The sequence below is a fragment of the Strix uralensis genome, chromosome Z (assembly GCF_047716275.1).
Source record: "Strix uralensis isolate ZFMK-TIS-50842 chromosome Z, bStrUra1, whole genome shotgun sequence".
In the NCBI taxonomy this organism is placed as follows: Eukaryota; Metazoa; Chordata; class Aves; order Strigiformes; family Strigidae; genus Strix; species Strix uralensis.
The window spans coordinates 87,717,507-87,984,901 of NC_134012.1; the positions used below are offsets into that span (position 1 = coordinate 87,717,507).

Here is a 267,395-nt window from a genome sequence, read left to right on the forward strand (position 1 = left end):
GTAAAGCCCAAAACTTGCCAAAACTCCCTTATCTCATACCCTGTTTTGCCCAGACTTGTGTGCTTTTGCTGACCACAGGTGTTTCTCACTTATCTGCTATCTTGTGTGTTTTTGCCAGCCTTATTTTGCTGGCCTTGTCTCCATCCTTGCATTCTTCTGTCTGCACTAACTTTCTCCCAGCGTGGCCCAGACTCCTACACTTTTCCTGGCTGACATACCTACAGAAGCCCTTCTTATTCTTCGCATCCCTTGCCAAGTTCAGCTCCAGTTGTGCCTTGGCCTTCCTGACCCCATCCCTACACAACCAACAATGTCCCTATGCTCTTCCCAGGGTACCTGTCCCTGCTTCCACTGCCTGTGAATTTCCTTCTTGCCCTTTGGTTTGACCAGCAGCTGTGTTCTCCCCTTTACCTGAAGTCTGATACTCCTCTGGCAGGCTTCCTCCAACCTCAGTTTTCCTCTATAATCCTCCCCTATGCTACTGTCATCTAATAAATTCTATCATCATTGCATATCTTGACTCACAAAATACCTCTCCCTCATCAATTTTCTTTCTCCATCAGATTCTTACACAAATGTGACTCCCATGTTGCAGTTTTCCAAGCATCTGTTGGTTCCCTGGGGCCAGTGATTCTCTCAACCCATAATGACACCAGCAAAAACTAAGTTCTGAGGGCAAGAAATAAGAAAGAGCAGAAGTAGGAGATCAAGACTCAGTAAAATGTAAGGTATCAGAGGAAAAAAGAGCAAATAAGCAATGCCAATAAACAATATACTGTATTTGTTCATGTAATGGTCATATTCTTCCCCCCCTCCCTCTGGACTTCTGCCAAAAACTTTGCAACAGGACTACATGTGCTTATTACAAAATTTAGAAACTACTTGTTTCATGCTGTTGTTTACAGGTTTGTCTCTGTTGCACATCAAATGTAGAAATGCTCTTTCAATACAGGAAGAACAGACAGAGACTCAAAATATAATTTTTCTTCTAACAGTGATTTCCTCATTTGCTAGTGCTTCTGGGAAGCAGAAAGTAAACTTTTCTCACCTTAAACATTAAATATCATGATTAGCAATACCTAGGCCTGTATTTGGAAATGCCTGCACAGAAATACTGCATTAATAGCCCATATCTAACAAGCTTTATATAAACATCATTGAATCCAGTTAGGAGTGGAAGAAGCACAGCCTGACACATGTGCTCTCATGTCATTTCTAAGCACTGCAGAACCAAAGTGGATAGAAGAAAGAAACTCAATCCTTTATGCTAACATCTACCTTTCATGAGCATGTAGATAGCACTGCACTTTCTTCAAAAGCATCACATCCTTCTTCATCCAATATAGCCCAGGTGAGTCCTGGGTTAAAATTTGCTGTTAAGAAATCAGGAAAGCAATAGTTTAGAAATTGTATGGCCATGTCATTGTATGTTGCACCAAATAAAAGGGATTGATTTTTTTTTTTTTCTTTCAAGTGGGAGAGAAGCAGAGCTGTTCCTTCCAAGTCATGAAGCGTTCTGTTGTATCAAGAGAATACACAACTTGTCTTTTATTAGCTCCAACCTAAAGTAAAAAGTTTTGCTTTATGCAACAGCTGATGATCACAACAATTTCAGGACCACTTTGCTAGAATGAAGGGCTGAAAATGGAAAGTTTTCCAGCTAAGCCAAAAGCAGTTTCCAACAGAGCCACCCTTGAACAAAGACTTCTCTACACAGAGTGCTGTAACATGCCACAAGGTCTATGGCCAGACTTCTACTCACCAGGTAGACTCTGACGTGAGGTGATGTCATACAACTCAGGCTTTGGATTGTTGTTTCTGTTATTTTTTACTTTCTTCAAACTGATCTTACTATTGGAAAAAAGTCAATAGATTCTCAAATTTGTTGCTTGTTTCTCTAAGAAATAACAAGATATTAGTCCCCTCCCCATAAATTACTCTGCAGAGAAAAGTTTTAACACCCCTGAAATAGGAACGTCTCACAGCAGTTCTCCGGATAAACATGTATTGGTTCATAGCTCATACCTGAAAAAAGCTGTAGATGAAAGACTATGATAATTTTTCAGCATCCCAAAGTTGTGTTATTAATGCTAAACTGCCAGCAAAGGAGTTGAGTCTCCCTCCCAGCTGAGGAAGAAAACTGCCCAGTATTTTACCTTCTGCAGCCAAAGACCCATTCGTGACTGGGATTTGATGAAAAAGGATGCCTGAGTTTATCCCTTGTGCTATGAGGCACATATCTCTTACAAAATATCTTTAGAGTGTAGACTTGGTTTTGTTGTTTTGTTTTCATTGTAGTGGCTTGTCATTTCTACTTCACTGAATGTAAAACAATCCAGTGTTGTGCTGCTGTGAACAGAGGGGGTCTTTTCTGCAAAATGCGGCTCACACAATCTTCCCCAGCCATGAATTTCCACAGGTCACTGAGGAACTTTGAGAGAAGAAAAACATGTCCCAGTGATAAGTGGACAAAGAGGGATGTAAATGGCCATCTCTGTTATTCTCTAACTAGATTAGAGCAGGTTTCTCTAAAATCAAAATCTTGAAAAACATGGAAATCTTCCTTCCATTGTCCAGGCTGTTGGCAGAAAAGGTTTCTTATTTTAAAACACTTTATGTACTGGCTGATTTTGGCTCCTGGTCTAAGGAAAATGGTACTTATTCTAGTGTAAATTCTAGTGTAAATTCTACTTATTCTAACAATATTGACATTCTCAATTTCCAGATGTTCAGTGAAGGCTCTTCAATGTCTCAAGCACTGCATCATCAGCAGTGGAGATGGGCTATTTTTACTCAGAAAAGCAAGTCGCAGCCACCTCAGCAATGCTTTTCTAACAAAAAAGTTCTGAATTGCCATAAAATCCTTAACTCAGGGTAGTGGCTACACTGTTCCTCCTGATAATTGAGATAACCTCTGTTTATCATGAGAACAGATGTCAAGTCAACATGGACACAGCAGAGTGATGCAAATCCAAGGCATCCTTTTGAGTCCAAGCGGAGCAGTTTTAACACATACAAACAGGTTGGATACTGTATTAGTTGGAGTATTTTGATGTTCTGTTGATCATTCTCCTCTGAGAATGTAACAGTTAGGAGAGAAGAATAGGTGATTTGACAGCAGGCAGGCCAAAAAAAATTATCTTCAGAAAAGTATTCTAGTGTCTTAGGAGCAAACAATGCTTCTCTTTTTAATACAAAAATCTATATCTGTAGAAATATTATCTTGTGAACCAGTTAAAGTGATTCCTTTTTTTTTTTTTTTTGAGTAATGCTGATGTAATTGGATTTCCCTCTGGTATCCTATGAGCAAAAGGAGGTCCAGAATTAGTAGGAACATGGCAACATGCTGAGATGAATGGGAACACCTCTTCCTCTTCCTCCTTAGAGCAGGAAAACTAGCCAGGAATTTTTGGAAGATCTCTGAAAGGCTTGGCAGAGGTAGGGTACTGGCTCTGATTACAAGATGAAAGCAAAATAGGAACACGTCTGGCAAAGCCACCACCAGCAACAGTCCAATCCTCAGCCAGAGCAAGTATTTCACTGCTCCCATCAGAAAAATTACAGAAATGTTGTCCATCTGTGAAGAGAAGAGCAGAGAGCATCTTGTGGCAGCTTGCAGTTGACTGGGCCTTGGACTGAAGGGCTAACTCCAACTTCAGATTGCTGTACTCTGTGAAGGTGGCATCCGTCTATTTTCCAAGTGTTTGCTGGAGAGAGATCCAGAGAGAGGGAGGAAGGAAGGGAAAAAGGTTACACCTTTAAGCACAAAATAATTTTATTGCATTAAATCATATATATAGACTTATAAACCTGAATTTAGATATCCTTTTTATAAGAATGACTGTCTGAAACAATTTTATCTATGTTTTGTACCTAATTTTCATGCATTTTACATCTTAATATATGTTTTCATTCTTGGTTTATTTGGTAGTTTCAGTTAGAAAGTTTAAAAAAACCCAAAATTAACTTCTTCCAGGAAAAAAAGCTTTCTTCCAGGAAGTGTAAAAAGAAAACCAAAACAAAACCAAAAGCAAAACCAAATAAACCCCACAAACCAAAAAGAGATATTAAAAATACCATCTACCACCATACAAAAAAACCCCAGGGAAATGAAAGAATTAAAATAGGAAGAGTAAAAAGACAAATCTACCAAACTAAGAAGATACTACTTCGACAATCTTTATTCTTCAATATGAAATCTTATTAAGGGACTCAGAGAATAATAAATAAAATGGTACTTACATTATCTACCACTAGCTACCTTTAGATATGCATCTTCAGCAGAAGTCTGTCTCTTTGTCAGAGCTCTGGCTGAGACATTTAAACTAAGGGACTACTAAAGAGATGCCAAATTATGTGAAAAGACAGTCTAAGATACACAGTGCTGGCATCCATGTTTTATTTCCAAAAATACGGCCTCCCAGTAAAGAAAGAGAATTAGGTATATTTCATGGGGAACATACAAAGAAAGGTAGTTGCATTTTGGGGTTCCTAGCTCCTCAAAGTCATGCTCATACCTTCTAAAGATGGGAGAGAGTGTGTTCCGCTGTGGAACAAGATTTTTTAAAGATCCTACACAGACTTCAAGAAATTGTGCATGGCATTGAAACATGTACATAAGCTAAGTCGGCACTACAATTTGTAAAATTTTGTAAGAAAAAGGAAAAAAATCTTCATTAATACGTACTACCCACACAATAAATAACCCTAAAACTTGCTTCTGAAATCATATTGCACAGCTTTACATAAGGCAGAAGAGCTAAAGCAACAACAGACAACTAGGATATTCAGTTCAAACATTTTCAAATAAGCTAAAATAATAGAAGGGTTTTTCTGATGTATAAAGACACAACAAATATAAGGAAGGTAAGTTCAGAAAGTACTCAAAGTTGAAAAAGGTCTGCTGAGAGAAATACATGCCTTGTGATGACCAACTCTGTGCACCCTCCTAAAAATATTTAATGTGCCATTTAAGGAAGTGGCCTGTTTGAGTGGGTTTCTCAGCCACCATTTAAAATTGAAGGTAGGAAAAAATTCCACTGGAACATCCAGCGCTAATCAGAAATGCCCAAAGAGAAAAAGTAAGTGTGTAGAAGGTGGTGCATGGTTGGTCTGGAAAGTTTGATCTGAATGACTTGAAGGCTGAACACAGACTAAGTGACAACTTCTGCCCCAATTATTTCACCTGGATTTCAATATGAAGGGAAGGAAAGGAATCCTCTCCCTCTCTCAAGTAGAGCAATGCCTTCAAAAGAAATTTGGTTTCTAGTTCAGAACATAATCCTCCCCCTTCCTTGTGGTGTTTTGGTTTTAAAATACCACTGATACTTGGAAAACATAGCAGATAGACCCACTGGAGGAATAAATTATGTAAGGAATACATTTCTGCCTTTCCAGAAATACCAGACAACTGGACACAAGTTTAACCAATACATCACAAATGCTGATTTTGACAAACTGAGTTTAAAATAATTTTTTGTTAAAAATCATAGCTTTCTGGGCTGGTCAGAACTGAGAATTTTATACAATGTGTAACAGCTGTTGGATTTCTTTTAGACAACCCAACTATGTGCATCTTGGTTTGGTTGTTTTGGTTTTGTTTGTTTGTTTGTTTTGTTTTGTTTTGTTTTGTTTTTTTTTTCCTCAACCAGTACTTTTGGACAGCAAATAAAAAGAATTGATGAGGAGTGATCCAAATCACAGAGAACTTGGTATTACATGAATCTGGCCTGCAGATTTGTATGTGGAGATGAAACAGTACCATTCAGAACTGCAGGGATGCATCAGACAGGAGATGTTCAAGCCTGACCTTGGACTTGAAAAATCTGTCTCCACATGGGACTGTTCAGAATCAAAAAAGCTCTCATGAATCTGATGAATGGATTTTCTCAAGGAATCATTACACTTTGCCTGTGCTCACAGAGCACATGTAGTCTAAGCAGGAAGCACAAACCCATTGAATTTTTCCTCTACAGATGTATTTCTGGCTTACAAGAATTAAAGTGCAGTTTAAATTCTGTATTATTTCTGTACAAGCACAAACTCTAACAAGAGAACTAAACACACAAAATAAGAGACAGAAAGAAGGCTGATGCCCTAAGAAAGTGTAAGCCTTCAGACTGTACTTGACAAGTCAAAATGAGCAGCCGGAGTATCCCCTGTATGATTTCTCAAAAATAAATTAACTGTAATAACGGACTTTGGGCTGTTTCCAAAAAATTTTGTAGCCCTCTATGGTTGAGAAGAGAATTGCAAATAAGGGATAGGTAAACCAAATTCAGAACCTGTTTTGGCAGAAGAGAAAGGAGGAAGTGCATTGACAATGAGCTGATTGACAGAAAACGGTGTTGGGGAGTGAGGTTTACAACCAAAGCGAGCAGCTGAAGCAGTGCCTCATGCAACATGCTTTAGTGCTCATAACTACAGCTTCCAAAAGACAGAGGGTATGTTACAAACACAGAAGTAGTATCCTGTTTAATAGTCAATCGCCTGGGGAGGTGTGGGTGGAAATCAGCTAAATCACCATTCTAGCTTTTAGGAAGCAGGATCCTTGTTTTTGAAACAGACATACGAGCCTTTCAACACAGCTGCACTAAGTACAGTGATCAGGAAAAGCTCTTTTGAAATCAAAACAGATTTCTTTAAATAGTCATTGAAATAATGAGAAATACTTGCCACTCTCTGTCACAAACTGTAATCGCGACAGTTATTTGGTGACGTACTTTCGCACCTCCGGTGTAGCAGACGCCCTTGCCCAGTCGGATGATCGCTGAAGGGCACACCACACACTTGAAGCACCACCACACTGTGCCTGGTTGCCTGAGCTAGTGCTGTTCCACCCAGGATAAACTCTCCCCTCCCACCCTCTCTGTCCCCCCCAGCCCAACCCTCAGGCTAAGGAGTTTTTTGAGGAGGATGTTTGGAGGAGACACTTAACTTGGGCAGCTGCAAGCAGCGTACACAGTTGCATGCAGGCCTGTGAAAACGATTCCTTCCTAACACAGGGAACTCCAAAATTAGGTGAGGAATGGCATGTGAATCATGTAGAAACTAGAAATGATGTAGTTATGTCTGATGGGTAGGACACAGACTGGCAAGAATTCTCTCAGAATGATTAAAAAATTGATTCCCTGGATACCTTACAGGTGCCCCAGGCATAATTTGAGGATCATGAGCACAATGAGAAAGGGATCAATGAAGTGTATGTGCATTCTAGGATAAAAACTTACAAGTTTCATTTTGGAAGGGTCCAAACTGAACTTTAAAACATTTATTTTAAATAAATGAAATATGAAAATACTATGAATTTATTTGTATATAACAATTACACTTTAATATTTAGTCAAGGAACCATGAAATCTAAAAACTCACTACTTACATTAAGAACTCACCCATTACAACTCAGTACTTTAATGATGACAAATTCTCTGAGGGATATGGAAACACTTGTATGATTATGGTGTGGCTCTTCAGTGAGTGGAAACAAACTAGTATATAGGACCTGTGCCATGGGCTCCTGCTATTTCTAGGGCGTGAGACTTCAGGAGCGTCGGGCACATGACAAAAGCATTAGGTGTTTGTCTGAATTCAACCCCATTAGTATCTGTCTGGGGCTTGGAGTTAAAGCGTGTTAGCTTAGTTAGTTAGTAAGGATCTGTTGAACGGATCCCTCCATTACCCTGGAACATTGTTAACACCTGCATTTAGGCAGAACATCCCGCTGTTTAACTAGCACCAGATGAGTCAGACTCCATTACAAACTTTTCTGTCATGAGTCACACATACATTTAAGAACTATTGCCGTGCTACAAGGTATTTCACGTTAATGTTTAGCACAACCTAATTATTCCACAGTAACAATATTCTCGCTAGTGACACCACAACAGCAAAACAAAGGCTAAAGTTTGACTCAAATTTTAAAATTTTAAATAGCTTGTTTAATGGCCACACCTCACTAAAATACTTATGCTGAATATTGCCCATGCCTACCTTTATACATGTTAGAGTTGTTAATATAAGCAATAAAGAACCTCAAAAAAATACAAAAGGGCATTACTGAATCATTTAAAAAAATACTTTATAATTAAAGTTTTGTCAAAAACTATTGTGATCTTTTATAGCTGCAGATAATGAAAATACTCAAGAATTACTCTGCAATTTTACAGTACTGAAGTGGAAGGCTAAAAATAATCATTTCGTTCTTATTTATTTAGATTGTGGAAGCATCTGTGTTTTCTTAAAAAGTACAATATGGCTAATGTTAATTCTAAAAGCTTGACAATATCCCTTTGTAGGTAAGCTACTGCAACAAGTTTCCACATACAGAACCTGTACTCAGAGGGAAAAAGCAGTAAGAATAAAAAACCCAATAATCATTATAGTTATGTATGCAAAAATCTGTAACCATACAGTGAAAAAATACTACAAAGCTATGTCAACACAAAGGAGTAAAATTCTGTCACTGTATCAATTACTGCACTGCAGCACTTTTTTTTTTTTTATGGTAGAAAAATCCCTATCTTGGTGTGTGCTGTTGCCAATAATGTGGTTCATGTTGGTAAAACTGCAGCTGCTACTCAGCTGAGCACTGCACTGGTTACACAGCTGTAAGCTCGGGCTTTCTACTTCGTACTGCTGAAACTCATCATCCCATGTTATACACAGCTAACAGGAACTTATTTCCCCAAAATGAACATGACTACCTTTTTCTTTTGCAGCAAGCAAATTGAAATTAAAAACCTTCTTTGCTACTGGGAAAGCCACATGACCAGAAAACAATTTGTTTATGAACAAGGAAATATTACGTACTAGAAAGAAGATGCTTTGATATAAATAGCATCAGAAATGCCTAACAGACAATTTCAGTTGGCATCTGTACGAAATCCTTTTTTCTTCTCATTTGGGAGTTTCCTTGTGAAGTATTTTCAACTCTTTCTAGTAGTAACATGTCATACAACTCCTCTATTCTCAAAGTATGAATTTTCCACTATAATGAATTTTCCACTCCTGGCCCTGAGAGATACAGCATTTCATTGTTTACTACAAAGCTTCCAGAGCTGCACAGTGACTTCTGCTTTTTCTACTTCTCCCAACTTTAACAATACTTATCTTAGGCCAAGGTGGCTTTTTGTACAGTGAAAAAAAACACCATTAACAGTGAAAACAAAAAGGTGCTAAAATATTTCTGTTCTGAAAAATTCCAGTGGTGAAATAGCAAAAAGGCATTTCCCATAGGAACAATTACTAACTAGATTCTGAGGAGATATTAATAATTTCAGTTTAATGGGGTTTTTTGTACATGAGAATATTTTGGAATATTGTTACTATTCCTCACAAACTGAATAATGTATTAGAATTCTGCAAGCTACTTTCATAAAAATAGCCTCCTACCATAAATTAAATTGGTAAAAGAAAAGAAATATAATAGATTTACTTATTGAGGAACTCCTGTTTAAGATAAATACATTTGAAACCACAGCAAAGATAAATAGTCCCCTAAAAAGTTTAACTGGTTTAGTTTTTTTCTGTTTGCAAATACACTGCTTTTCTTACTCCCTAGGAAGGCAAACTGCTTGTTTTGGTGGTGGCAAATGCAGTTGAAGCAAATGCTTCTGAAAGCTTTCAATAGCATTTTTTCAATTTACAAAATGTGAAAACATCTTTTAATTAGTAAAAAAAATAGTCTAATATACAAACATTTTTTTGAAAATTAATTTGTGAAGGAATGTAGCGTAATTACCCAGACTCATACCCATTCACTCCTCAGATACTGGTAGCTATCTCCTTTCGACACAAAGCTCTCTATATTAACCCAGAGAAATGCATACATGGCCAGTTAGCCCAAGCAGAATAGTCATTCAGCTTTCCCCAGATTTAAACTATCATAAATTACCATCTGGACAGCATTAGAAAGAAATTGAAGCATACAAGGAATAAACTATAGTTTCTTTTTATATCAAAATGTACTCTTGAAAATGTGTTTGGCACAGTGCTAAATCATATAGTTAATACTAAATATTGCAGGATACAATAAAACCCTGGAGTTAACTTGTGTTTACACCCTTTAAGGGATAAAAATAAAAAGATACCAATTATTCAGAAGTCCGCCTATACAAACTGTATAAACAATATTTTATGTCTTGTTTTGAAAACCACTGATATAGTAAATTTTACATAAAAGACTGCAAAATAATATAAATGGATTTAAACAGATCTTTACAATAAGAAATTCAAATGGAAACAGACAAGTAACAAAGAGAAGTAAAAAAATTTATTGCAGTATTTGTTCCACCAGATTTGCTGGGGATCCCTTTTCTTGTATTATTTCAGGGTGACCTAATACATCAAAATCTACATTTACAAAAACTCCTCCTGCAGATAGGTCATAGATACTGCATGCTTTTTTTTTTTCCTTGCTTTTTTTTTTTTTCTTCAACAGAATAAATTATATATCCAGGAGATTCTGCCATTTTACAGCCTGGAAAAACAATGCTTCCCTGGAAACTGGGCTAAACTAAAGAAAGCCATCCGCTGCTAGGTTAAACTCCAAGAACACTTTATTAAGAACATTAACAGACTAATTTCCAACATTCACTTGTTTATTTTTTTAAACAGAAAGGTTTTTTTTTTTCAAGATATAAACAATTTTTTTGTTAAACTATAATACAGTGGGAGTAAAAATGAACTGAGAAGTTTCTGCTGCACAACAGCGAAGGAAGCTCCCACAAAAATGTTTACCAAACATTTCCTTCTTTTTTCCCGTGTCCCAGGTTCCATTCTTACTCTTCATTTAACTGATTTTTTTTGCCAGAAAGTTGATATTTCAAGTTTTTCTGTTATTTCAATTCCTGTAAATTTGGCTGCATGTACAAATTCATTAGCTGGAAGTTCCATCCTTGGCGGCATACAGCGATCGTAAAGTCTGCACAACTTTATTAGTCAGCTTATTAGCACTCGTTAGAGCAATTTTTTTGTAAATAATGTCTGACTCTTTAATAGTGTCTACCCAAGGCACCAGTTTGCGGCCATCACGGCGCTTAGCCTCAGTCCAGGAGCCACTGTAGGAGCCTGCCATCCACTGAACACTGAAGCCATTGCTGGTTTTCTGTACTACTCTTGCAATTTGTGGTCGGTCTTTGTACTTTGGACAGCAAATAGCGATGACATCCATGACATCAACACTTTCATTCATCTGTGCTGCCAACTCCGTAGAGTCTGAATTTCGTTTTGACCTTCTCAATGACTAAAACATTGGGGGGAAAAAAGACCAAGTGTTACACAAAAGAACTTTAGTGAAATTATTGCTTTTATTGCTTTTAATCCCTTGACGCCGGGAGTTGGGATTTCCCAGCACACATTCCATTGCCGGCAATGAGACGCACCGCGACCGCCAGCGCCAAGGGGTTAACATATCCTTGTAAAACCACATACTCTTAATTTGTACCCGTGTCTTTATCTCTTATTGATATATAAAATTATATATACACATGAATCATAAAGCTACATAAAAACTTGGCAACAATAAAAAGGATAACACACAGTACATTCCAAAGGAAAATTAATAACTTTTTATACGGGATAAATCTCATTTTCTAGTTTGGTTTTTTTTATTGTCTTTTCTGTTAAACTTTCTACAAAAGTTGTATAAACGGTTAAGTAGAGAATCTCTATCTACAAAATGCTTTCTTTCATGTGGATTACATTACTTGGTGTACATTTAATATAATAGACTGACATTTATAAGCACATAAAAATCATTTTACGTAATACGCTGCGAAATACGTTGACTCCTCCTCCGCCTCACCCCTGAAGTGCCTCCTCCTCTATCCTCCCCATCACTTTCATCGTCCTCTGTCTCAGCTGCATTGTTTTTAGGGCTGCCTCCTCCAAGCAGCGAGGTAATTGCTTTGTTCCGAGCATTTGTGCTAGCTGACACCTCTCCATCTTCTTCTTCTTCATCAGGATCCAAATGTTCCATAAGTAGCTTGAACTATTAAAAAAACAGATTAGCTAACATTGTAACTTTAAAAATAGACATTTATATCACACTACATTAAATAAAAAACGGCAAGGTAAAGAAACGGTAAAACAAATGGCAGACAACTTCAGACTTGAAGAACAGCTTATGATTTGTTCTACAAACTTTTTACTTTCCTCTCTTTTTTCAGTAGACATGTAAAAGCTTTCTTCCTGTGTTTCCAAAACAGTAAGTTTTCTCTAACTGATATTTAAAGATTCAGGTGGTGTGTATGTGCATGGACTAGATACACCAGATCTAATCTCTGTTCCTATAATGGAAACAGTCAGGGATAAAGTGAACAAGTTATATGAGAGAGGTATACAAGATGGATACCAGAAATTAGAAAATACTCCATAAAGATGAATATCCTTTAGTTGAAATTGATTTTCATTGTGTTTAAACTTATTGGAAATCTTTGAAAGATAGTCCTGCTAAACATCCTGAGAAGAAGTGGTGAGTTATCAGCATAACGCATAAGACTACCAGGAACTTAACATTTTGAAATGTTCATCCAATACATCAGCATCTACTTTCAAGTTTATACTGCGTTACCTAGTTTGAAAGGATTTCAGATTTTCTGCAAAGCAACTTTACTTACATCTAAGTACTGTTTTACTATACTCCTCTTCACTTCTTCAGTGATCTTGGAATTAGCCATATCACTCCGCAGAAAATCCAAAGTTTGTTTTGGATGGAAATGTACTCCTGTCTTCCTGTTTATCGCTTTATCATAAACTTTTGCAGATTCAGATGGAGAATATTTCTGAATTTTACTGTTTAAAGAAAACAAAAAGGAAGAGCTTTTAAGGAAAGTCCAAAGCAATTTCAAGGAAAAGCTTTTAAAATTTTCAATATATTTTAATCATTCTATATACAATAGACATCCTGGTAAGAAATTAAATAATTGCTTTTTTAAGCCAAAGTTTCATCATATTCAATTTATCATGTTTATGTTTTTTCTCTTATGCTAATCTATTGCTTAAACAATTAGTTACAATCAACTTTTAAAAAAAAACTTTCAAACTTTATCCTTACAAAGAACCCACTAGATTACAAGATGGCCTATTATCTAAATATCCTTACCTATCAGAGAATCCACAAAGGTTCTTTAAATGCTGTTTCAGCATCAAAAGCAATAATATGCCTTGGGAGACATTTGCAAATTCAATTAAAGGAGCTGAATTTTCTGGTAAACATTTCATCACAGCATTTATATCATTTTCTTCATCGGAATCTGAATCAGAGTCTACTCGTTTCCGTAACCTCCGAGGCTTAGAAGCTTCCTCCTCACTTTCGCTCTCACTACCACTGTTACTGTCACTCTCAGTCTCCTCATCTGATGAAGGTTTTCTTTCCTTTTTTTTGTCTTTCACCATAGACTGCAACACAGAGAAGTAAACACACATTCCAAAATTAGAGTAAGTAGCATTACATTTCTAAAATATCTTTCCAAAATCATTACTGGCTTAAATTAGCAATGACAATGAACAATGTTATTAATTTATAACTGGATATTCAAAATTAAAATTATTTATGGCAAAGAGATGCTGAAAAACTGGTCCAAAGCCCACATTTTTTGCAAGGTGGACAGAGAAGGAATTGAAGAAACAAGTACAATAACAAGTATGGCATGTTATTCTTAAAAGACTGCTCAAGTTCATTAGCAGTTTCAGTAAAACGTAGAAGGCCAAATACAACAAATCAGGAAGAAAATTCTGTTTTTCTTTCTCCTGGATATTGTTTCTCTGTGTAACGTAGATTTCCATATGTACTTTGGTACAGGCTAGTCCAAGCTGGTTTTAATCCTTGTGTCTTACAATTCTATGACACTAATTACACTGCTGACCAGAGAAACTGTCAAGTGATCATACACAGTATTAATGAGTTCTATTACTTGGAAAGCTACAGAATTCCACACGTGCATTATTACTGCACATAGTATGATTTTTCGTAACACAGAACTTAATATGTCCTAAGCAGGATCTCATCCTCTCTGTGCTGGATGATACACACTGGTCCCCAATCTGAAGAATGGACTGTCTCTTTCTAGTTGATTAAAAATTGACTTTGTTAGGGTGAGAATTCAAAGCAGTGTACTTTTTAGGCATCAACTCTGACTTGTACTTAGTAGTCAGATTGGACATTCTAGAAAGGGGTTTGTTTCCTGACAGTTTGCACCTTCTACTGTTAAAGTTGTCCAGGAAATGAAGACATGGAAGTCTTTAAGAAGCAGAGGTCTTTTTTCTTACAGGGTTGTGTATTGCCATAACAACAGATACTATACCACAACTCGGGTTCTTAGATGCTACCTTAAGAAAAGCCATATTGTGCACTCTTTTCTCACAATAAACAATGCATTTAGTCTCTCAGGTGACACACATGCAACTGGCATCAGCTACTTGAAAACAAAATGAACAGCCAACTGGATTTTATTATTAAAATTATACGAACAACCACAGTAAACTAGTATTTCATTATGATTCTGGGTTCATGTGCTTCCACATGCATGCAATTAATTATTATTCAGCCATAACAGGGAATGATATAGATTTGATATTATTATTATTATTCTGTGCTGAGGGAACTGGGGTTGTTTAGTCTGGAGAAGAGGAGGCTGAGGTCTTCATCGCCCCTTTGCAACTACCTGAAAGAAGGTTGCAGAGAGCTGGGGATGAGTCTGTTTAACCAAGTAACAAGCGATAGGACAAGAGGGAATGGCCTCAAGTTGCGCCGGGGAAGGTTAAGACTGGATATGAGGAAGCATTTCTTTACAGAACGGGTTGTTAGGTGTTGGAATGGGCTGCCCAGGGAGGTGGTGGAGTCCCCATCCCTGGAGGTGTTTAAGAGTTGGGTTGACTTAGCACTGAGGGATATGATGGAGTTGGGAACTGTCAGTGTTAGGTCAATGGTTGGACTGGATGATCTTCAAGATCTTTTCCAACCTAGACAATTCTGTGATTCTGTGATATTAAGATCTCAAAATTCATCATTCTTTCTAATAATGTAAGCAACAATGTAAGGAAAGTTTTAAACTAGTGCCTACCAGATGCAGTTCAGAATGGAAAGGATTGCCTGTTTTTAACTTCTGATTACAAAGTAATGATACTGGTCCATATCATAATAATGGTACTGTGCTCACTGAAAAATCTACTAAATTATAGAGAGGCTTATGTTGCCACCGTAGTAAATATAATAAAATATAAATGCACATACCTCTTTAAATGACTGTAGTAGGTTGCTACCAGAAACTGATAGTGTAATGTCTATATGATGCATTATAAACAGTGGCTCTTCCTGTGTTTGGTAAGGAAAACAGGCTAGATTGTCTGCTATGTACAACAGCATATTCACCTCTGTTTTCTGGAAGTTATAAAAAAAAAGTCTATATAAATACTCATACAAATATCTTAGATATCTGCACTTAGGCTGTGTTCCTAGCAGTCTAGAGCAAAAATATGATAATAAGTTTTATCCTGCATATATCCTGAAACCCACTCTAAACAACATGTATATATGCAAAATTTAATCATACCTGAAGATACATTATTTCTGATCAGTCCAAACTGAGTATAGAAAGGTACAGAATGATGCAAAAGTAACAAATGTATTCTATTATATAGGTAATATTATATACATTATAATAATATTATACAATATATATTATATTACAAAGCAAAACAAAGCACATTAAGGAAATAAAGTTACCAATAATTATGACACAAAAATACATTGTAAAAGGAGAATTTAAGGTTGTAATGCTGCATTTCGTTTTAAGTGAAGGAAGTGTGATGCTTACTGCAGTATCATCAAAGAGGTTGAGTAAAGAAATTAGAAACGCTCGTCTGTGTTGACGGTTCCCTCGGATCATGGAGTATAGGTGTGAACACAATGCACTGGATGATTCATCGTGTCTAAAACCTCTTACAGGATCTTTTGGACAGGTATTAATTGCCTGTTGTACCTGGTAAGACATCTTCATACCAGCCACTGCTTTCATCTGAAATGGAAATGTATTTATCTTTATTGAAACCATTGTTTTCCAAGCAGTAAAACTTATTCCTTTTAAGTGGATGCTCATCTGGAGTTTAAAACATACACTGAGGTGACACTACCTTATGAGTTGGCAAACGGATTAAAACAGAATGTCTTGTGAACTGCTTTCACTATAAATTCTGTTAGAAACACACAGCTAATCTGTGTACTCACTACAGCCAGTTATTCCAATTTAAACAATCTTCAAGAACGCTGGAATGTTTTCATACGTGAACAGAATATTCTACCAAATGTATATGCTTGATGTCACTTGTAGTGAAACCAACAACTGAGTCCATGTTAGTACAATAGGACTAACGAACAGAAAACGAGGGGGTTTTTGCATATATCCTATAATTTCCTATAATTTTCTCCTGCTCTAGTTTCCAAACAAACTGAATCTCTAGGTAGGCTGCCTATCCAACTCTCCTCATACTACCTCTGCTGCTGTTGTCTCTTCACCTATACATTGTCTTAAATGCTAGCTGCCCACATAGTAAATTTCATCTGCTAGGCTTCACCTACTGGATTAGGTATCTGTTTAGAAGCAATACCTCAATTGCAGTGAAACACAAGCAAATATGAGAAGTCCCACAATGTAGTACACACTCTGAACCTAGACTGGGGCCTTCTGAAATAAGGAGAGGGTGCTGCAGTTCAGTTTCAGATCTTAAACAGAATTACTGTCACTATGCCACAACTTCACAGGACTTCACTTAGCCCCCAGATTTTCCTTTCAGCAGGACTCCTCAGATCTAAACAGCTGCTTACGCTCCTTCCTTTATCATTTATAAAGCCTTGATGTCTTAACGTTCTAACACATATACACTAGGACTTCTACTTTCACAAGGTGTTCTCTTTCCTAGTCCACTAATACCAGAAAATCATTGCTAAACATTATGAAACAGCTGTCCTTGCCTCTTATCAAATAAATGCTCTTAAGTACTATTCAGTGAGGAAAATATTACTGTGGATTATAAATTAAAGGAAATTTTGGACTGGAAGAGACACTTCTCCAAACAGGGTAAAAAGTCGAGATCATCTTTACAACTGCTTATAGTTATTATTTGTTACTTTACATTCTTTTTCTCCAGCTGAGGCATATTCAGGTGTTTAAACCACTAGAGAACATAACACTATTTTGTAAAATGTTAAGTTAGTATTACTTACGTGAATGAACCCAGCATATTTTTTGTCTATTTCCACCAACTGCTGGTCAGCTTTATTTCGCATAGAGGGCTCTGGATCTGTGCCCATAGCAATTAAGTATGGCACACACTTGAAAAACAAACAAAATGATTATTCAGAGTCATTGTACCTCCTCCTTCTCAGTCTTTGTTCTTCTACTACACTACTGCTCTTGTTATATTCTGACTACTGCAGAAAGTAGAATAGGAAGCTCTATGCAACCTCCTACCCAACCAATTTTTGCAAGCAAATAGTACAAAATACACGAGAGACCAACATTACAAATGATAGAAGTTGTGTGAGGTTTCAGGTTTTATCTCCCTTTCTCTCAAACTCTGAAGTCAACTACAAAAAAATGACATTTAAAAAACCCCACAAAACCACCACTTATGACTGAACATGCACAATGGCTGCAGTATAAAAAATAATTACAAAAACATTATGTAAGCAAAGAATAATGGAGATGATGACTGAATTTCTGACATTGACTGTGGAATTCCATAGTGTTTGGAGGACATGGGGATTGAGGTGGAAGTAAGCTAACGAATTTTCCAGGATAAAGAAGCAGATGAAGAAAACAACTTGGCATACATCTGAAATCTATAAAGAAATATGCTGCAGTGTACATTTGTATGTGCTCTTTAGGCACTGGCTGGGTGTTTACATCTTGATCCAAAAATAGAAAATACAGCATTTTGAACCTCACTGGCTAAACAACATAAAACAGATTTCAAAATATGCTTTCTCTAAAGGCCACTTGCTACAATGAGAAATTACTGTAACATAGCTGGAAGAGAAAAACTGGAAATTTTTGTAGCAAGTATGAAAATCTCTGAAAACCTGAATAACAAAAAACTCCACTCATAAAAGTTTACCATACCTGAACAGGATGGATGAGACCCTGATTTAACGTCAGTGCAATGACATTTAGAGCAAAGTGGCGTACACTGGACTGGGTATGAAAGAAAGCCTCAAGGACCTGTTTGAGATATAGCTGCATGATGGAACTACTCATCCCTGAGGAAATATCACCCATTTCTTTCAGGTCTTCCTGTTTTGCTACTTTTTTCCCTGTAAAAAAGGACAAAAGCAATAGCACACTCACCACAGTATAATAATTTACTTTGCCATTACTTGATGCATGCTGATCTTTAAGCTTTACAATACATGCATGTTTCAGCTGTCTTAAAATGGGTTTATGATCTCATGAAACATAGAACAGTCTGATGGTAAATATACACCAAAAAGACATGACTTTTAAATTAAAGTCTTGTTGCCTAATAAAGGTTTTTAATTTTTAACATTTCTTACATTGTATTTATTGTTTTCTATCTGCAAATTAACCTTAGAGGAGATTTTGATAAAAAGTATTACTACCATCATTACAGCAATTATGCATTCCAGATTGCTTCCAGGTTTTATACATCTTGAAAGTAAATAATATACCTAATATGTGTATATACCTATGCACATAGTGAATTTTTGAAAATTATTCTGAGATACTTTGGGTACAGAGTTACTGATCTGATAACAATCTTAAGTGACCCAGTTTACATACATAGTAATTGTATGCATGAAAGTGAGGTTTTGCATGCCGTATTAACAGAGAACTCAGCACTTACAGTCTCTGTCTGCCTGCTGCATACGTGTATCCTCCTCCTGCAAGTACGTCTGAAGGTTTTTTAACACCTGGATTTTTAAGTTTACTGAACAGTTCTTATCTGAAAGAATGCTGTTGTACAGAGTCTTCACTTCCTGTTCAAACATTAAACTTGGGTGTTGTATAAATGCAAATCCTAAGAGGGGGGAAAAAAGAGGAAATATTCCACGTTATTATCATCTGGAAATTGTATTTCTGCTTTTTAAGACTTTCTTCAAAATAGAGGTATGAAATTTACCTCCTCCCAACAGTATAGCTTTTTCTAGTCCGAACAGTATTGTTTTTCTATATGAGCATCATCCATACTTATAAGTTCTGTTAGCTATGACAGTTCTATTAGACATGACTCTGTTTGATGGATAAAGATGGGGTGTCAACCCAGGACAGCTACACTAAGAAGAGTTCTACAGGTCTGGAAGTGTGTCCAGGCCTCCATCTGAATGACTAGGAGCTCTCAGAAGACCAAAGCAGGAACATTACTAAAAATTACCTGCTGTTTTTCTAATACATTTGGATAAAAAACCAATCTGTTGAAACTGTGAAGAGTTATTCATATGCAGGCAGAGCAAACGTGGCAAAATTGACAGATATCACAAGTATTTAAAAATAAAATCTTAAAAAGAAAAAACCCAACAATGAACACAGTAAAATTTATACCTCTCGCTGTCATTATTCATCTACCTATTAAGGTCTTATCTTGAAAACTATCTGAAGCGTTCCCAAGAATACATCTGTTGCAAGATACTGTTTTTAGCTGCAGCCTTACCCTCATCAAGGAACTGGTTGTTCTTAGTCTATATTTCATAAAAACTTCTCTAAATTAGTGACAGTATATACCACTTCAGATCACATATGTAGATTTAGAAGTGCTGCTGACAAACTCTTACAAAGTATCATAAAAAAACAGTAATGGGAACATAATCTCCCAATTTAAATTATGTTTAACTACTTTTTTTTAACTGTTAAAGAAAAGCAGATGTTAAATGTATTTTTTATGACCACAAGAAACTAAGATTCTGAATGAACACACAGAAAACACACAAACATAAAAGAAGAATGGGGGAAAAAATAAAAGCAAATAAAACTATGCAAAAGCAATGTATAAAACCAGCTGTATCAAATAGAAGACTGAGTCAGGTTTTTAAAACTGGCTCCATACACACAGAAAAGACAGTAGGTAAAGGCTAAGTCCAGGGCAAGACCTCAGTGTGTTTAAGGTTTCATTTCAGTCTCAAAACAAGAAACAGAGAGAAGCAGGTGAGGTGGAGAAAGAGGAGAAAAAGAAAAAGGAACGATGATGGTCTTTGGCGTATGTGGTATAATTGTGCACTCTATACAGGTGTATATTGATGTTTATAACTTGACCACCTCTGAGCAAGTCCAACCCACTTCTTAAGGTTACCTTTAAAAATGAAAAGCATGTGCATATATGTGTAATAACCCACAACTTTTTTCCTTCATTCACTTAAAGGAGTCTAAACCACTGGTATTGTCAGGGAAATTCTTATTTTTCCATCTCCTTTAAACAGGGAAGAAATCTTACTGGTGTAAGAATTTGTCACAGGAGATGAGAAAAGGCACCTACTGTGTTCTCTCAAAGACTGACTGCACTTGTGGTTTCCCTCACACCACTTCTCTTCATACCTTTGTTTTCACTCTTGAGAATCTTAGGAGTAAGCACTGAACTTGGCCAAGTAAGACATCACCTGCTAGGTACTTAAGAGGTTTAGCTAAATTTATTAAGAAAATTTTGTATCCTTAACCTACCTTGAAAGTACACATCTGGAAAAGAAGCATAACCACAATCATTAAGCTTATGGTTAAGTTTAATTCCTCAATAGCAGTGATATATCCCAAAGCAAAGGCTAAAACTGTTGAGCATCCTTACTGAAACAACACACTAGTAATTACCGATAGGAAAGTACACACTCTTCATGTGATGTCTTCACTGTGTATAATGTTTAATTAGCTCGCTAGTCCTTTTCAGCTTATTGCTGCACACAAACATTGAAAGGCTTTGACAGCTTTGCTCAACTACCAGCCTGTAAGGTGGAACTTTGTACTACCGCATCTCCATACATCCAACAGCTACCCTCAAAATGGAACCAGTACTTAGATGAGATCAATACATCACTGAAAACAGCTGTCCAAAGCTTAATTAAAGACTGATATGCTTACAGGCAGAGAAAAAAAAAATTCTCAAGAATGCCTACTGACAGCCACTGCCATTTTCTCATCACAGTTGTCTATCATTTAGAAACATTTTTGGCAAATGCAACATTCTCCACATCCATGAGCAAAGCAATCATATCTTCCCCCCTATCCGACATGCAGTATGCTGTAGAGGACAATTAAATTGGACTGGACTACAGTGAGTGTTGTGCACCTTGATGTAATGACTAGAAAAACTCCAACTCGCCCAGAAAACAATAGAATTGCTCCCGCAGAGGCAATTCTAAAGCCATTAATCCTGCTCAGCTGTCTGAAATGGTTTCCCATAGAATATAAAAAGATTCAGTCTTGGTCCTTATTTTCAGAGCCCTCCCTAGCCTGAATTGAAGCAGGATATCTGAAAAGTCACCTAGACAGTAACATAAAGAGTCAAATTCTTGTCCACAGTCAAACTATGCAATGCAAGCTCACATCCCTGGGTGACAACTTTTTTTAGACTAAGCCATAACCATGAACTGAACTCTTCCAGAAACCAAGGCCTATCTGCCCAAACAAGATTCTCTCACATGTATGGTTTTTGTCCTTAAGCAGAGGATGAACATGATACAAACCACTCAATGGCAGTTCATGTACTACTGCAAGTCACTGAAATACCACAAAAAAGTGAAATACAGCTAAAATCTTGAAGCAAACTGTAGTATCTACACTATGATATCATCTCAATGCCTTGTGAAGTATCACAGAGCACCCCCCAGTTGGTATAAACTTCCAGAGCTCCCCTGACTCTTGCAGAGTATCTGCTCCTACACATAAAATGTTCAAAGTTTTCCAGCACTTCTCATTGTTCTTTAACCATACCTTGTGGACTGAAAAACAAGATTTGGAGTTACAACATACTTGCATGTGAAGAAAAAATAACATCTCCATTACTTTGGAAATCCACTGCGCTTTAAGACTTGGTCACACATGCAAAGGCATTCACTGTTAAAAGCATCCACTCTGCAGCAAACTATGCAACTGGCAACCCTTTGACAACTTTTCTATAGCCAGTTCTCAAATAAAACACACAGTAAATTTTGATTTTAAAAAAATCCCTTGCCACTATACAAATACATGAATTCCTACGGATGCGTGTGGATTTTTACTATAGCAGAATAATAAAAACTATTAATATTTCTTACCAAGGCCAATAATGGCTTTTGTCTGTACTTCTTCATCTGAATGCTTTGTAAAATACATCAGCAGTTCAAGTACTTTATCCTTAATGTTAACCTGAGCAAATTAAAACAAAAATAATAGCTATTTGAAGATGAAACAGATGTTTTTAATCTCTTACAAAAAGCATAAATATCAAAAAGGAGAAACACAATCTTACTGCATGGTCTTTGCAAACCCATGTATTTAAAACAAAATCTGTATTGTATGCACTGTGAAAAAATACATAGCTTTGAGGGACTAGGAATCATGTGCTTTAAAATTAAAGTGTATCTAAGACATGGAGAGTAAACACAAGTTATTTTACCTTACTGTTGCCCTTAAAATCTTCCTGATCAAAATCAAAATGCCGACACAGTGCTCCAACAGTGAAAAGTGATCTAAGGAGTGCTGGTTTATTGGCAGTAAGTATTGTACTGTTGGGGTCTTCTTGGTGTTGACTTTTTAATTTTGAAAGTGCACCTACAGTAAGATAAAAGTTTTGATCACAGTGTTTAATCGTGGTGTATCCCTAAGATAAGACTTGTAGCCAAAACTGAAAACTTACATGTTGTGATTTTACTTACCATAGTATCTATTAAAACAGGCCCACACAAATTTATAGTTCTGTGTGACCTTGTTCACAACAGCCCCCAGACAGCTCACACAATGCTGAACGACCTAGGAGCAAGAAAGATCAAATGAATTATATATTTAGAAGTTTAAACTGAGATTTTTGTGAAGTTATGTAGGAAAAAGCTGTGCTGAATGAAAACTAATGTTCTAACAGATGTAATGCTAATCTCCTAGACTGCTCCGAAAACGTGCTCAAACTTGTTAAAATATAGCAACACATATCCAAAGTCCAGGAAACTAAGTACACTGATTTTTCACGGCTCAGTAGTTATCTTCATAATGAAGACAGATTTTCTTTAAATCAAAACCATGTATTTCATAATGTGAAATAGAATCAACTGAATAATAGCAAATAAAACGTTACCGTCATGCCATATTTGATGATGAGTTTCATGAGGTCTTCCTCAATAGTGGCAAGAAAGGTCTCACTTGGGTGCTCCATTAGTGGCACTACAAGCTCTAAGATCTTTGCAACATTGCAGATCACCATGAAATCATTCTGGGTCTGAAACAATAGTATTTATAGTGTTTAATATTTCTGGCCATGTTACATATAAGCTAAGTATTATTAATATGCACTGATAGCCAAAACCCCCAACTCCTGCAAGACATTTGGGAAAGATCTACAAGAGTATTTATATAGTTTACATCTGCTATTAAGTTACATATTATTATGAATGCTAGTTCTGTATTCTACAGAACTGCTGGAAAAAAAATCTGTACAAGCAGAATTTCACCTCTCATCAAGGCTGTGACAGACCTGAAAATTTCTAGTCCTACAATAAATCTGGGAACTCTTCCTGACACATGCACACTACAGAACACACACCTGGAAACAAATGTCAGCAACAAAATGAAGTTGTGCTATGACTCAGTGTGCCTTAACCAAAATAGGCAATAATGCACACTGATGTAGAAATTACAATTAAAATTATTACTGGTTTGCATTATCATAAATGTGTATGTATTCTAAGTGAGGAATCTATGGAAAACATTTATCTGTTAAAGATACATCTGCTTTTTCTTCCATTGACTTTTTCTGACAAATCAAGCTCACTAATCAGGATAGGATAATTCCCAAATGCTACTACCAAGCTATTTAACATATTCAAGCTGACAGTGGTAATTCTACAATTCATCTCAACCTTTATAAGTAAAAAACCAATGCAGCCCACTAAAGGGGTTTCAGCAAGCAAATAATCAGATAACCCTTTCCTATACCGCTTGATCAGAAGCAGCTCTAAAAGTCTGTTGTAAATGTGCCTAGAGAAAGCTCCAGGGCTGAACCTGCAAAATGCTAGGCTATACCTACAATCTAAGCTGATAATTACTCTCAGTCCTGCCCTGGGCAGCTGACCTAGTGTAATGGATTGCTGCCACCCACCCACACTTCTCCTTAAGCCATGGCTGCATGATCCTGCCCTGCTCCTTCTGGCAGGATCAGGGGTTCATCACAACCTTCACTGAGCCAACTGTGCTAATCAAATAACAGAAAGGACCGCAATGTTTCAGAGGAGGGCAGCCATTTTACCAGAGTGGGGGTAGGTTCAGCATTATAGCTCTCTACCATTTTTGTGAGCTAAACTGTCTAACGGGGGAATACAAAACCACTAGAGCTAGGGAAGTGAGAGGTGAAGTACAGAAGAGGACATTTCCCTTCTGATATATTTGCTATATGTTAGATCACTCTATCTTATGGAACCATACCCTTAAGTCTAAAGATTCATATATTAAATATTAACTACTTTTAAGACTGTGACTATAAAACAAAGCAATTTTATGAAATTGTGTCACAACTGGTGAAAAACTGGGTCTTAGTCCACAAGGGAAAGAGGCAGCACAAGTTTCAGTTTCCTTTGGCTGCAAAATGTGAAGGTAGAGGGTGAAGAACAGCACCTTAGAAGCTACAGAGATCATCAAAAGGACACAGTATCTTCAGAAACTATGACCCCCATGAAATAAAAACAGTTTTAATTTTTCTTTTCCTACCTTCAATTTCATCAAGTATACAAGACAGCCATTCATTTCCATACTGAATTATTTGGGGAGAATAAGACTGATTTTCTCTACTTACACTACATTTAGTGGTCAGGTATGGCTGCATGGTCATGGCATGTTTGACCATTAGCTGGGGCCTGATTTTGCTGAATAAGAACAAAGTGGTTATGCAAGCAACCAAGCGACCAGAATTCACACCTTTGTTGTCAGAATCTGCAAAAGATTAAAAAATACAAAAGTCCAAGTAATGTATGAGCAATGAAAAACATGGCTTAAACATAGTTTGAATATCTCTTTCGTCACACCTCTTTCAAGATCAATACAGAATATTCTTATTAATTAGAGATGAGAACACAGTAACATTTGTATGTGATCACAAAATATGTGAAAAAAGAAGCAAAGATGCTTCAAAGATATCACTAGTTTTTAAACTACTTACTGTACACAGAACACTGGCCCAGCCAATGATTCCCTATTATAATTGTGGAACATACGTTAATAGAAGTTGCAATGCTTTAGTTTTCATGATCTAAAAGTTTGAACAAGGTATTTTAAAAACAATTCTGCTATTGTGGCTAGCTAGTGAAAACTAGGGAAGCTTTATTATTATACACTGCTCAAAAGTTCATAAAGAACTTAAAAGCAAAAATTCATTACCGTGAGTTTTGTAACAAGAATTCTGTAACAGCAACTTGTCATGATAGTAATCTGAAGAACCACTGTTACACTATCATATAAAAATCAAAGGAGTTTAGCTCCTGGGTAGTAAATAATATCACCTGATAAAGATTCCTCATATTTAAGAATGTGCTCAACCAAATTGTCAACAAGCTGAGTACAGGCTTTCTTCACAGGTTTATATGAGGCATCCTCTTCTGACTTCAACAGCTGTAGCAGATGAAATAGAAAATGATTTAGCATTAAGAGTGCATTCATTTACATTGAATACGTGCTGGTTTTATAACAATTACTACAGATACATAAGGATTTTACACTACAAAAGTATTTATTGAACTTCTCGACAGAAGTTACATGGTGAAGAAAAAATTAAGGGAAGTAAAAATTCAAACCAAAATTCAAGAGAAGTAAAGAAAAATTAACTGCAATAAAAACCTCAGAAAAGTTCTATTGATTTTTGCATTGGGATGAAAGCTAACTTTGTGCTTAATGAAATAATGCAGAAAACAGTAATGTAGTCATACTTCCCAGTGGTAACTAATAGGACTTAGAAGACTTTAAAAATGCTTAGGTAAAAAAAAAGTAAATGCAAAAGGAATGCTGTTTTTGACACTAAGCACAAATATCAAACAAAGATGAAACATAGTTCTATGAACATTTTAATCAGTTAACCTTCTTCCGTATGACTCTGGGTACTGAAATTTGTGTCCATGAAGATCCTTTAATATCTAAGAAGGATTAAGACCATACTATAGTCTTTTCTTCAGTGCATTAAAAGGCTCTAGTTTACTTGGTATGTATTTTCATGGCACTCCAGGCTAAAGTAAAATTAAAAGGGTTTTTTTGCTTGAAAATTAATCATGGACAGGAGAATGATAACACAGGTTAAGAGATATAAAGAAAGCAAGCTCAATTTCTTAGAAAAATCAGAGTAAAATATAATGTAGAAGTAATCTATACTCTGAAGAATCACAGCTTCTGTAAACTGTGTAACAAATATATTGGATATATATGAAAATACACTTATCTACCATTTTAAAAAGATCTACATTACACTAGATGTCTTGTTTCAGAATTAAGTACCTTAGCTGTGCACTTCATGCTATGTCACTTATTATTGAAGAGACTATGAAATAAAAAACAAACAAACAAAACCCCCTCCCAAAACCAAGTGAAATATTTTAAAAGAGTTTATATGGAAAGACAGAAACTAATATCAGAGACAAAGAAAATTGCACTGATGGAGATTAAAAAAGGTCAGATGTTTAAAGGGCATGAATTGAGTTTGTCTACTGCAAAGGATTGCTCTTGTAGTCCCCCTGGTTGTAGTACTAAAAGAAATGTTAAAATTCTAACAATGATTTCACCATACATTCAAAATTCATTACTTACATTTTGAAGAAGCTGTTCAAACCAATCATACCCTGTGTCTCTACAAGCTGCAACCTAGAAGTATTTTTGAGAATAAACTAGTTAATACAAAACACATCTGAGGAAAAATTACTTCAACACAGATGCCATCTTAAAAGACCAGTAAACATGCATAGATATATTTTCATATGCATTCAGTATAATGATTTTGTATCTTTGGAGATCACAAACTGTCTTCTGCATTTCAAAAACAGTTCTTACCATTTAAGTGACTCCAGAATTTGTATTCCATACAATACAATGCATATACATTTTACTGGAGATTGCTGGCTCTAACGTAAGCCAAATTTTGGTTTTGGAGAACATTTTACACAGATTAAAGCACAAATACAAGCCTGACATATTAAAAATGAACAAGCCTGTATGCTATGTATGTATATACATGTTTTTATATAAACAAACCAAGCCTTCACTGGTATCATATGTCAGGAACTGCTCACAGGTGCTCGCTCCAAAGTAGAATTGGCAGGAGAACTGAGTTAAGCTGAAGTCAAATTGACTAAATTCTCAGTCTGGAAAAATGCACACTAGACTACCATTTTGTAAAAATACTGAGAAGCAGGATGAAGTTTAAACCCGTAATTGTAAGTAACGAAGTGAGTGCTTTTATTTTATATTTACATCTTGGTATAACTGATGTTAAAACACCTTCTAAGCACAGTGGTTTTACACAACACATTTTCACTACAAATTAAAGCATTTTATTTGAAACATATTTTGTTAATTTGGAGACATGCTATTTAATTTGCTGCTCCTAAAAAATAGATACAATTATGCAGATTTACACTGAGTTTACACTGGGTGAGAACATGATCCTGTATTTGTTAAAATGGCTTATTAACCTTTCAAAATAAATGTTATCAATTGTTTGAGGAAAATTTCTTTTAAGAGATGAATTCTTAGTTAGGCTTAACTATATGCTGCTACTAGCAAATCCTGGAAAATGTTAAATATAATAGAAATCTGATGTGTTTTAACTGAAGAAGTATTTTATACAACCTGAATATAGTGTTGTCCCAGTTATCATTGCCAGCAGATTAGTGAGAATTTAAAGTATCCTATAGCCTGTTCCATCAGATGAGTAATTTTGGCATATATTCAATGCCAGAAGATATAAAAAGAAAACCATCTGACAAATTATTGTATTCTAAAAAACTACAGACAATATTTTAAAGATACTAAAGACATAATCAAATTTTGCACAGAACTTAATTCAAATTTGTTTAACATACCACATCAGTGATGTTTAGTATTTTCCTTGTCATTGCTTCTTTGTCATGGTGTGGAGTTGGAGTAAACCAGAGCTTCTGGAATGTCTCATTTACTAATTTCTGAAGGAAAAAAAATATTATCAGAAATAAACAAACTTCTCTCCATTCTGTTGCAAAACCTGTGACAAGGTGGGAAAGAAAGAGAAGCCAAGTCTCTCTACACAAACATAGGACGTACATTCCCTTCCAATGTTTTTGGATGAAGGGAAAAGTGGAATAGAATGAAAGCAAAATTATTCCCAAATTACTTATAAGATATATGGTTGTAAGAAGTCTCCTCATTCATAGAAACATAAAAAACATATTGAAGATAATGCCTCATTTTTTCTGATGTTGTTAGAAAGGCAGGGGGAAGGAGGAGAGACAACAAAGTCATCCTCCTTTCCCAGCAGCACCAACTGCTGTTCATTTACTTCTTGATTAACAGTCTTCTCAGAAAGCCATTTTGCATTAATGTATCTCAAGTGATAAAAATACATGCTGCAGCTTTAAATTTGCAGATTTCAAATCCTACTGGAAGTGTGATACAAAATTATTACAGGTGTCTTCTTAATTACCCAACAATTTTAAAATTATTTTGCCAAATCAAACAAAACCATCATTGTCATGTTTATGATTTATTACATAATCTTCTGCATATACATTGCACAAAGAATAGAGTATAATCACTAAGTAACATTTTAGGAGGAATAATTCACAGAATCACTCAGGTTGGAAAAGACTCTTGGGATCATCGAGTCCAACCATCAGCCCTACTCTACAAGTTCTCCCCTAATTGATTCACTGAACATTCAGAATTAATGCAAAATTAGCACAGAGGAATACTTTATAATTTTTATATGCAGAACTTAAAAATCTACATATATTAACATCAAGTAGTTAATTTTGACTTCAAGTTTATTTTGTTAGCAGAAAGAAGTTTTATATGCTAATTTTACTTGTTAGAAAAGACAAGTATTAGAGATAACACTTGCAAGAAGAAAAAAACCTCTAGAAAATAACTTTTTAAATTTGATTGTCAGCAAGAACTTCAAGAAAACAGAAGAGAAAAAAAAAAGTCAGACAGTATATTTTAGAATTTAGGTATCTGGTCTCAAAAATTAAAAGTAAGTCATAAATATTACACAGGAGCAATGCAACACTTGATTTTTTTTTTTTTTTTTGGCAAAATATAGAAACACCAAAATAACAATTATTAAAATCCTTAAAGATATGTTTCATTCTACCTTAATGCCTTCTTCATCATTGACTCTCCGAATCATTTTCACACACATCTCTGTAATTTTGGGAAATGTCGGTTGTTCGATGCAGATATCCCTAAGTATTTTTATGACCCTCTTTCTGACACTGATACCAGTATCCTGTGAAGAGAAAAGTATTACACTCTTGAAAACAATCAGAAATATGAATTAACTTACATATTATATGAATTAATATTTGAAGATTGCCCAGTATGATTTGCAAAATTTGTTTAGAAAAGGCAACTAAACTATTCTGGAGTGCATTTATACAAAAAGTCAGCGTAACTTGTACCACTCTATTTGCAATGATTCTAAAGGTTCTGTCTGAGTCCCCAGAATGCTGAAACACTTCCTCCATCAATACTCTCCCCATCTAAGAGCTCATGATGTTGCAAATGTATAATTCCACTTCTTAATTCAAGAGTTGACAAGCTAGATGTGATGATGCTTTAGCTATTTTGTTGGAAAACACAAGATTCTTTGTAGATCTGGACTGTAATACTTCAAGCCTTTGGATAAAGCTTATGGATAAGATACATACAGCAATCCTTTCCATGTTCCTAGGCTTTGTCTAAGGAGATGGATAAGGAGCTTCACTTCCTATTACCTTATTCAAAACCTGTTGAATTTGAACATCAGGATGAACTGCCTTATGCATGCTCATATGCACATGAAGCTACTTATCTCCCAAACCCTTCACAACCATGTTTTATCATGTAACTATAGCAAATGAGTAGTATTTGGCTAAAAACCTGACATGGATGCTAAGAGCTAGTGTTATCTTACAGTTAAATTAACATTGTATTTTATCTGAACGCCCAGACAAAAAACACTTTGTATAAAAACTCTAATAACAAGCCTTTTAAAACACTAAAAATAACATAGAAAAGCAAAGTAGTTTTATCTTTTTCTTCTTTTGGATTACAAATGGCATCTTTAGATTACTGTGTTGTAGATATTTCTTCATCTCCCACACTACTGAACTGCTCGTATCTGACTTCAGAGATGTGGCAAAATTCCTCATTTCACCCAATCTGTGCCTTAAGAATGGAATCAAAAGGAATATAATCCTCATTGTGATGCAGTACAACTCTATATATGTTTACCTTTTGATGTAACAAAGCCTCACTGGAAACAAGTGATGTGTTTTACAAGGTTGGTCTTAAAAGCATGATGGTCCCCATAAAACAGTAAGATATAATTTACTCTTGGGATCATCATTCCATATTATTAAACATATAAACTCCATTAAAAACAAATTTTCCAGTGCCACTTATTTTATCATAAATATCACAAGTCAGCATACCAATATTCTTTCAATCAGCATGTCATAATACTGCTCAGCAAGCTGAGGACGACATAGCACAAACCGGCCAAGCAGCTCCACAGCTGCTTCTCGTACACTAGTGGAGTTATCCATTAACCGTCCATGAACACCCCGCTGCATATCCAGCTAAAAAGAAAAAACGAAACATAAATTCAAAATAAGAAATGAAGATTTATTTTAAGCATGACAGAAGAACATATGCGCAAGATGGATATTTCCTTTTTTACCCTGGCTAGAATACTGGGGTCTACAGCAACAACCTCAGACAAACACTTCATGGCTTTTGTTCGAACAGCAATTGCATTTTCACCAAGTACACGCAGAATCTAATAAGAGAACAAAAACAAAGATTCAATTGCTTTGAGAAGGTAGCAAATAATGTTTAACAGGCAAAAATGCAGCAGAATAACATGCAAACAATTTAACTAAAATAAGAATATCTAAAATAGAATATAAGAATATCTAAAAATTGAAAAAAAGAAAATAAGAATATATAAAAATTGAATATATCTTCTCAGACAGTAAAAAGGTGCATGCAAGTGATCTTCCAAGGCACTGATAGCTGAGCATGGGTATTTACTAGGATTTGCTACATCTCTAAAACTGGTCCAGACAGGATTTACACAGGGTCTGTATGTTCACTTTAAGTCCCTTCATTTTAAACTCTACATTTGTCATTCAGTTGTGGCTTTCACCATGGTTCTTTTAACAGGAGAGTTGGATTTGGACACTATAATTTTAAGAATTGCTCCATATGTGGCTCAATATAAGTAATGCAACCTAAACTAGTACTGGAGTTGAAATATGTCACCATGCCAACATGTTAGTACTCCCAGAAAAAACAAAGAAACAATACTAGTCAAACAACAGCTTCCAAAGTGACAGCAACATGCACTGCAAGCAACTGACCAAGCTGCCTTGTATTTTCAAATTAAATTAAGCCCAATTTCATGAGTTAATGTTACCAAATGAGCATGCACCTTACAGAAACTGTAAAAATTATTTCCATATTTTGTAATTATCCTCTTCCTACATACATGTAATTATAATGATTTTATAATTACACATATAATGTGTAAAGTTATAATACACATACATGGACAAACAAAATAATGTATGTACAGTATGACATACAAAATGCATGCAAGAAAAAGAAACATAAGTGATTATGTCATCAATACAGAATATGAAAGCACATGGTGTTATCACAGCCTGTTAAATACCTGTGCTCAACAATGAACAGATATGGCACATTACAGCAAAAGTGTTTGGAATCAGAAACCAACTGTTTTTCACTGTACTAAGACTTCTGGCACAGTTTACCTGTGTCAAATAAATATCGAAGCTCTGGGCAAACGGCCTCATAGAGGCCAAGTAGCGAACAATCAAACATGCATCTTCATAGTCCACAGTATCAGAATTCATCCTGCAACAAATCCATGTATTAATCAGGACATGTTTATTAAAAAATATTTAAAACATCAAATGCATGGCTAGTAAAGAAATAAGTGGTATTGAAACATACTTTAGAAGTGTACTGAACTGAGATGGAGCAGTTTTAATGATGCTGCGAAGAAACTTTTTGCGACTTTCTGCTCTATGCATGATTTGTCCTGTGGTCTCAACGTCTTTTGCATGATGAGTTCCTTCAGATGAATCCTCATCTTTCTGAGATTTAATTGCTTTCTCTGTCTCCATAGTTGTATCACGGAACCACTGAGCTATATAAAACTTACGAGAAAACTAGAGAAATACAGTAGGATGCACAGAAAACAAAGATAGAAAAGGAAAATTAACAGATTTATAAGATTAAGTGAGTCTAATGCATCAACAATATTTTTGAAAATACAATCAACAGTATATGTTATGGTGACAATTTAATTTAAGCACTAATATGCATAACCAAAAATCATTTTAGTCAGTACACATTACTGAATTTATTTCTATATACACTTTACACCAGAAAGCTGAAATTTACCACTAGTGATGCATCAGTTTCTGTGTTCTCATCCAGATAATCTAGCAAAGCCTTTTGCAGCTGTTGAATTTCATCTTCTCCTCCTGAAACCTGTCAGAAGGAGAAAGATAGTTAGAATATTGCACAGTGGTAATTATCATCTGAAAATCTGCACATCCACATATAAAATATACTGAAATCAGATGTTTTGATAGCTGCAGAACATTAACAATTTTTTAACCAATTCCTTATGAAATGCATAGATGGAGACAAATTAGACTGTGGCTCTGAAGTCTAGAAAATATTAACAGCAGAATAAGACTGGTTTTAAAACAGGCTGATTGATTAATTTTCATTCTATGATCTTGTGTGAAGACCCTCTGTCACAGAGGAAAATAAAAGGATTGAAATCATGCATAACAGACTGACACAAGTTTAACCTATAAAAGTCACTGTTAGCTGTCTCAACAATATTAAATACCAAAACAGTGGCTTCTCTGGTGAACAAGGGATAAAAGGCAAAAAAGTAAAATAAAAAGAAATATGAAACAGACAACAGTAAAAAGGTATGGGAAACATCAAAGAAATAAAAATAACTTATCCCTCTGTAAAAAGATTTGGTATAACTCTTTTCAGGGATAAAGCATCCATACAGAGAAAGTGCAGCAAGTGCTCAATCTAGGAAAGAACTCACAGAGGTTGTTCCCAAACACCTCTGAGCTCCAGCACTGAAGAATCATGCTCTCTGAGATCCAGCTAAGTTTCTATCAGTCAAAAAGCTTGGGAACAAACACACATTTTATTAAAAGTGTCACCTACTGCATAAAGCCTATCTACAGAATACAGTAATATTAATTTTCCTGTGAAGTGCTTTTAAGATGCAAAAAGAGCATTATGTATGAAATATTAATCTGAAAACTAGTGCTGGAGATTTGTAGTATCTAAATATCAGTATCAGATTTGTAGTATCTAAACTGTATGAATGTTAAAAACAATGCATTTTTTCCAAGAGGCTATTTAATAGGGAATATTTATATTTCCTGTATGTAAGGCACACAGAAGACAGGGAGGTGGTTTGAGACAGCCAGCATGGCTTCACAAAGGGCAAGTCCTGTCTGACCAACCTCATGGCCTTCTCTGATGAAGTGACTGCGTCAGTGGACAAGGGAAGAGCTACGGATGTCATCTATCTGGACTTCTGTAAGGCCTTGACGTGATCCCCCACAACATCCTTCTCTCTAAACTGGGGAGAGCTGGACTTGATGGATGGACTGTTTGGTGACTGAAGAACTGGCTGGATGGTCACATCCAGAGTGTAGTGGTCAATGGCTCAATGTCCAGATGGAGATCTGTGATGAGTGGTGTCCCGCAGGGGTCTGTACTGGGACCAGTACTGTTTAATATCTTCATCAGTGACACAGTGGGATGGAGTGCACCCTCAGCAGATTTGCAGCCAACACCAAGCTGAGTGCTGCGGTTGACACGCCTGAGGGATGGGATACCGTCCAGAAGGACCTGGACAGGCTTGAGAAGTGGGCCCATGTGAACCTCATGAGGTTCAACAAGGCCAAGTGCAAGGTCCTGCCTGTGGGTTGGGGCAAGCCCTGGTTTCAATACTGGCTGGGGAATGCAGGGATTGAGAGCAGCCCTGCGGAGAAGGACTTGGGGGTACTGATGGATGAAAAGCTGGACATGAGCCAGCAATGTGCGCTCACAGCCCAGAAAGCCAACTGCATTCTGGGCTGCATCAAGAGAAGCGTGACCAGCAGGTCAAGGGAGGTGATTCTGCCCCTCTACTCCTCTCTGGTGAGACCCCACCTGGAGTACTGTGCTCAGCTCTGGAGTCCTCAGCTCAGGAAAGACATGGACCTGTTGGAGCAGATCCAGATGAGGGCCATGAAGATGATCAGGGGGCTGGAACACCTCTCCTACAAAGAAAGGCTGAGAGAGTTGGGGTTGTTCAGCCTGGAGAAGAGAATGTTGTGAGGAGACCTTATTGTGGCCTTTCAATACTTAAAGGGGGCTTATAAGAAAGATGGGGACAGACTTTTTCATAGGGCCTACAGCGACAGGACAAGGGGAAATGGTTTTAAACTAAAGGAGGGTAGATTTAGACTAGATATAAGGAAGAGGGGTTTTTTAACTATGAGAGTGGTGAGACACTGGAACAGGCTGCCTGGAGAGGTGGTAGATGCCCCATCCCAGAAACATTCAAGGCCAGGTTGGACGGGGCTCTGAGCAACCTGATCTAGTTGAAGATGTCCCTGCTCACTGCAGGGGGGTTGAACAAGATGACCTTTAAAGGCCCCTTTGAACTTAAACCATTCTAAAGAGTCTGTGCATATCCTGATCTTTTACATAGTTCTAGCCTATGTAAATCAAACAACAATCTTATATATGACCACAAGACAATGTACTTCTCCTCATATACAGGGTATAGAGAATAAATCAATATCAATGAACTTGTGAATGAGTCAGAAAATAACTTTCTCAACATCTACAAGACACCACAAAACCAAACCCTTAAACCACCCTTTTTTCCTTTGTATTATACTGAAATACACAGGACCTTGCAGTTGCTGATATTACAGCAGACAAAATGATCTATTTTTTTCAAACTGAATGAGTTCAAGAGTTCAAAACATGTCTACAACATGCATAACACTGATATAGGTTTATATATACACATTTGGCACCCTAATATATGGGCAAATTGTGATTTGAAATTCTGGCCTTCAGACAATGTTAAAATATGTGTATAACTGGTAAATAAAATGGTTGCTTGATGCCTAACTATTTTCAAACAAGTAAAAAACCCAGAACAAATGAAGAGAAACAGTGAAGCCCACAACAAACCATATTCAATATTGATAGTAAAAGTAGAAGAATAATTTCTGGCTTAAAATTCTTCATCTACAAAACATTTCTCTTCTTCAGCAATAAAACTTGTAACTTATAACCATCTTAACTTCTGTATGAGCAGCACAGACTGAGAATCTTGTCACATAGCACATAATATAGCTCGCAAACATCAGCAAGTGGAGAAAGGTAGTTATAAGTTCAGAACATCAGTGAATTAAGAGATAAACTAATGAAAAGCATGCACAAGTGTTCAAATCAACTCAACAATCTATGACAGATTTCTACAAAAAAAATTCTACTGTTCAGAAATGTCAAACCAGAATAGATTTTCTCCTAAATCTAATTCTATAGGTCATGAGTCCAAACCACAGTAGAGTTACAAGTATTAATCAGTTATTGGGAAATATCCTGGTAATGATATCAGAGCACAGAAGGAAATACCTAACAGAGTTTTAGTATTCAATTCAGCGGGAAGGAAAAATCTGTAGAGGTTTAAGCTTATTTCTCAATGGAAATAGTAATTTAAGTTTCTGATGACAACAGTTGAGTATGTCTACCAATGGATCTTCTTATTTTCTTGACGTTTTAACAGCAAAGTGAAGCTTAGCTGTCATGCACACATTTGCAGTTATTTATTTATTCTTATGTTACAAATAATTTACAAACAACACATTGTCTACCCTGACTGATGGTACTGTATAGTACACAACTTCCACAATGCATGGATGGTACTGTCTACCATCACTGATGTCAAACTTCCCGTAACTGAAAAAATACTTTTAGCACTCAACTGCTCACAGCAATTTTGTTTTCTTCAGATAACAATGTCTAGTTACTGTCTGATCCTGTAAAAACCCCAAAACAAATAGAAAAATTCAGGTCACCACCCAGGTATGTATCTTTTTAGAGTAACTTTCAATACTACTGTAAGTTCTGGAGATTAGAAAAATCCTTTTGTCTTTCCTTAAGTATTTCCCTACGAAGTCTAAGGTAGAATTGTCAGGATCACTGCCAACAGAGGAGAATTATACCCCCTTAGAACATAGAAGTATAAATTATATCAAGCCATGGACATAAAGATTTGACACTACTTGTTGTACAATATTCTAATCAACAAAAGTTATGGGAAGTATCAGTATCATAAAGGAGTGGATGAATTTTGAATGCCTGTAAAGTGCGGAATTTTCTCTTTCAACATAAATCTGTAACAGTCATTATAAAGTACATGTAATAGGTCTGCACTCTTTTCAGGTAACTGAAAGGGTAATGATATGACTACTTGTCCTGGTTTTGACCAGGATGGAGTTAATTTTCACTGGAGTATTTCATACCATGTGATGTCATGCCCAGGGATTTAGGTGGGCAGGCTCTCTCTCTCTCTCAGCTTTTCACTTGGGGCTTGCACGCATGCCATAGAGTCGAAGGCAGCCAAGTGGTATGCCACGATTGATATTGCCAATGCATTTTTCTCCATCCCTCTGGCAGCATAATGCAGGGCACAGTTTGCTTTTACCTGGAGGGGTGTCCAATACACCTGGAATCGACTGCCCCAGGGGTGGAAACACAGCCCCATCATTTGCCATGGACTGATCCAGACTGCACTGGAACAAGGTGAAGCCCCAGAACATTTACAGTATATTGATGACATCATTATATGGGGTAATACAGCAGAAGTAGTTTTTGAGAAAGGGGAGAAAATAATCCAAATCCTTCTGAGAGCTCGTTTTGCCATAAAGTGTAATATAGTCAAGGGACCTGCACAAGAGATCCGGTTTTTAGGAGTAAAATAGCCAAGGAACCGGACTGTCAAATAACCCTGTTATGGCAATTGGTGCCTTGCAACATCCCTGTGCCACATCCAAAGCATCCTGCTCCACCGACTGAGCCAACTCTGCCTCATTCCTCCAGCCTTATATACTGTCATAACAGATGGAACCCGAAGTTATGGACTAAATGAACTCAGCAAACATTGTGAAGGATGGCCCATAGACTAAGGGAATGGTGAGACCTGGGAAAAAAGGGGGTGGTGATTCCTTAAGATGTATTTGGAAACCTGAGCATAACATCAATGGTATGGAATAAGGGGTGGAGACTGTCCTGGTTTTGACCAGGATGGAGTTAATTTTCATTGGAGTATTTCATACCATGTGATGTCATGCCCAGGGATTTAGGTGGGTGGGCTCTCTCTCTCTCTCTCTCTCTCTCTCGGCGTTTTTTCGCTTGGGACTTACACGTGCGCCATCTGCTCGTTGGGTCTTGTTGTTGCTGTGGGGAGGTGGTCGCCACGCTCGGTAAGCCACTGCTGCATTTTATCAGTTTTCTTTTTGGACTTGCTATTGTTACTGTTGTTCTCTTGTTATATTTAGTAAATTCTTTCTTTTTATTCAACCCACGAATTCTTGCCTTTTTGTCCCTCCCCTATTTTACCAGAGGAGGGAGGGGGAGGTGAACGGCTGGCCACGTGGGGTCTGGCTGCCGGCTGAGTTCAAACCTCCACACTACTTTAGATCATGCTGAGAACTGTCAGTAGTTCAGACAGAAATGTATAGTGTCAGTAAGAGATGTGCAAGTTCACATTTTTAAAAGGGCACATAAGATCTGAGATTTTCTCATTATACTATGTACTGTATAGAGCCCATATGCATATATTTCTTTGATAATTGTTGCCACCCTTGCAGATTTGGAGAAGCATTAGCAGAAATGCAAATATGCACTCTCTAATGAAAGATACATTCAAGTCCATATCACGTAAAAACTAACTTTACAGGCCTAACAGTTTAACTCTCTAATATATGAGTGCCAGAAGCTCAGTTACCACTTTGCAATAGCAAATGCACATACATACGTATTTTTAAGGCCTCTTAAGATAGACTCCAACTGTTGCTCCATTATTTCCTCTGTATTGTGTCAAGAAAACTGGCTTAACCACTGTAATTAACCACTTCATGTAATCACTACAGAGATGGTGCAAGAAGACATGAGCTAACAAATGTGATGCTTATAAATTGAGTACATTTGATTCAGAAATCTGAACAAGGAAGACTGATTCTACACAACACTAGTTTTCAAACACCTTTAAAATTTTCAAGAATTTGAATGGATACATCTCAATCCAGCTGGCATGGGATCTCTCACACACCTGTTTGAGGATTCTGGCTATAGACCCTTGATCCATTTTGCTAGTAACTGCATCTTTCCTCAGTCTTGCAGCTACAGTTCCAAGATAGTCAAGCGATGCAACTCTTAATGCCATTTCTGTAGATTTGTTACTGAACTGGTGAACCTAAGAAAAACAGAATAAACTGTTAAAAACAAATATTTATTTATGCAACTGAGATTCTTCTCACAAGAGATTGCTTGACCTTATTAAAAATTCCATGTAACTTTCATGGTGCATAAAAATATGTAACTTACTATTACATCGCAGATACACTTTATATTAATGTTTCTTCCTTTGTTGGGTCCCTCTCTTTACAAATATGGCTGTTAGACTTTTTTTAAATAGATTTTTTCATAAAATAAACTGGGCAACTAGTACAGCAGATATCCTTTGCAATAGCACCATAATACAACTTCATGTAAGTATAAAGAAAACTACATTTTATCAGGAATAGATCCATAAAATGTTTTTCCAAGAAACAGCTCAAATCACTGCATTAATTGCATTGTAATACTGAAGAACAACTCTCTAAAAACATGTTATGCTGGTTTTGACTGAGATAGAGTTAATTTTCTTCATAGTAGCTAGGACGAGGCTATGTTTTGGATTTCTGCTGGAAACAGCCTTGATAACACGGAGGTGTTTTCGTTACTGCTGAGCAGTGCTTACACAGAGTCAAGGACTTTTCTGCTCCTCACACCACCCCACCATCAACTAGGCTGGAGGTACACAAGAAGATGGGAAGGGACAGAGCTGGGACAGCTGACCCCAACTGACCAAAGGGATACTCCATACCGTATGACGTCACACTCAACATATAAAGCTGGGGGAAGAAGAAGGAAGAGGGGACATTTGGAGTAATGGTGTTTGTCTTCCCAAGTAACCGTTATGTGTGATGGAGCCCCGCTTTCCTGGAGATGGCTGAACACCTGATCGCCAATGACAAGTAGTGAATTAATTTCTTGTTTTGCTTTGCTTGTGTGCGCAGCTTTGCTTTATCTGTTAACTGTCTTTAATCTCAATCCACGAATTTTCTTTTACTCTTCTGATTCTCTCCCCCTCCCCATTGGGGCAGGGAGTGACCGAGTGGCTGTGTGGTGCTTAGTTGCCATCTGGGGTTAAACCACGACCGTCCTTTTTGGCACCCAACATGAGGCTCGAAAGGCTGGAGATAAGGACAGGTTTGACTGGAACGTGCTAGATCGAATTTATAGCTGTTATTACTGTTTAGCTATTAACTGGCAGGTTCCTGTGCTTGCCATGGGACTTACTTCCCCTAATGTATATTAGAGTCTAGTGCTCATTAGTGGTTGCTTTTTGCTTTTGCTGCTCGCTGTGTTGCTTATCACTTTACTCTGCTGTGTCAGGGAGCATTTGGTAACAGCAGTGGTGATGTGCCTGGGCTGGCAGATGGCCAGGACATCACTGCTGTTCCTGTGCTGCTGCACTGGAGAGGCTGGAACTCCAGTGTGAACTCGAGTCAAAGGGACGGTGACCTGTGGATGAGTCCACATGGGAGCAGGACCCCCCAAAGTGTCTGTGGCCATGGGTAAGTCCGCGCCAGAGCAGGTGTATCTCGAAGTGTCTGTGGCCGTGGGTATGTCTGTGCCGCAGCAGCTATAGCTCTGATGGGACTGTGGCCCAAGGAGAAGTCCTTGCTGGAGGAGGTAGACCACCAAGCATCTGCGGCTGTGGATAAGTCCATGCTGCAGCAGGTACACCCTGAAGCATCAGTGGCTGTGCATGAGGTCATGCTGGAGCAACTCAAAGCGTGTGGCCATGGATAAGCCCACGACAGAGCAGGTACCCCTGGAGGGACTGTAGCCATGGGTGAGGCCAGGTTGGAGCAGGTTCACTTCTGAAGGGACTGTGGCTGTGGGTAAGGCCATGCTGGAGCAGGTATATCTCTGAAGGGATTGTGGCCCATGGATAAGGCCATGCTGGAACAGGTGCACCTCAAAGAGACTGTGACTGTGGCTCAGTCTATGCTGCAGCAGGTACACCCCTGGAGAGACTGTGGCTCACAGGTAAGGTTCCACTTGGAGCAGGTACACCCCGAAGGGACTGCAGGCTGTGGATAAGTCCAAGACGGAGCAGGGGCAAGGGGAGGAGTTCATCACAATGTTAAACCCCATAACCTGGCCCAAAGGGACCGGGGGTGGAAATTGTAATAGAAATATCTTTAAATTGTTGTCACCCATTATTTGAGTTGCATGTTATGGGAATTACTACAGTAAGAACCACCTGAACTAGTGGAGGATAAGCCTCACAAATAGCAATGCAAGTGAAGCAGTGACCCAACCTGAGCTGGCTTTGATGCCCAATAATTTCACACAACACACCACCACTCCTGTCCTGAGTGACCACAGATGGAGCCCAAAGTCATGGACTAAATGACCTCAGTGGACATTGTGTGGACATTTTACAGACATTTCACAAAGATGGTTCATAGACTAAGGGAATGATATCTGTGTATGATATCCAAGGATGGGAAGGGTGGTGGTGGGTAATGAGGATGTATCAGATAGTGTGGGACCTGAGCATGACTGGAATGGTATGGAATAAGGGGTGGAGAATGTGCAGGTTTTGGCTGGGATAGAGTTAATTTTCTTCACAGTAGCTAACATGGGGCTATGGTTTGGATCTGTGCTGGAAACAGCCTTGATAACATAGAGATGTTTTTGTTATGGCTGAGCAGTGCTTACACAGAGTCAAGGACTTTTCTGCTTCTCACACCACCCCACCAGCGAGCAGGCTGGGGGTGCACAGGGAGTTGGAAGGGGACAGAGCTGGGGCAGCTGACCCCAGCTGACCAAAAGGATATCCCGCACCATATGATGTCATGCTCAGCATATAAAGCTGAGGGAAGAAGAGGGGGGTAATATTTGGAGTAACGGTGCTTGTCTTTCCAAGTAACTGTTACGTGTGATCGAGCCCTGCTTTCCTGGAGATGGCTGAACACCTGCCTGCCGATGGGAAGTGGTGAATTAATTCCTTGTTTTGCTTGGCTTGTGTGTGTGATTTTGCTTTATCTGTTAAATTGTCTTTAATCTCAATCCACGAATTTTCTCACTGTTACTCTTCTGATTCTCTCCCTCATCCCACTGGGGCAGGAAGTGACCAAGTGGCTGTGAGGTGCTTAGTTGCTGGTTGGGGTTAAACCATGACAAATGTCAACAAAAATATTTGCATTCTGTAAAATATTGTAAGGAAATGCTATTACTGGTAAAAAAACCAAACCACTTAATTGTTTTCAGTTTCTGTTCTAAAGATATTTAACATGAGTAATTACAGCTGTGCATCTGACTTTATTCCAAATGCGTATCAACACTTATTAGATGCTATACAATGGCATTTTTTCATGTTGAAAATGTCATGGAATAGTGGAAGTGGACTTCCATGAGAAACTGTATACATATGATCTTTAACAAGTTCCAGATCAATGATCCTCTAACCCAAATTTTATTATCTATGTATTACATAGTAGTGATACATGTAAGAAAAATCTTAAATGCTGCACGTGGGTCAACAGTCAGAAAGCATTCCTGCAGTAGTTTCAGCTGAAATAAACAAGTCTTCATTGTAATAAGAAAGAAATTAATATAAAAACAAGAATCCCTTACCAATAGCCTTCCTAATAAGCTAAGTAGCAACTCCGCAGCTGGCCATTCTGGTTTATTGACTGTTGAAAGAAGATCTTGAATGAAGTTCTCAAACAGTGGCCTGTAATCTTCTTCCCCTTGTTTACTGCCACACCTATTTAAAACAAAATGCATTCTGTAAGCAAATTTAAGAGCCGCTTAAGGTTTCCTTGTGATGTAAACAGAAGTAATGCTATGTTTAATCAGAAAACCAGTTTTATGTTATTCTAAAAAAAGTATCTGAAATATTAGCAGAAAATTTGTTTTATTCATTTATGGAGAAATAGTTTAAACAGTTATCACTCCAAGTTGTGCTGCAAGTAAAGCAGCTAATGCACCATAGTAGAATTTTGATCCTAAGATTTTTTTATTTATTGCTTTGAGTTAAAAGTCTGCATTAACTTGGATGGACAAAGTATGTAGAATTTTAAAGCTCAAGCTGGAGTGGGGTATTTAGGAAGTGTTGTGTCTATATTCCTTAAGTTTGGTCTGATTTACCTGACAGTGACATGACATCTCAGTATTAAGCTCTACAAAGGTTAAAATCAGACTCTAAAAAACATCAAAAGATAACATACCTGATAGTATTTCACTTATATGTGGCATCCCTAACTGTAATGATACCAGAAGTATGCAGAGAGATTGCTAGATGGCTATCAAATGCCCTTCAGCTTAAGAGTATAAATTAACATGATAAAAACCTCAGGATTTACTCTTAGAAACCCTTGGTTATTCAGGTATACTATTTTTTTCTTCTCGTGTTGAGCTACTGACATTCCTACCTTTAGTTAAATGAAAGTGATTTTTAGGTTTTTTTGTATCTTTTTCATTCTGGTTTCACTACTTAAATATTTACTCAGCCTTCTCTTCCAGGCTTCAGATGAGTAACAGACCCCTAATAAAAGGATCCTCCATGAACTATCAAACAGATTCTTAAATGTATAAAGAATTCCCTGCAGAATTTCCATTCCATGAAAATTTTTGTCCAGACAGGTAGGTCTCTTAGGTATAACAGTAAAGTATACTGTTATAAGTAACTTTATGAGTAGGTATTTAGCCTTGTGAAGTGGTTAGGTTTATCTTAAGCTATGACACACTTTATTTGGAGTTTGTTGCATCAATACGCTAAAGAATGCAACAGTACTTACTTCTTCAGGAAAATAGAAAGGAAGTTTTGTGCTGTCCTCATGGCTGTTTCATATGAGTTAGTAATAAGCACATCCTGATCCACCTAAAAATAACAAGATATATTTGTCTATTATTTTAGCCTACACAGAAATATGATTTCCAGATCAGCATTTCTCATGCAACAAATAATTACAGCAGACATAAAATTACAATGTTCGATTACTAGAGCACCATAATAAAATATTATATCAACAAACACACAAAGTCATTCATGTACAAAGAAAAAAATATTACTTTAAAAAATATCTTACTTTCTTGTTTGATTCCTCCTCTGAGTTAGTATCTTTTTCTGCTGCTGGTAAGTGCACCACACACTGAATAAGCTGCAGAACTAGTGCTGTTACCATCTGAATATACATAGGCTCTCCATCAGTGTCACTGCTGTTTAACCTGTTAGTAAGAAAAGACAGCATTAACACTAAAACTAAACAAACAAGACAAAACTAGTAAAAGTTTTTGGTGCTAAATAATCTTTCTGAAATTATTACCACAGCTAGAAATCTGTGTTCTAGACATTTATCTAGTCACTTGCTTCTCTCTTATGCAGTGTAAGATTTGGTCTAACAAAACCAGTATTATTCTCAGGCAGAAGAGATGAACTGAAACGGCCTACAGATGGGCTATCAGAGTATCTGTGAAGTTCAGCACCTGAAAAATCTATAGGAATATTTAACAAATCAAACACCTATTTGCTAAGGCAATTACTAATAGGCTTATTATGTATAATGCCATATCCATATCCAACAGAACACAAAAAAATACACCAAACTGTTGCCTTATTTTTTACTTATCTATTATTTCATGTATGTGTAACGTGCAGGACTTTTAAACAACAGAAAACAATGACCATGGCCTGGACTGACTTCTACAAAAGTTACACCTATGGTAAACTGAGGTAGCAAAACAGACTATGAACTTCAGCATGCAAGTGTCTTTAAGTGTGTCTTAAGTGTGTCAAAGTTGGTAAGACCAGTATGAATACACCATGTTTCTCCCATGATATAACCTGAGAAATAGTATCATGTTTACTACCCATACATACATCAATATCACCTATTGCTACCCTTAACCACATGAAAAGATGATAATCTCTGACATCATTCTCTCCAGATTATCAAAATATTAACTGGGCACAAAATAGAATGTAATTATTATCTTTATGAAGTTAATCTTTGACAACTTTTATAGAGAAAAACTTCTGTTAACTTTTGCGTAAGCTGTACTCTTCATGACTGTAGCCACAGTTAGAGAATGCCTCTTAATGGACCAGAGTTAGGACTCTGCAGATAAACAGTGCAGACATTCTGGCTTTCAGATAGTGACTTCCTTCTAGTACAGGTCCTAATTCAAAGAGTGTATCTACCATTTATGCTCCTATTCCTATCAGCTTCCTACTACACCTACTGCTAGATGTCTCTGATGTCTATAACCAGAACAATAGGAAATACTAGGAACAAGCACTTATGTTAACATTAGGGTTACTGAATTCAACTTCAAAGTTTCAGCGTATATTCCTTTTCCTGGATATTTCCCGTTCATTCACCCTGGATCAGACAAAATATTTAACTGACAATTTGTCTGTCTCTTGGGGCAAGACTATGCAAGCAGGGACAAAATCAACAACAACCAATGTTTTAGAATCATTTGAAGTGTCCCAAACTCAATTTTAACTGAAATCCAATTGAGGCCAGATTGTTTCTCAGACTGAACCTGAACCTATAGGATTATTCTGAAGATGCACTGAAACCCAGCTGAAGTGCTTAAAAGACAGTTAAAGTGAACAGACTGTTTTTCTAAATGAAACTTATTCAAAGGGATATTAGATTGATTCCCTTCCTGAAAAGGGTGCTCTCAGTGTGTCCTCAAAGAAATCCAGCCAGAATTTTCATATTAAGTTTTGGCAATGAAGAAATTATGTAACTCCATATAAACAGAACCAAGAATTTTCCAACAAAAAGCCTCTAACACTAACATTACACTCATTTACATCCTTAGTGCAATATACAATAACGTATTCAAATATTTTTGTAAGCAGGTACAAATATGATGGCATAAGAAACAGTGAGTATTACAAGACATTTGTCAGGCAATTCTGCTCTCATTGTTTTGAAACATCAACCTCTAATAAAGTGCAGCTTGTGAAATTGCAGATTTTTAAAGTAGTTAATACTGAAGCCTAAAATCCTGCATCTATAAAACTGTAAATGGTACTGTCTACAAGTTATTAATCTATGTCAGAAATTACCTGAAGTTTCTCAAACTCCTCTTGCTAGTTGGTAGTCTTGCAAGGGAAGTGAAAATTTCTTCTAGTATTAACTGCCTATGTTTTTCATATCTGGAGAACACCTAAACAGTTACGGGATCATTAGAAAATTATTTGCTGTTACATAAAATATTGCATGCTAAATATATTATTAAAAATTATATATAGAAACATACACTTTACATGACATTTAAACAAATTACAATTAATGGATACCCCGTTTTATAATTTTTTGTTTTTTCATATCAAACGTTTCTTTATAAAACACATTAAAACTTTTTCAAACATAGATTTTTAAGAATCTACAAATAACATAAATGTGTAATAGCTCTTAAAAATACCTTATGTTTTAAAAATTTCTGTCAGTGATAGAACACACTGTATAGGAAAATCAAACAGTGTAATAAAATACTAGGCTTTCAGACTTCAGTACAGAGCAAAACTCTGTGAACACATGTATGGTCGTAGGGCACATTTGAGAAAACAGTTTTACTTCATATCTTAAACTTTAATGTTCGACATATTCTTTCAGTTTATGGGCTCAAGATTGTGGAGTTTGCTTCTCCTTTTGTTTAAGCAGAATACTGGAGTATATCATCCTTACAAAGATGGACAACTCCCACTTGAACAAGCACATCTGTGTTATGCTGCGTATTTTATCTGCCCTGTGAATTTTTCACATAGCCACCTCTTCCAAGGAAAAGAATTTATTCTATTACATAGAAGTGTCCTACTAGTTCTATACCTTATTCCATTGCATGAATTAAAATCTTAACATAGGAAATAAGGAAAACGACATTGCTAAAATTTTTTAATACAAGAAAGGACAAGGAAGGGGTTTGTGTTTATACTTTAAGCGATATAACCAAAATTAAGAAGTTCCTTGCTTAAGTAGGATATTCCTTCCTATAGAATACTCTGCAAATAGAGGCAGCTCAGGTAGATGTAATACTGTTGCTGAATTATGATACTAAACTGTAAAAACATGCAAGAATAAAATTAGTTCTAACCTCCAGTTCATTAGCAGAGAGAAAACACAGCCTATTGTAAATGCCCTAAAAACTCTCAGAAGTATAGGGACATGAAACTGCAAATTGAAAAGTACTTACTGCAGTCACTAATTTGATGGCACATAGCTGTAGTTCACTGACATTTTCTACAAAGAAAGGTGTTATTCCCATAGATGATACCTATCAATGGAAAGAAATTATTTTAAGTATATTTGACTAACAAAGTGATATTTATGCAGTTTCACAAGTAGATTATTCACTCAGCAGGTAAGGTATTCAACTAGATGTATGACTTTTGATATTTGCAAATAAAATTATTAAAGGATATTAGAGAACAAGTCCTACGAGAAGCAGCTGAGAGAACTGGGGTTGTTCAGCCTGGAGAAAAGGAGGCTCAGGGGAGACCTTATTGTTCTCTACAACTACCTGAAAGGTTGTAGTGAGGTGGGTGTCTGTCTTTTCTCACAGGTAACAAGTGATAGTACAAGTGCAAACGGCCTCGAGTTGTACCAGGGGAGGTTTAGGTTGGGTATTAGGGAAAATTACTTCACTGAAAGGGTTGTCAAGCACTGGAAAAGGATGCCCAGGGAACTGGTGGAGTCACCATCCCTGAAGGTATTTAAAAGACAGGTAGGTGCTTAGGGACATGTTTAGTGGTGGAATTGGCAGCATTAGGTTTATGGGTGGACTCCATGGTCTTAAAGGTCTTTTCCACCCTAAATGATTCTATGACTTTATATTTGAATACAATCAGGTGAAACTCTTCCGAAATGTACAAAAAAAGCCATTAAAGATTTGAACATTAAATGCTCTTCTTCTGCAGATTACCTGTTACACAACCAACTAGTTACTCTGATGTTAACAATTCAAAAGTTTGTACTGATTTCATACTTCATGTCACTGAGACAATCATACTTTATATTCTCTCTGGGAAAAGAAAAACATTTTCAGACAGTAATTCTTCTGATAAAACTTACCTGAAGAATAGTTGTATCAGTAAGAAGCTGTATCTCTAGCAACTCTGACAAGCTGCTGACAATGTCACAAACTTTGTTATACAACATCACTATAACTCTTTGCTTGTGGGTAGAACACTTGGCACGTTTTGCTTTTGAACTCAAAACACCACCTAGAAAATTAAAAATATCTTTATTAATTTTTAAAATGTTTCACATCAAATATTAGAAAGATGATCTTCCTCAGAAAGTGTCCCCAAAACAACTGCATGACTACAGCTTTGTAAAAGCAATTGCTTACAAAAGAAAAACTATTTAGTAGCATCAGCTGGAAAGCGAGAATTTCACATTAATTTTTCATAATTGCTCTAAATTCTGGATCCAAGATTTTTAGAAAGGTTCTTGAAATTGGATACCCACATCTAAAAGTATGTATGTGACAACAAAACACTAAATGCTAAATAGCTTTTACAGAAATAAATCATATACACAGAGATGATGACCATAAAATTACTTATTCCCACATATAACTGCTATACACAGAAGTTGAACTTCAAACTTCTAAATACTTTAGTCTAAATACTTTGGTTACACTGGCATTATTGCAGTAAACCAAGATGTTGTATGACTAAGTTATTCAGAGGACATATTCCATTGTTTTTTTACTTTATATTTCACCATCCTGAAATGAACACAAAGCATTAATTCAGGATGCTTTTTGCGATATAGAAGAACTATCAGTATAAGAGTTGCATATAAAAATCTTACTCCAGAAAGTCATACCACTTGCATCATTATACCATAGATCATGTTTTTCTATTTTGTAATGTGGAAAGATTTTAAAAAATTTATTAGCGTACTAACCACCATGAGGATCCACTCTATACACAGGATCATATTGAGGATAGAGAGTGTTCTGCAAATGAAATTTTGTGTATTGAATAACTCTTTCTATTATGTCCTCAATATATACAGCTTTAGGCATATTTGGTGATGTCATAATATTGATAGCAGTAAGACAAGCATCAGCAGATTTTGTCACTCTTTCCATAATAAGATCTCTCCATAACCTCTCCTCATCTTCAGTATCATTGTTCTGTAACAGGCAAGAAAAACAAGGATATAGTGTGAAAAAGAAGTCAAATTTTTATCCTTACCAAGTAAAGGATAATAACGTTACCTTAATATACTTACAAACATGCATGTAAAAAATGTTGTATTTCTTTTTCGATGCAAAAATTGTTTTAGAAATCATCTAATGTTTCTTTTGCTAGTAACATGTTTGTAATATGTCTCTCAAGTTACAAGTCTTCAAATTCTTACTGTATTGTTCTTCTAGAACACAAAGAAGCTTTCCATATATCATAGGAAGCACTATGAGGCAAGATTGCCACATAAACTATTTAAGACTGATGCACCTTAAGCAAAATCTAAACTCATTCATCTAGAGTTTTCTTCAGTGGCCTATGCACACCAGTTGCTGCTTTGATCAGTCTAATTTTTGCCACTAGAGGGAATTCTTGCACAGAGAGACTTACAAGTCACATGAAACTTGTAAGTACAAGACTTTCTCTGCTTTGTAGACCAACCCATCTATTATCAATGGGTTTAAAATATGTCTTAACAAGTACGTCCATTTAAATTTAGCAGAGGGTGCAGAATCTCTATATGTCTGTGCTTGTACAAGTTACGAAACCAAACATAGATGAGGTTAATTACAAACACCCAGCACTACTTAAATATTGTAGTAACATTATTTATAGCAAAACCCGGTAGAATTTTTCATAGCTTCTCTGGTACAGATATAGCCTATAGAGAAACAGAATCTTTCCTGCATGTATGACAGCATAGTTCAACACTGTTGGCTTTCCTTGTAAAAACAAGGGGTTGATGAAACAATTTAAACTTTTTCCCTTTGGGGTATGAGAATCTAAAACAGTATCACAGTGCATTATATATAAGATATATGTATTTGTTCTATATAGGTATTTGTAAAATCAACAGAAATCTGCAAATCAGAAGATCCCTGTAAATTTCTTGCACAGAATGGCTTTAAGTCATTTGTTCCTCACACAAATGAGGCCTAAAAAAACCTCAAGTACTTTTAAGTGTTGTTTTTCTTTTCTTTTTCTCATTAAGCTTGGAAATAGAAAGAATGTGCAAGTGCACTCTGCCTCTGAAAAACATCCTGACATGTAGGCAGGATATGTTCACTGCACTGTAAAAGAAGTTTACTCCTTAGAAGAGGTTTTCTTTGCCATAATGATTTGAATCATGTTTAATAGGTTTTAAGAAAAATCTGTACTTGTTTGGCTAAAGTTTGCTTCTTTTTTTAATTGAAGCTTTGTCTCTGAATTGCAATCATTGGACAATTTCATCAACTGCTTAATAATCTTGAGTTTTACTACAAAAAGCTAAAAGAAAAATATTACTTTAAGCATTAGCATAAAGACTTAATCAGAGTGAAGTAGAGCATGTAAACCAGCACCTTCTTTTCACTTATTTTTCATACTGCTAAAAACATTCAAACTGTATACTGAAACTTTGACAACCCTACAAACTACCTAGATGAAAGTATTTAGGTACGAATAATATGTCTCTGGTTTTCATTTGCAAGTTTAAATTCTTCCTTTCCAATATAAATAATTACTCTCTATTTCTGCAGATCAAGGGTTTTTTTTTTCATAAAACTCAAGAACTCTAATCTTGCTAGAATATTGTTTTGACTAGAAAGTGTAGAAATAAAGAAACATAGGAAATGTGAAATAACACTTATCAACCTCATAAAAACTCTAAATTGCCATGCAGTTTTAGGTATATCAGGAAAAAAACCCTAAAATCTTAAATTTCCTATTAATTTTATTTATGTTGACAACTTTAACTTTGCAGCATAAGAACAGACCTAAAAAAAACACTTTCTCCTTTCTTAAGTGCTCAGGAGAAGAATACATTCTATGTGACAGCTGCAGTATTGCTTTCATTGTGTATGGACATGTAGCAAAGTAGCAAACAAATGTGCAATGGTGCAAATTACACCAAACTACCATAAACATTTCAGGATGAAGCTATAATATTTAAAATTGGAAAAAAAAAGAAAACTCAGTTGCTCCTGGTATACCTGCACCTTATCAGTACATAGCAAAACATGTTTAGTCCTGAAAAAATATAATCAACTGAATTTTACCTCATATCTTAAAATCTGGCAATCACATACATATTATATCAGAAATTCCTTTCACACACATACACAGCGTTTGAAACTATCACTAAGTAGGACTCAAGTGATGAAAACTCTATTCTACATGATACTGTGAAGTTATGTAATTTGAAACTCACATGGTTAAGTAATGTAGAAAGCTTTGATCCATCTTGAATATTCTTCTCCAAAATATTCAGGACTTTTACTGTTTTATCTGTTGAGAGCTAAGACAAGAAAAGAAACACATCAAACAACTGCAGAAACATAAAGGCTCCCAAACTGCTGAAAAGAATATCCATGCATGAAGCATAGAACTTGTTATATAATCTGAAACACTTAAATTGCAAGCAAGTTGAGATTTAAGGATCTCATCTTGATTTCTGTGGTTTCTGACACAGCATGATTGTAATATAACTAAAGTAGGTGAAATATATTCTAAAATTGCAATTAAACTACATTTTCAACCAGCAAAATCCATTGATTTAAAATTGCATATCTCTCATTAATGTTGTATAACTATACACTTTTGCTTCTAGAAACAGAAATTTACCAAATCCAACTGTCAACCAGAAATTCTAACTGACCATATAGAGCTTTATCAGGAAAAAATCCAAATTCTATGAACAAGCAGAAATAAAACTCCCTGATACTTGAGGGCTAATAAAAAGAAAATGTATTCTTAATACTAGTGTTAACTTTGAAGAACTAGCATGTTGAAAAAAGTAACTCAAACTCACTTACTGATCTTCTACAGAATAATGATTAAATAATTTGTAGAATATGCTAAAATTGAGGAAAGTCAGTTTCACTCATCCAGACACTACTGGCATTCAGAAGCAACAAAATTCTGATTTTATGTATATGTACATATGTGTGAAAAATACGGAACGGAGGTTAAGGGTGAGAACTATCTGGAAAAAGAAACTCTCAGGCTGACAACATGTTGCAAAGGAAGGTATGGAGATTGAAGAAAAGTCCAGGAAGGATACCTAAATTTTGGATTAAAGAAAACCCTTCAGAGTGACTTTTATAGTAAGTAGATTCACAGACACTTCACAAACATAGCAAGTGGTCATAAGCAAGCAAAGTAAGAGTTTAACATAAGACTGCAAACCCAAGAGTTCCAGGAAGATAAGGAAAGCAAGAACATTGTTTCTAGAGATGTGATACCAACAGTTTGCACCAACAAAAAGTTCCCTTGAACTGAAGGTAGCAAGAGTATGGCAAAGAAACTACAATATGCAGACTACAGAAAATGAATCTTATTATCAGCTGGTTTTTAAATCTTCTAAGTTTGAAAGGCCTTTTTTGAGAGAAAGAAGCAGGCAATTCAGTGTGATGCTGGCTGGACATCATTCATTTACACTGCACTTGGTGGCATATATCAGAAAGGGTTGATTTTTTTTTACTTTGCTAGCAGGTTGCTTTACTGTGATTGCTCAACCCCAGCTGTAAGGAGCAAAGCCTATAGGGTGACATGTTTTTGTGAACATAGATTAATTATTTTAGACTTTACTAGTCAGGCATCGGTATTAGATATTGGCGTATAGTCAGCATTGACACAAAGAAGGACCATTCAACAAAAATGTCCCAGCTTCAGAGGCAGTAACAGTCAAGATGTAGTAACTTTCTGAGCAATTCTGCTAAGTCAGCACAACTGTTCACACCTGAAGACGGTGTAATGTTACTACAGGGGACATAAGTTTTTGTATGTTTATCAAAATTATATGTTTAAAAAGAGTTAAAGACTAAGAAGATGTACCTTGTCCATAATGCCCATTGCCTTGATTTTTGCAGATTCACTACCCAACTCACTAAGCTGATGTTTTCCCAGTAACAATTCCTGTGGAATCTCATCATCATCACCTTTAAAAAAAAAAAAAAAAAAAATTAACAATCATATTTCTAATTAATGGAATTAATATTTTTAATTAATAACTATTTCTAATTAACTGAAGAAAAAGAACTGATTTTCCAAAAAGCTAGCATCTAATAGTTCCAAATAGTTAGCATCTAATAGTTCCATCTAATGAAGACTGACAACTTTGACAACTTTTGGTTGTGTTAAAACAGCTACTTCTTAAATATGACTGGTTCTGAAATATCATTTAACAGCCTAACATGAGGTATCCATTTCTGAAAGTCATAAAATAAATATTTTTAATATAAGAAAACCCATTTATTGCAGCTCTTGTGCCATCACCCTCATTTCAGTAAAACAAGTCTTAAGTGATTGTAGCCCTAATTCTAAAGTTCAAATCTGGGGAAGGGCAATAGATGAAAAACATATATGAAATTAAGGACCTTGGAATACACTGTGTCTTAATCGTATTTACTCTTACCAAAAAAACATGTTACCAGACACAGAAAGAACCAATGACTTTACTTTTAAATCCAAGGTTGTATACACTATTGCTTTAAAAACTGTAGCGATTTAGTTTACTATGCTTCTCCTCTTGTTCTAGTCCTGTGACAAAGATGGTAGGAAGAAAAATTAACAAGTACTCTATTATCCATTTCCATAGAAAGTGACCTTGGTCAACCTGAACTACTTCCTCAGACATGCTAAGCATACAGTGATTCAGAGCCTTGGTCAGAAATGCACAAGGACTCTGCTGCTTGAATTGCATAATCAAGCTCTACTAGGTCAAAGCCACAACAACTGCAAAATTAAGTGCTTCAGACATTATTAGCAAGAGAACCACCTTATGTTACTATTGTTTAGAAAGATATGTTTGACAGAAGGTAACACCCTAATATCATCCCAAAGAGGTATCCTTTCCACTCCACAGGACTACTATTTGTCTCATGATTTATGACTCTTGGATTCTGCAGGAAGGAGGATGAAGGATCTTATTCCTGCAGCAGCAAGTGAAATTGGAAAGGTAAAGGGCACCACTCAAGGTGGAAGCCATATAAATGCAGTATGCCCTAGCATGTATCACAGGCAATTAAATCACCAAGAAGGAAGTTTGAAAATACTGAGGTGCAAGTTTTTTGGGTGTTTCCTCTGCTTCTAATTGGGGAAAGCATTTTGAAAATTTCTGACATATTACCAAAAGCTGTAAAATCCATGTCTTCTAAATTTTCCAAAATGTTCTCTATTGAAGCAGTAAACCTTTTGAAAGTCGAAGAATCCATCATTTCTGGTGAAAAAAAAGAAATTTATAAATAACTATGTTATATACAAAACAGAAAATACAAACTGTAGAAAATAAATCTAAAATTACCTTCAGGTGTTAGTTTAGGTTCATAAGCTTTCCTCCTCTTTTGTTTTTCTTTTTTCTTCATTTTTCTAGCCACTAATTAAGAGAATAAAGAGTGAAACAAATACTTTCTCAAAAATTAAGATTATTTACATTTCTTACACTTGTATTCAATACTACATGTAAAGATGTTTGTTTTAAAATGTTCAACATATCCATGGAAAATGCGCTAGTACTATCAAATAAAATTAAATTCTTAAAATGATCAGTTACCCTCACTGAGGCTAGGGGGAGGAGAATAATCATCCATATCAGAGTCTTCGGGACTGCGATTACGGTAACGGCCACTACCAGAAGTCCTCCTTCCTTCATGATAATGACCACTTCTCCTATGGTCACCAGAACTTCTTCTGTCATGTTCTTCATACTCCCAAGCTTCATCTCTATCCTTTTTATGTCTTTTACGAGAAGCTAGAAATGAAATACATTTTCATTGTAAGTACAAAAATTCTACTTTTAATAGTTCAAAATTAAACATTTTTAAACATTTAGAAGTAGTATGTGACACTTAGGGACATGGCTTATTGGTGGACTTGGCAGTTAGGTTTACAGTTGGACTCAAAGATCTTAAAGGTCTTTTCCAACCTAAATGATTCTACGATTTGCAAGTTAAATGCTATTATATATCTGTTCTGTAAAAGAAGTGAACACTCTAAAACTATTATATAAAACTTTGTTACTGCATTAGTCTAAGCATTTCTTTTGAACTACATGAAAACTGTGCCTGAAACTGGCAAAGACACCAGTGAACATCTAAAAATACAAATTTACAGGACATTTGTCTTTTTAAGAAAAGTGGAACAAATCAAAGTAAGTTTCATCCTTTCATAAGGGAACACTGAGATAATTTCTTCAGTTATCTAAATTGTGACTATTACTGGGTGTCCATACTGCAATTCAGTGATTGCTCTGCCCATCTAACACAGCAAGTTCCAATGAGACTTGGCAATCTAGATGCTTAAAGATAATCTATTTTGCCAAGACAACTTGAATTTTGTCTTGATATATATTGCAGGAAATTCAATGTAAAGGAGAAAGCTGGAATCACAAGTCTGGGCTGGACAGCAAGTCAGTATCACAGGTTATTATAACCTGTTTTCAGTCAGGACCAAAAAGCCCAGCAAAAGTGAATGTCAAAGACACCGGGATAAATGTTCTATACAGAAACAAAGATTTGGTGGAAATAAATTCTCTGTTATTTTCAAAGAAAGTCTTGTGTGTCTTGAAGGGGAGAGGGTGCTAAGATATAATAGAAAAAGGATATGGAGGAGGAGGTAGCTTTATCCATGAAATCAGCCAACCCTCCATTATCTAATGTAAGAGGATAACTGGGCTAGCAAAGAGATGTCTAACACAGACTGTGCTGTGAAGATTAAAAGAGCTCCAAAACATCACATTCTAGACTAGCAGCGTTTTTTCTTGTGAATCTGCATATAACAGCCCTGACATCTGTGTGTCTCTACCAAAGCCTCCTGCAGTTTAGAGATGTATGACTGTATACAGGTTTGTTTCTGAGCAAAATAGCTCCAACCATTTATACAGAACTGGAATGGAATTGACAAGTTCTTCCCACAACCCCAATTTATTCAGAAGCATAGGAAACATACCAGGATATAGTCACATCTGGTATATGTACCAGGATATAGTCAACAGCCAGCCCAGGCTCAGAATCAATAAAAAAACAATTAAACCTGAGGTGATACTAATGCTCTGCACTGGACCCTAGAGGGCTCTCACTTCTGAAAATGTGGTGCAAAACTTCTGTACAGAGGTGGTCCAACTCTTTAAGGTAATAACTCAGTCCAGGCTTTGAGCTGTACTGCTGCTGGATCAGACTTGGATCTGGAGGCAGTACAGTCATGTTGATGATGCCTGAGCTACTAGCACCATCTAAAATGGTTGAGAGTTAACTGTGACTGAAGAAATGGAGGGCCATCTTGGATACCTGGAGTGAGAGTATTAGAGAAGAAAGTGTTTCATGGGAAAAGACCTTACACAACAGGTACTTTTTCCCCCATGAGAGTGGGGAGAGATGTCATCTGTCTTCACAGTTTACAAATCATCTATCAATTTAAGCTCTGTAGGATGAATTCTGACCCCAGCTACATCTCCATGAGAAAAGTAACTTCCAATGTTGCTTTCCAGCAGAATTTTAAATTGACCAGTTTATCAGTGCTGTACAACAAAACAGAATGTGTTACAGTTGTTCTGGCTGTGAAGGACAAGTAAGATGAACATGGGAACAGCTATTCAGAATCACTGCTCTACAAAATCTATTTTAAAGTAGATAAAATTGACATTTCAAGAGTTATTATTGAGTTTATATATAAATAAAGACTATTTGGAATATAAATATCCAACTTCCTTTTGAATTCTGCCAAAATTTTATGCAGTAACACATTTAGCACTTATTGTATGCAAATTATTTTATCAGTTTTTAATTTATCATCATTTAATGGAATGTCCCTTCTTCATGAGATACTCAAAGAAATTTCTCCTATAACAATCACTATTTCATATTTTTTAAAGTTTGATTTTAGACAACCGAAAGAATTCTGAAATACATATTTGCAATAATACAAATGTATTCAGTGTACTTGTCACAAATCTTTCATTCTCTTGATCTTTTCGTTTTAATTCAATTCAGTTCTACCATACCCTTTGAGAAATATTATATTTTTAAACCTGATATCCTCACTGAATTGTTTAGAACGATGGCCAGATCTCGAGTGGATATAATGAATGTAGAATCCCTTAAAGCATATAATTACTGTGAAAGTTTTCTTGATTTGTTTTACTTTTTATTTAAGAATTTCAACAGTCAGTGTGGCTAACAGGTAGATCAAGGTATCTGAAATTCTTGACAATTCTCTCCATTCCCAACCAACTTAAATCATGTTGCTTATTTATTTTTTTAATTCACTGTTCCAGATTATTAACACCATAAACAGGTGATAAGATAAACAGAAAATATAGAATCCTGAATGAAGCAAATCATCATTAGTCCTTTGCCATAATCAAGACTGATTACAAATTACCTCAAGACCTCATACTCACACTCAAAGCAGCATTATTCAGTTATAATTAGAAGGAAAAACAAATAAACAAAAGGACATTCTTTTCTGCTTCTCTGATAAAGATCAGAGGTATTGCTATTATAATTTGTATGTGTAAGTGTGCATAAGCACTGTGTATCTGTTGGATGAGAACTTGAAACGTTAAAAAGCAGAACAAACAAATCCTTCTCTTTTGGACCCTCTTTTGTGTTTTACAAAAGTTCAGTAAGATATTTATATAAGCAAATGTGAAGTCTAAACTTGGGAAAAAAGCATTATAAGCAAGATGCCTTCTCAGGTTAACAGCTATAAGCACTTCTCCTGTAGCCCTGCATGAGTAACAGAGCTGTTAACTCAAACTGAACTGATGCACTCCATTTTAACAGTTTCTTTACAGTGTTGGCTAACTGAACTACTATAGAGACAAACTAACCATACCTTCATTGGCAAGTAGGAAATCCCTTCGCAACTTAGAGGTGTATAACAATTATTTGACACTTAGGAACTTTTATCTGAATGCACAGCAAAATTCTAACTATAAGCTTCCTCTCTTCCTTTGAAAACAGCTAAACCAAGAATAGTATCATCAGCAAATGGTATTTTGAGAATCCATCAAAAGCAACTTCAGTTTTTCAAGCAATATGCCAGGGAAATAATAGAAGAGGGAGTATTTTAAGAAACTTCTGGGCAGTAAAATTCACAATTTATCATGTCACAAACATTCAAGAGGAGATCCTTCACTTTTCTTATAAATTATACTAAGAATAATTTAAAATTTATTTACTGAAGTTTTTCTTTGTATACCTTTGTATGCAAGTCTTCTGTGCTGCTTTAGAGGATATTTTCCTTAATCTGAATGGCTAAAAATATTTCATAGTCAACTGAAAAAAAAAATAATCTAGGCAGCGGCTTCCCATAGGTAATTTAGGAAAATAAATTTAACAACTATCTACTTTTCATCTTGAGTGACCAATTGAAATCAAGTAATTTTTCTTTTAAAAGAAAAAAAGAGTTCTTGGCCAAGGACAGCATGTTTTCATATTTTTTAGGGTAGCCAACTTAAAAAAAAATATATCTTTTTGTAAAAGCAAAATATTACCTTTCTTTAGCAGTAGGAACAGAATGATGTACTACTTACATTCAAAAGCTTCTTCACTGTCATTGTCTTCATCAGAACTGATTTCAGCATATTTTGGTTTCTCATTAACTGTGCTACGTTTGCGCTTGTTCATTTTCACACGTTCACAAAGTGGCATGGTGGATTCAATTTCTGCCAGGAGCTCAGGAGGCAACTCCTTTAACACTGACTGATCTATGCTACCTATTAATGGAGAGTAAGAAGAGCAGAAGAGCAAATGTGAACCCGAAGATAAAAGTAAGGGCCCAACACTACAGTCCTTTCTCAGGAACTGCTTACAGTATATCCACTAATAAAACCATAGTTAGATATACCTGGATGTATTAGACAGCCCTTTATAAAAGTTGCATTCATTGTTCACCTACAATTAGAAATTAACATAATTGCATATTCATCTCCTTCAGTAAAATATTTTGTCAGACATGTAAACAAATTCAAGTCAGTGAATTTTCTTTGTAAAAAGATATCCCTGCTTTACTTCCAAAAAATTTAGTCTTATTTCAGTTCACCCTCTGAATTTAACAGGTTTTCTAACAGTGTAGGTAAACCAAGGATTATTTGTGCCTCATTAACAGTTCTGTTTATTCTCATCCATATTATTTAGTGTCCACAAGACAGTAGTAATTTTTTCCTTTTCCAGTAAGCAGGGACAATCTGCAGCAGAACCTCTGGGGTCTTATCCCTAAATACAGGCCAAATCATTGACAAACCAACCTTTGCCTCAGAGTTTCCTTACCTCCTACTAGTAGTTTTATAATGCAACCCAAATTTTTGCTTGATTTTCTTACAAAGCAAAGTTGAAAGATTTTTATTTTATATAGACAAACAGCTAGCTAGACCACATCAGGTTTCTCTTCCACGGAATTAAACAGGTGGACAACATCACACCATTCTCATCACATTCTGAAACTACAATTAGACCCATATGCAGTCAGAATGAAGATCTGAAGTCAAAATTTTTACAACTGACACAAAGAAACCAAATTAATTCAAAAGTACTTCTTGGGGTTTTATTTATTTAATGTCTTATCTTTATTTATCAAAGAACCTAGTGCAGGGATTTCAAAATTATCGAATTAAACTGTTAACCTTTTTCCAACCACAGAACAAGTATTTTTGTCGTAAGTGCCTCTCTCTCCTTCTCAAGGCATACTGTATTATTTAGAGAAGAAATCACCTGCTAAATGTTATTCACACACATGCAAAATCCTCCAAAAAAAATCTTCCAAAAATAATCTAAAATTTATTTCCATTTTTACGCTAATATCCTATCTTCTAATCCAAGATTAGTCTTTTTCTTCTTTTTCTTTCCCTCTTTAAACATCTTCAACTGGAATTAGAAGAGCCTTAATATGAGAAAATAGTTTTCAGCAACAAAATTTCTAAAACGTCTCATACATTACTGGTTTCACATATATCTACATCCATAAAAATTTCCTACAAGCAATTAAACTAATGATCAGAAAATTATTTTTCTATAACTGTCAAGTATGTTCAGCAAGTCATCGCATTTAAGTGCATTTTTAAGACAAGGTTTAACTTAAAATACTGGTGTTTTCAAACTGAGGTAGGGAACGATCTATAGAGTAAAACTGATCGTGAAAGTCATCCCTGGTTCCCTCATGCTGTAGTCACTCTTATCTATTTAAGTTGCCATTCTGTCCTGGTTTTGGCTGGGCAGAGTTAATTTTCTTCATAGTAGCTGGTACAGTGTTGCGTTTTGGATTTACTGTGAGAATAATGTTGATAACATACTGATGTTTTAGTTGTTGCTAGGTAATATTTATCTAAATTAAGGATTTTTCAGTTTCCCATGCTCTGTCAGCAAGCAGGTATACAAGGAGCTGTCACAATGTGTTTGACTATGTTGCCATGACATGATTATTCTTATCAGGTTGGGCTCTTGATTGAAGATAGGCAGAAATATGCCAGCACAGACAGATCAGTTCCTCTGGGTGTACCAACAGCTGACTGGATGATAGCCAGGTCTAATCTGGATGCTGCACAGCCATGCACCTGAGCAGTGGTGTCCCCACCCTAATACTTCATGTCTTTCTGTATGCCTATATAGTGCCTGGTGAGAGTTAAACTAGCCCCAGACTACACGAATATTCACATACACAACTTTTAAGTCAATTTCCAGAGGTGAACTTGCTAGAGGGCCTCAGATCCGGGTTCTCTAACACATAGTCTCAATTTTATGCACTGTCGGTAATTTCACTGTAATCACCAGGACTACACACATAGCAGGAAGCCTACAGTAAATCTGACCAAACAAAGACATTGTAAATGTTGCATTAAATCCCCAAACAACAATCAAAAATCAGAGGCTACTACTCTCCTGCCTCCTAGGAATATCTATTATTGTTTTCCTTGTCGATTTTGTTCCTGGGGTAGAACACTACCCAATCTTTAAAAATAAATCAATTACCACAGTATTAATGAGACATCAATGGAAAAAAAAAATGCAAGTACTTAATTGTTTGGAAAAATAACTTTATTTCCTTCTCAAAAGCTCTGTTTTCTGTGGTCTCCAGTGCTAAACTCAACTAATGCTTGAACTGCACTCTCTCCTGTTGCAGATATTTCAGATGACGGTATAAGCTTACCCTTTTTTCTTTTACTAGGGAAGATGTAAGATTTTCTTTATTCAAGTAGGGAACAGTAGAAAAGTGAACAAATAGAATTACTGTAAAGCTCTTTATAAGCTGTCTTGAAAGTTTTAGTTTCTGTCACAATGTTCTCTGGCGCAAGTGTGACGCATGCCCAGTTTCCTTAACTGCTGAGGATTGTAAATAACCAAATCTAAAAAGAGTTTCACTCATGCAGCATAAAGGAGTTAAGCATGACTGCACATCTATCTATGATTCTCATATACATGGAAAAGGACTCCCCATCCTTTCTGAACAAATCCAGGGCTTTTATATACTGTGGACTCCAGTCAAGAGCTCATTAATATTTATTTTACTCTATTACTTATGTTATGTTGAGTCAGAGCAACCGATTTCCACTGTAAGCATCTTACTAAATTCCTTCTTCTATACCTATTTTATAACAAAGGTACTGTTTGCTTTATCAGGGCAGTTAAGAAAAAATTAAGAGAATCCAGTTCACCATAAGAATCCAGTCACATGGAAACAAACATTTGGTTATAAAACGCACGCTAACGCCTTCTCAGTTTATAGGATATTTTTCAAAAACAAAATAATATACAACAGAACCCCCTTTGAAAGTATCTAAAAAACCATGTATGATCAGCTTTTCAATTTCTTCGATAAGTTTGCTAAGACCTGGTACCTACTTTTGTGTTTCCACTTTAATTAGTTACATTTGCCTCTAGCTTGCATGGCTTTTTAAACAGCTAAGGAGGAAATAACTTTACTAAAAAGTTACTCCACAAGTTAATAAGAATGCCCCAATAATTAGTTTTCTGAAGAGCTGTCCTCAGCAATGGAATAACTCAATTTTTTGCGGTGTGTGTGATCAGTGTACACAGTATGCCTGAAATGGTCTATAGGCAACAGCGTTCTTCAGACATCACATATTCTTCAAAGCTGCTGCAAGTATTAAAACAAACAAAAAAACCCAGAAGTACCATCATAACAAAATCTTTGTCTCACTGTAAAGAACAGGATGCTAACAAACTCCACATCAATGAAACTAAAGGGAAAGTCACTGAGTAGCTGTAAGAACAATTCATCTCAAAGAACTGCATACGTGAACAGCCACTTCAGTGCTTCTCCAAACGTATGCAAAGCTGTCCATGACTTACACACTAGTTGCTTGCTGGAGGAAGAACAAGTTCTTGTTTTTGTTTGATTGCCATTATCAAAAGGTTTCTTCGAGAAGGTATTCAAGAACCTTCAGCTGTTACTGAATATCCACTGATCATCAAGTTATTTGTTTTCTCACCAAGCAATTCTTGATAAAATATAATAAAGATCAGCCAGAGAATCTTAGCTAAAAATCAGTTAGTCTGTAAGCCTCCTCCAATATTCTATTTTCACCTGGAAGGCTCTTCAAACAGTTTTGCCATGTATAGTAGAAAGATTTCTACAAATATCTAGTGGATGTAGTACTCCCCTTCTTCACGTGTGGCTTAGAAAAAGAATGGAAATGCACAGTTCTGATTCAAAGTTCATCATCGCTTCTTGTTCACAATTTGATGGGTAGTTTCAAGTTTGTAGAACAGCCTTTGAATTCAGCTAATATTTACAGATATCTAACTTTTAGAAGGGTTCAAAATCACTTTGTCTTAAATTTGCAAGTCAAACAGATCTCCCTGCTCCAGGCTGATGAATACCTTCAAGAGAGGTTGAACGTCAAAAAAAAGGTAACATCATTCTGAACTTTTACTGGATCCATTCAATATGGACAGCACAATTATTTTTTGACACAACAACGAGTGTGTTCACATTAGTTTCACCTGGCTTGATATAACAACTTCAAACAAGCAGCTATGGAAAAGGGGATGATGCTTGCTGATGCTTTGGGTCAGCTTTCCAGGATCACACAGGCCGTTCCTGCCATAAAATCAAAACCAACACTAATAAACTCTGTTATCTTCTCAGCAACGATTTCTCTGTTATCTTCTCAGCAATGATTTCTCTTTGCTTTCTGAACTACGGAAAACAGATGTATAGTTTACATTTTGGTGCAATTTCCTATCAACTAACAAGCCATCAAGATTCAAATACATTTAGAAACCTAAACTCTGAATTTCTACTTCCATGACTACAACAGACAGTTAATACAGTGGAAACAACCGTATCGGTTTGCTTATATGGCTACTTTTAAAATACCTGTGACATCAAAATGGCCTGTTTGCATATACATCTATTGTGGCAAATGAACAAGTACTTGAAGAAAAACTGCCCCTGAAATTATTTTCAAAACTGAGGTTTATGTTAATGAAGTCTTTCGCACAAATTAACCTTCCATAAATATGTCTTTTCCATTTCTGTGTGCTAATAGCTTGCAATAAGCAAAGCTACAGTTAATGCAATTTCATATTTGTAATCGCTAGATAAATCTTGTATATTAAAATGCAACTTTTCCCAACTATCAAGACATTATATAAAAGAACACACAAGGGTCTAAGAGGAAACAGTGCCGCTTGTTTAGGGTGAGGATATGAATGTTAACTTTGCATTTCTCAGCATTTAGAAATTTAAGTTTAACCACTCCCCACATTCTCGAACTTCTACACTAATGAATTGCCACACATCTTCATTTTGACATTAAAAATAAAAAACTACACCTTGCAGCTCAATTTTATCTTCCTCTTGCTCCTTCTTTGCCACAGGAGACATTACCTGTTACTGGACTCTTCTTATTTTGCAGGTGACTAGTCTTGGTTTTGGCTGGGATAGAGTTAACTTTCTACCTAGAATCTCATATAGTGCTGTGTGTTGGATTTAGTTTGAGAATAATGTTGATAACACACATGTTTTAATTGTTGTTAAGTAGGGCTTTCCCATGCTCTGCCAGTGAGCAGATGTACAAGAAGCCGGAAGGGAGCATGGCCAGGACAGCTGACCTAAACTAGCCAAAGGGATATTCCGTACCATAGAGCATCATACTCAGTACATAAACTAGGGGAGCTGGCCAGGAGGCATGGATCACTGCTCAGGCATTGGTCAGTGGGTGGTAAGCAACTGCACTGTGCATCTTCCTTTTCTTGGGTTTTCTCTCTTTTTGATTATATTCCTTTTCATTACAATTATTATATTTTTAATTATTGCTATTATTTTGTTTTATTTTAGTTATTAAGCCATTTTTCTCTCAACCCACAAGTTTTATTTTTTTTTTGATTCTCCTCCCCATCCCACTGGGAGAGTGGTTGGAGTGAGCGAGTGGCTGTGTGGCACTTAGTTGCTGGCTGGAGTTAAACCACGACACTAGTGTATCCAGTCTTGCTGTTATTCCACAGACAACAAGCTCACCTTCCATACATGTCCTCCCTGAGCATTTGATAGAGGATGTTCCTCCCTTATGTATCACCAGCCTACTGTCAACTTTCTCAAGTAACTTTGTGTCACTGCTGTAACTACACTGATAAACCCTCATGTCAGACATATGTGCAGGAAGGAAAGCAGTTTCTTTCTGGATTAATTCAAGCAACCTTCAAACTCTGTGCTAAATCTAATAAAATACACTCTTACTCCACAACAGGAGTGCCACCTTCTTGTGGGATAGCCATGTCATTGTAGCTATAACAGCACAGACTCACAGCTTAATTCAACTATAACCATTCATGCAGACAAGGTTCTATTTTAGATAAAGAACTAAAATTAAAAAGAGGGGATAGAAGTACTTCCTTACTTTATAAAGATGTTTGTAAAAGAAACACCCTTTTAAAATAGTTAAGTACTGTTACAGTATAGCACTCACACACTACAGTGCAAAGGGCCACAAGACTACCTGTGATTGATGAACAGCTTACTGGTTAAAGTTGAAAATTTTTGGCTCTCAGTGTGCAAATTTAATGATATCCTTTCCACCAGGTTCTCCCTTACAATACTCCAGTATGTTCTTTATACGGCGCACTGAGACCTTGGTGATCAGAGTCCCTTGCCCGTCAACTTCACACTTCTCCAAATAATTTTGTGCCCTGGAGAGTTTCAAGAACAGAAGGGGAAACACAGGAAAATCACAATGCTTTTCTCAAAGAGGAATTTAAGGTATGAGGAAGGTACATCTGCTCGTAAGACAGAAGTTCCACTTTTATCTCAATACCATATCATAGCTGAGAAACACACCATCAAAAGAATACCGATGAAAATCTGAGAAGTAGTGCAGTTACTCCAGTGGCTTTCCTCTTTCCTCTCTCATTCTCTGCCTTAAAGTTTATGGAAAGATATACAGCTATATCCTATAAACAGGACATAATCCTCTGTTGAGCCTCTTACCCTCACCTTTTGAATACATCCAGGAAGGGATAGCTCCTGAGCTCAGCTCATATATACACACACACATGCCAGAAAGAGGGTGGAAGACTTGAGATGCCCTCACTACCACCCAAGGGACTGTACCCACACAGGATTCTCTGCTGCAACAAATTCCATAGGAGGGAGAGAAGTAGTGTTAGGAAGAAGTATGTCCTATATCAGGCCACAGAACCTGCTTGAACCCATCTTTCAAAATAATTTTTTATCATCTGCCCCAATATACTGACAGGAAAGGAAGGCTCCCAGCCTTGGGCTAAACAAAAGAAGAGGTTCAGACTCCCTGCTTATACTCAGTCCTTAGCTCTGGCCTTGAAAAACAGGACCCAGCTGTATTGGTGGGTCACTGAAGGATCTGGAAACAGCAAAGGAATAATTCCATGATACAATAGAGGTCATCATTGCCCATGGCTAAGCAGCACAGATTCAAAAAAGCATTTAGTAGCACAAAATACTCTCAGAAACAAGAAACATTTTTGATGAAGGAAGAGATTTCCAAAGAGCACCCTGAAAGATCCAGGCAGAAAGCAGGGCATATATCCAACACATACTCTCCAAAGATGCCAAGAGAACTCTCCTTTACATTGGTATCACTGATTTCCTAAAGCTATTTGACTGCTGTGGCAACTATAGCCACAAGTTACTTTATTCCTATATTCACTGGCTGTTTGTCTTTATAAAAATCGATAAGGAGGCTAGAGCAGTCCTGTTTTGCAAGATAATTCACAAAAAATATAGCAGTACTCAGAGTAAAACGAAGCAAGATTGGCAACTGAAATGAATGCAGTGCTGCACAAACCCCCTCATTTTTATGAATCGGTGTCAGAGGACTGCTTTTGGATTTCACTGTCATTGCTTTTGAACGTGTGCGGTGAAATTTAAGCCAACTCAATTTATTGTATTAAAAAGTAAAGGTGTTTTGCACAGTTGTAAAACAGCGTGTAATTTTATGTTACTATTAATGTTTGGAATCTAAAATTTCCAAGCCATATATTCTGATTAATTTAAAAACTGAGCCATGGGGCCTTACCTTAAAAAAAAAGACCTTAATTAAATAAAATCAAATCACAACTCATAATTTTTCTTCTCATAAAAGCAAAATGCCTATATAAGCAATATAATACAAACAAGATCTTTGCAGAGAATAAGCAAAACAAATGCCATGATTTACATCTGATCTGTGACTACAGGCACATCAAGAACATCTGCTTTTTCCTCACTCTATCATGGACACATTCTCAGCCTTTATAATTGAAAATATCACATGAAGCTACTCTCATTTTGCTTCTTCAAACTCACTTAATTACATAAGCAACAACAACAAAAGATGCTGATGTTTTAGCTTTTAATATAGAATACTACAGGAAAGTTGCTCAGAAGATAATTGAACAGTATATATATTTAAGAAACATTTATTTGATGCAAACCACAGTTTGGTGATTTGAAGAACAAAAAATGTGTCATCCTTTTTTTTTTTTTTTTTCAGTTTATTGGTAATGTTCCCATGGAGCAAAAATAAATTCCAAATTTCGAGTAAACAGTTTAAATTTTCTTGCACAGTCACCTAAATCAGCTGAAATTGTCAAGCAACAGAAAAGTTAATTTACCAGAAGCAAATGTGAAGCTTTCCCCTATTTGTATTTTGCCAAATTTACCCTTTGTTTAGAAGAAATTCAAAGCAAAAATTTTGAGCCCATATCCCTGCACATAAGCCAAGAAATAACATTCATATTTAGGTACTTAGACACATGAACAGGTCTGCATTGCATATTGCAATTGATGTCAGAAAAATTGCTGGCCCACATTTTTACATATTGCAATGCATTGTTGCAAAAATTATTTATGCAAAATAGCCTTAGCTGTTCCCAGAAGTAAGAGGAACCTGATCAAGCATCCATGTCCACGAAGCAAAGGCAGTTTCAGACTTCCAACAAATGCTCTGACAAATTAGGTAATAAATTTCTATCACTTACGTGTGCCAACATAATTTTTCAAAAATGAACTACTTAAACAGTGCACTCCTAAATCTGCAAACAGACAAAGCATCATATTTCAGATGAAACAAAGTACAATGAAACTAGTGGGTTTGGTCAAGTTTATTGTTGCTGTGAAGAACTAGAAGTGCAACACAAAATTCTCTCTCACTACCCAGAGAAAACTTAAGAACAACTATGAGAGCAAGAATCAGAATATCTACCTTAGGCAAAGACTAAAGTAGGAAATAACTAAAGCAGTCACCAGGCAAAGCACTGTGGTGAAAATGTCTCCTATTGTACTAGTAACAGATCAACACAAGAAAGGACTCCAGCGTGCAATGGCTGAATCCCTGCTGTCTATGGATACCAGTTCATCCAACATTTATATCTGAAAAACTAGCACCAAAAACAAAGGCCCCATAGAGTATGTACAATGCCCATACCAATCCGAACATACTTTCTGGGACATGATGGACACACCACACCTAAAAAATCCCTGCAAATAGGAACAATCCATTCCAGTGCAAAGCATGCTGAGAAATGAGATCTTCCTAGACTATTAGATTTAATGGGTCATATATAGTTTGGTTTTGACTTTTGGCTAAACAATGCCTGGAATATTTTTCAAACTGTGAACCTGTTCAATCCAGAAAGGCAAAAAAAGTTAATCAGGGCTAAATGGACTAAGTGTGTGTTAAAATGGATCCTCTGCAAACCCAACATATCTTTAAATATGTCTAATGCCGTAAGGGACAGCCAGCTCCTCTTCTAGTCTAGTTAAGTGGAAAAGAGGTAGTCACCAATACCTCAGAAAAGAGGAAAAACAGGAAGACTATAGAATTCTTATGAAAGTTATGGGTTTTCTAAAATTCCGGTTAAATTTAGAATTTGAGAGAAGCTTTAAAGACTTCAGTTGAAAAGAATCATTATAAACCTCTTGCTGTAAACCATGAAATATAATTTTTTTTTCTCTGAAATGTGGCATCACTTTCTGTAGAACTTCAGAGAAAGTTATGACACGCTTGATTCACCTGGTGGTGCATGTACATACAAGATGCTTAGTGGGTTATTACTCTGGCCTTCTCATGTGCAAATGCAGTTGCTACCAGGAACTCCAAGACAGTGATTTCCAATTTCAGATGTGTGGAATTACGGACTTTCACAATGTTAATCTTTGCAAAAGCACAATCTGTAGCAAGCAAACTGAGTTGCAGCCTTTTCCTTTCTAAAGGAAATATGGTTTTACTTCAGTTATTTCCTTGCAGCCCAGCTACTTGCCCCACTGATATCAGTGAGTACAACAGTGTGTCTGTTTCAGCATCAAGAGATTGCTATTTTGGGAATAAACTTGAGTGATCTCTAAAATTTGTTTGATGTGTTCATATCCATAAGCTATTTTTCCCAAATGTTTGCCAATTTTGTCCTTATAGAAGCCCTACACATGAAGGATTTAAACAAATGTTTAAAATTGATACTTCCTTTTTGTCTACAGTTTTCAGTAGCTCTGCTGTGTTAACTAGAAGTCTGTGAGAGGCATCACAAGTTGGCTCACTGAGCCAACAAAATATGGATACAGCTTTTCATCCTGGAATCCTCCCTTTCTTGTCACTCCTGCCTAGAAGATAAGCACCTAATTGATTACTCTGCTTCACAAGTGAGACTATTTCTAGCAGCACCAGAACTCAAAGATGGACTATCATGTAACACAAATGCCAAATTATAGTTACAATAGGCTCTGAAAAATTCAACTGGAATTAAAAAATCAAAACACAAAAAAATCCCCCAAATCAACAAACCACACAAGCACAGAACACAGAAAAATCCAGAAGCATTATTTCAACTCTCCAACATGAATATTTTAAGCAGTAAATTTTTTTAGCTGATCCTGTAAGAATACATATGAAGAACACCTTTGAAGAATGGCAAATCTTCACTCAGATTTCAGATCATAGCAGTCGAGAATGCAGTATATTTAGGAAGACTTGTAGTGAGCAACAAAAACCTGTGTTTAAATTTCTGTGTTGTATAGATAATGAAATCCTCTAACAATCTACACAATGAAGGAGTAGCATTCAGATCAATTTTTTTTTTTTTAAACAACAAACTCTTTTTAGGTGATACTGGAAAACCCAAAAGGCACAAGTCTTAAAAAACACGTACTTATCTGTCTTAGAACTAAAACTTGAATTACATATGTGGTACTTATTTTGGAAAGGCAATCCTTCAAACATATTATAAACCAACTCGGACATCTCCTTATACAGACAGTTACAGTTTCTCTCACTACTCATATCTGCTTTGTACTTTAACAAAGGAAAATCTGTCTTGTTCAGAATGCAGTAACTGTGAAACTGTTAATAGCTCCCATCCCAATATAAGCAGCAGGGAAGGTATTCGCTGAAGCTCTGAAAAGAAGGATAGCAAACATGACCTCCTCATTACAGGCACAAACTCAAAAGGAGAAGTTTCATGGATCCCCCAACAACATACATTTGCATTAAAACCAGGATAAAAAGCATTCACAGGTGTTAAAAACAGAAGAAAAAAGTGTTACGGTTCATTCTGATCTGGACAAAACAGGACACAAAATTTCACCATAAGACCCCTTAACAAAAATACTATGAAAAAAATTTCCATCATTTTCCTCCGAGCTAGAGTGAATCTTTCAGAAAAGTGCACAAAGATCAGGAGAGAGGAAAAAAAGTTGCTTCTTCCTTGTAAATGCCAAAACGGACTGTTGGGATGATTCAATATTAACAGTTGCGTACTATGGCTATCTCTCCGATTCATATAATAACTTAACAAAATTTCAAACATATCTATAAAATTTTATTGTCTTTTTGCAGTACAATGTAAGGCTTAACCACATGCACAATAGGTATGACTTTCAAAATTAAAATTTATTAAAACAATGTAAAAAGTGGTATAGCCCTTCAGTTTGCAAAGCATTAATTTTAGCTTAAAACAAGCCAATTTTACTGAGTTTTTTATAATGAATGGGCATTAGTCCCTTAAGACTGAATGACTATCTAAATGGTGTTTTGAACTAGCTGAACTGTTCCTATTTTAAACTGGATTTCAGATAAATCACAGCAATGATGTTGTACATGACAAAGCCATGAGAAGACATTTTCTTGGGGGAGGGATGGATGAAAAAGCAAAAACAAAGGACAAGAAATACAAGGAAGTAAAATAAGGAAAGATTAAGCAAAATATACTAAACTACATGAAATAAGAGGGATGTGAGAAGTGGAATAATGATGCTAAAAGGCAACACTAGAAAAGATTTGCTACAATCTATTAAGAAATAAAGATGAACTAAAATAAAGGATTTATGAAAATTACATTCACTGGTGTTTTAAAATGTTTATAACTACAAATGGCACAGAGTAAAACAGTGAACACTATTTCTCTCAATTGGAGTGAGGACATTGTGGCAATGGCATGAATTTTTTCTGTATCAGTCAGTTGTTGACAGATATATTTTGTCTTATGAAGAGATAACCTTTATAAATTATGAACCTTTTCAACCTATTTAGCAACTTATGCTAAATAACCTAGTTATTTAGCATAATATACGCTATGAAGTTACTCCGAAGTTGGGCAAAAAAAAAAGTAAAACTAAAAATATACATGAAAAATCTGAAGTTCAAAGACACTTTCTCCGAAATCTGCCTGACTGAACACTTAAAACTTGATTTATGGGAGAAACACAGTTACATTATTCTTTCCACGAAAACTATTTCTAGTATTGTTGTAAGAACCTTATTCTGAATACAGTAGCAAAAAGACTAATATCAGATTAAAACACTTTCTTTCCCTGTAAAATATGTCCCAAGTTATCTGAGTATGCAATACACAAAAACATTGCAGAAAAGTTATAAAACCTCACTTTAAAATGAATGCATTGCTCATGCGTGACATAGTTACTAGTCATGCCAATCAGACACATTACTAAAACTTTTTATACAAATAACCACATACAATACAGACTACAAAAAAGTACTTCAGAAACATTTTAGAAAGAATACATTTATTATATATGGCTCTGAGGGCTCTAAAAATTACTGATTTTTGCACACAGAATTGTGTGAATTCAAAATCTGTATTTCTGAGACTAGAGCCGAGTTCCATCAGAAAGTTTTCAGTATTCCCTATCGAGAACATAAAGATTTCAGTCTTTAGATTATTCTGACAACAAAGAAGTAATAATTTTATGTCTAACTCTAGATACCTATTATCAGAAATGGAAATTTTGCCTGTTCTGAACCTCAAAAAGGGACAGGGTAAATGTTCATATTTCCAGGATAAAGAGAAAATATTTAACAAGGAGGCTAATATTTTATGAATAAGCAATACATATCCTGAATTACTGTCTTTAAGAGTTAATACAAACAGGTTAGTACATAAAGAACAGACGTAGTACAATAAATTCATTATAAAGATATGTACACATAAACGTGCTTATATATTCACAAAGATGATGTCTACATCATTTCTTGTCAGATAACTATGTAAGAAAACATTTTCATCTCAAATTCATGATACACCTGTAACCGCATTCATAAATCATCCCGCATACACCTGAAACCCTCTCCCCCATCATTTGATTTGTCTATTTTGAGACATGGCAACTCCATAAACATAAGCATATAAGAAATTTAAATGCTTTAAATGCTAAACATTAAAAAAGAAAGGAACCCTGACCAATCAGTAACATCAATTCCACAATGTGAAATGATCTACTTCAGTCTGAAACCAAAGAAGCCACTACAGCACCAAGAAGAAAAGCAATCTTATAAAAAAAGGTCTTAAATCTGCAGCAGACAACCCCAATATCAAACCTACAAACTATTCTGAATTATTTCCTGTCCACATTACTGATTTGAAAATGCCAGCCAATCGTTTACCGGTTCCTTTCCTCCTTCTGCATACAATGGACCCTAGAGACAATGATGTCTGAGTTCTCCTAAAGACAGAACCTTTTTGTAAGCTTATTGTCACACAGCCTCCACTGTGGAGGCTCCCCAACAAAGTTGTATTTATAGAGTAGAAGAAGCAGATGGGACTTCATAACCGCGTTCTTATTGTATCATGTCAAAACACGCCTTGAAAAAACACATTTCAGTTCCAATTAAAAATATAAAAGAATCTTAGGGCTTGTATACATAGTATTTCCCACCACTCCACCCACACTGATGTAGTTACAGTAGTACCAGTCCCTTATACAGACACACTTAAACCAGTTTAAATCATACATACAGCTGTTAGTTTCACTGGATAAATTACCAGGTTAAACTAACGTAGCCAAAGTGCAGCTTAAGACCATTTAAGTGCTCCTACATTAGGTACTTGCACTGGAGTAAATAAATCACTTCGGGTACATTGTAGCAAGATTTCTAGTAACAACAAGCCCATAGAGGAGTTTCACTTTGTTTCCCAAAGTCAACATACAAGCAAGCATATAAACTAACTATCAAATGTTTGCATTTAATTTCTAACCACAGAAGTAACAAATCTAAAAGAACAGTAGTATAAAAGATATAACGCAATTAATATTTTAAAAATCTTACCTTTATTAGATTTGGATGACTTGTTCTTGTTAGGTTTAAAACAAGAGCCCCTTGATTTATCTTCTCTATCCTTAATAAATTTCTGCACATCATCCAAAGAAAGCTTTTGAAGGACAACTACAGGCTTAGCTCCTTTATTTAGATCTTCAACTAGCCCAATCTTCTCTACTTTGTCCTTCTGTTCACCTCTAAATTCAGTTTTCCTTGACTCCTGAGTAACATTGCCATCTTTATCACGCTTGATTTTTGGAATGACAAAATGTTTCAATGCACCAGATCTTGCCCCCAACAAATAACTGGGAAACTCTGCTTTATTGTCAGCATGTGCCTTATTACTATCTACTTTACTCTTATTACCATCTGTCCTTCGCTCATCCTTGCTGTTGGGCGATTTAAAACCAGGTTTATCAGGTCTTGATTTACTAGAATCTCCTTTAACTTCCTGTTTAATACGAGGACTGTCAGGTCTTGATTTCTGATCCCCAGAAGAAAACCTTTCCCTTGATTCACCAGACTCATGCCTATGTTTCCTTTCAAATTTCTCAGGTTTTGAACCATCAGATTTAATGCCATGCTTAGAATCATGTTCATTTTTGTTTGAGGATCTCAAATATTCAGGCCTTCTAATCTTAGATGGATCTCCTCTGTATCTCTCTGACTCCCCTCTATCCTCAGATCTTTGTTTAACGCTATCATGGTCACGCCTTGGTGTATCAGAAACTGAACGCCCATCAGGCCTTTGTTTTGTTGGATCAGATCTACTTTCAGCTTTTACCCTTGAAGGATCAGACTTCACATCTAGTTTATGCCTAGATATTTCAATTTTCTTATCTGACAATGGTTTACTTGAGTCCCTCCTATTATCATGTCTATGTTTTGGTGTTTCAGGCCTGCTTTCACTCTTCTGTTTTGGCGTTTCAGGCCTGCCTTCACTCTTCTGTTTTGGCGTTTCAGGTCTGCCTTCACTCTTCTGTTTTGGCGTTTCGGGTCTCTGCCTTATTTCCTGTTTGCCATTATTTTGTTTTCCCTCATTTTGTTTCATCTCCATTTGCCTGCTCTCGTTTTGTTTTGATTCTGTCTGTCTGTTCTCATTTTGTTTCACTTCCATTTGTCTTTCATGCTTGCTTTCATGTTTAGCTTCTAACTGTTTGTTCTCATTGTGTTTACTTTCCAACCGTCTGCTCTCATTTTGCTGAAATTCCATTTGTCTGTTTTCATTTTGCTGGATATCCGTCTTTTGACCCTCAAAGTCTGACTTTTTCCTAAAAATCTCAGGGTGGTTTTCAGGTTTAAATTTAAGAACTCCAACAGTGTCTTCTTGGGGAACACACACAAACCCATCATTATACTGCTTAATTTCTTCAGGTTTTTTGATGGTGTCCAAATCCTGAGTTACTGTTGCCTGAGAGTCTGCTCTTCCTGCTTGCTGCAGATCAATACTAACCATCAGCGCTGGCCTCGCCCCATTTCCTGTAGAACCTGTCTCCTGAGAAGCTGCTCTATTTCCTCCAGTAGCACCTCCAGCCTCCTGTGGTTTGTTTTCTTGTTTTCGCTTCTTCAGAGGTTTATCTGCAAGTTAAAGAGAAAAATCACAAATTACATATATTGACTGGTAAATGTCCAAGCAAGAATGTCCATTCCCCTCCACTCCCAACCAATTAATCCTCCTCAGCATGTATGTGAACACACAACAGAATATACTGGAATTAAAAGCAAGAATAGAACTTCTCTAGCTAATACTTTTTAAAATACTCAGACTATCATTCATTGTCAGTCTACCACATGTGTCAATTAATCATTAATAAACCCACCCTCAAAACATATGAGATCAAAATCCCTGTATAATTCCCATGGGAACCATCTAATAAAGAAGCTGCAATAAAGACAAAAAAAAAAAAACCAACCCAAAAAAACCCCACCACATTAAAAACCCCCAAACTAGTCAATTACGCTTGAAGCAAAAGTCTGCAAAGACAAAGTTAAGGTGCACCTCCACAACTACTTTTTGAGGAATACTACCATGAAAGATTTGTGCAGATTCAGCCTGCTTCATTATATATGAACTAAGCAAGGATCTGCAGTGATTAAGACAGAGGTTCTCCCTACTTGATTCAGTGCAATCAGTTGGACTTCACACATATTTTAGCCAGGGAAGACACAAACAATGAACAAAAATTATTAAAGTAACTCCAACACTCCATGCTTCTCTTTGAAGCAAAGCAGTATAGCAAGAGTTGGAGTCTATACCATAACACATACGTATTAGGTGGGGGACCACTACACACTTAAAAGATTGAGCATTTTCCCTTTTCAACCACAATGCTTTTCATGGATGAAATAAAAAGTTCAGTGGTAATTTTATGTAGTGTCAAGAGCTTGACTTTGCAACAAGCCTTTCAGTTTATACTAAAAAATCATTAAAAGTAGAATACAGAAAATAAAGTGAGCCAACCACACACCCTGTAATGTGGTAGAATTCATAGAAATGAAAAGCACATGGAAGTATCCAAAAGAATACGTTCTATTCATTCAAACTACAACCTATTTATATTACCAACATGGTACTCTAAACTAAAATTAATTTCTGCCATGAAACCCAAAAGCTTTACCTACACTAAGGCTTATATTCTCATTTTTCAACTATCATTGTGTAATTTGTCAAAAAAACAATGACTTTGTCTGTAATCAGGGAATATGACTTTAAGTCTAAGGAATGACTAAACATAGGTTGGAAATTCTGCTGTAGATCTACTGTCAAAATGTCTAGACCACAAATGCGATGTAAGAAAGTAACTTATTTTGTGCCTAGATTTGTGGTGCCTTATCACCAGATGCAATGAGCCAGCTCTCTCTTTGGGAGCAGGAGAATGAATGGTTAGGAGGATGCAATCAAGGAGTAGGGAAGTAAATTCCAAGGAAAAAAAATCCCACCACCCTCTCAAACTGTAAACCAGAATTATAACATATGACTTCTGATTTCTTCTATATTTCTTGAAGATTCTTATTTAGAAGAATTAAACTTTGAAGGCGCATCTCCAAAGTTAACATTAGAACACAGTAACAAGTAGTAACAATCAATTCCAGTGATGGGAACAGGCTTTTTTCCCCCCATCATTTTAATTCTCAAACCTATTTGTACATCTCTAACTTCCTAAACTCCAAAATTATGTGCAACATTTAATGGCTGGAAGACAGTAAAGACAGATACAATAAACTCCATGCAGAAAACGATCAACTGCAAATAAGGAACTTTTCAAAGTTCAACAGAAACCTGTAGGAATGCCTGCCAACTTTATGATAAGACATGTGAAGCAAAGTAAATTTGCCAAATCAAAGGTGCAGCTTTTTAGCATGGAGATTTTTGCTTTTTCTGTATTACAGCAACTGTTGGATTCATAAGAGAACTTCTATAGATTCATTTCCCTACACTACTGATTAAAATTAATTTTTTTTTTTTTTAAACATTCATGCAGTGACAAAAAATCTTTTTCTTCCTGAGACTAAGAGGGCTTTGACCTCACTAAGCCTCAGGGCAGGTCTTAGGAATGGTCATGAAGTAGAAGCTTCCAGACTAATAGGTTTCAAATTTGATTTTTTTTAAAAAAAAGCCCCATATAGATTAATACACATACATTCACACACATCATTACCCTGTTTCTCAATTAGAACTCTTTGAATTTTGAAACACAAATTGATAAACTGGTATTCTTAGGAAAAAGGCAGTCATCTTTTTAATTTTAATCCAGAAATGTCAGCCACAGTGAAAAAGTCCTGTAAAGCTCTGATGGATCTAACAGTAGCCTTTAAGACATTACTGTTACCAGTTATCTGCCCCATTCCTTTAACTGAGGTTATCACTTGTACCAGAAGGGAACACTCATTCATATTTCCACAAGAGCATTTCATTGTTCAATGCATCACCATAAGGCACTAGTGAAGGTGGTTTGCACTAACCTACCAGAGTCTAACCTGAATGAGTCAGTTAAGAGCCAAGCAAAAGTTTTCCTTTGCTACCCCTACTATAAGAGGAAGGCAGATGGCCAGGAGCTGTGATGCCTTAAACAGCTGTAGCTGGATCAACCAAAACTCACCTTTCAGAGCCCTCATGCTGAAGGCTCCAAGATTAAACAACCAAAACAATTCAAGTAGGACCAATTTTCTTGCTTGAACTTCTGTAACTGACCAGGCTCAAAATGCTGCTGCTCTTCATCATCCAAACGTCAAATTGTAAGTTGAGAATATATAAGTAGATGATCACATCACAACTTGGCATACATATTTTCCCTAAATACAGAGCTCTTCTGATGCACCTTCTTCATTTCTCTTGACAACTGAATACTGATGTTCTAGTAAGTTATTACAACCACAACCTGTTGACATCTTATCTGAGAAGGCCCACCTTCAAAGTTCTTTTTTCCTAAACGGCAAGGTGATTGTAGACAGAGTTACAGATAACTCACAGATTTCTTCATACTTTCTCTGCATCTTGATGGTGATCCTCAGAACTAGACTTGATCATTACTGTTTTGCCTCTATGAGATTTCTGGATCCAGGACAAAAAACTGGCCCAAGTGTATGAAAATATCAGGCTGAACTAGGGCATAAAAGGTAGGATGAGTAGGTAGTACCACTATCTTCATCAAGCACAATGAAAAAACTCCATTGAATGAGCACAAAAACTTTTTAAGTTGCCATGAGAGCTGCAGAAATCTGAAAGCTGAAATACACCACTGGGCTGCAAGGCTTTATGAAATCTTGAACTTACTTTGAACTATATGAGAATAATAAATAGAGAATCAGAGAAGTGATGAGAGAGTAACTACCCTCTGAAAACAGATGTCTTCATACCTTCTCTTTCACAATCAAATATATGCAAGTTTACATACATCTGCTTTGTTAAGTCATGAGTTCCAAGACCCCTTAGGGTTTTGATGAACAAATGAACTTAGGAATTTTTACAATATCCACTCAAATATACTTCATATCCTTCAAGGCAGCAGTATCCAAGCTTCATTCACTTCATTCCACAGGCAGTAGAATTTCTTTTTATTACCAGGATCTACAACTTTGCTAAAACATCAAACTAATGTTTTTCTTTCAAATTCTGCAGACCTAGATGCGAAGCTTGCCACAGTTCTGAACATGTAGGCTTACAAGCCCTTGAGACCAATGAAGTGTGATCAGGATCTTTTTGCTTCACTCTCTGTAACAGTTTTCATAATAAACAAAATATGTAGTAAGCCACAGAAGAGCTTTCTGACTATATTAGAGATTCAGGTATCCAAGTTTGTTGTTTTTAGATTCTTTTCTCTTGAGAAGCATTATTCACTCTTCCCCTTGTGCTCCTCTCTGTCCCGCCCCCCGCCCCCCCCCCCCCACCCCCCCCCAAGCACGTAGATACATCCAAAATATATCTACATTTTGTTCAATTCCTTGAACAAATTTGTGACAGTTCAGGGCACTTTCTGATCCCAGTTATTCTCTTATGTATACATCCTTCTGGCTTGGCAAATCTGCATGGATGTTCTCTTTACATTGCAACATGCTCACCAAAAGGCACTATTTTGGTACTCAAAGCAAGATCATAAGGTATCTTATTCTAAAAAACAGTAGCAATGTTCTGTCAAATTAACCAAGTCACTGTGGTGCAAGAAACAAAATATTACAGGAACCACAAGTTTGAAATGGAAAAAAAGATTAGCTGGATTTCCAAGTGGTTAGCTCTCACCTGTCCTCTTATGAACAGTTTTCCTGAAGACAGGTTGTGGCCTTCATCTTTGGAAATATCTGTGTGTTAAAATGACGAGTGCTTTCAGATTTAGAAATTAATCAATTCCTGTGGAACCTTTGTGCAAAAAATCATTGCACTGGAATAATCACAGATACCTTCAAATACATTTCTGCTGAAAGTGCGAGTCAATCATGGTTTGAATATCCATCCTGAAAATGGATATGCTTGGAAGCTGAGCAGTTGGATGAGGAGAGCTATATGAAAGAAGTATCTCCATTCTTCCATTTAACCTGAAATCTCTCCAAAGCCGCAGCCAGAACAGCATTAGTGCTCAAGTCTCTGATGTTACTGCTTTCTTGCAAACCTCATGATTGCCTTAAGTCCCAGATGAAACTCAACAATTGAGTATAATAAGATGATAGCCTAAAACCCTCTAGAACTGCTTGTCCAAACAAACTGAAATGGGCCTTCTGTAAATATTTGTGAAAAGGTAACAAGTCTAAATAATAACCATGCGTATGGTCGCTAAGCTTCATTTTAGCAAACTTAACACTCTGCTCTATTAATACTGCTTGGTAGACTCTAAAATCCAGAGATTTCTGAACGATCTCGAATGATCTTGAAGACACAATAGATAAATTATTACTTCCCCATTTACACCTTGTAAGGGACTCAACTGGAGACTTGATATCCAAGATGGTTAAATGCAAATGTATGCCTCTTCAGAACCACAAAGAAGATTGATCCTCTAATGCTGAATTCCGGGTGAACCAATTTGGATGACTCCAGTACAAACTTTCTTTTTTTAAAGCATAACAATTAAGAGTTTTACATTTTAAAACTCTTAACACACTTCAGACATTACTGAGATATGCTTCCACTCATTTGAAATACCACTTATTTGAATTATTTAAATCAGCAATGAATAAATAAAAAAGTCCTAAGCAGTTATTACTTATTGTCAAACCTTCCATTTTTTAACATCAGAGAGAAATCAGCCAGAGGCCAATTACAAGCTTATTTTATTTAAGCTAACAGTCAAGATTAGGATTTTTCAACAGGTAACACATAACTATACATCTAAATAACAAATCTATGTCTACTGAAAACTGTTTTCTTTTCTTAGTTATTTTTCACAGATCTATTCAAAGTTGTCCAGGTGCCCTGTGCCCCCAACCAACAGTGTTCTGTAGACCACAGGAATCTAAACCAATCAATCTAGTCTGAGTACAAGGAAGGTTTAAAATTACTTTAATGGTACTGATGAATGACCTACCAATGGAGTAAGGGCAAATATTCATTCTTATCTTTCTACTCCTTCAGGAGCATTACTGACCATGAGTTTGCTCTCACCTGACCTGACCTCCCCCCAAAGTCATATTCCAATAAACAAAGAATTGAACAACCAAAGAGAACTCTTCCCATCAGTAGAAGAGATTCCCACAGTACTAGCTTCTCCCCTTGAAGAAGAGACTCAGCAAACATGAGTCAAAAATTTTGTTCTCACTGCTTGCTCCCTTACAGAAGAAACTAAGAAAGTACAGTCATGAACCTGATATAGTAAGCTTTCTAGAACAGAACACAATTCCAAAGTCTCTGAAGCAGAGACCACAGGGCTTCCAGCTGCTGCAGTTCAGAGGAAGGGATTTCTGAGAATCTGAACAGAAACAGCTCCTAATTTTTGGCAATCCATTAAAAAACTTTATGAAACTTCTGGTTACTGTGCAAAAAGGAAAGCCCATCAGGAAGGCTGTCCAAACTCATTCAGAACAAAACACAAAAAGACTACAGGAGTCCCTAACATGCTTTAGGGTGTAGCAGACTTCAGAATCTTCATTTTGGCAAAGTTTGCTTGTTTTCTTAAATATAACAATAACATAATCAGCATAACTGGAGAATAAAATATGATCTTATTAATTTTTCTACTTAAGGATGTCTGGTAACTCGTTACTCCCTGTCAATTATAGTAAAGCAAAAGAAATATTACACTAGAAAATAAAAAGAATTGAACTACAGAAAAGTATAATCAAGCCCCTACACTTGTTTAGAGATTGGAAGCTGTAACTTAACCTCCCTGAATTTAATATTGCTTTTACAAACAATATGATTTTTATTTATTTATGAGGTAGATTTTTCTGACACAAATGCTGGATTTTATCCATGTGATTGCTTCATGAAGAATTATAGTTTTGTAAACTCAATTGTTAAAATATCCGAGCAAAAACTGAAGTGCAATTACTTTGAAATACATAATGCAGCACCTAACTGCACAAGAAAAATGCAACACACTAACAGCAGACTTGATGAAAACTAGTTATTTTATGTATCACAGATTAGCATATCCAATTAGTTTTTAAGTCAACTGTATAAATAGCAAACTTTAGAAATAAGCAATGACTTTGAAATCTCCCTTCCTGATGTTGATTTTATTCTGACATCATACCCTGCACTCAAAAATGTCTTCAATTAACTAGATCCAGTAACATTCATATTGCATGATAATGAAAAAAAGTCCGTGTCTTCTTAGGCTGATGACAGAGTGAACTTAGTGGCTATGAACTATAGAAATGCTGGGTTTATTAATTATAAATGTCACTTATCGAGATTTAAATCCATTATAGAGAAGTGACTATCCCAAACAAAATCATTACTGGGTAAGTAATATTATAAATCCTCCCATCCATCTAGCAGGTACAATCAAGGGCATAAGACACATGCATGTTATATTTAATTTTCTAATCTTAGTTTAGCTACAGATAAAAAAAAATCAGACTTCTTACCAAACTGCTAGGTTTTAGTTATTGTTTCTCTGCTACCCTATGTAAAGCACAACCTGGGATAAACAGGGGAATGTGATTTCATGTTACACAAAAGCACCAAAATAAAGTAAATGCCATTAAAAAAATATGCCTCTATTTTTTTAAAACATGTTTTTTATTCAATCAGTATTTCATTCTTTATAAAAAAATATAAAAAAGAAATTTTTCCTTGATAGATGGAAACATTGCAGCATTTTTTCCCCTTATTTCCTTAAAACACACCTAAACATACACACACACACAAAAAATCTCTGCTCTATAGGAACTGAAAGTTGCAAAGCTGCTTTTTCTTGGGAAAGCTATATGAGGTGCCAGTTTCATCCATTACATCACACTAAAAATGCAGACCTAATGAAAGCTTGTATACACAAAATACATGATACCTAATTCTTACATTGCCCTACTACATAGACACACAATCATTTATATTTCACACTGTCTCACTTCATCTTCTGGTATTAGCGACTGTAAACTTCTGCAAGGTTACTATGAAAATGACTACACCTGTAGCTTCAGTTTTAAGGAAATAAACCCCCTATAACATATTTTTAGAAATGAATGCTAATATACCGGTTATAATTACACATTCTGTCATTTCATTAATTGGCTACATAAAATTAGATGTAAACAAACCATTCTTAATAGTATTCTTCTATTAGCTTCCTCTTTGGGGAACTTCTTGGGGGGAGATGGGTAATGGGGAGAAAGGGAGAGGAGCTGGATAAAGAACTTAAAAGGTAAGAGAAAAAGGTTACTTACCTATAGCTGTAGTTTTGAGAGTTTTGCTCCGGCAGATTCACACTCTTGGGATGTGTGTCTCTGCTGCTATGGGCTTGGAACGAACTAAAAAAGAAGGGCCCACAGCAGGCATCCAAATGCCCCCTAACTGATCCAATTATTGGAAATAAGGTTATTACAGCTTCACTTCTTCCTAATTCAAAGAATCCACAGTAAGATTCAAAAAATTGGGTAAAATGGATCCTCAGAGGTAAAATATATAGGGAAAAAAACACAGATACGAGTAGGTTTGTCTCATTTAAAAAATGCTTCTAATGCTTTTAAGTTTTAAAAAAAATATTAGCCTCCTAACGAAATGGTTAGTGATTAATGATTTCATTACTCTTCCCACAAGCTCCAGAGAACAGTGCCTTTTACAAGTAAAAAAGTTTTACAAGTAACCTTAATCTGTTAGGACAGCTGCATTATATAAAAGTGTCTTTGAAGTAGCCTAAAATCTAACATCGAACACACAATACTATGTATGGAAGAGCTCAAATTAAAATTTAGCAAAACTGAATAAAACAAAAAAATAAAGCAATTTGAAAAAGAGTTATCTGTAAAAGATGGACTACTTTCTGCTTTTTCAAGTAATTTTCAAGGTTATCTTCCCTTTCCCCTTCCTAGAAGGCTCAGAATTCCTTTTAATATAATAATATTTAATATCTTAATATTTGATATCTTAATATAGTAATATAATAATATTTAATATCTTAATATTTAATATCTTACTATATTAATATAATATTTAATGTCTTAATATTTAATATCTTAACTTTTTTTAAGTCACGGTATTTGGGGTTTTTAGAAAAGCATGAAAGATCTTGAAGTATAAACCTCGAACCTGAAAATTAATTCAGTAGCAGGTCTAAATCCTTAATGTATTGTTCTAGGAAAAGTTTAAACCAAAAGTGACTGATGAGCTTTGAACTACTTGACTATTCACAAAAATAGTCCACGTGTATCTGAACAGTGGCAAAGCATGAATTAATGCAAAGAAATGAGGTTACCAAAATGAAATTTCTCCCTCAACATCCCCCACCCCCAACCAAGGAAAAAAAAGATTCCTGAGAAGAACAGAAACACCTGGGACATAATTTTCTAAAACTCAGCAGGATTTCCTGTACTTTCTTGGAGTAGTCAACTTCAGAATATGAACAAAGCACAACTCCAGTTAAGTGAACAAGCACAACTACAGTTAAGTGAACAAAATAGGTTCAGAATACGGACCTCTACTTGTTTCAAAAGTATTCAACAGCACAAGTAGTACAGAAAATGTGACTACTGATGGTGATTAGAAGAAAGTGTGCATGAAGGTTCATTACCTTTCTAAATAAATTCTATCATCAAAATATCACAATGCACCTAAGCAGAGGACGGTTCACTTGGCAATTGTTGTGGAAAAAGATAATCCCATTCTGTATTAGCCCTTCCAAATCACTTTTTTTCCAACTCAGATAATCTAAATCTTGATAAATAATAGCTGGATCTATCTGTAATACTACACATCCTTTCAAAGAGATGATGTAGTATTGATTGACAACTTGTATCTCATGAGGGTATAGAGACCATTGTGAGGGGGGCAATGGGAACTGAAGTCCTGAGGTATGTCATGATCCATGGACGACTTATTTGTTCTGAGGCTATTAAACATGACAGATGTATTAGAATGTAACTTTTGGTGCCAAGTCTCTTGATCTCCAAAATCTCTAACTATTCCTTTCATTAACAAATACAGACAAATTACTTGCAAAATTAATCAATACAGAAAGACTTCCTTGGGAAAAAGTAGGAAGAGGAGATGGACTCTTGTCCTTCCACACAGAGGACAAGGATGAAATCAAGTTTTTCAAACTTCACACCTATCATGATGAAACGATTATATAATCCACTTAATCCAAGATCCAAATAGACCAAACCCGATAGAATTATAAAAACAGAGCTCTGAAAAGCACTCAGACATGAGGCAAAAGGTCTATATTATAAAATCACTCCTTATGCGTATCTGATATACACTAGGTCAAATTTGCCAGATTGTGCATTAGTGATTTTTGCACTAAGAATTCCTTTTTCAGAAAGCAAAAGCATGACAATCAGGTTTCAGAAAGATACACTGCTTTTCAGAAAAGGCAATTCTGCAAAACCCTGTGTTATTTCCACATCTGAAACAGAGACTGCCTCCCACTTTGAAGGACTTTGGTGGAAGCTGAATATTTTAACAGTTTTCTTAAAATTTACAATTTATTACAGAAAGTACTATCATTACCAAAGGGCTCCAATCCCCATTCCCCACCTCTACCAAACATTATAAAAGGACCTCAGCATTAAAAAAAAAAGACCTTAGCATTACCTTAGGCAAGAGTAGCAGTTGTATCATTTTTAACAAGACTTGCCCACCACCCGCCCTCAATCTCTGGAATAAACAGTTTCACCACACTACTGGTTCCAAGCCTCAGAAAGAACACATCATATCCAACTAAAACCTTACTGTTAAAAAGAAAGCATCTGAAAACTTTTGACAAAGCATAGTACTATAGAGATTTCATGTCTTAAAAAAGGGCAGAAGAGACCACTAATCTTCTGTCAGAATTGCGAGTACAATTCTACTCAAAGTAATTTATGGAAGACGACAACATATGCCTACACAAAAAGCATAGTGTTACTGTAGTATGTATTACCATACAATTACAAAAGCAGCAAAGATGCTTTCATGCAGATTTTAGCATATGCTAGCATCTTGAGTAAGTTCTCTAGAGGAACGCTTGCTATTGTGTCAAGCATCAGCTAGCACTACACATTCCCATTCTAATTAGACCAAGTATGTGTTACAATGCAAAAATGAATGACATATTTAGGAGTTATTGGATATATTTCTAACAGATGTAATCCCACAGGAACAACAGAGGAAGCTTCCTCCTGCAGTCATACCAAACCAAGCAGCTATAACTAGAACAATCCTAGAGTGTTCAACTCGTAGACACAGTACAAACTTACAAGCAACAGCAAAAGCATTACCAAAAAATAAGAACGATATTTCTTCAAGGTAACAGTTTTTCAGGAAATCTGTCCCAAGACTGCTAAAAATCCTTCTACTCAATACTATTCATTCATGGCTGAAACCTCAGCAGCCAAAGTGAAAAAAGCCCTGTCTAGCATAGGGGCAACTTACCACCAGTGAATAAATGGTGAACATTTGTCCCAGTATAAGGCAGCAACTCTTGCAATAACAATTGCAGGAATTCAGGAAGAACTGAGATCTGCTAGTGGACACAGGTAGAAGAAAACCATAAGGTTGGAACCCTTATTTGGGAAGATGGTTATGGAACAGAGGTGAAGGGCTGAGACCACATTCTATAAAAATCACTCCTTTCCCCAAAAGAAACAAATCAGAGCCTGTCTGTGGCTATGTAATTATACCAAAAAAAACTTTAATGCTCAACATTTCCTGAAAGCCAGAACAAAAGAGAAAGTGTGTTTTAGTCGTGCTCTAAGTGTTTGAAGGCACCATCAAAAATAAGTGCATTTTTCCAGATGCTTCTCAGCTAAGAGGTGCTGGAGATTCTACTTGAATTGTGTGGGTATAGAAGTAGCTTCTGAAGTATTAGGAGACAAACCACAAGCTCTTCATCCATAAATTTAAAATTAGTAGAAGAGATTTAAGAAAAATAACAAGTTCCCCATTTCATTTCATTAAAATTCAAGACAGTAGACATCTCTTTTGAGGTGAGCACGCATTTTCTCTATATGTTCACAAACAACGTTTCCTGAAAAGACTTGATTTGGTTATCAAATAAGAAATAGCTAAGGAGTTAATCCCTTAATTGCAACAACCACATTTACAAACACACACACAAAATCTGTCTTCCCCCCCACCCCTCCATCCTGGCATCTTTAAAACAGAAAAAAAATCTTTGAATAGGGAAGAAATTTGTGCTCTGGTTAAAGACTCAAACTGAATGTAAAATCAGTTGCATCCATGCAAGTATGTCTATAATTGACCATTTTCACCTACGAACTTCCAAAATCGGAATTTGTGCCCTTTTCCACTTTGCAAGATTTTTCTTGGGAGTCTCTAATAAATTAGCATTATACTATAAAAGATAGTTTTAATCTTTTATACTATAAAAGATTTTAGTGCAGAGGAAGCTTCTGAAGAATACTTATGTTAACCTATCACTATCTAATTTGTAAAATACATCTCATCTTCAAGATTTACATGTTGGCTTTGTATCTACTTTCAAGATTTCTGAAGTCTAAGACCTTCAAACCAGTTAACAACAGAAAAAAAACAAAACAAAAAACCCCAGAGAGGATAGAATCAATGAAACCAGTTAAGACGACCAGTACAGACACTGAAGCGAAAACGTTTCAGAGGTTCATCTGGTCCTGTGCTAGAGACCATATAGATATATGGCAGTTCTTTAAAGCTTGTAATGCCAACATAATAACGAATATCCAGTTGAATAAACATTGGAGACAACATAGTAGTATATATTATGCAATATTTACACTGCCTTTAAAAAAACAGATGTGATTTTCATCTAACACCTCCTTCACATTAGGTTCACATGAGGATATGAATAGAAATGGAATAAAAGAGTTTTCCTGTATTTTCTTAAATTAGGCAACATGGGTAGTTAATTAATAATTCAACTACCAAAACTTACTACAAATTTTAACTTATGGTACTGCCAGGATTTTAGAAACTATAAACAACATCAATTGTACTTCATTCCATCTCATGGTTCAAAATAAGAGTAGCTTAAAAAGAATTTTGAAAAATAAGAACTTCACTTTCCATCCGTTAAGACCCCAAATACAGAATACCAGATATTAAAAAAATGCATATATGATAGATTACAGTTCATTGTTGGGGGGGAATGGAGATGAATGTCGCAGAAGAACCTACACTGAGTAAACAGAATTGAACTATGTGACAATGACAGGAAGGGTTTTTTTTAATATATATATATATATATGGGGTTTATATGCATATATATATATTTATATAATATATATAGTGTATACACACACACAATCCTTTTACCTTTATCTTGCACTTCTTTTGAAAATCGCTCCCTTTCAATAGCTGATTCACGTTCTATCCGCTCAATTTCAGCCAATGCATCCAATTCTACTTCATCATATGACGTTATAGTTCCTTGTTGCGAAACCTGTTGCTGTGTCTGTACCACAGGAGTTTGAGGTTGTTTTGCAGCAACTGAAGTGTTCTGTTGTAAAACAGGCACTTGTTGTGCCTGAAGGAAAGCTGTCTGTTCATGCTGGGGCAAACACTGAGCAGCGTTTAGTGGGCGGTTAACATCCTGTGGAGTAACGGGTGTTTTAGAAGTCTGTCCTGGGTACTGCACATTAAAAGGAATATCACCCTCTGACACACTGCTGTTTTCCAAACCAGAAAGCATATCATCCTGCTGGTCCATATCCGAAGATCTTACACGAGAGAGTCTTAATGTAAGCTTAGTGGAGTCCTTGGAAGGAGAACTAATGATATCATACATTGCAGCTTTTTCAGTCTGGTCTTTTTCATCCTTGCCTAACTTCATTTTCTTTTGTTTCTTTTGCTTTCTTTCTGGAGAATCTAACAATATGTCTGGGGGAACATCTCTAGGTGATGAATAAGGTGGAGGCTGAGATTGTTGGATTAAAGGTTGTCTTGATCCTAGAATAATAATTCAGAAAAACTGAACAGTTATGTTGTTTCATGTTTATATAAAAACACACTAAATATAACCTACATAATTTTAACGTGTATTTCTACATATATTTGTGTTCACAAAAGGTCTAAATAAGATTGGTAGGAAGCACATCATTCCTAGATCAAGATATAATCCAGATAGTTGCAGTCTATTTCCTTGAAATTTTAGCAGTCCACTGCAGGTAAAAAAGGGATCATTTCAGAGAAGATGGAACAAAAAAACCACCACCAAAAAAGAATAAATAAAAATAGTACCTGCAGGTTCAGAATATCAACTATTAGAAAATGGTCAATGAAAGCAAGCTGACTACAGAAAAAGGAAAGATCAAAAAGATTCTTAATAAGGTCCAGTGATGAAGACTTAATGATCAGTGCATAGGCACTAGCCATTTCAGCCACACATTTTTAATTAAAAATAAAATATAATCAAAACATACACAACCTCCTTAACTTTGATTCTGACAGTTCATTTTCAACTTTTTTTTTTTTTTTTTAAATTTTATTTTAGGTATTCTAATCTCCCCCACTCATTACTATCTAGAAAACACTAATCGTCTTAAGGCATTTTTCTACCATTCCCTGTCTTATTTACACCACCCCCCCCCGCCCTTGTTTTTAAACATATGATTTTTTATTTCTATATGCACTCCTTCCAGGCTATGAGTGTATCCTGCGGAATTTTTAAAAGAGGATATTTTTAATTAAAAACATTCTCCAATTAATCAAATTTTAATTTTTTGTTTCTCAAATTAAACCAGCTCCCCATAATTGTCAGCCCAGGAAAAAAGCTTTGAAAAATAGAGAAGCTTTTCAACCTGTCCCAATTATAATTTTGAGCTATAATTTTTGGCTTAAAAAGGAATACAGGGTGGAGGGGGGGGAAGCCTATTGGCTGGACCAATAGGGCCAGCTTCCTCTTGTTAAAGCAAACATTTATCAGATTCTATTCATCCATTGGGGAATACTGATCTTCAGAAAGCAGTGACTGAGATTATTAATAGTTATTCTGGTTCAGGTCATCATATGTCAGTACTTCTAATAACAATAAAAAACTAATCGGAATACAGGTCCCCACGTGCTTCATTCAAGAAACACCATCAAAAAGAAAGCAGATTTATTCAACAGCTTAAATTTCTACCAGATGTTTTAAGAAATATTAAGAATCATTAAGCAATGTACTGACCTGTACATGAAAAAAAAAGAACGGATACCTCTAGCAAAACTTAAATGCACTGAAAGGTGTGCTTTTACTGATGACTTCTTTGCACAGACTGCTATACTTACTGTCTCTCCCTAGTACATTCTGTGAGAAGTCCTCTTAACTTCTGTACGTAGAGAGCAGGGTACAAAATGGATTTATCTCACCCCTTCTTGACCATCAACAACAACTCCATATTCTGCCAATAACATTCACAACATTGGGAAGCCCTGTTTTGACTCATCCTGATTCTCAAGGTCTTTCCACTACTCCACCTCCCCTCCTCAAACTAGATACCACACTCAACCACTGGTACTGAAGTCCTGGCTACATCCTACGAAGATCTCTCACTTGCTTTTCACCAGAGATTCCTACTCTTGTGATGCCCTCCACCCCCCTGCCCAGTTACTGTCTCTAAGACAATTTACAAGATTGTCTTAGTGTTATGTATAGCAGAAATCATTAGCTACCAATTTCTTTTATGGTAATGACTACCACTCAGGAAATACAAGCTGTGTTTTTCTTTCTACAAATATTAGAGGCAGCTCAAAACTTTTCAAAGAGATCTTACTGACATCTTAGTCTTGAATTATCTCTTAAATTAATACTTCTGAAGTTGCAATAATGGAACATTTACTTTTTTTCACAGTTACACTTTCAAATAGAGGACACAGATTTGATTCTCCCTTGTCTTAAACTTTTAAGTAAATATGACAAGATTGTTCTGATTTGGTATTAATATGGTATTTGTCATGCTGCAAAATAACACTGCAGCAACAGATAAGGTGGTTCTTTTTATCTTTGGGTAGACTGGAGGAGGTCAGAAGGATTTCAGTGCATTCCATTGAACATACTTAGAATCCAGTAAATGAAGAAACAAAAGTAAAGTTTTCCCTCATCTAGGCAGCACTACGAATAGGTATTTGAAACGATCTTCCTCTTGAAGGAAGCTCCTGAAACGTGTTGATAGTAAGGCCTATAAACTGCATTTTAAGAGTACATGTTCTGGAAGTAACTTCACGTATTTCTGAGATGTCTAATTATGGTTAAGCCTCCGGCAACAAGGAGGCTCAGAAGCTACAACACCTATGTATTGAAGTGAAAAGAAATTGAAAAAGATGAAGCATTCTGAACAGTTTCACTCTACCACAGATATCAGCAGTTTTGAACAGGTATTTCATATTGAACAAGTACCACATTCTGTTAAATGTTTACAACTTCAGACAAAACATCACCCATTATACAGAGAGTTGTGCCTACTACTGTTGAAGTCAGTCTTCAACATTTCCTATGGAAGAAGGCTTGAGCCATTATATGTCTGCGAACAATGCTCTTATAACTTGTTGATAACAGAAGAAATGTTTTTGTGGAAAGAATACACAGACAGTTATGATCTGTTTGCTGAACCAGTTGAGATTCCAAGGTTGAAAAGGTTTGTTCTACAAAATGCTGTCAATGTAGTAAATCACAAAATGATTTTCAGAAATGATCTTCGGGAATGAACTGAATTTCAGAATAGTCTTTTAGAACAGAGAAATACATAGGAAGCTTTTCAGTCTAAATCTAGGGCTGTGCAGTAGTGGATCTTCCATGGTATCAGTAAAAGAACTTTGTGCAATCTCTTTTTATATGGCAGGAATATGTAAAACTTGTGAGATAAAAGAGATTCTCAACTGGTTTGGGAAGGCCATTATATCATTATTGAACAATAAATACTGATGGCCAAGCAAATAACACCAAATGTAGCTGAGAAGCAGGTAACATTAATAGGAAATAAGGCCTCTGCAGAGAACAAATACATGCATCAACAATACTTCCAAAGTCTTTCAGTAACAGTCATCCTGACCACCCACAATACTCCTGGGACTGGTTCTCTATATTCATTAGTTTTCCTACTGATTCCTAGTGGTAGATGGCACTGAGTATGGAAGAAGTTTTAGCAACTGCTATAGCAATTTGTTTCTGTGACTCTTGACTGATTTCTCACCAAATCCTTCATAATGCAAGCAACTACAAAATGCACTGCATTGACAGTGACTTTGCCTTCTTAAAGATGTAGTTTCAAAACCACTTCTTGTTTGTTTACTCCTGAAATGACTTCACTTGCTCATTGTGCATCAGGAACTTGGGTAGCAAACAAATAAGCTTCTGTCCAGGAGACAGCACACATCACTGACATCTCCATCTTATTGTTTTTATCTGCACACTTTCTAACCACATCACAGTACTTGCATCTTATTTAAGCATTCATGATACTTTCTCTGATCATCTCTAAACCTCTATAGAGAAAAGATCACTTGCCTTTCAAAGCTGATGCACCAGTCACATCACTGATCACACTCTTTGTCCTGATCCTCATGGCTAAAAAACAACTATTAAGGTTACCAGGAACTTAGGATTCACATATTTTACAGAATTTTAAAGAATTATTAGCTTTTCACTTGCGTAACAACTTCCAAAAGGTCACTCAAAACAGTATCTTCATATTCCTTCAACTCCCTTGCAGGTAAAAGTTGCCCAGATGTTGATGGAAAGTCTGTCACCCATCCTACATCCTCTTTTGCCAGAAGTACCATTCCCTATGCATGAAAGTTGGAAAAAACTACTAGTCAACAAATGAAGACTGATGTCTAATACTTGGTTCATAGCACATTGGAGAGAAACTTCAGGAACATTCAAGTGTTATGCCTTTTTAAATCCATAGCAAAGTGATCCTTGAGACTCCAGGTACATTATTTAAGTGGGTACCAAATTGTTGTACGAACCTGGACACAGCATTCCAGACTTTTTACTGGAAAAGCCTTTGGAAACACAGGCTTTAAAGAATGCATATGTACTAGAAGTGGATTATTAGACTTCACATCTGAGTAATTATACTGTAATTAAGTTCCTAAAAGCAGAAGTTGGAGAAGGAGAAAAGAACCAGAACACATATATTGCATTAATACTGATGTTTGTGTGTTGGAAAAGCTAAGAACCTGGTGATGACAGAACCTGAGGAACATACTACTGCCAAAAGACTTGTTGGAGTGAGTCCAGAGGAGGGCCACAAAGATGATGAGGGGGCTGAAGCACCTATGAGGGCAGGCTGAGAGAGTTGGGCTTGTTCAGCCTGAAGAACAGAAGGCTCTGGGGAGACCTTATAGCGACCTTCCAGTACTTAAAGGGGCTACAGGAAAGATGGGGAGGGACTCTTTATCAGGGAGCGTAGGGATAGGACGAGGAGTAATGGCTTTAAAATGAAAGAAGGTAGATTTAGATTAGATCTAAGGAAGAAATTCTTCACTGTGAGAGTGGTGAGGCACTGGAAGAGGTTGCCCAGAGAAGCTGTGGCTGCCCCCTCCTTGGAAGTGTTCAAGGCCAGGCTGGATGGGGCTTTGAGCAACCTGGTCTAGTGGAAGGTGTCCCTGCTCAAGGGTTGGAATCTAGATGAACTTTAAGGTCCCTTCCAACCCAAACCATCTATGATCCTATGACTCTATGATTTTAAGAGACTGCAGTTCCAAGGTATAAATGGAAGCATCTCGTTTCTTTAAATGTAATATGATCCTATTTATCATTTTCACATAAATGGTACGTTTTCATGAAAATGGGATCAGATAAATTCACCCTGGAACTCTGGTTAAACCAATGTCAGAATTGCTAATAATCATCTTGAGAATTTGTGCCTCCAGCAGACTCAAAAAGGGTAAAACACTCACTTCAAAAGGATGGTAAAGGACTGCTCAGAGTGCTATACATAGTCTGTATGATTTAAGTACATACTAGAAGAATGATTTTTCTGTAAGAATTGAGATAATGATAAAGAGGTAGTATTCCAAAGTGAATTTGCTAAGAGTAAGTATCATCAAATCAGAATAATTTTATTTCATAACACAGCGTGTCTTATGGATTAAAGAGAACTAAGTGATATAACTGGACTTTAGCATGACTTTCTATATAGCATCTCATAACAATTTCACTAACAAGCTGAGGAAGTATGATCTACACAAACATACTGTAAAATTGCAGTATACCCTATTGCAAAACTGTGTTCATAGACTATCAATTGTTCTTGGCAAAAATGGATGAAGGAAGTATAGGTGAACAAGTGCAGCTTTCCAGAGCACTGTCTTAAGAATAATAGTTTAAAAAAATTGTCATTAATATTTTCTCATGTTACAGAATTAGAGAGTATTTTATTAATCTAAACATCATAACAGCTTTTGGTGTTAAGTCTTTGTGAGAGAGGCTGATGACTGCTTTTAAAAACAGAACCAAAAATTATAATTTTCTTGACTAATTTGAACAGCCTTTTGAAACAAAAGAAATTAACTGAGAAAAAGCACAAACTTTTTATTCATCTGAGAAAGAGCAATTTTAACAACATGAGAGGAAAACAGGTAAGCTCTACAGAAAGACAGCAATATGTTTAAAACAACTTGGAACACAAATCTAAGTTATCAGCAAAGAGCAAATATATATTCTCATAGACAACATTAGTATCACACAGTCATCTACGATACTTTTCTCACTACTCATCCTTGTAAGTTTTTAAAGAGTTGTATCTACAACTTAGGACAGTACAACATCAAGACAAAAGCCGACCAATTAGAATTCAGATAAAAACATCAAAGACCATTAGAAGCTCAGAAATGATGACTTATGTAAAGATAATAGAAAGAATCCCTGCTGTTCAGTCTGCAGAAGATAGATTAGTGCAAGACATGATAACGTTTTTTGATATGTAAATGACTGCTATAAAAAAAGGTCATGAATTGTTTTTCCTTGCCCGTTGGAAAGAAGTCAAGAAGTGTCATGCCTAACTGCAACAAAAATGATTCAGGCTAAGGATCAGGAGAAAAGCTTTCTACCACTAAAAATCTGAACAGGTTGCATGAGTAAATAATTAAGTAATGGAGTAAACAAACTCCATTACTGACATTTCAAGAAAAATAAATAGATGGAAGTTATTGGGAGTGATACTGGTACAGCTCATCCAACATGAGGGTAAGATGTGAATCCCCCAAGTCTTTTCCTGCTGTATTTTGTAAAATCACAGAACTTCCTCTGGAAATCTTCCCAAGTTTCATGCTAGATATAAAGAAACTATTACTTATTTTGATTAACAATGTTGACATTTGTTTTCAAAGAGCATAACTCAATTTAAAATTCAAACTTAAAGGGATAGCATGTGAGACAGATAAAGAAGAATATACATTTGTGGTATTTTTAGGGACAGATTGTATTCACTTTCCATGTACTCTTTCAACAGTTTTCAGGTAAGAGTTCCACCACTTTCTCCAGAGCTTCAAATGCCTCATGAAAAACTCAGCTGTGGCTGTTCTAGCTGCTTTATTCTGAAGCATCCTTGCACAAAAAATTAAGACTTGAAGAAACAAACAAGAATGAATGTTTATTTTGGCCCTGTCAGAAAAAAATTTTGAATAAATTTCTTCCACCTTTCTTTTGAAGGAGAAAGGGTGAGATGATAATTTTTCTTAACAAGTACCTTTGACAGCAGTGAAGTCTGTACTACAGATCTGAGAAGATTCCTAATTCTTCTTGCCACCCACTATACATGTAGAGGAACCTCTCTGGAGAAGTCCTGTAAATCCCTAAGAAAATAAAGTAATCCTTCCAAATTATTCAGAAAATAATCAAATACCCTTTAACAATTTCTGGAGGGAATACAACTTACTTCTGGAAAAGAGTGCAAAATTACATAGTTTCATAAGAATTGTTGCTAGTCCTTACAGATGTTTTCTGTAGTTTAGGAAACTGCACAGAAACCAGACTGTAAATGATATGATCTGTTCTCTTCGGAAAGCAACAGACTAAAAACATTGTGGAAGGCTTTCCTTTATACAGATCTTTGGAAGTTGTCTTTAAAAAAATAATCTTTTCTGAGGTTCCAGAGCAGTGGGAAAGTAGAATAAATGGATAAAGGATTTTGATGAGTAATCGATCTTGGGCAATGCAACCCACAGAATATTTTATGAGATCAGCATGTGAATTCTTCATAGATTAATTCACAGAAATTAATTTTGTAGGAAAATAGATGTGGTAACAGATGATAGCATGAAATCAGAGCCACTATTCTGTTTGCAGAGCTAAAAATATAAAATGTACATAAAGAAGAAAATATGAAGTCGAGTCTAGAACTTCTGGATAAAACTTCAGCTGCTCTGGTACGTTTACCGGAACAGAAGTGAAGCAAAGATTTCTGTAACACAGAAATTTTACTCCAAGTGAATAATCAACCAAAATAACAAATATAACTTCTGCCATCTCTCAAATATTTGCCTGAGTTGCAAACAAAACCTCTTCCTCATTCAGATTCCGTCAGACAGTTATGTTCAATCTTAAAGTAATTCAAGACTTTGCAATCACATTCTCCAAGTCTCCAGAATTGCCTACTACTTCCATGTCAAAAATACAGAAATGCAGTCTGTACCTGTACCTTCAGTAATTGCCTCAAGTTTCTATGTTATATACGAAAGTTTAGATATTGTAACATCCTTCCTAAGGTCTCTCTCTGGACTGATGATGTCTAGTGCCATTCTTTTTGTCCTCCCAAACAATTAAGTATTTTGCTAATTTTCTTTCTCAAAGTTTGTGACCTGTCAACCAAACTTTCAAGGGCTAATGAGAATAGCAGCAAAAAGCTCAGCACGGATACCTGCTGTTTGTTCATCTGTGTTGGGTTTGTGTGTGTAGCAAGGGTGGGTTTTGGTAGCAGTAGAGGGGGCTACAGCAGTGGACCCTGTGAGAAGTTTCTCGAAGCTCCCCCGGCTTCAAGTTCGACCCGTCTCTGGCCAAGCCTGAACCAATTAGCAATGGTGGCTGTGCCTCTGTGATAATGTATTTAAGAAGAGGAACCTGGGAGGAGTGGGAGTTGTGAGGGAGACACCTTTGCAAACACCGAGGTCAGTGGAAGAAAGGAGAAGGGGGTGGGGAGGTGTGCCAGAGCAGAGACTCCCCTGCAACCTGTGGTGATGATATTGAGATGAGGAGCTAGGAAATTAAAATAGGATATAGAAATTAGGCACTCAAGAAATGAAGGTATAACTTAGCTTGGAGATAAAGATGGAAGACCTGGAGATCAGCCTAGGGGCTAGAGGCCCATTAGTTAAAAGATAACTAAGATTAAATAGGATAATAGATCATAGTTGATGGGCCAGAGAGCAGAACAATATGGAAACCTTGATTAATGGAAGCTGTGAGGGAACGCTTCCTGATGGAATAGGAAGACAGCCCTAAAAACTGGTCAAAACCAACCCTATTGTCCGGCCTGAGTCCAGGAGGCTATAGAGACTGCGCAAGGAACAGAGGTAAAAAGTTCAACAGTGAGGAAGAGGAGATACTTTACCTCTGCGACCCCAGCCCACGACCACCAGGACACACCGCGCAGACGCAACTAGGAGGAGACTGGAGTGGAACATTATGAAAAAGACTTTCAGGCTCATTATAATATGAAGCGAGGGTAGGTCATGCATATGTATAGGCATATTATGAATATGTGATGCTTTGTAGCATAATGCCAAGACAAGGTGCCACGAGAGGGGCGCACGTTTGTGGTGGAGCGATCCCCTGTGCGCCTCAGCGCCGAATAAACATACCTACTTTATAACCTTACAGGTTGTGGAGACGTGTTTCCGTAAGTCATTTTTGGCACCCCAGACGGGACATGCTTTGCTCGGCTGCAGGATAGACTGAGGAGCGGACATCCTAGGCGCGCCCTGAGTCCTTTCTCGGAGGAACTTCGCTCCCAGTCACACACTGCGGGGGCAAACAACGACCATCTACAGCTGCAGACAAACGGTATGTTTAACGAGGGAAGCCAGTAAGTCGTACGCTTGGCTGGGGCTGCTGATAAATCGCGCAGAGACGTCTGGCGTACAGCATAGTCCCCGTATGGGAGGAGGGTACCCTGTATGTTGGTAAAGGGGGATTCGCTGACTGATAGAGCGGCTGCTAGCGATCTTGGGAGTAGATCGAGTGAATCTAAGGTCACCACCGCATCCCAGTTTTGGGAGCCAGGATGGACCTGCTAATGACTGTATAAGAAGCAGGAGAAGGGTAAGCGGAACCTCTTAAGTGGTTTTGGCAAAACATTAACAGCTGTTGGAAGAATATCAACTGGAATGTAGTAATTGTGTATTTAATTTGTGAAATGCCTAGGAATTTTATGTATGTTTAGGAAACTGTATTACCACCTAAAAACGTTTGTATGGTGTGTCCGGTACCAAGATATAACATCAGCAAATTGTGGATCCAAGAGTAAACAACTCAGATCAGTTATAAACAACATTATATTAAGCTAGCTTTTAGACAAGTGAATGAGTATCTGTGTGTATGTATGAGACGCGCATCTGATCTTTGTGTTGAATGCCTCTGAAGCATGCAGGAATGAATGAATGAGTAGGAGGAGAAGGAATACTGAGTCTCTCCTCCGGTGGTTTGGGCTGGAACCCAGTGATTATTTGAATGATAAGAGTGAGTGGATAAGAAGGGAAAACGGTCTATATCCACTGGAGGGATTATATGTAACCCCTCTAGCGAGACCTGTAGCATTAGATTGGGAACAACCCTCTGAAATCGCTCTTCCCCCGACTGAAGACAGAATTCCTTGTTTTGTTTGTGGATTAATACCTTATAACTTTTATAATAGAGGGGGTTACCATCAAGCCTGGGTATTGCTGGAGTGTAAGCTCTGTAAACAAAGGTGGTATTGTGCATCTGATAGGCGAAGGCCTGAATGCCCTAAATGCTTACCTGAAACAGCACTTCTGAATCTTTATAATTGGGAAAGGGCTAGACAGGAGTCAATCATAATAAAATTTGTATGTGGTAAGAGTAGCTTAATTCCAGAGCTTTGGGACGTATGGGAAAAGAACTGGGACAGAGTTAAGATACAGTGTAAGAAACGCTTTAAGTGGAAATTAAAAGAAAATAATTTTAAAAATGGGAAACACACAAGGGGGAGTTATAAAGAGCAGCCCTCTGGGATGCATATTAGCCCACTGGAAAGATATTTCTGGGACAGGAAACACAGAAAGCGAAAGAAATCTTGTTAAATATTGTAATCAATGAAGCCAAGCGGCTGTTTAATGGGACTCTCGATTATAACACCCTTTTACAACTAATGTTGTTTTTGAGGAGAGAAGGGAAGTGGGATGAGGTATCATATGCAGACATGTTTTTCGCTCTCTGAAATCATCTAGACTGGCAAAGGGACTGCGGGATTGTACCTCCACAGGACCCTTTGGTACTCGCCCTTGAACAAGATAATAAAAAGGAATTTAAAGGCAAACTGAAACGGTGTTGTTCAGCATGCAGTATTGGGCAAAGATGCACTAGAGCAGATAAGATTCATCAGGCACCAGAGCAGGATCTAACCGATTTGTTTAAGCCTCCCCCTCGACCACAGGAACAGGATGAGGACTCGGATGGACCCTCCAGTCCCCCGGGTAGTCCAGTATCCTCCCACACCAGGAAAAAGTCTGCTCCAATGGTCTTGCAGGCACCTCTCCGAGAGGCAGCAGGACCTAACGGAGGGACAATGTTAATTAAGGTACCTTTCTCTACTACTGATTTAGAGGCATGGAAAAAGGTTGCCAGGGATTACCGTAATGATCCGACAAGCATGACCAGATACTTTCAGTTTATTGTAAAACAACATAATCCCGATTGGAATGATATACAGCTATTGTTAGATCATTTGACTGAGACGGAAAAGCAACTAGTTTTAAAAACCGCACAGAATTTGGCTGAGGATTATTATAAAACTACGGGAGGAGACATTAAAGAGTATCTCCCCCTCCAAGATCCAAAATGGGAGGCAAACAGGTCTGCACATATGGAAAGATTGCAGGCATACCAGGAGTGGATTGTAAAAGGAATGGAGAGGGCTATTCCCAAAACAATAAATTGGTCAATATTATATGAAATTAAACAAGGTCCTTCTGAGTCACCATCAGAATTCCTGGATCGACTCAGGGACGTAATGCATCACAACACACCGTTGGATCCGGGGTCAGAGGTAGGAATACAACAATTAGTTTCTCTGTTTTTAGGACAATCTACAGGGGACATCAGACGCAAGCTTTGGAAGCTGCGTTCCACAGAAAGTGGAAACCTGGAAGTATTACTGGATGAAGCGTGGAGAGTGTTCAGAAATAGAGAAGATTATAAGCGAGGACAGAGAAGGGTACTGGCAATTGTTAGGGAAGAAGAAGAAAGGAAACCTAGGCAAGGACTGCCTCAATTAAGAAAAAATCAATGTGCAATATGCAAACGGTTTGGGCACTGGAAAAATGAGTGTCCAGAAAAATGGAAAGTTAAGGAAAGGGGATGAAGTAATCAGAAAGGAAGGGCAGTGGCCCATATGAAGGAGGACTAACGGGGACCTGAGGAATCTACCCTAGCGGATCCGCTACCGCTAGCTAGGGAAAGAACGAAAGAAGGTAGAATTTTTAGTGGACACTGGAGCAACATACTCAGTTTTAAACCAAGACATAATGCCCTTAGAAGACCACTATATTATGGTAAAGGGGGCGACTGGCCAAAGTGAAAAGGCATATTTTTGCAAACCCCTAAGGTATAAATTAGGAAAACAATGGGGCATACACAAATTTTTATATATGCCTAACTCCCTGAAGACACTTCTGGGGAGAGATTTATTAGAACAATTGGGTGCAATAATTAAATTTAAAGGAGGAGAGATTACTCTGGAGGTAAATGACCAAGAGTTTATACAAATAATGAGCTTATCCCTAACTAGTGTTCCCACAGAAGGAAGAATCAGCGAAGAAATTATTGACCAGGTATATCCCGGAGTATGGGCCACCGATGTGCCCGGGAAAGCAAAGAATGCCCCACCTGTTGAGGTCAGACTTAAAGAAGGACAACAGTTGGTAAGAATCAAACAATATCCTCTGAAGAGAGAGGATCAGGAAGGGATTCAGCCAGTTATAGAGAAGTTCCTACAACTGGGATTACTGAAAGAATGTGAGTCTAATTTTAATACTCCCATATTACCTGTCCGTAAACCTGACGGGTCATATCGGGTGGTTCAGGACCTGTGGGCAGTGAATAAGATAACTGAAGACCTCTACCTGGTGGGGGCAAACCCATACACTTTATTGACTGTATTGACACCTGAACTAACCTGGTTTACTGTTTTAGACCTCAAGGATGCTTTCTTTTGCCTCCCTCTCCACGAAGGCAGCCAGAAAATATTTGCATTCAAATGGGAAAATCCTAAAAGCGGATGTAAAACCCAGCTGACTTGGACGGTGTTACCACAGAGGTTTAAAAACAGCCCTACTGTATTTGGCAATCAACTCGCAAAAGACCTCGAGCCGTGGAAAGCCCCAACCCCGCCTGAGGAAGGGAAACTGTTACAATACATGGATGATATCCTGATTGCCACCAAGACAAAAGACATTTCCATGACTTGGATGGTAAGCCTGCTAAATTTTTGGGGGCTTCAGGGATACCGAGTGTCTAAGAAAAAGGCCCAAGTAATGCAGTGCGAAGTGATTTATCTGGGTTATGAAATTAGTGCCGGAAAAAGAACTTGAGGACAAGCTCGAAAAGAAGCAATATGTCAGACCCCGAGGCCACAAACAGTGAAAGAGTTAACGGACTTTCCTGGGAATGACTGGGTGGTGCCGCCTATGGATTTATAATTATGGACTGCTTGTCAAACCCTTATATGCATTGACGACCACTGAACAAAAACAGCTTCAATGGAATAAAGAAACTATACAGGCCTTTGAGCTACTGAAAAAGGTTCTGATGTCGGCTCCGGCCTTGGGACTCCCAGATGTAAGTAAGCCATTTTTCCTTTTCTCTCATGAGAAGCAGGGGATTGCCCTGGGGACATTAGCACAAGACCTCGGCCCGTATCGTTGAGCAGTTGCCTACTTTTCCAAACAGTTGGATACAACTGCCAAGGGTTGGTCTGGATGCTTGCGAGCAGTCGCAGCTGTGGTATTAAACATCCAGGAAGCCCGAAAATTCACCTTGGGCCAGAAAATGACTGTGTTAGTATCCCATAGAGTGTCTGCAGTGCTGGAGGCGAAAGGTGGACATTGGCTTTCCTCGCAAAGATTCTTAAAATATCAGGCTGCAATGGTAGAACAAGATGATGTAGAGATTGTGGTTACTAACACTGTCAATCAGCCTCTTTCCTCAGTGGGAACACAGGAGAACCAGTACAACATGACTGTCTAGAGACCATTGAAGCGACGTATTCAAGCCACACGGACTTGAGAGACAGCCCTATGGAGAACACAGAGAACTGGTTCAAGGATGGAAGCAGCTATGTCCTAAGTGGTAAAAGACATGCTGGGTATGCTGTTACTACCAGCCAGGAAATAATAGAATCAGGGCATTTGCCCATGAATACCTCTGCGCAAAAGGCAGAAATAATTGCCCTGACCCGCGCTTTGGAGTTGGCCCAAAGCAAGGCTGTGAATATCTATACGGACTCAAAATACACCTTTGGAGTCGTACATGCGCACGGAGCAATTTGGAAAGAGAGAGGACTATTGAACTCACAGGGTAAAAACATCAGACATGCAGAGGAAATTCTGAGACTGTTGGAAGCAGTCCAGCTTCCTAAAAAAGTGGCAATCATGCACATCAAGGCACACCAAAAGGTGAACTCGGATTTGGAGAAAGGAAATGAGCGGACGGACAGAGAGGCAAAATGAGCAGCCAAAGGAGAGGTAAAAGTAGAAGGAGCTTTAATCCCTGATGGGCGAATTTCCCTAGATGGTAAGCCTAATTATACTAAAGAAGATCAAAAACTTATCACAGATCTAGAAGGATCATATAACGAGAAAGTTGGGCCCTCACCCCTCAAGGAAAGATAGTCATTCCCTCTTCTTTAACATGGTCCCTAGTAAGGGAGAAACATAAGAAAGGACATTGGGGAGCAGAGGCCCTATATAAACACTTAATTAAAGATATTAGAGCTAGAAATTTATATACTACAGTAAGACAAGTGACTCAGCAGTGTGATCTTTGCCTCCAGACTAATCCTAAAAATACCCCCAGATTGGAAATGGGTTGAACTGGGAAAGGCAATGGGCCTGGGCAACAATGGCAGATTGATTTTTCAGAACTTCCAAGAAAAGGGGGGTATCAATACCTATTGGTACTAACAGATACCTTTTCAGGCTGGCCAGAAGCATTCCCTACCAGAACCGCCAAAGCTCGGGAGGTGACCAGAATATTAATACAAGAAATAATACCACGCTTTGGGGTTCCAGCAACAATATCCTCTGCCAGAGGGCCACATTTCATTTCAAAGGTGGTACAACAAATCAGCCACCATTTAGGTATAGATTGGCAGCTTCATACCCCATATCATCCCCAGTCAAGTGGCCAAGTAGAAAAGATGAATCATTTAATCAAACAGCAGATAGTGAAACTTGGACAGGAGACTAATTTGGCTTGGCCTCAGTCTCTTCCTGTGGCCCTTCTGCGCATACGAACTAAGCCAAGGGCAAGAGAGGGGTTAAGTCCTTTTGAAATTCTGTAGGGACGACCCTATAGCATACAAAAGGGCATATCCACGCACTATAACTTCATATCTGGTGGCATTGGGTAAACAGCTCAACAAAATTGGAAAACATGCGTTTGGAACCTGAAGTAGAGGGTTATTCGGACCTGTGCATAATATACAGCCTGGGGATTATGTGTATGTTAAGTCTCTTGCAGAAAAGACTCTGGAACCGCAATGGGAAGGACCGTTCCAAGTACTCCTCACCTCCTTTACGGCAATTAAGATCAAGGAGCAGAGCGCCTGGATCCATCATACCAGAGTGAAGAAGGCCCATAGATCTCCATGGAAGGTTACACAAATTTGGCCAGGAAAATTGTATTTTTCACGATAATTTTGGTCAACGTCTATACCGTTGTGGTAGCATGGAATCAGAATTTCTTTGTAGGCCTTCTTCATGGGATGGCTCAAGGAAATAATTGGTCAGATTGCTGGGTATGCACAGAATTAGCAAAATCAGGTCAATTTCCTTGTCTAGGCATTCCCAAATTTAACATCCCATGGTTTACAAATACGACAGGTTGGGTAGGGGGACCCACCCCTCATGATCTGACAGGAGTATGGAGACGACTTGATGGCAATTATGACAGGTATTGTCTTTATGGACTAGATTTAAAAATTGAGCTAGAATATCAATGGATATTAGATCAAGTTGACCGAAATGATGCCTTGTATAATGAATCCAAAGCCGTTGAACAAATGTGGGCAAAAAGCACATGGCTACTCCGACAGCCAATAATGATGCAAAACAGGGGAAGTAATTCGGTCCAGTTCTTACACACAAAAAAGGGGGCTTATCAAACCTGCAATAATACATACCCCAGAGGGTCAATAAGGAAGACTGGCTACACGGGATGGGGGAAATTCCCAGGCGAATGCCATGATACCGCTGAGTGGAACCATGGTCCCAGTGAGAAAAGGTGCAGTTTACCGCCAGGTTGGTGGTACTTACGTGCAAACGGGAAGACCAGGAAGTGTTTACCTCAAAATTGGTGGGGAGAATGTACAACAGGTATATTATTGCCTATCTCATACCCCACTAGGAATCTGCAAGGTGTCTCACAGACCCTGTGGTACCAGGTTAAACAAAAAAGAGAGGTTGAGAACCCCCTGGTAATTAGAGGAACCGGATTTCATAGCTTTGTAAGATGGCTCATCCCTATGTTAGGAGTAAGCGAATTAGAAAAAGCCATAGAAAATATCTCTGCCACTGTTGAAATCTTGGCTAACGCTACTGCTGACGCCATTGTTAATTTACAAAAGGAGATTAATTCATTGGCAGAAGTAACTATACAAAAATCGCATGGCTTTGGATCTATTAATGGCTAAAGAAGGAGGGGTCTGTACTGTAATTAATCAAAGCTGCTGTGCCTTTGTAAATCGTGAGGCCCAAATTGAGACAGATGTGCATAGGATTTGGGAAGCTTCAAAACTACTTCATTTAATAGCACAAGATGATACATCCTGGGGTTTCACAAACCTTTGGGAAAAATTGACTTCATGGCTACCTAATTTTGCATGGTTAAAACAGCTTTTTGATTTTAGAACTATTAACTTGCATTCTAATCAAATGTTTCTTTTGGTGCTGCCAGAACACTGGAGATGCTTATGTCACATGGAAAAAGAATCAGCTTAGTCATAGGCTGGAATCAAACAAGTACTTTTCTAAAGTGTTAGATCAGGAGTCAATTTATTAAAGGCAGTAAAAGAATAATAGTATATAACCTTATAACATGGGAAACACGACTCCACAACCTATAAGGTTATAGTATAATATAACCTTATATGACAGGAATAATAGTATATAACCTTATTACCTTATAGGTTGTGGAGTTGTGTTTCTGCAAGTCAATATAGTATACTTGGCATTTGCTAGTAGCCATGGTTAATAATTGTACTAGTAGCCATAGTTACCACATACATGGGGACAATTATGAGGTTTTGAAACCTGGTTGAACCAGACTTTGAATTGTGGTCAAGTTAATCTTGATTATTGATAAGAAGTTTATAAAAAACAAGCTTTGATCTCCAAACCCTAGACAACAAGCAGAACATCCTGGACCATAAAAGAGAATGCATGGGACTGCATTGAGCATGCAGAACATCCTGGACCATAGAACTGAATGTCTAGGATTACTTAACTTGGCAATGAAACTTAACTTTTGAGTGTCCTGAAAGTGAACTACCTTCATTGTAATACTAAAACACACACCCACATGTCAAAAAGGCCCCTGCCCAGGTTAAGACCCTTCTCCTGAGCATGCGTAGTAGAAGCATTATGTAAGCTGTATTATAATTGTATGTTAATCACTAACCAATCAGTATCTAACAGGCATGTTTGGAAAAGTACTAACTTCTGATTTTTGTCTATAAAAGGAACATGAAAACCTCCTCTGTGTGTGCTTGATTTGTGGAAAAGTCCACTGAGCACCCAGGCCTGAATAAACACAGTATCTTTCCTGAGAGTGTTAAGATCGGTTTATTCCAACTGGTAATAGCTTTTCGGGTAACAGTGAGAGGGTACGCTGTCCCCCTGCAGCCCATGGAGGTCCATGGTGGAGCAGATGCCCACCTGCAGGCCTTGTAGGGCCCCACGGCAGAGCAGGTGGCTGCACCTGAGGAAGGCTGGGACTCTGTGGGAAGCCCGTGCTGGAGCAGTCTGTTGCTGGGAGGACTGCAACATGGAGGGACCCACGGTGGAGCAGTTCATGAAGAACTGCAGCCCATGAGAAGGAGTCACATCAGAGAAAGTTCGTGGAGGACTGTCTCCGGTGAGAGGGGCGCCATGCTGCAGCAGGGGAAGACTGTGAGGAGTCCTCCCCTGAGGAGGAAGGAGCGGCAGGAACAATGGGTGATGAACTGACAACAAGCCCCATCCCCTGCCCCCCTGCGCTGCTTGGTGGGAGGAGTTAAAGATATCAGGAGCAAAGCTGAGTCAAGGAAGGAAGGGGTGGGGGAAGGTGTTTTTAAGATGTGATAATACTTCTCACTGTCCTACTCTATCTGTAAGTGTTGCTGTTGTTAGTGTTTGAATTAAATTGACGTTCTTTTTCTTCCCCTAATGAGTCTGTCTTTTGCTAGTGACCATAATGGGTGAATCACCCTTCCCTGCTCTTATCTCCGCGCCTTTTGTTGTATTTTCTCCTTCCCATTCCTGGGGGAAAAGAGTGAGTAAGCAGCTGCATGGTGCTCAGTTGCCCTCTGGGCTCAAACCATGACATCATCACTGGAAAATTTATCAGCCCAACTTTCACTCCAAATCATAGGCCAAAAACTCACTGTCAGGTACCCCATGTTCTAAATAACACTGTAATTATCCACACCTCTTCCATACATTTCTAAAATACAAGATTAGAGGAAGTAAATGTCTGGCAAGATTCTTGCAGCATCTGGTTCCCTCCATCTGGGTTCATTAATCTCTTTGAGAAGGCAAAATTGTAGCACTGTTAGTAATGGTATTTCAGTTGTGTGCTTTATCAATGGAAATAGTAAAGCTAACACACAGGTAAATCAAAAAGCTTCTCTTGCACTTTTTCAGCCCCTCTAACACTGAAACATTACAATCTAAACTGTACAGATTGTTTTTTCAGAAATAATCCAACTAGGTATTCCTTCAAAATGGGGCTCTGCACCAGCCAATTGAAACAGCAGCAACTTTAACCAAAAAATAATTCAAATATCCTTCTGGCTGAGTGGTAATCATGTATCTGAGTGGAAGTAGCTTAGATTCACAATGTTGTTAAACTGATAAGCTCGACAAAGAGAGAAAACCAACCCCACTTAGTCTTTGCCGTTTACACAAGACTTCCAAGTCCTTTAGCACAAGACCTCTACTGATGCTGCTGGCATGCTACACACATACTTCTCACTTGTCACTTGAGCCACATTTCTTCTATCACTGTTTAACACAGTATATGCCTACAGAAGATGAACCACAGAGATCAGTTAGCAGTCACTGCATCATAGGATAATGCAGTGAGGAAGTGACCTCAGGAGGTCTTTAGTCCATTCTCATGCTCAAAAGCAGGCTGAGCAAGGCCACATTATGCAGGGCTTTACCCAGACTGATCCTGAAAACCTCCGAGGATAGAAAATGCTCAGATTCTCTGGGCAACCTTTTCCAATGCTCAACTGTCCTGATAATGAAAAAGTTTTTCCTCAGACCCAGGTAGAACCTCCCATTTCAATTTAAATCCACTGTATCTCATCCTTCCTCCACAACACTGAAAAGTCTGACTCAAATCTTCCTCATAATCTCCTCATAGGCATGGGAAGACTGCTCTGAAGTTCACCCCTACCAAAGACATCTCTTATCCAGGCTGCACAAGGCCAATACCTTCACCTTCACTGGAATCTTCTCCTGTTCTCCCTCTCCACCTAACCTGACCGTCCAGAAAGACTTAAATTTTGCTTTGGGGCTAGAGAGAAGAAAGCTTCTTCCTGCTACTGTCATGTAACTATATAAGCACTGAAGAAGTAAATTAGCAAGAATACGCCCAAGCCCCTACTTTGCTAAGTCTCATGTATCTCAGTCATTGCTTCTTAGGGATAATATTAAAAATAGCATTATGCATTCCAGATTTTAGCATAAAGAATTATTTTGAGCAGATTTTTTTCTGTTCCCTCTCAACTGACTTCCAGTTCACCCTATTCCTTCTTCACAGCTAAGGTTTTCAGGCTTCATTTATGCTATAGGTATTGAGTTCACTGAACTACTTTTAATTTCATGTTCTTAAAATGTCATGATTGCAATTAAGACAAGCTTTGCATGTTAAAACACTTCTGAGCTGGTTAAGAGTTCAATACTCGTAATGCTGCCTTTAAACCATTTCTTATGTAGAGCAACTGAAAGCACTCTTATAAAGAATTTAATCTTCATATTGGAAAGGATTTTAAATCCTTCTGTCCTCCATGAATTTGAGCTTTGTTTTGAAGAATGATTTGTCAATTTTTGGACCTTCAGAAATTTCTTCTGAATCAGGGCTCAAAATAATTTTGTATCCACAATATAATGACATACTCTCTAGTACTACCTGAATACAGAAATCAGGAGGAATAACTAAATACATCTTTAAACTCTCTGTTCTTTAAAACTGGGAAAAAATACATTGATATGTATGATTGCTAGACTACCTTTAAGGGTTCCATCACTTCCAGCTGGAGAGCAGACTGACTGTGGTGACCTCAAGGAAAAAGTTGCAGCATTCCTTATTGAAGGATCGCCATCCTGAAGTGACAATGATAAAACATTAACATTACGAACATGAACACTTGATAAAATAAAGACTGAAATTAGTGCATATACTGGTAAAATGGATAGGACAAAAAAGCATAAAAAAATATTACAAAAATATTTATTTATGTAAAAGTCTTTGAAATTTAGACTGCTATTGGACTACTATATAGGCAATATTGCAAAGCACAATCAGCTTTAAGAAGAATCTATAACCAGAATATGCACACAAAAATAAATCTATGTATATGTATTCTAGCTAAATAAGCACTTTTGGTTTACACTAAGATTCCATTTAGAACTTTTTTGTTACAGTCATAGTAAAGAGCTGAAAAGCAAATCTATGACCTCTATACAGTACCAACTGAAAGAAATTGAGCATTAAATGTAGATTTTAAAAACAAAACCCACTATTTTTTCACTTAACCTACCCTTAAAGTTTATCTAGAATGCCATTTCACTTTTACAGTTAAACAAATTAACACTTTGTATTTCTGTCTTCCAGTGTACACACATCAGAAGACAAAATTTCTACACTCTCATTGTAGCAGCTGAGATAGTCTCGTGTAAAACACAACTGAAGTGGCTTTAGCTTGTTATTTGCCTGTATCAACAGTTAGGAAACAACTCAATGGTAATATGAAGTACTTTCCCAACATGGCAAACAAGTTCTACTGTCTTCTCAGTTTTGCACAGAACAACCTGCTTCAATGAAATTCATAATTTCTGAAAAACTTCTTCATAATATAATACTAATTGCAATGTAATGATGTCCCCACTCCACCTTTAAAAATGTAAATGTATCTTTTTTACTTGCACACTATGTTAAAATTAAATATGAAACCCACTGTTCAAATTCCCATTTAATGTTCTACATAGGTTTTTCATTGCTTTCATGGAGCCCTCTACTGGTCACTAGTATACTCATTCAATGCCCTAACTAGATTTAAACTTCTATAGAACAGTACTTTCCATTTTTAGCACTGTTTCTAATACAACATCTATGGGAACGTTTGGGGAAAGAACAAACTAACAATCCCTGTATCTATGAAGAGGCAATTTCTATAATTGTAAGTGAATTGCAGAAAGTCCATTCTTTTAAAAAGTCATACAAAGGAAGTCTCCAAAGAAGTTCTAAGGCTATTTAATGTTTCCTAATTAAATTGGTTATTTTAGTAGCTAATACTCTAACGTGGCTCCTACTGAGGTATCTGAATACACGCCGTTCTTTCATATAACTTTTTTTTCCCCCAAAACCTGAATTATCTGTCTAATAAATACCTTTTATCCTTTTGACCAGTTTCAACACAATAGAATGTTAGAAGGCTCAACTGTATGTTTTTATATGTCTGCATGAAAAAAAATCAGTAGCGGATAGCAAGATAGAAAACTAAATTGGCATTTCAAGGAGATAGAAGCCTGCACAGACGGACAAGTACACACTCCCTCTGACAATGGCCAAACAGCCAATTTCCACATGCATAGCCACAGACTAGACAGTGTACCTGTTACACCTTGTGAAGGCATAGTAGACACTGCTTAGGGAAAAGACTTTTAAATTTATGGACTGAAGGTGCTTACAAGTCAAAGAATATAAATCCATAAGAAAATAGATTTCATCAGTTTCACCATCCATGGGGACTTAGAAAACAATTCTATTAGATTTTTTTTTTCCTCCCACAGCACAATAAATCTAAAACTCATGCTGTGCTATTAATTACACTTATTTTTTCAACAGTGCCTCCAAAAAGTGTTGTTGCCCTGTGAGAAAAGCCTCATGTGCAAAGAAATCTAACATTCAGATTCAATGCAATAAAAACAACTGTATCTTGAAGTTATATGCTGTTACTGTAAGTCAAAGTGAATTAATTTCCTGATGAGTTACTCATTCATCTACTACACTGAATTTATGGAGCTGATTTTTTTCAAACCTGACTTATCTTTGACTTGTAATAAATCTCAAAAGAGACCCCAAAATACTGGAAAAAAGCTTAGTAACTTTTAGCATCTATGTTTTATTAGGACAGAAGATGTCCTCTACCCAAGGACATACGCAAAGGTGACTTTTATTAAATTAACTAAACACACTAAGTAGGTAGATGACCTTTTGGGTACACTTATCATTCCTACCATAGGTGACAAATTCTCAGAAGTGCTCATTTCAGTTTCCTTGTTCAGAGCTTCATCAAATGGTGATATGTAAGCACAAACTTATATTCTAGGAATGCTCTCAAGTTTATCAAAACTTCATCCTTAAATTGAGTGTATGTGTAGTAAGCTTTCAAAGGTGTACTTGCTGATTTTGTACAATCATATATTGCAAATAAACAACATCCTGTAACGATTCACATGTTTTAAAACAACAAAATCCTAAACCTGAGAAAAAAATTTAAAAATAATTAAAGTTTTTAAGTTTTATGATTTAATAATCCTCATTCATAACTATCTTTGCCAAAGGTCACATTGCTTCCGAAAAGTCTGCAACATTGTGATTAAGCTTATTATTCATACATAGATGCAAAACTTTAATTAATCCAAATTCTTCAAACTGTTTTCTGCATGATAGCTACTGAAAATCAGCTTTTAAAGGTATAATTACAAATAAATGTAACACACATGCTCCATTAAGAAAATCCACAAAGGGATAGAAGTGCAAGTTTACAATGTTTACTACTCCAATTAAACCAATCAATGATGGTACGCTTTATGTTTTCATAGTCTGTTCATTCTGAAAGAGTTTAATTTCTAAGTTTTCATGAACAAGGATGTGGTTGTGTTGCTTGAATCACAAAATTAGGATTAATATTTTTAAATACCTCATCTTTAAAAATTCTGAAATAAATTAAAGTTTTCCAAAAATTTTGTTTTAATAAAACGAAGATTCTCTTGATAGTGTAACATTTAATGCCAAGAACAGCTTCGTATTTTGAAGAATTTGCATTGTTGAAGTAGAAACTGAGAGAAACATCTGTTGATTGTGTATTATGATAGAATTCCTTCATTACAACATTCTCTAGGATACTATTCCTTAGCGAGTATTTTTAATCGGCATAATTCTTGCATTATTAAAAAAAAAAGATGACTAATTAATAACTCTCTTGGAGTTCTACTGCATTAATCCTGGCAAGGGATTTATGGAGCCTGGTGTTAACAGTACACTTGTTGAATACAACACTTTTCTGTTTTCACAAGCTAGTTTAGGAAGACAAGAGTTGCCCACAGTTTTTGTAAGCTAAATAAAACAAAACAAACAAAATAAAGAGGCCTGCTTGCCACCAGGTTTTGGTGAAAAAAAAAAAATTGAAACATAAGTGGTCTCCCCTTAAGAGCTGTTAAGAGATCATGTGCTAAACTTGTAAAGAAGAATCCCAACAACCTTCAACACAGGACGAGATGCTCATTAAGAAAATTAATCAGTAGTTCAAAAAATGTGGCAGAAAGTTGGGGTTTTTTTTCCTTTAGATTCAAGATTTCAGAAGGGATTTCTTCCACATGAAATAAAGTCACTAAGTGAAACTTCTTGCAAAGGAACCAGGCCATAAAAGCACATAATAGACCAGTAAGTAAAACACACATAGGAATTCTTGCCTTTGACAACATTACTATATTACCCAATAGGTTATTCAAATATGTCAAGCCTAATCAACAATTGTGTGGATCTTCAGAGAGACAAGTTAACTATTCACCTGTTTAGAATCTAGTATTGTTTGCATCAACATACTGCTACAGTAATTGTAAAGACACACTACCATTTCTTTAAAATAAAATCACATATGAGATCATGTGAAGATTTTTTACTTTTCCTAATTTCATCAGAATGAATGCTACAAATGGTTCCAAAGGAAAGAGAGATCTAGAAAAAATTAAATCTCACACATTAAAGCTGCATGGTGTATGGCTGAGTGTACACATCTGAAACTGAAATATATTTTCAGTGGTTTTATACATCAACAACAACACAGTAAAACATCTGACTTCTAAGGCAGCTAGACACATACTTGCTTTATCACAGTAATTATTTCCTTTATCATAATAAACTGATTTATGTAACATACATCACTACTTAGTCTGTGCACCATCTGTAGGTAGTCTTCATTTGAGCCATGTCTAGAATTATCTGCATGATGATTAGCTGAATTTCCAGACAACTGACTTGAAACTTTATTTTCATGGAGATTCCTCATCCCAGCTGTGACAATGGGACTGGATACTGAAGCTGAAATATAAAAAATATAAGTAACAATAGTGATACATTCACACACTTGTTAACTGTTAAAAAGTTTCAGAGAAAACAGTAGTGGATATTAATGAGTTGGATGCAGAAGGTCTGGAATTTGAACAAGAATCCAACTTTTTGATTGAATACTTCTGCCACAAATAAAATAAGATAAAAATAAAATCAGATATCTAATATTTTCATTTTCAAGAGGATTTAAAACCTAAATTCCAGGTACACATTAGCCAAGTTTCTCTCCACATCTATCCTAATTACAGTCAGTATCATATTCTTACTGGTTATAGAAAACTTTGTTTTCCTCCATATAATTTACATTCACTACCTTTAGAAAGTTCCAAGGTATTCATGAGACATACAACATTACATACAGAACAGCTATATACTTTCTAAGCACAATGCTAAACTTTAAGAACAAATTATTTGAAGGAATCCAATGAGAATTCTACTTACCAACAAAAAAATGCCTAGATACTTCAACAGTGTTCACGTTGTTCAAGATTGTTTTTAAAAAAGGGAAGAACAAAGAAATCCATTCATTCTGAAGGTCATCTTTGCCAGTTGCTGCATACCTTCAGCATAATTCTAGCCAACTTAGAATTAATCTAGTCAACACTACTGATGTTTGGTAAGTGTAAATAAGCTGAAAGCAAAACTTACGTCACACTGGCAAAAATGAGGTTTTTCTCTAGTATAGATAAATGATGGCCATAGCTAACACAAAGAAGTTTTTGGTTTGTTTTGATTTTTTCTACTGTCATTACATATGACAACTATGCAAAATGGGTGTACATAGGAGAGCAACGCAACATGAACATGCGTTTTACCTTTTCTTCTTCCCTTTTTTTAAAATAAAGTATATACTACCACGCTGCACAGTCAGGAAAGCAAAGTTTAAACATACCTGCAAACTCAAAGACTTTCATTAAGCATGTGATTCCTTCAAAGAAATTAACAAGCTGTGAAATGTGCACATCAAGTAAAGCTGACATGACATAGGAGAATAAAACAAATATCACAGACTTACCTTGCTGCATCTGAGGATGTGGTGTATAACTTGGAGGATGTGAATATGGCATGTATCCTGCAGGGCTTTGAGGAGCATATGGACTAGGCACTGGACTGTTCTGTTGTGCCAAAAATCTGTTGCCAGAGCTTGTCTGTGGTGGCACAAACCGGCTAAAAATAAAATAAAAGTTTTTAAAAGTTGGAAAAGCAAATTTAGACAATTTTTTAATTTATTTTGGAATATTATACATTCAGAATGTTACAACTTCTTTAAGACACAAAATTCCAGCACAATCAAGAATCTCCCTCAAAAGCAGTATTTTAAGCTATCGATGCCTTCCCCATTTTAATTATTAGTTATGAGTCACAGCTTAGGTACTGCATTAGCAAAAGGAAAGGATAGAATAAAAAGCCTTTATAACACCTCCACCTAGGGAAAGGAAACAGTGACATAAATATATACTAAAATAAGATCTGCAATTTCCAAAGGTTAGTCTTAGAAGTTTGCACGAAAGTGACAGCTAAATTTTAATTAACAACTAGGTCACTAGGATTAACAAGGAGCCATCTACTCTAAATATGATTTTTCCAGTAAGATTTCAAAGAACTTAATCTAACAGAACTATACTGACAAGATATAGGACTGTGATAGGCTAGGCAGAACTTGACCCAAAGTCCACTAAATACAACTTATTCTTCCACTGGGCTTTATCTTAGACTGATCCTACAGATAGGAAGCCATAAAAATAACATTGCCTTGTGACAATAATACAGGCATATTATAACTTACATTCTTATATGAGCTTTTCCAAATAAAAATAAACCAAGTAAATACTTCAGAAAGTCCATTACATGCTTTCACAACCCTCAGGTCTAGATAGCAACTCTATGAAGGTAAGCTTCCATAGAAAGAAACAGCAAAGTATTTAACACAGTGATTCTGCAAGGATTTCGAGACGACTTTGTAACATTCACAATTCAAAAAACCTTCTTCAATGTTTCTTTTAGATATAAAAGTTAAGAAGTGTACTGGTTTTTGCACAGATACAGACCATTTCATTTGCCAAAACAATTACAGTAACTTGAAGTGAAATGTGAAATAAGTTTATTTTAATAATGATGTCTAATAACGGAAGATTGAATCTGTTAAAGTCCAGCAACTGAGTTGAAACTACATGCAGAACTCTTTCCACTAGACCAGAGTACTTTATTATATTAATAAAGGCATGGATTATAGGTACATGCTACTTGCCAACATTTGGAAGTTTAAAAAAAGAACCAGAAAGTTGACAAGGATGCTGCTGGAAGACTGGCCAAACTAGTGGGCCTACCCTCCTCTGAATGGCCCTTTGCATAACTGTTACAGCAGTACTCCGTGTTTTTACAAGCCTTCTTTCCCACCCTCCTGTCACACTGGTATTGCTATACATGCTGGAATACATTAGCCTCTTCTCTCTTACCCTCCTGCCACCAGTCTCAGCATCTGCCACAGGTAGAAAACAGCTGGAGGGGTGGCAGGAGGACTCCTTAAGCAGGAAAGAAAATTTGTCAAAATTATGGGAGAGCAAGTGGAGAATCATGACTAATTCTTAGAATAGAAGGATTAATTTACTGACAGAAAGATGTTTCTTTACCAGTTGAAGAAACTCATCCTGCTGTCAGACAAATGCAAAATTTGTCTTGACACTCATCACCTTCCACTCACATACTGGCAACAAGAATTGACTGTCACTGTAGAAAGAATTTGTAGTTCACTGTCCCTCCCACCCCATTTAAAAGAAAGCATTACCTGGAAGGGCTATGTGAGATAGTGGTTTGTTGATAATTGGAAGAGGCAGGACTACCACGCATGGAATTCTGAGAAATATTAAACTGTGACATCATCATCCCTATTAAAAAGAAGACAGCACACACATTTACATACATTTCCTTTACACACATTTCCTTTTGAAGCAATGAAGTATCTCATTTCAGAAATTACTACATACAAAGAGATTATAAACTTTATAGACATTAATGTCATCTACCCACAACTGTTAGAAAATCGATTCCATGTAAGGTGTCCATTTTACATCAATGACATAAAAAAGTGTTCCCCTAAAGCAGTGTTAATTCAGTCACAAACATTAACAGTAGTTCCTTCCTCTGTTCCTTAGAGCTTCCCAAGTCAAAACTTATTAGTAAATAGAAATGTTTTATAACAGGACATATATTCTACACCCCAGGCTGGTGCGTATAGTACTCATTGTGCCAATAAGTGAAGATCTGGAAACTTCACAAATCAGAAGATCACAGAAAACTTATCTCCTATTTTAAGAAAAGGTACAGCAAACAATCATCTTGGGCTAAGGGGTACAAAATATTCTCACTGCCCCCATAATGCCTTAGTGGTTCCTTTGTACCCAGGGACAAAAGCTTTCTACTCCACCTCCACTATACTTATAAATGTTATCAAAGAAGGTGATGAAATATTTCAGTTGCAAAGCAGAATCAATATCCCAAGTGTAGGCTCCCACAACCTGTAGATCCTCACAGTCATGCTTTGGAAATTCAGGAGTTGTACTAGCTGGCAAGCTACAAGTACCAAAGTGCTTGAAACTAAGAGGCATTTGGACACTGCCCTTAATAATTTGCTTGAACTTTCAGTCAGCCCTGAAGTGGTCAGGCAGTTGGACTTGATGATCACCGTAGGCCCCTTCCAAATTAAATATTCTATTCTATTCTAACTCACATCATTATTAGGGAGAACATAAAGGAATCTTTTTTTCCCCTCTTCGATACAGGTATAAAGAATGCACTAACAACAGCATGACACTGGAGGTTGAAGTGATGCAGAAACACAAAAACTTGAATTAAATGAATGACAGAATTTAATATCTTGCAGCTAAAACAGTGTCAGAATTCACAAGCACACTGCAGCTTGGGAAGCCACAGCAAGCGATCCACTGTCGTGGGTAAAAGCACATCAGCAGTACAAATATTTTAAACCAAAGGTTAGACAGAAGACTCATACAAGTCCCCAGCCCAGAGCGTTTCCGAGCTGTCAATCCTTCAATTGCTATCACCGACTTCAATCACTGCAATACTCACACAAGCAAAACTAGTTTCCGAAATCCTCCCTGTCACCCTCTTTTCTCTTTCCTTCTCCCCAGTCGAGAAGAGATGCAATAATCCCGCAGGAATGCAGCTGTTACTACCTCCCGGTAGGTGTGAAGTGCCGCATTCCAACTACATTAACACAAAAAAACTAGCCCAGAGCAGGAGTGAAAGTCACATGTTGTGCTGAAAAAAAAAAAAAATCAGACACCTCCACTCTTTAGTAGAGAGGACATTTCATTGTCTCGAGTTACGCAAGGGAGCTCTTCAACCCCTGCAAAATTTGTTTAAATGGACACTGGTCGCCTTGCATAGAGGCAAGTAAGTGAGGAGGAAACTTCAGGGAGTTTGTGTTGGAGGCAGCGCCCAGCATGTCCACTGCCTGGTCACCTCTCACTGCCACTCTAAACGCAGCTACATACAATATTTAGTTCAACTACTAACCCTTACCATTCATGTACAGAAAGCTGACAGAATGTGCCCGTATGAGCACCAACTATACAGACAAAGTTTCATTTTATGCTTAAAGCACAGACTGCATTTTTAAAATACTTTAAAAAAATATATATATATTTATTTTCTCCTCCCTAAATTTAAACACGTTTTGAACCACAGATGTGGTAGGTTTTGGTTTAAAAGAATGATAGAAAATATATAAATGAATCCATTTTTAATGCCATTTTTTAAAACCCTAAAACTTATTCTGTGAGGGACAGCTCTCACTTCTCTATCTGTTGGGGGAGGGGAGGTAGGACATGGGAGGCCCTAATAGGTAACTTAAAAAAGGAGGGGGGAAAAAAAAAGCCCAACAAAACCAGAACAAAATCCAACCAAACAACAAAAAAGCGTCTCCAAAGTTTCCATATAGATAACAAGTATGCCTGATAATGATGTAATGAGAAAGAAGTAAAAATAAGGCCCAAACATTTAGTCCAAAAAGGAGTGGAAATTAGTCTGTGGCCGTAAGAACTAAAACACCTTCTTGTACATTTTTCACATTGTTGTCATACCACTAAGCAGCAGATTTATGGCTTCAATGTGCATTTTCGTACCTGAAATATTTAAGAATTTCTTTTAAATGCAACTATGATTTTGAATGTTGGTAATGTTGAGGTTTGAGAAAACAGCATCCTAGCAGTAACACTACTAGAATGAGTTTCTTTAACACAGTCCCAGTCTTGACTATAATTTTTTAGCTTGGAAAAAAGTGATACTCATAAATCCATTTTAGCACTCCTACTAAATGCCGAAGAATGGACTACATAAAAACACAGCTCAAGGTCACAGAAAAAGTGTTGTACGATTAAACTGTATTACAGTATCATGCATGCTTAAGCTAGGACTGCTCACCAACAGGTGATTTTTCAGTTAAATTTACACTCTTATTGAAAGCGTACATCTCCAAAGCTTTTCCCTTTTACAGGCACACGTGCACTTGAGTTCTTGTATAAATAATTTTTTTTTTAAAAAAATGAAGTAATTGATATTTATGGAAAGATGCATAAGATTTTAATCCCCCAAAATTCTCAAGTTCTGATAAATAGCTTAAAGTGAATATTAAGTCCTTTCTGAACCCTAAGTGATTCTATGAATACTAACCTATTGCTAATGTACTATTTTAGCTGATCTTCCAACACATATCTGCTGAAAGACAAAGTCAAAGTGTTGAGAGGGCAAAGAGAAAAAATTATTATGAAAGCTGAAACTAAATATCTTAATTTTAAATAAATAATTATATAGAAATCCACTTCACTCATACACTATAAGATGCAAGACAGATGTAGTTGCAAGACGGCACCCAGAACTTTATATGTTATCTGATGAAAAAGGTCTAAAATAAAATTAACATTTTGCCCTTGTACAAACTTAGGCCTGATGCTAGATGGTGTGACTCAGTCTGTTCAGACAACTTGGTAATAGAAAACAGTCTGAAAAATCTAACTAAAAATCTAATCTAAAAAAATCTAAGGTGTACGAAGACTGTTTCAACAATGGGACAGGGGATAAGAGTTTGAACATTGCTGCTACATTACCTGAAATGAAATATGCCAGCAATGGGGGTGGGGAAGATGGGGAGTGCCCACTCAGGACACAAAGCAAAAAGAAATGTCCACATAATACATCCTTCTTGCATTATTTGTTCATCATAACTAAAAGCAATTCTTGCTCTAAACTTAGTGTTGAACTACAGATCAATATGAACTTGGGAAAAAACATCAGCACAGAATTCTGCTTGTGCTTTACCTTATATTCACAAGAATTCAAAACACAGTATTTAGCTTTCTGAAGATGCCTTTATTTCCTGACAAACTGTACTGAACCAAGAATTTTATTCTGTGTTTAATGTAATTCTTTAGCCAGATGATCTTCCTTTTCTTGCATCAGAAATGAAGGCTAGGAGAAATGAATTTGAGTTCACTTTGTCCATACTACTGCTGAAACTGACACAAGGAATCACAGTGCACAGACCCATCCCAGGCTGAGTAAACAGACTGAGGGTCCTGCTGTCTTCATTTCTTCTCAGTTGTGGGTATTACAAATACTGGGTCACCGTACCCAGTGCTGACTTCACTACATGCTGGACTCAATAGAAGGTGTAAGGACAATATACAGAAGGAAGACAGTAAGTAACGCAGAAGAGATGAATCTTAAGTACTAGAGAAGAGCCTAAATTTTGTTCTTATAGCTGACAAAATGCATTACGTAAGATCTCTACCAAACCTTCATCTACACAGATTACAGTATCTGTTCAGAAAGCAGAAGAAAACCCAAGCTGCCCCACATTGGTATAGCCTCCTTTGGCCTCGGACGTGTGAATGGGACACAGTAACACCTATTAAGGCTACCACAATTTGCCAGTATCTGGCTTAAAGTTCCACCTATTTCCAGGTAAGAGTGTGGCCTTTTTCCATTGAAAATAAAGTCACAGTTCACCTAGCTTTTCCAAACATTCATTTGAGGGCCTTCTTCCTCTCAAAATACTTTGTCTACAGCTATGTTTTTCCTTTCTTTCCCTTTTCTTTCCAGTTTTCAGATTCCACACTTATATTGCAACACTTGCACTTGTACAAGTATTCAGAATTACGAAAAATAAAATTAAATATTCAAGGAAGTTTTAAAGTCTGATCTCTTCTGTTCTCTGAAACCAATTTGTTAACTTTACTAAAATAATATCAACTATTATTTTAAGTTTCATGTTGAATTATTTTTTCTTCCATACTAATTCCTTCCTTCAAGAGTAGGCCAAAGCACATTTACTAAAGATAGAGGTGCTTTTATTTCATTAAGGATTATTCTTAACCTATTGAATCAAGCTGTGAAAGTGTTTCTCCTTGTGAAGCACAGAATTATCAAAAATTAGAAAGAAATTAACTAGCTTTTTCTTGTTTCTTTCAAAAGCCTCTGCTGGAACATAAAATTTCAGAAACAATGTCTCCCTTTTGCACTAGCAAAAAATTATTTTACTCTACAAATATGGTGGAAAACGCTAATTCAGGCATTCATGTTCTTTGCGGGACCACTCTGCAAACTGGCAGGATAGTCACAACTCTTCCCACAGCTGGAAAAATCATACCCTGCCACAGCTACCACTAAACACAGGATCTGGAGACTGTTTTCAGAGCTAAAATTTCAGGATATATTTATCAATGAACTTAGAAATATTTAGCACTGCCTTTCACATTTTCATTCCAGGAAGTTTCTGCCTTCTTTCAAGGAACACTATGTGTTCTGTTTTTTTCAAATATTATATGGCTTTTTACTCACTAGCCTAGGTGAACGAACCTAATAATCTCATTTTATTATTTTTCCCATCCAAAAATACCCTACACTTCCTATCTGCTGTGGACTCCAGTAACACTTCTACGTATACCTCTACAGTAATAGTAAAGCTTTATCCTCACACTGTGGAACAATGGGAATTCTCCTACTCATTTCATAGTTTGGTATTTAAAGAATATACTTCAGGCGCAAGTATCCAGATCTATAACTAGAATCTTTCCAATTCATCCTTTGCTTGGTCTCTCTCCTTCTTCATTGTTGCTATACAGCAGTATATATCACTACACTTCAGAAGAGAAATAGCTGTCAAAAAAGTATAATCTGCAGATCATCACAAATTACTGAGACAAGGAATGGCAGGGAGGAGCTGTTAAACATGGTTCATTCAACCTTACCGCTCACCCCAGAACTATTAAGAACTACCACTGCAATGATACACTATAATCTTATAGATTTTCAGTAACATCAAGGCATATTTTTCCAACTTCAACTATTTACCAAGTCAAATATGTGAACCTAGACATAAAGAAATTCACATAAAATTATTTTAAAATAAAATCCACTCAACTCATCCTAGAGATTAAACTTTGTCCTGAAATTAAACATTTTTTTTTTCAAAAATACCTAGTGGAGTATATTTCCATGCTTGTGCTAACACAATTGCTCTTAGAAGGTGTCAAGGTACATAGCTTTATAGCACTACCAAATACAAGGTAAGGCATAAATATCACAGTTGTGCTCCATATATATTTGTGGTTAGTATCAGTTCCCTAAACTTACAGAACATAAAATGCAATCAATACATAATCAAAAATCCTTACCGCTTTGTACCCCGTATCTGTTTTGCATGCTTTTCTCCCTGAAAACATTAGGATTCCTTGCCAGGATAGCCTGCAGCAAGACCGGTATATCTCCCTCTGGATCATCACTGCCAAGGTTATCTTTCAACTCTCTGGAATTGTGGAAGTAAGCAAATAAAGAGGCAAATGCATTTTCAAAGTATAAGAAACTATGAGTCAAGTAAAAAAAAAAAAACCAACAAAAAACCACCAAAACCCAAAAAAACCCCCCAAACCAAAATGAAAGAATACAAGTTACTGTTAAAATATAGGAAAAAAACAAGTCTGCAAAGCATTGTTCCCTGCCTCTATTTTTTTTTCCTCTCTTCTTTAAGGAATGGCATAAGAGGTAATCCTACTAGTCTTCAAAATTATTTTCTGTTACTAAGCACATATATATACATGGCTGTCATTTTCAGACTACTATAAAAAGCTTCTTATGCCCATTTTCATATTGTGATCTCCATAAATGAAAGCTTTGGCAAAAACATCAGTAAAGTATTATTGTAGGAGCGAAAATAACATACGCACAAAGGTATAACATTCAGGTTGCAGCCCAATGCTTTTATTTTAAAAAGGGAAATTGACATATCTTTGACATCACAGGATTCCTTCTGAACCATAAAAAAAATGTAATGGATTTTCTCCAAATGCAGCCATGCTTTCACTTACTGTTTGCTTTGAGGACTTTTAAAACCTACTTCCATTTGATCAAAACAACTGACTAGAACATGTAGGAAAAAGACAGGGTTGTCAGCATAAGACAATTCAAAGGACACGAGGGAAAAATTTTTAAAAAACCAACCAACCAAAAAAAGAATACATTAGCATACTTCCTGGTTCGATTCTTAAAATATTTGAGTTCAATACATAATCAGACTTGACATGGGTCTTACACGGGTGTCTCAAAAAAAATTGGTTTTATGTAATACTGGGTATATAATTTGTCTATGAGTATTATTAACAAAAGTGGAACATGAATGAGTATTGCACAATCAACATCACAAAGTCTGCAGTCCTATCTAGCAAGAATGGAATAAGCAGCAGATCTATAAAATAACCTCCACAGTTATGCATAAGGACTGCCAGACAATTATTAATGTTCTGACTGAAACATTTGACTCCTATATAGCAGTCATCTGCTAAGCAAGCCCAATGAAAAAAACCTGTGTTTCCTAATTTTCAGATTCTCACACCAGTTAATTTTGATTTCAAGGAATAAAGATGGTGACTTGATATAGCTAAAGCTCAAAATACATACATGTGATCTGTTGACACCTGATTGAGACTGTGGACGAGCTGTGAAACCAGATTTTCATCCCTGCAAGCCAGAAGGCAGTTCACCTCGTCAGCTATCCGTCCATTGAAAAGCAGGCTTTTTGTTGTTGTAGCAGGTAAAGGTGATGGAAGAGGCAGCTGGTTCAAAACTGTTATCAAGAAATAGAAAGGCATTCAGAATCATTTCATGAAACACAAGCATACAAATATGGACACCTTCTTACTCCCTCATGTGATGAAGAAAGAAAACTTGACCACTACATTTAAAATATAGGAAGATTTCTGGATTTTATTAAATCATGAACACATACACTACACACATAGAAAGGCTGGACTCTGTTTTAAACAAAGTAATGCTGTCAAGTCCACAAGTTATATTACTATATTACTGTAAATATTTAACTGTGCTAATGCAAGTACTACGAATAAAAACATACATTTAAACATTCCAGAATATTGTTAGTTAATATGTTATGGCAGCTTTCCCTTGGAGACAAAAGCACTGATAACAGAAGGAAATGCAAAATACTTGTAGTTGTGTGCAGTACTGTAAATGCATTGAGTATACACTTTAAGTTTTCTACTGTGATCTTCAGATTTAATTAGTGTCCCCACTTTGTATGGTCAGGGTAGATAAAACACACCGAAACCCAAAAAACTCAACCCACCAAAAAACCAAACAACCCAACAACCAATTGAAACCACTAGTTAAACTCTCACTTTATTCTTCTCTTGTGTATTTCTTTCTATGTAAGTCACCTTCTCAAGCAAAGGGTAGTATCGGTTGGTATAATCACTAAAATGTCAATTCAGGCAGTATACCTATTCATAAATCTCGGTAAAAAGATTTAATGAAAACACCTATTTCAGATTATAAATGAGCACACTATAGTTTCAGAAGGCATTGTTAGGTCTACAGACATAACAAGGAAGTATACCATATGAGAACCCTTGATCGGATGATTGGCAGAGCTACACAGACAGGAGGGGAGTAGGCCAGAAGAGGCCAAAAAGTTTTTTCTATTTTTTAAATTCTTTTCTAGAAATTTTTTTTTTCTATATAGAAAGTCACTTTCATGAGTTGACAAAAACAAGCTGACTCGAACTTCAAGGTCCCAGGCTGATTACAACTCTGAGATAAAGCTTTTAACTGAACCATTAGAAATAGCATCAGAAAAAGCAGCTTATGTGAAATATACTCTTTTGGCTCTTCTGTATTTTGAAGTTCTTTACTAAAAAAAAGCAGCAGAGGAAAATTCCAGTATTTTTCCCCCTATATAACATATAACATTACTGTATTTAGAAATAAATTGCAATTCAGATGGAAGTGTCTAATAAAGTAAAATAGCTCGCTTTCATTACTTGCATCAGATCACCCTTGAATGTGCTAGAAACTTGGAAAAATTAGCAAGATCAGCAAAACATATTTATTAAAACAGTATAAATTTAGCTAGTTAACTAGCCTACTCTACTCCCTCTAGTCATCATGTCCTCCACGGTTTTAGGACAACAGGTCTTGCCCACTGCAGTTCCTTCTCTTCATACAGAGAAAAATAAGGTGAAGCAGTTACAAGCCTTTATCTTTCAGTTACTTCTGAGTTTCCAAACATCAGATAAATACAACAGAAAAAGAAGTAAATGCACCTAACAAAAGGGCTAATTTCACCAAAGGTAGTTTAGTGTTTTAAGAAACTCTTGCACCAGGAGTCTGGACAGTGACTTCTACCAGTTAAGTATTTTGACTTTCTTTAGAACCTTACCTGCAAATAATGCTGGAAAACTACCCATAGCCTGGAAACTCATTATCTGCATCCTGATGGCCCATTACTAGACATACATAATGATATATATATACACACACACACATAATAATATGTATACACATTTTTATATATAATATATATTTTGTATATAATATCTATGATCTGTATATATTAGACATACATAATGATATATATATACACACACACACATATTTAAATACATAAGCAGCATCTTCCAATTTGGTATTTCAGAGTATCAGAAGGACAGGAAGAAGTGGGTTCTTTCCTCCAATACATCTGCTTTTATACTGTAGGCAATTAAATTCGATTACTGGATATATACTTTCCGCGTCTCTTGCAAACTGTCCATATTTCAACAGTATAATAAACACAAGGGCTCAGAAGAAGCACCTGTGTCACTGAGCCCAATTATCCTCAGACAGACAACTGAGCTATAAACTCTTTCTCACACTTCATAAACAAGATGCATCTTTGTCCCAACTGCTCTTATTGCAATAGTTGTTCTAGGACCTCATTATAGTAATAATAAGTCTCCACTTAGTTTTCACTAGGAATTTATTTTTGGTCACATTATAACCATTTTGGTTTGTGCCAGTATCGGCTTTTAATGTATATAGTTCTTTTCCTTTCCTTCCATTTTGTCTTCCTGACTTAAAGACAGTACACACACCTTCATCTCCTCCTTTTGTAGGCTGAACAGCTAAGAAAGAAGACTCATAGGTTCAGCTGCTTCTTTCCATTCTAGCAGCCATTCTTTCCAGCTATTACTTAGAGCAACTTTTTTGTACCTGTCCAAAACTAAGGAACTAGGTTTCAAGTATATTCAGCATACTCCACAACTCTACAGTTAGCTGAGCATCAGTCTAATCCCCACTCTCTCTCTCTCACCCCCTCCTTCAGTGAAGATGATGAGATATATGTTTTAGAGAAGTATTTTATCATTTATATGTCTTTCTATTTGTGGGGTACCCAGATATGCTACTGAATGATATTCCAAACAAAAAAACAAATTCCTGTATTTTGTTTCAGGTTTCCTTAAGAACTTTTTAACCTACTTTTCATCTCATGTTTAAATTAGCGTGTATTATTTGAATGGATTTTTTAAATTCAAGCAATGACAAAAGTAACATTTTTAAGGTAAAATCTAGTTTTGAACAGATTTACCTCTAAGAAGTTTTAAAATAAAACTATTTTTAGTATTTTGAAATACACAGGTATTTACCAAAGAGGTATAAAACAGTACAACAAGTATAATAAAAAGAATAGTACTTACGGTCTGTAAGACTAGCAATCCCTGCAAGAGTAGTGATGGGAACATGAGGCATATCCCCATTCATCCTGAAGTTCTGGGATAGTAGTGCCTACACAGATATTTTAGTTCAGGTGCCAGCTATCATTACTTCCCATCTCCCAAGCACTAAAGAAAAAAAAACAAACCAAAAAAACACAAAAAACAAAACACCAAATGAAAATTCTGTTTACTTTTTTAGAATTTTAAATTCACTAACATAAATGAAGCACAGACCATACCCCCAGCCACTTACTAAATAAATTTTGTCAAGAGTGGGTAGAACAATGTAGTTTTTAAAATATCAAATGGTATTAAACAATCAAAAGGCAAGCTTCTGGTCTCAGCAGCAGAGCCCTTCATAAACAAGATGCAAGATAAGGCAATCAAAAGAACATTTGTTCACATTATGCAGTACTAACTCAAAAATTGGTTACAAAACTTCTGTTAAGAGTTCATACTGCAGTGGATATCACTTAATGCACATAACCAGTTTAAGTAATTAGCTGCTATGTTCACTTCCCAGTTTTGTAGAAGGAGATATTTTTCATGTAAGAGGAGGTTAGCAAAAACAAAAAGAGTAATTTACAGATGCAAAAATCAAGGAGTAAACAAAGTGACAACTGCAAATTCTTAGTACACTCTAAATGTAGTACCTATTTCAAAAGTGATCTGAAAGTATCTCTTTAATATTAAACACTGTCTGGTCTAACTACTACCAGAAACTTTATCACTCTCACAACAAAAAGAAAAGATTTAGCCACCACTGAACTAGCTCATTTATTTCCTGTGAAACAGCACAGTTTATATTCAACTACTGAAAAAGGAATTTGTTCACTCAGTTTTCCCTAACTGTAGAGATCCCAACTGTAACAAAGTCCACACTGCTAAAAAAAAAAAAAAACAACAAAAAAAACCCAAACAAAAAAACCAAAAACCAAACCACCAAACAACAAAAGAGGTCATCACAATAATTTCAAGTGCAGTTCCAAAGCAACAAAAATTTACAAAGATCACACATTACAATCCACTATTATACTTAACGAAATGACAAAAACTGAACATGATATTTTCTGAAGGCAAATGAAATAAATTAAGGAATTTGATATATATGTGGTTACCTATTATAGAGAGGCACTTGCGTTAACAGTTTGGGAAATAGTAAAGCTTCTGTAAGCATTCATGCTATTTACTGAAGATGCTGAATTCATTATTTACTTACACTTAATGTTACCAGTCAACATTTTTGAGAATTAGATATACAATACATACAAACCAAAAGACCACTGTTGTTTCCTTAGTAATTTTTACCTCATTCTCTCTTATGCCACACCATTACCACCACATAGGACACCACTGCTAATAAATATGTAGATTCCAAGCAAGACAAGAAAACCCAATGTTATGAATCTTCTTCCTGCTCAAAGTTTTAATGAACCACTGAATTTAACTTTTCAAAGTTTCCCTGTCTACACACAACTGATTTTTTTGAAAAAAATACCAACACTGAGGTTAAACAGAACTGACAATGACTTCACTTCTTTTGCTGCACCTGCCACAGCCTCATTCTCACCACTAAATTACATTTGTTTATTAAAAATATAATACATTACAGGTACACGAATCTAGTTAAGGAAACTGCTCCAGATAGATATTCTATGTGGGTTGTGGTATTTGGGTTTTTTTAATCCAGGAGAAAACAGCCTTCAAACACCCATGGCAGATTCAAATGCTACTCGACACTTGAGGTTTTTTTAACTGAAATGAATTCCAATAGACACAGAATTTCACTGGTTTCTTAGTTCCATAAATAAGCAATTCTTTAAAAAAAAAAAAAAAAGGACCTAATTTTTCCCATAATGAGTCTGGAACAGCAAACCCATGGGACCTAACACTTTTAGAATTTAAGTTTTCATTGAAAGGTTAGTAATTAAAGAAACACCTTTCACACATAAATTATCTGTACAAGAAAAGGTCATGTCCGATAATCTCTGCGGAATGAAACTGCACCAAACCTAAGGCCATGTTACTAGTGAGTATTATTGGAAATCCTGTATGTAACACAGAAACAATGAAAAAACAAGATAAAAAAAATCTGCTCACTTTCCCTTCCTGATCACCTGGGAAAGCTGTAAACATCAGAGGTTGTCACTACTAATTCAAGTTCTTTCCTGGTATTGTTGCCACAACAATTATACAGATATTCAATGGGAAAAATTCCTCCAAAACTAGACACTTAAACTAGAAACCTTCTCCACAGATACTTAACAAGAAACCTGAACCGGTAAAGTAGAGACCTGAGAGTGGAGCAAGTGCAGTAAGCTAGGATGGTCAGGGGAAGAGTAAACTTTCTTTGTAAAGAGAGTAGAAGGGGTTGGTTTGTTTAGCTAACAAAACAAAGGTCAAGAGGGGATGTCATTGCCCTCTCTAAGGCAGTCAAGGAAGGTTACAAAGGAAGAATGCTACAGGGCAATGCTAACACAACAATAAATTGGGGCACGAATGCAAGCAAGAAGAGAATCAGAATAGAGATCACCATCAGAGCTGCCACTTTCTGGAACAGCATTCCATTAGGAGTAGTAGAGATAAGCAACATCATTACTCTAAAGATGGATCATACAGATGTTACAGAGGGACAGGATATGGTTGTCTTCATCAGCTGGGAGCTAAGCACAGTGATTCAAGAACTCTGTCTCTTACACTTCGAAGTTTTTCTAAGTATGATGATGTGAGTAAACAGATGAAAGTAAACAAAAGACAAAGAGAGACTGATGGAATTAAGTGGTGGGATTAGTTTAGACAACAAACATAATATGAAGAAACCACACAGGAATATCTGGGTCCAAATATTCATCTGTTGTGTTGAGAGCAAAACTGCATCTGTTATACAACTGGCAAACAAGGTGGGATTCAATTCCAGAACTAGAGACTGAGATCCAGTGAAACTACAATTCAAATTTCATGTCACTGAGAACATTATTAAATTCATTCATTTAAGGAATTTGAAATATCAAGCAGTTAGGGGAAAAATATTGACAGCTAAGATGAAATAGGTTCTTTCATACAAAACATCAACACAGCATGAAACAATTAATGGTTGACTGACAGACAAGTTTTGTTGTGCGGGTTTTTTTTCCCATTCCCCAGCTGCAACAAAAGTTAAAAGTACTACATTGTAGCAGCCCACAATTACTCAAGAAGAATCAACATTTTTCAGTATTTTACATTATCAGCTTTGTACAGTAGCTATTACCAGCAGTACAACATTTCTAGTTCAAGACTGAAAAAAGTGAAACTATTAGTTATATTAGCTGAATTGAGGAAATCAAAGAACTGCTGCACTGGAAAGCTTTTAAACAATGCATCGGAGTGTAGTGTAGTAGTTCGAACAGAGAAATAGAAATCCAATTTACATATGCACAAATGACATTGCATATTCAGTATATATGTATTTAGGCTCTTGCTTTGTTATAAAAAACAATGGATATTGTAAAAGACATTTCAGGAAGGAAGTAACTACTGTGCACAAAGGAAGTGATACAAAGAACCTGTCAGTGAAAGGAAAACAGTGACATGGTAGAATATATTGAGAATAATATATGAAAAGGCTATCATCATAATACACAATAAAAAAGTGAAGCCAAGCCAAAATGGCAAGAAAGTAATATTAAGAAAGTTTATGCTATGGATAATAAGTACACATTTAAAGTGCTACTTCTGTATGATGTCTTCTCTTTTTTTGTGTCAGTTATGTATAGTCTCCTTTTCTACAAATTAATATTCCAAAAAAAATTCCTATCAAAATGTTAAATTTAAAATGTTGGGTTTTCATGTTTTTGTAGGTTTGTAAAACAAACAATTTGGTAAAATAGCCCATAACACGCACATGAAAAATACTGTCTTCAGTGGCACAAGGTTTGGGCTGCGTCATGTGGATTCTTTCTGCAACTCATCTCTCTATATATTCTGCGTTTCTCGCCATAGTACTGAATTAATGGCAGAGTGGAAAACTAGGAGGAAAAAAAAGTCTCTAGAGGGAATGGAGAGGCATGGGTAAAATTAAGGGAAGAAGAGAGGATGAAAGTAAGTTGTGAACAATTTAGGTAAAGAGGCAGTGATTGTCCAGTGAAAAGATGAGAGACTACAATCAGGAAAAGAAAAAAAAAACAACCAAACAACAAGGGGGGGGGGGGGGGGGGAATGACTCCATAAAAATTCCAAGAAAAAATAAACAAACTGCAATAATATTTTTTCAGATATTGCAGCATCTAACTACCAATGAAACAATGAGAGGACTCTGACCACTGGTTACCATATGAAGGTTCAAGGCTCTGCATTCGTGAAACGTTCCTCTTGGTTGAAAAACATTGTTGTCTTCTCAACCAAAATACCATCTCTTTCACAGCTTAGCTATGTGCATGCATGAGAACACAGAAAACAAAATAAAGGGAAAAATCTGTTTATGTGCAGTAATACACATGCTCAGTAGTAATGCAACCAACCTCAGGATCCAGAAATTTCCTATACACGTTTAAGTGTTTCATTCCCCATTGTGGGAATATAACAGAAGATTGACAAGAAGGATTGTATTTAAATACTTTAAAAAGTAGTTTTCATTCCTTATATGTTCAGTATCATTGTACTGTGGTAACAGCAGCACCATGATCAAAGTTGATTTCTGCAGCTGCACATGAAGTAAACCAGTACAACTCATGTATTGGCTATTTCATAATTTACTTGAGCAGTGGACTTTTCTTTTTCTTTTAAAGCAGCAAACATGCTATTAGAAATTTAAGAAGCCTTGCCTCATAGCCAGTTGTAAACTTTCACATTTTGCAATTAACTACTTTTCTTATTAGTTACTACATTAATCTCTGCTCGTTATCAGTCCATAAACTGTTCTTAAAAAAATCCCCCAAAAAACACTTAAAGAATGAGGAAAAGAGGCAGAAAATGAAAGACTATATTCTAGTTCTCATTTAAATAGGATACCCTGACTGAGGTACATGATATGGATTTACCCACAAGAGGGCAGATTTCTGGTTTCCATACCAGAGCTACAGTTTGATACATAAATTTCCAGAACTATATACTTTCAAAATACTTTAAAAAATACTAAAGAAGGAGATATAGTTGCCAAAACACAGTCTAACACTTAATTACCCCGTGGGGAGGGGGCAGCGGAAGCATACACATTCACAGTATCTTAACACCTTAACACTAATTCGCAAGTCTCAGAAAAAGTCAGTACTGCAAGTGAACAGCAATTAATCACTGATGCAGCTGTCTACGGTCAAAATAGTAATGCAAGAAACTATGAAGCCACCTGGTATAAATCGAACAACCAAAGGCAGATGGTGGTTGCAGCATGTGGGGGGAGGTGGAGAGAAAAGGGGGTGGTGGGCGTTGGTGTCAGAAATCCAGAAGACTTATTATAACAGTAAAAGCCCGTGAAAACACATCAGCATTTATAACACCAGGAAGTTCACAGTATATACAAAATTGCCTTCTACAATACTGGCTACAAAAATTTAAGTTTCAAAATACAGATACAGAAATCCCAGAAGCACAAAATCAAAAGAAATTCAGTGCACGAGTGATACCTGTGTGTTTGGTTCATAAAGTGATCAGACAGCAGAATCATTGATGCTGACAAAGCAAGTGAAAAATGAGTAAATTTGAGATAAAAATTAACTACACTTTCTAAACATTTCTACAATTTCTAAACATTACCATAATGTGTTTTTCTAAAACTACTCCAACAGTAGGTGCTCAAATTACTACAAACTTCAAACACTATAAGAAACCTTAGTGAAAAGTACTGTACTGGGCCAACGGTAAATTGCTTCTGAATATAAAGCAACCCTTAGTAAAAAATTTTAAAGCAACCAGCTTCTTCCTCTGTGTCTACTGACACATTCCTTTGATCTCTGCTGTTTTATTCGGTAACAATGACACTGATGCCTCTGCTGCCCATGTGATAGTAGCAGCAGTAACACCACCGTAAATAGCAAGAGAAACCCCAGTGAAGGTGGTGGAAGCACACAGCATGAGAGGTGTCGGGATTCAAGGAAAGATGCCCCCTAATGCAGGAGTGCACACATTTCTACCAGGGTAAACTAACATAAAGCATAAATTGTGCTTTGCACCTGTAATAACTCTTCCCAGGGAAGGAGAGGAGGGGAATTGACACAGTTGAACCACCACTACAAAAAAAAAAAAAAAAAAAAAAAATTGAACTAAGCCATGTGCAGAGAGCAGATACCTATGGGTGGTATGCAGTTTCCCTGATCTACACAACACAGATACTTGGATTGAGTGCACCCTCAACTAGTTTGCCGGTGACACCAAGCTGTGTGGTGCTGTCAACACGCTGGAGGGAAGGGATGTGCCATCCAGAGGGACCTGGACAGGCTGGAGAGGTGGGCCCGTGAAAAACTCATGAAGTTCAACAAGGCCAAGTGCAAGGTCCTGAACGTGGGTCAGGGCAATCCCAAGCACAAATACAGGCTGGCTGAGGAGTGGATTGAGAGCAGCCCTGCAGAGAAGGACTTGGGGGGATGGAAAACTGACTACAGACCAGCAATGTGCGTTCGCAGCCCAGGAAGCCAACTGTATCCTGGGCTGCATCAGGAGAAGTGTGGCCAGCAGGTCAAGGGAGGGGATTCTCCCCCTCTGCTCCACTCTCATGGGATCCCATCTATAGAGCTGTGTCCAGCTCTGGGGCCCCCAACATAAGAAGGACATGGACCTACTTGAGTGGTTCCAGAGGAGGTCACGAAGATGACCAGGGGGCTGAAGCACCTCCCTTATGAGGACAGGCTGAGAGAGTTGGGATTGTTCAGCCTGGAGAAGAGAAGGCTCCAAGGAGACCTTACAGTGGCCTTCCAGTACTTAAAGGAGGCCACAGTAAAGATGGGGAGGGACTCTTTATCAGGGAGTGTAGGGATAGGATGAAGGGTAATGGCTTTAAAATGAAAGGAGGTAGATTTAGATTAGATGTAAGGAAGAAATTCTTTACTGTGAGAGTGGTGAGGCACTGAACAGGTTGCCCAGAGAAGCTGTGGCTGCCCCCTCCCTGGCAGTGTTCAAGGCCAGGTTGGACGGGGCTTTGAGCAACCTGGTCTAGTGGAAGGTGTCCCTGTCCATGGCAGGGGGGTTGGAACTAGATGATCTTTGAGGTCCCTTCCAACCCAAACCATTCTGTGATTCTACATGAATGTCTATCAGGAAGCACTGACTTTTAGTGTTACCTTGCAATTACAAAGGGTGAAAGTTTCCCTAAAAGGAGGAATAGGTTGCCAGCAGCATTAGGACCTTTTTATGTCAAAGCCATTTCCCTCTTTCAAGCACAGGAAACTTTTCCTTTTTATTCATTTTATTTGATATAAAAATTTAAAAGCATTTATAAACAGTGTTCTGCACTTTAAAATAACATCTCAAATATTTAATTTGGATGCCTTAGCACAAAAAACTCTTTAAAACGAGACCATATCAAGTCCTTCACACACAAGACATTTAAGCAGCCAGTAAAAGCCTAGTCTTTCAGGAAACATAACCTGACCCAAAAAATTGCAGAAAATCAGATTATATCTACAAAGTGTTGTGATGGTCAACAAATATAGCTTATTTCAGCAAAAGAGAATAATGTAAATCTCAGAATTACTAATTTTCATGGAAACACCCAATGCATCAATGGGCTATGTAAATAACTAATACTGTTCTACAGGAAGGTGTATTTCCTGCTATTTCATTAGAGCACTAATGCAAAACAGAACCTGTTTAAAGAGCCTTACTGTTAGGCAGCTCAGTCAGCTTCTTAAAACATGGGTGAAAAAATTCAAGTGAATAGAACACAAATCTTGCACAAGGTTCCAAATAAGATACTACTAGCTCCTTCTCATTAGAAAAAGTGATACAAGATCAAGTCCTACTGATACGGTAGCAAAACGTAAATCAAGGAAATGGTATGTTTTAAAAAGTTAACCTGTATAAAACACACATTATTTTTGCAGGCAAAATTACACTGATAACTATTAGACATGAAATACCTTAGTAGGGTAGTTATGTTAACTAGTTCTGCAAAAGCAGCCAAAACTTCTGTCAGGGAGAATCCAGTTATTCAGGGGTTTATTACTGCTCCTTTTCCATCTTTTTAAGCAATAAATATCCTCTTTATGAGACTCTCCTTTCATGTCAAAGATTCTGACACTACTGAGAGCTACTGAATTCTTTTTGTCCTGCAGAAGCAAATGTAGAATTAAACTGTAAAAATGTAATTCTCCTTGGCAGCAGACATGATACTAAGCACAGCTGAGAAATTCAAACATAAAGGGAAAACCCCAAGCTACTTCAGTAGTTCATACATTTATTTCCCATCTGCACTACATGTTCCACATGCAACTTTTATTCCAACAAAGAAAGTACATATGCAATTGTGCCCTTTTTGGTGAGCACAGCCCTTTTGCTTGCTCAGGTACACATCCAGCAGCTGATATTAGATACAGTTCATTTTATTGAAACAAAATGGCTAAGACATGTAGAAGAGCAAGAGCAATTAAAAGGGTTCATTAGGTCAGTTCTGTGAAATGGAGAACACTTCAGACTGCAACACACATCATTGTTAACAAAACAGTTGTGACAGGTATGAAAGAGGAAGTAGCAGCTTGGTTTTTTTCAACTTTTTCTTGAATGTCTCATTTATGTTAGCTCGTAGTAGTACTAGCCTTTTCTAAAAACAGTTGTGTACTGATATTTACTTTTATTTTAAAGACTTTTCATCTTCAATTAAGTTGGATCTTAACCAGGCTAAACACCTAGTGACTAAACACTAAACCAAAACCTATTTAATTTAGGAGTCTTTTCCAAGTTCTAATCTTGCATTTCTGTCCTTGAATTCTCTCCATAACCTTTATAAAACAAAACTGGGAAGAAATAAACCTGTTGAGGGAGCGCAGCTGATTTTGCGTAAGTCTTCCAGTCACACAATTTTTGCCTCTATCTTGACTTTGAGAAACAACTAAAATCCCTCCATGCTTCTTTAATACACACTGAGAAAACAGATGTGCGAGTATAGCATTTCTTTGGAGTTCCACAATAAACAGTGTAAAATTCTATATAAAGAGATTTAGCATGTTCCATTTCAAAAACACCTCACTGCATTTTTACATTGGAATTAATATTGACCTATGATATGTTATTCCCTTTGTCCTAATACTCATCTTGTTACCTGTTTTTCAACTTAAGTTCCATGCACGTTTAAGAGAGAGGTTGTATAGCACTGCAGATGGTTAAGATGCTTTTCGTCTGAGTTGCTGTATGACTTCCCCTCATCCCCTCACCACAACAATGCAATTGCTCTGTCCAAAGGCTCTGCAACAGCTCTAACATACCTAGTTTCTTCCCCTAACATCAAATCCACTCTCACACCTCCCAGCTGCTAGATGGGAGACAGCATATGCTGCAGCCTCTTCCTCAATGGGGACATGAGTATCTCCTCTATCCAACAACCAATTTTCACAAACTCAACTATCTTGAGACTTTCACCCTCTGTAAAAATGTAACTGAAATTAGCTGATGCTTTCCAAAATTATTAGACTGAGGGACTTACAGATACACAAGTGCCCTGATCATTAGGCAGAAAATGATTAAATAAGTGTTTTTATGTGCAGAAACACATAAAGGGCTTTGCTTGTACTGTCCTACTGTACACATTTGCACAATTACTGGCAGTGCAATTGTTTCCATAATTTTCTAGCATTCACTACACAAAATTTGTTCAGTTTGTTTAGTTTATATTGCTCATGTAACATACAGGCAAGATATACTCTCTCTAAAGGAAAGTATGCTAACATTTAAAAGACAGAAAAACCAAAATAATGCAATTTAACATTTTAAGTAAGATTACTAACATCTTGCAAAAACCATATTGCTTGTAAAGATTGAACATGAGAGCAAAAGTAACTTTTTAAAAAAGTAAATGCACTGTTGGTGTCTAATAAATAATTGTGTAAGAGACTTCAAACGTGAAAATTTTTTCCTCTTGATAACTGATTTTAGTTAGTGTTTATATTCTAAAATTGAGGATTACCTAAACTTTTTGGCATACACCATCCAACCTAGCAATCCTAAAAATGTAGAGCTCCATGATTTTGTGAACACAGAAGTATGATTACTGTCAGGAGTCCCTAACTCTTCATGGCATTTTTAAAAATGATCTTCCTATTCTAGTTAATTAGCATTCCTAATTAACAAAGAGATTAACAAAAAACAAAGAGATTATCAACAAGCATGTAAAACAGTATCACTAGTCAGCCAAGATACTCCTTTTTCCCAGCTGCACACACAGGCTGGTCACTAAAGGCTTTTCTTCACATCAACATTATAGTCAGCTAAACTTTTGGAGCACAACGAACGCAAAGACATAGCATAGGAAACAAACAGACATGACAGCTGAAAAAACCCACATGAATTCAAAGTTATTAATAAGCCCTGAAGCATACAGCACACAACATCCAGAGGTATTGTGTTGGAATTACTGTTAAATCAACTAAGCTTAAATCATGACCAGCTCACCATGAGCAACTGGGGCTAGATGGTAACAATCAGGTATCTCTCAATACCTAGGAAAAATATTATACTGGGGTATGGACTTTGTAGGTCTGGGGATGGATTCATACAGTTACCTCAAAGTGCCCTGTGCCATCCTGAACTGCTGTTGCTGTTTCTCCTTCATCTGCAGCACAAACACAGTAGAAGTTTCTTAAGCTCACAAACCATGCTGAAAAGAGGGATGCAGTTCCAAGAAAAGCATTTCTCTAAAGCAGTGTCTCTTTCACCTTACTGATCATCTTCCATACCCTACCCTCGATAGCCTGCAGATGTTATAAATCTAAATCAAAGCTACCTAGGAACTGCAGCAATTGGCTTGCAAAACTGCTCACAGGTTTAGTCAAGCTCACAGCTTCAATCAAACTTAACTTCCCAACTTTCAAATTTTCCGAAATTACCAATGTCACAGCATAAACAAACATTCCATCAATGACAATCAGGTGGAATCTCAAAATTATGATGGCCACGCACAAAAAATCTTGGGGATTTTTAATGTTTGACCTGTCCATGTTAAACATTTTCAGTTCACCTCCGCTGGGTACTGCAGCAGTACAAACAAGCACAGAATAGCTATCAACAATGAAAGCACACTTGTAGAAATAATTATTTGGAGCAAAACAAAAAGGTAAATATTTGTGTGGCTAGGACTACCACAACCCAGTTAGCATAAAATGAAATCAATGAAGAACACTACTTTGAAGAAAATCTCCTTACACATAGAAATTCCCTAAAACATGTTTTGCGCTTTTTTTTTTTAGAACAGTCTTAACTACCTCAAACCAGTTTGGAAATTTTCTTCATACTTAAGTACAGTTCACTCAATGCAACTTAATTTTACAGCAAAATAAAAACAACTGAATTCAAGCTACTAATTCCGAAAGAGAATATAAACTCAAATGTTTAATGTAGCTCAGCTAAATCACTTTAATTCCTCCTGTTAATTTACATTAAAAGCCTTAAGTGTTGTTATGTAGACAAAGTGTGAGTAATCCCTTTATTTCTAATTGTAAGGACAAAGTCAGTCACACATCTTGCAACAGTTCAGCTGAACACAAATTATACACCTGTGAACCAGCTTCAATTTTTTTTTCCCAAGAAATAGGGAAAATTCTAAGCCTCACATTGTAAATTTCTATCATAACTTATTGATACAAACTTATCAATCAGAATAAATGTGGGCAGAACAAATAAAAGAAAACAGAAGATTCACTATGACGTTTCAAGATTGAACCATTGTCAGTCTAGAGGGAGAACCATAACAAAACCAAGGCATACCACTGGAGAGCAAGTAAAAACACTGCAGGTCATACGAAGAGATTAGACTGTAGGTGATCAAGGGTAGGTTTTATCTTCACTTTAAAGAGCAAAGCAGGATCATAATCCATGACACAGAAAACGGAGAAACTGTGCTAAAAATTTCACTTTATTTGCAGACTATTTTGAAAAACGCAGAACATGGCCCTTCTGTAATGGCTACCTCCTCCTTCCACAGCACTTCCAAAAGGCACAAGGCTAGAGGAGGCAAAGAAGGCCAAAGACCTTACAGAACAGTCTATGAAACTAATGTGATTACCAACCAAACAAGTTAACCTTTGCTGACCTTCTTCCCACATCCAAGATTTATTTTTTTAAGTTTCATGTCTTCTTGTCTAGTTTTGTTCTGCTCCTTTAGGTGTATGTTTCACCAGCTATCTTTCACAATTCCCAAGGATGAGGCTGAGTCACAGAGTTAGAAAGCTGCAGATCAGTTCCCCAGACAGGTGGGCATGCATACATGCATGCACACGTATAGAGACTGGGGAAGAAGATGGAAGAATGAGTTTAGATACATGCAATCAGTAACTACAACTGCGATTCCTGTCCCCTTACAGAATGGGTCTTCTGCTGACTCAGAGGACAGCACAAAGACAAATGAGTAAAAAGGAAAAGTTACAGTTCCCAAAACTTTTACAAACACAGCTTTTAGCTGACTGAAGGCACAAACTTACTGTTTCCTGTCCTGCCTTTCTCCTGCACCAACTGCTTATCATTTTTCTTATGTCCATGTATTAATCTCATTTCTCCATAAAATATGGTCTGCCCATGGAACTATTTCTGTAGAGTTCTTTTCAGTATGCAACACAAAGAACAGCAGAAAACAAGTCACTTTAAATTTCACAGGACTAAAAATTACCATCAAGCTAACACAGCAATTGAACAATGCCTTTTAATACCAATGAGGTAGACAGTCCACAACAAACACCAAAGACATTGCATATACTTGTTTTCCCTTCTGTCTTTCCCCCCCTCCTTTGAGGGAGAAGGAAGGAATAGAGGACCACTACTGTGCTCATGAATCCATGATTTTGCGTGTATCACTATTTTTCTCCCCAAAATCACAGAATGGTTGAGGTGGGAATTGATTCCTGGGGGTTATCTTGTCCAGCCTCCTGCTCAAGCAGGGACACCAAGATCAGGTTGCCCAGAAACTGTGGGGGGAGGGGGAGTAAAAAACCCTGTTTTTAAAAAAATCCATTTACTCAAACTGACTATATATTTTATTTTCTTTAGCAGCAATATTTATTATACCTGGCATATAACTACCTGATTTGCTCTACAACAAAATAAATCCAAAGACAATTCAACTATTTAGACAACATATTTTATTAAACTGAGGAAGAAATTGTTTCCCAAAATCTGAGGCTCCCTATTCAAAAAATAAAAATGTAAACAATCCATTAAGCAACATTAACAAAATTAATATTTTCAACAACTGCAGAATACACTATTTTTTCAACTCCTCTTCTAAAAGTAGGCATTTTCTCCATTTTCATTTTAAAGAAAAGTAGTGAGACTTTAGATTATAAAGGCCCCAATGAAAGTTGCATCTAACATTCCTAATCTTGACATTGACAGTAACAAAACAAAAACTTTCCCTAAAGTTCACCACATTAATCTCTCTAGATCAAGTAAGTTACAGATAACATATAACCACACACTACCAGTACATACAGCTAAGAAAGTTATCACAAGATAAAAGAGCATCACTAATTCAGAAATTGCATTAAATTCTGCAAAGATTTAAGTCTACACTTAAATTTGCTTGTTCCCCAAAGCTATTCCATGCTGTAGCTTTTACTTTTGGCTTTTAATTCTATTCATGTATTTGACAGAAAGCAGAAACTAAGTTACTTGCTTGAAGAGAGCTGATATGTACACTGACTAGTCATATTTTTTTTAAAAAAAAATCCCTTTTACTGTAAGTAAAAAGAATGACAAAAAAAACCCCAAACCCAACACAAACTAACAGAGGTTTTTTAAATGCATCTTGCAAAATGAAATGGGTATCTCAACATCTCCAACTAGAATGGTCTTTTTAAACAAAATTAGAAATATCCACGACAGAGGCATTTTTTCCTCTGTGATTAGTGGATGCAACAAAGTTTTCACTATTCTATTCACAGATTCATGGAACTGGAAAAGATTCAGCTTCCAGCTTTAAGTGCCAGTACCTGATATGAGCCACAGGCTTGCTATTCTTCCTTCGACAAATATGAAAACCTTTGGTTAAAAAAACTCTTTACAACAAGCTGAAGTGGATGAGCTAGAAACACTGGATCCAAGGGCCTAACTTTTCTATCTCCCCAATTAGACTGTAGCTATAGTTTAGTACAACCACTACAGTTATTCAACCTGGATGAAAAAAAAGGTAAGTTCATCCCCAAAGAATACATCTCCAACTGGCAAAGCCATGCCTTTTCTAAATGAAGAAAAAGAAAAAGTAGTGAAATAGTTGTGTACCATCCTAAATTGCCAGTCTGCATTACAGTATTTTATATATTAACCTGCTACTCTGTTTTGTTGAATTTTCATTTAATACACCTGCAGACTTTTATAGATAAACTACCCTGAATAGTACATGATGACAAAGCTGAGCCTTAAATATAACATGACATTACCATTACAAGATGTTATCAGTCACTATCTAATCAAAGCTAACTACTTCATCTGCTACTTCTGTTGGATTTGCCTTCCATTTCTCTTCTTTTGCAGAATATGAAACACCGTTTGCAAATATGAAATTATAATAAAAAGAGTAAAATCTTAACTACAGTTGTTATGATCGGTAAGAGAAATGAAAAGCTCCAATAAGATCAAACCATTTCCAATAGGGTATAGTGCTGGATAAAGATGAAAATCTACCTGTTCCTAACATCTCTCCTTTTCCAATAACCCTTCTCTTAGATCACTAAATACAATGCCTTTGATCTGCTGAAGTAACCATTATTAACACTCAGCATACAGATTCCCAAGCAAAAGGTTTGCTTCCAAAGCCTTGAAGGAACAAGAGGTTTTGGCCAATAGTTCAATTCTTCCACAGTACCATTTTACTACATGGGATATGCCTGAAACATTTTTGCTGGTTTCAAAGCAATGTTCATGGCCTTTGCAACTGTTGCAGAAATGTATATGGCTGCTTGTAATGACCATCTAACTTCCCCTAATTCAATTCAGTCTTCCAGCAGGACTTTGCAAGTGAGTACCTTCTCCCAAGGGAAATTATTGTTATTTGTCACACAAAACTTTATAGTACATCATCCAAAACTTGAATGATGCTGAAAACTGCATTCTAGGTTAAAAAAAACCCCGAACACAGCAAACCCCACCATCATCACACACACAAAACAACATCTCAAGATATTGGTTCTGAGAAACGACTTACTAGACCTCACTTTCTCTTGGAAAAATGCAAGTCCTTCAGAATTACTCCTCATCACAGATTTAAAAATGAGATGGAAAAAAGACTGGAATTTCCATAGCTCTTGAGCTGATTCCAAGAGTTCAGAAGGCAATTTTGGTATGTAGCCTTCACAAGCCATGCAAAACCGCTAATACAAATGCTATTTCAGTGTCCAGGATATTATGTGAGACAGGCAATCCTGGAAAGATGTAAGCAGTCAATCACTCCCATAAAGTTTCCATTATGTTTGTCTACCTCTTTTGAAGTAAATTTTGTAAGAAAGATCTCACTGCTTATTAATACATAATGGACAAAAAGCGTTTCTGATATTAAAGGAAAGTTGAATTCCATTGCATATCATACAAGAATAAATTCTAGCTGGAAATAAATTTGACATAATAATCTGAGGAAACTGGAAAGGTTCACACTATCAATCTCTAAAGTGACAATTCCCTCTGTAGCCATTTAGGGCACAGTTCTACTTCAAAAAGCATTTAGGAGACCTAGCTTATCTTTTCTGAATGACCATGTTTACTGTATCAGTAAGTACAAAAAAGAGAGCATAGCCACTTATAAAACGGAATTTTTATCAAATATTAAGCTCCAATGAAATATAATGAAACCCAAGATAAGTTTCAACAGCTCAATAGTGACATTTTCTTCAGCACTGTTCATAAGAAACAGCAACTTTTCTCAGTTTTCGTTATCAGTACCATCTTTTACAACTGTTTTCCATTTATCTTCTGTCACAGTGAGATCAGACATACATCTAAATCCAGCTTCTTGTTATCATATTTATTCCTTAGAATGAAGTATCAATGCAGACTGCATACTTAAGGACTGTAGGACTTGGCCTTTAAGCTCAAAGCACTGTTTTTCCTCTGTGGCAGAAAGCTGTCATCACAATTTCCATTAACACACCTAAGAACTTTAAAGCTGACCCCAGTAACTTACTGAATACTTAATGGCTTTCCAAGGAAAAATAAGAGGAGTGAAAAAGATATTTTTAATTAGTAAAATTAGCACACATGAAAGGACATATTTTTTACAATCACCACATCCCATAAAGCTGCCTATATATGCTAATACAAGAGCTTTAAAAGTAAAAAGGTGATGAAGTGTCTAGGCAATAAATTGCCACTTCTGAAATATATGTGGGACAAGAAGCAGATTTTGCATTTCCTGGCAGTAAAATCTATGTGAAAGATAAGTTACTGAAGTCAGGAAGAAACATTATGAAATAATTTGTAATAGATAGCTGGCACTTACCAACTGTAATGATTTGCACAATGCACGTACATTTTTCTGTCTAAGGGAATTATGTATAAAAAAATACAGGGACCTCTGGAGGCTATCTAGTCCCATGCCCCTGCTTGGAGCAGGGTCAGCTACAGCAGGTTGCTCAGGGCTGTGCCCTGTCAGGGTTTGAGTAACTCCAAGGATAGAGTCTCCACGACCCCCCATATTCCAATATCTGATCACCCTTAAGTCAGGTTGTCCTCTAAATTGATTTTCTTGTATTTCAGTTTGTACCCCTTGTCTCTCGTCCTGCCATTGGACACCACCGAGAAGAGTCTGGCTTCATCACATATCTAAGAAACACACTGATAACATCTCCCTGAACCTTCTTTGCCTCAGGCTGAACAGTCCCAGCTGTCTTGGATTCTCCTCAAATACCAGATACTCCAATCTTTTAACTACCTTCATGGCCCTTCACTAGTCTCCCTTCAGTATGTCCATGTCTTTCTTGTGCTGGGGAGCCCAGAACTGAACCCAGCACTCCAAATGTGTCTCACCACTGATGAGCAGAGCAGAAGAATCACCTCCCTTGACCTTATGGCAACCCTCTTAATGAAGCACAGGATGCTGTTTGTCCTTATTTGCCACAGGGAACATCACTGGCTCACATTCAACTCTATGCACCAGGACCACCATGCCCTCTTCACTCAACCTGCTTCTCAGCTGGTTGGCCCTCAGCCTGTACTGTGGCATGGGGTTATTCACTCCCAGGTGCTGAACTTGGCACCTCCCTTTGTTGAGCTGATTGATGTTTTTGTCTGTCCAGCTCTCCAGCATGTTGAGGTCCCTCTGAATAGCAGCACACTGATTTTGTGTATCAACTGCTCCTCCCCATTTTGTCTGCAAACTGGCTGAGAGCGCAGTGTGTCCCGTCATTAACGAAGATGCTAAACAGTACTAGCCCCGGTGTCAACCCCTGGAGTATAGCATTGATGACCGGCTTCCAGCTGCACTTTATGACACTGTTCACAATGCTTTGAACCCAGCAGTTCAGCGAGTTTTTGATCCACCTCACTGACCGCTCATCTAGTCTGTACCTCATTGATTTGTCTACCAAGGACAGTATGGGACACACTGTTGAAAGACTTACTAAAGTAAAAAAACAAACATGCCTTCATCCACACTGCTAGTCATGTCATCATAGAAGGTAACTGGGCTTATTAAGCATGACCTCCCATCCATAAATCTACACTGATTACTCCTGATCACCTTCCCGTCCTTCATGTGTTTGGAAGTAGTGTGCAGGATTAGTTGCTGTATCACCTTCCCAGGATTAAGGTATGGTTGACAGGCCTTTAATATTCTAGATTCCTCCCTCTTGACCTTAGTCCTGGGTTTGAGTGAATGGTGGGGTTTTTGGTAGCAGGGGAGGGGGCTACATTGGTGGCCCCCTGCTAAAAGCTTCTCAAAGCTCCCCCGGCTCTAAGTCAGACCTGCCTTTGCACCAAAGCCAGGCCAATTAGCTGTGCCTCTGCAATTACGTATTTAAGAAGGGGAACAAGGAGTCACAAGGAGGAGTTGTAAAGAGAACATCTGTGTGAACACTGAGGTCAGTGGAAGGAAGGAAGAGGAAGGGGGGAGGTGCGCCAGAGCAGAGACTCTCCTGTACCCCATGGTGAGACAGCAGGGCTCCCCCCACCCCCCCCAACCCCCGCCTCCCATGGGGGGGTCTATGGTGGAGCAAATGCAGATTTGCGGACTGTGGGGGGCCCCACACTGACCCAAGGTGACTGCACCTGAAGAAGGTTGGGTCCCCATGGGAAAAGTGGGGGCAACCCACCTGTCTGTGGGGGCGACTCATGTTAGAGCTGGTTTGTGGAGGACTGTCTCCTGTGAGAGGGGGACCATGCTGGAACAGGGGGAGAATGTCAGAAGGTTCTTCCCCCTCCCCAAGGTGGAAGAAGCAGCAGAACTGACTGTACCCCCCATTCCCTGTCCCTGCACCACTGTGGGGTAGGAGGTAGAGATATCGGGAGCAAAGTTGAGCCCCAGAAGAAGGGAAGGTGCTTTCAAGATGTGGCAATGCTTCTCACGGCCCTACTCTGTCTGTTAAGTATCATTGTCCTTGGTGTCTGTATGAAATTTATGGGTTTTTTTAATTCCCATAACGAGTCTGTCTTTTGCCCATCACCATAATGGATGGATCATCCCTCTCTGTCCTTATCTCAATTTCCTGGGCCTTTTGCTTTATTTCCTCCTTCCCAGCACTGCAGGGGAAGTGCTTAGTTGCCCTCTAAGCTAAAACCACAACACCCTTCTTGAAGATATGGGTGACATTTGCTTTCTTTCAGTCCTCTGGTGCTTTCCCCAATCACCATGACCTTTCAAAAATTGAGAGTAGTCTCACAATGATAGTGGCCATATCTCTCAGCACTTATGGATGCATCTCACCAGGTCCCATGGACTTGTGCACATCCAGTTTGTTTAAATGTTCCCTAGCATAACTGTCCTCTACCAAGGGTAAGTCTTCATTGCTTCACACTTTCCCACTGGCCTCAGTGCCTGGGATTCCTGCTGGCCAGTCTTGCCAGTTAAGACCAAGGCAAAGAAAACACTGAGTACTTTACCCTTTTTTGTGTCCTTTGTCACCAGGTCCCTATTCCCATCCAGCAGTGGGTCCTCATTTTCCCTAGTGTTCCTTTTGCTGCTGATGTAGCTGTAGAAATCCTTCTTGTTGTCCATCACATTTTCACAGCACACAGCTCCCCCTGCATGCTCCTGGGCCACCTGATACTGCTTACACTTCTTCCACATTTCCTTTTCACATTTGAGTTTTGTCAGGAACTCCTTGGTCCTTCATGAAGACCTGCTACCTTTGCTTGACTTCCCGCATGTGAGGATGGACCGTTTTTAAGCTGGGAGAAGGTGATCCTTGAAAAATTAACCAGCTTTCTGGGATCCCTCTTCTCTCCAGAGCTGTATCACAAGAGACTCTCCCAAGCAGATCCCTGAACAGGCCAAAGCCTGCTCTTAAGTCCATGGTTACGATCCTGCTATTTGCCTTGCTCCCTCCTCTCAGGATCCTGAATTCCACCATCTCATACTGCTGCAGTCAAGGCTGCCCTGGCCTTTATCCCCAACCAGTTATTCCTTGTTTGTAAGGATGAGGTCCAGCACAGCATCTCCCTTGTCACCCAGCCAGTCACCATTGTCAGGAAGTCATTGTCAATAAACTCTAGAAACCTGAATTACTTGTGCCCTACAATGGTGTCTGTCCAGCAGATACTATGGTGGTTAAAGTCCTCTGTACGGACTAGCGTCTGTGAGGACCAGGTCCTGTGAATTCTTCCAGTTGTCTAAAGAAGGCCTCAGCTGGTAGTATTTTCTGACTTTTTGAATCAAATAATTTTGTAAACGTGAAAAGTACTACTACAGATGGTGCTTTTGAGTGTATAACTTACAACAGATTTCAAATTGTATCTAGAATGACCTGTGAGAGGCTTTGTAATAGAAACTGGTGATGAAGGAGAGGTAGGCAGTTAAATTAAATCTTCATTTCTATGAATAATACAATCATAGAGCCATAGAACGGTTTGTGTTGGAAGGGACCTTAAAGATCATGGGCAGGGACACCTTCCACTAGATCAGGCTGCTCAAGGTCCCATCCAGCCTGGCCTTGAACACTTCCAGGGATGGGGCAATATAAAACAACAAAAAACTTAGCCTTTAGACAACAGCAGCACTGCTAAGTCCTATACAGAACTATCAGGAAACCAAAAACATCTCCAGGCACAGAAGAATTGACTATCAGGTGACAGATGACCATCTGAATTTCATGCCATCATTAGAGTCTTGACAAGAACTGTAAGAGAGTTTCCCACTTCTTAGCACATTTTACTGTCAAATACAGGAGTCTCTTCCAAAACACAGGAGTCACTTCAAGCAGTGTGATTAATGACAAGGATTTGGTGGCATTCATCTGGCAGTTTTGAAAGTACTGAACAAACTGAAAAATGTAAATGATCAAGACCTGTCTCTCAAGGGATGCATAGTGGTCAGAACTACATAACTCTTTCAAAAGGCACCGAATGACCTTTCGATTTTTATACTACCAAGTACTACTTTCAGTATCTGAAAAAGTAGTTTAAATGCCCATTAAAACATAGAAGTAATAAATATGAAAGTATGATACTCTGAAACCAAACTGCAACAAATCATGAAGATTCCAAGTTATGGCATTTTAACTGCAAGAATTATGTAAGCATGAGAAGTATGACTACAGATGTTTTTTGTGAATATATAAATTACAAACAACTGATTTCAAATGGTTTCTAGAACAACTTGTAAGATACTTTGAAACAGAAACTGGCGACCAAGCAGAGGGAGGCAAATAAATTAAAAGCTGATTAAGGCATTAAAAAAAACTGAGAAAGAGGAGTAAATGATCAGAGGGGCAGCATAGTCACTTATCAGGAACTCAGCAATACTTTCAAAGGCATTACCAAAATCTGCAACACATTGTTTCCTCATCTTGCTTTAACCGTATCATTCAGTATTACACGTCTTTCCAAAGTTAGAAAACCAGCAGAGTGAGTGGAGCAGATCAATACAAAAGAATGGTAAAAATAAAAATTAGAAGGACTCAAAGTTATTTCTATAAACTAATGATTAGGGGGTTACAGGAGGGAGAAATGGCCTATGCTTCATTACTAAAATCTGACAAAGTTTCCCTCTTTCACAGTCTACTGCTGAAGAGCACAGAACTTGCCAGTCTGTCTTGAACTAGAACAAATAAATACAAACTCAGGAAGAGAGATATATCATTACAAAGTGTTCTAAAAAGAAGAGCAGGCAGTCAGAAGGTAAATCAGTTTTCCTCTGATTACTGCTTCAGTCTGCACTTAAGCTTTTACTATATAAAAAGCACAATTCCCTAGTTCAACATCTTCTGTTAAGAGCACATTTTTTATATGTTCTGTATCAATTCACTGACAGAAATGATCCATCAGTAAAAGCTGCACCTTTACTAGGATCACTAAGAAAGCATCACAAACAAATAAATTCATAACAAATGTCTCCGCAAAAGTTTGTAGTGCATAGTCCATCTTAGTAAACTAAAGGATGCATTAATATTGTCTCCTTATCAGAAATACTGCTTTCCATTAGGAAATCTAATTTTACAAAGCAAAGAAATAAAAAGGCCAAAATAAACAAAGTTATAACCATGATGAGAAATCTAGTATATACAGAGAGGGTGTCTGTAGATAAGCCTTTGCAGATGTAACCACTTAGGTAAAAAGTGAAATGAGGCTGGGAATTGCGATATGCTTATTCTGTAACAAGTAAGGTGATCAATTAGAAGCGTTAAAAGCTAACAGTGCTGCTTTATTTCATTATTAAACTAGAAAAGCAAGTGTTACACATGACTGAAGTAAAGGAGCTAAGAATGAAAAGGTCATAGAGTTGCATTTAAATCTGCAATTTTTTTAGTGTTCTTTCACATACTTTAAGAATTATCAGATAATAAATTCATGATTAAATGACTGTTAGGGTACAGCAATGTACTACAACAGATTTTTAAAACTTGATATTCTGCCCCCAAAATAGAAACTTACACACACACCCTGAAAATTAGTAATGAAAGTCTCTCTTGAACAATCAGCTGCAGTAGGAACAGTTTTAGCTTTCAGCTGACCAAAGGCACATACATGAATTACAAAATGCCACTACGGACTTACTGCTTCACAAAACAGTTTTGGTATAGCTACTGGAACTACTAACCACCAAACACAGGACCTTTCATAGCCGTCTAACACAATTCAGCAGCAAGAAGTAGTAAGGATGGTGCTCTTACAGAGAAGAGTTGGAAAATAAGTTAAAAAACTGGGGAAAAGAAAATGCTACAAGAATACCCTCCCATCCATCACCTCTCTATCCACTGTTTTATACTTGCATTTCCAACTGTTTAATATCTTGCTCTACTAATCATTCTCTGTTCTGCAGCTAAAATGACTAAGTTTGACATTGAGCAAGGAATTTTTCCTGTAAAAGTTAATATAATAGGAGGAGGAAGTGGTAGGGAGAAGTGTGCAAGAGCTTCAGAAACAAACACAGTTTAAATAGAGAGGGAGATATGTATGACATGGAGATGCAGGAGCAGGATCAGCAGGACCATCAGATTGCTCAGAGCTGTTTGCTTTTGAGAATGTATCATTGTTCCAGAACTCAGCTGCTTCATCTTTGAAACAGAACACTTGGTATATCTTTACCCTTAGCATTCTTGTTGCCTCCTTCTGAACAGGTATGTTAATATTGCCATCATCAATGGCATGATATTATAATATACATGACATGATAGATAAATAAGATAAATCATATCAGTAAGAGGTGAATGCTGAAAAAAATAGGTAATCGTCAGTCATTCCGTAATGCACAAGTCTATATATCTCTTCTCTCTCACACTAATTCTTACTGGAGAAAATATTTCACTCTGTTAGATGACTAATTTTTCTACTTTTCCAAATCATCCTCAGTAGATAGCAGGGTATGCCTGCCATGGAGAAAAGACAGCATAGACACCACATAAAAAACAGTCCTTAGTTCAATCAATAATGCGTGTTACTAGCCTTATAGTCAAAGAGTTTAGGAAGAGAAAGAACACAAAGAAGTCAATTTGTTACCCGTTAAATTTTTGTTGAAATGACAGAAAGGCATTATAATGTCTCCTGCTTAACACTACAACATACAAACAATCCTGCAGTTTCTTTAAAGTACACAATATTTTTAAAATGCAAACTTTATCTGGCTGTGCCTTCTAGAAAGCATCATGGTACTTTAAAACTCTGTTTTAAAAGCAGTAGTTCTTGCTAATTCACCGTCTGTTTTACAAGTTGTCTCCAAGCAGCATAAAAGCATGAACGTACAAGGCCTACTTCCAAGCAATTTAAACTATTTCTTTATCTTTCAAACAAAGTACCTTTCTTTAAAGGCATTAATTAATAAAAGCCTTGCCTTTTCCCCACCAAAATAAGGTAGGTTTTTGTTGGTGTTTGGGGGTGTCATTTTTAGTGGGTTTTTTGTTGTTATTTATTTAGCTTCAGAAGTTAATAGGAAGGAAGTAGCATGATTTCAGCGTTCTTCTCTCAAAGATGTTGAAACTCTGTGTTAGATAAAACTGCATGAAAATAAACTTTTAAGTGTACAAATGCATGACAAAACATGCATTACCTAAAATATATTCAACCGAAGCTTTTTCTGGCCAACAAGCACAGATGAAAGACAAGCAGCTCCCTTCGAGAACCCCAACTACACCACATTTGTCACCACAAATACACTTGCATAGCTCCATGTAAGCCCATTAAATATGTCTCTACACATGTACAGTGTAACACCCTCCAGCAGCTATCTTTCCTTCCTTGTACCTGTACTGCACATCACAGCTCTTCAAAACATCAGCATGAGACTGAATGAAAATATTCACATAGACCTTCTATAGTGCTGATTCACAAAGCTTGCTGACTGCATATGATTTTTTAAAGCAAGACCTTATGCAAACACACAAGGAAAAAATCTGCAGTATGTATTATGCAGAAAAGAAACTGATCTCCTAAATGGAGTCTAAGGTGTCTTCAAATGCACATCGCAAGTTCTCATTATTTCCTTTTTTGTTACAGAATAACATCACAATTACTGGTCATAATTCAGAGGCACGCAGGCTCAGTACGCTTCCTTTTCTCTACACATGAAAGCAACAATGCAAACTTCATCAAGACAGTGAAGTCACATATAAAAGGAACATACAGCAAGATGAAAAACTCTCTACAAAGGCTTGCCATAAAGAAAAGAGGGGAAGACGTAAAAAGCAAAAAAGAAATCAAATCCACTATTTTCAATTTTAACGTCCCTACTTACTCCATCTAAACAGGTGCTTTGGCTTAAATAGAATAGGTATTTGGTTGGTGAACCACTTCAGTTTGCTAATTGTTTAACAAAATCTAATTAATAATTTGAAAGGAAAGAGGTAACAGTAACTTTTTAAAGATCATTTAAAAAAAAAAAAACCCACCAAAATAAAACCCAACCAACCAACTTAGAAATCCACTAGAATATTTTTCCACAGTAAACTGTAATTTGATGAAAACAGTGATCACCAATACTTTAGGAAATAAAACTGCTCACTTTAACAAAGCATTGGTTGTATCGGCAAGTAACAAAATCAATGACCAAAAACACTGTAGGAAAAGGCAAAGACCTCTGCAACATGCATGAGATCTTAGGCTTTAATATACCAAAGATCAACAAAACCTGAAAGCACCATGAAAAAAAATGCAAAATTCTAATACTAGAAACTCTGGTAAAGATAAAGAATCTCACTGAAGTGTTTGACTAATGATATTGACTCAGTTATAATAATGTGCCTTTCAAAAAGAAGGATCTCTCAGAACTTACTTAGTTTTACAAATTACAATACAAAATTATTTTGTCTCATGCTTTGTGTCAGCTGTTACGTAACACATACACAATTTCTAACTGCAGAGAAGTGTAGCTTCTCCAGTAATTCTGGCTGGACATATAAGGCATTTAAAAGTTTCAGGGTAATATTATTATCCTTCTGAACACTGAAACATAATTAGTAACAAACATGAACAGCCAGGATCTCAGTGTAAGATTTCTTCTGAGATGTTGGACCTTTTATCATAGCTTTCTGTGTAACTAAAATCTTGTCTTTGAAACCTGTTATGAAATGGATGATAGATCCTTTAGTTTTTTATTATCTACTTGAGTTCAATATCCCACCAAAGGCATCAAATCAATTGATTCGGTATCTCACCTGATAAAGAATGTCTTATTAAGGGAAATTAAATGTCTCTTCAGGTTTGACGCTGATCAACTTACAGTAAGCTTCATTCTACATCTTTCAGGTATCAATTATCTACAGATTAACAAAATGTTAAATTCTTCCATCTTCTGAAGAGATAATCCCCAGGAATCTTGTTTCAATAAATGCCTACCCTAAAAATCACAGCATTGGTTCCTTCTCTGGGTATGAGTAACACCATTAGATATAGTTTAAATGGGTAAATTCATATAATCACTTATGACAGCATTGAGAAAAAGAGAAAAGTCTGTATGTATTAAGCAGTCAATATAAAAACTATGCGTGATCCTCTGACACTAATTTTACACACTTCTTGCTGGTTTCAGTTGGAGTTCTACCTCAGAAAGCTAAACAAATACTGGCCTTTGCAAAATTGAAGCATATGATAGTTCTGCAGTCATACAGTTTTGTTTTAGCTTTGTTTGCTGTTATGTTTGGGGTTTTTTTAATCTAACTACTCGGTATCCAACACACAGTTTTACATGTTAGCTACAGAGTTTCTGGATGCAAAGAATTACACTGTTAACTACTGGACTGATGCTTTGTACTACTGCTTTGTACTACCTGTATAGATACTGAGATACATTATCATTTTCTTTTAGCTGTGGACACAACTGAATGTTGTACAAATTATTCTGTATTTTTGACATTGTTCAGCAATACTCTGCACAACTTATAAGAAATACAGAACTGACCAGTAACTAGCACAGACTGATAATTTTATGTTTTTCCTCTTTATCAGATTACTGAGGACTAAACAAAAGCAGACAAACTTTTAGACCCTGTAATAATGATTTTCTCATTTGTCCCTCTTAGTTCCTGCAGTTGCTGCAGCAACTTCCAAAAGTCTGCCTTCATCTCAATCTGTGTGGACTGACTTTTGTTCCCATCTAGAACCTTCTTCAAGAAATGACTCAGTCAGTCACTACCTTGAGAATGCTTGGTTTAGTTTGCACACACTTCTTTCTTTTTAAAACATTTTAGTAACTTTAAATTAACTTTAAGTAAACCAGTAACATAACATTTAAAATCAGTAACTAATGTAACATTTAAAAACAGTAATTCAAGTGAACTAGATGTAATCTTCTCACCATCTTAACTTATACATACTACATGCAAAAGGTATACCATCATGGATGGTGACAGTCTATATTTTTCTTTTTGATCATTTTAAAAATAAAACTTTCAGTTTGCTTGCTTAATATTTTAAGACAATCATGCACAGGCTACATATTTTACATATCATGAAGTTTAATGCTAACACACAGATCTAGCTGCCTGATCACAAGTCAAAACCAAGGAAACGAATGCAGCTCAAGATTTTAGAAGGTAGGATGAATTTATGGGGGGGGAAGGGGGGGGGGGGGGGGGAAAGCCTAAACTTGCACACTTTGACCATAAAATTGAAAGTCATTGGCAATAAAAATCCTCAGTAGTATCTCAGACAGATTAAAAATTAATGAAAGTTATACATATGACCAGAACAGTTTAGAGTATCACTAAAACATACAACCTACACAAATTAATGTAATCCAGAATTATTTTTTTTTAAATAAAATTTTAAAAAATCTCTTCTAAAGGAAGATTTCAAGAACATAGTGCAGCTTTATCGTGCTGGAATGGAAACATAATGCTGAATTTCCAATTCTGCCTCACATGACAGCTAAATCACATTTAAACCACAGATGGCCCAGATGATAATGACAGTGATGAGTATCTAACAATGATTCTTAAGGATTTCGGATGTGAGGGGATCCACTGTTGGGAGAATCCATCCTTTTTTTAGGTAATCTGTTCCTCCTCAAAGTCAGCTATTGTACTTCCCCATTGCACAGTCAACACATGTCTCAATCTTCACCTTACAAATGCTACAAAACTCATTCTTGCTCAAGCTGCATGCTGGGAAGTATTTTCAACATTATGAGAACCTGAAGCACTTGATTTTTGTAACAAGCACTACACACAGAACAGGAGAGAAAGAGAGGCAAGTCAAGGCAGTTTACCTTATAAACTACCCTTTGCTACCAATGAAAACTGACAGTAGTCACTTCCACAGATGTAAAGGAGAATGGAATTTTTATCATTCTAACACCCATTGAAGAATTTAATACAAAAAACCCAAACAAAACCCCAAATTATCAAGTTGAGCAGAACTCTATGCATAAAAGTCATCACAATTATGTCAATTAAGATATTCATAATTTGGGTCAGAAATGTTTCCCCATTATGAACTCAATTTTTATCACAGACTAGAAAGCATTCTTTTAGAAAGAAAGCATGTGAGAATTTATAATCTGTATTTCAGCTCTGCAAAACTGCTGTCAGGTTAGGGAGGCAGAGAATTTTTGAATTCTTTTTAAGTGTATCTCCTGGTAACAAAGTAGTTTAAAATTGTAAGGTTTGCCCTCTCAAGGTGGTATATCAGAATTGCCAAAACAGTTTAAAACAACTAGCTTTAAACTCGTAATCTGAGAACTCTGGCACACTTCATGGACTCCAAATATTTTGCCAGGGGTGGAAAGAAGTAAGGCATTATCATCAGAAGCTCCAGATACAACCCATAAACCTTTCTCTGTATTTCCCCTATCTCCATACAGGGAGATATAAAGACCGAATCAAGCTGTTCCACATGTAGCAGAACTAAGGAGAACTTGTTTCATGCAGCTTTGTATCCTACATTCATACTAATTTGAACTTCATCCTTTAACCCTTATCTATGAGGTTACAGATATACTATATATATAGACACACAACATTCTACTCCTAATTCAGTGCTATGTGGATGCTGGTCACTATAAAGTGAAGTTATGACTGATTTTATTCTGAGATTAACATGGCATGGGATGACTAATTAGGGCTTATACCATATTCAGTCAAGAAAGTCTTCATGAAGCCTGCAATAACAAATTGTCTTAAGACTTGCACTCCCAGATACAGCTGATACTGGCAGAGAAGGTTCATAACTTGGTACAACTGTGTTTCTTTCTATAAGAAATCAAGCAGCACCCTGTAAGAAATCACACAGCACTCACAATCTTAAGAAATATTTATCAGTAGGTAGGGAAAGTTACATACAATAATCAGTTAAGTCGAACATAGCAGCAATTTAACTCAAGAGTTAGAGGTGACTTATCAACACCCTGATTCAAGACAACAGGGCTCATTATGAAATGCTGTTGCCATTTAACAAGTCATGAAATGAGGGTGATATAACCAACAGTAACCTAGAATATTAAACTAATATAATCAAAGTCTCATTCAACCTGTATTCATTTGAAGCTTTATTTCACTGATACAATTGAATCTGACCACAAGAACTTTCAAATTTTGCGAACACAGAAATTTTGTCATTTCACGTGAACTGTATAAACTTCAAGAACATTAAATATTTATATTTCTTTAACTGTCAAACTTAAAAAATTTTCTTCCAAAGAAGTTTCAAATAATTTACAACTAATCAAAAAACTTATGGGAAAAAAGCACAACAGAATCAGTTAGTACTCTGAAAGCTTTCATGCTTTTTCTACTGCCAGGGACAGAAATTATGTACTGCTGACTACAAGTGGTGCAGACAAAATGAATAATGCTATCTGAAACTTTCATTATATTAACACCAAGTAAAGAATGATACAGCCAAGTATCATGATGCCATTCACTCTCTTTACTAAGTTGTTGTGATAGGGGAATTGAAGAAGTATCTTCTACTCCTCAGCTGAAGAGCTCTGACCTTGCTGGGGAAAGAAGGGAAGACTCGTCACCAAATCCTTTGCCTTTGTTATAGGACTGCAGTCCAAGGAGCGGTGATAAAACTCTTGTGTTCTCTGGTTTTCATATAATATAGGTTTCCCTATCATAACCAACCCGTTATTTAGCTCCCAGCATTTGGACTGAAATCAGAGCAAAAGAATGGGGCTCCAAATTGGCCTAGAATGACCATGGTTCCTTTTTTTGGCTATCAATTAATTTGCTATATGATTTTGATGTAGTCAAACTCACCTCTTGGTGCCTCAATTTTTCTTCAAATTTGAACAGAAATGGAGTGGTACACCTGCTCAAAGCACTTCTGCCATAAGATATACAGGAAATAGAACACAAAACTCCTCAGCCTCCCTCATCCCTTCCACACACATTTCTACAACCTATCACACATGGTCATTCACAAAAGCATTCACATACAAACGTGTCCTCTGAAAAGTCATGAAGACAGACTAACACTATTTTGGACTAGGAATGAAACAGTCAAGTCTGTTCCCAAACAAAGAAATGCACCTTAGCAACAGAAATAGTTTTGGTAAATAGAGCATGTAATACAATATACATTTAGAAAGTAAACTTTCCAAAACAGGGTCTTAACTACATTTTTATGAATCACAAAGCACAATGCTATTCTCATATCTCAAACAAGTAACTCCTATAGCAGTATGACTACAAATCAACACAACCATTTACTGTATTCATTTCAAAGAAAAAGCAAGATGCAAAGCATGTAAGTTTGTTTTTTCAAGTATCCATCTAAAAATGCAGCATCAAAACAGGTTCTTCCTTTCAAATACACCACTTTTTTAGGTTCTGCATTATACCTGCACAAATCCTTCAATGAAAACAGTTCAACACTATAAATGTTCGTTTCATTTCCACCTTAAGGTACCTGAATCCTATTACCACCAACGTATTGGTTGGACTAGATGATCTTCAAGGTCTTTTCCAACCTAGATGATTCTGTGATTCTGTATTTACATATAATATGTAAGTTCCAGCTGAGCAAAGTGAGGGGGACAAATTCACCTCTCCTAGTAATAGCAATGACTCTACATTCCCAACAGAAAAGAAAAAAACAACCAAACAGAAACTTTAGTTATCAATGTAAAAATGTAATGTTCAGAATACACTTTAGAAAGACATCTGAATAAATTTATTCCTTTCAAAGCGAGGTACAGTCTGAAACTACCAGGAGCTGAAAGTGTAACAGTAATTCCACGACACTGAATATGGCTAAATATAGTAGTCCTGTAATGTAATTTTCAGGTTCTTGTAACTTTTGTTATTTACAGATTTTACCTTTTCACACTAAATATATCAGAAATTATTTAACAATTTATCACACTGCTTTCTTACAAAATAAGGATTTCCCTGATCATGAAGTCCAGACCCTTATCATTTATGTATTTATCATAATGTATTTCAAGTATTTAGTAATTTCATCAACATTTCTTCCTTAACTAAACATTTTGTCTTCAACATTCTTATTGGAAGGTAATTCCAGTATCTTACTCTTGCATTTTAGAGCTTTATATCAATTTCCAGACTGGAACTGTTCAGTCAACTTTTACTGCTTTTTATTGCATTGTCTTTGCCTATAGCTGCTCTCCTTTCCAGATGTGAACACTCCCAGAATATTTAGAGAGCTCATTTGTACCATTCCTCAGCAACCCCCTAAAGATGGAGCTGTAGAATGCAAGCAGTTTACAGATTTGACAACTTTAACAGCAAGAGTATAATTTCCAAAAAAAGCATGGTCACACAAGAGAAGATAGAGGACAAGCTTGGGAATTGTTGCATGAATAGGTGAAATATTAAGAATACCACTCAGTAAACACACTGAGCTAGTCAGACATGAGAAGCTGTAGACCAGAAGCCATGTAAACAAATTAGTTCAGACTGCTGCACTGTAAATTATGCTGAGAGTGTCTTCTTACAAAATAAATTTTCACATAAAATAAGTTTTCTCAATCTTCTTACTAACCTCTACATTTGACACCATCTGATTACTTTTTTCCTGAGCACAAAGGAACCATGCACCCATGCAATCTCAATGTATATACTCTGATACTTTAATATCTTTACCAGACATATGTCTCCTGATAGATTCAAAAACTGCACATGCTTTTTAATAGTCTCATTTTACTGATGACTGACTAGGTATTTTGTAATAATATTAATATACATAGATCTTGTGCTTCCTCTGTCATACCCAGCTGAAAAGCTGTCTGCTTACAGCAGAAATTCCAGTAATGAATCTCTAAATGTATCAACATTTGGCACTTAAATTTCATCCTACTTCTCTTTCTGCAGCTCTTAAGGTCATCAAATTTTTCCTGACAGGTATTCCCATCCTTCCTTGTTCAGACAATAGCTAGCAACTTTAAATCCCCAAGTGATAAAATTAACTTATGTTTTTATTAATGGCTTTTTAATCAAATCCACTGTTTTAAACAGCTCGTAGATCCATCTTCAGAACTTGTATTTATTATTAACAATCTTCTAATGTTTAAAACTGCTTTATAATCAAAGTACATTCTTTCTTGCACTCACCTACAAAATGAGATCCTGTACCAGCATAACTTTTCAGTAGCTAAAAGAATAAAATATGTTCTTCAGAAAAGATCAAATTATATTCTTTAAATATCACTACTGTGAAAGAACACTGAGTTAAAGCTATAGAACAGCCTCTATCTACAAAAAAAACCACAGGAACAGGAGGCAAAGAATAAAAATATTAGGAAGAATCTGAACTTATAATTATGATTGAGTAACAAGACCCTGTAGGAAACACCCCTACACAAGATACTTGTGTACTACTCCCACTCCTGCATTCAACATTTAAACATAGAATTTCAATAACTGGATATGCAAATCAGTAAATTAGATACAGAATTTGAAAATACATTTTAAGAGCTATGCTTTAGATAAACATCTTAATCTAACTGAAATACTTAATTTCATCAAATCTGTGAGAGGTACCATATAACTCATCTTAGACATGAGAATAACTTTCAAGTAATGTGCTTAAATGAAACTTTACGTTCACACTTGGTTTATATTGAATTTGATATATCAACCAAGTATGATTTAACTGGTCCAGTATTTTAACAATGCTTTCCCTATATAACTCCTGTTGCTACCAGTATAGAATGATTCTAAACAGAAGTTGCCCAAAAATCATAGATCTATTTAGGCTTAGAGGGACCTCTGGACCAACCCTCTGCTCAAAGTAGGAGCAACTTCAAAGTTGTATCAGGCTTCCAAGGGCCTTCCCGGTCATGTTCTGAATAATTCTAAGGATGGAGATTCACCGTGAATTTTTTCCCTGTTAAATCCAATCAGTGTTTCCCTTATTGCCACAGCAGCTGTTGCTTCTTTTGCTGTGCACCTCAGAGAGGCTTGTCTTGGCTTCTACATAAACACTCATTAGCTAGTTAAAGACAGCATTTCAATCCCTTTTAGCTTTCTCTTCAACAGGGTAAACAAACTCAGCTACCTCAGATTCTCCTCCTACATTTCATGCTTTAGCCCCCTAACCATCTCAGCAGCCCTCTTGCACATGTACTCGTTTGTCAGCATCTTTTTTTTTTTTTCCAACTGATCATGTTGTTTACATTCTGGTTTGAGACTGATTTTGTCTTCATGGCCCACAGCATAATCCATTGTTACAACTGCCTTCAAGGCATTTCAAGTCCACCTTTTCATCTCATATCTTCAAACAGCTTCCATCCATAACCTACAGTGTTACAGCTGCATATGCAATGTTACATTGCATAGTTTTTCCTACTTGATGTTACTTATCACTCATACACTTTGTCTCACATCATGCTTCATTCCACCTCCTCCACACTGTCAATAAGGCCATCTCCCTCTACCATTTGTCCCTTTCACACTAACAGCCAAATGCTTTGTTCTGTCTTCTGTATACAAAGTACATTTCCTAGATTCACCCCAAGTCCTTTGCGTTGTCCACCCTGAAATATGTTTTGAACACTATTCTCCTTGAAAAGCACAGAACACTTGCTGATTGTCATACACAAGGTATACCCTATTTATATTTATTATACCATACACTGGTATACCCTATTTATATAAACAAAACTGTATTTACCTAGTTTATGTACCTACAAATCCCCTTGCCCAAGACTGAAAGCTTACTGCAACTTTTGGTTTAGAAGCAGTCACAGAGCTGAGGTAATGAGAGAGTACTCTTTCACCACTTTTGAAAACTGCTTATTTCAGGAACGGATTTTATTATTTTCCTGATGAATCGCTGAACGAGTTTTAATTTACTTCAGTACAAGAACTGTGGTCACCAGTATTTCCTCTATCTATATATTGCCAATATTCTAGCTTTTCTTCAGGCTACTGTGCATCAGCTGAGCTATGGTAACTGCATGTGACTACCTGCAGCTTTGCAACCGTTACATAGTAAAAGTGCAAACAGGCCTCTGTCAATATACAAAAACATCATGCTACCATACTTTGACATGGAAGTTTAGCCCTAGAAAACATATCATTTAGACATCAGAAAGCTTTCCATTTCATTTACTTTTGCATTAGCATTTTATCAAAATATGTGTTTCAAGTAGTAAGGTTGGATTAAAGACAGGGAAGCAGAAGTCTGAATCACCCACTGTTATTCATATAGTTTTAATTAAGACCATTCACAATATAAATGAATTTGAACATCTTACTGTATTGTGTACATAAACAGAAAAACTGGAGCAAGAAGTAGCAAGTTAGTCCCGTGACTTTCTCTAAATTAATGCATCAGGAAACAGAAAGAGTACACAGAAATTAACATACAAAACAATAAATGCAGGACAACTTAAGAATCAGAGATGCTGAGTGAAAGTACCAGCACTAAAGGTGCTGACATAAAGCACAGGATAAAGTTCCATGTAACAGCTGTACTGTTTCAGTGGCTTAGTGCCACTGAAAAGCTACTGCTCTCACAGCACTGTCTCTGATTCATTATTCATTTCAATGAGAAAAGACAATGTAGTACACAAATAGGAGGGTAAGAATGAGATGACCTAATCTTATCCTGAAAGGGGGTACTCAAGAAGAAATCTATATTTTAAATTTCTAATGCAATTAAGAGCTGGATTGAGAAATAGGAGAAAGGCACTAATCATTTCTTTATCTCCTTTTGCCTCCTTCCACGTATTTTCAACTGCTAAAGCAAAACCAAATATGCCTCCTTTCCTACTACTGTTGCTAAAAGCAATTCTTCAAAAATACTATTTTGCAGAAAGTTTTCCTCAAATTCAATTATTCTATGTCTTACTGCTTTCCTTTTCTCTCAGTTCTATTCATTAGCCATGTTTCCTTCCATGCTGTCACCATTGCTTCATGCAAAGATGAAGAGAAACTATTCCTACAGAAATCCCAAGAAAAACTAGGATTAATCCTGCTCCTTTTGCTCCCTCAGGAGAGAACAACACTGCAGTGTATCAATGTAAGTATTAGTGAAACAGTGGAGACAGTGATGTAATCTTTGAGAGCACAGATGTGCTGAATTATTCTGTCCAGTCTACCAATATTTCCAAATTCTTAAATATTATATGGTAATAATTTAAACCTGAGACGAGTACCTTACCCAAGATATATGTGGGCAAAAAGCTACCAAAAAAAAAAACCACCCCCAAAAAAACCCCCAAACCAATAAACCAACCAAAAACCAAACCAAAACAACAGATGATCAAGGCCCTCTAGTGAAAGGCCTCTCCCAAGTACTACAAAGACTGTGTGGTGATCTAAAGCAGGTAATTTTTTGTTTCACCTGTTGCTACCATCTTATCAAGAGTTGCTCTATAATGGAAAACTGGTCACTTCAAACACATGCCAATGTTCAGTGTACTGTCAAACACCTTATCTGGTTCCACACATCTGACAAAAGCTGTCAGCTATTCTAGTACAGTCTAAGTGTTACCTGTACCTCTAGCAGGGTAATTATATAATGATAAGCATCAGTATACCAAAAATCATGTGCAAGAACAATGTAAAATAAGCTGAATTTAAAATAACACCATATACTATATCCACATCAAAATAAAGACATACAATCTCTGTAACATCCACTATTCAAATGGACTTAGGTCATTGAAGAATTTCTATCACGCTGTTCTGCAGAATCCACGAAACTTTACCTTACACTGTTGCACAGCCGCATAACAACACTGGCTAGCTCTGGCCATTTTCACTGGTACTGCCACAGGGAAAAACACCTCAGACTTAACCAAGTGTGGTGGTTTAGCCCCGGCAGTTACTACTACTGCAGACTGGGAAGTCAGTAAAATTATTACAATTTCTATTTTTGTACTGTACAACAATTACCCGTGGTGGTCTCTAGAGAACCAAACAAACTCAAATTCCACCTGATGTTTCACAGAATCACAGAATCATCTAGGTTGGAAGGGACCTTGGAGATTATCTAGTCCAACCGTTAACCTAGCACTGACAGTTTCCAACTACACCATATCCCTCAGCGTTATGTCAACCCAACTCTTAAACACTGCCAGGGATGGGGACTCCACCACCTCCCTGGGCAGCCCATTCCAACGCCTAACAACCTGTTCTGTAAAGAAATGCTTCCTAATATCCAGTCTAAACCTTCCCTGGCGCAACTTGAGGCCATTCCCTCTTGTCCTATCGCTTGTTACTCGGTTAAAGAGGCTCATCCCCAGCTCTCTGCAACCTCCTTTCAGGTAGTTGTAGAGGATGATGAGGTCTCCCCTCAGCCTCCTCTTCTCCAGACTAAACAACCCCAGTTCCCTCAGCCGCTCCTCATACGACATGTGCTCCAGACCCTTCACCAGCTTTGTTGCCCTTCTCTGGACACGCTCGAGTAATTCAATGTCCTTTTTGTAGTGAGGGGCCCAAAACTGAACACAGGAATCGAGGTGCGGCCTCACCAGTGCCAAGTACAGGGGTAAGATCACTTCCCTGTCCCTGCTGGCCACACTATTCCTGATACAAGCCAGGATACCATTGGCCTTCTTGGCCACCTGGGCACACTGCTGGCTCATGTTCAGCCAGCTGTCAATCAACACTCCCAGGTCCCTCTCTGACTGGCAGCTCTCCAGCCACTCCTCCCCAAGCCTGTAGCGCTGCTGGGGGTTGTTGTGGCCCAAGTGCAGCACCCGGCATTTGGCCTTATTGAAACTCCTACAGTTGGCCTTAGCCCATCGCTCCAGCCTGTCCAGGTCTCTCTGCAGAGTCTCCCTATCCTCGAGCAGATCAACACTCCCACCCGACTTGGTGTCATCTGCAAACTTACTGAGGGTGCACTCGATCCCCTCGTCTAGGTCATCAATAAAGATGTTAAACAGGAGTGACCCCAAAACCGAGCCCTGGGGGACACCACTCGTGACCGGCTGCCAACCAGATTTAACTCTGTTCACCACAACTCTCTGGGCCCGGCCATCCAGCCAGTTTTTTACCCAGCAAAGTGTGTGCCCATCCAAGCCTCGAGTAGCCAGTTTTGCCAGGAGAATGCTGTGGGAAACGGTGTCAAAGGCCTTACTGAAGTCGAGGTAAACTACGTCCACAGCCTTTCCCTCATCCAATAAGCAGGTCACCCTGTCATAGAAGGAGATCAGGTTTGTCAAGCAGGACCTGCCTTTCCTAAACCCATGTTGACTGGGCCTGACCATCTGGTTGTCCTGCATGTGTTGTGTGATGTTACTCAGGATGAGCTGCTGCACCTGCCAACAAACCCCTACCAGTTCACTGGAAGGAAGTTTTGGTCTACTGCAGACTGACTAAAAACAACTCACAGCTGCGGTCTGAAACATCTGTATATATGCAGATACTTAACCCATTACACAACATTGTGTAAACAGCATGTATAAGTATACAGCATACTTCGAATTTAATCCTCATTGTCCACTGAAAATGGCTCATTTTGTACAGGCTCCTATTTCAGACATTAACAGGAAGCTCTTCTCTAACCTGAATTCTATTCAGTGGACAGGCTGACCTCCAAATCCTGCATACATGCCTTCAAAGCAATAACAGCTTCTGGGTGAAACTTCAGGAGTATTTTGGCAACACTTCCAACACTGTCAGATAATCCTCTCTAAAAAGCTTAATGACCCAAGATGATTTCATGATTTGCAAATAACAGCACTAGTAAATACTAGAAAATAAGTAGCACTTTTATGAAGAGGCAAGTAAAGCTGGGGCCTGAATAGCAGTATTTCTCAGAAATATTTATGGGTACTCCAGAATTGTTCACTGGCCTGTCAAGGAACAGAAAGTTGTCTGAGTTTTAGAAGGTGGTAGGCAAAAAGGCACTATCAATATAAGATGTGGTGGACAGGGAGAGGTACTTGTCCATTAATCTGCAGTTAATTCCAGCTTTTAGCTGTAGTTATTTCCAGCCTTTAACAAAAAAGTCTTATGATTAAATTCTGTGAACAAGGAATAAGGCTTGTACAATGACATCATCCTCATACCTCCCTCTCCTTTCCATCTTCTTAGAAATTAACATCAAAAAATTAAATGCATGATCAATTTTACTCAGAACAAGTATTTTCAAAATCCGTAACTTCTGATATGATTTGGTTTTGTTACTTTCCTTCCCCTTGATTACAAAGGGACAATTTTGAACACAGCATGTGAAATCTGAAAGTTGTTATATCAAAATATGAAAAAAAAAATTGGAGTTGGAGGTCAGGCTGTCCACTGACAAAAGTAGAGAGGAAAGTCAAAGAAACTAACTGGCCACAGTTTGATGCAGTTACCATACTTTGTGCTAATGTTGGCATTCATGGTTTTTCTGTTGTACTGTTAAGAAGACACACCACAGGGAAAAGAGAAGTTTAAAAAAAAGGTGACCATCAGCGTACCACTGGTATTTCATCACTCTCTGATGTAGGAAGCATACTTCAGCCTTCTGTATGGGATGGAAGCTGCTGAGGTATTAACTGACCTGTAGAAACTCATTTAGGTCACTGGAAGTTTTGCAATACCTGTGCAAGAGAATGGTTTCTGCAATTCCTTAGTCACATGGAGATCTTTGCAGGAGTAAACTTGAAAATGATTTAAAATACAAGGACAGTAGAAATCAGAGAAGCAAAAAAATTGGCTCAGGATAACACTGCTTTAAGAATTGCTTCCAGTATTTTGCTGTTACTGAATGCACTTTGAATTTTTAATACTATGAAATCTTCAGATGCAATATTTTTTTCTATTATTTTTTCTTTCCTGAACAGTAAAAATCATAGGCCATGTCAGTTTTTATACTATTCACAATCAGCTACAGCTCTACTAACAAGAGAGTTCAATTAAGAAGAAATACCATATTAGGTAGTGCCTAACACAAAGAAAAGCACCCTTCTTATCCAAAAGTTTTTCATTCATTTCTTCTTTCAGTTAATTCTTAAACTTGTAACACTTGCTTGTGGTTTTAATCCCTCTGAAAAGCAGTTTCATTGCCTAGGTCAGCTAAGAAAGATTTCCTTCACTTTTACCAGTTTCAGCCTGCATGGGCCAGCACCTGGTGCTTGACAAATTATGAGCAAGCATTATAAATCAGTCTTTGGCTGTAGAAACTGAGAGAATCTTTGAGACTGTTTCAATCAAGTACCACCAACTATTTTGGAGATGAAGGTATTATTTGTCTAAGCTATAACCTTACACAGGAATTCAGTGAGACCAACTAAGCAAATGGCAAATCCAAAGCTAAATTCAAAATACATGGTTAAGGCAAAGCTTAACCAACAGACTGTAAGAACACATTCTTTAAAAATATCAGATTGTATGTCATTTCCCAAAAACAATGTATTCCAATTCCAATGTTTAACTTTAAAAAAAATTGCTGCTTATTGACAGGATTTCTGCCACAATATGACCAAGATCTCTCAAGCAGTAGGTGGAAAAAGGCATTTCTTAAAATTTAGTATAAGTCATCCAATTTCAAGAGTCATAAGGCACAACTTGAGTAAGCTGTGTATGATACCTGACTAGACAAAGGGTGCAGAAATGCCCTCTGCTGATAAGGTGCTGCAAAGCTTTGGGTTTTTTCCCTTTATAACACCACTACCTTCTACATCATCTTACCATGTTTTACCCACTTGCTCATCAACCTGGGAACTTGAAAAGCCAAGGTAACTTGAAGTACAGAGAAGAGTAATGTGATTACTGTTAACATTAAGGTCTGGTCTCGTACTATCTATCTCAGTGTTTAATACATTCAGTTGGATAGACAAATCCTTATGAGAAATAAAAAGTCGTTTCCAACACACTGAGACATGTCCTCCATACTTTCAGAAAACAGACCAAAAGGCAACTGACATCATACTGAAATAATCAAATACTCTAAAAGACTATTTTTTAGGAATTGGAAGGGACATTTTTTGTTAAGACTCTGAGCTCAACTGCCTACCAGCTGGGTTTTTTTCTGCCTGGTACTCAATTTGTTTTTTTGAATTATATATTTGTTAGTTCTCTTTGTATTATATATATAGACACACACTCAGACAAATAAAACAAACAAGATTAATGCTGTCAAATCCATCATAAAAATTTCTGGCCAGTAACGGTACCTAGATTAAAATCTATTTAAGTTTAGGCAAATTAAACTGTAATTACAGGTGTGGCTGGACAAGCAATACCAAAACGAGATTTAAGAGAAGAAACACTGCAAAACCAGAAAATTATTAGAGGATTTCAGATTCCATTAGTGTTTTTCTGAGTTAAACTCTTGCATATGACAATCTATCTGATAACATGATTTAAAACAAACACACACACAAACCCCTACATTTTTCACGTCAAACACAAAACAAGGGAAGGGAGAAATATATAATCCAGAATGGACTCTTCATTCAGTACGTAATGACTGAATGCAACATCACTATCATGGATTTTTAATCTACTTTTTAGAGACTGTCCTTTTCACATGTAAATTAAACTGCAGTGTTAAGAAGGGTTCTTACCACAAAAAGTAAATAAAGCTTGATAGAGAGGTTTTGTTCATCAATTTTGAATAAAAGCATTTTTCCTTACTTTTCTAGTTCTAGAGTCAGAAGACCATGGCCCTGTATATCAATTATTTCTTACTACAACTCAACAGTTCTGAATAAACTAGTTTAATAAACTAGTTTAAGTTTAATAACTTTCAAAACTCCTGCTCCACCTACTCTGGAGAAAGTATTACTGTTCAGGTAAACAAACTGACTAAACAAAGTAACTATTCAATAATTTAGGACAGGGTGTGCACTGACTAGGCATGGTCACTCCTAATAAACTCCCATATTCTGAAAAGAGATACTAACTTAATTTCACATTATCCAAAAAAGCTTGTATTAATGGTCTTTATGCTCCCCAAGTACTATACTGTCAAACTTGTATAACTTAACTGCCAATTTTATAGTACAAGAAATCAGAAAATTCAGCTATAAAGTTACACTTCATTGACTACCGTAATTTCCCCAGTTGGCCTTAATATAATCAATGCACATACAGTATTTTTTTAATCTTAAGGAAATTTAGATGTAGCAGTGGAAGATGGGAAGCTGTACAACCATGTGACCACTGTCCTGTCATATGAACCTGACAAAAAAAGCACAATAGATAGGGTTATGAATGAGAGGTGACGAACTGAACTATAGACATCTTAACCCTCTGTGTCTTGCATTTTCTAAATGCACATCTGGTAAACAAAGAATTTTTGTTTGCTAAAGGAGTATCAAAAAAATTCACATTAGCGCCAGACAACTGAACCTCCTCCAAAAGTCCTAGCCATCTCCTGTAACCTCTTAGTAAACCTGCTTATTTAGCAAAATTTAAAATAATCCATGAGATCAAAGCTGTCTAAGGCTCTCTGAAGTGGACTGTGATAGGATCTACATAATAACAGGAAAAGCAAGAAGCACATGCAAGATCTGGAAGAGATCTTACAGCTACTATCTTATACATGTACAAAAAGAGAAATAATTTGATAGCCAGAAGTTCAAGAACATTATTCAGATTAAATTACAGCATAGCAGATCCCTACAAATAAAGTACTGGGGAGAGACACTGGTGAAAATCCCAATTCCCTCACCATTAATAGCTAGACAGAAAGGATTTATGCAGATCCTCTCTCCCACACAGCTGTCTATTAAACTGAGTGAGAATTTTTAAAATTAGAATGTTTCACTGAAAACTGTCATTTGTCAAAGTGGACATAGCTCAGAAAAATGCTTCCATTTAAATATATTTTATTTTAAAATAACAGAACTAAGGTGTTTCAGCTTTCTTAGCATTACAGTTCTTCTAAAATAAAACACTTCAGTTACATTCTAATTGCAGGTCTAGTACACTTTGATTTGACTTTTTCCCACAAATACCACTATGTTGTTTTCAAATGCCAATCTAAGTATTTTTACTGACATAACTTTTCCAGAAATTTGATCAGAGATGCCATACATTGTTTTTATTTTGCTTTGCAGTAGTGTCATTGAAAACTGTACAACATACCACACAGAAAGTTCACACTAGTTCACATTATTGATAAAACAAAATACAACCGAACAAGACAACATATTCTTATATGCTAATCCATATTTCCCAAAAAATCAAAGAAATGAGAAGTGTACTGAAAAAAAAAGATCCAGTTACCTGTTCTATTATATTGAAATTTGTAAATTGTTAACATCTTCCAATCAGCCAAAATGTTTCTTAAAATCTATTTTAGCAACATACTTTGAAAGTCAGTATTCCTAAATCATTTATACTTTTAGCCAAACACTGCAATAAAACAAGTGATGAAATTATTGCAAATAATGCCCCCTCAAAAAGCCCTCAAGTTTTCTGCCACAAACCTACCCAACTCATCCAAGTCAAAATACGTCTGTTCATATTCAGCAAGGTGAGAAAGGGACTAAAGTCTTTCCATCTTGTTCACATGGCACACTTTCAAAGGTCTCATTTGCTAATCTGTTATAATGCACAAACCAAAGAAAGTCAGCTTCATTCATACTCTACCCACCCAATCTCTTCTGTCAATGCTCCAAAGCAAAACACGACAAGAAAGACAATTTTATTTCCCCTCACCCCCAGAGCACTCTTTCATTATGTGGCTTCTTCACTAGCTTACGAGAGTTAGTGATTAAACAGCCAATTTCAAAACTGGGGTAAGGGTGGGAAGGGGGGAGAAATGACCAAGTCTTTACTAATGAAAAGGAATTACACTTTTTTAAAAAGTAGGATAGTTAAACCAACATCAAAGAAATGCAAAAATCTAAGTCTCAGTATAAGAGCGGCTTGTTCGGGTTTAGTTAAGCCTGTTTCCAACTTCAGTTACTTAAGTATTCACGTGACCTTTCCAGAAAGGATATTCTAATTATGTCACATATACAAGCTCTCACTTACAAAAGCAAGGAGATAATGAGGTTGACAAATAAAAACATGGCAAAAAAACTACACAGTAAAAGAAAAAAAGTGCTCTTAAAATTACTTCTTCAAATACGTGACTAGTGAAGTTTCAGAGAGGATAAACACACTGCTCTTACTTCTCTATACATATATACGATAAATATTTTTTAATTATTTCTACAATGAAATATAATTACATAATTCAATGGAAAATAAGGAGGTGATTGGTGACAGCCAACATGGCTTCACTAAGGACAAATTGTGCCTAAAAAGTTTGGTGGCCTTCTATGATGGGGTTACAGCGCTGGTGGATAAGGGAAGAGCATTCAACTGGACTTGTGCAAAGCATCTGACACTGTCCCACATAACATCCTTGTCTGTAAACTGGAGAGACACGGATCTGATGGATGGACCACTCAGTGGATAAGGAACTGGCTGGATGGTTGCACTCAAAAGAGTTGTGGTCAACGGCTCAATGTTCAAGTGGAGAACAGTGACAAGTGGCATTCCTCAGGGGTCAGTGTTGGGACCAGCACTGTTTAACATCTTTGTTGGCGACATGGACAGTGGGATCAAGTGCACCCTCAGCAAATTTGCCGATGACACCAAGCTGTGTGGTGCTGTCAACACGCTGGAGGGAAGGGATGTGCCATCCAGAGGGACCTGGACAGGCTGGAGAGGTGGGCCCGTGAAAAACTCATGAAGTTCAACAAGGCCAAGTGCAAGGTCCTGAACATGGGTCGGGGCGATCCCAAGCACAAATACAGACTGGCTGAGGAGCGGATTGAGAGCAGCCCTGCAGAGAAGGACTTGAAGTTATTGGTGGATGGAAAACTGACTACAGACCAGCAACGTGCGTTCGCAGCCCAGAAAGCCAACTGTATCCTGGGCTGCATCAGGAGAAGTGTGGCCAGCAGGTCAAGGGAGGGGATTCTCCCCCTCTGCTCCACTCTCATGGGACCCCACCTGGAGTCCTGTGTCCAGCTCTGGGGCCCCCAACATAAGAAGGACATGGACCTGCTCGAGTGGGTCCAGAGGAGGCCACGAAGACAATCAGGGGGCTGGAGCACCTCCCTTATGAGGACAGGCTGAGAGAGTTGGGGTTGTTCAGCGTGGAGAAGGCTCCAAGGAGACCTTATAGTGACCTTCCAGTACTTAAAGGGGCTACAGGAAAGCTGGGGAGGGACTCTTTATCAGGGAGTGTAGGGATAGGATGAGGGGTAATGGCTTTAAAATGAAAGAAGGTAGATTTAGATTAGATGTAAGGAAGAAATTCTTTACTGTGAGAGTGGTGAGACACTGGCACAGGTTGCCCAGAGAAGCTGTGGCTGCCCCCTCCCTGACAGTGTTCAAGGCCAGGTTGGACGGGGCTTTGAGCAACCTGGTCTAGTGGAAGGTGTCCCTGCCCATGGCAGGGAGGGTTGGAATTAGATGATCTTTGAGGTCCCTTCCAACCCAAACCATTCCATGATTACGAATTATGTCTGAGACACAAATTTATACTGACAGGAGTATTCTGTATGCTACTAAACTGCTACCTCACATAATCCAATATTCATTTACATTTGTGCTTTCCAGGTTCCTATTACAAGGAACTTGAGCTCCCCCCACTGCTAATTATTCCTACTGTTTACTCACAGCAAACATCCTCTTCTAGATCTTTTAAGACACTGGCTGTCAAGTAGGTATTTATTATTTCTGGAAGATTTTTAGGCAAATTTTCAAACATGACTCTGTGCTCTTCAGTGGACCAGTTATTACCCAACCATATATATGAACCTTTTTTATAGAGGTGATTATAAAAAATATCTTTCAAGTTATCTGAAACCAATTAACATCTACATTAACATATCACCAATGAGTATGTTAGTAAACTACATGAGCATTGAATTTATTAAACTATGTCAACAGTTCAGAAATTTTTTGCAAAGAAATGACAAGGGGGAGCCTACTGCTACATCTCATCAATCAGCACCCACCCCTCACCCCATCCCTCCCAAAAACACAAACATCTTTAACTTACAAAGATCCATAAAGTGCTTAACAATGATCATGACAAAACCCAAATTAACAACAGAACAATACTAAGTAACTGTAACAGAATCATTAAATCTGCTATTGGTCTTAATGGGGTAAATCTGATCTACCAAAATGATTATATATTATCTAAGGCAAAACAAAAATGTTTCTTAAATAATCACGTGTGCACAAAGACTATCTACTACTATAACCATTGCATTCAGTGAATAAATATTTTACTGTATTTGAATACCTTAATGTTTAGGGACTAAGCTATTTAAAGTTCAAGTGAAATTGTAACTTTTTCCAGGAAGCAAATATGTTGATAACTATCAATTTCAAGTAATTATACCTGTGTAAACCCACTGAAGGCAATCCATCCGCAGAAGTATAATTTTAAAGCATTATTTGACACACAAACCAATTAACAAACCTGTATGTAACTTGATTTACAGAATATTTATTCATCATAATCATGCACATGAAACTAAACTGAGTTCTTTCTATCAAGGTGAATGTTATTTTACTAATAAAACCTCTAAGTTCTGTGCAGAAAATTTAATATCTTTGGTAAGTGATTCTGTTTCTATGAGGTCACCTTTAAAAGTAAAGTATGTCTATCTTATAATTTTTGTTTGTTTTTCATTAAAAGATAGCAAAAGCATGTAAGCTTCATCATCATGAAACTGAAGTTTTTCTGTTCTCATTTAAAATAGTCATCTGCTTGTATCTATAACAAGCTTTATGGTACCTTCTAACAGGATTTCAGAATTACTGTACTGTACAATTACATATTTCATCCATTTTTACTTCCCAACACAATTGTTCAAATTTACACCTATATCAGTAATTAGGTGCTTGTAGGAGACTCAACAGTTTTGTTTCAATTAGTGTTCTCTCTCACAAAATTCACATAGGGTTACCTGGAGTGTCAGCCACGTTTGGGCAAGTTGATTAGCCCAGACTCTCAAGTTACTGTGCATCAGCTGACTTTTAATAATTGTGCATATAAACGTAGCCCAGGAAAAATGCAAACTAACTCAACCTTCCTTAGCCAGCAATGAAACAGGGTTAAATTAAATCAAGTTATGTGCAATTGCCACAGGCTACATACACACAATTGAACATTGACTGTAGCTGAGCATGCAATAACTTCAAATTATCAGGACTTAACAAGTTATGTTGAATCCTCAGAAGTCTATCTACAGAGCTTTTTAGAAAACTCCATTGGCTAATTATTTATCAAGATATGGTGTCATGGGATTAAGCAAATTCTTAATCGCATGTCTACTTTGACCCTAGAAAAGGATTTGTCAGGAATAAACACAAACATTTACAGAAAAATAGAGAATTCCTATTCTGACGTCTACTAATTCAATATAATAATTTAACATGGCACTAGATTAAGTAGCTTTCATTATTCTTTCTCCAGGTTGCAGGCTAAGATTACAGCGTGATGTGAAAACTGAGAACATTTACCTTCCAGTATTATGATGGCTTGTTCATGTAATGATGAGAATTATAAACAAAACAGTTTTTAAACCATACCATTTTTTAATTGCAATTCCTCAAATATTTTAATGATATATTCCATGGTAAAAATAAATTATTTATTTCTGTAAGTACTAAAGTAAAGACTAAACTTTACACCATGCTAGATAGAAGCAGAGGGAATTATTCTAGTGAGCAAATACACAGAGCTGTAACTCCAAATAATCTTTTATAATAGTGACCCTAGAGCGCACAATGCGTTCCTACAACTCTCTAAGCCTTTAGTCACCTAAATTATCACCAGGAAAGTTCACCTACAGCTTCGCTTCAGTGTATGTCAGAACTGCCACTATTTTTACAGAACTAAGCAGGTCAACTATCTGTTTTACAGCTAAGCCTGGGCAAGATCTTCAGAGTAGGAAAGTCCAGTCATACACATGCTTTGAACATGCCTAACACACAAAACTCATTACTTCACACTGCATACTAGACACCACCTCCAACCCTTCACTCAAAATCTTGGCAGGACAAAGGAAGAGCACTTGCTCAGAATATCAGACACACAGATTCTAAAATTCTCCTCAGTAGCAGGAGGTTCAAACATACATTTGTCACTATCCACTAGAGTCTTCGACTGGCTTTAAGATTTTATGGGGTAGCAAGCATTCACTTCTCCTCTTGTCAAAGGAGTACTACATCACAGTGCAAAGAAAAATAATTAGAACAGGGAAAAAGCCTGAAAGAAGTAATAAGATTATCAAATAAATTGATTTACACTCTCTTCCAGGAGGTAAAAATCTCTCCGATGTTTTCTACTAACAGATCCCTTACTCAGCACCACAGGACTTGTGAGTTCCATTTTGCATGCTCACACATATCAAAATTTGATTGACACTCAAGGGCTGACCTGTTCAACAGCAGTATCACAACAACGAAGTCCCTTTTTGATGTCACTCAAATTCCTTTTTATGATGTAGAAATCAAGATTAAAAATTTTACTTACTGCACTGGGATAGCTGTTTTACAAGGCAGTGCTTAAAAAGATATTACACTAAATGCATTTCTGTATGTTAAAATTCGTATCATTTAAAATGTTGAAGATCTGACTTTAAAAAACCCTCTTAAACAGAGCAGTCAATACATAAAAGTTGACATCAACAAATACTCAAACATTACTTTTTCTTTGTATCGACTGAAAGCTTTCTAGACTTTTACTGGGAAATCCCAGACCCCCAGGCTGAAAGATCACATTTGCAAAGGCAGCTAAAAGTTAATAAATGCCCCTTGTGCTCAAGAATCCTGATACAGTCCTTGGATTATGTAATTGTGTAACATTCCCCTCCCACCCCCAAGCCCAATCTTCACTCAGTTTCCAGGAGGGACCTGCTCTGGTAATGAATCAGAGGCTATTCGTAAGGCTGTAAGGTCCGTTGTATACATGACTCTCCAATTTCAAGTAAAAATGAAAGAGAAGTATGAAGGGAAAGAGCTGCACATCAGATAGCAGGAAACATGCCACTCTTGGGAATCTCATTCTATTTCCATTACTAATGGTAAATATTTGTGTTCCTTTTTTCTGCAAGCTCTGAAGCCTAATTTAAAGAAGCACTGATTAGTCATATTTGTAACCAAAATTAACAAAATCTGTTCTAATATTATCACACATTATGATGCAAAAAAGAAATCAAGTTAATTTAAAAGGCAAGTCCTATAGTTGCTCCAGTTAGACTTCCAAAGTTATAAAGACCAACTTTTGCATCTCAGTTCCCAACTTGCATGACTACATACTCTCCTCAAATCATTTAAAAAATAATATTGGAATGCTTCACAAATACTTACAATACCTGTCATGGAAAAGCCCATGAGAAAATTAAGAATTCTATCTCTGGAGCAGGGCTTAATGGTGTGAATTGATTAAGGTAAAGGACTACACATTGAACACTAAAGAGAAATTAAAATACTTAATCGTAAAAGTCAAGACTGGGAGCAAACTCAAGACTCTATCCCCTTTCCCCAAGGCAGAATCAACAATATATAACCTGTTGTGTTCTTTTTTTATAAAAAAACCCACAAACAACAACTCCATTAAGGAGGCTACATTCATTGCACACAGTCAAATACACATCCTGTTGTAACAAAAAAAAGTGATACACTTAAAGACTACCACAATGCATTCATAAAGATGTCAACTGCATACACAGAATTCCCTATCGTTTGCTCTTACAAGAAGTACTTCACATTTCTAAGCTTTTTGTTTTAACTGTGATTTCCTCAGTTAAAAAAAAAAAAAAAAAAAGAGAGACAGACAATTCAAACAATAAATTCCTGTGTGTGAAATAATGCTTCTTTGCCCATTCAATCCTTGCTTTGTATTTCTGGCTTCTCAGGCAATTTGTTCTTCTTCCCCTGTCTGGCCTCTCTCAGTACATACTTCCCACCCATTCCCATCCCTGAACTGCTTCCCTTGACTGTACACCCAATTCCAGAGTATCCTTCTGTCTCGGTTTCTTGCTAAGGCTCTTTCACACCTCTTCCTGTATCTTTACTGAGGATACTTGTATACGCCCCACCAGCCCCTTTATCCAGTTCTCACAGTTCCGTCATTACATCCTTAGGAACTTCAAGCTCCTACCCTCCTCCCAATTCCTGCCCTTCAAACTCCCATTCCCTTCCCATCTGTGTCAGTCCGGTTCCAGTCCACCATTCTTGTCCATGTGTTCACTCTTCCAGCCACCTGCAAACTTGGTTCTTCTCTTTTCCACATTCAAATGAATCTGCACTGTGGATAAGCAGGGAATGGACACCAGAAAACTAGGGAGTCCGTAACACATCTCACTGCTTAGAACTATACTTATTAGGAAAGTTCTGTTGTATATACAAAATTTTCAACATTAATGTTTGCAGTCAGACAAGTCAGCTTATTTTTCAGCCACTAATAACTTGCCCAATTTTTGGACAGGTTTTCAAATGGTAACAAAATACACACCCCTAATGCAAAAAGTCACCTCACTCTCAAATTCTAAATTCCTTTCCCAAAGAATGGGGATGTCCCAATTACTTGAAGAAAAGGTCAGAAATATTTTTTAAACATTTTTTTCTCTAGCATGACCCTTAGGAGGCAGTGAACTATTTCGGCTTTAAGGTTTACATTTGGTTGCCATAGTGCTTAGGGATATGGTGTAGTTGAGAACTGTCAATGTTAGGTTAAGGGTTGGACTAGGTGATCTTCAAGGTCTTTTCCAACCTAGACGATTCTGTGATTCTGTGATTTATTAAAAGAATCAGCCAATAAAGGGCAGTCACCCAGCATGGAAGATTTCAGCCCAAATGACTGAAGTTTAGCAAAGTCAGAAGTAAAATCAGTGCCTTTAAATACTAAGTCACTACCACTCTTACCTATAAAAAAACAAACAGGGAATAACATGGATTCTTAAAGTCGACTAGTATCCTCAGAACAGTCCTGCTTTCCTAACAGAGCCATATAGCAGCAGAACAGGCTGACATCGCAATGAATGGCCTGACCACTAGGCTGCCGGTTTCCATTCAACCACTTTACATCAACTGCAACAATTACCAGTTTTAAGAGGCAGAGTATCCCTAACAGCCAATAACCAGTACTTAGGGTACCCTCCAAGGTTGTTAGTTCCTGCTGGAAGTTAACAGAGTAACATTTTGAATCTCTGCCTCCAATATTGCAGGCAAGCCATTTAATTACTTGCAGGACTTGAGTTACTATCCAGTTGTCCTCTCTGTTCCTCTTGATAAACTTTAAGAGCTTTTGGTTTCTTCACAGCATTGAGGGTAATTCTTTTTAATTTTTCAGGACAGGAAATCTATTCTTTTCCAGCTGTTGGCATGATCAAGACAGTTGAAACTTAAGAGATGTTTAAGGCCATCAGTGGAAAACCCATTCTATACTTCTTAGAGATCTAGTACAAGAAACAATGAGCCTGATATGTTGAAATGCAGTACACTCACAACCTCAAATAAAGTAAAACAATGTTATGAAGTTACTAAGTGTTGTAAAGTAACTCTAAAAATCTGAATAAAGCATGTCAAATCAAACAAGATTTATAAGCACTTTTAAAACTCGCTATTTTGACTCAGTTTCAGTCTTCCATCTGTGAAATAGAAACAATATTTTAACTTCAATAATATCTGTAAAATATTACTTCTATTTTACAGATGTGCAAAAAACCAGTTCTCTAATGTTTGTGAAGCGCAGATATTTATTTTGAGATAATTCCCACAAATTAACAAATGAAAACACTTGAGCACTCATGAAAGATCTGGATGGTATACAGCAGGTAATAAGGCAGCAGACTGCACACTGAATGACAAAGAAAAATGAATATATAAACCAGGTTATAACCATGTACCAGTCAGCTGGCATTTCCCATGCACTGTATGAAGCACTGAGAACTGGGCGGTAAGGGGAAATACAATAATATAGTTAAAGTCCCAGCATATGGAGAAGGGAGGTGGATCATGTTTGTTTCTGTAATCTTAGTCTGCCGTTCCCTTATTTGAGTCCCTTACTCTGAAGCTGAGCGTTTTTTAATACTGTTCCTCTAAAATACATTGCATGTCTGTATGTACACATGGCTACAAACCCCAAAGTGCTTCAAATCAAACCACAGCAATAATCTGAAAAATTAAAATATCTACCCTTATACAGTATTTTGAGATCTCTGATTAGAAAACCACTTAAAATCAACTGATACAAATACTAAAGGCTGTAAAAATGAACTTTTCTAGAATTTTTTCTGACTTTAACATGAAAAATGGTCTTCAATGTTTATATTTTTTAAAGTTATTTGTGCAAAGCAAGTAGTCACCTCCAAGTACAGTATCAACAACCATGTTCCATTTGACTGGAATTCCTTTTAGTTTCTACATAGTTGGGCCAAAATCCTTTCTCCCCTCCCTTTTGCTAGTGAGATTCCATAGTGAACAGCAGGGACAGGAAGTGAGACACAAATCACAGATCCTTGCACAATCTCCTCAAACATGATTTCCTCACTCCTGGGGCGCAGCAGATGTCAATATAAAGCACTTCCTCACACGTACTTTGGGGGTCTGGAACAGCTACTAAAAAGTATGCTTGTAACACTAAGAAAATAAAAACACAAATATAGATGAATTATATTAAAGGTTTTAAGAATACAAGGCTTTTAGCGATTGCCATTTCAAAGGACCTCCTTTTTTGATTATTAAAAAGAATCAATATTGTACAGGGTTATTAACAATAATACACAGGTATCACCTACTTCAAGCATTTCCTTGTAGGTATCTCTGTGCAACTGAGTGTTCGTTACTGCTGATGATTCGAAAATGGAAGCTAACCTAACCTGTACTACTTCTAACAAAAGCATATGAAAAGGAAGACTGAAAATAAGCAGTATCATATTGAAATTACCATTTTCTTCAAATGTTAAATATTTCCAGCGATGTATTTTGTGACACTAAATAGCTACTCTAACACTGGATGACCCACCTCATACATATCAGCCACCAAATTCTAAAGCTATCACTGCTCATATTTTTGCAATTAAGTATGCTCATAATTGTTGTCCACACACTCATGAATATTATACACTCCTCTAGAATAACTTCTAGAAAGCATAAATTTCTGAATTTGAAGACTTAATTTCTTTCCTAGGTCTAGATATTCAAAAGTATCTTTTTTCTTTCTAGTTACAGCAATTATCCACTAACTTAACGTTTCTTGTGAAATATTTACGAAATGTTAATGTAAACTCAACATCATGACTTTAACACTTTGTAATATAATCTACACATAAAAGTATCACAATTGCCACTGAACACTGAGAAATCTGCAATAGGAAACTTGTGAATTGATTTGAGCCAGGGATTGGTATAAGAGTTTGACTATTTTTTCATCTAATATCCTTCAAATTATAGTTTATTTATATTGTAGAGGAATATATACATGAAACACTTAAGATTAAGGCTGCATTACCTTAATCATCATACAAACACAACAAAAAAACCCACAGTTCTATCACAAGGAAATTACTATCTATTGCCTTGATTCTGCAAGAAGAGTCATATGAACATTAATGTACATGGAGTCTCAAACATGCAGAAAGGTTGCACAGGAGTACCTGTACTCTTATGTACAATAGGGATCTGCAAAGGGTTTTACTGATATAATTTTGCTTCTCTGATTCTGTTCTGTCTCTCCTAAGTCAAAATTCAAACATTTCAAATGTAAAAAATAAATTATTTTACTGGCATGCCTGTTCCTATGTTTTTATTTTTAAAAAGTATGAAGACCATTTTAAAAGACAGCAAAAGGCTTCAGGGAAAGGTTTTTTTTGTTGGAATAACTTCAGGTAAAACATTTAAGAAGTTGAGAGGGAAAAAAAAATAGTAAAACCTGTACACAGGAGTCAAATTCAAAAAGTACAATGTAGTCAGAAGTACAAAATAAAAGATAACAAGTAGAAAGTATTTTCCTTTTTCAGTTAAAATAATTGTTACAACTAACATCTTGAGAATAATTAATTTTGTACTTCTACAACACGAATAAAATAACTACACCCTCCTTAAGCAGCTAGCTGTTGTGATAAACAAGGACCAGTATAAACTCCTCACATTAGGGAAAACGTAGTATGAAAGTGACATAGTCCTGCTTCACACACACATACACACACAGTTAAATGTGCTAAAAAATACAATCCAAGACAAAAATAAGTCATCTTATAAATATTTCCATATTAAATAGTTCTGTATGCTAAATATATTTTTCTGAAATAAAGACATTTACAACCACATAACCTGTGATAAAGCAACTAATTCAGGATTAATCACATATGGCTCTGAAGAACATAACCAAAAAACTCATTACAAATCACAAATAGACAGCATCTTAAATTTCCCTCTAGAAATACAACTTTTTTTTTTTTTTACCAGAAAAGCGTATGTTTTCTAATTAAAGGAAAAAAAAAAAAAGGCACCGTAAATATAACCGTGGCAAGATAAACTTGACAGGAACTACGTAACTACAGTAGCTTATTTCCTGCTCGTATCTGGTATATTTAAAGCAAACCTCCTTAAATGAAAAATAAGCCAGAGAAGTTCACTACTGTTAGCTTAACAAATCCATTTTTGTTAAAACGAGAGTTGTTTGAAACAGACGACCAAAGAAAAGCTAGAGCTAATGTCGCTTCCTGATGATGAAAACTACCCAAGAACTACAACTACTTCTGCACAGTCCTTTCTTTCCTGTAAGGCTGAGTTACACTCGGCCTCTACGCATGCTACAGACAGAAAGAAAACAGCAATTCTGTTGCTACACACTGAGATAGGGACAGTTAGACAACTAGTGGCTTCCTCCGCAATTCACAAAGTTGAAAAATAAAAAGCTGTTTTTTCGAAGTGTAAATGGTTCCTCTCCACGCACGTAGGCCTGAGGCCCTGTTGCAAACAGTGTCTAACAGGACCAGGCAGCACAAAGACAGGAATGGGAGATTAGTGGGAGGGAGGGAGGCCGGGATTGGGGCTCAGCAGGATCTTCAGGCTTTTTAAAATTCAAACTGCTCCCTGACCAATACAAATCACGGACACGCTACTGACTACTACACGGATTTACAGCATTAAAAACACGCCTTCTACGTGACAGCTATATTAACTTCACCCTTTTAAACATGTATCAGGGCAGTCGACGGCACGATAGCAGTTTTATTATAGGACCCTAAACACAATACACCAGAAAGTTTCTCTATTAGACACATTAACCACTTATTACTACAAGAGATCTCCCTGAACTAAAAAACCTGCTGAAAAATAGACAAAATATGTAATGTTGATACTTGTTTGCATTGTACAAAATTCCTTTCTATACGAAAGATGAAACTTTGTATATTTATTTCCTTCAACTATGTCATTTATGTAGGAGTGTTTTTATTAGTTCACAGAATGCCTGTTTTAAATCTACCTCAGTTTTCAGTAACACTCTCAACTCTACCACACACAAACCTGAGATTTACTTTACTGTAAATTAGCTACCATTGATTTATAAAGACCTGACACTTAATCAACAGTCATTTACAAAACACATTTGACCTGCTAAAATGACACCTAATTACATATTCAAACATCATGGACACAAACAGCCAATAACAACCTCAGGATCTCAAAGTGATATGGCCTGACAATAAAGGATGATACTTTTTAAGCATTCCTCACTTTTCACTTAATTAAATTTACGTTTGATTCTTAAGTACTTTGGGTAAGATACCTCATGTTCACCTTGGTCCCTTAAATGTCATAAATGCAGCACTTTACGCATGATCCCTCTACCATTTTCTGCTTGTTAGAAGCATAAAATTGTGTTTCTACTGAATTTAGTACATATTCCTGTAACATATACAGCACACAGACACTGAGATTGTGTGAAGTACCTGATACAATACGCTTGCCTATCTGTATTTCCTGAGTCTGCAGGTGTCCGTGTTGTGTCAATCATCCCACAAGAGCTAGTTTTATGCTATAAATATACTAAGTGATTAACACACTAATCAATCGCTACATTATTTAGAGATTAAACCTCTGCACATTACAAAGCCATATGCATTCGAACTTTTGAACGTTCAGAACGCAGTTGGTTAGGAGGAGAAGGCAATAGCCAAGAGAGGTGGTATTTTTGTTCCTGGGTATTTACATTGTCTCCCTTCCCCTATTCCTCCACTTACTCCTTTCCCACTTCAGAGGGCTGCCTGCGCTGGGACCTTCCTTCTTTGCCCTAGGTGAAGTTGTAAATATGGCAAAGGATCAGTGCACATTTGCGGCTAATTGCATTGTTTCCTCCTCCTCCTCCTCCTCCTGCTCCTCTCCGGGTTGAGGCCTGTCACTGAGAAGCCGCTTCGCCTTTCTAATCCCCGAGCTGGAGTAAAGGCGCTGGCCGGCGGGCCTGCGCTCTCCACCGGGCCTGGGCCTCCCGGCAGCCCGGGAGGAACCAATCTCCTCCGCCAAACCCGAGCAAGCAGGAAGGGGGGCTGCGAAAAAAACACCTCCGGTTGCCACTTATTCCCCTCTACCCCGGATAACAGCTAATCCCCTCTGCTCCCGGCAGTGCTGGGCCGCCTGGGCTGGGAGGCCCGGCCCGCTGCTCGAGAGGGCAGGGAGGGGAAGGGGAGACAAGGAGGGGGGATTACCTGAGCAAATCGGCGTCTGAATCCAACGAGAATCCGAGAGAGGGGGAGAGAAATCCGCCCCCCTCCCTCCTCAGAGGAGCCGCCGCCGCCGCTGGGCCGCCGCCGCCGCCGCGGAGCAGGAGGAGGAGGGGAGATAATATAACAACAATAATCCGGGCCGGGAGGGGGGCTGGCTCCTCTTCCGTCTCCTCCTCAGTGCAGCGAACATGTAGAGCCGGGGGGTAAGCGGCCGAGACAAATCTCTTCCCCTTGAGCCTGCTTCACAACATCAACACGGGCTGGGCCGGGCCGGGCCGCGCCGAACCGGTTCCGAGACACACTCCGAGCCGCGGGGGAGCAGGGGGGTGGCCGGGGGGGGGGCAGCGCTGCCAGGGGGCCTCCGCCGCCGCCGCTCCCTCTGTGTATGCGAGTGCAGGAGGGCGGGGGAGGGGGCAGCCGGGGCACGGTGAGTCGGTACCGAGCGGGGGGGGGGGGTAGGGGGAAGAGGAGGAGGAGGAGGAGGAGGAGGAGGGGGAAGGATCCTGTGTGTGTCTCTCTCGCTCCCTCTCAGAACAAAATGCCGACCGGAAGTGCAGCTGCAGGAATGACTCCCTCCACCGGCGCCAAACACCAACAGCCTCCCCCTTCCCTCCGCTGCCGCCTCCTCGCCCGCTCGCTCCCTCGCTCAACCAGCGCCGCTTCCGCCGCCGCCACTGCGCTGCTCGGCCCGGCCCGGCCCGGCCCCGCGCCGCTCCCCTCCCAGCGCCGCCGCAGCTGGAGCGGCTCCCTCCTCCTCCGCCGCCGTCGCGCTTGGCCTGGCCTGGCGGCGGGCACAGCTGAGTCTCCGCTGCGTGGCTCTCTCCCCTTCCCCACCCCTTCAGCTGCCGTCTGAGTTTCTCTTTCTTTTTTTCCCCCCTTCTGGTGCGCGGAACGAGACTGGAGTTTACGCTGAGGCCTGCGCTGAGAGGAAGGCAGCCAGTGATTTGTGAAGATGTGACCCTTGAAAAAACCACACGTTTTAGGTTTTGTTTTTGGCTTCCCTAAGGATGGTGGGGAGGAGGACTGCAAAATGCTGCCTTGCAGGAGGCAGACCTAAAAATGCGCCTTAAAATGAACCCACAAAGGCGGCAGTCCCCCTCCCGCCCGGGCGGGTGAGATGTGTCAGACCTGGGACACCCGCTGGAGCTACTGTTACCGCTCATGTCCGTCTCTGGGGGTGTAAAGAGGCCATGTCGCAGGAACTGAAACACCCGACGCGGAAAGCGCTGCCGGGGCGAGGGATTCCAGGTGGACGTACCGAACTGGAGTGGCTTTTAGAAACAGCCTTTTTTGGACGAGCACGGGGGAAAATGCTGATGTTCAGGTGAAGGGTCCTTCGCTGGAGGCTCCCCACTACCACCAGATTTACTGGAAATACTTTAATTGTGGGTTGTGAAGGAGTGTTTGGAGAAAGAGAGAGAATGCCCTAGTCTGAAAGATTTTCTGTTGTTCCTCTGTACAGGTAAAACTGTGATTAATCATAGAACAGGATAATAGTGAAGCATTTATATCCGATTAACTGTGCCTTTCCGTACTCACTTATGTCGTTTTGTTCCTCAGTACTTGGACAAAAATCTCTCGATTTCTAGAGGAAGCCTTGCTTGCCTGTCGACTTCAGGATTCATCCATACAGTTGGACACAACTGTAAATACCCTGTGACATATAAACACACTCTTTCAGCTCTGGATGGATATTATTTGCACAAAGGGATAATACCTTACACCAGTGCACTTGAATCTTTCAAAGTTTTAGGATTTCCTGAATAATGCTCTGCCTTTAATACAGATTTAAAATGCTTCACTCAAGCTTAAACAATTATTAAATTTATAATGTTGGATGAATCAAAGTTCGTTTTGCAAGTGTATGTGTTTTTTGTTTGAAAGTACAGAAATGAAGATGGCACTGGAGAATATGGTAATTCAGTCCTGGAAATACTAATATATAATGGGTACAGGCTCATTTAAGTTTAATGGAGACAGAGTAAACTGGGCTCTGAAAAAATTGTATTGCATGCCATTGTTCCAATATAAGAGGTCCCAATCCTGTAATTGTTTATGCATTTACAATTTCAAGTTACCCGTTTGAAATAAAGGGAAATAATTGGTGTAGTAAATTAAGTGTGTTCCTAAGTCTTTGTGCTTAATTTAATACAGTGCAACTCTGTAACTCGAGGAAAATATTGGACTACCTACTTGGAGCTCACATAGCCATATGTATGTGGACATATATACCTACGAATTCACAGAAAAATGTGATTCTAAAATGACAAGGTTGGCCCAGGAATACTACTTTGATCTCCTTCTGTTACCAATCATTGATAGAGTCCTTCTATGATTTTAGTAATTTATTTATGTAATGATTTTTTTTCTTAATTTGTTACTTAGTGTGTAAATAAAATGTAAATACTGAAGTTTTACCTTTCAAATGCCAAATATGGTTTAGCCATTACAAACATCATGGTAAAACAACACCTATTTGATGACTGTTTCAGTCAGAATTTTTCAGTGAGAATGTCACTGGATCATTCTATGCTTTTAAAATCCTGTTCAACTAAAAGAATTTGTAGAAATGGCTGTTTTGCCTGACTACTCTGTTTTTATTACTTGCACAAGAAAACAACTAATTTAAATCATTAGTTCTTTTAGAAGGTGATGTAACACACATGAGCAAATCGTGATTTTTTTTTTCCTCAAGGGAAATTAAATTTTTTTTATTCCATTAGATATTACTGTAATCCACTTTTTAAAAGGAAAAATCAAATCCTTCAATTGCATTCAGACAAGTAGATCCTTGTATTCCTTTTATCTTCAAAGGTCCACTCACTGCAATTTATTGCAGAATGGAGACTCTCAACATTCTTAAAAAATACTTTAGTATACATAGGGTTCATCTCATTATGCCTGAAATGGCCAGAAGAAGGGATAAATCAAGTATTTCAGAATTTTACCTGAAAATGTATTAAGGTACTTTAAACCGTATTTCTGTTCCAGGCCTTAGTCATGGGGTGGAGGTAGTCCTAATCTGTATGGGAGGAGCTATGCAGTCATAGAACCATGACTGGCACGCTAAGGAGCGCATACTGCACTGAACAAAGCTGGTGGCAGTGCCGAGAAAGGCAAAGCTCTGAATTCCCCTGATAAATCCACACCTATATAGTCCTGAAAAGGAACTGCAAGTTTCAGGGTAAAGCTTTAGAACCTAATCCTACTCCCTTTGATGTCAAGGGAGAAAGTGTCTTTTGCCCTAAACAAATGACTGGGCTCCCATAAATCTCAGGTATTTGCACAGTCTGTTATTCTGAGACTCATTTCTTGTTCTTCAAAGAGTATTTTAATGCAACTTTAAAAAGCAGGAGTTAAGGATCTTCATGCAGACAGTACTGTTTTCAAAATGTATTTCTCAAGCAATTTTCACAAAATACATGGTAAGTTGTAGATACCCCTCGCTGCTGTTTACAACTGTGTACCGAGATAAACTTTCTAGATGCAAAGTCAGTATGTGTGTGTACACTGTTGAAAACAGTGAAGAGACCTCTTTACCCTCTTCATTCTGATGTTAACTTCCCTGGAAGCTACATGTCATTATTCAGCTTCATAAATTTTGGACAGCATGTAATATTACAGTGAAAATACACCTGGCACCAATGTTTTCTTAGAGGTTCCTTGTTGTCATTTGATTTTTTTTCTACAGAATGAATGAAAAACGTATTGTGCTTTTCCATTTTTGTCTCTTTAAGGACTGGTATAGCATACAGGTACCCGTCATTTTAAGTTGTTAATGGGATGGACAAACATTGTTACATTTTACCTTTTAGTAAGTTATAGGTAGTATGTATTTCTGGGGAGATTTTTTAAATAAATGTGATGTCTCAGTAAAATAAAAAATAACATTGTATATTTTTTATACTTTTTCAGTAACTGAAAACTTTCCTATAAAATCTTGGAAGCTCATTATCTGAATGTAATACAGTAATGCAGTCGTTACCTGTCATCCTAAATTTAAGTATTCAAATTATTTAGAATATGGTGTTAAGGCTGGACTACAACAGCGAGTAGGAAGAATGTAATAATGAATGCCGTATGACAAGTACTATAAAGTTATGTTCTTTGCATTGACTTTAGTTCACAAGAGCAAATAATAGCACCATGTAATTAATTCACTGGCGAATACTCATTGTGAGAAGTAAGCAACCTAAATATCAGATGAGGCCTTCAGTGGTACAAGTAAAATGAAAAGCTAAGGAAGCCTGCAGATTGAGGAATAAAGTATTTGTATAGGTACTTGCTCTAAGCTTACAAATTGGTGACTACTGATTTTTTTTTTTTCCTGGTAAGCCAGATGGAGGTAATATTTTTTCCTTCTTCTAATTATTTAGCATAATTTACCAACAAGAATTTAATATGAAATGAAATAATACTTTCTCATGTTTCTAAGTGACAAGCTTGCACTATCTCTACCATGTTAAAGAATGTGCTTCTGTTTGTATGAAGGCACGGTATGAACTCTACGCCAGATATATCTTTTAAAATGTATACTTGTAAAAATAAAATTATCTGTGGAGGAAAAATGATGCAAGACAAAGCTCTAGTACTTTCCTTTGAATGTTACAGTCCTTATTATGCAAGGCACTAGGGATTCTGAGTAAAGTTAAAAGATAATGTAAAACATGTAATTTAAACTATGAAACATATGAAACAATAAATACATTATGTAACAGAAAAAGAGGTCAGTGATAGATTACTCTGCTGGACATGTAGACTGTCCCAGTATTGTTACATTAGGACTGTAAGAAAAGACTAAGTAACAGTTGTTTTTGTAGGGAAGATAAATGATCAGTTACACATTGTCACTGAAAGAAATCTGTCTAAAGATGCTTTTTAGGGTCTTTTCTCTGGATTCACCATTGGTGAACTTGAGAAACAAAGCAGGTACCATTCCTTCTATAACCTTTTTAACTCCCCACAGTTCTTTTTCTTCATTTTTCTTTTTTTTTGGGTTTTTTGTTTGTTTGGGTTTTTTTTAATTTGAGCCTTATGTAACTATCCTCTCAAATGTCTTGTTTTGGATAGGCACTAGGAAAACAACTTACTGTCATGTTTTATAACAGTGATACAGAATTGCATGTCAGTTACCTAAGAAATCCTGTGCGATTTCATACATGAGCTGTGAAGGCCACTATGGATTATTTTGAGAGATGAAGATAAAAACATTCGGGCAATATTTTTTTTTTCACTTTTTAAGGTGTAAAGGTAAATCAATACAGCTTCATGGGCCAGCAAGTCAATGTGCACATTCCTCTTCTAGCAAAGCACGTTAAGTTAAAAATCGGCCTTAAGGACTGTTGTATTCAGCACAAGCTGAAAGACATACTTTTATGGATTAAAGAAATATCATATTGTGCTTAAAATGCTTTGCCACTTTGTTTTTAATGAACTTGTCAATAAAGATTTGACAGAGATATGATTATCTAAATCATGTATTTAAAAGAGCTTCTTGGGCTTCAGCTTTTAAAAACTGCTTTTCTGAAAAAAAGCATAACTTTTCCATTCTTCAGATACTGAAGTGTTAACTATCTTAGCCAAAAGATTCCATGGATACGTATAAACTAACAGGTTAAACATGCCTGGGACTGTTCTCTGGCATCAAGGCTGGTAGCCACATAATGTTTCATGCCTATATTATTAAAACCTTTTACTCTTCAAAACCAGACAGTCACATGCACCATTAGGAATGGCTCCTGACTCACACTAACTCCCAAACTGTGCCCAGGAATTGTTTGGGAAAGTGCTAGCTGGCATGCTTTTAGCCTGTGCCACAGTCTGTTTGAACACTTTAACACACAATTTTTAGACAAATGATTTCCAATGTCTGTGAATGTCCTGTGGTGGTTTCATTTACATTGCATTTTATAGACACACCTAAAGCAGTCTGCTTGGAGTGATTAGCCAAAAGGATGGTAAGAAGGAACTGTGGTACTCCACATACAGATAAATCACATTCACATTTCCAATTAATTCATATTTACAATTAATTCTTGATTGAAGCAATTCATCACCTAATTTCTTATCCAGAAACCTGACAAAAGAAAGTTGGTTGAAATTTGGCTACCAAGTTAGCTATTTGTTCATGTGAAGACATTTTAGAAAGTCCTGTATGGTGGCTAAAACAGCCTTCTAACCTGCAGCAGATGTCCCCTTTTCTTTTAGACATCATGTGGCCCTTATGAAACGGTGTTACAGTGAGAACAGAAACACAAAACACATATTGTACAATAAAATGAAATAAACACAAGTAACTTTTGCACTCCTTTAAATTATGGCTGTTTACATCAATTTGTAATGAAAATAACTTCTAAAGTGTAATTTATTGTTCTTAACATAAGAATGGAGAAGAAGTAAGGATAAATAAAACATCATTGGATATTTTCTGAATGCTGGGTATTCCTCTTACACCTTCTTTTTTTCAAAAAAAAAAAAAAAAAAGATTATTCAATTTTGTAACTGGACACATGCTGGCAATTTGCTTCTCAGTGTGGCCACCAGTTCATCTAGTTTGTCAGCACTTCAGAAGATGTGTGGGTTCTCCATTAGTGAGCCAGAAAGCAGTATTAACTTGTCACATATTTAATTTCTCAGAGACTCACAATGCCATGCATCCTGAAGCACAAAGCTTTTTCAATTTTTTAAAAAATTTTTGACAGGGACAGTAAGTGGTCCAGAAAATTGTTGACCTGGAGAAGCTGCCTAGGCTTTTACAACGCAATTAAATACAAATAAATGTCTCAGCCTAGGTGGTGTAACTCAGTTGCAATAGAAAAAAAAAGATTGAAAGAAGAATATACCTTTTAGGAAAGGTTAGCATTTAATTCTCAAATAGCCATAACTTAAAAATCAAGTCAAATAATCTATGTATTTAAAATGTCCTTTTCGGTATCATGATGTATTTAAATTCTAGTTTTTGATGTTTAAATTTCTGTACTTGTCCTCCCATGGTTTTAAAATATGTACATGACTTCCCTAGGTTCCCTAAATGTAATTCATTGTTGAAGCGAAGAACAGCATAGAAAATCTTGGCCTAAGAGGTATATATTTGGAGAAGTAACAGGATAAGCATGAGCAGTTTAATTCTTAAGAGTTCATAGGTAAGTGGAAATTATTTACAAATCTTGCCTATAATGAAAGAACACTAGTACGCATAGCATTGTTAATTTACATTAATTTATAGTTTTGAATGACTATTGAACATTTTGTAGGTATGCCAACTTTCTCTACTGTATTACCAGTAAAGATTGCATTCAAGTACAATTACTCATATGGAAGATGATATAGTGGCTCTCCTGAAGATACTGCAACCTGTATTCCTGTTCTTTTGCTAGTATGTTTTCCATGCAGTGTTCAATTCATTAAGGTGGCCTCTTAATACCGCTGTTAGATAGAACATATTACAGCTAATTGTCATAGACAGTGCTCTTTGCAAGCACTGTAAGAAGTAGTTAAACTTTCTGGAAAAAGAACAGCCTCCAAAAGAACATGGGTACATGTCACCACCCAAACCAAAGACACATGTGGGTCGCACATGTTTTGTTGGATATTTGAGGATAGGCTTGTGTAAGAAAAAAGATGTAAAATGCCATAGAAACAGATGCAGAGAAGACACAAAAAACCCTACACAGGCCTGAACAATCACTGGGAATGTAGCTCTAAGAAAAATGGAGAGATTCAAGATGACTATCAACCCAAAAGGACTTGAGACTCTGAGTGAAATTTTCACAAGGCTTCAGAGGAAAAGAACATATGCACAATCTTCATAGAGTGCATCAAAACATCTGATGCCATCATATATTTTTTCTGACAGAGACAATGCACTAGCCATTCCAGTCAAAGCAGGCAAGAATACATTTCCAATTTTAAAGACAGTTGTCTTCTAAATACATCCATAAATTACAATAACCTGGCAGCATTTAAAATATTATTTTTCCTGTCAGTAAAATATATACATATGCACCCTAAAGTATTTTTTATACTTTCATTCACTAGATTTTTTGCTGAGCTTACTCATTACTTTCACACCTTTCATGGTTCCACTGCTGTTTCCCCTCATTTCCAAACTTAAGTCAGTCTTGTGTTTACTCCAGGCTATACCAGTGAACACTCTAGTCTGGTCCAAGTGTTTTTTTCTCCTGCATTTCCTTGGGCAATGTTTATCTTTTCTCTGCCATTAGACTGTGTTTTCCCTAATATTTTGGATTGTTTCCTTCTTACTTGCTCCCAAAGAAAAGAGGCAGCATATAAAAGTCCTTACTTTCCTTCTTTTTCTATTTTGAAAAGTGAGAAAAATGCTTAGTGTTCCTACTCAAAAATGTAACATGGCCTATAGGGGAAGGAGTGTCACATACATATTTTATAGGCTGTCTGTGAAGCTTTATCATGAACATTGTCTTACATAGCATTCTGATGACCACCACAGTGTTATGAAGTTAGTATAAAACTGCATAACTATTGGACATTCAGGATCTATCAAACTGATTATCCTTAGCAGTTACTTACACCTTTTTTCTCCTTCTCACTCCTTTAATAATCTTCCCTCCCATCAATAGAAACAAATGTGTATATTTAAATGAAGATTTTTCTTACCAGGCCTCTACCAGCTTTGCCCTCTTCTAAAAGCAGTTCAGAGATGTCTATATGAGACTTCTTTATGGCTGGTGTTCTTCATGTGTAATAGATATAATTTGTCCAGTTCCCCAAAATTTCATTCAAAATGCTATGTAATGATGCCAAAACGCCTGAAATAGAAAATTTCACATGTAATGTCAGGGAAATTGCAGACAGAGCTGTAATAACCTGGCTATAGGAACACAACTACATGTTTAGGTAGCTGTAGAATAGTAGCTAATTATTGCCCTTATTTTTTTTTTTCACCCACAAAAATTTAAAGGACAAGTTCTTAGAAATGTGTATCTGCCAAGCAAAAAGTTACGGTACTATTAATCTAATAGGTTTCTTCCAGCATACATGCTTCCCTTTGATTGCAAAAACATACTGCAACTTTTTCTTAATTAAATGCTATTTTTGGTTATGTGTTGATGCAGAGCTCAAGAAAGGTTCTGGATTGCTAGCTTAGTGCACTTAAGTCCTTATTTAGCCACAAAAACAAACAGCACAGGAACAATGATTAAAGCAAACTTCCTGGTGCTGTTTCATTGGTGCACCCCAGGAGGACCACCATTAAGGTTACAATGTAGTTCACTCTCTGTTAACATCTTTCTCTTGAGCATGTGGACTCTCCATATATACTGTGTTACCACAGTATTACTGCTTATACTGCACCGCTGGTACTTAGGAGTAACTGGATAGACAAGAAATGTTCTTATTAATCATATAGAACAATATACCACATTAAAAAAAAATAATTTGGCTTCCTAAAGATGATACCCCTCCTGTTCACCTCATTTTATGCTCCTGATTTGTTTATTCTGTGTGGTTTTGGTTTGCTTATAAGTTTCAGAGTTTCTCAGAGGAAGTGGGCTTGGCATTTTATGCTTGCCTGGGAAGCACTGTACATCCTTATGATTCTGCAAAAATATTTTTAGTATGATGGAATGCTCTCATGTTTATCACTAATAGCTGCTCTTAAACCAGCTACTTCATGAACACTTTATGAGCCCTCAGTTTCCTTCTGTCTAGGTTCAAAGAATCCAGTTTCTCACTTTCTTGAGAAATTCTTATCATGGGCATCTAAATCAAAGATGCCACAATATAAAGTTAATAGCAAAAAGTATTTTTTATATACACTGACGTTTTAAATCGATCCTGAAGAACACAATCAACATATCCAGAATGCTCCAAAACATCAGTGTAATTAGATCTCTGGAGAAGCCCTCAATGCCTGAGCATGTTCTCCAGAACTGCCTGTGGTGGCTCTGAGCCCTTCAGCGCTCGGTTCTCAAACACTTCGTACGAAATCCGGTCGAGTGACTTGCATTTGTGCTCAGGACTCCCGTTGGTCAAGCCTGTTTGTTACAGCTCTTCTACTGAATAGCTTTTCGCTCAGAACATCAGATAATATTATTATTTGCACCAAAAAAAGCCACCGGACTCCTGGCTGAGCGGCCCGCCGCGCTTCCCCCGCGGTGGCCGCTTCCCGCGCCTTTGTCACTCCAAACCCCTTCTCCCATAACCGCCCCCGTGCCCTCCCTTTCTTCTCTCCTCCCAGTCCCCTTCTGGTAAACGAGGCCTGTTATAAGCAGCCACTGCGCCAGTGAGGACAAAAGCTCTGGCGATGCTGGAAGGAGAAATCAAAGTGCATCTAAAAGCTCCTAAAGCGCCCTGCCAGCCCCAAACACGCTACCGGGGTGTCGCCTCGCCTCCTCCCTCAAACCAGGCTGCGACACCGCCCCGGCTGCTGAGTGGAACTTGCCCGTGCAGGAGAATGGAGAGAGGTGCCCTCAGGATTTTCCCTCAGGTTCACCTCTTTTAATTCATAGATCTCCTCCTCGTCCTTTATAATGACTTCTTGTAGCTCTCCTTTTGAAATTCTGTCATTAATTTTATAGCGAATAATTAACAATACGTAAATTCCCCCCCTCCGAGTAATGGAACAGTCCGCTGGGTTCCTCGGCGCCGACGCTCAATTTTTAACTCCTTTTCTGCCAAGTCCCAACCTCCCCTGTAGAAGGCTATGTCTTTCAGAGTCGGATCCTGCCTCAAGGTCTGCCAGACTTAAACACCACAGCTAGGTCAGGGTTGTAAGAACTGTCTCATATGGACAGTGTGAAATGGGGGAAATGACTACCGACTCTCAAGATTAATTTAATGCCATCAGCTAAAATCATCCAATGTTTCTTCTTCTCATAAGAGTTGTGGAAATATGTGACAATGCTTAAATATTGATTGGGTAAACTGATTTTTTCTTTTTTACGTTTTCCAGTGGAGAACTTTTTAGACCCTGCATGGCACCTACCTGCTACCCCAGGTCAGCAATCTCCTCACCCCTGGAGGATGTGGGTTGCCCTCAGTCAGTAGAGAGCGGTTGCTCCTCTCAGCTGAGCCAAGTCGCCTTTCACAAACAACTTTGCTTCTCTTGAGCAGTAACTGCAGACACGGAGTCCTGACCTGAGACGTGGGATCCTGAGCTGCATTTCTCAATTTAAGCACTTTTAAGATGGTATGATTTTGATATACAGTCTTTCCTGGTTGCAGTCACTGGTGAATTGAAGAAAATTGTAGTAAATGCACTTACTTTTAAAATTAATGTAATGTGACGGGTCATTTAAATAAAATTTCTGTTTCTTCAAATATTCCTCCATTTGTGTATTCCTGCTTCTCAGCGTCAAGTGGAGATTCAATGCCTCCTATCAACTTCATCTCAGTTCTCAGTCTCTTCAGTCTCTTTGTTGTACTGAACACTAGAAACCCCATTTCCCTTCCTCAGATTGTCTCCTGGGTTCACAGCACTGGATCTCTTTGGAGTTTTCCTTGACCTTAATGGCTGCAATTAAATGTTTTTCTTTCAGTATTTTCCATCTTTGACATCTTTTCCAGATCAGGGTTCCTTCTTTGGACCACTTTTTCTTTCCATTCTCTTTTATTGTCTAATTCCCACAGGATAATGTTCTGAACCACACCGAACTGTACGGTAAGAGCCATTTACATTTTTTCGGAAGAAAGGGAGGCATATAGCTTAAAGTAAATGCAGAAGAAAATTGTTACTTCAAGTTATTAAGGTTATTAGGCATGTGTTGGTAGTGGGGAACATGTGGAAAGAGTTCTGATGAAGAACTTCTGCAAGAAGTTTGTGTCCTCTAAGCTAGTACAGGACAGCTTTTTCCAGAAGCCTCCTAAGTTACAGGAATGGATGTATGAATTGCAGCTCATAGACAGCTTAACGCCAAGTGAGATGAGTTACTTCTGCTGGTGTCTGACAATTCATGAATATTGGTATCATATTTCCTATAACAAACTGGGCATTAGAATATTTAAATTTATTACAGCTGTATAACTTCTTGTCTGAAAAGTGTTTTGCGCATTTGGTTTATATTTCAACATTAGGCCTAGTTTTCTAATCTGGAAAGTACACATGGTGTACAACTGCAACACCAACCCTTAAAAGTAAAAAGAGAAGGAAACCATTTTGCAAAATAACAACAATAAATTGCAAGATTTTGTTTAATACAATACATATGAGAAAGGTCTGCTTTTGCTTAGAGAACTTCTGCAAGTTTCAGAAAAAAGGGTAAACTAGGGTACTGTATTCACACAGTGAATTTTGTTGTTTGCTTCTTTTCAGTCAAATGTACAGCTGTCCTTTTCATGTGAGGAAGTGTTGGGAGCATTGGAAACTTCTGAAGTGGTGGTTGATTCCGTTGACCTCCTGATCGCCTCTACAGTTAGACTCCAGAAAGGACCTCTTTACTCTCACACTACAGCCTCACAGATGGCTTTGGCATTTGGGCTTTTTTTATTAAAATGCACAGCTTGTTTTTCTTCCTTCAGAAACAAACAAGGAGATAATATAAAACTTTTGTTTCTACAATGGGTTCAGTCTTTTAAAACACCCATAGACCTGTCCTTGTAGAAGGAACCTTGACCGTCTTAAGGTTGTCCACACCAATGCTTTTTTGCAGTGCTTTAAACTGAACGTCCCTCATAGTATCTGTCAGCTTCTGTCTAGTTTTCATGTCAAGAAATTTAGCATTAGGATTATATTTACAAGAAATGTGTTTAGGTATGAAAATACATAGCTGGGTCAGAAAAAGAACCCTAACTCTATATGGCCATGTGAAGAGGGAAATGACACCCTTTAATGGTTGAAATCTGGTTTGGAAGCATGTACACTAAAATACCCGTCTCAGTGAAATTTTCTGAAAAATTATGATGTCCCTCTAATGTCCCTGAAAATATCAATATAGCTTTTAAACTTTAGCCCTGTTTGACATAAAATTTGTCCTGGAACCCAATTTTTCCTTTACCACTTTGTTAGTTACTGCTCTGAAGTTGCAAAAAATGAAGTTTTAGAAGTCTTCCTCTATTCTTTGAATTTTTACCCCAAAGACATGTTTTTCCATTAGTGTCTTCTTCTCATCCTTGTTTCAGGGGTTGAGTAAATTATGTCTGGTTTATTTCCCTAAAATAATCATGCCAGTTTTGTTGCTCATTAATTTACAAGAAACCCGTTATTTGTAGTGAATGTTTCCTCCAAGTAACAGTGAGGGAACAGTTTCTAATTTTTAACCTCCAAGCATGGAATTTATGGCAAAAATACACTGTTTCGGTCCAGAATGGTAAAAAGAAAGGTGATGTAATCAGAGCTGTTGTACTGGTATTTTTGAATATCTCTGACGTATCGTTCAGTTTGATCTCCCGTCTGGCAGTTAGCTGATCTCTGGACATAAAGCTTCAGATAAAGCTGAAAACTCGACCTCCATCAGCGGCGGATTCCTGCCGACGAGGCTCAGCCACGTCACGTGCGCGCGCGCGGGCCGGCGGGAAGTGCCGGCAGCGGCGCGTGCGGGCGGGGGCTGCGCGCAGCCGCAGAGGCCGTCGAGCGGCGGCGGTAAGGCCGGGACGGGCGGCCCAGGGCGGCCCCCCTGCTCCCCGCCTGCTCCCCGCCTGCTCCCCGCTGGATGGCGGTAGAGGAACGGCGCCCGCTCGCCGGTGTGCTCCGCCGCAGGGGAGTCTCCCGCGGGGTGAGGAACGGGCGCCCCTTCTCCCTCATGCCGGCTCTCTCCGATGTGAGCGAACAACTAAAAGTGGTTTCAGACAAACTCCCGTTTTGTAGAAGGCGCGGTCTGTGATGCGATTGTAGAGAAGGGTGAGCTTTACCAAGAGAGAGGAGGTATTTGAGTCTGAGTAACTAATGTGTAAATAGGCGTGGTGATAACACTAATATGCAAAACTTATTAGGACACTTTGGAGGAAGATATATTTTAGAAATTTGACATTCTAAATGGCACCAGTCATAATCTTTTGCCTAACTCAGAATGGCTCAATTCAGGACAGCTGTCAATCCATACGGCATGAATGATTCTGTGTAAGGCCTTAATTATATCAGAGAGCTGTGTGTGGAACTGCTTTTCATACAGAGACTTGAGTATGTGAAGACAACAGTAAAAGTTGGAGCTATGAATATATTTAGAAAGGCACTTGTATCAGAAATACATCATATAAACGTTAGGCAACTGGGCATTACAGAGCTGTGGGAAAGTAACGGTACATATGGAAAGTAACCGCTAACAATTCAAAGTCTCACACTTCTTTCTCACATGTGGAACTTCAGTTCCTTTAAACAGGCAAAAATCCTCTTCACTTGAACACTTTCTAAGCGTGGGCTGCTTACAAAAGATTTACTCCACAGCTCTTACTCCCCAGTAGGTTTCCTGCTTTTTTCTGTGATCCTTTACGTGTTACCTAAGTGCTTATTCTCAAGGCCTGGCACTTCTAAAACAGTGTCGGTTTTCTGAGATGCAGACTACACCCATGAAAATATAGGAGCGTTGAATAATAAAATTAGTTTGAAAAGCTTGGGTTTGGGGCCAGAAAGAGAATCTTGCATCTAACTAAATCAGCTAAGTAGAAGAGAAATCTATTTACAGGTTGAAATGGAGAACTTCTTATAGTCAATATTGTCTCTGACACAAGGATATCATTCATAATATTTTCTAAAAAAATTAATCTGAGAAATTTTACAAGCCACTGGCGAGAACATTTGAGATGCTATGCTGCTGTAGTTCAGTGCCTCTAAAACAGGGAGTCAGGTTTTATTCCTACTTTGACTTGCTCTGATTGAAAAAGAAATCTGAATCCTGTAAACCAAATGATGGATACATTAGTTTCCCTTCCTGTCCTATAAGGCCTCATGAATAGCTAATATTTTTGCTGTCAAATCTGTGTTTATATAATATTTATGTTTATAATATTGCTTGTGACAAGTATATACTAAATTAGTAAACCAGTTTAAGCCTGAATTGAATATTTTAATGAATAAACAACAGATGACACTGAACTCAACATGCTGTACAAATTCAAAAAATTATCAGTGGAGAGAAAACTAGAATTAAGTATCTGCTACAAAGTTAGTATTTTTGTGCTATTATAATCACAAATAGGAAAGACTTTTGTTTAGATAGAAGAACAGATTTTGTAATATTTTAGTTTTCATTATCGTGCCTATAGAAAAGTTAAAAACATCTGAAAAGATTTCACAGAAAATTTTACACTTTCAGCATACAGCTGTCTGAAACTCAGTGGGTTTATTATTCTAGAATTAGGTATACACAGAAAATTACTGCTATTTTAATTAATGTTTTCTATAGATAACACTATCTGTTACTCTAAACCAGATTTTAAAGGGTTTGTAATCATTAGTAAGAAGTTTTTACAGAGAGGCTAAGTGAATTGCTCACAGTGATTAAACTAACAAAAAAAAGCTTCACTCCCTGAAAAATTTAAATTGGGCTTTGCAGTTTTCCTTGTCAGCATACAGTTTTATTTTCTGAAATTCTAGCAATTGTTGAAAACATGCTGGTACAAGTTGTTGCTATGAGAAATAGGCAGTAAGTGAGACATTTTAGGAAAGAAGAGATTTTCCAGTATGGATTGTTTTGTTATCCGTATAGTTATTAACATCAGGTACCAACACATCTTCTCTGAACCTTACCAGTTCAGACCTTCCTTTTGACTTTCTTGAGAGGTACCTTGATGCTACCCTTCATCCTGGCCTACTGTATCTCTTAAGATTGTTAAAATGTTCTCTTCAACAACATTGATAATTGTTATCTCATCTCTGCAGGCAGTCTTCTAGAGAAATCAAGAAATCTATAAGCATTTTTCTCTACTAGTATTGCCCTGAGTAGGACCAGATGACATGGTGATAACATCTCCATCCTGACTACACTGTAGCCTCCACTGTTGTAAACACCAATAGAGTTGCATTAGTGAATGGAAAACAAACAAACAAAAAATCCCATGCAGATATTTCTTTAAGTTTGTGGCATGTATTTGCTGGTATTTCTACATACAATTTAATTTTCCTTTTTACCTTGACTGATACAAGTGGTTGGGCATCAGCTACTGCAGAATTATCCTGTCCACCTTCTTACTCTGGGAACATTTATATTTTAACACGTATTTTCTAATGCCCTACTAAGTTCCCACAGTCTGTTTCTAATCCAAAGTTGCTGTCTTAATTTTTACAACTTACTGTAGCCTGCATTTGAAAAAGAGCATTTCAAGAGACAGCTAGAAACCCCACATTAAAAAAATACAGGTAAAATTAATGTTCCACAGTCTCATCACTGAAGTAAATGATTTTTTGAACCACAGTTTTAGACGTCAGATTTCCAAATTTGAAACAGACAGATTTAACATGGCAAAAAAAAATGGAAAACTAAAGTGTGCAGCAGATAGGTTAACAAACTGGTAAAGAAACAACATTAAAAAAGTAGTCAGTGTTGAGCAAAGAACTGATTTTTCTGTCTTTTAATTATGTATGTCACCTGCTGCCAAATTTGGGCTTGTGCCGGGAGCTAGCTGACATTAGAAAGTATGTTTAGTATAATGTAAGAAAGGGTATAGGAGCATTCTGCTATTGAGAGTGAGGGAGAGTCGGATCTGGGAAGATCACATGTAATAGAAAAATTAAGAGCTGAGATATACCTAGAGTGGTTCCAAAGATTTGTGAAATGCGATTTGCCTCTAAAAAGCCAGGTTCACACTTCCCTCTCTACAAGTATTTATCCATGTGTCCACTGTTTGTATGTTTTAGTATTTTTTCTACCAGTTTCCCTGCAGTTAACATCGAGGCTGTAGTTCTGGGTATACTGGGCAAATTGTTAATAACAATAATTTTATTTGATGATGATTATGTTGTGATATGGGAATTATGGGAATTTTACAAGGTGAAAAAAGAAAAATTATTTAGAATTTTATCTTGAAATAAAGCAGATAAACATTTCAATTAAAGTGATGAAAATAATGGCTTTACACAATATTTTACAAAAAATGTACTGAGAACCAAGCCTTAGTCAACTGCTTTTAGTGTCAAACTTACTAATTGACATGACATTTAAAATTGTGGTTATCTATCGTAACAGATAGGAATACTGCCATTCAGGACTAATAATTAATTTATTTTCTCCTGCAATGTGATTTAAGTCCTGATTTTTAAGCCTGGCAAATGTGAATTGTGCTTTCTTAATGTATTCTTACAAATTCCATAAATATGACTATGAATTAATTATTCTCATACTGTGTCTATTCTGTTTTACATCTAGCTATTTGCATGAACGAACAACGCCCCTATCATGTTTCTCTTTTAAGTAGACTCAGTACATGCCATTGCACATGTAATAATTTTTTAGATCAATTCATAGAATCTGATAATCTATTGGTTATACAGTGTTTTCAGTAATAAACACGCAGATATTCTTTATTTCCATTTTGAACCAAATCACTTATTTACTAGTACTTTTGGGTAGCCTTGACATACTGAATTTTTCCATTAAAAAAGACTAAGTGGATTACGCTGCAGCTAGAGGTGTCTGTAAAATAACTGTGTTGTAACCTCTCCATGATACTGCTGAACTGGCCACTGGAGAAAGGACATCCCTTGTTTCAGACCCAGTCACTGTTTGTTATACAGTGTTACTGTAAAGCTTGGAATTTTCTTCCCAACAGCATTTTGGCTTGGGCAGTTTCAAGTATCTGGGAGCTACATAATATTGGATTTCTGGTTAGAAACATTCATCTTTGTGAATGAAAGCCATATTCATACTACAGTGATTCACACGTGTCTGATTTTCAACCCTTTGTGTGCCTTCCAGTCCTTTAACATGAGTTTACACTCTGTCCTTTCAGTGCTTCTTGCTGCTGTTGGCACTGTCGACTTCTCTTTCTTAACTCCTGGGATCTGGCTCATTTATCCATTTCATCTCAGCTGATTTCCAGTTTTCTAGGCTGAAGTATGGAATCTGTTTTCTAATCCTCATTCTTGATTGTTAAAAAATCTAGTGAGTTTATATGAAAGAGAATATACATGTTGTAGTCTATAATAGTTACTTAGTACAGAATGCCAGTAATCTTTACTGACAAATATGAGGATCAGAAAATAACCCCCTCATCCAAAATAGCTTTTAGTTTAGATAAACAGCCAAGGGAAGAGGGACTAAATGAGAAAGAACAGGGAAAGAACAACTGAGCAGTTCAGTTCAATTCTTATCTTCTTCCCTATTTTTCTTTTTTTTTTTTTTTTCCTTAGAGTTTTAAAAATGCAGAGTATTTCGTTTTCTCTTACTAGTTTGTGAACATCTCATTGTGAGGGGATCTGACATCTTCGGGCCTTTAAGGCCCACATAAGGGTATGAAAGAGGAAAAAAATCCTCTTTTTTTTTCTTTCTATTAGAGAATTTAAAAGATTTGTGTAGCAAAAGAAAAGCAAATGTATTTAGCAAGTTATTATTTTGATTTTGGAGGATTAATCTATAGATGTTAGTACCCCAGACAAATCTTATTTCTACAGACTATTATATATATTTATATAAATAATAATAATAAATATTCTATGAATATATTATATAAATATATATGAATATATATTTAAACTTGAGAGTGGATCAACAGTTACTTTTGAGTTCACTGAGATTTCCATTTTTTCAAAGAAACATACTTTTTCAAATAAATTTTTTTAAGATTTATGTACACTCCTAAATTGTGTCAGTTTCTGCTAATATAATTTAGAGCAGATGTATTTTGGTAATAGAAAAGTGTCACAGGAGAGGGTAAATACAGTTTACAATTGTCTTAAAGGATCATTTAGAGTCTGTGCTATGCCCCAGATGGATAAGACTGCAGATACTACGTCCATAGCCAGGACATATCCAAAGGTGTTTCTATTTAGGGTTGCTTTCATACCATGACTCTTATTTAATTACATCAAAATGATGAAGAAAGCTTCCCCCAGTAGAATCTCAGGGAAGGTTAATGGTGCAAATACTGCCTGCTCTTCTGCAAAGATGAATCACTCAGTGAGCATAGTACAGTCTCAGCTGGAGCAAAGAAGTTTAATTTGCATGCTGCATGTCTGCAGTGATGGAACAGCCGTCAGAGTTTGGAAGAACAATGTGGTATGTCTTTTACCCAGGAAAAAGCTCACTTGAAAATTGTACTATTATGTTTTAGTAGCTGCTGTGGAGAAAGAGCTTGTTATCATATAACATACTGCTTTAATTTCCATTTCACTGACTAAGTGCATATCCTGATAGGGAATCTTACAGGTTGACATGTACATTTTCAGATAAATTTTTTGCTAAAAGTACTGCAACCATTTCATTTTCCTAAGTTTCCCTAGGACTCTGAGTAACTATTGCTTCAGACCTAACAGATGTACTGTGCTATTATTACCAAATCATATTTACCTCTTAGAATGTTCATAAATGATTCATTGAACAAGACATAAAAATAAATACAGTAAAATGAACAATATGTTAAAATAGCATTCAAATTAAGGTACACTTTCCACAAAAAATACATGCTAAATTATATTACTTAAATAACTCACTAAAACAGTAATTAAAGGAACCCTCAAAAAGAAACAATGGACTTAAAAGGTTTTCTTGCTGAGCTGTAAATGATCTTAAGGGGAATCAAATGAAAGTGTAATGAGGCTTTTGAAATTGTACCAGATAGTCCATTCATTGTTGCTAATATATTTTAGAATTACAGGTCTATGAAACATCTTCAAAATATTTTTTTTCCTAAGGTAAAAACTTCATAATAATACAAATATATTCTGGTGCTGGGATAGGTATTTGGTGATAGGCTGATAATGACATCACCATAGCTTCACATCTTCCCGGCATTACTGAGCTGTTGAAAAATTTTGCATCAAAGATTTGCATCAGACATTTTCTCATGTTAAAAAAGTTCTATTACTTTTAAGATTATTATTTTTTTTAAATGTGGATTATTTGTTTTAGTGTTATGAGTTTTCTGGGTTTAAAAAACATGCTAACATTTTGCACTGTTTGGAAACCTAGCCAGTAAAGCATGCATTTGTGCAGCAAGAACAAAAACAAATTAAGCAGATAAAAACTAACTGTCCAAGATTAATTAAATTCAATTTAATACAAATAGGCCTGAGATTATATTTTATTTACAAACCACCACATTAAGTCATTTCTTCTAGTATGATACACTTACGCAAAAAGTTTCAAAATAAAGAGCTGGAAATCTTATTACCTAATCAAGATTATGATCTGTTTGGCCTCTCAGTAACTTGGATAAGTCTCATGACTGAAATATGGATGTATAATGTTAAACCTTGTTAGGAAGGACAGACGAAAAGAGAGGAGTAAGATATTACTCCGTATATTGAGGCATACATACTTGCTCTGAAAGGCAGAATCTGTCAGGAGATAAACCTGTTAATGTCCATAGTGGCAATAAAAGAGAAAAATTAACAAAGGTACTTTCATGGTTAGTCAAATATAAAACATCAATCCAAAGTGATGAGGTAGATGAAATAATTTCAGACTAGGCTGAACTTTGGTAAAAGTACAGCATGAAGCAGGATACAAAGTATGAACAAGTTCTTGGAACACATTGACCAAATTTTTTATTGAGACAGTAAAAAGAAAAACAGAATGAAGAGCATCTGACAATGAAATCATGGGTATAGAGTTGTTTGAGAATTTGAAGGTAAAAAGCAACATTGGTGATTGTGGTAATGAAATTTTAGAATTCATGATTCCTAGGAAAAGAATAAAAATATTAGTAAACAAAATCCCATAGAAAAGAATTCTAATGGAAAAAAGAGCTCAGAAAGGCCAGTGGATACTTAGAAAAAAAAATACTAAGGGCATAAATGAGAAATATTTCAAAGTGAAGGAGGTTGGAATTCTAAAATGCGGGTGGAGAATGACAAATTTGTAAAGAAAGATCAGGGAGTACTAGTAGCTATCCGGAATATGTCAGCACTATCGGGCTACTGTCCAATAATCGAGCATAATTTTTAGAAGCTTAAATAACTATCATCAATAAGGTATATGAAGTAATATAGCCACTGTATTTGAAACTGCTAAAGCCTAAACTGGAGTATTTTGTTCAGTTTTTGATCACTGTATTTCAAGAAAGTTTTGGACAACTGGAGAAAACCTACAAAGGATCGATGAGAATAACCTGATGGAAAACATGACCCACCTAACAACTTCAAATGAATTCAGGCTCTTCAGCCAAAGGAAAGAAGGCTTGAGGAAGCTCTCAGAACTGTTTTCAAATATGCAAAGGGTATCTGAAATCGGCAAGGGCAACAACAGTGTTTGCACTGGATGGGACAAGAAATAATGGCTCGGTTTGCAGGAAGGAAAATTTACATTAAGCATTAGAGAGAAAAAAAAGTCAATATTTTCACACTCGGGTAGTTAAATACTGAAGTAGATGGCCTGGACAGATTGTAGAGTCTTTGTCACTGAACGTTTAAGGATGGGTGCTGTGAATAATTTAGACCTTGTCTTTGGGCAAGAGAATGGACTAAATGAGTTTCCTTTCAATTCTTTATGATTTTTAGATTTTATATCTACCTTACAAAATGAAGTCAGCTGTGGGAAGAAGGTACAGAATAGTGGCAAAGTAAATAAACATAGCTTTTATCTGAATGATTGTCTTCTATTGATGCAGGTAGAGATTTGCATTGTGATTTTTAAAAGTGGAAGACCTGCATTTTTAGATTCCAGATTGAATGTAAGTTTGCAACAAAGAATATAAAGAGATTTCATCTCTCTAATGAGACACTGATGATGAACATATTTTTTTGGTAATAATTCATTGTATTCTGGAGCTAATGGGATTTGTGCCCCTGTGAATGTATTTCCTGTAGATCCACAGTAATATAAGGAAGGTAGAGCCAAAATTCTTTCTCAAGGAAGACTCATTTGATCTAATCTTTTGATTTAAACCTTTCAGATTATACCTATCGTGAAATAATTTATTTCTAATGAATCTGCATTAGGCAATATCTGTAGAGCATTACTTGTAAATGTGGTCCCTAGCCACTGCAGTGGGTGTCTTGAGGCTGGTCTTGACTGTGGTACTACGTTAAAAATATTAAACTACATTAAATTAATTTAAAGTATGGAGCTGCAGTCAAGAACCTCTTTAGCCATTAACACTATGCACATTAGTGAATAATAAATTTTATTGGAGTTTAACTTTTTATTGTTTGGGGTTTTTTTTCCACAGACTACAACAACTCCTAGACACGATACAAGTCTTTCTCAGGTTGAAAACAGTAAGGAGTTTGCTATCAAAAATGGCTTTTGATTAATTGATACTTTCTGCTTTGTTATTATATTTATTATTCATGAGCTACATTTCAGATGCTATAAAAGTGGTGTGATAGCTGTAACGGTCTTAGGATTAATCAAAGCTGAAATTGTCCAAGTTAACCAGGGGTTGTATATTTTAAATCCAGTTGGTGATGATGATGACTTTCCTGCATAAGCATTGTAAGTAGCTCCCAATTAGTCTGCTTTCTTTTCTTGTGTGTGTTTGGTGTATTCTATTTCAAATAATGCATTCCAGTGCCTTCTCTGTTTTAGTCAAGGTATGTATTATGGTTGTGGTATAGTTTTGCCCTGTGTGTTTGATGCATTTGCTTGATGAATCATTCAGGGATGATGAGGGGCCTGAGCTAAAATCCAATACTGTCAGTAAAAATTTCCTACACACTTAAAAAAAGATAGAGTTGGACTCTAAAGAAGTTAGCATGGCTTTCATGAGCAGCTTTTATTCCAACAAGCTATTACAATTTTGCTCTTACGTTGTATATAACACAGCTGTTGTAAGTTTATGGTATTAGGAAAGACAAAGACTATACGGCTGATCTCCAGAATGGAAATCCACTTTTTTCAAGTGCATGACTTTTATTTATGCTGTTTAGCTTTTTCCAAGGAAGGGTAACCTTAACGGAAATGCAGACTAATCTGATTTTATTTCTTTGTATATTTGGTACAGGGTTTTGTGCGTATGGTGACCAGTTGAAGCAAATAACTAAGTAGCTATATTTAACTTATTTTGTATTTTACTTTTCACAAAGGTAGAGGATGCATCATGAAGAAGTACAGGGAGAAATATTTTCTAGAGAATTACATAGCTACTCAGTTCCATTTCATTTTCCAAAGTGAAAAAAATGGACACTATTCTCATGCAGCTTTTAATTATTGCAGTAAAAACGACGACTGCCTGTCATCTGGGGGTTTTATTACTAGCACCTCCCCTGCTCCACTGGATTACAAATGTATAGGAAGTCTGATTTCAGTCTTCACCCCCACAACATTCACAGTCTCTTCTGCCCAACAAGCATCTACTCCTTTCAGGCAGCATCCGTTTTCTTTCTCTCCTCTTGTTCCTGGGAATGGGAAAAACTCTTGTGACAAAAATAATGAAGACATTTGTTTCACTATTCTTTTCCAGATCTTTTCCCATGGTGCTTATAATGACTATACTGTGCTTATTTTTAACAACAGTTATATGTATAATTTTGCATAACTTCCTTGTTTAGCTGCTACTTTGGTGTCCCTGTCCTTGCACCAACCTTATCTATTTAATTTCCTTGTATTTGAAGGTGATACTGTAATCTTTTTGAAACAGATAATGTCTTTATTTTTGCTTATTATTTAGGACCATGATCAAGAAAGTTGGGTGGTAGATAACGGAGAGAGTAACAGTAAACAGGAGAGGAGACATTTTGTTGGTTTCAGTAGGACTTCAAATCACGCCTTACATAATTTGAGTATCTGGTCAGAGAACTTACCCAATCATGATCCTTTTGCGGCATCTTCAGTGTCGTTCCAGGGATAAAGTTAGCAAGTTTGGGTGCACTGGCACTTAGTTAAATTTGATTCAAATTGATATGTAAGTCTTAAGCTTGCATATAAAAAGAATTATTTTCTCTGTAGAAAAGTGACACACATTTAAAAGTAAACCTTGGTAAACCTTACCATGTTTTATTTCACCTCATCATCTCCTGATTTTCTCAATGTCCACAATGCCTTTCCTTTAAGATGGTGTTTCTTCAAAAAATTGCTTTCTACAACACTATTCTATCATTACACCATGGTATTCGTTGAGTATTTGCTTAGCATCATCAAATTAATTAAAAGTGCACCTTCATTAGTTTTGAAGCAACTATCTCAATTAGCTTTGGTCTGCATTGCAAAACAGTCTCAGAGAAAGCTGAACCAGGATGCACATGCTAGTGCACCTAAGGCAGTCTAACCGCTAGTAGTCATTCAGTCCATGGGACCGAGTCCTGCAGCCCAGTCAGAAAGGATGCTGGTCCTCAGCGCCGACAATTTCACAATTCCTGTTGCCCTGTTCTACTTGCTAACACAGACAGCACTTGTTTCATTCTTTGAAATGTTTGTATTTGAGGGAATTGTTACTATTGGATGTAAGCAACTGTCACAGTAGTTCATGAAAAATTGGGTTCTCTTGTAAAGATAGACAAAAGGAAAACTGTACTTTAGAAAATGCCTGAATCAGAAGTTGTGGTAATTAATCTTCCTTTTTTTCCCCCTAATGCTGTTAAAATTCATTTAATGATACTTAAGTGATGTTATACTTTGTTTGAAAGTATTATTCCAACATTTTCCTGTTCATATTTGCAATAATTGTGGCTACTTTGAGAAAAAAGGTGTGACAGGCAGTCACTAAGGAAGAAGAGACTGGAAGGCTGTGAGCTGAGGGGAGGAAATTATTTGGCTCTCAAATTCTTTGTGTTCCATAGGTCTATACCCTCAAGTTTGTAGCTCATTCAAGATCAATTAATTTTCACTGTAAAACTTCAGCACTTTCATCACCTCATCACATTTAAAATATTAATTCCACCAGTACATATTGAGTCAAAGTTCAACCATTTTAAATACATATAAAAGACATAAATATGTCTTTTAATGTAGGAAACAAGTTTCTGGTTTGATTACTGTTTTTTACAGTGCTTTGAAGTGATTTTGGCATGAAGGGTACTATGGAAATGAAGATAGCGATAGCATGTTTTCCATCTGTTTACTGTAGTGTCATCCCAGTACACCTGCAGTGACATCACTGGGATTGTAGGATGGGAAACAAAATCCCTTGAAGATAAATGACAGAATCAATGTTATGATAAAAGAAGTTATGAAAAGTATTTACTCTGCATGCTCAATAATAGTTTTCCAAATGGACAAATACTATGATTTTTTAACACAGTGAAGGGCTCCATGTATTAGCTGCTTGCAAATGTTACTTCTTAGGTGTAAGTTCAAAACAGAAGATTGTTTTCAACTCAGTAGGAAGAAGCCAAAATCTGTTTTTAGAAAAAGAAAAAAATTCCATCTTTACTAATAGCATATTATTCACAAAGCCCCAGACTATTTTAGAGTGTTGGAATATTACAGACTGCATAGTGGTCTTTAAAATAGAAAGTCGACCCAGCCTTAATTGCAGGAGGATTCCATGCATTATTATAACAATTTGCTCTGTGATTCTTTTCCCAGTCATTAAATCTGTCAGTCTATGGCAGTTGAGAGGCGCATTTATAATAATATATAACTTTTATTTGACATTTCTAAACCAGGAAGTACTTTTCTTGTTACGAATAGACAAGAATAAGTTCAGTGGCCATGAATGTAGTCACCTTTGAGGTGAAATGTGACAATGTAACCATATGAAATAATGCTCCTTAGGTATCTTTAATATGAGAATAAAGGTGATTGTAGCATGCATCAAAAACTGCAGGAAGAATTTTGGGAGAAGTGATTTTACTACTCAGGATGCAATTTGATGAAATCACAAAAAGAAGGTGTCACTCTGTTCTTAATGATAGGGTTTGCTTTAAGTGCAAGTGAAACAGGGATGTCAAAGAAAAATAAATATTATCTGCAGCAGCTACATTCCTGACAGTCATCCAGTCAAAAGCTGGACAGCTTGACCTAATGTACTTTCTCATGTAATCTTATGATAAAGATAAAAGAGTGAGAGTGAAAATATATCCTTTTCTTTCCCACAATTTATAAAAAATACGTAAATTTTTGCTTGCAGTGGTGGGCGATTCAGTTGATACCTCCTTATTTCATAAGAGAGATGTAAATATGTGCTCTTTGTACATAACCATTCCAGTTAAATACAGTTTATAATTTTTTAATCCCTATTGCTTTTTCTGTTTACTATATGATGAAGGGTTTTGCTAATAAGTGCTTCAGAAATTAAGGTTCTGATCTCTCATATCCCTGCTCTCACTCGTCTATGATATATTGATGATACTTTTGAAACATCAAGTACCCCAAAAGTTCTGTCATTCAGCATGTCCATTGTGTCCATTTGTTTATTTATCCTCAGGACTACAGCTTAAATCTGTGGATTCATATTGCTTCCACTTCTGCTGCAGTCCTTATTCATGCCATGACTATTTCCTATTGTTGCATTTCTTCCTTTAAAACAGTCCTTAAAAAAAGGTCTTCCTAAATTTTGGGAAACAAGCTGCTTAACTACTTTGGGAGACTGATCATATTAGTTTATTTAATCCTGTTGTATTTTTGTAGAGTACAATTTTTTTTGAATCTGTATAACAATACCCTCCCTTGGTCCAATTTTTATATCCATCTCTTATTTTAATTCCCTCGGCTGTTCTGACCTTGTCCTTTTCTTAGTGATTCTTGCAGCTGTGAGAGAGATGTCACTAGTGACAGTGCTTTGTCCCCAGGAAGCTAAATTTTTGGATCTCACTTTAAAACCCTTTCCTTATTGTTTCATAATATTATACATAATATAACTATTACAAAACAGCAGGGAGTGGATGAAGACTATACTGTATTACAAAGTGAAATTCAGTGCTTGAACACATAGAAAGATTACATTATCTGTTGAAAAAATCAGATTTTTTTTTAATTGGACATCCCCTGCCAGCACTGATAATGTCTGATGCAAATGCCTTGGCTAATGAAGCTCTGATATTTCCTTTGTCTACTGTGGTTTTCTTTATCAATAATGTAATTTTCCTGTAGTTATTTTATTAAATAAAAAGATTACTGCAAAGAAATTTTGATTTTTTGTTGTTTGAAAGGATTAATTTTTGTCTACCATTTTTTCCTGAGAAATGGATTTCTTCAGGTCCACCTTCTGAAGAGAGAAAATGACCTTTTTATTTTTGAAGACAATAACATTTTATTCAGGAATGTATGGTTTTTCAAGTACAAGCTAAAAGCAGAATCCCTTTCTTCTATTAATCACTTATTTAGGAAAAGACCCAGAAGTAAGGGTGAAATAACATCACCTGCAACACTTCACCTCTACATAACAGTTTGAAGTTTCCTGTAGAGTTACTGCTTACTGGTTTTCTTGCAGGTCAGTCCCATTCCTTCCTACTCTTCCACACTGGGAAATGCTGTACACAACCATAACAAAACAATGGTCCCCACTCTTAGAGCAGTTACAGCAGGGTAACTAGGGAGACTGAGGTTATTAAGAATAATGCACATGAGAAGCACTTTCATTTAGGGACTGGGAAAAGCAAAAATTGTATCTTCATAGATGTTTGGTTTTGCCTCATTGAAGTCAGTAAGTCAGTTTTCAGTCTGGAAGTTTAGATGTATTCCCCAATTACCCAACTTTCTCGCTGATAACATATTTGTGTCAGAAGTTTCAAAGGATTTAATGAATTTCGGATAAATATCATGACAGACCATTGTCTTTGAGCTAAAACTCTGTGACAGCTTCTGATACTCCTCATGCTAACCAGAATGACTAAAACTCCATGAACTTCAATGATGTAAATTAGGGCCTAAGAACACATTTAGGATGCGAATGTACTTGTTGATTATGAATATGGCTTTGTGTTGAACTCCACCGAAGACCTGCATACTCTTCTCAAGTGGATATTTATTCAAGTTGCATGTTATAGATAGTCACAGCTGTCCTGCTGTGGTAGGATGTTTCTCTTAGAAGTTCTTCTAAGACAAGTAGGATAGGAAGTTTTAACTTGATATGATTTCAATGTAAATCTTACTATATATTGCATTGTGTTTACTCACTATCTTTATTCTTTAAGCTAAGAAAATTACAGTATTAAAAGATGTTTGCAGGCAAAATTAGTGTCTTCTAAATACCATAGTCCTTTGAAATAGTGTTGAGGAAATGGTTATGTTTCTGTTTATAACTAAAATTATCAAAATCTCCTGTGCAAATTAGCAAATAATGGTGTTTCTGAAGATTCTGTGGCTGAGCCTGTAATTCAGTGAAGGAAATTGTTATCAAGAATAAAATAATTCTATTTATGAGCTGCATGAAAATTCAGAAGGCAGTTAATAAGTGTTTCTTCTTGTATTTAGTGATGCAGGCACTAAAAAGATACCTTGAGAACTAAGAGGAGAAATTATCGTAAGACACTCACATGCTGAAATCTTGAACACAGTAAGTCCTATCACCAGAACAGAGCATTAGCTTTCTAATTGGACAAGATTAGGTAGAGTTCGGTGTTGAAGCTCCTGATTATGGCTGCAAAAGTCATGTAATCTGCCTTAAGTGGAAATTGCTGAAGAGATTTAAAGAGAGGGTACCATATCTATGTAATCACACAGAATGTAATTATACATATTCTCAAATCAGTGGCAAAATAATTGCTAATACCAATAGAAGCAGAGCTGAGTCAATGATTTGTGAACAGCAAAATTTGTTCATAGGTTTTTTTTATAAGTATCTGGCACATGCGTTTACAAAGACATGAAGCTCATGGGAAGTGTGACGGACCAGTAAAAAGTTATCTTTGATCCAGGGTCAAAGAAATGTGAAACAAAATAAAAATGTTTTAGCCATATAATTTTCTGATATTCTGCATTTAAAAAGTATGACAACTCTTGTTCAAAGAGCCTACTTTATATTCAGGGTACATCTTGTAATTTCTGGGCAGAGGAAAAATACCAATGCAGGTTACGATAGTACTAAAAGTGGCAGAAGGTATCAAACTTAGCTATGAAAAGAATACTGTAACTTCTCAATATCAGTTATTCTTTTGGAAAAGAATGGGGATGATGAAATATTGTGATTTTGGGAGGGAACACAGTGTTCTTTGGGGGATTGGCTGAAATGCTTTGCATTTATACTCTTTGCTTTAGAGACACCAGTGGATTTAATCTAAACAGTTTTACAAATTGGTAAGCAAACTGTATGAGAAAACTAAAACATACATTTTATGATTGGTTACTGAAGAATCATACTTTTACCTTAATAAGTTGATTCACAATGTAGCAGCAGATACAACATAAAATCTGGTAGAGACCATGTTTTAAACTGAAGCAGTGGAAAAACAGGAGTTCTGTGTGTGTTTACAACTCAAGTCTTACATATAAGATATGCAGTCAAGCAATAGGAGACCCAAAATTAATCAGATACACTTTTCTGTTACTGCTACCCAACATGCCTTATTTATGCAAGCATATTTGCAAAATTAGTATATTATTTCCTTTTGATTTATTCTGGCCACAGAGCAACTTCCTTTCAGTATTCTTCACTTCATTATAATTGCATCATTACCAATTATAGTCCCAAGCTAAATCCAACTATTTTGAACAAAAGCAGACTGTTTTTCTAAGTGCTCTTCTGTGAGTGCAGAACACCTATTCTCCATTCCACTCCTCCTCAGACATCATCTCAGTAATGTCTCTTTCATCTTAATTCAAAAAGAGGCAAAGATTGGACGTCTCACAAACAGCAGAAAACCTACACAGCGATGAGAAATGGGTGGCAAAAATTAGATGTCATGCAAATTATGATGATCCCCCAATTCTGAAAAAAAGTCCACCTTGAGCTTCAGTGCATAATTTTGATGGTCTACAGTTGGGATGATGTCTGTTAAGTGTTGTTGTTGTTAGTGTTTGAATTAAACTGATGCTCTTTCTCTTCCCACAACAAGTCTGTCTTTTGCCTGTGACCATAATGGGTGAGTTGTCCTTCACAGTCCTTATCTCGATTCCTGAGCCTTTTTCTTTATTTCTTCCTTCCCATTCTTGAGGGAGAAGGGGTGAGTGAGTGGCTTTGTGGTGCACAGCTGCCCTCTGGGTTCAAAACATGGCAGCCTTTGAGAGGTTCAGTTTGCTTCTTTTAATCACATTAAGGTAACTGTGCTGTGTATCCTAAATTGTGATATTTATATGGAATTATGTTAGTTATTTATACCACATAAGGGAATGTCAGTTTTCATTTGTGTTTGAGGTCTATATGTGATAAGGATGAGTTAATTACTAGGATTATAGCAATAAACTGTGAGAATAAGATTGCTTTTTGCCTTCATCCATCTGAGAATTGCATCAAATATCTGACTATTGCACATGTTGAGATGGCTTATAGCTATCATAGTGAATCATCCTTTCATTTGGGACAAAGAAAATGAAAATGTAAGTCACCTCCCGTTTTTAAAATACTTACCATTTGGTTTTGCTGTTTGCCAAATACAGCCTTTTGGAGCAGCAGTTGTTGTACAGAAATCAACAACTGGCCTTTTTATTTCATGGCTACTGAGAAGTTCCAAGCTAACTTGTTTCCTCCAAAATAGCAAAGCAAAATGTTTGAGGGGACCACAACCAACTGCTGAAGAACCTTTTCTGCATGTGGAGTATTTTGAAACTGTCATTTTGGTTTTCTGTCCATAATTCTCATCACCAGTTCTTACATGGTTTTATATTACCTTTTTCTTTTCTCTGCCCTGTTTTTCCACTCTCCTACAGCTAGTACTGCAGACAGTGTTTGCATGTGTCATTCACTGGTGTGTGATTTGTTATTGTGTCCCAGGGTTGAGAATTGATACATGGCTGTCCTAGTCAGGAATCAGGATGCGGCTTTGTAAAGCCACTGTGTGTAATTGTGTTTTCAGAGTGGTTAATCAGAGCTTGTGATTTGCAGTGGAAATGTGATAGATGTATTCTGGTATGATGAAATAGGGAACAGTGCTTGTCAAGCTTCTAGAGCCTGGACCTTCACCATTTACTTTGAAGATTCAAGATATATTTCTCTCATAAATTGTTATTCATTGCTATTCAGTCTACATGTACATGCATACATAGAACATCCAACATATGTGTACACAGGCATTCAGTCTCATGAGAACTAATGCTGGGGTTTTGCCAGAACACTTTTTACATCTGCAAAATGTCTTGGGTGATATCTAATCCAGTTTGTAAGAAAATAACTCACTTGCACAAGTAGGAATGAACCTTTTGTAGGAGCTTCTTACAGTCTCTTTTGTTGTGATTAAAAATAAATATTTTGGGTGCTGTAAGAGAAAAAAAAATACTGCAATTTTCAAGCTATGGGTGTAAACATTAACCTCCAAAAATAATATTTAACATTATTTGTAGGACATGCCCAATTACAAAGATCAAGGGAAATTGTGTCTAAACGCGCTTAGTGATGTTTGGGATGATGTGGGACATCCCGGACTACCCCTTTGCAAAACAGAGGGCTTGTGCAGTAAAATCTGTGGGAGCCTCTGAGTAGAGGATCTAAATTGAAGGTGTTTGTAGGTTTTTCAGCTACTAATTTCTAAACCAGTTCCCTCTCAGATTTCTTGCAGAACTTATTTATTTCTTCTAAAGACATTTCCAGGAAAAAATATCCAGTATGTGACATTAAGCAAGAAACCTGTAATAAGCTTTAGCTATTATAAAATTGATGTGTAGGTGATAAAGTTGTGAGGAAGGTCCACGTGCCTGTATCCTGAAAAGAGGTTTGCATTCATCAGAAGTACTTTATCTTTCACCATTCTAAACCATGACTAATGTTTCCTTTCTATGTTTCTATGCATGGTGTTTTTAAATGCAGTCAATCAGTCTGATTTGGCTCTGTAGTGTAACTGCACTTTGTTGTTTATTGCTCTGTAGTACTTCAATATTTCAGACTTAAGGTATTTGTTCAACATCATTTCTGTTTTTATAAATTCTGTTGAAGATCCTTGTAGATTTCTTGTCATTGGACAAGACATATCTTGTCATCAGAGGCAGCAAACACTAAACTCTATAGATAGCTTACATGTTTTTAAGACATGTTTTAGGAAATTATAGCAGATATTTCCAAAATTAATTGCCTGGACAAACAAAGGCACTTTTTTTTTTTTTTTTTCCAAAGACCTACAAATAGAATGGGATAGCTTTAGTAAGTGTAGATGACTTGCTGAAGTAAGGTTTTAGGAGAAGTGAAAAACTTTTCACATTTTACTTAATTTTTTTTGTCAAATCCCAGATCAATGAATCTGAAACTTTCCAAAAAGCTCATCTTCAGCATATCATGTTGCTCAGGACAAAGCAGCGACTTTGAAATACAATACAATGTTAGCGTTAAACTAACTACACTACCACCATGGTATTTTGGGACTAAAGAATATTGTTTGAGGCAAATAGACAATTAAAGGGTAAGGTTCTTAAATGATGAGTATTCTTGCTTTTTTGTTTTCTTGGATTGCTCTTGTTTAATATTTCCATGTGTTACAAAACTATGTGTTGTATAGTGTTACAAAAAGTCAGAGACTGCTGATAGAAGAACTTGCTTTCAAAGTTTGACAGCAAAAATGACTAGCAAACTTTTGAGATTCGAAAGTGAAGGCCAGTAAATGTATGAGAGTGTATATATTAATACTGAATTTGAAATCATACTTTTAAAAGGACATCACCATTTCTTTAATGCCTGGACTGTGGTTGTGCTCTCTGTAAAGCTGTCATTTTTCTCTAGATGCCTCTGAGATGTACTTGGCCATTTTCAGTGCTGAAGCACCTTAAACAGTTGTTGACGTGAATTGGTAGAACTGAACAGGAATCTGTGCACTTACGTATCTTGTACAAGTACAAAAGAAATCTCTTTCAAATAATATATTGAACTGGGTACAAAGGCAGTTTCAAAGTTGTTATGTGACAATTTTAAATAAATAACTAAATTATCTTTGAATTTCCCTATAACAACTTTGAAAGATTCTGCCTTTGTCATGCATTCCAATGGGAGAAGCATTCCACAAGTCCCATGTACTCCATTAGTCTGTCAAAATGGCACTATCCTATTTTATTGCTAATTACTCTTTTTTGTTACATGATAACAAAGACACTTTGCATGTAGTTTCTAAGTGATTTACTCTGCCTTGTAATTAGATAGCATGATTAAAATATACTTTATATTATGTCCCTGTTTCTTTTCTCCCTGGCATTTATGCTGGAGGGAGAAGAAAATAATAAAATAATGACAATCTGCTTTGATAGGGTCGTCCCTTTAGTGAATTCCTACGATATCAAAAGGCCAATAATTTTTCTTTGTTCAGAAATCACACTGTAAAAAGGTAATCTGCATTTAAACAGTATACTGTAAGTTATTTGAGATCTTATAAAAAATGTTTACAAGCTACAGACTATATTACCATCCTCTTAGAAAGCACAGATTACTAAGGGCACACATACTAAGGAGATTTCTTGGCATTCTCAGCTGGTTTACATGGAGAGGTGTTTTCCCATGAATGTCTAATTCTTCTGTATTTGGAACTAGTTCACCAATATTAGACATAAATGAAGGTATCTGTTAGGTAATCATACTCTTTGTCATTTATTGTTACATTTATTCATTTTTCATCATTGTGCATGTGCCATATACAAGACATTTCATTTTCTCCCTTCCCCTTCCCCTTTAACAGTAAGGCACTATGCTTAATTTCACACAAGATATTACTAAAAAAATTAATTTTATTATGCTCCTACAGAAATCCTATTCAAGATACTTGTACTTGACTTTTAGACTAAGATTTCCAGACATTAATAACCTCTCATTCAGTTACACTGTAGTGCAGACATTCTACAAAGTTTTACTTTGTTGACACTTCTGCTGTCAGAGCAGGAACTGGCTGTGCAGTGGAAGGAGTTTCTTTATTCACCACGTGACTGGAAGGCATTCTGCCAGTTAAGTAGGCCACAAAGAAAAGATGAATAGGTATCTAAAAAAATAACTGATCCTGGTTTGGAGGACTGTCCCTATATCTGCTAATAATTTCCTATGAGGCCTTGAGCATGTCACTCAGGGTGACATCTGTAATACTTGTGAGAGTTTCTTATTAAGGTCCTAAGTACACTATTCTGAGGGAAATTAAATGGGTCCTTGGCTGAAGAAGACTAGATGGGGGCAAGAAGCTAGTGCATGCTTGTTTTCTGTTGCTCTGCTCATGATTCATGTGATCCTCAGCAAACCTGATGCCTTGCCTAATATAGTCCTCCAAGAGTAATTGCAGGCCTTGTGGCTTTGTGGGCTGCTAGAGGTCCAGGTCCTCATGTTCTTACCACTTCTCCACATCTGCAGGCCAGAGGGCTCTGTAAAAGGCTGTGCCTAGCAGTCCACAAAGCAGTTATTTTTAACCTGCATCTGTGAGGAGCTGTAGTCCTGGCACAAAGTAGCGCAACCTATGAAACTCGATGTGTGATTAATGTTTGTCTGGACTGTGCCTAGATATAGGTCTGTACTGCTGGGAAAGCTCCCAGGCAATAATATGAGGATACTAGGTTGAAGCTGGGCATCTTCACGTGAACTGACAAATATTGAATTCAGGAAACTCAAGGCTGTATTGTGTCTGCAAAGAAGACAAGAACTCACCTTACCTGCCAATTCTATGATAAGTTATGCGAGACATCAGCAAGGAGCTGAACGTGAACTTCTGACCGTCCAAAGGCTTTTGTGACAGGGTGTCATAGGTAGCTGACACCAAGAAAACCAAGGACATAAGGGAAGGACCCTTACTGCCAAATGACCAGAGTCCACACTGTCACCCTTTTGTCAGAGGGATTGGCTAGTCTAGAGCAAGTCTCTGGTCTCCCAGGAGCCTAGATTTAATGCGTTTTCTTAAACATCACTTGTGGCATCCCAAACGCATTCCTATTCAAGAGAGAGGATCCTGACAATTGTCTTATGCAGCAGATAACTGTAGGCCAGTCAGGACAGTCCAGGAGATTAGAGCACACCACTCTATGTCCAGTCTAACTAGCGAGTTTATGTCAGAACACCTGCTGCAATCCACTGGTTTCAACTGTCAAATCTATTTTCCAGAAGAGCATCTGAAGTAGCAGGAAGTTCTCAATCTATTCAACATTCATAGCAAAGCTGTAAGATGCAGCAAGGACCAGACAGAGAAGATCTCACAGAGGAAGTTAGAACCTATTTGTTTTCAGATAAATACATAGATGAGCTGAAATCATTTCCATTAAGAGGCACAGGAGGAAGAGGCAAGTTTTCTGACAGTATCTTGAGAACCAGCTCTAGCTGGTGAAGCACAGAGAGCCTCATGTCTGTTCTGGAAATCTTAAAGTTAAATGCATATAATTAAATGCATATAGCTGAAGCACCAGTGTAGAGAAAAATATAATGGCTGTTGGAATCAACAATATGAATTATGAAACCTGGACATGTCTAAGGTACCCTCATACATGATGTGCTACAGTAGAGACAAGCTTCCATGTACACAGGGGTGCTAGCTGCTCATGATTCCCAGCCAAATGGTATAAGTAAACATGAGTAGCAATAGTCTCAGTAACAAGGTAGCTGTTAGCCTCTCTTGCCATGATCTCTTACAATAATTAAATTGATACTTTAAAAACCTTAATATTTTGAAAGAAAATAATTTCTCAAAATGGAAATGCATACAGACAGGATGAATTGAAAACTGCCTTTCTGAAATGCTGAAGAGGATGAAATCTTACAACTTGTTTTGAGTGAAGTTTCCTGTGAGACTTAGCTATTAATGTAAAAGTAAAATATATAGGAAAGATGGACATGAATTTGGAAATAACAAGTATTTGCAAGGATAGTAAGAATTCTGTGAGCTATAAAAAATATGGAGTTCATCTAATTAAAATAGAACATGAAAGAAAGATGATTGGATACAAGGACAAACATTTTTCATTAAAAGATAAAGAGATCGCAAGACAAATCAGTGGTGTCAAGCAAGGGGATTGTTGTGTCCTCCTTTTAGTAAAAGGAACAAATGCATAAAACTACCTATTTTTCTCCACAGTTTTCCGAAAATTGCAGAATCATTGTTACTGAGCAATAGGACAAAGCTCTGATAAGCCTGCAGCAGTGAAGTCTTGGTTGGATTTCTTGATAGATGTTCCAGGTTTGACTGAAGAGTGATTTGTGACTCCAGAAATAAACTGACTGAAACTCAGGTAGATAGTTTAAATTGGCATAAGCTAGAATTGCCAAAACAAAGTTGTTCTGCTCCCCTAATTAACTGCTCTATCAGCCTCTTGCCATCCTAGCACAGGTGTTCATGCAGTCAGTGAACCCTATCAGCCAGTGAACTAACATTACTTTTTGCCTATACTAGTTTTGCCAGGTGCTTTGCTTTGTGTCTGGGAAAGCATTTGTGCCAGGACAAAGAAAATGTTGCAGAGGTGGGAACAACAAGAAGGTAAGATTGCTTGTTTGGCAGCATTGCTGACTTACTTGGCTCGAGACATACATAAAGTTATAGCCTGCATTTCTGAATGGGCACCCAACCACAAAAAAAATAAGCAGAGATGAGAAGATTACACTTGCCCAGGATGAAGAGGGCTGTTTTATACAGTAACACAAAGATACCTGCATCTCAAAGGAATTTGATGTGACTTCAATGGAGAAATCCCACACTTTTGAGTGGAAAGGCTGGGGCAGTAAGTTGTAGCATACGGTATTATCCCACTATTATCCAACAGACCTAGAACTTGCCTAGTTGCCTTGTACAGGATGCAAAAAATAAACCTTAAGAACTGAATTACTTTAATAATCCAGGATACATTACAGATGGTATCTCCTATCGACAAGGATTCCAATAGGATATAAGAAGAATTATGAATTACATGACTTTTACATGGCACCAAGAAATGAATTACATGATTTTCATGTGGCAGCAAGAAATGAAAACACCTTTGTGTTTGCCAAGATAGTGAGATTGCTATTAAGCAAATATGCTTCTAGGTTACTGGACAATCATTATGATAAAACCAGATAAGCTATGAATTACTACATGCCAGAGTAAGGTCCTTAGATATGAGCATTACATCATGAAAATTGCTCAGGGAGACATTTTCAACTATGCATGCAATCAAAAAGTTTTGGCAGCATCAGTTATATAAAAAAAACCACAGGAAGACTGGACTTCTCTTTATGTGACTTTCAGTATTGCCTAAGTAGCAAGGCACATTGACCTGGGTCTTTCAGGGGAAAAATAAATATCATTGAGTTCTTGATATGTGATGAACTCGATGATGATGGTGGGCTGTGTAATGCTCTGCTAAGTATGAAAGCAAAGAACTTGTCAGGACTGAATGGGATTAATTTGAGACATGCTTAGTAACAAAGGCACAGGAGAAAGTTTAAGTGGAAAGGAAAAGGTAATTCTACATGTGGAAAACAAGAGATTAGAAAAGCTTCATAATACCTATTAACTTATTTCAGTTAATTAATCCTTTATTTTCTAAAACTAAATGTTTACCTCAAAATTCCTTGGACTGGCTTTACAGAGCAACATGAATGAGGAGATGAAGAGAAACACTGGAAGAAATACTGTTTTAAAAATTAACAACAGCAGTGTATTCTGAATCTATTTCAAAATTATTCCTATAATCTTAATCAGTGTAAGCACAAGTAGGATGGGAGTTCTTTTTGTAACGTCATCTAATTGTGTTTGCAGAACACTGAGTAAAATGGAAAAAAATGGCTGAAACAGCAAAAGTGACAATTGTTATGTTTTCAGGTGGCTTCTTGGATCTGTGGTCATTGGGAATTCCATTACATTTGTGTAAGGCACCATCTGCATTTCAGAAAATGATAATGCCATTACATATACGATTATTAAATGTGAAAAGCAAACACAGACAGGAAACTCTGAGGCATATTTTCAACTAGCTACAAAGAGTGAAAGCAAGAAACTGCTTTAACAGGATTCTGAAGAGAATATAACTGAAGACCTCCAAGTTTTTAGAGCAAAATTTGAAAATCTTAAAGGAAAAACACATAATAATCTAGTATGAAGATGAGAGAAATTGTAGATAGTTGCTCAACAGAAAAATTTCAAAGCATCTGGAAGCAGAGAAATGTACTGCAGTTATTGAGATGAAATTCTGTACAAAGTAGTATTCATCTTTCACAATTCCCAGGAAATTTTTATAAGGCTATGTTACACTTGCAAACAATTTCTGTCAGATTTAGATAGACAATGTATGGTTTTGGTTTATTGGTCTGGTTTCTCTAATGTATTCTTATCCATTCTGACAACAAGACTTGGAAAACTACCATATCACTGGAAGAGTATTTTCTGTTCTTAAGGTGTGCTGCTAATTGTTTATTACAATTTAAGTTTGCACTTTTCTGAACAGAAACACCCAATCTCTTGTGAAGAATTCAGGAAATCCATCTGACTTGCAAGTTTCTGGGTTAGAAATGTGCTGTTAGAATTACCACTGGAATACATTTACAGCAGTGAGCCATTCCTCACAAACAGGAAGGTCATTTTCATTGTCAGGGTCTTGTTCAGAGGATTTTGTGAACACATAAGTCATCCTTTTAGTATCCAGTTTTCCTTTATTTACAATAAGTGTTTTATCTGCAGATACATCTGACCCTACTGTAGCCAGCAAGATCTATTGTTGTTAGTAATGCCTCTTGTTTGTCTTTTATTTTTTAAAGATGAAAATTCCATTTTCCATTTATTTGAATGGGATCTACACTGTAGTGAAGAAAATTCATTAAAAGAACATAGAGACTATTCTGGGCTATAAGGTACTCACTGCAAATACTTGTACTCTTTCTTGCAGTGGTAGTGTTTGAACATGGCACCTCTCCCTTTTGTCATGTTTGTGCTTCAGTAGTGTCAACTTCATTTTCCTCCTTACTTTTTAACTGTTTAATAGAAAATGCTGATGTTCTTGAAGAAGATTATTCTCTCCCTGATGCCTTCCCTCTTGATACCATTACACTATGACAGCAGGGTGGGGAAGCATTTCTGTATTTTGAATATATTAAGTGCATCCTGAAGATTTTCATGGTTAAGGTGTTTAGAAAAATAACACAATGCACAAGGAGCAGCTACAGAAATAACAAATTGTTTCTACAGATGGGTCATCAACTGCTGCTTTTTATTTTTCACAGCCATGGTGTGTTATAGTACCAGTGTATATGTATCACACACTCCCCTGTCATTTTGTAAATTAAATGTTGATATATTTAAAACCTTTAAGTATGTCAACGTTTATTTAAATGGTAAGTGGCCTACCACATCCACATCAGCCCTCCACAAAAGGCAACATTTTAACATGCTATGCTCAGGAGAGTTTGCAGTGAAATTTCTACTTCCAGATACTGCTGCCATCTGCACACAATGAAATGACATACTGTTGATCACCACTGACCAGCCCGGATATTTGCAGGTCATTTGTGATAGGAGGGGAAGGCAGTTTCATCACCAGAGTGAATAATGAAAGAGATAAAATGTAATCTTGGTAGAGAATCCTGTTAAAAGGGAAATTGGAAAGTATTTAAACATCCTGCTTGATACTAATAGGCTATTCTATAGGATTAGATCTAAGACTAATACTCAGTATTCATAGACAAAGCTTCCTCTGTACAATTAAAAGCTTCTCTTGAGTCTTAGGTGATTTGCTTTTTTTGCAGATTATATGTTTGGTGTTTTTTTTTTTTTTTTTTCCTCTGATTATCAGAGCAAACCCATACATGCTTTTAGGAAAAAAGAGGATTTTTTTAAAGGAATGTCTAACAACATTTTATTCTATTTGTTATTTCAAAGACACAGTTGTTTTTCATTTAAAAGTTGACCTAGTTAATAATTTTCTTGAGAGTCAAAAGACAACTTGAAGTTGTTTCTTTCTATCAGTTGTAATGAAGGCAAAGTACCTTTTTTAGGGAACCAAATCTTCAGGTGCTTACTTGGAGCTACGTTTTCTTTTACACATTAGCAGAGGAAAGAATGGCTCAGGAGTTCCTGCCTTGGGCGGCTCATGAAAATGCCAAGTAGAATTGCAGCCTTTTTGTAAATGGGGGTGGAAAGGGCTACTTTGCATTCCTGCGCTTTCCAGTGGAATGATAGAGATCTCCACTGCACTGTAAACTATGTTTAACAGATTAACTGTCAGTGTTATTTTGGGACTATCCCAATATTTGATCTATGCTAATAAAGAATTAGTAAATATGTAGAACGGATATTGTTTTTAAGTGCAATTCTTCATTCCTTACTAGCATAATAAAGATTTCATGATTTGATTGAACAGGAGAATATGGACTTCAGATCATTGAATGCATCTGTGGACATGTAATTAGACTATATAGTTAAAATATTTTAGGAGCAACAGGAAAAAATCTGTTAGTTGTTTCAATCTGCTAGTTTTTATGAGCCCTAATAATGAAAGTAATTTTCACATTTTGACTCATCTCTCTTAAATACCTTGGTGCAAAATTCAGAACTAGATATTCATGACAATAAAAATACCTGCAGAATGACACTACCAGTAGTAAGTACCACATTCTGTTATGGAAGTCTGATAAATTGAATTTTGAAATATACACTTCAGATTAGGGTCAGATTTTCAGAAGAACAGTCATGTGCACTTTGTGTGTTTGAATTTTGGAGAAGAATACAGATATCTGTGCAATAAAGTTTTGATTATTGACACAGTACTGCAAGGTCTGATTAATTGAAAACCAGTGTACATATTTGACTCCATGTACTTTAATTTATTCACGACAGACTACTTATTTTTAATTTGCTGGATTAAAGCCTGTGTTACAAACAGAGCAGTCAGAAGGGAGAGTCTTTGGAGAGTTTCAGGTTTTTAGATAGGAGAGTAAGAGATTCCTGCAGCAAGAATGTGAAGAATGAAGTGAGAGCTCTGGAAGAATAGAGGGAGGTTTTTTTGAGTTTAAAACAAATGTAACTGATGTCATGTCAATATCCAGCATGGATAGCTATAAGCATTATGAATGGAAAATATTAAGATACTGAAAATCAGAAAAAAGCCTGGAAGAAGAGATCACAACATTAATGAAACTATATGAGAAAACCCTGTATGGACAAGTTAATGGAAGAATAATTTAGTTATAGACATTATTGCTTTTGTCTTGCATTCGTAACTGAAACATTTTCTCCTCTTCCTCATTTTCTTCTACTCTGTGCTCCTTCCTCCTTATCTTTTCTTTTTTCTTGCTATTGAACATAATTTTCTAATTTGTGATTGCTGTGATTTAATGGTATAATGTGCTCCACATACCATCTTGTTAATATATTTACTGAAGCTTTATGTGCATTTTTATTGTAAACAGAAGGAGTAAAAAATATGTATTGAGATATGAATAGGCATATTGGAAATGAATGTGAGATTCAGAAATTAGCAAACTCTGACAGTTCCAGATGGAAAGAATGCTGTCAAACTGCCTGAGGGAAACTAGCTGTGAGACCTGAAACTAAAGGGCCACTATAGCCTTCCACTTCGAAACAGGAGATGCAATAGAGAATCCTTTCATGAGGTTAAGTGGTATGCTTCCTTCGGACTTGAAACAAAGAGGTATACCTGGATGAAGAGAAGAACAGCAGAAACTGCAGAGCTTGGAACAGGCACCACAATGTGTGTGTAGCTGCAGTACCTGTGAGTGCAGCTACCCTGCTACAGGCTACACGGAGAAAGTCTTATACATTATTGAGAAATATATAGGGCAGCAAAGAAATATTTTCACCAGTTCTAATATCCTTACTATGACTCCTTCCAATTGCAAGGTGTGAAACTAAGAACAATACAGTCTTCTAAGGAGTCAGATTTGTGTGGAAATGGCAGTCTCTTCTCTTCTAAAAGCTAGTTGCCTTTTGCAAACCAGAACAGAAACGACTCTTTTGCTGTCACTCTGGGGAAAAGAGAGGTAAAATTTAAGGTGTATTTTGAAAGAGAGAGGGAGAATTCTTCCACATTGGAGGTGAGATTTTCCAAGCACTTGGGGCAATATGAGAGCAGTCACTGAATTTCAAAGGAGACAAAGAGAGCTCTGAAAAGAGGACTGAGCAAAGCTTCAGTAGTACTGAAAAATGAATGCAAATATATTACCTTGACCCATAGTAAAAAATAAATGAATTCAGCTCGCTTCTACCATGTATTTTTAATTTCTGAGTTGCGGTCTGAAGAGAGTGTCTTTTTCATGGTTTTCAATTCTATAGCATAGAGTTACAAGGACCAAACCAAAGCCGCAGGTATAACATAGATGAAAACAATATTGTTAAAGAGATGTGTAAACATTTTATTTCATTGTGAAATGACTCATTCCCAGCACTCGATTTAGGATAACAATCTCATCAGCGATAAATTGAGAAGCTGCCAAGCTTGCTAGCTTTACAAGCTTGTTTCAGTACCAAGAGTGGAGATGAGTGAGTGCATAAGAGGTCTGACACCCATAGGGAAATCGGATACGGATGCAAAGGGTAGGAGTAAATTCAGGTTCTGATGATTATTTACTGAAAACAACACTGTGAATCATTGGTGCTGAAGATCTCATACTAAATGAAGACAATGCTGTGGTCGGGAAGTCCCACCAGATGTTCACAGGTGGGAATACAGACCACAAGAGCAATTTCTAATAAAACACACCCTTGGCATGCTGAGCTGAAGTGCAAACTAAACACTCTCAAATTTGGCTGGAGACAACAGTTTATTGTTAAGTTTTCCTACCAGTTTTGTCTCTTTCATCATAGCTAGAGTGAGGTTATTTTACTAAAATGTAAGGATTATGGCATCATTAGCATCTTCTACAGATTTTTTGACAATGCAGTTACAAAGACAACATGGAAAAAACTGTATATTCCTCTCTTCTATAGTGATTAGAGAAGATAATCTGGAGCTGGCTGGTAAAAACTTTTAATTTTTTCTTCGCTAGCTATATAAAAGCCATATCAAACCAAATCCTCAGTTAGTGTAAATTGGCTTAGTTCCACTGAAATCAATGACACTATATAAAGGCCTTGGCTCCTGTATATAAATAATGCCAAAGAGTCTGGCACTATTGCTTGGTTGTTTGAAGTTGTTTGCTATTGATAAGTGATATACAACATTTTCTCCCCCCTCAGGTGGTGAACAGTGAACCTACACATGCCACCCAGCCCTTGAAGGCACAGGCAGTGAAAGATCAGGACTTGGAGTCAGGACCTGACTAAGTGATTGAATCATTTACAAAGTGTTCCATAGTGCTTGTTGCTTAAGCTGCTTTTTGGAATTTCTCAGATCCTCTTACATCAGTCTCAATGTGAGATAATTAAGCTCTGAGGAGTAGTTTAAGCTTATCAGTTTTTATTTAGATATATTTCAACAGCTTTTCTTGTGTTTTTTTCTTGTTGTTGTTTCTATTTCATAAATTACTTTATTAGTAATATCTATAATAAATATTCATTGATTTACTTAGGCTTAATTTCTAGGTGTATTGTATTCTGAGTTTGATAAATAATTCTGTAACTTGACTAGGTATAAAACTGCTAATTTTAAATAGCACAAAGAAAATTTATCACCCTTTATAGAGTACTAAGACATCCTCATAAAACATTACAAGCTGATACTGATGCTTTAAATCCTGCCAAATTGTAAGTCTGCTTATTACCTCTGAAGTATAACAAATAGGGAGATACAGGGCATGCATAACTTTAAATTCAATATTTTGTTTTTGTCTTTTCTTCTTCCCTGTCTCTCTCCTTAAGAAAAAAAGGTTGAAAGAAGTTGCTATAGAAATGCAGGTATCTCTGTTAAAAACTTCTGAAGTTACAACACAAACTGAAAAAACTTTGAATGAACTTCCTGTTCCTCTACTTAATTCCCAGCTAAACATCATTTTATTAGGATATATGACTCCAGTGGCATTCATGATCAAGGGTGGAAGAATCTGGATCTTAGCTAGTTTCAAACCAAAGACATAATAAAATTAATTAGTCTTAAAGATATTACAGAGATTCTAAACCATCTATTAGAGCATGACTATTCCGTCAATATTTTTCAAGGGAGATAAATAAGATAAAATAAGCAGCAACTAGGATTATAGCTATATGGAACATTTATTGCTGTAAAATGAATCACACAGGAGAAAGTTTCAGAAGCAGAGCTTGGAAATGGGCCTGTCTTCATACACTTGGTGATATAATTGAATGTCAAACTGACCTTTAGACCTTATGGAAGAAAATGAGGACCGTTTTTTCATTAAAGATATGAGAATAAGAAACTATGAAAATAAACATGTTGTTTACTAATACTAGATTAACAATAAACTGAACATTTTTTAAAAATTTTCTTCCAATTTTCTGGAGAATCTACTGGAACAGGATGAGACTATCTGAAAAATTACTATCTGCTATTCAGTTTGCAATAATTCAAATTATTATAAACATAGTCTTTAATATTTGCTTTACTGTGTTGGCCATAGACCTCATTCAGTACCCAAATCCTATATACCTCTATATTCAAAAAGACATTTAACTCTGGAGACATTAAAATAATATATTAGTGAGTTAAGAGAGATGACATCAGCAAGGACTTTCAGTTTAATTATTTCTTTCCTGATTTAATAGAATTTTTCTATAATTACAATAGCTCTTATGTAGCATTTTTCACCCATAGATCTTAGAGGATGATGCATAAAATTATCTTACACAATTATATGGAAGATATGCTTAGTCAAACACAAGTCACTGGTCTTAATGTAATGGTCCCTTTGGCCTTAAAAATCTTGGGATGTTTGTACTTAGTTTACAAATGAAGGTACACAGGACAGAAATGAGTCAGCAGAGTGAGATGCAGTGAAGCAAGGCAGAGATGACGTCTCCTGTTTCTATGTCGAACACTCTCTCAAGCTCTTGCCGAATTTAAACAGAAATCAACTACCCTAACAAAAGTTAATGGCATGATTAGGGCCTCTGCGTGACATAGGCAAAACCAGAATATCTCCTTCTACTTAGTGTACTAATAACTCTGAAGCTGAGAAGCAGCACTTGCTACAGTCAATTATGTCAAAGTCCGCTTTGACAACATTTTGTTTGCAGATCAATAACTTGGAAAACCATAACTACTCAGAAGCCATTGCAGTCAGTGGATCAATAGAGGTGTTGTTTACTGACAGGCCATAATAGTTAGGCTGGAGATCTTTATCTGTTCTGCCAAAGATGATTGCATCACTGATTTTATAAAGCCCTCTGAACAGTAACAAGCTATCCTGTCAATGACAGCTGAATCATAATTGTGCTATCGTCCATATATACATATGTATTATACAGACTAAATGGAGTGCATTTTTAAAGGTAAGTCCTGGTGTTACTCTGTGGTCCAGACCGTCATTTGCATGCAAGTAACCCTCATTAGGGCTCTCTTTCCACTACTTTGCTCATTTTGACTGAGGAGATCCATGCTGTTCTGTGTGGTAACTATCAGGCATCTCTCAAAACTGATGCAAGATGCTTTATGACTAAAGGGGATAGTTCAGCTTTCCCAGTTGCTCCTGGTATGAAGTACAGCAAACTTCAGATTGTCAAATATGGTGAGGGTAACAAGTGGCTTTATGTGTGCAGATGTCTCTCTTTTACTCTTTTTCTTTCTGCTCAGTATTGAAAATACACAAGAGTCTTTTTTTAGTTTATTATTATTTTAATCAAACAGTAGATACCTAAAAAAGATACTAGCCATTTGGAAAGGAATATCATACAGAGTAATCAAAGCAACATAAAGTCTACTGAAACACTGTACACTGAAACTTTGTTGCTCCAAGAGGTCCTAAAGGATATGTACTTCAAGTAATTTCTATACGTTAAAATGTTATCAGCCTCTAAATTAAAAATAACTTTGCTTAATAATTTTATATTTTTTTTTCTTAATTTCAGGAAATGGTACAGAAATTTAAATAAATCACACATATGTTTGCCATTTTCTAAGGTCAAAGAAAAGATCATTCTTTCCCAAACCAATTTTTGCCTCAGTATCTGCAGAAGATGATCTCCTGAGGAACAAAAGAGAAGTCTTTCACTGAGTTTAGTTATCGACAAAACCTGTTAGTCAATTTAGAAGAAGCTTATGTTGTAAATGGAGGTCTTTTGTGGAAGATAAATGAATAACAGCATCCTTTTGTGTCTGAATAGGAAATTACATATTTAAGGTACTATCTGACCTTACTTGTCAGTGACAGATAGGTGATCTCTTTAGACTGTCTCTAAGACTGTATAGACCAGAACTTTGATGTGGAAGCAGAGGAAATCATTGTGGCAGGCACAACCTGTTGAATAATTGGTGTAACTTCTGCTCCTTATAAACCCTCACCTAGTAAACATTCAGTCATCTCTTTTGTGGATTTATCTCTTTAGTGTCTTAAAACGCTTTCAGTGCAGAATCACCTGAAGTGATTCAGTCCATATGTCAGAGGGAGCTCTGTAATGAGAGGAAAAGCCTACAAGATATGCCAAGAGATGTGGAAACAATTAATGCCGCTTGTGATTTGGGAAACAACTTTCATCTAAGAGCATGTTGCAGCTCAAACAATCATTAACAGGAGCAGAAAGCTGTGCTTGTGAAATGTAGGATATTCTTCTGCAAACTAATGGCATCACTATAATCTTGTTTGGCCTGTACTTCATCCTTGTTGTGCTTCCTCGTTTAGTCATGCTTAGCAAAGATGTTTTCAGCAGGCTAGTTACAGCTAGTCTCTATGCTTTCTGAACAGAGTAAAGGGTCTGTATTTTACTTGACCTGCAGCATGACCACTGAACTTTGGTCTGTTGCAGACCATTTGCAGGCAGAGACGATCCACAAGCTGCCATAGAGCAAATTGGCTCCTTGGACGTACTTGATTGATAAGAGCCATCCTGCTGACTCAGTGTAGAAGTCAGACTGTCTCAGAAGCATAATGGATAGACTGTCCCTAAAGTGTAGGCAGAGAGGTCAGAAATGAAGCCATCCTGTCAAACCTGAGGTATAGTCAAGTTCAGACCGAGATTTATGTTTTTTATTATTTAACTTAGCAATGAAAGCAAAAGAGGAAAGGGAGGACATGTACACCATATCCAGTGAGAGAACACTACAAGCAAGGGAAAGTGATCTTGCTGGCTAGGCATTGTCTGGAAGATGGATCCTTGTCCTTTATGCAAAAGCATTTGTTTTGTCACTATCTGTATTTGTACCTGCAAGTATCACAGCTATTTATACAGTTACATCTGCACATGCTGTGAAGAATATTTTTATAGCTACTTGTAAGAGCAGCAAGGACAATTTGAGATGAGAATAGAAGTGAACAATATGTTCAAAAGAGAATTAAAGCTACTGGTTTCTCTCTAAGGCTGGTCAAAAAAATATACTAAGCCATCAGTTTCTGAGTGTTGTTCTATAGAAAGAGGAAATGTAAAGCACTTGGATTTTTTCCTGAGGTTTATCTTTCATTAATTCGGATCTCCTTCTGCAGGTCTTGCTCTTACAATGCTTCAGTGTTGCTAAGTAACTTGATAGTTTAAAATACCAGTCCAGCCAACTGAATTCATATCTATGCCTTGGAGAACTTCCTTTTACATTCCTTTAAATAAGATTTCTTCTGCTGATTTTGTTTTTTTCACTTTGATAGTGTGTTTTTATAATAAGCTCTGATTTCTCCAGCCTCTGCCTTTTCTTAGGTGGCTTGCACTTGATGAAACAGAGCAGCATTCTTCTAGTACCTGTGCTGGGTCATCAGCATAGATCAAGTATCATTGCAGCGATATCATCTAAAGACTTGGGAGGGAAGAAAAACAGGACTGCCAGTCAGCACAGAGAACGTGAGGAAGCTAGCAGACCTGCCAGGATCAAAGTGGATTAGGGAATCTGGGTAGCCAGGGTCAAAGAAGGAAGGGTGAGAATGTCCAGTGAGTTCTCAGTGAGAAAACATCCTTCACTAAGGAAGAGGTGCCATTTAAACAGTGAAGGCTGGGTAGTTCCAACCACGTTATGTAGCCAAAAGCTGTGTCTGGGTAGTGAAAGCGTAGAAGTTGGTTAGTACATAGAGGATCTATGCACTGCAGCTTTTGGAGTGCTTCTTTGCCAGAACTTTTGGTAATATTGTATTGTCCTGGTCCCTTCACTGTGTTAAACCCCTGCTTGATATATTTCCAACTGTAGTGAATTTCCTGCTTTGGTGTCGTGGTTTCACCCCAGCCGGCAACTAAGCACCGCACAGCCACTCTCTCACTACCCTCTGGTGGGTTGGGGGAAGAGAATTGGAAGAGTAAAACTGAGAAAACTTGTGGGTTGAGCGAAAGGCAGTTTAATAACTAAAGCAAAAGCCACATGTGCAAGCAAAGCAAAACAAGGAATTCTTTCACTACTTCCCATCAGCAGGCAGGTGTTCAGCCAACTCCAGGAAAGCAGGGCTCCATCACGTGTAACAGTTATTTGGGAAGACAAAATGCTGTTGTTGCGGATGAAAGTATTAACATGGTAATGATTTAACAGGAAATCTAGATTTATTAATAACTAACAGCACTTGATCATTACAAAATAATTCAGAAAATATTATAAAAGTAGCAACTTATCTACAGATTCTAAGATGACAAGATTCACACTAACTTACTTTATGGTATCTTAAATGTGTACATATGTACATGTGCATACACAAAAATAAAACATACAAACACACACAGAGAAAAAAGTACTTGGATCCAGTAGAATGAAGTATGTATACCCACACACACCAGTAAACAGAGAAAAAGTGGGTGAAAGAGAAGGTAGCTCAAAGTAAAATATCCCTCCTCTCAAGTTGAGAGTAAATACAATGCCTTGGTATTCCTCAAGGGACGATAATTGAGACTCAAATGGGTTGACTTTGCCCTGGCCTTCCGTCAGCTCTGACAGCAGACAAGACCTTAAGGATTTTGATACCTGAGGGGCATCCCAGCTCAGGGGAGATGCTGGTCACAGGCCCACTGTGATCCAGGAGAGCTCAAAGGGTCTCCCTTGTGGTCGCAATTTATAGGGTCCAAAATAATTCACTTTTGTCAGATACTTTTTGCTCACGCCCAGCTTGAACAATGAAGTATTCTGGTGTCTTCCAGCAGTTGCACAAGAACTTGATGAATGTGCAACTCTGTTATTGTTCCCATTTGACCACATCCCAGGCACAGGTGTGCCAGGCCGTTAGGAGATGATGGGCTGTTATAACCGTTTCCTAGCAATCGGGAGGGCAGAAGCCAGCCTCTTTAAAGGGGCACCTTAATGTTCTGCCGCTAGCAGTCCTTATCTCTACAGACTGGGGGAGGTGGGTGGGTGGAATCACACCTAGCACCAAGCAGCCCAACAAGGAGGGGCGAGGAGGGGTGAGAATTTCACCATCACAGCCGTTAGTCCCCTGCTTCCTTCTTCCCCCAGCTTTATATGCTGAGCATGATATCATATGGTGTGGGATATCCCTTTGGCCAGTTGGGGTCAGCTGTGTCCCCTCCCAACTCCTTGTGCACCCCCAGCCTGCTTGCTGGTGGGGTGGTGTGAGAAGCAGAAGAGGCCTTCACTCTGTGTAAGCACTGCTCAGCAATAAGGAAAACTTCCCTGTGTTATCAACACTGTTTTCAGTAGAAATCCAAAACATAGCCTCTACTGTGAAGAATATTAACTCTACCCCACTCAAAACCCATACATTTGGTCATGCGAATAGGAACTCTAGCACCAGGAGAGTGAATCTAATGCATCATTCATTGTGATAGTTTTAAGTTCAGTATCTGAACTTTTGTAAGACTTGCCTTGTATCTTAAAACATACTAAGACGAATGTGGACTCATAACCTATTTAGACACAGTGTCTAAAACAACCTATTTAAATGTGCATAAGACCTTAGTTGCTTTCCAGTGAACTAGGAGAGCAAAACTATTTCCATTACTAATGTTTGAGCAATGGCACAAACAAGTTGTGGTAAGATAGGACATTCCAGGATGACATTAATAGGGAGGGATGATGCAAATATACCTCTACTAGGTGTGTTTAACATTGCAGAATTTTAATATAATATTGCTGTTCTGAGTACTAGACATCACGTTCATTATGTGGGATCCATCTGTGCATGACAAACAAAAACCCAGCAAGGAAGGACTGAGCTCTCCTGAGTACAACATCTCTCAGACTTACCTGCTGGCAAGAAGAAGGTAAAATTGGTGGAGTTTATCTGCCTTTCTTTGCCTACTAAGAGTCTTTCCCCAATACACATTCACAGCATGGCTACACTTTGAACTTTAAATGCAAATTCATGCTGTTTGATATTTAGGCTGCTTCTCAGCTCTGCTAACTTGTGGAGTCAGGCACATACTTTTGTTTGTGCAGTGGATGTTGTCAAGACGTCTGAGTGCTAACTGTAATCTACATCTAATTGTCAATTTTTGTTACTTAATGTCTCTAGAAGAAATATTTCCATTCTCCCTTTGTCTTCACTGTGACATTTAAGCAAGCACAGGTGAAAATTAAGGCTGTCATTTACAACTAAAAAAGGCATATGGCTCTTGTTGGCACTGCAGAAAAAGTGTCATTAAAATGTTCATAAGTGTACAGAATAAAAACTAGGAAGATATATGCTGGCTGGGCAGCTGGAGCATTTGCAACATCTTTGTAATAGCTTCAAAATCTCATTAGTCTGAATGAGAAACTATCTGTATGAAGTCCAAGCATTTAAATTAGCATATGCTGTAAGCAGGCTTGGCCAAGTGGCTGAACCTGATTAAAGCTCAACATCTCTTTCTTCTGGGTTCTAAATCCAAAATCTATTAAAAAACCAGCCATGGGCTACCACACATCACAGGAGTCTTCAAGCAGCACCTTAGAAATTCTGGGACCTCAGGCAAATCTCTTCCATACTTTTTCCCTCTCTCACTCACATGCTATATATCCTTTAGTGTTACATTTTACAGACTTCTTTTTTCTAGTTGGAGCTACATATTTCCTTTATGCTATGAAGAGAAAATCTCTTGCAACTACAAAAAAATGCTGTCCTGTTATATAGTGACAGGTCTCCATTCAGCGTTTCTGCAACACATTACCATAGTGACAGAAGGTGTTGCTAGGAAGTTTTTCCAGTGGTTCTTAGGATGCTGACCTGAATGTTTAAAGCTTAAAGGGACCGCTAGAGTGTGCATTTTCAATGATGAGTAAAAGAAATTAAATAGTTCCTTGATACTAGCAGATTGTTCTATAATGGTCAGCAGTGAAAGCAGTTTTGTAGCAAGACCCTAGAGGTTCTCCAAGGTCTAGTTTTCTGCTCAGGTAGCCTAGAAGCTCATAGAGCACAGGGATAGAATTCAGATATTCAGAATTCAGTTGTCAAATCACAAATCTTTGCTGTGGCATCAAAGAAGTTTTTCTATTACCTGTCCACAAAAGGAAGCTGGAGAGCCTTGTTTCCCCTGTAGAGAGGTTAACTAGAAAGCTTATTACTGTGTTTATGTCTGTGTAACAGCCTGAGGCCCATATTTGAGGTGAGCTTGTCTAAGGACTAATTAAGGGCTAAACTGAGAAAACACTAGAATAACAGAATGAGAATGAAGCAAGAATGCTAAATAGGAGCCTCACATTCCTTGTCCACCTTATTCCAGACCAGCAAAAGGATCTGTTATGTCAGTCACATCTACTCTCCTAGTTTTCTACTTTATTGCCACTGATTGACTCTTTAGAGTTATTTAGGCACAGATGAAAATTTAAAACAGGAAGGTGTAAAACATTCCTTTAACTATGTTACTTAGAATGTAAAAACTGAAAAGTTTTTGTATCTTGCTTGTTTTGTTTTGGATATAGCTTAACTCCTCATAAACTATGTACTTAAAAAAAATCCAGTGCATGGGTTGCAAACCCTGCAGGGATTTTTCATCTTCTTTAACACACTGCTATTCCTTTTGGAATAAAAAATATCTTTGAAACAGTGTGCTAGATATTGTGATATTAAGTTGCATAAAACCCATAATCTGGGATTCCATTTAGCTCAGCAGTTTCTCATTAAAAATATTAAATAATGAAATGTTTGCGAAACTAATTTGGAGAAGGGGAATCTAATTGTTTGTACTTTATTGCATCAATGTAAATGTGCTGGAAATGTGTATAGGAAAAGCTCCTGAGCTTACAGGCATGGAGGGGGCAATACTACTTGAAATAACAAGTGCTGAGGCTTGCTGCTGTTGTATACTAATGAAAAGTAGCAAACAGATATGCTATTACACTGGAGAGCTCAGAGCTATTATGTCAGATGGGTCCTGCTAGAAAACGTGTAGTTTTAGAAGGAGCAGTGAACTGGATCATTTTTCCATTCCACCACTCTTTTCTTTATGTAAAATTCTGAACAGAGACTTCTACAGAGCAAGCTTATGTGACAGATTCCACACAAAAATGTCTTTGCCTAGAGGTCATTGAGAATTATCACTTCTTTCCAGCTCCCTTTTGACTCAAATCATTCATCATTACAACAACACAAATCTGTGTCACAAAGTTCTAAGGCTGGGACTGGAAGAGAGATTTGAGAAGACAGAAATAGGTACAGTCAGGTTGTTCAAGTTTAAATAAGCTAAACTGACAGCATGGGAGATCCTTAAAAGTGCAGTTCTTAAACTTACTCAGATAGCCTTTAGGGTCAGTCCCCTGAGAGATGTGGCTATTCTGCCAAGATTACAAGACGAGATTGGGAGAGGTAAGCAATACTATGGGATTTAAACACCAACTGGTACTTCAAGCAAAGGAATTCAAATCTGAGTTAACTCATCCTTAGAGCTGCAGGTAGAGTATTTTTGTAGATTTAAAATACTAGTTTTGAAGAGAAGAAGCTGGGAAGGGCTCCTAGTTTAGGATTAATTTATTTGTTATAAAAACAGGATTTCAAAATTAGACATGTCTCTTTAAGAATTAGGTTCCTAAGTGAAAAAGCAACAGATCTTACATATTCCTGGTCCTGCTGTTTGTACTCCTGGTTCATTTTTTGTCATTTTTCTGAATTGTTCTCTTGTTTGAAGTATAGTCCAGAGAGGTACATAAACTCAAGCTTGAACTACCTGCACAGTTGTACTAACTGCTGTGGAACATGCATAGTTCACCTCAGGTCAGCACCATTTAGATAACAGCTGATTCAGTGCCTGGGAAATTTCTAAACTTGGAGCCATGCATATATAGTTTGTAAATAGTTCTAAGTGTTGTCTAATTTTCCTTTCTCACTGTCTGCACAGTCTTTCTGTTACTAACATGTAATCTGACTTGGTGTCACTCTGCTCTATTCATACTGCTGATGTGACTCGAACTCTAACTACTGCAAATCTGGCTTTTGGGAAGAACTGTACTTACATGTGACAGAATTGTGTCTGTATTTATCGCTAGTAAATCCTGTACCTTTCTGATTAAGTTTTCCATTCAGGTGAGGGACTGTTTATGTGGAAAGAACAGAGAATGATGAATTCTCATGAATTAATGGTCTACCATGTGTGGTTTTACTTAGCCCTAGTTGTCCTAGGCTATAGGAAATCTAACACATAGTTCGGGAAAATTGAGTGCTTCAGGTTAAGACACAGTAAATAGTATTACAGTTTTCTTCACCAAATAGACTTAAAAAATAATATAAAGCATCTCCTGTCAAACTTGACTAATGCAAAATCAACATCACTTGGAAGGGGCATCTGTTCTTTGTGTTGTAAGAGGATTCCAGTCTACTTTAACTGTCCAATACTGCACCCCAAAGGTAAGTGAAGATTGCCAACTTTCTAACATGAAAAACCAAATGCTTCAGTGCCTTTTTGGCCTTCAGTGCTCATTTTAAGCACGATCTAGGACAATTCTGACCTTTCATAACCACTGTGTGTATTGCCACTGAATGTCGGGTTTGCATTTGAGAATTACTATTAGTGTGCTTTGTCCAGGCCAAAGGAATTAGTTGCTGTAAGTGCCACTGCAGTGCTAATGAAACCATCAGTCACTGGTGCCTGATTGTTAAAAGTGAGAAAGTAGCTGGATGTGTCAGCAGTTTATCATTGCAGTGTGTCTGGAAGATGCATCTTGGCTCTATTTTCACCCTGGCCTGAGTACTTGAACATCAAATGGTGGTGGAATTCCAGCTAGGCGGCATGTTTCTAAATCGCTTTCCTCTTTTCTCCCCTCCTCATCACATACTCTTTCATGGCCATTGAATTAATCTGAACTGAGCTGAAATCCAAAAGAAGCCTGGAGCCCAGAGTATAGATCAGAGTCACCTTTGAGCTGCAGCAAGTTCTGCTTGCTGTGCTGTGCTTAGCTATTCAGTGGCAGATGTCTTCTCCAGACATGGCCCTTGCAAGCCTTGCTTGAACGTGGTATTAGTGTGTGCAAGCTTTGTGCAAATCTGCTGAAGCCTAGGCAGATTCTGAGTGTCAGAAGCTGACCCCACTAGAAGCTGAATGCACCTGTGCAAATGACTAGAATATACAGTGTGCACATATTACAACTAGTGGCTAAGCAGAACCTCCCGATGGATGTGAATTCAGCGTGCGCAAAAGGCATTTCAGATCACAGAGTGCAACACACTAAACATAACACAGCAGCATGCAGAACATCTCTCAGTGTAGCTGAGAGCCCAGTAGGGTCTGGTTTGAGTAGACTTAACCTCTCCCAGTGACAGGAAGAGTGTCACGTGAAAACTTCTTTTAACAAGATAAGTAGCAAACATTGTATGAGGAGCAGATTGCATGGTTGGAGATGTGGATTTGTGTTCCTAAATCTTTGATTCATGGTGTGATCTTGGCTAAATCAGATCCTACCCCTTCATTTGCTTAGATGTTTTCCCACCTTTTGGAAAATGCTTTCCTTAGACAGAAGATAGCGTCTAAAAGTAAAGCATCAGTAGTGCTGCAATTCTGTTGCCTTCTGAGCTATTTATCTTCTGATTCTCTCTGGTGAGCATACTTCCAGTGCACAAAGCTTGCAGTAATTTTCATTACCTGTCTGTCATTCTTTTGACTGACAAGCCATTTTCTAGAAACTCCTGTCCGTCTGTACAAAATAAGCACTTACTATATCTGATATTTATAAAATGTAACTGATTTTACCAGGCTTTGGGAACCCTGCAAACCCATGAATGGAACCCTTCCATCCTCATTGATAACATACTATTCCTATATTGTTCATTTTATACTGCATACCTGCAATTTATGGTTTCTTAAGTTTCAGCAAGTGATCCCAGCCAGGTCTTTTTGAGCCTTCTTAATTATATTAGTATAAATGTTACCATACTAAAACCAGAGAGAGTTTAATTTTGTAATAGTTTTCATATGTGTGAAAGTAGTCAGTTCCTTTTGTAACTGAACAGTCTCAAACTCTGAAGAACAGTAAGTGGAGCTTTTGTTCATTAGCCAGTACCCCTGTGGTTTAATGTAAGAAGCCTAAAACTTCCTACTGTTATGGGTCTTGAGGTAAATGTTTTCCTTTCCTCATTTGACCTGGATGATCTTAAATGGATGTCAAGACTGTCTAGATACTGGTTCTGCATAAAATACTATTTTCTGGATTGTGATAATTCTGTCTTTCTTAGAAGCACCCTCTTACAAGCATGCCTCCAAATGGCATTTTTTCGTAACTCAAGTCTGAGTTTTATTTAAAACCTAAAGTGGAAAGCCAGTTACTCTGCAGACAAATGACAAGAAATGAAGAGTCCTGTCTCAATTTTGTAAGAATGAACATAATCTCTGAGATTGTCTACTCTTTTTTAGATAGTCTTTTTTAGATCTGCCATTTTGATCAGTAAGTTAATCAGTTACATATCAGCTTCCTTAGGTTTAACTGAATAGTCAGCTCTACAATAAACACAGTTTTGGGTTTCTTCTACAAGGCAGTATTTGCATATACACAATTGGAAGAGATTCTGTGTATAAATTTCTTGCCAGCAGTAGTAAAGGCATCATGTGCTGTTATACCTGACTTTTGCACATCGACAAATGTTCAAAATTAACTGATGTTTGCCTTTAGTTACAGTTAGTTGAACACCTTTCTCTGCCTGAAAATGTACTGAAAGATCATAGTTCACAGAATCACAGAATCACAGAATTGTCTAGGTTGGAAAAGACTTTGAAGATCATCCAGTCCAACCATCAACCCAACATTAACAGTTCCCAACTACACCATATCCCTCAGTGCTATGTCGACCCGACTCTTAAACACCTCCAGGGATGGGGACTCCACCACCTCCCTGAGCAGCCCATTCCAACACCTAACAACCTGTTCTGTAAAGAAATGCTTCCTAATATCCAGTCTAAACCTTCCCTGGCGCAACTTGAGGCCATTCCCTCTTGTCCTATCGCTTATTACTTTGGTTAAAGAGACTCATCCCCAGCTCTCTGCAACCTCCTTTCAGGTAGTTGTAGAGGGCGATGAGGTCTCCCCTCAGCCTCCTCCAGACTAAACAACCCCAGTTCCCTCAGCCGCTCCTCGTACGACCTGTGCTCCAGACCCTTCACCAGCTTTGTTGCCCTTCTCTGGATACGCTCAAGTAATTCAATGTCCTTTTTGTAGTGAGGGGCCCAAAACTGAACACAGGAATCGAGGTGCGGCCTCACCAGTGCCGAGTACAGGGGCAAGATCACTTCCCTGTCCCTGCTGGCCACGTTATTGCTGATACAAGCCAGGATACCATTGGCCTTCTTGGCCACCTGGGCACACTGCTGGCTCATGTTCAGCCAGCTGTCAATCAACACTCCCAGGTCCCTCTCTGACTGGCAGCTCTCCAGCCACTCCTCCCCAAGCCTGTAGCGCTGCTGGGGGTTGTTGTGGCCCAAGTGCAGCACCCGGCATTTGGCCTTATTGAAACTCCTACAGCTGGCCTCAGCCCATCGCTCCAGCCTGTCCAGATCTCTCTGCAGAGTCTCCCTATCCTCGAGCAGATCAACACTCCCACCCAACTTGGTGTCATCTGCAAACTTACTGAGGGTGCACTCGATCCCCTCGTCTAGGTCATCAATAAAGATGTTAAACAGGAGTGACCCCAAAACCGAGCCCTGGGGGATACCACTCGTGACCGGCCGCCAACTGGATTTAACTCTGTTCACCACAACTCTTTGGGCCCGGCCATCCAGCCAGTTTTTTACCCAGTGAAGCGTGTGCCCATCCAAGCCATGAGCAGCCAGTTTCACCAGGAGAATGCTGTGGGAAACGGTGTCAAAGACCTTACTGAAGTCAAGGTAAACAACATCCACAGCCTTTCCCTCATCCAATAAGCAGGTCGCCCTGTCATAGAAGGAGATCAGGTTTGTCAAGCAGGACCTGCCTTTCCTAAACCCATGCTGACTGGGCCTGATCATCTGGTTGTCCCACACGTGTTGTGTGATGGTACTCAGGATGAGCTGCTCCATCAGCTTCCTGGGCACCGAAGTCAAGCTGACAGGCATGTAATTTTCTGGATCATCCTTCTGACCCTTCTTATATATGAGTGTCACATTGGCCAATTTCCAATCCGTCGGGACCTCCCCGGTCATCCAGGACTGCTGGTAAACGATGGAAAGCAGCTTGGTGAACATCCCAGCCAGCTCCTTCAGCACCCTTGGTTGTATCCCATCCAGTCCCATAGACTTGTGTATATCTATGTGATGCAGTAGGTCACTGACTATCTCCTCCTGGATTGCGGGGGGGGTCGTTCTCCCAGTCTCCGTCTTCTGGCTGAGGAGGCTGGATTCCCTCAGTACAACTAGTCTTGTTATTAAAGACTGAGGCAAAGAAGACATTAAGCACCTCTGCCTATTCCTCATCTTTCTCCTGCTACACCCCCAGCATCCCACACCACCTTAGAATACAAATTCAGTGAGTCAGAACAACAGGAATTGTTACTGATGCTCTTTTTGTCATTTTCTCCAGGATGTTTTCTTTCACATATTCTGGTCGCTCCTTGGTATTTTTTCTTTGGTATATTGATGTGTAATACAGTTTCTTGTTTTCTATGAAAATTAGAATGATGAAAGTGTTGAATAAATAAGATTATAATATATTTTGAGTTTTTTAAAAGGGTTTTTAATATGCAAGAGAGTTTCATTTAGAACCCACTGTTTCTTCCTAATGTACCTGGTAAAATCAACCTTATTACATTGCCCTCTGGTGGTATGAACTGGTAGTTTAAAATAATTTTTATATCGTGAGGAAAACATTGCCTTGAGGAATTAAATAGAGAAAATTCAGTTAATGCAGAAATGATATTACAGTACCATATCAGTGTGAAATTAAACGGCATTTGTTCTGGTTAAATACACCATCATTCAGCTGATAGAAATCACTTTGTTTGAAACAATTGCAAAACAAAGTTTGAAATAAGATGTAGTCATTTTACTGTCCTAAAAGCTTCCAATATGATAATTTGTCCTAAAATTTTTCCAGTATGATGTCTTACAAGAGAGAATTTAATTTTAAAGACCAAGATAACAAGAATAGTGATTCTTTTTGATAAGTACAAACAACATGCTTGCAATAAACCATGAATATATATAAAGAGAAGAATTTTGTGCTATGGGTATAAAGGGCTAGAAACTATGGTAAACTATCTGTTACAGATAGATTACCATTCTCATGCAGAACTCACTATAGATTATGACTACAAGGTTAGTATTTTAGGTTGTTTTATTTTACCCAGGACCCTTTTTGCCCATGTGTACCTTTCTAGAATGCGTAAACAGAAATAAATAATGAACAACCAACAATAATGTGCCACATTCCTCACCATATTGCAGTTTCTTATCATGTCATGAAGCTCCCCAAATACACTAGATTCTGCACAAATGTCTAGAAACATGTATCCCTTCCTTAAGCAGATTACCTACATTACTTTCTGTGAGAAAACAAAGCGGAATTTTCTGATGATTATTCAATCTGTAAAATTTTATCTTGTAGTTGTGTTCAAATTACTTGGCGTGAGTTTACTCTCAGTGTTAGTTGTTCTGTATCTGCATCAGTAGACTGCTTTCAGTTGGTTACCTGCTTTATAAAAAAAAAAGAGAAGAAAATAATTTGTGCCATCTTCTTCTCTGGCATAACATGCCCACAACCTGTAGCTGAAGTAAAAACCTCTACTTCTCTCTCTCTCAATCTCTCTCTCGCCCTCCTTGCTTCCCTTCTCCCCTGCAAGAAAAGGTTTCATGGTGTACAGACAAAGTGTCCAGTGTAGACCACGCTTTTTCATCATGTGTTAGGGTAACTAAGAGCCCCCATATGCAGACCATGATTATGTGTGACTGGGATAATCTTCGTTTTTAATGGGTACAGATACGTAACAGTAATAGGCCATATTTTGACACACCTCTTTTCTTTCATGCTTGCGTTGTGAAAGGAGAAAGTAGTCATTGGGTGCTTTGCAGAGATTCTCCTAGGAGAGGCAGATGAGCCTGTCAAGCTCCTGCTTTGGATGTAGAGATGCAATTCAGTGGCTCCCACCTCTTCTCCTCCTGCTGTGTTACTGGCCTCTCATGCAGTTACAGTGCCACACTGCTCTTACCTCCCCTCTTGCTTCCAGCAGGGCTGTCTGTGAGCTGTGGACCTGCTGTGCCTCACACTGGGCTCCGTCACAGAGGACAGGCAGTGTGCAGGTATGTCCTGGTTCAGCTAGGATAGGGTTAAGTTTCCCCAGCAGTGGGGGGAAGCTCTAGCCGGGTTATTCATTTACCAGGCGGAGGTCAAGTCCGGGTGCCCATAGCACAGCAGTGTGGGAGAGCCGATTAACACGTGTGTTATGCTATCGTTCTGTTCTCACTGCTGTATTGGTAGATATCTTGCTCTGTTCACTGTTATTACTGTTATTGTTATTGTTGTTGTTTGTTGTGTTGCTGTTGCACTGTTGTATTAAACCTCTTGTTATCTCAACCCCGGGGCTTTGTATTTCACTCCCTTTGTGGGGGAGGGACAGTGGCCGTGTGGTCTCAGACCCTGGCAGGGACTAAACCACCACAAGGTAGTATGCTTGCTTCCTCCTTTTCCACCACACCCCTGCAGCTTGATTCATATCAGGCAAAGCTACATCCATCACTTGACACCCTGTGGCCTGGTTCGTGAGCTTGGGATGCCAGCATCGTGTTCTCCAAGATCTCCACGTGTTCTTGCCAGAAGCAATTTGTGAACAATAGAGAAGAAATGTAACTGACCACTGGCTGTACCAGCTAGGTAAAAGTGGACTTTAGAAGACAAGTCATAGACAGGAATAACTAAAATTAGCCTTAAGATTGTTCTTGGCATGGAGTCTTAGGTCACAGGGAACTGAAAGTTTGCATGTATGCCAAGTAAGTCACATCCTCAACTGATTTTTTTTTTTTAGAAATCTATTATATTAAAACATAAAGCAGTATGTTGCCAGTCTTTCTTATTGCTCTTGTAAATTCTTGAGAATTTTAAGATATTTATTTGCTCCAGGCAGTGGTTTATTCTTTTTCTCTGGAAAGAACGACAAGTGATGGAGTTTAAACATAGCTGAGCATGAAACAGTTTCAAAACATCTGGGTCCTAAAATCAACCCCAAAAAGTCCACCTAGGAATGAAGATGAAACCATCAAGGCAGCCAGACAAGGCTGACATTGGATCTTAGCTCTAATCAAAAAGATGCCACCACCATTTTGTACACACTTCAGATACTGTGTACACAACACAGCAAGCTAGTTTGTTTTTCCTAAATATGAAATGAAAATTAATGTGTCATCTAGCAGAAATCTCAATGGATTATTTATAATTTCTCTTAAAAATGGTAGTGTGCTGTAACACAATGCATTATTTTTGAGGCTTTTTCAGTGATTTTTCTCTTTCACTGGCATTTATGAACATATATTTCCATTTTGACTTTTAAATTTGAGAAAACAGAATAAAGCTCACAGGATGCTTGTGCCTGCAGTCAGATTGGGAGGATGGAGAAGAGTGGACTTAAGTGATATTTTGGGGTTTTGCCCTCCTGTTGGGTGTCTCACCAGTTCAGTCACCACAAATCTTTGCAGTGGGGATACTGTCAGTGGAGCCTCACAGCAGGTGGAGTAACAGAATGCTTCCATGCACTGATGGAGGACATGAGCAACCTGTGCAGGGCTTCTGGCCTGCTCATGGCTCCCCTTTGCTATGAGCAGCTTCAGGGACTGTAACATGGGAAGTCAGTAGAGGCCATTGTGCTTTCTAGAATACTTCTGGTGATGTCTTCAAAGGCTGAAACACTGAAGATAATGGAAATAGCCATAAAGTTGCCATACGTTTTTGGGAGAGAGAAAGGCAACTCTGGTTACATTCTTTATAACTGCTTCAGTCTTGCAAAGTAATTTCTTTCTGTTTCTGTTACACTCATAGATACAGTTCCAGAGTGTATCTGAGGTAAGCAGAGGAACCCAGCAGTGTTGCATCAGATGTAACTGGGGAAAAAAAAAGTTATCCTACCATTTGCCATAAACCTAAGCTTTTCAGAAGACTGTCTTAAGATTGTTGGATTCATTTGGACCAAGTCTGAAGATCTGTCTTTGACCCTCCTGCACCTTACAAGCAAAGAAGCATTTAAACTCTTACTGGAAGGAGCCCAACCACTGAGTTACATCATTACCCAAAAAGCTCAAGTAAAGATGATTTATTTGAAGTAATAAGTGCAACAAATAGACCAAAATAAAAGTCTCTCAGTGGCAGCCATTTCTTTTTCTTAACATTTGTCTCCTGCTACCTCTGTTCCCTGTTTCCTTTCCTGAACACTAGGACCATGGCTGCCATTGGGCTTAAAGCCAGCAGGAGATTTCCATTGTACCACAGTTGCCTATGTTCTTCTCACTTGCCCTCTCCTCTCTTGGTATTCCTCCCCTGACTTGTCCTTGTTTTTAATGAGCTTTGCTTGGCCTGCTGAATGCTCAAAACTTCACTAACTGCAGAGCAGTGGAGCCTGACCCAGCTCTAGCCCCAGAGACAGCAGTTCCTAAAAAGCTGCTAATGCCAGCTGACCTCTTTCTGACCCCTGTAGCATGAACATATTACCTTGTGCCTTGTTTCAGCCCGTGTCCCAGGATTTACCACAGCATGAGATTAATTTTGCCTGTGTGCAGAGGGCCTGTAGTTACTGTGATGTGATAAGTGGCAGGACTCTTTGACTGGAAGAACCAATAAAACAAGTAGCTCTGCACTGCTGATTTTCTTAGACTCTTGTTTATTTGTGTTGTGCTTGCATTGGACATGGGTAAGAAGAGCTTTATCTACTGACATGCAGTCCAACTACCACATTTTGGCACCAAAGAAGTGTATTTATTTTCTTCAGCAGATGCACAAGGAAATAACCTTTTTCCACAAAAAGACACCATGGATGCAGTGAGTTGCATACACTGGGAGTGATGCTTGCCCCTTTCTCCTCCTTACACTGTATGAACTGTGCATGCTTAGTGCCCTGAGCTTCTTTCTGGAAAAAAAGAGGACCCCAACCTCAGTGGACAATCTCCTACACAGTGCAAGCAGGCTTTACTCAGTAGGGCTAGAGTTCCTGGAGTTGAGTTAGACTAGAATGACACAACAGGAGAATACATGACATGTATTAATCCTTTCGTCTGACCTACAGCACATGTGCAGGCTCAATCTGATCAGGTAGTACAAATGGTTTTAAGCAAGAACTTGGCTTTTTGTTTATACTGTACACACATCTTTTCTGTGGGTATGTTGCATGGCTTTTATTTATCCCTAGTGGAGAAGCTAAAACTCACAGTTATGAACCTGGAATGCATTGTGTTGGACAACACTGTGCTCAAACATTTCACAAATATCTGTCCCTTCCCATTGGAAACCAGCATCTCTGTAGTATTTCTGCTATTTTCATGGACTTGTCTTTGATGTATTTTTCCTTGGAAGGATACGAGGAGTTGGAAAGAAATATGAAGAAAAAGCACATTGTACACCAAAGGGATTTTACATGCTTTTTTTTTAGACTGCCAAGAAACAATGATTTTTGTTGTGTCTGTGGTTGTGAAATTGATGTAGTAGAGAATAGAATAGAATTAGAATTAGAATAGAATAGAATAGAATTAGAATAGAATAGAATAGAATTAGAATAGAATAGAATAGAATAGAATAGAATAGAATAGAATAGAATAGAATAGAATAGAATAGAATAGAATAGAATAGAATAGAATAGAATAGAATAGAATAATAGAATTTTTCAGTTGGAAGGGAGCTACACTGCAACTGCCTGACCAATTCAGGGCTGACCAAAAGCAAATTATTAAAGGCGTTGTCCTCATGGCTCTTAACCACTGACAGACTTGGGGCATTGACCACTGTGGTGGTTTAGCCCCTGCCGGGGTCTGAGACCACGCGGCCGCTGCCCCTCCCCCACAAAGGGAGTGAAATACAAAGCCCCAAGACTGAAATAAGGAAAGGTTTAATACAACAGTGCAATAGCAACACAACCAACAACAACAATAACAATAACAGTAATAGTGATAGCAGAGAACAGAGCAAAATAGCTACCAAATACAGCAGTTAGAAGCACGATGTACAAAACCACGAGTGCACCGCGCTCCGCGCCAGGAAAATGTGACCTGCCAGGGTGTCACGTCCGCATGGTATCTGAATAACCCGGCTAGAGCTCCCCCCCACTGCTGGGGAAACTTAACCCTATCCTGGTTAAACCAGGACATAATCCACCCCTTTATTCTATACCATGTGCGTCACATCCAGCTGCCACTTAGCAATTAGCATTGACAAAGAAAAATTAACAAAAGCACAGTATAACTCACGGTGTGTTTTCACCCACAATCAAGTCCCCTCGTGGCACGCATCGGACCTCTCCGTCCTTCTGCATCACCCACCAGGTGCACCCAGGTCCTTGAGCAAAAACAATCCCGTGGATGGGTTTGCCTTTGCCCGGCGCAGGACTAACCCAGACCATTTTTCCCAGCAGGTCCCTCATGCGCACCACAGGGACTCTATCCCCGTCCACAACACGTGGAAGTTTTGACTGAGCCAGGCCAGCTCGATTGGCAGATCCTCTTGTGTTCACTAACCAAGTGGCCTTTGTCAGATGTGTGTCCCAGTGTTTGAAGGTTCCACCCCCCATTGCTCTCAATGTAGTTTTTAACAGTCCATTGTAGCACTCGATCTTCCCGGAGGCTGGTGCATGGTAGGGGATGTGGTAGACCCACTCGATGCCGTGTTCTTCTGCCCAGGCATCTATGAGGTTATTTCGGAAGTGAGTCCCGTTGTCCGACTCAATCCTTTCTGGGGTGCCGTGTCGCCACAGGACTCGCTCTTCAAGGCCCAGGATGGTGTTTCGGGCGGTGGCGTGGGACACTGGATAAGTTTCGAGCCATCCAGTGGTTGCTTCCACCATTGTGAGCACGTGGCGCTTGCCTCGGCGGGTCTGTGGCAGTGTGATGTAGTCGATCTGCCAGGCCTCTCCATATTTATATTTCATCCATCGATCTTCATTCTGCTGGGGCTTCACCCGTTTGGCTTGTTTGATTGCACCACATATCTCACATCCGTGGATGATCTCTGCGATGGTGTCAATGGTGAGGTCCACCCCTCGATCTCGAGCCCACCTATATGTTGCATCTCTGCCTTGGTGGCCCGAGGTCTCATGGGCCCACTGGGCTATGAACAGTTCACCTTTACGCTGCCAGTCCAAGTCCACCTGAGCCACCTCAATCTTAGCAGCTTGGTCTGCCTGCTGGTTATGCTGATGTTCATCAGTGGCTCGACTCTTGGGTATATGGGCGTCCACATGGTGCACCTTCACAACGAGGTTCTCCACCCGGGCTGCAATGTCCTGCCATACTTCAGCGGCCCAGACGGGTCTGCCCTTGCGTTGCCAGTTGTTCTGTTTCCATTGCTGCAACCACATCCACAGGGCACTTGCCATCACCCACGAGTCAGTGTAGATATAGAGCCTCGGCCACTTTTCTCGCTCAGCAATCTCCAAAGCCAATTGGATGGCTTTCACCTCTGCAAACTGGCTTGATTCACCTTGTCCCTCAACAGCTTCAGTGGTTTCTCGTGTGGGATTCCACACTGCAGCCTTCCATCGTCGATGTTTTCCCACAATGCGACAAGACCCATCAGTGTACAGGGCATATTGTTTTTCTTCCTCTGGCAGCTCGTTATATGGTGGGGCCTCCTCAGCACGTTTCACCTCTTGTTCTGGTGACATCCCAGCATCTTTGCTCTCTGGCCAGTTCATGATCATTTCCACTAATCCTGGGGGGTCGCGGTTCCCTATTCGAGCCCGTTGTGTTATCAACGCAACCCATTTACTCCACGTGGCATCTGTTGCATGATGTGTGGAGGGAGCCTTTCCTTTGAACATCCATCCCAGCACCGGCAGTCGAGGTGCCAGGAGGAGCTGTGTCTCAGTGCCGACCACTTCTGAGGCAGCTCGAATTCCTTCATACGCTGCCAGTATCTCCTTCTCAGTCAGGGTATAGTTAGCTTCAGAGCCTTTGTATCCCCGGCTCCAAAAGCCTAGAGGTCGGCCTCGGGATTCCCCATCTGCTCTCTGCCAAAGGCTCCAGGAAGGGCCATTCTCCCCGGCTGCGGTGTAGAGCACGTTCTTAATCTCCTGCCCTGTCCGGACTGGTCCGAGGGCCACTGCCTGGGTAATCTCCTGCTTAATTTGTTCAAAGGCTTGTTGTTGCTCTGGGCCCCATTTAAAATCGTTCTTCTTGCGGGTTACGTGGTAGAGAGGGCTCACAATCAGGCTGTAGTTTGGGATGTGCATCCTCCAGAACCCCACAGCACCCAGGAAAGACTGAGTCTCTTTTTTGGTGGTTGGTGGGGCCATGGCTGTTATCTTGTTTATCACCTCCATTGGGATGTGGCGACACCCATCTTGCCATTTTATTCCTAGGAACTGAATCTCCCTTCCAGGCCCCTTAACCTTCTGTCGCTTGATGGCAAAACCAGCCTTCAGAAGGATTTCAATTACCTTCTTTCCTTTCTCAAAGACTTCCTCAGCTGTGTCCCCCCATACAATGATATCATCAATGAACTGCAGGTGTTCTGGAGCCCCACCTTTCTCCAGTGCAGTATGGACCAGTCTATGGCAAATGGTGGAGCTGTGTTTCCACCCCTGGGGCAATCGATTCCAGGTGTACTGGATACCCCTCCAAGTGAACGCAAACTGTGGCCTGCACTCTGGTGCTATTGGAATGGAGAAAAACGCGTTAGCGATGTCAATCATGGCATACCACTTGGCTGCCTTCGACTCCAGCTCATACTGGAGCGCTAGCATGTCCGGCACTGCAGCACTCATCGCTGGCGTAACTTCATTCAGGCCACGGTAGTCCACGGTCAGTCTCCATTCGCCATTAGGTTTTCTCACTGGCCATATAGGGCTGTTGAAAGGTGAGTGAGTCTTGCTGATCACCTCCTGGCTTTCTAGTCGACGGATCAGCTGATGGATGGGGACTAGAGAATCTCGGTTAGTGCAGTACTGCCGCCGGTGCACCGTCTTGGTAGCAATTGGCACTCGCTGCTCTTCGACCTTAAGTGACCCCACCACCGAGGGGTCCTCTGAGAGGCCGGGTAAAGTGGACAATTGCTCAACCTCCTCCAGGGCAGCTATACCAAAGGCCCACCGGTACCCTTTTGGGTCTTTAAAGTACCCTCTCCTGAGATAGTCTATACCTAGGATGCACGGGGCATCTGGGCCAGTCACAATGGGGTGCTTATGCCAGTCCTTCCCAGTTAAGCTTACTTCAGCTTCTAATAGGGTCAGCTGTTGGGACCCCCCTGTCACTCCGGAGATGCAGATGGATTCAACCCCACTGTGGCTTGATGGCATCAGAGTGCACTGTGCGCCAGTGTCTACCAAGGCCTTGTATTCTTGTGGTTCTGATGTGCCAGGCCATCGGATCCACACCTTCCAGTAAATCCGATTATCCCTTTCCTCCACCTGGCTGGAGGCAGGGCCCCTCTAATCCTGCTCACCATCACTCACTTGATCTAAGAGTGACTCCTGCAGGAATGACTTCCTGGTCCCCTCAAGAGGGTCAAGCATACTGCTGGCCATTCTATTCTGTCTGGGGGATTTCTGACTAGACACTGGAGCTGCATCTCTCTTGGAAGACTTCCCTTTCATGGTGGTCTTCCCTTTCAGTTGCTGTACTCGTGCAGCTAGGGCGGAAGTGGGCTGCCCATGCCACCTTCTCATGTTCTCCCCATTGTCGCGGAGGAAGAACCACAGGGTGCCCCGTGGTGTGTACCTTCTACCGCCCTTCTCTTGGGTGGGGAAACGCCTGCTTCTAATGGCTGAGACATCGGCCCGTGCGGGTGAAACATAGGACATGTCCTGTTCCATTTTTTGGAGCCTCTGAGACAGTTCCTCTACGGCTGAAACCCAGGCATGTTGGGAGGAAGGGAGACTTCCCTCATAGTGCCGGAGCTGCATAGTCACTTCATCCACTGTCTGATTGTCTCGCCACCAGGATGCTGCTGCTAATGCTTTGGAATGTCCCTCTGGTCCACTTTGCAGGAACTTCCGCCACATCAGCTGTGTGCAAGGGACCTGATCTGGATCCATTGGTGACTGCTCATCATTCAGATCACCATAGATCATGTCAAACACAGCCATTTCCCTGAGGTTTTGGATGCCTTTCTCCATGTCGGTCCACTTGCCTAACCGACATAGAGAATCATCCTTGTAGGGGTACCTCTCCCTCACAGCGAGCAGGAGTCGCTTCCAAAGGCTGAGGGTTTGAGCCTGTTTCCCTATTGCCTTGTCAATACCAACCTGCTTGGCTAAATGTCCCACCTGCTTGGCCTCTCTCCCCTCCAATTCCAAACCAGCAGCTCCAGTATCCCAGCACCGGAGCAACCAGGTGCAAATTTGCTCGCCTGCAATGCGGCTGTAATCCTTCCGCATATCTCGCAACTCACTGAGGGATAGAGATCCGATGATTACCTCCGGCTCTTCCTCCTGCTCTCGTGATGGGCCTGGTTCATTATCACCCTGTGCACTGCGAGGGGATTTTTTGGTATATTTGGTTTTCCGTATCAGGGCAACTGATACTGGTACTGCTTGTCCCTCCGGCTCAGCTGCTGTGCTGGTGGAGGCGACCGGTACTGGCGCTGCCTGTTCCCCTGGCCCAGCTGCTGTACCAGCAGGCTCACTTTCAGACCCTGCAGCTCTTTCGCCCCCTTGAGGGCAGTGATCAGTGTTAAGGGCGATGCGGTAAGCATGGGCAAGCCCCCAGCACATCGCAGCAAGTTGCATCTCCCGGGGTTTGTCAGATTGGCAGCACACCTTTTTCAAACACTCCACCAGTTTATCAGGACTCTGCACTTGTTCGGGAGTGAAATCCCAGAACGTTGGGGGTGACCACTCACTCAGGTACTTGCCCATCTTCTCCCACACACCTTGCCATTTATAACTATCTGCCCCCGGGGCAGGTTTCCGGGTGGTGCTATTGTTGGAGAAGTACCGCATGGCCCAAAACAGGATCAGGCAGACATTTAGAAAGCATTGTGCCGCGAACACAGTGGCCTGGATGCTCCAGGGATAGCTAAAACTCTCAAAAACCGAGAGAATCTCCTCCCCTGGCTCACCCATAGAGGAGGTGAGACCCCAAACAAAAGACCAGGCAGCAAACAGGTAGCGGTGCACCCCCACAAGCAGCGAAACGAGCCCATTATAAGCAGACAGTAACCAGTAGAGCAAAACAAGTCCCTTGATACATTTTCCACCGAGAACAAACACCAGCACTAGGAGCACAGAGTGGACATGAGGATTAATCCAGCCCCACCACGCAAGCAAATTGCCCAGCATTGCAAACATTTCCTATCAAACAATACAAGTAAAACAGAAAAATTACACCTAACAGATTGCTCTAACACACTTCTCCTTTTGTCCTTATTTCAGTCTTCTCCAGCCTCACGTTGGAGCGCCAAAGTTGTGGTGGTTTAGCCCCTGCCGGGGTCTGAGACCACGCGGCCGCTGCCCCTCCCCCACAAAGGGAGTGAAATACAAAGCCCCAAGACTGAAATAAGGAAAGGTTTAATACAACAATGCAATAGCAACACAACCAACAACAACAATAACAATAACAGTAATAGTGATAGCAGTGAACAGAGCAAAATAGCTACCAAATACAGCAGTGAGAAGCACGATGTACAAAACCACGAGTGCACCGCGCTCCGCGCCAGGAAAATGTGACCTGCCAGGATGTGACGTCCGCATGGTATCTGAATAACCCGGCTAGAGCTCCCCCCCACTGCTGGGGAAACTTAACCCTATCCTGGTTAAACCAGGACAACCACCTCTCTGGGAAGCCTGTTCCAGTGCTTGACCACCCTCTCAGTAAAGAAATGCTTCCCTGGTGCAGCTTTGAACCATTCCATATGTAATTCTTGATCCCCTGAAAAGTCTTTGTTTTGGAAGAAGCAGTGTACAACTGCCAAACACCTTATTCTCTGCTGTGTTGAACCAGGATTGCAAGAAGCAGCATCTTTTCTTAGTCACTTCAAGGGCCACTACTCTCTTGTGTCATGTGATGAGAGACCATTTTTTTAAAACCACTCTTTGGATCTATGAGTATGTTTTTGTAGTAGCAGGGTTTTAGCAGTCTTCTTTTATGCTAGTTCAGGTTATGTTATTTATGAACCTCAAACCTTGCTTTTCCAATATATAAACTTTGTAACATTGGTATAAGCTCAGCCTGCAGTGAAAGAAGTTAGGCTAAGTCACATTGCCTTACAAGTGCTATGCACCCAGAGCACCCAGGCAGTAGTTTCCTGCAGCTCACCTCATACGCAAAAACCTGTTTGCCTTTGCCCACAGGAGTGATATTATTGTAATGTTGATCTGGATGCAAAGTATGAATTCTGTTTTTCTGCACAAAGTCTGGGCTAAGGATCTTTGTGAGAGCTCAGATGTGTAACTGAAAAGCTAGGCATAAAGCTGCACAGCAATGACTACAGATTCATACTGGGTCCAGCATGGATTTTAGTTTTGTTGTTTGTGTTTTCTAATATGAAAGCCAGACCCCCAAGATGATCATCTGTGTAGTTTGCATCCCCAAGATTCTCTCTGATGTGAAGTAGCCTACAGGATCAATCCTGTATAGAGGTTGATGAGTAGGGACAGAATAACGCTTAAATCATTATTTGAACAAAAGAGCTGATTAAACATCTCTCAAGTCAGAATATATATTGTAATCCCAAGAAAATCAATAGAAGCTGGAAATGAGCTAGACTCTAGATGAACTTGGTCCTTTGTGTTTGCAACATTCCAATCTTTTAATGAACAAGACATTCCTAGCTCCATCACTACTTTTTAGTGATCTCAGCTGATGGTTTGTCTTCAAATTCTATCTTTATATCAAAAGATCACAAACCAACCTGAGTGATCCTGATCAACCCTCGTTTCATCCATCGTCTCCTTGCTCTCCTATGAAATTGTTCACATGCTCTCACCCAAACCTCTTTATCTTTGTTCCCAAGCCATTGCTGCTCCCCACATTTCCAGCCATTAGCATTAGCACCCCCTGCTGTTTAACCTTTCACTGAGCCACACAGATGGGGCTGCTTTTACTCTGCTTCCAGACTTGTTTCTGGGCCTGAATGAAGGGTGGCTCCACCCAGCTGAAAATGAACCTAAGAGATAGTTTGGATATCACCAACCGTTACAGTGCTTCTGTCCTATGGCCATCCCTACCCTTTGCCACAGCAACTACTCTGTTGGTTCCAAGTAGAGGTGATTGTGTCAGCCCACCATTGTCTTATATTTCCACTTACCCTAATAAAACTCTTTTGCTCTGCACCTTGATGAATTTTAGAGGCACCAGTGGAGTTTTATCAGTCTTTGTGCACAATTTAGACTATAGAAGAATGATAGGATCTCCTAGCTAGAGAGATCCGTGGGATGAAAAACAGTTGAATGCTTTGGGTGAGGCAGATTCACATGGATGCATCGTTTATAGCTTAACATTTAATTCTGAAGCCAGTAACAGGTTTCTTGTCCCTCTAGGGTGAGAGGTAGTGCTGCTGGAGCCATAGACTTCCCCAGGGCTACAGGGAAGTATGCCAAAGTTATGTGTCTGCTCCCTTTGCTCATAAGGCCTCCATATATTCTGGTGGCCCTGATTGTGCCAAGGTAATGCCAGATGCACTTTTTGTGGTAATGAGGAGTGTTACACTGCAGTAACTACCTGTCTCTGCCTCATGCCTCATGTCTTGTTGCACTATTTGCATTTTCCTTCACACATTTTCAGAGTTCACAGAGGAAGGGAACAGAAAGGCCAGAATTAATCCTTAACGTTCAGTAAGCATTTCAAAGATGCCAACACATGACTGCTATTGCCATTGTAAAAGTGCATCTTCCACCTCTGTCATGCATGACATAATCAGCACCTGCCTGTTTGGAGGGCACTCCCACCATCACTCAGCTCTCCCAGGCGGCAGTGCAGAGTGCTGCGGCTCTGCTGGGCCTGCTTACTGGGCCATCCCTTTTTACATCTGACTCATGTATTTTTATGCTGACTGAATAATTACTGTCTGAAATTAAATGGTTCCAACACATATATGGCAAAGATTTCTTACTTCAAATTAACATTAAATGTTGCATGCATGAAACCTGTATAGACTGGAAAGGGAGGGGTGGGGTTGCTTCATGCCATTCAGTTCCCACATCAGATGATATGAAACTAATAAACAAGTTGGTGCTGGGAACTGGGTTTTAACAGACTGGCTAGAGGTGGGGGGGAAGATCTTCACTGTGGGGGAACTGGGGCTGCAAGCATGACTTGGGTACAATAACCTATGAAGACAGTGAGATACTTACTGAGCTCAAAAGGCTCAGACTGAGGCAGATTTGCTGTTTCTGGCAGAAATAGATTCCCCAGGAGAATCTAGTCATTTCAAGACATCTGCTTGCAGATTCAGACAGGGGATATTGTTAGCCTAGAGAACTCTTCCCCACCTGATCTCTTGTGTTATAAATGCCACTTACTTCAAGCAGGAAAGCAGAAGAGCTGTGAAATGAGCAAACAGGCTGTTCGAATAGCTAGTTACTTACTTCTCAATACTTCACTGAAAATCCTAGGATCCATGCAGAAAACTGAGCTCACTGTGCTAGCTTAAGAAAGGATGCTGGTGTGTCTGGCACAAGGGCTGTGTCTGGCCATGTTCCTTCCCAGTTTGCTGATGTGCTTAGGTAAATGCCTGACGGTGAGCAGTTGACTAGTTCCTGTGGCCTTTGGAGACTTAGAGGTAGATCCTGCAGGAACACCTATAATCTGATGTAGGTCAGAGCACAATATCCTGTTGTCCACTCAGCACTTTGCAAGAGTTACTCTGTTGCTGAATCAAAATGATTTATTTCCCTTATAAAGTTACTCAGATGTGAACTGAGAAGATCCTTGGTCATGTGAGGAGAATTCAACATAGTCCACTGCTGGCACTGACTCTCTGACAGAAGGTAAACAAACATGATTTTGTACCTTGTTCTTTCCCATGCTGGAAAATGTCTTGCAAAATATTATTGCATTCCCTTTCTCACTTTCCCAGTCCCTCTCTCTTTTCTTCCTCTCCGTCTGCCTGATACTAAACCCGGTTTTAATGAAGATGCTGCTGCCAGTATAACGGTGGCTATATTTGTTTAATGAGCCTGTTCCAATGTGTCATTTAATTGCTCCATTATTTCCTTTGTCAGCACTCTGGATAACAAAGTTATTGGTATTTGACTAATTTTTCATGCTTGAATTGAAATATATCAGTAAATACAATGTCAACTGCAAAGAGGAACTACCAGCAAACTATGGGGATTTAGGGACTTGTTTTTTTTTTTCTCTCTCCCTAAGCAGTAATTACTGAGGTAAATGAAACTTCTGGGAACTGTTATTTCAAATTGAATTTTAACTGCTTGCTTCCTGGAAGGGAAGACATCAAGCTTACTGTCTGACTGAAGCATAAACAAGAATAAATATGGAGATACTTAGTGAAGGACTCACAGGGAAGGCAGATAGTGGGGTGTTTATGCTAAATGTTACACCCCTCATGTTTAGGTAACAAAGAATGAAGTAACTCAAGTGACTGCTGCCAACATAATGTTTTTATCTGGGACAGGGTCATCTCCTTCCCTGAGGACATATACTCAAAGGGCATTTCAGGTCCATTTTCTTGTTTTCATTTACAAAGAGGGAGGGGACTATAGCATGATCACTGGGAAATCAGAGCTCCAAGAGGAAAATATGCTGCAGTCCCTATGGTCAGTGCTGTAAGGGAAAGACTAGACTTGGCTCCTATAGTAGGACTTACTGCCCCACAGGGCACCTTTCTGATCTGCATCCACCTCTCCTGTTCCTCCTGGGAAGGGAACTGAAGGGAAAAGTAAAGTGGAAGGGGAAGGGGAAAGGGAAGGGAAAGGGAAAGGGAAAGGGAAAGGGAAAGGGAAAGGGAAAGGGAAAGGGAAAGGGAAAGGGAGAGGGAAAAAAGTAAGTCTGACTAAATTCCACACTGAGCTTTTGATTGCACCTGAAATGAGTGATTGTGTAAGTGAAGGCAGAGTGTGACCCATAGCGATATCAAACCCAATGATTGTACTCAGAAAATGAGTGGATAAAAGCAGCTGAAAGCTCTGTTGACTTCTTTCAAGAGGATACTTTCAAGTAGGACTGATTCTGGAATCATCTCAAGTAACAAAAACAGAGTTTCCATAGCCTTTTAAGCTGAAGAAGACAGAAATTTTCTTTCTGTGTTGTCATGCAAGCCTGGGCTTCTATAACCCCTTGAGACATCCTGTCACTGATTAGCACAGAGCATCAGAAAACAGGAAACTTGGAAAGCTACCTGGGATTGGAACACACCCTTATTATAAAAACCCATGATTGCTGCAGGACAACATCCTTTCTAGCTCATTTCATTTAAGCACAGGGCAGCAGAAGGTGAGATGAGAGCAAGTCACTGGAAATCCCACTGCCAAAATAAGCATAGTGAGCAGCAGAGAAGCAGAGGAGGCTAGGGGTGGGGATTGCAGCATTCTCTGAGACAGATAAACAGAGGAGTTCATGTTAAGATGTGGTTAATAAAGTACACCTGCCACTTGGGGACTGTGTTCTTGCATCAGATGTTCAGGTACTTTCATCATGGTTGTTCTAACAACAAAACTGGAATTCAAACCTGTAAACTGATGCAACACCACTTAGGGAGCTAACAGCAAGGTATTAGTTACCTCTGTGATGGAAAGGAGTGAAAGAAAAACTCCTAAACATATAGTTTAGGCTTGAATTACAATACAAAGGAGGATCTCCAAAATAAATCAGTGCTGCAGAAAAAACGTGTGAGATAAGTGAAATTATATCTGCTGTCAAAATGATAAATTGATCTTTAAATAAAGAATAAAATCTAGAAAGTGCTTATACTTTACTAAGGCTTCTACATGAGAAAAGGCTCCATGGGAAAAGCCTTAGAAGTCCCTTGCAGCACAGGATGGGAGATCTTGGAGCATGCCAAGGCTCAGGTTTCTAAGTCTCCAAGAGTCTGTATTCTAATGATTTTGTCTGTCTATGTTTACGTATTCTATCTCCTGAAGATCTCTTTTGATTATTGTGTATAGAATCATGGGATCAAAACACCTACCTTAATTTAAACAGAATTTGATGAATTTGTGGGCAGGCAATCTTACATGACTGTTCATCTACTTAAGAGAGAAAATATCTAGATCTCAGCTCCTGCTTCAAGCTGTATTTATGTGTTTGTATTAATGAACTGTTTAATAGAAATATTTAAGCGTGCATTGGAGCAGAAGCCAGAGCACAGCTGTGTATCCAAATCACCAAAAACCAGAATGATGATGTTTCTAGCTCAGCATCTTAAATTCTTTTCCATGTAGTGGTACAACTTTAAGCAAAGGAAAAGACCATATTGTCCCTGTCTCTCCCATCCTGAGAGCTTTTTACAGGGCTAGTTCTTACCTCTGGGGCAGGTGTACCCTCTGCAACTGTGTAATGAAAAGTACTTTTCTTCTGCTTTATCCAAGAATCAGTCAAGGGGAGAGCAGCACCCTTTTGCTGTCAAAACAAATGTGGCAGAGCAGCAGCCGTTTACAAAGATCTGTCTCTTCCAGAAAGAGCAGCGTACTTTGTGACCAGGCAGGCAGTCACTGCTGGGTTACCCTGTGATGAGTTCTTGCAGGAAGACTGGAAATGGAAAGTTACATGTTGACTGAAATTGCATTTGAATAGTCGTTGAATAATTTTGAATACTGCAGAAACTGGTAGAAATCTTGTGCTGTTCATAGATGTAACGAGTCTATTAGCTGTCTTAGGCACTATTTACAAAATGTAGATTTGTGTTAATAATAACTCTTTTGAAGTAGTAATCAAAAACAGTAAGCATGAACTCTATAGAGTGATTGAAATGACTTAAGTTTTTAAATCTGTAGGATGAGAACTTCAGATATGTAGAGGAGAGGAAAAAATAAAATACTTCAAATGAGCATCAGCTGCATCTATTTGACTGATACACAGTGAAACATTTGCTTCACTGGTTAGCAGGCTCAGGCAGATCTTGTGTATATTTGTAGAGGCACGTGTGTCCCTGTGTACATGTTGCACAACAAATACTAACTGCACTGGTTACCAAGTTTCATTCATGCTTGAAACAGGAATTAGAGGATTGCAGGGAAATTATACTGTAAATTATAATGAATAGGTTAGAATGTATCATAGTTTAAATATTATTAAATAAACTGGAGAAAGTCCCAGAGAAAACATGAAAAAATGTAAAAGGTTTGTAAAACATGCTATTAAGAGAGGCTGAGAGAAGGGAGTTTGTTTAAACTGCAAGAAAGAAGACTGCGAAACAGCCACAGTCTATCCATATAGCAAGACTTTTATAAAAAGGTGATCAATAGTCTTCTGCTCTGGTGGGAACAGAATAAGAAAAAAACATCTTTTATTGTAGAGAGGACTTGATATGAACAGTAGGAGATACTTCTAACTGGAGTGTAACACTGGGTGTGGTTAATTGAAGATTTTCACAGCTGTGTTAATTTTTGAGAGCAGATTGGACATACATCTGTCAAAGATAATGTTGGTTGTACCTGATCTTGCCTCTGCGCAGGCACTTAGACTGTACAGGTCTCTCTGAAGCTCCCACTGCTGTGATATCAGTCTAGCTTGAGCTTAGTAGAACGTAAAGACTTGGCAAAAACCAGAAAGAAGTGAGGTGTGGGACTAAATGAGATAGGATAAAATGCAGTGTAGATTCATGAGATATAGATCAAATCAACCTTGCCGTATCATTTTCTTTCTTAACATAACTTAATTTTTTTGACAAAAACAATTTACTAGATCTTATTTATTTGGTTGATATTCAACACAGTGTTTGGTATGACATCTTGAATAAAATTATTAACTGAAGAAGATTGGTTTCTACAGAACTGCTTAGGGGTTTGAGACACTGGTTAAAAGACAAAAAGAGAAGAGTAACATTAAAGGGGAGACTACTAGTAAAGTTCCCCAAATAGAATTAATAATTTTATTAATGACTTTGATATAAAAGAAGTCAAGTGCTGATTGAATGTGATGAAATTCATTTATGCAAAGTGCAAAGTCATTGTACTTAGGGACTAATAACAAGAATTTTTGCTATAAACTGGGAGATAATTAGTTGAAAATGTTTTAAGGATGACTGCATGTACAGAGAATGAGATAGTAGTAAAGCAGTAAATGAGATCTTGGAATGTGTCATTGAAGTATTTGGTAGCTGTTAGAAAGAATTAATGGTTTTGTGCTTCATCTGAGATACTATTAGAAACTCTGTTCACTTATATACAAGAAGGGTAGGGGCTCAAGTGTGGAAGAGCTGTGTGTGCTAACACAATCAGGGGAGCAGAGGTGCGTGGGAATAGACTTGAAAAAATTTACTGTTAGTCCAGCCAAAAGAAGGCTGAGAGGGAATACTGTAACTCAACATGGGGAGTGGGAAGATCTACTTAACGTGCTAGAAAGTATCTGGAATAAGAACAAATGGATGTAAAACATAATATGTTTTATGAAATAGGAAATTAAAAGGAAATTCCTAGCCATTGGATAGGTTAATAAACAGCTTCCCAATTATATGATAGAGGTGAAAAGCCAAATCCTAATTGCTTTTAAAATGGAGCTTGGTAAATTCATGACAGGAGATGTATGAATTGGTATCAGTGGTAGGAGGACATCTGCCTTGCAAGCTCTTGCTTTCTTGCCTTCCTGTCCTCCAGTTATAAACATACATGTCTTTTGCTTTCACATGCTGCTGTGGTAATTGGGGACATGAGAACTGCCATTCTGGATCAGATCTCCAATTCATTTCATTTGCTAATTTGATTTTGGCAACAACAGCAAGCCAAAGCTTCAGAGAAAGTGCAAAACTGCTAAAGAAGGCATGTGATCTAGAATGCCCCTGTGGGATTTTCCTCCCACTTGGCACACATGGACTGGTGGGTGTCCTGAGGCATGGGAATTTCTGTCCCCTTTAGAAGTTTGTATATGAATTTATCTGATGCAAGTATGGATGTTCTTGTTGTCTTTATAAACATGGAAACTCTCCTGGATTCTGCTGAAGTCTTCACCTCAATCTAATCTGAAATAAATAACTGTAATGTGTGAATTTTCAGCTTCTCATTTCATGGACTGCCACTTTGCTTCTTCATTAGAAGAGAGCATAAATGGCACATCTTCTTTCCACTTAATGGAGATCTTGACCACTTAATGTCTTCTTTGGTAACACTCCAACTAGTTCTACTCCTTCTATGGTCCTTTTGGCTGGAAGGTTTTCCATTCCTCCCATATAATTTCTCTTGTCTTTCTTGGAATGCCCTTTTGCTGTTGCAAGGTTTTTGAAAGGATGTGGCCAAAGATGTACAGTGACGAGTTGCTATTCAGCCCATTGGAAAAAAACCCACAACTATTTTCTGCTTTTATCCATCCTTTCTGAGTAAGGACTTTTTTGACACTGCATTTCATACCAGTAGTTTTTGGGTGACTTCTTGACAATTGTAGCTGAAAGAGATATTAAATGCTTAAAATAATGCAAAGTGACAAGTAAGGTATGAAAAGTCCAAGATGAATTTCCACATATCACTTGTACTGAGTGCTATGTCTAAAGGTAACATCATTATTCCAGAAAATCTCTATTTTGATTACTTTTAAAGAACAGGACAACTGTGTAGCATAGTACAGTTATTTTACTGGTCATGTATGAGAGCTGTTCTTCTACAACGTGCTCGCGCACATGGGAAAGACCCATGGTAAGTGATTCTCTTGAATATTGACTGACATCTCTATAATTTTATATAAGTTTTGTGCCTCACATGAAAGGTAAGCAGAATTCATATCAAAATGCTGATCTAAATAATTTATAGGGGAAAATGTTAATAAAGGCTACAGGCCCTCTATCTGAAACAATAAAATTTCACATGATGTTCAGGCTGAGTGTGTACTATCCAAACAGGAAACGAGGAAAAAGCCGTTCAGTTGCTGAAAATGTTTCTGTTTAGGACCACTAGATGTCAGGCAGAACAAAGAATTCACCCTGCCTGATCTGGGGTGAGTTTCATCCCGATGTAAGGATTACTGCAAAGCCTATGAATCCACTTGCAGAGGGAAGGAGGAAAGAAGCTCACAGTTCTTGGACTGGCTTTTTCTCCAGGACTGTATGTCACATCTATCGCTCAAGCTTTCTCTGCACTTCTCTCCGTGGTGAGCTCTGCTGTTACAAAGGTTGAAATCAGATATTGTAGGGGCAGTGCATCTTCTGGACAAAAGTGCTCTGCTGAAAGGGCTTTGAACGTCATCAATTTAGTGCAGCTTTTAGATGCAAAACTTCTAGTGCGTGGGAGCTATCAAATTCTGTGCTGCTTCTTGTCTCAACCAATTTCATTACGTGAGGACAGATGGCCACTGTCCAGTCTCTGAAAGTGACTTCAAGGAGCCCTCTTGCTTAAGAGGCAATGCACATAAATGTACAAAAAATGCCAGCCCTAGCTCCAGAGAGCAAGAGGCAAGAGGGAAAACTGAGTAAAGAAAGAGAGATATGAAAAGTGATAACAATTAAATGAACAGAGCTGTTATCCTTTACAGTTTGCTATAAACGTGTGCTTCATTCTGTGATGTCAGCTGAAGGAATGTTTAATCTTGGCAAAAGTAGCTAATAAGGCCAATGAATGATGACCCTATGATTGGGTTATTACTGTTTACTGCCCTGACCTGTTAAGGGGAGGAAACCACAAGTCTCGTATTCCTTCAGGCTTGGCACACAATAGAATAGAGATATCCCATTATAGCTGGAGCCCCCAGGATTTTACTACTAATGATATTTGTATCTGCCATGAATTCTCATGAGTAAATGTATTAGAGGGGTTCAAAATCAACTCGTAAATCTGATTTGTCATATGGTACAAACCTTCTGCATACTTTTTTTTGGAACTGCTTTTCAACACAATAAAACTTTCAATGCTCAGTACCTTGCAGGAGAGAGAGGAAACTTAGCAACTTCATAGTATGTAATTTTTAAATATCCTGTTGTTGCGTTTTCTATGTGACAGACTTTTAATAAAATACTTTCACAGATTTGCTAACCGAAGATGAAAATCCATAAAACATTTGCACAAGAACATTTTAATAATAATTTGTATAAACAAATTCATAACAATTTAATTTATTGAAATAAAAATAATTTGTATTAAAGACATTTTAAACTGAGCTCTTTATTGATTGATGCTGACAGCACTTTCATTAACAGATGATGAATTACTCTACCAAGTTGCTGTCTGTCTTTATCTATTGTTGCTCTCTCAAATCAAAGGAGTGGGATGAATCTGAAAAAAAGTCTGTTTTCTGGGGTTTTTGTTTTCACAGTCCCAGTAATTTCCCAAGTTCTTTAAAGAATATTGCATAAAGTGGCAGAAACATCAGAATAACAAAAGCAGTATTTCAGGAAAGTGCATGTAGATGAGCTGAAGCCTCTGTGCTTCAGATTTTGAGTTTTCTCTGCATGAGTGGATTGGCTGGAAAACAGCGAAGCACAGCTGTACAGCTTTGTATCAACACTTACCAGGCTGCTCTGAAGGGAGGTTGGATTTGCTGAAATTGATTAAGGAATAGAAAAATGGGAGATTAGAAGATGTGACATTTTGTTCACTATTTCACTTGGCCTTCCTTGCATTGCTCAGACTGCAAAATGGTACTTACTGGGAGCTCTAGGAAGCATGTCTTGCTCCTAGAAGAGAGGTCTGTGCCTAGGGAAGTCATGTCAGTTTTGTGAAAGATTTAACAAAGGACCTTTATAACATGCTGCAAAGGAAGATAGCATATCATACACGTAAAGCACGGACAGCATTACATGTGAGAAAGCAGAAAATAGTTTTTCCTGAAAGATACTAACCATCAGTTTTCAGATCCAGGTTTACTATTTTATGCAAGATGCAGAACTCCAGGCGTGTCAGTGAAGTGGAAAGCCACAGAAGGAATTAGTGGTGCCGTAGGATACTTATCAGCAGATAACATAATGGGCCATGTTGTGTTGTCCAAATGCCTGCTGTTGTGGAACAGGTGGAAAAAGTAAACACATTAGCCATGTCGTGCTAGATCAGACCAGTGTTCTGTTAATCCCGGTATTTTCTCACTGTCATGCAGTGGAGACAGTATTTAAGTGAAAGCATGTGAGCTGGCCACTTCTGTGGGTGACTTCCTTAACTTCTACAGTTGTTGTAGTAAGGATGCTGGAGGATTCATCCTTCATCATTCCTCTTGGTATCTGCTTTTAGGGCTGTTCATGAATGTATGTAATCCATTTTTGAACCTGTTGATACTGTTGCCTCCACTGTGATGTCCTGTGACAGCCAAGTTTCAAAGTTCACTACCCACTTTGTAAAGGTGTACTCTTTTAACTAGTTCAAATTCTCTATTTTGGAATACTCTCCCAGTAGTGTCATCAGATTCCCCCTGTGTCTAGTGGTGTTGGATATGGTGAACAGCAGTTCTACATCTACCTTATCCTTGATTTTGTTACTCTTCATCACACAACCTCTCCAAGTAAGGAGTCCCAGCCTTTTTGCATCACCTCATAAAGCAGCTGTTTTATTTCATGTTCATTTCTCTATACCTTTCTTTCTTAATTCCCATACATCCTCCTTGAAATGCACAGATCTAGACTGTCTACAGGACTCAAGGTGTAGCTGCACCAAGGCCTTTACATAGCAGCAAAATTATGTCCTCTGTTCTTTTTGTTCTATCTTTGCTGATGACACCCAGCATCTTGCTGCCTTTTTTGGCCAGTGCATTGATCCAATGATTTCAGGAAACTGTCAGTGAGAACTGTAAGATCCTTTTCAGCAACATGTAGACATGGTTTAGATTTTTTTTTCCATTCATGCCCTACCTTATATTTGTCTTAAAGGAAGCTTACCTAGCAGTCTTTCAGCCATTCTGTTTTGTGAGCTCCTTCTGGAATTTGGTGCCATTGACAAGGTATTTAACTACCTGAAAGAGCATAATGTTACCTGCACATTTAAAGAGATTTCACTGCAAACTTCCTTCTCCAGGGGATTGATAAAGGTGTTCAATAAAACTAGTCCCAGCACCAATTTGTAGGACGATTCACTTCGGACACTTCTTCATCCTGAGAAATGTTAAGTCCTACAATTTTTTCCTTATCTAACAAGCTTTAAATCCATGAAGGACTCCAGTCCGTGGCAACTTATTTTCTGTATTAACCCTTGGTGTAGGACATTGTCAATGGCTTTTTGACACTCCAAATATGTTGCATCCACTGGTTTCCTTACTAGTGCACTTACAGAATTCCAGCAGGTCCCTGAAGCAGGTTTTCCCTTTGCAGAAACTATGTCAGCTCCTTGGCAATACCCTGTGTTTGTCCATGTGCTGAGTGGGTTTATGCTACTATCTTACCATGGCAGGAAGTCAGAATTGCTGCTCTGTAGTTCCCAGTATCTCCCCCATCACCCTTTTATTCTTCCAATACTGGCTCTCTTGTGTTCACAGCTGAGATTATATCTGGAGAGTACTTTACCCACCAGACTGAAGTATAGTGTGAAAAGTCATGAATTGAAAGGAAAGAAGGAGCAGTGCTTATGCTTTGTTTGTACTCTGTAGTTTATTGATTGGCTCTGAAATAGTAGAGCAGCTTTGGGTTGGCAGTAAACAAAATCTTACCCATGCTCCTGGAATTCTTTTCACAATTTTAAATCTCTTCTCTATATTCATAGCAGATGATGCACTTTTTGATAGTTGTGAAGTTTCATGGTGGTTTGATTGTTGCTAAACTATGAAAGTCCTAGTGCAGTTTGACAAAGACGTTATTTGACAGGAATGTCAATATTTGCTGGAGTAGCTTTTGAGGGATGTTATTTTAGTAAGATTTGGTATTACAGACGTAGGATTCAGTATTACAGATGTCAAATGTTCAAAATCATGAGTTGGGTCCTTTTAAGACTGACTTAAAAGTAATCATTTGGAGCTCTTTTTCTTTTTCTGGTCCTGTATGTCACAGCAAGTTTTAAGACAACAATGAGGGCTGGAAATGTATTATAAGTCAGTGTAAGCAAAATTCTCCTAATTCTGACTCTAGGAGTATGCAGTACAGTACTTAGTACTACAAGAGTTGGCAGCACTGCCAGGTTGCAAAGGAAAAGCTCAGCCCTGGCCAGATGCCACACAGTGTTTACTTCATGCAAACAGAGAGCAATCACAGAGCAGGGTTGATGTGGACCTGGAAGATCTCACCTGGCTCATCTGAATTCTGAAGTAGTTCAGACATTTTAAGGCAAATTGTCAGCCCACCAGGAGGAAACACAAGGAAGAAAAGTGCAGTGCTCATGCTTTGTTTGTTCGCTGAGGGGCTCTGTAACTTGTTGGCAGGTTAGAACAGTTGAGTTGGGGAACTGGCCTGGGCCAGACTCTGTCTTAGGAGAAAGGAAACTGAAAAAGTTTTGTATGCTCTTCTCTTCCTCAGAGATACCAACCGCTCTCTGTCCACAGCTGACAGCCTTTTCAGTTAGGTGTTAATCAAGGGTTCCTGTAGAAAGACTAATATTTGGCCTTACTCTCAAGTCCCTTCAAAATACATTATGTCAATGTACTGTCTATATGCATCAACAGGGACAAGGTTTGACAGGTATAGATTCCAAGTGTGCAAATCTAGCATTTCCGTAGCACCTTGGGGACATCAGCTTACCAAGAGAAAGTGCCTTCAAAGAGAAACAATTGAGACTGGAAGAGAGATTAATAACTGTTGTGAAACTCCTGTGTGTCAGCAATTAGTGTTAGCAAATTATCCCATACACCACCATTCCCCCAGTATCTAAAAGAATGTTTCAGGAACTGTGGCACACATTCTCCCCAAGACACCTTCATGTTGCCTGAGAGATGCTCAGATAAAGCACAGACAAATGAACAGACACATGAAAAAATAAATATAAGAATGAAGGTGTTCACAGCTGAACCCGTTTAAGGCTGTGCTGAACAGAGGACAAGATGAATGAGTATATTCTTTATGTGAATAAATTGATTATAATAATAATAATAACATTCTGCAGCTGAAGCAAACGTTAAGTGTTGTGCTTAAGTGTTCATCACAGGATTTAGCTCAATTTTTTTGAAACTGTTGCTTGTAAAAAACATGTGCCACACGATGGCAGCATAATCCAATGAGAAAAATTTTGGCTGTCATTGCTGGGAAACACTGCAGTTTTTAGGAGGCTGATTGTTACAGATCCACGGTACATCTCAGAATGAATCATTGGCAGCCTCTGAATAGCTCTTTTGCACTGCGGAGGCTAAGTGGCACAGTGGGTTAGTACCGTAGTCTTTTTCTTCTGGAGACTCAGCCTTACATCCTGGCTTAGCCTGTAAATGAAAGCAAGTTGGGTGGTCTCATCACAGACCCTATTTGTGCATATCACAAAACCACCAGGCAATTTGGCATGGCCAAGAGTTGCTGCCTGGGAGGGGAGCAGGATTCGAGTAGGAGAGGAACTGCAGGTTACAAGCAAGGTGAACCTGCAGATCTGTGAAGGGAGGTTTGTGTTGCACCTGCTTAGACTGAATGACAGTCACCATCTGTCATCAGTACTAATTTTATTCTGAATATATTTGCACTGTAGTTTATTCTCTGTGCACAAAATCCAAGCCAGATCTTTATTTTATCCTTCTTCCTATTGCTGTTCATGGGAGCGTTGCCAGTGAAAGGAGCCAGCAAGCACCACAGGATTTGGCCTCTTTTTCTGTACAGTTACGATGAACAAATTCATTTAAGTTTTGTTTTGAAGAGAAGGTAGTATAACTCCTTAAATACACCTCAAGTATCTTCAGCACAGGAGATAATAGTACAAAGGTACTATGGACTAGGGGCAAATCCTCAGGGTTTGAATGGTGCACAAGACATGACCCAGGTGTGTGTCAGCTGTGTTGTATGGGCTTTCCATAATCTTGATTTCTCTGGAAATAATGCTGGTGCTAGGGCAACGCTATTGTCCCCATTTTGTTGGTTGGGAACCAAAACACAGAAAGGCTGAGCCATGTCTAGGTTTGTGAAGGAGACCAAGAACGCTATTAAGACCTGAATCTGGGTTTGTGAAGACCTGCTGCAGTGGAGTTCTTGGAGGAGAAGCTGTAAAAATGAAGAGTAAAGCCAAGAGACAAAGTAGGGTAGATGGAGAGAGGAATATGCTTCTGCAGAAAATGGGAAACTGGTTGAGGCATTGAAAAAAAATGTGATGCAGGATTTGAACACAAATTTAGGAGCAAGAGTACTAGTAACAACAGTGGAAAAAGGTCAGGAAAGAGTTGTTTTTCATAATTTTTATCAAATATCAGGAGTTTTAAAAAGCTCTTAAAAAGGCAATAGTAACATGAAAAAAAATCTAAGCAATTTGGAAAAGCAGAAAAATGTGCAATGTCTGGAGAAAGGAAGTTTTAAGGAGCAAAGAAAAAGCGTTAATGTAAAAATATACTGCTGAAAAATGTGGTTTTGAGGCAAGTACTTGTGAAGCTGTGACAACTTCTGTAAATACAACTGGCTTTAAATTGAGGAGATACTATAGAAAAGTTGAAATATTTAATTTGGTGTTTTCCTAGCAAAATGGTTCAATATTTTATTTCTGAGTTACTGTTCATTTTACAGCTGAGTTTGTTTTAATTTAAAATAGAGTAAAAGCAATCAGAAGTGAGACAGGATGTTTCAAGAAGTGGAGAATGAAATATTTCATTATACCTGAAAGAGACTCTTCCCTTTTCATTAAGCAATAAAAAAATTGTTTCATGATGCCCTGGAAGAATTATTCTCCCCGGTTTTTTAGTTCTCCCACTGAAGTGAAAAATCAGTTATTTGTGCAACCCTAGTTGTGTAATTGAGGCATATTGAAGAAAAACTTTGGTTAGAGATGCAAGCCCTCCTGTACTAAAATTCTGGAATTTTAGATACCTCTGGGTACCTTAGAGACATCTGAGGAGACATGTTGGGGGAAGAGAGGAAAGGAAAGGAAAGGGCTCTCCATGCAGGATTATATAATCTGACTACAGCTCTTTGTTATCAGAAGGAATCTTGTTTCCTCACTGGTGTTGCATGTCTGGGTTTTCAGTTTTACATGGAGGTGTACAAGTCTTTCTCCATCTTTCAAGAGTCTTTCTCCATCTTACTCCATGGTTCCAGGGTAAGCTGATCTCTTTAGAATGATGACACAGAAATCCAGACAGGGAGTGATCTATCAGTTCATCTCATATTTTTCATCCTGTTCTGGGAAATGGTTGGCCACACTAGAAGCAAGCTGGTCACAACCAGCACAACTAGCACACTGTTGATCATGCTAAAAGGGAGGTACACTCTTCTGTACCTTTTCCATTGTAACTGTATTAAACTAAGCATGTGTTACAGAATCAGTTGGGGAAAACCGCCCTAAATTTCTTATCAGTTGTGCCTGCATTGGAACACAAATGTCACTTGTGCAAATTCAGTCCTTCAGAAGCGAAGACAGAAATACTTTCCTGTGCAGTAGTTGATTTTCCACATACATGATCACTTTGCTTTATACTGGCCACACACTGTAGAGAGACATAAATTCTTGCCTAAGAATGGCATGACTGTTTTGTACCCCAACTTTGAAATGAAAACACTGCTGAAAAATTATGGAATACCAGAGATCTTTATTCTGCATGGGGGCACAGAAGAGTAAGCAAGGCCACTGTGCCAGCAATATCTCCAAGTGATACACTAACCCACTTTCTTTAGCTCTTCCCATCATGATAGTAATTCTAGAAATACAAAGATACTTACCTGGATTGAGTGAATGACTGTGTAGATAACTAGAAAAAAAAATGGGAAAAGTTATGCTCATGCACTTCAGAACACCATGTCTTTGAAATTTTTTTATAAAATTGTTTGCATTATATATTGTTTTCACTCAAAATACTGTAGACAATTTCATAGAAGTCATTATCCAGTGGTTTGTTGGTGTACGTTCAGGAAGGCAGGACTTCTCCCTGCTGCCTCCATCTGCTCCAACTAACACAACTTTTCATGTGCAAGTGATTCAGTTCATATCTTTTATACCTTCCCAGTATTTCTGACAAGACATTCACTTCCATTAGATGACATCTGCTAGCTGAAGTTGTTGCTGAATCCACCCTGACACCATCACAAATAACTTCTGTGAGAAAAAATGGATTGTCTAGGATGGCTGTAATGTTATGACACTGTAATATCACAGTCAGTGGGGGTTTTGGACCGCTTAATTATACATCCAAA

At 37.7% G+C, this 267,395-nt stretch overlaps 2 protein-coding genes and 1 long non-coding RNA gene across 10 annotated transcripts; 2 read left to right on the top strand and 1 right to left on the bottom strand.

Annotated features, from left to right (window-relative positions):
* Window positions 1-9,933: 9,933 nt before the first annotated feature.
* Window positions 9,934-180,808, bottom strand: NIPBL (NIPBL cohesin loading factor). Of its 8 annotated transcripts, none has more exons than XM_074856254.1 (47): window positions 180,652-180,808; window positions 125,364-125,507; window positions 122,290-122,455; window positions 121,011-121,141; window positions 115,103-115,202; window positions 113,333-113,484; window positions 112,127-112,287; window positions 107,972-108,065; window positions 87,414-88,046; window positions 73,040-74,608; window positions 58,544-58,726; window positions 54,563-54,760; window positions 54,314-54,385; window positions 54,140-54,229; window positions 52,846-52,949; window positions 51,221-51,307; window positions 48,749-48,980; window positions 47,906-48,057; window positions 47,028-47,108; window positions 45,901-46,001; window positions 43,907-44,045; window positions 43,616-43,698; window positions 42,450-42,582; window positions 38,806-38,949; window positions 32,826-32,915; window positions 32,373-32,590; window positions 32,171-32,273; window positions 31,075-31,173; window positions 30,827-30,973; window positions 29,506-29,640; window positions 28,241-28,339; window positions 26,970-27,023; window positions 25,679-25,787; window positions 24,976-25,112; window positions 23,266-23,406; window positions 22,853-22,946; window positions 22,594-22,748; window positions 22,253-22,343; window positions 18,862-19,035; window positions 18,120-18,310; window positions 17,222-17,329; window positions 15,816-16,016; window positions 15,233-15,379; window positions 13,103-13,398; window positions 12,618-12,792; window positions 11,804-11,989; window positions 9,934-11,242 (listed from the first exon to the last, which is right to left on the bottom strand). In XM_074856254.1, the coding sequence occupies exons 2-47, from the start codon at window positions 125,425-125,427 to the stop codon at window positions 10,877-10,879; spliced, it is 8,385 nt and encodes a 2,794-aa protein (XP_074712355.1). In that variant the 5' UTR covers window positions 125,428-125,507; window positions 180,652-180,808; the 3' UTR covers window positions 9,934-10,876. The 8 variants fall into 8 exon arrangements, with proteins under 8 accessions (XP_074712355.1, XP_074712359.1, XP_074712361.1 ...); XM_074856256.1 differs by having other exon boundaries at window positions 11,102-11,242; window positions 11,763-11,989; XM_074856258.1 differs by lacking the exon at window positions 87,414-88,046.
* Window positions 98,387-104,543, top strand: LOC141937653 (syncytin-2-like). Its single transcript, XM_074855664.1, is given in 4 exon segments — window positions 98,387-98,836; window positions 102,987-104,134; window positions 104,136-104,374; window positions 104,376-104,543. Coding segments are annotated over 3 exon segments (1,410 nt in total). The 5' UTR covers window positions 98,387-98,836; window positions 102,987-103,123; the 3' UTR covers window positions 104,536-104,543.
* On the top strand, window positions 180,735-182,783 carry LOC141937924 (uncharacterized). The gene is made up of 2 exons (XR_012627118.1): window positions 180,735-180,872; window positions 181,202-182,783. It is a non-coding gene; the product is annotated as an uncharacterized LOC141937924 (long non-coding RNA).
* The last annotated feature ends 84,612 nt before the right edge of the window (window positions 182,784-267,395 follow it).

Bases quoted from the DNA above. Each gene is read 5' to 3' on its own strand.
- NIPBL (XM_074856254.1), bottom strand. From the start codon at position 125,427: ATGAATGGGGATATGCCTCATGTTCCCATCACTACTCTTGCAGGGATT. The intron at 88,047-107,971 runs GTAGTCTAGCAA...TTATTATTCTAG, and splicing joins AAGTGATGGAACCCTTAAAG to GATCAAGACAACCTTTAATC. The intron at 48,981-51,220 runs GTGAGTTTCAAA...TGCCTGTTACAG, and splicing joins TTTCTACATTACTTAACCAT to AACAATGATACTGAAGATGA.